Here is a 288,358-nt window from a genome sequence, read left to right on the forward strand (position 1 = left end):
CCTTCCTTCCTTCCCTCCTTCCTTCCCTCCTTCCTTCCTCCTTCTCCTTTTTTTCTTTCTTTTCTTTCTTTCTTTCTTTTCTTTCTTTCTTTCTTTCTTTCTTTCTTTCTTTCTTTCTTTCTTCTTTCTTCTTTCTTCTTTCTTCTTTCTTTCTCCTTCCTTCCTCCCTTCCTTCCTTGCTCCATGCCCAACATGGGACTTGAATTTACAACCCTGAGATCAAGAGTTGCATGCTCTACCAACTGAGCCCAGCCAGGGGCCTCGATAGATAGGATTCCTGATGCCACATTCGAGTACCTGAATCCAGCTATTCCGGAAGCCACATCTATGCCTGCACTGTGGAAGAGAACTTACACATGGTGTGAAAGCACCTTGATCTTCAGCATCGAAATAGGAACTGAGGTTTGGTGTGGTCGGGCAACTTTCCCAAGGTTACTGTTCTGACTCTGCAGTAGGCACTAGTCTAGACAGTTTGGTCCCTGCTTAATGGGAGATAAAGAACAATTACAGTGTCGAAGGACAAGGCCACTTTGAGCATTTCGGTCTCCAGGCATAGTCAGGAAGGTAAGAATAAAGAGGAGGGAGTCAAGGCTGGTCCGAGACAGCAGAGGGAAGGGGTGGAGGGAGTGGTGGATTGAAAGGGTCATGCTGAAGAGAGGGTTGGGAACAGTCCCCCAAGACTGGGGAAGGGACTGGGGCTTGGCAGAGGCTGCTGACAGGAGACAGGGATGAGGGGTAGATTGAGGGCTCTCAGTACTAGGAACGCCCTTTCTAGCTGTTGGGAAAGGCCCTGGTCCCCATGCTAGGCTCAGGAGCCATGGAGCTGCCACCTTGTAGAACTCCTGGCACTTACAGCACAGGGCAGTCTCAGTGTGGATTCCAGACTAGAAGGCCTTTCCATGCACGTTCTGACTCCATATAGTCCTGATACTTTCTCCCAAATATAAGGAGTGAGGGCAAGAGCCCCAGGACTGAGGAGACAGTGGCTTCAAAGACCTTCCACTTGATTGAGAGGAATAAAGGATTGACATTTCGCCCAAGCTACCCAAAGCCATGAACAGATTCCATCACAATCCCAACGGCAATTTTTACAGAAATAGAAAAGAAAAAAAAAATCGCACAATTTGTCCGAAACCACAACAGACCGCAAAGAGCCTGGGAGCCCTGGGAAAGAACAAAGATGGAAGTATTACGCTTCCCGATTTCGAACGACACTACAAAGTCATAGGAATCAAAACAGTATAATGTGGGCAAAAAGAGACACATAGATCAATGGAACACACTCAAGAGCCCAGAAATAAACCCTCCCGTGTATAATCAATTAACACTGGACAAGAATACTGAGTGGGAAATAGATAATTTCTTCTAGAGGTGGTATGGAGAAAACTGGACAGTCACATGCAAGACAATGAGCCTGGAACCTTCCATCACACCACTCAGGAAGATGAACTCAAAACAGATTGAAGGCTTAAGCATAAGAACAGAAACCATAGAGCTCCTAGAAGAAAATACAGGGAAAATGCTTCTTGACCCTGGTCTCATCAACGATTCTTGGGAAAGGACACCAAAAGCATAGCAGGAAAAGGAAAAACCACTGAGTGGGATCACAGCAGACTAAAAGCCTTCCCCGCAAAAGAAACAATAAACAAAATGGAAAGGCAACCGATAGATGGGAGGGGATATTTGCAAATGATACATCTGATAAGGGGTTAACATCAAAACTATATTAAGAGCTCATACGATTCACTAAAACACAATCTGAGTTTAAAAATGAGCCTGGGTGGCTCAGACAGCTAACCATCTGCCTTCGGCTCGGGTCATGATCATGATCCCAGGGTCCTGGGATCGAGCCCCATGTTGGGCTCCCTGCTCAGCAAGAAACCTGCTTCTCTCACCACCCCTCCCCCCATCCCTTGTGCTCTCTCTCGCTTTCTCTCTCATTAATTAAATTAAAAGATAAAAATGGGCAGAGGAACCGAATAGACATTTTTCCATTGAAGACATACACATGGCCAACAGGTACATGAAAAGTTGCTCAACATCACTGATCATCAGGGAAACACAGATGAAAACCACAGTGTGGTATCACCTCACACCCATCAGAAAGGCTGTCATCACGAAAACAAGAGATAACAAGCATTGGCGAGGATGTAGAGGAAAGGAAACTCCTGTATGCTGTTGGTGGGAATGTAAATTGGTGCAGCCAGCTTGGAAAACAGTATGCAGGGTCCTCAAAAAATTAAAAATAAGACTACCGTAGGATCCAGCAATTCCATTTCTGGATCTATACACGTTAGAAATGAAACAGGCTATTGAAGAGATGTTTGCACTCACATGTTCACTGCAGTGTTACTGACAGTAGCCAAGATATTGGGCACAACCAAAGTGTGTCAACAGATGAACAGCTAAAGAAGACTTGGTATATATACACACACACGATGGAATATTACTCAGCCATGAGAAGAGGAAATCCTGCTATTTGCAACAACATGAATGCCCTTGAGGGTACTGTGTGAAGTGGAGTAAGTCAGAGAAGGACAAATATTTCAAGGTATCATTATAGGTAAAATCTAAAGACAACAAACTGGTAGAAACAGAGTGGAATGCTGGCAGCTAGGGGCTGGAGGTGGGGAAACTGAGGCGACGTCAGAGGTTATGCTTCCAATTCTAAGATGAATAGGTTCTAGGGATCTAATGTACAGCATGGTGTTTATAATTCCTAACACTGTATTGTACACTTAGAGGTTGCTAAGAGAGTAGATATTAAATGCTCTCAACACAAGAAACAAAAGGTGACACGTGACACAGTGGGATGCCATGCAGCTGTCAGCTAAGCCATGGTGGTCATCGCTTTGCAACATATAAGGGTATCAAATCAACACATTGTCTACCTCAAGCTTACTGTGTTACATGTCAATTCTATTTCAATCAAGTTGGAAAACTTTTGAAATAAAAAAGTTTTTTTTTTAAGAATTTATCTGTTAGAGAGAGAGAGTGTGTGTGTGTGTGTGTGTGTGTGTGTTTGCACAAGAAGGGGGAGGGGCAGAGGGAGAGGGAGAAGCAGACTCCCCACTGAGTAGGGAGATGGGGCTGGATCCCAGGACCTTGAGATGGTGACCTGAGCCGAAGGCGGACGTTTAACCAACTGAGCCACCCAGGTGCCCCAAAAAACTTTTTAAAAAAGGATTGTGACATTTAAAAAACTCACGTTTGTGGAGTGAAACTCATTCATCTAAACTAGTGCTGGTGGATCCTAACAAGGAAGGCTGCTGGCTACTCCCTGCCCAGCCTCTGCATCCTTCCATCTGCCTGCTGTGAGCCAAGCGTCAGCTATTAGACCCATACAAAGCACTTAGAACAATCCCTGGCTCACAGCACGGTCGCATAAATGCCCTTATTATCACTGTTATGACTCCGTCTAGCACTTTACAAGCCTCAGGTGAGAAGTCCTAGTTTTGGTAAAGCACCAGCACATCTTCCTGGGACAAAATTGTCTTAGAGTGCTGAACATTCACAGAAAAAACAAAACAAGACAAAACAAAAAAAATCCAAGTTTTCTTCCAAATATTTAAGGAGGAAAATGTAAAGATGCATTGGTAAGTCCCCTGAAATGTCCCCTTACTAACCTTCCTCCTTGGGCCACTGACTTTATGGCCAAAAAGCCTACCCTTGTCATTCCCCTCTTGCTGTGTGCCACTGCTTCTAGAAACCGTGTACACAAAAACAGACACATAGATCAATGGAATGGAATAGAGAATCCAGAAGTGGACCCTCAGCTTTATGGTCAACTAATATTCGACAAAGGAGGAAAGACTATCCACTGGAAAAAAGACAGTCTCTTCAATAAATGGTGCTGGGAAAATTGGACATCCACATGCAGAAGAATGAAACTTGACCATTCTCTTGCACCATACACAAAGACGAACTCAAAATGGATGAAAGATCTAAATGTGAGACAAGATTCCATCAAAATCCTAGAGGAGAACACAGGCAACACCTTTTTTGAACTTGGCCACAGCAACTTCTTGCAGGATACATCTATGAAGGCAAGAGAAACAAAATAAAAAATGAACTATTGGGACTTAATCAAGATAAGAAGCTTTTGGGCAGCAAAAGAAACAGTCAACAAAACTAAAAGACAACCTACAGAATGGGAGAAGATATTTGCAAATGACCTATCAGATAAAGGGCTATTATCCAAGATCTATAAAGAATGTATTAAACTCAACAGCAAAGAAACAAACAATCCAATCATGAAATGGGCAAAAGACATGAACAGAAACTTCACAGAGGAAGACATAGACATGGCCAACATGCACATGAGAAAATGCTCTGCATCACTTGCCATCAGGGAAATACAAATCAAAACCACAATGAGATACCACCTCACACCGGTGAGAATGGGGAAAATTGACAAGGCAGGAAACCACAAATGTTGGAGAGGATGCGGAGAAAAGGGAACCCTCTTGTAGTGTTGGTGGGAATGTGAACTGGTGCAGCCACTCTGGAAAACTGTGTGGAGGTTCCTCAAAGAGTTAAAAATAGATCTGCCCTACGACCCAGCAATTGCACTGCTGGGGATTTACCCCAAAGATACAGATGCAGTGAAATGCCGGGACACCTGCACCCCGATGTTTATAGCAGCAATGTCCACAATAGCCAAACTGTGGAAGGAGCCTCGGTGTCCATCGAAAGATGAATGGATAAAGAAGATGTGGTTTATGTATACAATGGAATATTCCTCAGCCATTAGAAACGACAAATACCCACGATTTGCTTCGACATCGATGGACCTGGAGGGTATTATGCTGAGTGAAGTAAGTCAATTGGAAAAGGACAAACATCATATGGTGTCATTCATTTGGGGAATATAAAAATTAGTGAAAGGGAATAAATGGAAAGGAGAGGAAATGAGTGAAAATATCAGTGAGGGTGACAAAACATGAGAGACACCTAACTCTGGGAAATGAACAAGGGGTAGTGGAAGGGGAGGTGGGTGGGGGATGGGGGTGACTGGGTAATGGGCACTGAGGCAGGCACTTGGCGGGATAAGCACTGGGTGGTATGCTCTATGTTGGCAAATTGAACTCCAATAAAAAAAAAATAGAAACCGTGTCCAGCGGCCACCCATTTCCTTCTGCAGTCCTCGAGCTGGTGTTTCCCTTAGAAGCTCTGGCTTCACGCAGCCAATCCTGCGAGCTGCCCCACAAATTAGGTGAGTCCACCATGTTCCCCACCCCCAACCAGGTTCCCCATCCAGCCCAAGACAGCCAGCCATCCAGACCCCTACTACCTTCCAGATGAGGTGGACTCCCATTATGAAATAAGAGAGACCAACAGTCATGCTTCACTGCAAACACATGACCACCCAGGGCACTGGGAGATGGGCACGCACACAGCAGGGGCTGGGAGGGAAGGAAACCAGCCCAGGTGAATCCTGGTGTGCATGGGGTCCCCCCCATGCACAATGGGTACACTTTGACCCATGACTTCTGTATGTGTGGCTTTAGCTCTGGGGTTTCAAGGTCAGCCCCCTCGAGGTCTGAAAGGGTGAGGGCTAGGAAGTTGCCACCAGCTAAGCACTGATGCCAGGGTCACAGGGACACGAGGCAATGTTTCCTACAGATGACACAAGAGGCCCGTTGTTAGCAAACAGCCAACTCACTATGTCTTTTTGAGCGAATCAAATTCCTAATAGAAAATATAATGGCAGAGTGTGGTGTAAAGAAAAACAATCATCCGAGTACCAGTTTGTAACTCTGTCGCTAAGCCAAAGAACAATTACTAGTGAAGACTCAAGCTAGACACAGACCCAGCTCCCACCTGCTTAATAAATGCTCCTGCTCTTTATCAGAGTAAAAGTGTTAATTTTGTCCTTAACACTCCTCTCCCACCCAAAGCCCCCCTGTGCACATGCGTGCATGTATGCACACACGCGCAGATGCACATGCACGCACCCCCACTCGTTCCTGCACAGGGCTTCCTGCCCTGTCTGCTCCCTCTTCCAAGAAGAGAGTGTGTTAAAACATTCCATGGATCATTTTGTTGTGACAACTTCCTAAACTCAAGAGTGCTTGGCCTCTCCATGCTTCATCTCCCTGGTGCACACTGGACTTTTCTGATTAGGTGTGCACAGAGACACCAGTGACAAGTGTCTGCTCACACAGCGTTTGTATTTGTGGAGCTCCTCTGAATTTTACAAGCAAGAACCTCATGCTCAAAACATATTTAAGCTAAGTTTTTAAATTGAAGAAAGCATGTTAACATGGCATTCACTATGAATGGTACCCCCATATGCACCCATCTCTCCCCTCCTAGTGATTTCATTTTTTTTTTAAGATTTTACCTATTTATTTGAGAGAGAGAGTGAGAGTTCAAGTGGGGGGGCGCACAAGGAGAGGGAGAAGCAGACTTCCCATCGAGTGTGGAGCCCAACGCAGGCCTCGATCCTAGGACCCTGAGATGGTGATCTGAGCTGAAAGCAGATGCCCAACGGACTAAGCCACCCAGGTTCCCCCCCTTCCTAGTGATTTAAAGAGATCACTGCTTTTATGAAATTCAAAGAACTGGTAAAGAAGATTTTTAATAATACAGCTGAGCCTTCTGCGAATATTTTATTAAGTTCTCATGTATCCTGGTTCACTAATAAAAATAACGAGCAAGAATAGTGGCATATTTTATCTTCCACCATTACTGAAGGAGATTAAGAAAAAAGGTCTTGGACCTTGAACCCCCTTTCCCCCCCCTCTCTCCCTAGAATATTTGTTTTTACTGAAAGGCCTTGGTCATTGTCAACCCATTCTGAAAAATTGAGATTTCATTTTATGTGAAATGATTTGGGAGTTCACCTTCTGCTGTGAAAAAAAAAAAATCCCTACACCCTGGAGCTTTTAATTCAAGGGGGAGTCTCAATTATTGCCCCAGTTAGGTGACACATTACCAGGGGACCCAGAGAAGCACTTTCTAGATTTTTCTCCCAGTTACACCCATGGGAGAATAGGCTCTGGGGCCCTATACGGACTTTAGGTCTCTATAGACAGACAGGAGGAAAGGTCCCCAAAAGCCCAAAGGAAAACCAGGAAGAAATATAATGCTCAGTCACTCAAACACCACCTTATGTCCCATAAACCTGACCTCCACTTCTCTTGGGGAGAGAAAATTGGGTTGAACTAGTGCAATTTTTTTTTTTTAAACTGGGAACTCTATAAATGCTCCAAATCCTGGGCTCTGCCTCAGCAGTAGCAGTGCAGAAAGAAGGTACAGCAGAAAGGTAGGATGTCCATCTAGACAGGTTCACACTATAAAAGAGGGAACTGCATTAAGCCCTGTTCTCTCTGAAATCTTAGCATTGGGTGAGCCCACCAGCTGGCTTGGGGACCTTTGTTTTGCAGGAGGAGTTGTGCTACTGGTTGGATTTGGTGGGGGTCTGAACTGTGAGTGGGAGAGGGAGCCAGGGAAAAATCACATAACAGACACAGCACAACTCCGTCTCTTGGAAGAGCTTGGTGAGAAGCCTGGGAAGAAGACACTGGATGGTGGCCCCTCACTAATGACCTCTCCTTAGGCACTTCCTGGGTGCTGGCACACTGTATGGGCACTTCATAGACGTGCCTCATTTCATCCTCACTACAGTCCTGTAAGGTGGGCACAGGTAGCAGTGACTAATGTTTCTTCCCAATTCCATCTTCGCTTCCTTCTTACTCATCAAACCCTGGGAATGTGTCCACTTCAGGGAACTGTATGAGTTGGTTGTTGCTGTGTAATGAATAAGCCCAAAACTTAGCAGCTGAAAATAAGCCCAGGCTCTGCTAGGCTTTTTATTTCTGTGGGTCAGTTTTGTGGGCTTTCTAGATCAGGTGTTTTGAGAAATTGCAGTCAAGATGTCCACAAGGGCTCCAACCTCATCTGAAGGTTCTCCTGGGAGGATGTTCCTCAAGTTTATTGGATTGAAGACCTCTGGTCTTCACTAGCTGTTGACTAGAGACATCAGTTCCTTGCCATGTCAGCCTCTCCATAGGGCAGCTCACATGTCACCTGGATTTCCTCAGGGCAAGAGAGGGCACCCAAGATAGAAGCCACCATCTTTTTATAACCTAATCTCAGAAGTTGTCTCCCATCACTTTGGCCAGACTCTATTGATTAGAAGGAAGCTACAAGGTCTAGCCCACACTCAAGGGGAGAAAATTATACAAGGGAGTCAACACCAGGAGGCAGGGATGATTGGGGCCATTTTTATTTTAATTAATTTAATTAGTTAGTTAGAAGGCTCCACACCCACCATGGAGCCCAGTGTGGTGCTTGAACCCATGAACCTGAGATCAAACCCTGACCTGAGATCAAGAGTCTGACATTTAACCAACTGAGCCACAAGGTGCCCCTGAGGCCATCTTAGAGGCCACCTCCCACAACTACCTTTCCCAGACTCCCTTGCAGCCAAATGTGATGACATGACTAAACACTAGCCAATGAAATGTAAATGGAAGTTTTAGGGTGGACTTCTGGGATGGCTTCTAAAAAGGTGAGTCAGAATGTGCTTCTCTTTCTTGCAGACTGGAATGTAATGGCTGGAGCTCTAACAGCCACATTGGACCATGAGTTGACCTTTGGAATGGAAGTTAGCACAGGAAGACTGTAGGAGCCCAGGTCTGTGATTCACACACCTATCCTACAAGCCTTGGCTGCCTGCCTTGAAAGTCTTTTTTTGATTTTCGTATATACACTTTTTTCTCTCTTTTTTTAAAAAAATATTTTATTTATTTATTTATTTATTTATTTATTTATTTATTTATTTATTTATTTATAAATAAGAGACAGAGAGAGAGAGAGGAAGAAGAGACACAGGCAGAGGGAGAAGCAGGCTCCACGCAGGGAGCCTGATGTGGGACTCGATCCTGGGACTCCAGGATCATGCCCTGGGCTGAAGGCAGCGCTAAACCCCTGAGCCACCCAGGGATCCCCATTTTTTCTCTTTTTATTTATTTTTTTTCTTTTTTCTCTTTTTAAAGTCTACTCCATGCCCAACGTGGAGCTTGAACCCATGACTCCATGATCAAGAATCACATGCTCTACCAACTAAGCCAGCCAGGTGCCCCTATATCCTTTTCCTCAGCTAAATTTTTGAAAATCTGATTTTTTTTTGAGTTGAAATACACTTAACATAAAATTTCCCATCTTAGCTATCTTTAAGTGTACAGTGGTATTAAGTACACTCACACTGTTGTGCAGCCATCATCACCATCCATCTCCAGGACTCTTCTCATCTTGTAAATCTGAAACTTTATCCCCACTGAGCACTAAGTCCCCATTTTCTCTATCCCTGGCCCCTAGCAACCAGCATCCTCAGATGACTTTTACATGAGTGTTTTAAGCCACCGTATTCAGATCTCTGCACTCATAGCTGAACCAGGCTTAACCACTGCAGTATCATTATCCCCATTGTAGAGGGAAGAAAACTGAGGCTTCCAATTCCAAATTCCAAATTCTTAAAAAAAAAAAAAAGACAGGAGTGCTGTGTGACAGCCACCCGGCCAAACAGTCCCTCTGTAGGTGGGGAGCAAAGATGTCTGGCTTTATTCCTCGTGTCCCCGTCTCTCCTGCAGGGACACTCAGGAAGGAACACCATGGAGCAGGCAGTTGTTAGTTTGGGAGGCATTTCCAATTCCAGAAGAAGTGATATTGGAGGCCGGAAAGAGCAAGAAGTCTGAGCGGCAGATGGTCTGTGCTTGAAGCCAGGCCAGTGCCCCAGGCTGCGGGCCTCGTGAAGTAAGGGCCTCTCGGAGCGGGGACACAAGGCACAAGGCCACGTCCTCTGGAGAAGATCCTAACCTGACCCCCTACCTCCACCCCCTGAGAGTCTGAGCGAAGGCCCTGGCTGAGCCGGGGCGTCCCTTACACAGGGAACCCCATTTCAAACCCTGGCACCTGCCAGAGAGAGCAAGCCTTCCACCAACCTGACGTCTGTGGGGCCTTTCCCTGGGTGAGGACTGTCTCCTCCTCCCATCGGCTCACCCAGGAACCACACACCCACCCCGGTAGTGACCCCGCCTGGATAACTGGTGAAGGGGGATTTACCATCAGCCTCTCAAAGAGCCCTAGGTCCGTGAGAGCTTCTCAAGGGGCGGGGCTGAAAAGCCTGGACTTTCTCAAGCTGAGCGGCACCTGCCTGTCTTATTCTTTATATCAACCTACAATTAATCTACACACTGGCCAGCTGCCTTCTCAGACGGCGGGCCCTTCCTGTACCGAAATATGCCCTGTCATGGGCAGGGTTTCTTTTATGGTGGCAAGGGACAGAAAGATAAGTCAGGCTGAGCCAAGCAAGAAGAGGGAGGGAGGTGGCTTGCTTGCCTGCTTGCTTGCCTGCTTGCTTGCTTTCATTAATTCATTCTTTCTTTTTTAAAGACTTTATTTATTTATTCATGAGCGACACAGAGAGAGAGGCAGAGATACAGGCAGAGGGAGAAGCAGGCTCCATAGGAAGCCTGATGTGAGACTCGATCCCAGGACCCTGAGCTGAAGGCAGACACTCAACCACTGAGCCCCCAGGTGGCTGGGAGGCACTAATGGACTTGACTGGAAAGTGTGGGGTGCATCTGGCCTTAGGAGCAAATGGATCCAGGAGCTCAGTGCTGCTGTCTACATGCACTCTCAAACTGGGTTGCCCTTCCTCGCTATCGCAAACGGGTTCTCTCTGTGCCCAGGAAAACAGCTGCAGGAACCCTGGATCACGTTCCTCCAGCGCAGCGCCCCAAATAGGCAGGGGGCTCTGGTCTGCAACGCCGCTGCCCAGGGAGCAACTGGCCCATCCTGGGGAGAGGGGGTCACCTTGACTGGCCGTGCCTGGGTTGTGTGCCCACATCCCATGCCCTGCAAGGAGGGGAGGGGAGCTGTGAAAGGTCCTACTAGAAGTATGTGACAGCTTGAAGAAATGGGGTGCTTCCAGAAAAAAAGCACCTCGTTTCCACTTCCGTTCAACATTACAAATACATGGGGATCCCTGGGTGTCATCCTGGAGTCCCGGGATTGAGTCCCACGTCAGGCTCCCTGCATGGAGCCTGCTTCTCCCTCTGCCTGTGTCTCTGCCTCTCTCTCTGTGTCTCTCATGAGTAAATAAATAAAATCTTAAAAAAAACAAAAACGAAACATTGCAAATATGTGGAGGAGGGTTTGGGCACACTTGTAAAACCAAGTGCCCCACCGACCCCCGCTTGCTGCAGATGAGCCCCTCTAGGCCCCACCTAAACCTTTCGACAGCTGCCCTGTGCCCTCTGAAGACAGAAGTAGCTGGGCCGCCAAGTGCAGAGGACATTTGACCTTTCAACTCTGACCACAGCTCCTAACGCAAAGTCGCTGATGCTCCTGGCCACAAGGAGCAAAGGGATGAAAAGTGGGGACCCCGTCCATCTCCTGTGGGCAGAAGGGCAGGCGGGTCTGGTTTACTGGACGTACCCCAGTTATGGCCAAGGAGACATGGCATCTACGCTCATTTGTGGCTCCCCACCCCCCAAACTGCTTGGGCCATAAAATAAAGTGCCCATTTCTGAGGAGGTCATAACTGTGTCATGACCGTCTACACATACGTTCACATCTGCCCCCAGCAGCCTTAGTGCAGCCAGGAGTACAGGGCAGGGGGATGTCGGGGACCACCCCTCCAGCTGACTCTCAGGCCCTGCTCGACCGAGGTGGCAGGTGGTCACCCGAGCCTGACAGCAGTCACTGCTGGTCCCCTGCTGCTGCAGAGAGGCCAGGGCCGCTCTCCCAGGACAGTGGGCGTCTGTGCCCAAGAGAGGAGGCTGGTGAGCACAGAAGAGCGAATGGGCAGCGGCAGACTTCTAGAGTCAGAAGGAAGGACCTCAGGCGTCCCTCCTGCCTGTTTCCTTCCTTCACGGTCACATCTTGTCCCCCCGGCGAGGCTGTCAGACCACCTGACTGAGCAGTCCTGCCCTCGATCCCTGTCAAGGTCTGCATTTTCCATCCAGCCACCGGCCTCCTGCATGCTGTCCCCTATCTTCTTAGCCATGTCACCCACTGGGAGCCCACGCCGAGAATGCACGCAGTGAGGGGGAGCTGGTCCCGCAGAGCCAGGGATGCACGGCGGGCCCATCTGGCTGCCAGGCGCCGACATGAAACCTCCCCTCGGGCCTGATTTTCTGCCAGCCCCATTTGGGATGGTGAAGCTGTGGCCATTCGCAAGAATTCACTTTGAAATGAGTGTTTCTGGCTCTCTCCTCGGTGGGTGCCGGGGTCTGGAGGGAAGCAGAGCAGAGGGCCAGAGCCCCCCAGGGTCCCCGCCCAAGCTCCTTTCCTCTGCGGAGGGACGTTTGCTTCCAAAATTGAGCCATTTCTCGGCACATCAGTCTATTTTTGCAGTGGGGCTGGCTGCTCCATCCATGCCAAGGTTTCTTACCACAAATAGAACTTCTGGAAGGCCCTCCTGGTTTCCTCTCAGCTTTCAGACACCTCTTCACATTTCACTTGGCTTCCCTTCCGTGGCCCCAAAAGGGAATATTTGGAGTCTCCTCTGTTTTGCTGTGATTGCAGGCACCTCCACGGGGATGCCTTCGGGGCAGTGGCAAGCCTGGCCTGGCTCTCCCGCTTTGGCCTCTGGCACACCCCACTGCCACTCCCCGGAAGCCGGGCTGCAAAGGCCCAGGGGTAGCCCGAGTGCCAGCGTGGATCCCAAACTGTAGGCTCCCCCTGACTCAGATGGTAAAAGACAAAGCGTCGGTGCGTACACCCAGTGTCCCTGACCCCGCAGACCCCTGCCTTCCCAAGAGCCTCTGGCTCCCACCTGTCACGTGAGAGAGGATTTGAGAGTTCATTGCACGAAGTGTCATAGAACTCAAGGGATCTACGGCTGAGACACTTACCTACCAGGGCATGTCTGCAGCCCAGACAATCTAGAAGCAATCCCTAGGAGTCAAAGTGACACAGGTAGGGGGAAATAAAAGATCACCTCCCTAAGCTGCTAGGGATGGTCTACTAGGCCAGAGCTAGGTGTGCCCAAGACTGGCTTTGGTTTGTCAAAGTAGGGGGCTACCAGAAGCAGGGGAAAACCACTTCTTGAGACACTCACCCAGTCATTTGAAAGACTCCACATTATGTAAGTATCTCAACTTCCTTCTCTCAAGCCATGTGGCCATTAATAAGAGCTCAGTCTCAGGGTGTCTGGGTGGCTCAGTCAGTTAAGCATCTGCCTTTGGCTCAGGTCATGATCTGAGTCCTGGGACTGAGCCCCGGGTCAGGCTCCCTGCTCAGTGGGGAGTCTGCATCTCCTTCTCCCTCTGTCACTTCTCCTTGCTTGTGCTCTGCTTCTCAAATAAGTCTTTTTTTTTTTTTTTTTTTTTAAAGAGCTCAGTCTCTGGCAGACAGACTGGGTTCAAACAGTTCTGCTACTTCGAAGCTGTGTGACCGTAGGCTTTTTCTAGATTGCTCTAAGCCTACCTTTTCCCCTCCCAGGGGAACAAAAGGGATGATAATAATAATAATAATAACGCACCTGGCACATAATAAACCTCTAAGTACTAATAACAAGTGCCTACTTGAGCTAGACCCCTGACGCAAAAGAGTAACATTTTCCACATGCTTCTAGTGATTCACCTAAAGAACAAACCAGCTAGGACATGACAACTTTGAACGTGACCTAGAGATGGAAGTGACCTTGCCCTTGGATTTGCTCCCAGCCCTCCCAGACTTGGTTAATAAAGTGTGTGCATTGCCCTTGCAGTTCACACAGCTTTCCCAAGACCAGTGGCTCCCAGTTCTGAGCCGGCACCAGAAATACCCAGAGGCCTTGTTTCCAGACAGCTGGGGCCCACCCCTGGAGTTTGTGACTCAGTAGGACTGGGGTGAGGTCCAAGAATGTGCATTTCTAATAAGTTCTCAGGTGATGCTGATGCTGCTGGGAACACAGAGCTTCAAAGACCAGGGCGGGTCTTCCCACCCTGCCCCCACCCAGGGCTTTGTAAGTGAGATGATTGGCTGGATCACCAGCTGCGGTTTGGACACCACGACTCAGAATTTGGAGACCTTCTGGTGGGATCCTAAAATGGAAACTGATTTAGCCATTTGTGTCCAGAGCCTTTATGATGCTTCTGCTCTCTGATGCTATAATCCCCCATGTTGGAAGCTGTATCTTGAGAAATTGTCTAAGATACAGACAAAGCCTTATGGTTTGTCCTGTGGCTTGGAGGAGTAGGAGTCAACAGGTCTGTGTAGAACTGTCTCTTGGAGCTGGGGATGGACCAATGAGGGGTGAAAAGGGGGGATTCTGGCCGCAACCCAGTGTGCTGACTCCTGCAGCGTACAGGACGGGCACAGATGAGATGGCCACCCCAAGTCCCTCTGCGTGTGTACTGCTATCATTTCTTTATCTTCCTTCCACAGGATGCCCTTCATATGCACATAAGGCAATGTCAAGTCTTGGCTGGTCACATGGGCATTGCAGTCAGACCTCCTGGGGTTGGAATTCCAGCTCTGCCACTCCAGAGCAAGTTAGCAAACTGGCCTGGACCTCGGTTTTATCTTCAAGTGAGCACAGGACACCTACCTACACATCAAAAGATCACAAAGCACTTAAGAGTATGCTCTCATACACATGTCCTGTTACTGTTACAGAAAATCAGAGTGGGGAAGGAAGACAATTTACTTTTCAAGAGCCAGAAGTGAGGGACGCCTGGGTGGCTCAGTGGTTGAACGTCTGCCTTAGCCTCACATCATGATCCCAAGGTCCTGGGCTCCAGTTCCCAATCGGGTTTCCCACAGGGAGCTTGCTTCTCCCTCTGCCTGTGTCTCTGCCTCTCTCTCCCCCTCTCTTAAATAAATAAATAAATCTTAAAAAAAAATAAACAAAAGCCAGAACTGAATATTGAAGTTTACTTAAAATGGAAAGTTCTGGAAAGCAGGAGTTACATGTTTCCAAGGAGGAAACTCTAGGTTTTTCCCAGTGTAAGTGAATGATGGCAACTAAGTGGGTAAAGACTCACTATCTGGAAGGGGGTGGCAATGGTTCAGCCTGACCCACAGAAGACTGAAACTGAGCTGCCATCCTGGTCCCAGCAGTAAGTCTCAGATCTGGGCAATCCCTGGGTGCAGATGCTGCACCCCACAGCATGCCGCCTAAACTGTGTGGCTTCTCAAGCCCAGGTGTCCATGGAAAGGCTTCCAAGTCTAAGTGGGAGGGAGATGTTAAAGAGGAGACAATGACGGCTCTGAAAGTGGGGTGCACCTGATTCACACCCCCATACAAAAGGGATTTGGCTGGACCATGGAGAATGGTTTGTAAAAACAAAACACCCCAAGGAACCTCCATTTCCCCCAGGTAGATGCAGCCTCCAAAGGCAGACACAAGCCTAAGCCCCCTGGGCCACGATCATTTGTCAAGGTGACTTGTAGGCATAGCACCCCATTTAATAAATGGAGGACAAGCTGCCAGTGAGATCAGCGCTCCCTGAGTCAAAGGAATGATGCTGGGGTTCAGATTCTGGGTGTCAAGAGTAAGGGGTTGGGCCCCCTGAGCTGCAGCACACAGAGGAGACACGCGAATGGAGTGTACTTTCCTCCCCACCTGTGGGAAGGGGAGGGAACCCCGTTGGGTCTGAGTATTTCTGGAGGCCTGGCCATTTGCCAGTAACAAAGATCCCACCTGTGGGGGACAGCCAGGTGGAGGGCTGCTGTCACCATCGTCCTTGTGTTGGAGGAGGCAAGCATCAAGAGGCAGGTGACAGGTCGTCTGGCTGGTGTCAGAAGTCTGGCACAGGTTCCACACGGCCGGCCTGGGCACACGGGCTTCCTCCATGCGGAGCTCACACGTGTACACGAGTCACACATACAGGCGAGGTCCTCTGGCTCCAAGCTTTCTGGTCTAGTATTTCTCCATGTTCTCACTTAAATAGGCATGGAGGTTCAATCTCCTTTCTTCTGAAATGGAGATGAAGGTCCCCTTTCCAGAAAAGAAGGAAGGAAGGAAGGAAGGAAGGAAGGGAGGGAGGGAGGGAGGGAGGGAGGGAGGGAGGGAGGAAAAGGAAGGAAGGAAGGAAGGAAGGAAGGAAGGAAGGAAGGAAGGAAGGAAGGAAGGAAGGAAGGAAGGGAGGGAGGAAGAAAAGAAAGAAAGAGAGAAAGGGGCTCTTTCTTTTAAATTGTCCCTTTTTTGATAGGAATGTCTTGTCTAAGATTTCAATTTAAGGGACATCTGGGTGGCTCAGGCGGTTAAGCTTCTGCCTTCAGCTCAGGTCATGGTCTCAGGGTTCTGGGATCGAGTCCTGCATCAGGCTCCCTTGCTCAGCTCGGGGGTGGGAGGAGTCTGTTTCTCCCTCTCCCTCTGCTACTCCCCTGCTTGTGCTCTCTCTCTCCCCCTCTCAAATAAATAAATAAACTTGTAAATAAATAAACATTTCCTTTTCAAACGACCCTCTCAGCTTTTGGGGGTGTTTTTAGCAGGCACAGCCACACCAAGGGCTTTGTCAAGTTCAGGTCCACGGCCTAGCTGAAAGCAAAGGGGTAGAGAGGGAGACGGGCAAGCGGGAGAACATAGACTGAACTGCTCTTATCTCATTGGGGACCAGATGACTCGGACAACAGGGTGACCCACAACCCAGGGAAACACGAACTGGCCTCCACGTATCCTATTTCCCCTCCTCGACAAAATCAGACACATCAATTTACCTCGTGAATCATTTGGGGGAAAAAAAAAGATTTCGATCATCATGAAAGTCATGAAACTTGTCATGAGATTAAAAAAAAAAAAATCATCCAAAAAGACTGCACTATTTTTAACACTTGCTTATTTCCCCGTTCCTGGCCCAGCCTCAAGCAGGAATTTCCAAGGGTCATGGCACGTTCCCCTCCATGTTAGGTGAAGGGCTGCAATATGCCCAGTCTGGGAACTGCACACGCAGGAAGGATGAGCCCCTCTTTGTGCTGCTGTTTGGCTAGAGTAACGGCTCACTTGAAAAGCACACACGCTGGAGCACCTGGGTGGCTCAGTGGGTTAAACATCTGACATCTGCTCGGGTCACGCTCTCAGGGTCCCAGGATCGAGCCCAGAGTCAGGCTTCCTGCTCAGTGGGGAGTCTGTTTCTCCCTCTGCCCTGCTCCCTGCTCATCTTGAGCTTTCTCCTTCTCTCCCTCTGAAATAAATAAAATCTGAAAACAAAAACCTATAATTCTGCCCCAAGAAAAAATACTGTTAAGAAAATAGACAAGTTTCTGGGCAAACAGATCCTCAATATTCTCACCATCCAAAAAAAAAAACGAAAGAAAGTGTTCATGTGACGTGATGATCCTGTTGGCCAGCACTATGGGTGGTTGTTATTTTGCAGTGTATGAGTGTGTCAGATGAACACACTGTACAAGTTAAACTTACACAATGTTATATGTCAACTGTATCTCGGTTAAGGCTGGAAATAAAAAAAAAAGAAGCAAGTCAGAGTGGGACTAAATATTTGCAAAATAATTGTCAAAGGACTGATGTCTGGAATACACAATGAGCATCTACAACTTAATAACAGAGACACAACCCGATAAAATACAGGCAAGAGAACTGAACAGATGTATCACAGACGAACATATACCAATGGCCAATAAGCACATCATCATCCATCACCACGGAAATGCAAAGGAAAATTCAATGAGATACATTATATACCCACCAGGATGGCTAAAGACCAACACCACCAAATGCTGCCAAGGACAGGAGCTAACTAGAACTCTCTTACATCGTTAGAGTGTAAATGATGTGACCACTTTGGGGAAAAGACCTGGGGAATTCTAGAATGTCCCCAATAGCTTTATTCATAGTAGCCCCAAACTAGGAAGTGTCCATCAGTTGGAGAATGGAGGAACAGACTGTGTGGTATAGGCACCTCGGGCCACAACCTCTGAAACACACAGCAACATGAGTGAGTCTTAAAAACATCATGCCAAGAGAAAGAGGCCTCACCAGACAGCATACACGCCATGATTATATTTCCATGAAGTTCTAGAACAGGTCAAACTAATCTGCGGTGAAAAAAAAAATGCAGGCGGGTGGTTGCCTCTGGGGGGTGGCAGTGGGATTGGGGTTGAATGCTAAGAGGCAGAAGACAATATTCTGGGGGTGATGGTGATGTTCTGATAGTTCAGGTTGTATTTGTCAGAACTTCTCAATTGGTACACTGAAGATTGGAGTATTTCACTATACATTTTATCCCCATGGACCCCAATCGATAAACAAATATTAAACTCTGGCCAATGACACACATGCTAAAGTTTGTGGTAGGAGGAGTGCACGCATGTTTACAAATTCCTCAGAAATATATCACAAACTAGGCTGAATTGATGGATGGGGTGGGGTGGCTGGTTATATAATAATGCAAATATAGCAAAATGGCAGTTGTGCAATCCGGGGGGGAGGGAGTAAATGGGTGTTCACTGCTCTTTCAGGTTGACTGCATGTTTGAAATTTTTCATAATAAAATGTTGGGGGGGGGGTAGAGAATACAAAGCTATAAAAATAGATAGAACACAGCATGCAGTCTCCACCCCGGGTCTGAAATCAGAGGGCTACACCTATTTGCAGGGAAACACGGAGGTCCCCACTTCCACACTGGCCTCTAGATTTGGCTCAGTATAAGAAACCTGGACAGAGTCACATCATCAACATATGCCCCTGGGCCTCCGTATCAAAAAGCCAAAGTACCGTCCTAGGGTTTTAGACCCGAAGAGACATTGAGAAGCCGGTGTGTATGTGTGGAGTGGGTTGATGGCCAGCCCAGTTCAGCTGTTTTAAGTCATTTGATCCAGTTGGGAAGACAACAGGGGAGTGTACATGGATGAGGGGCCCACCAGGTAATTCATTCTAAGCCCAATCCCGTGTGATCATGCCTATCCTCTCCAGTTGACAGAAAGAGACACAAATGGGGTTTCAGATCAAAAGCGACTACGCTGTGAGGCAGGTTTATCATCCTGGTTTTATGATGGATACGGAAGCTCGGAGACGGTAAATAATGTGTCCAAGAACCCCCAACTGGAGCTGGAGTGCAAGCACAGCCCTAGCAGGCCTCAAAGCACAGGCCTTTTCCAGAAAACCCCCTTCCCAAACCCTTCCCCAGACCAGGAGACACAGGGGTGCAACCCGTGTGTGTCTATAAAGCACAGTGACCACGGAAAATTAGGCTTCAGGAGACAATGTAAAATTTCATTCCCTTAGGGCAACAGGCCCCATCCCACTCCCACGGTGGCCCTGCACCTCACAGATGGTGGTGGATCACCTATTGCTCTGTGTCTTCCTGCTGGGCGTGCTCATCAGGCCACAAGCACGCCAAACCCAGCCTGCAGTGGGTCTACCTCCTGTTCACTGTGTTAGAGAGTGTCAGGCACTACCTGTTTCCACCCACAGACTTCAGCGAAGGAGTACAGTTCACCAGCGACCTGTCACCCCCAGCCTTTGGTGTCTGCCTCCACCTGCCTGTGCACCACCCCAATGAGCTGTGAGCAGTGACAGCTCCGGAAGGGGCCAGAACTCCTTCCCCACAGTTTGGGTCTGTAACTCTGCCACCAGCTCTTGGGCAAAGGGGAGCAGGGGAAGCATTAAGAAGCTTGTAACTGGGGCGAGTGTCTCACTGATCTGAATTCGCATGCCATCATGAATTCCAAAGGGCTCCATTCCACCCACCATGAAGAGACACAGACCCTCCTATAGTTTTCCACGGGGCTCAACTCCAGCACCAAGCATCCGACTCATTCATGCGGGTTAAAAAAAAAAAAAAATCTATAAACACCAGGCTTTGTGACTTACCAGAGCTCTTCGGGGTGATCTTTTGAGAGCAACCTATCTATGTAAACATCAAATATGCCATTCACTTATTAAAAAAGAAAAAGAAAAAGGAAAGAACCAGAATCCTATGAAAATTCCTTTAATTTTCATCTTTTGGAAATACATGTTTCATTTTTTATTTCCATTATACAAAAAATGTTAAATATCTAACAATGATCTATATGAAGATCTACTGAAGTAGATCTGTGAAATTCTGTCACTGTTGGGATCAGTTTCAACAGAGAAAAGGCTGGTACATGTCACTTGTGATTTCACGCACACATACACGCACACACATGTGCCACCTCAGTCCCAGGCACACACTCAGAGATGACGAGCAGGCGGAGACAGGGGAAAGTGGACACAGCACTCATGGAAAAACAGAAGTGAACTTTTTGGACGTGTACAGTCCGCCGTGAGGAACTCACATCTTAGGAAAAAGGACTCTAAACAGATATGGCCCGAAGGCCAAGGCAAAGGGTAAGCTCCTTTGCAGGTGGACAGCAGGAGATGTTTTCCTACTGGAAAAATGGGCTTGAGCGCTGAGGATTTTCAGGCAGCTATGGGGGGAAGTGGGCAGAGGCGAGTGATCTCCCCATCCGTTGGGAGGCCCCCGAATCAGGAGAGAACCCCTTGAAGCGAGAAAGACTTCAACCCAAAACTCTGATCACCGTGCCCAAGGATGCTGGCTCTTTGCTTATTTCACAGCCGACATTCCCCGTCGCGTGGATTCTTAAATGTGCTAAAAGTCATGAAAGCAAAGGCTTCACGCAAGCAACAAATAATCAACTGGTTCATAATGTGCACATTCACGACAGCTTACAACCGTGCTGAGTGTCAGCAGACACTTTACATTAAAAGGGAAGAAGAGAGACACAGCCATGAAAATAAAAACTGTTGTGTTTTGTTTTTTTTCCAGGACACATACTTGGTTTCAAACGCCTCCCATACCACATTTTATTAAATTAAATACAGTATGGCTTCCGAATGTGCTGGCTGGTTCCTCTGCAGCCACAGCACCAGCGATGTGTTTCCCTCAGGCCCGGGTTACCACGTGTCGGGAACTTCGAAGAGCTTGGCAGGGCTGTCCGGGATGGCTCCTGGGGGGCCGGGGGGACACAAAACCAAACACGGTGAACAGGTGAGGATGGCACCTGGAGGCCCCAACAACCAGCAAAGAGCAGAGCATCCACTGCTGGCTGCAAAGGCCACTGCAGGCAGGCCTGGGCCAGACACGGCAAGCCCACCCCTGCCCATGGGCAGCAGTGCCCAGCAGCCGGAGGTGACCCCACTCAACATCACATGTAGGATCAGTGACAGGTCTCCCTGCTTGGACACCTCTTTACTTCACATCTCTCTTGGGGAGCACAAGCTGCATTCTTTGCTAGCCATCATGCTGGGCACTCAGTTAAATTTTTTTTTTTTTTTTTTTTTTTAATTAGAAAAGTTCTATGCCCAGTGTGGAGCTTGAACTCACAACTCCAAGATTGAGTTGTGTGCTCTACCGACTGAGCCAGCCAAGTGGCCCTCAGTTCATTTAATCTTCATAAAAGCCCAGCATGGTGTGGGACACCTGAGTGGCAAAGTCAGTTAAGGGTCCACTCTTGGATTCTGCTGAGGTCGTGATCTCAGGGTGGTAAGATCAGGCCCCATGTTGGTTCTACACTCAGTGCAGGGTCTGAATCTCTTCTCCTTCCCCTGCCCCTCTCACTCGTGCTCTCTCTCAAATTAATAAATTAATTAAGCATAGTAGCATCAATATCCCCATTTTACAGATTCAAGAACAGGCTCAGAGAAGCTAGGTAAGGTGAGCAGTCTCACACAGCCAGCAAGTGGCTGAGGTGGAACTAGATCCTTCCATGACATACACAGCCTGTCATGTCCCAGGACACCAGGTTTCTCTGTGCCAGGTGCTCTGTGCCAGAACCCAGAAGAGAAACCCAAGGGACTGGTGACTTTTTTAGAGAAGCTGACCAATGAGGGTTCAGAGACCCCCAAAAGGGGCAAAAGTCAAAGCGTGCAGCCATTTCAGAGTTCAGCAACACTGGCTAAGTGTCGAAGGTCCTCTTCAGTTACAGTTTTACCCGGAAGCTGCAATGCCACTCTCTGTAATGACAGCAGCACAGCCAGGTGGGGGCCTGGACCAGCTGTGTCGAGCTGAGTGAAGGGGAAGTAAGTCAGAGATGAGCGTGGCCCCAATGGAAAGTGTGACAGACCAGGAGCTCCTGCACCAGAGGTGGCGACATTACTTAAGCAGGGTTGGCAGGGAAAATGGGCAAAGCTAGCCCCAGCTGCTAACACTCCAGAGATTCCAGAGGGGAGAGGGCTTGGATGCTGCCTAAAATGGTAACTTTTAAAATTGGAGGAGGTGCGAGGTCCTGCAAAGTAGGAAATCACTCAGCTGAGAGCAGCCACCTCAATGGCAGGAATGTCTAAAGATAACTAGGTCTGAACACACAAAATAACACAGGATTTCAGCCAACACGAGAATTCCCACTTGGGATCATTTCCTGAGATGAAGTTCAGACGGAGAGGATGAGAAGACTGGGAGAGGGATACTTGGAGTCTGGTCCCCTGGGTCTCCTCCCAGCAAAGACTGTGTGTAAGACTGTTCTTGAGAAGTAAAGAGGGACAGGAGATGCTCCGCGTGACAGATTCCCAGGATCCAGTTAGGTTATTAAAGAACAAAACACACAGACACTCCCCTCCCCAGAACAAGTAAATAATGCAGATGGGCTGTGTTAAGACACTACTAGCCTGACCTCTCAATCACAAATTCATATGATACCTGATTGTAGGGGCACCCAGGTGGCTCAGTCACCTGGCAGTTAAACGTCTGCCTTCAGCTCAGGTCATGATCTCAGGGTCCTGGGATTGAGCCCCTCATCAGGTTCCCTGCTCAGTGGGGAGCCTGTTTCTTCCTCTCCCTCTGTGCCCGCCCCCTCTCCGGTCCAGCCCCAGCTCATGTTCTCTTGCTTGCTCAACTTTCTGTCTCTCAAACAAGTAAATAAAATCTAAAAACAAAACAAAACAAAACAAAACAAAACAAAAAACCCTGACTGTAAGTAGGAAAAGCAACACCCATAGGACATTTTTATAATCCAAATTACAAAGAAATAGCACAGCAGTCAATTAGCCATTTTAAAGGTAAAAGCCACAATGCCGAGTGTGGGGAACTGAAATAAATTCAAACTAGCTGTGAGGGAAATCAAACAAACAAACAAAAAGCTAAATGGTTGAAAGCAACTGCACTGTCATACTTCTAATAGCACCTGCTGTCAGCTGGATGGGACCATGTGTGGGTGTGGCGGCATGCCAGCAGACACACAGGAAGTGACTTGGTGAGGAGCTGGTGAGGAATAGCAGAGTAAGCAAAAGCTTTGGATGAGCAAGTCTGGCTTGGCCATTTGACTGGCTGTGTGGCTCTGAATACCTCTCACGGCCTCATCTATCAGCTGGATTGATCATCACTTTCTGCCACATGGGCCTGCTGTGGTACAGCCAAGTTCCTGACATAGTCAGTTTTTCATGGACATTGGGTCTCTTCCCCTTATCGGTAAGGTGGTCCAACACTAAACATGGTTGTTTCCCAGGAAGCCGACAGCCTGCAGTCAAGATCCTAGTTTTCACTACCTAAAATGTGCAGCTGCTGGGCAACAATATGTCCAGAGGAACCAGAACTTTAGGAACCACCTAAAAAGAGACCTGGACCAGAGGGGGCTGGAGGTCACTACTGGTATTCTTTCTAGCACTTTCTAGAAAGGGGGTTGCTGTAGACTGAAGGATCAGTCTCAATGCTGGTGGATAAGGAGATAAGATCAGTGCTCCAAGGAGCTCATTTTCACAGCCCTGTTTTATTTGAGCGGAAAGAATTCTGGAACAATTTTTCTTTTTAAACAAATATTTCTGGATGCCGGCTTCCTGTTAGGATGGATCTCAATGCATACCTTGCATCATATATAAAAATTAACTCAAAATGGGCTGTACCTCTAAATATAAAGCCTAAAACCATAAAAATTCTAGATGAAAACACAGCAGAAAAATCTTTGTAATCTGGAGTCAGGCAAAGATTTCTTAGATCTGACACTAAAGGCATAATCCAAGAAAAAAAATTATAAATTGGATTTCAGTAAAATTTTAAGCTTCTACTATTTGAAGGTTATTATTAAGAAAATGAAAAGAAAAGCAAAGTTTGGAAGAATGTGCAAGACACCCAAAAGGACTTATAACCAGAACATACAAAGAACTCTCAACGCTCAAGGACAAGAAAAAAACAACCTGATGAAAAAATGGGCAAAAGATTTGAAAAGACATTCTGCCAAAGAAGAGATCTGGATGGCAACTAATTATACACCCTAAAGATATATTTAGCATTATTAGTCATTAGGGAAATTCAAGTCAAAGCCATATGAGACACCACTACAGACCCACTGGAATGGCTAAAATACTGGTGAAGGTGCAGAGCCATTGGAAGCCTCACTGGCTCTCTGGAAAACACTGTGCCAGTTTCTTAGAAGGTGAAACATGCACTTACTTACTCTAAGACCCAGCAATTCCACTCTTAGGTATTTATCCCAAAGAAATGAAAAGTTATTTCATATAAAAAACTGTTTGCAAATGTTTATAGCAACTTGATTCTTAGTTTCTAAAAAAGTGCTAACAACCTAAATGTCAACGGGCAAAATGGATAAACAGCAATACGTCCGTAAAACAGAATACTAACTCAGCAATAGGAAGGAATGAACCACTGGTATGTGCAACAGCAAAATGAATCTCAAACATATTAAGAAAGAAGCACATCAGCAGTTGCCAGGATCTAGGGCTGGGAGGGATGAGACATGAGGAAATCTTACAACTGGAATGATACAACTGTTCTCTCTCTCTCTTCTTAAAAAGATGTATTCATTTTAGAAAGAAGAGGGGTAGGGACAGAGGGAGAGGAGGAAGAGGGAAAATCTCAAGCAGACTCCCTGCCAGGTGTAGAGCCTGACATGGGGCTTGATCTCACCACCCTGAGATCATGGACCTGAGCTGAAATCAAGAGTCAGATGCTTAACTGACTGAGCCTCCAGGTGCCTCTATGACTGTTCTCTCTCTTGATCACAATGATGGTTATATGGCTGTATGCATTTGCCAAAACTCATCAAATTGTGCACCTAAAAGTGATGACTTATTGTACATAAACTGTATCTTAATAAAGCTGATCCTGCAAAAGACAGTAGGAATGCTGTTTTAAAATTCAACAAAACTTTAATATAAAATATTATACTGATAATTAAAATTTGGCCAAGAGGTTTTTTTAAACGGGAAAAGAACAGGATACCAAACTGTCTATGAAGTATGATGTCAACATGTATAAAAATGACAGGCAGAGGAAAAACACTTAACACAGTATCAAGCAACCACTGGGTTTGATTTTCTTGTTTTTCTTCATTTTACAGATTTTCATAGCGAGCATATTATTTTTATTAACAAAATGACAAAAGAAATGAAAATGTGGTTAACACAAAAGGTGACTATTTGTATGTCTTTACTTTTCTTCTATCCAGAGCTGAAAAGGAGAGATTCTAAGAGCGAAGACGTTTCTTCCCTCAGGTGAATCAAGAACAGAATCTAAAATATTGGAAATTTGCCATTGTATCATTTTCTAGAGTAGAATTCTGTATACAGAAAGATCCTGTGGGGGTGCTATATGAATGTATTTAACTGGAAAATGCTCCAAAGGTAAAGAGGCAGTTTCCCACACCAAGAAGGCAGAGCTTCCCCGAGTAGAGGGCTGCCAGGAGGGACAAGGACTGAGCAGCGTACTGCCCACAGCACACTCCTCATGGGCCACACCGAGGCTATCAGCCACATTGTAACTGAGGAATTGAAAAGCTCCTTGGCTGGACTTCCCTAGCCTGGATGGTCAGCAACTGCAGACTGCTACTCTAATCCTAAATTTTCATACTGTAACCTTAGGATTTAAGCTTAAAAAGTTCAACCGATTACTCAAGACTCCAGTGACACTCCTGGTTCTTGGCAAACATTTAAAGGTCTGCTGTGTTGTGTTTTAAATGGAAAGTGGAAAAAGACTTGTAGCAGCCTCTCTATTACATGACAAAGTGTTACCAGGAATAGTCACAGTGTCTCCGGCACTCTTCTGTAAATGCTAACTGGGCCTGGCTACTGGACTGTCCATCAGTATTTTGAAAATGGCCAGTCCGGTCAGCAAGAGGACACTGGAACACAATTCACTTATCAGCAGGAACAGGTGTGCTGTAGAAACTCATCCGTTAAACACTGTCTGGGAGACATGTCCTAGGGATACTTTATTTCAGCCTAAACGACAGGAAGAACTCTGTTTCTTTACACACCAATTGAGAATGTACCTTGAATTTCCCCCGAGGAAAAACAGATAGCACTACCATTCTATACCAATCTTAATAAATATAAGAGGAAGGGACTTACATTATACATCTGTATCCTGAAAAGAGGATAGAAACAACACTTAGGAGGAAAATACTTGCTAAGTATGTAATATGTACATAGTGAGCTCCTAAAGAGAATGGTTGCTTGGTCACATGACTTCATCACAAGAAAGTCCAAGTTGGCTGTTGTTTCTGCTCTTGACCAGCTCCTTTCTAAAGAGTCCTTTGCTTCCTCTAAAGTTTGGATAAATTTCATATATGGCAGAATGGTAGGTACAACGTGTGAGCTCTGGATCAGACGGTCCCCTCCCCAGAGCCCCCAACACCAGCTATATTTGACTTTGCCAGTTTGAATTCTTTAAGCCCGTGTCCTCTCTAGAAATCAGAAGTAATGGTATCTATACTTTACTGGGTTTTTATAAGGAATAGATGCAAAGGATGTTCCTGGCACAAATGATAATGATAATAAACTCATGATAATACATGATAAACTACATGATAATAAACTCACTAAACAGTCATTTCTTTTGCAGTTGAAGTCATTTTGTTAGCTGGGAAGGGGTCTAGTACCCAACTCTCAGTACATCTTAGATATTAAAATGTGTAACTAAGACAGATGACACTGTTTTGTGTGGGATTTACTAAGCCACCAACTGACCCAGGACTGCTACAAGACACAATATTCTATGGTCCTCCTTTTTGCTATTATTTCCTCTTTAGAAAACAGAACCCTCCCTGACTTGTGGAACAGTGTCTTTTACACTTTTCATGCTTTTGCTGAGAGTGCCAGGCACCCACCACACCTTCATGAATTACCTGTGGCCCTGTCAAGATATGCTTGCCAGGAGGAGAGATCAGACAGGATGCCCTGGAAGCTGTCTCTGCAGGTCAGGCTTTCCCACACCATACCAAACTGTCCCATCTGGTTGTTGCCAACACCCCAATGAGGTCTTCATGGCTCCTGGTACGCTCTGAACCCGAGTGCTTAATACAGATCCTTCACAGGGTCAGACCTTTGTATTTTCACTCACCCTAGGACCTTATGAAAATCACCAAGCAATCCAAATTGGTTGACTCCACAGGCTCAGAGCCTGGTATCTTGGCTGACAACCTGCTGAGAATATTAGAGCTAAATGCTTACAACGGAACAGACGAGAAGGACCCATTAAACCTCCAGCTTTGTGCTGCTGGAAGGTCTCGCCCGGTGAATGGGGCTCCAGAAGCCCAATTATCTCAAGTTCTCTGATTCAATTAAAAGCTGTCAAGATGTTTCTGTCTTTCTCTTTGAGCGAGACTGACAAAGAAGTACAAAATCTATCATTTTTTTTTCTTTTTTAGCTCAAATCTTGTGGCAGTGACAGCTTTACTGTCAATGGGAGGAAAATAAAAACCTATTTTAATGACGGTATTATACATTCAAAACCCCAAATAACTCACAGAAAGTTTTCGCTTAGAATGATAGAAGTTATAAAGGGAGCTAATCTATTCAAGCAGTCTATTATTAGGTATTTGAATGTTAATACCTGTAAGATTATGCTGAGATAGAAGGGGGGGGGGCACCTGTCATCTTGTCCCTGAGAGCTAAGAGAGAAACTGAAAATTTCAGAAGAGACTGGGAGATGAGGGAGAGAACACAAGAGGGGACCCCGCCCCCTGCCACACTAGCCCGGATCTCCTGAAGTCATGTCGACACTCAGTGTTAACATTCGCTGAGCACATACGATGAGGTAGTGTTAAGAAGGGATCCCAGGGAAAGATTAAGAGTGTTACAGAAGAAGAAAAACTTCTCCAATGCTCCATTTAGGGAACAGAGGGGAGGCATGTCATGGAGGACCATGGGGATTCAAGAGGCAGTGGAAAGACACAATTCGGGCTTCAAAGAAGACCCGAAATCTTCAGAGAAAGCTCGGCTTCAGTGTAAAGTATAAAAACATATACAATATCTTTGCTGCCTCTCTTGACTTCATTACTATCAATGAGATGCAGAAAACTCCCTGCCGCCAGGTCAGGCCACACAAAAGGAGGGACTAATCTGGAACACGAGGAATTCTTAGCGTGCATACGAAGCAAATTCCATTGTTTTCTGACTTTCCTTTGGTTTGACTATTGGTTCTGCTCACCAGGAAGCCGTCGTGATGGGAGACACAGGAGACGGACAGTTGGGGCTGGGTGAGAGACCCTCCTATCCTGAGCAGACACAGGGCAGACCAGAGGACTCCGGCACCTCGGGTGAGTCATGTTCCCCATTAGGCCTCCAATCTCTTAACTGTGAAGTGAAACTTGATGACCATCTCAGAACTTTAAAGGGAAGATCGAACTCCCGCCAAGCCTGAAATGCTGCACTGGACCCCAAGCAAGCAGCAGTCAAGCAAGGGGCCCAGAAGGTGGTGGCCGATCTCCTGGAGAGAACCAGCCCGGCTGACCAGTGAGCCCCCCACTCATGTCACAGTCCAGCACTGTAGAGGGTCTGTGCCTGAAGGGCTGAGTTTGGTCATGGACCCCCCCATAGCATCCGGGTGATGGGAAGAACAGGGGATTCAGCTCCAGGAAGGCCTGGACTTCCCTTCTGGGGCTAGCCACATGGATCTGCACAGGTTTCTTAACCTCTCTGAGTCAGACACCTGCGTCACTAGGACAGGATGATAATCCCCTACGTCCCTACGTCGGGGCTGCTGTGAGAAGGGAATTAAATAAGGAAAGAAAAGGCTCCTAACACAGCCCCTAGCACATACTAGGCTCACAACCTGGGTTAGTTTCCAGTTTCCTTTGCTCCTTATGTAATTCTGCTTATGAGAGAAATCCAGGCTGCCTAGCGTTTTGCTGGGAACGGTGAAAATTCTGCCACTGAAAATAACATGTGTAGGAGGAGGCCTCTGTGCAAATTGAAATGCACATTTAAGATACTGAGGCTACGTACACACATCAGCAAAACCTCTAAACCATGGAGGAGAGAGAGAGGATTACCAAAGCAGAGTAACCATCTTTAACTGTGAAGGCCCCTGCCAAGCCTCCCTCTATCAAGAGACAGGGCTTTTTAGGGATTCCTCAAATTAAATTAAATGAATCCTAAAAAGCATCTGGTCCCATGGAAAACTGCAGCAGTCACCCTCATCTGCGGGGGACATATTCCAAAACACCCAGTAGATGCCTGAAACTTCCGGTAGTACTATACCCTATATACACCATGCTATTTCCTGCACATACACGGCTATGATAAAGTTTAATTTATAAATGCACAGAGATTAACAAGAGCTAATAACAAACAAGAACAATTGTAACAATGCATTGTAGTAAAAGCCATATGAATTGGTTTTTCTCTCTTAAAAAATCGTATTGCCCTGGACTCACCCTTCTTCTTGTGATGATGTGAGATGATAATATGCCCTCATGATGAGATGAAGTGAGGGGAATGACATAGGCATGGTGACCCAGCATTAGGCTACTGATGACCTTCTCTCTCTCTCTCCTTTTTTTTTAAAAGATTTTATTTATTCATGAGAGACACAGAGAAAGGCAGAGACACAGGCAGAGGGAGAAACAGACTCCCTGCAGGGAGCCCGATGTGGGACTCGATCCCAGGACCCCGGCATCACGAATCAAACCAAAGGCAGACACTCAACCACTGAGCCACCCAAGTGCCCCTACCAATGACCTGCTGATGACAAGTCAGAAGGATCCTCTGCTTCTGGATTGCCGCTGACCACAGGAAACCATCGATAAGGGTGGGGGGTGGGGACTGTTGCACGTGGGCTTTGGCGCCAACCGAAGCCCTGCTATCATTTCTCCCCCCAAACTATGAGTTTCTAGAGCCTTAAAGAGTGAACAAGTCCAGAACTTTAGTAAGATCTTATACAGACCTGCTGGTGAAAGGTCCTTCTTCATTCTTTTTAATTTCTTGGCCTTCTTCTTTCCCTCAGAGAGGGATTCTGCACAGGACTCAGTCTGCTCGAGCTCGGTGTCCGAAATCTCCCCTGATATTCTGGCCTCCAAGTCCGCCTCGGCTGGGCTGGGACTCAAGTTTCTCTTTCCTACTGTGCTGGTCGCTGTAAGACTGAAACACAAACAGTGGAAGGACATGAAAGGTGTGGAGATTAACAGGAACACCAGCCTATAAAACGTCTAAATACTCTTAAGTCTGTAACCACTAAACTAGCAGCCAACAACCTGTATGTGAAAGTTAAAGACTTTATATAGGAACTGAAGTCTAAAAGTTTCCCCGCTGACAGCATTACTCAGAAGCACGTTCTACGTTATGCTTGTGTACATACACATACAAATCCAAGCTGTTCTTAGCACTTCAATGGATGAAATTTTTTTTTTAAAAAGATTTTATTTATTTGAGGGAGCGCACACATGCAAGAGAGCACAAGCAGGGCGGGGCGTGGCAGGCAGAGGGAGAAGCAGGCTCCCTGGCTGAGCAGGGAGCCTGGTGACATGGGGCTCAATCACAGGACCCCCCCAGGATCATGACCTGAAGGCGGACCCTTAACTTACTGAGCCACCCAGGCGCTCCTCAAAGAACAAAGTTTTAAAGAAAATTGCTGGTCTCTGTTTTGGTAGAGCTCCTAGAGCAGAAGAGCAGAACAGAATAGTAGAGCTGCGGTAACAAAACAATAGTCTTGGGGGTGCTAAATTGGAAGACAGCATTGTTACCTTCATGATTGACTAATGAGATACGCAGCACAACAGAAGAACTCTTGAGTGTGCCCCCTATCACCTTGCTCATCATCTGAATCCACTTAGCCAGGGCATATCCTACCTTCACATAATTCTCTTCTGTGCCAAAACGGTGACTTGTCAAATTTATAATTAAACCTGGCTTCACTTTTAAAGCTTTATAGGATGTGACATGTTAAATTAAATCAAATTACATGTCCTGATTTTTCCTTGAGAAAATACGTTCCCTGAAATATAACTTGATAAAAACAGAGACCGCATGGCCCATGTAAGTCCTGTCTCCTCCAAATGGGTCTTATAAATAGATTTTTTATTATAGCCCCCAAATTATGAGAAACATTTAAAAATCAAGTCATTCCAATTCAGGAAGGCCATTCAAGTACAGAGAGGGGGCGGAAAGGGAGAGAGCGAGTGAATGCAGACATACCCTGATTTCAGCCTTTTCTCAGGAAGCAAATACTTAAAACGTTACATATAAAGAAACCTGGCTACCCAGTCCTCCCAGTTCCTCTATGTTAGTCCTGCATTTTGGTCTTCTCTGTACTTCACACTTGTTCACTCATGCAAAGAAGGAAAAAGATAAACTGTTTCCCTGGTGGTTCTTAGAAGCCATAGGAGGCAAAATAGGGCTGAGAGCACATGGGCTCTTAAGACTGGCTGATTGGCCTTCCACTTGTCCTCTTTTTCACATATATTACATGCACTTTTCTGAAACATCTCTTTTATTGGGGAGACATAAGGAAAAGGGGGGGTACCAATGGTAATATTTGGAGGGTTATTAAAAATTCATGCTAAATGTAATGTTTAAAACTGATAATAAAAAATAATAAAAACTGATAATAGCCTTAAAAAGTTTTTTAAAAATATTTTATTTATTTTAGAGAGAGCTAGAGAGAGTGAGGGGCAGGGGTGCAGATCGAGAATCTCAAGCAGATGCAGGCTCCATCTCATGACCCAGAGATCATGACCTGAGATGAAATCAAGAGTCGGACACTTAACCTATGGGGAGCTACCCAGGTACGCTACTTTTAAACAGTTTTCTTAAAGATAAAAAATAATTTTGGCTGGTTTCTGAAAATTTGGAAAATTCAAAAAGTGTAAGAAAATAATAAGGACCCACTCTTCCACCACAAAAGGGGAACAGGCCTAAAAATTCCTTGGTGCTGTAAATCTTGGAACCTGGTAGTGTCTGAGATGTGAATGTTTAATGAAAACTCAGTTGGGACTTCGAGAAATACAAAGTCCAGAAATAGCCTCAACTGCATATAGAAATCTGATGTACAATGAAGGTCATATCTCCAATTACTGGGGCAAGGATGAACTTTTAAGAAATGGTGTTGAGACTACTGGAAAAGGACAAATTAAACTCATTCTTCACTTGATACAAAAGCATAAACAGCCAACGGATCAGATATCTACATGTAAAAAATAAATGTAGATACTACAATAAAATAAATGTAGGTACTACAATAAAACCTGGGTGAATTCCTCCAAAATCTGGGTGTACAAAAAGGCTTTCTTTTTTTTAAGTGTTTTTTGGTTTTTTTTTTTTTAAGATTTCCATTTATTTATTCATGAGAGACACAGAGAGAGAGAGAGAGAGAGAGGCAGAGACACAGGCAGAGGGAGAGGGAGAAGCAGGCTCCATGCAGGGAACCCGATGTGGGATTCGATCCCAGATCAGGCCCTGGGCTGAAGGTGGCGTTAAACTGCTGAGCCACCCAGGCTGCCCAGGCTTTCTCACTATGACTTGCAATCCAAAATCCAGACACAATAAAAAATTTATAAATTTGATCTCATAAAAATCTTTTGCATGGCAATCAATATGATGAGCAAAGTCAAAAGACAAATGAGAAACCAGGGAAAAATATCTGTAGCATATATTATTGATAAAAGGTTAATGTCTCTGATACACAAATAACTCTCAATCTGAGGGGAGTCATGGCAGAGCCATGAACTCACTGTTATAGAGGGGAATGTGGCAATATTAACAAAACTACATATTTACTTACTTCTTGAGTCTACAATTGCACTTGTAGGAATTTGGAAGATATACCTTTAACAATGCAAAAATACATATGCACAGGTTATTTATTCATTGCAGCTTTCTTTGTAATTACAAAATACTGCCAAGGCAAAATACTGCCTAAATGTCTAAGCATTGGAAACTGATTAAACTGTGGTACATACATTCGGTGAAGTACTGAGCAGTTATAAGAAAGAATGAAGATCTCAACTGATAGAGAATGATTTCTGGTTAAAATAAAATTCTAAAAAAGGTAGAAAAAGCAAAGTGCAAAAGAGCAATGTATAAGTCCAGTATTCCCAGTCTTGGATAGGGAGTGGGAAAGAACTCAAATCCTGAGCTCTTTAGGAGGTTTGCTTCTGTTGTCAAATGAGTGAAGCAATTTTGAAAAATTCTTAGATGTGTTATAGTACTAAGCAAATGAGTGAATGTGTTGAAGCCAGACACACACATACTGAAGTAGAGGAAGACAAGGAAGAGCCCTCTGGAGATGGAATAATATTGGAGACAAGGCTTAAGCTCATGATTTAAAAATAAATATGTGTGTACGTGTGCATATTTATGCATCCACATGCATATGCACATGTGTGCACTAATGTGGGGGTATGTATGTGTGTACACCCATGCACTATCTAATGAAAGAGCCTATGAGCAAAGAAACTCCAGTAGCAGTGAACACACTAGGTGTCTACATCATAATTTCTAAAATTGAACACCCTAAGAAAAAACAGGGCTTCTGGAAGAATTGGCTTATTCCATGGCTGGGGTAAAGGAGACACAAAATGAGCCTGGAACATCTCGGAATACAAGAAGGCAGGAAACTGCTCAAGATGTGAGGAGGCATGTTACAGGTACGGAGGGCCTGGCTGGAAAAGGCTCTTTCTGGTCAGGTATCTGAGCACCCAAATAAGTAAGGGGCAGTAACAAATTCTAAGCTGATGAAAAAATAGGTTTACATTTATATTTATAATATATATTATATTTGTATGGGTTTATATAATACATGACAAAGAGAGGAGAGAAGAAAGAGCTCTTACAGCTGAGTACTAACTAGGAATTGGTAATGGAGAAGAGAAACAGAGTTAGCAGATGATCCCTTTGTAACCATCACATGAAGGATGGTCGAGGCAAACATTCTCCGCAGCTGCTCAGCCTGGGGAGATGTTCTGATGGAGGGCAGGATATCTGCATGATCTGAGATGGTCTCCCCACACACTGGTACCTGCAGAGCATCACCTGTGCAGTATTCCAGTCAGGACCGTGTAACTGAAATGCAACCATGAAGAAGTATCAGACAAATCCGGATGGAAAATATTTTACTGGGAAAAAAAAAAGTAGTAGGAGGGAGGGACTGGTGTTCTTCAACAATGTCACTGTCCCAAGAGACTAAAGAGGTATGAAAACTAGATGTAACACGTTATCACAGACTGGGCCTTATAATGGAGGGGGGTGGGGAGTGAGACAGATGATACCAGCTGAAATACTAAAACTGGGATATGACTGGTAAAGCATCCTAGCAATGTTAAATTACCGAGGTTGGTAACTGTACTGTAGGTGTGTAAGAAAATATCCTTACTTAGTGGACTTAGGGACAAAGGATCATGATGTAGTTAACTTCCTTTCAGATGGCTCAGAAAAAAAAAAGTAAGTATGTTGGGAGGCATGGAGAGAAAAAGAGAGGGAATGGGGGGCGCCTGAGTGGCTCAATTGGTTGAGCAATCAACTCTTGGTTTCGACTCAGGTCATGATCTCAGGGTCTTGAGATCAAGCTTGAGCTGCGGTGCTCGGCAGGGAGTCCGCTTGTGATTCTGACTCTCTCCTTCTCCCTCCACCCTCTCTTAAAAAAAAAAACAAAGAAGGAAGAAAAAAAGAAAGAGGGAAAGGAAAAGGGGAGGAGAGAGCATGATATGGAGCGTGTGTACACAGATGGGAGGATGCAGGAAGAGAGAGCAAGCGCACAAATGCGTAATAATATAAATGGAGCAAAGTGTCAACAACAAAAAGGATTTTCATAAATTCTTCCCATTAATTTACAACATATTTCTTAGTTCCGCATCTGTAGTTTCTGCTCTCAAACAAGAATCCTTTGCTTCCTAGGAAGGTCTGTTGTTTATTGGACATCCTGCTTGTGAAAGCCCTCAGATATGCGTGGAATGGATACATTTCAGATGTTAATTGGGTATATGGATGTAATATCCACGCTTGTGTAAAATTTTCTGAACTATCATTCTCTTAATAAAAATAAAAGCTGTGACTATATCCCATGTAATTTAATAAAGCAGTTTTAGATCAAAACCAGTTTTTATTATATATGGAAAACCAGATATATGAGCCTTTAATTTTTTACTATTTATACATTTTCAAGGTATGGCTGTGTGTGCACATGTATATATGTATGGGTACTCTCCATATATGTGTGCTGGTAAGACAATCCTTTACAGACTGATTTTAATTTTTTAACATTTTATTTTGTTGTTGTTTTTTTCATCATGCTAAGCGTGGTCTTAATCCCCACCCCCTATATCCCTCACCTTCCCATCCATCTCCTCTCTGGATACCCTTAGCTTGTTTTTATAGTTAAGAGCAGTTCCTTGATTTGTCTCTCTCACTATTCTAGAGATTGATGTCAAAGGTCAACAAAAATCAGGCAAAACCACCTTCCATGAGTCTGAGCTCATTCTGCGAGTGGAATTTTAATGCACAAACTGAGCTACTTCATAATGAATATGAAATGCACATTTAAATCCACTGAAGAAGTGGTAATTAATGAAAAAATAAAATGTTAGAGACACAACCTGGTGTGTCAGAACTGAACATTAAACCTTCATCGGCATTTATATGGGGGATGCAAATGATAAACCATTCCAGTTACAATGACTATTAGATCAAACTCAGAATTTTGCTAGAAGTTAAAGTATTGACAAGTCAGCAAGTACAAATCAAATTGTTCTAGGGTGACTATCTCCATTAACTTCTTCCTGTCAGTAGAAAAAAAAATGTTTGCTAATGGGTTATATTTACACATTACATTTATTTACACATTCCTTTTTCTGCAAAGCCACAAAAATCTGGCTGCCCATGAAGTTTTCCCCTCTTTATTTTAAATGAGGGTATTATTTACATGCAATGAAATTCACTCATTTAGGTATAGAGCTTGGTTAATTTTTGGAATTGTATATAACCATGTAAACGCTGAAACAATCAAGACACAGAATGGTTCCCTTTCTCTAAGAAGATTCCTTGTGCCACTCTGTACAGACTTGCAGTGTCTGCAGTGATGCCAGTAAACACTGATCTGCCTGCAGTTTCTATCATTCTGTCTTTTCTAAGAGTTCATATGAAGGGAACTGTACCGTATTTTAGTCTTTTGTGTTTGGCTCTTTCACTTGGCATAATGCCCTGAGAAACATCCATGCAGCTGCAGTACTGGTCTTTCACTCCTTCTGGCACTAAGTAGTGTTATTTACTAGTATGGCTATACCACAATTCATTTATTCATTCACCACTTGATGGGCATTTGGGCTGCTTCCAATATTGTGCTGTTATAAATAATAATACTATGAACATTTGTGTAAAGGCTTTCCCGAGTTTTCTTTTAATCATGGTAAAGTGTATGTAACGTAAAACTTACCGTGTTAACCACATTAAGTGTACAGTTCAGTGCTGTTAAATACTTTATAATGTGCCATTTCCACCACCACCCATCTCTAGAATTCTTCTCATCTTACAATACTGAAGCCCTGTATCCATTAAATGGTAATCCCCCATTCTCCTTCCCCCCAACCCCTGGCAACCATTGTTCTTTCTGCCACTCTGATTGCAACTACTCTAACAGGTACCTCATATTAGTGGGATCATACGGTATTTGTCTTTCTGTGACTGGCTTATTTAACTTTGCAAAATGTCGAGCAATGTGCACATTGTAGCATGTGTCAGAAATTCCTCCCCTTTTAAGGCTGAATAATATTCCACTGTGCGGGTACACCACATTTTGCTTATCCATTCATCTGTCAATGGACACCTGGGATGCTTCCATATTTCAGTTGTGAAAAATACTAATACGAACATCAGTGTACAAAGATCTCTTCAAGACCCTGCTTTTAATTCCTTTGGGCATATACCAAGAAGTAGAATTACTGGATCACATGGTAAGTTTATTTTTAGTTTTCAAGGAACCACCATACTGTTTTCATAAGAACATTCCCACAAACAGTGCACAAGGCTCCGATTTCTCTGTGACCTCCTTAACACCTATTCTTTTCTGGGTTTTGATGGGTATAAGGTGGTATCTCGTGGTTCTGTTTGCATTTCCCTAATGATTAGTGATGTTAAGAATCTTTTCATGAGCTTATTGGCCATTCATACATCTTCTTCAGAGATACATCTATGCAAGTTCTTTGCCTATTTTTGAGTAAGATTAGTTTTTGTTATTTTTGTTGAGTTTTAGTTCCCTATATATTCTAGATAGTTATCCCTTATCAGATAGAGGACTTCATTTTGTACATGGTGTATGGTAAGGGTCTAACTTCATTCTTTTCATGTAGAAATCCAGTTTACCCAACACCATTTGCTGAAAAGACTGTTCTTTCCCCCACTGAATGGTCTTGGCATTCTTACTGAAAATGACCTGACCATATACGTGAAGTAAATTTTAAATCAGGAAGTGTTAGTCCTCCAAATCTGTTCTTTTTCAAGATTGTTTTGGCTATCTAGCATTCTTTGGGAATCCATATGAATCTTAGGATGGATTTTTTTTTTTATATCTGCCAAAAATGTCACTGGGATTCTGACAGGAATTGCACTGAATCCATAGATAACTTTAGCTAGTACTGAAATCTTGACAATACTGAGTTTTCAAATCGATGAACATGGAGCATGGGGTATCTTTTCATTTATGCAGATCTTTTTTTACTTCTTTCAGCAATGTTTTATAGATAGTTAGGAGACAGCCCTCTCTCCCCATCTTCCTATTCTTACACAGGCACTAATCTCACCATGAGGCCTCTACCCTCATGACCCCATCTAATTTTAACCATCTCCCAAAGACCCCATCTCCTAACTCCATCACACTGGGGATCAGGGTTTTGACACATGAATTTGGGGGTGGGGGTGTCATGATTCAGACTACAGCACAAAGTTACTAATATTTTGTTCCATCTTTTCTCCTAGAAATGTTATAGTTGTAATTCTTACATTTAGCTCTCTGAGTCATTTCAAGTTCATTATGTATATGGTGTGATTTAAGAGTAGAAATTCAATTTCTGCATACTACTATGCAATTGTTTCAGAATTATTTGGGGTTTTTTGTTTTTTTCAGAATTATTTGTTAACAAAACTAAGTTTGCTTTCTGGATTACCAGTACTTTTGTGAGGAGTTTTAAGTTTTTCCAAATTCCTGAAAGTTATTAATCTTCAAAATTTGAGACCAAGAAATCTGAAATCCTGAATCATAAATTATTCTATATTTTCCATAGCACTGTACTACATGTTTTTAAATAATAATGAGGTATAGTCATAAACAATGAATCAGTTTTCTGTGATAGGGCTATATTTAAAGTATCAGGGGTTAGTTTAGTAGAGTAAAATATAATAATAAATGTATTGTTATTATCATGAAACACATACTGAAACAAAATAATTTCAACGCCATGCAAATAATCTCTACCTGATACAGGCGTTTGGTGATAGAAAACATTAAAAGAGTAAGACATTAGCATTGAATGGATGCCCAATAAACATCATTTAAATGTTGAAAGATGTCACAAATATTTAATATTTAAAAGTTATTCTTAAATGAGATTTTAAGGCACACAAGTATTAATTGCTAATATTTGTCTTATGACAAATATTCCAGATGTAGAGATATTTCTTTCATGTTGTGCTGATGCTGGTCAAAATTGTTCTTAGTGTGTCCAAAGCAAATACAAGTTGGGCGTTAGACTACATATTGCTTCATATAAGCTCATTTCCTCTTTGAGGGATGAAAATATTTTGTCTGCTTCCCTTGATTTGAGTTTTGCTGTTAAAATTGATATTGCTCGACCTAATTCAGATTTTCGATGACCGGATCTCACATCAAAGTATTCCACAATGCTATTTACGCCTTTGCATTTCTTCTGTAAAAGTACTTACAAAGAACTATAGCCTTATAGCAAATATTCAGACACTAAAACACCACTGGATTCTATTAAGATAACATAATATTTGGGTATCCTAGCAAGGTCAACAGCACTATTACACAGAAACATGTTTCAGAACTGCCAATTTAAAGACTGCTTCCAAAACTTATTATTTCTTGGAATGAGAATTGCAGGATTTTTATAAAGTGTACTGATGTGTGTAAACTCGTTAATATGTTTTTATTTATAAAAATGACTCATTGTTAGCACCAGGCAAGGCTATAAACATACGCTCACAACATGGCAGCAGTGACAAGCAAGGATGACAGATTTGATCATGGCCCCTTCTCTCCCATACACTCCATCCTCATTTCAGAACTGTTGCCCTTAACCTTTGACACTGATTCCACTCTTGCTTTCAGCTTTAGGTCAGGGGATTCCTTTGAACTAGTAATACCTATGCTGGTGGTTAAACTTTAATTCCTACAGATTTTTTCTCTTTAATTTGATTTCTTGACTGATTTTTCTCACAATTTAGAGTAACATAAATGTCCCCAGAAATGTCAGGAAGGGATTCCTGCATGGAAATGCTGCTGGAAATCAACAGACCACAAATGTGTGGTTTTGTTTCGGGACACTCTATTCCACTATTCTGTTTCGTTATCTATTTATCTTTCCTATGCCAGCACCACACTGTTATTATACCTGTAGCTTTACAGTAAGTCTTAAAGACAGAGGGTAAGTCCTTCAGTGAGTTGGGAGGTTCACACTGCTGGGTATAATAGCCACCTTTCATTTATTTATTTTTTTTAAAAGGTTTATTTATTTATTCTTTCAGAGAGAGCGAAGAGAGAGGCAGAGACACAGAGGGAGAAGCAGGCTCCATGCAGGAAGCCCGATGTGGGACTCGATCCTGGGTCTCCAGGATCACACCCAAGGCTGCAGGCGGCGCTAAACCGCTGCGCCACCGGGGCTGCCCTAGCCACCTTTCATTTAAAAAAGTTGCCCGTTTATAAAATTCTCTCATTTGACACTTAGAGACGAGCATTTTCAACTGGATAGGTGTTTTTTTTTTTTTTTTCCCATTTTACAGGCAAGACACCTCAGAGTAAGTGACTTCTCCCCAGTCAGGTAGCTGGTTAGGTAGACCTGTGACGGCCCTCCAAGTGCAGGGAGGGCACTCTTAACTGTTTCACTGCCTCCCCACCACCAAGCCCCATGTTCCTGGGGCCAGTTCTTCTTGGGCAGGTCTTATCTGAAAAAAGACCCTCTCAGAAAGGCTTTCTGTGGCCCCCTGACCCTGAAGCATTTATCCCTCTATCTTGTTTTGTTTTCCACCTCTGTCTGGGCTTCTTACTTACTTCTTCACTTGTTAATTCTCTCTCTGCCACTAGAACGTAAATTCAGCAAGAACAGGATCTCACACTATATGCTGAGTATGGGGCTTCTCAGTGCCTGGCCCAGGGCCTACAGAGTCAATCAGCCCTCTACAGTCAAGGTTTGTAAAATGGATGGATTAGAGGAAATGGGTGAATGGTTCCCCCCAAGAGCAGTGAGGCAAGTGACAAGCACTAAGCTGCTTATTTCATCTGGAATTATATATGATATTAACATGGTTTACATTCTAGTATATAGTCACCTGTGTGCCTGGATAGAAACATATTCCCTACTAGATATAGCTAAATGGAAGAAGGAATGCCCCTCTGTGCAAACTACCTCACAAAACAAAATGAACTGGGAAAATCCCGGGAAGTGGGAGCTAGAAAATGCATTTTTATTGTTTTCACAAACTCTCATACTGAATTCAAATTCCATGAGCATGACTGTTTCTGTGTTTGTGGGCATAATCTGGGTGGAGAAGGGAAGGATGTTCACTCTATACTCAATTCAATTCAGAAGGCAATCTCTTGGGGGATGGCTGATGAACTGTGACTTTATTTCTAACAAAGAATTTGGGTCTGAAAAGCAAAAGTAAGATCAAATAAGGTATGTCTGTATGATAGCTACCCAGGAATAAAGGGTATCTCTTGTGGAATGAGAGATGGGGGTGCGGGGGAAAGACAATTCATGAGTATGTCGTGTGACTGTGGCTCAGTCCTAGGTATAAAGTTTATTTTTAAATATGAGATTGGCCTAAATCAGAGAAAAAATTGGTTCTGGGTTACAAAGAATCAATGACACTCAACTGGAACTTCTTACAAGAACCTGATTTGAAGCTGGCTAAACAATCCCTTATTGCTAATTCACTTTAATTCAACACAGAAAAGATTAATGGATGATAAACACAAAAGAAATTAATACTAATTCCTAAATAACAAACTTATACTCAACACATAATTAGTTGAAGCTGAATTCAGAACATCTGAAATTTTCAGAGGCTGGAATGAAATTTACTTTTGCACTAAAATTTCCTTTTGTCTCTGATAAACGGATTTACTAATCAAATCAGTAATGGAATCAAATCAAAACAAAATAACTACTTCCATGACAAAAGCCCGACTACTTCAGAAAATCAACTGCTTTTAAAAAATTTCCAGGAAGTTAAACATGACCAGTTGGACACATATTTATCTGCAGAGGGATATAAATAACTTGACAAAGGCACAGAGAACAGGAGAGGCAGCATCAGAGGACAGGATGTCAGCTCACTTTGGAGACACTTTGGAGACAACAAGTAGGAAGAAGAGTGCCAAAGAACTTCACACAGAGGAGGAAACAAATCTAAGTGTTGTATTAAAGGTTAATTCACCCCACAGAGCCTGCAAAGTCTCAGCAAATAACAGGCACCAGATTCTTGAAACAAGTAGGTGATAAGGACTGGGGCTATATAAACAGGAGGAAAGGCTATCCTAGGATCCCCACCCCCATCCTGGGGAAGCCAGGGGACAAACACCCCCCAGCCATCAGCAGCTGGACAAGACATTTACTCTCTGCACAACTGACCCTCTCATGGAGGCACCAAGTCCAACAGTAAAGAGCAGGACTGAGCAGGGCAGTAAGAAGTGATGAACGGAGGGAAGCAGCATCCCCCATGCACTGGGAAGTGAGGCCTCCAGATTCCTCTTGCTAATCAATATGCAAAGCACCAGCAGTTGGGATAAGATTGCACCTTCCCCAAGGTGCAAATCAGAAAATCCATGGCTTAACAAACCTGAATCCTTACATCTAATATCACACTTAATGCAGAATGCTTTTGTCCTAGTATCAGGAATAAGACATATATGCTGGCTCTCGCTATTTCCACTTAACACTGTACTATAGGCCCTAGCCACTGCAATAAGACAAGAGAAAGAAAGAAAATTTATACGGTCCACAGGGAGAAATACAGTTGCTTCTACTTGCAGCATATGTGATTGTCTAAACAGAAAATACCAAATAGCCTATAAAAAGTTATTAGAACTAAAAAGTGAATTTAGTGAGGTTCAAGGATACATGGTCAACATATACAAATCAACTGTATTTCTTTATACTAGAAATGAATGACTGGAAATTGAACTTTAAAATATATGACATATGGGGTGCCTGGCTGGTTCAGTTGGAAGAGTGTGAGACTCTTGATCTCAGGGTCATGAGTTTGAGCCCCATGCTAGGTATGGAGATTACTTAAAACAAATAAAATAAATTACTTACAATAGCATCAAAAAGCAAAATACTTAGGGACAACTCTAATCAAGCATATGTCAAATTTGTATGCCAAAAACTACAATAAATTGATGAGAAAAAAATCAAAGAAAACCCGAATAGGTGAAAAGATACACCACGTTCATGAGTTAGAAGACTCAATACAATTGTTAATTCTCTCCAAAATGATCTACGGATGCAACATAATTGCAGTCCAAATTCCTAGCAGGCTTTTAATAGAGATCAACAAACTGGCCTAAATTTTATGTGGAAAAGTGAAAAGCAAGGATGAAGGATTTACCATCTGACTTCAAGACTCCCTATAAAGCTGTAGTAATCAAGACAGTGTGGTACTAGCAAAAGGATAGAGGTGCAGACCAGTGGAAAAGAATGAGTCCAGAAAATGACATATATATATATCTCCACTGGTTTTTATAGACTCTTTTTTAAATTTTATTTATCTATTCATCAGAGAGACACACACACACACACACAGAGGCAAGAGACACAGGCAGAGAGAGAAGCAGGCTCCATGCAGGGAGCCCGACACAGGACTCGATCCCCGGTCTCCAGGATCACACCCCAGGCTGCACTAAACTGCTGCACCACTGGGGCTGCCCTCTCCACTGGTTTTTGACAAAGAAATCCGAGTAATTCAACACAGAAAGGACAGTCCTTTCAAAGAATGGTACCAGAACAAACAGATATCTACATACAAAAAAATTTAATAGGTCATATACCTAAACATAAAACAAAAGACTGTCAATCTTATAGAAAAGATAAGACAATCTTTCTGACTCTAGTAGAGGTAAAGAGTTCTTCAGGAGACCACAAAAAGCAGAAGCCATAAAGAAAATAAGCCTCAGAGGAAAAATATATGTAATTAAAATGCCATCTTCTTACCTCATCACTCTACAGAGAAAAGATCAATAGGCTAACATCAGTTAGCCTCCACACCCACAGCTTTTTCTTATCCCTTTTTAGTTCATTCTTAAATAATAATGGACAGCCTAAAATCGTCAAATATTTGAAGAAAATCTTGAACGTAAGATACAAAATTCAAAGCAGACCAACATACAGAGAAAAAAACTGAGGAAGCAGAGACAATGTAGGGAACTGGGAAAACTTTAAAAACTATAGGCAATCTTTGCTTTGCCCATAGTATAGGACTATAAAAATGACTGGACAAGCCTACTGTATTAGCAAGTCAATGGCTAAACAGAAAAAAACCAAGACATAGCAATAATTACATTATTTGGAAAAAGTAAATATCAAAAGAAAGAGTTGAAAGTGGTTGCCTCTGAGGAACAGGATGAGGGTAGCAGGGGACAGCTGCTTTTTATTATAGAATTTTTCTATTACTTGGCTTTAAAAAACAATGTTCATGTATTTCATTGAAAATAAAAGAAAAAAATGTCAAGGACTTCACAAAGATCTACTTAACATTGTGAAAAACTCTTATACCAATAGTAAATCAGTACTTGTCTGGCTATGTTAAATGGGCATACTCAGCTCTGTTAAACTCATTGGCTCTGTGACTCCGAATAAGACCTGCTTTTCTGACTCTCCAATTCTCCTCTCGAACTAGCATTAGGGAGGGTTGACAAGATCATCTCCAAGAGTCTTCCAGCTCCATAAGTATATGGTTTTATCAAGTAACACTTTTAATCACACAGTTATAGGTGCGACTGATTCTTTAAAAGAATCTATCTCATTTCTTCACAAATGTCCTACAATCTAGACTAGTTTTCAGTCTACACTTCCATTCATCTGAATTAGCGTGGTATCACTGAATATTCCACAGTTAGCTTTTGCAAGTAGAAATGATACCTAAGAAAAAATTCAAAACCTGTTACCTAAACAACAACAAAATTTATAGCATCAATATCTTAGTCCTACATATTTTTTCAAGACATCCCATCTCTTTAGAAATTGCTGTTTTTGGTGGTTTCTGTTTTTCTTATAAATCCACTAAACACAACCTGAGAAGGAGAAAAACCCATAATGCTAACTGAGCATCAAATGTAGAAGTGAACTGTTTCACAAATGATGGAAGTGAACTGTTTCACGAATGATGTAGAAGGAAAGTAGATAGGTGGGACTATTCTATTCATGAAGGACCGACTCTTCTTGCTGCATGGGCACTCACCTTTCTCAGATGCCTACTGCAGCCAAAATGAACTGAGCTAATGGAGAGGGAGAAAGAGAGAGGTTTTTTTTTTTTTTAAAGGAAGCTATTGACCATCTGGAGAATGCCACTCTAAATTCTAACAGTTTCACTATATCCATCAATTTAGCCATCCTGAATGGACATTCACATCATATATTTCATCAAAGTAATGATGAGATGACATCATTAGCTCTACTGATCTGATTTGATGAATCAATAGTGTATGACAGCTTTATCAGGAGAGGAGAACATCCTTTCTGCTCTCTCAGAACAGAGGACCACCTACCAGAAGATGTTCTGACACCAAGAAACTACATGCCTCTTGTATCTTGGTTTGGTTTCTGAAGACCCTTCTGGGGGGTAATTTGTGACTATAGCACACTAGAAACGAATCCCTTCCAAGAATTTAGAATCATTAATCTAAGATGATGAGGTAATGTGCCTCTTGGTCATGATTCCTGATTTCTGTAGCATATTATGAGATGAATTTCCTCTTATTTCCCTTAAAACATGATAAGGTATGCATGAACAGACTTCAGACTTGATATTCCAAGGATCCAATCAAACTACTCCTACCTTCACATGGGCCTTTTAGTCTCAACAACAAATAAGACAATAAAATAAGGTAGATTCTGGTGTTGTTATAAAAGAATGTCATTTCTTCTGGCCTTGTCTTTAGCAAAGCAACTGAAAGTATTCTTACTATGACTATGCTGTTCAAAAGGGAAAAAGAAGGCGTCAGGGCCTTTCTCAATAGGAAAGTCCATCAGAAGTCAGGTTACCAGGTGTCCTGAGTTCTCCTGTTCATTCATTTATTTAAAGAGAACTGAGTGACCACAGGGCATCACTTGTTAGGTACTGGAACGCATATGTGAATAAACATCGTTTCACTTCACAGAAGTTCCGAAGGCAGAGGATTCCCAAGGATGCCAGGTGGCATGGAAAGCATCTCAGAAGGCATTTCTGGCAGTGGGGAAGGATCACAAATGGGTATTTGAGGAGGGAGCAGACATTCTGGAAAGAGCATACATGGAATTTGGGATGAGAGAGATAAGGGCCTGAATCCAGGTTCTGTCACTTACTGGTTTTGTGACTCTGGACAACTTCCTGTACATCTGTGTGTCTCAGTCTCCTTGATTAATAAATAGATTATTATGAGGATTAAAGAGGAAAATGAAACAAAACAGCACAAATTACAGTGACTGGCACATGGCAGACATCTGAATGATGGTGCCTTCGCTGTTCCCACACGGTCCCACAGTGGGCATGTTTTTGGAGATGATGTTGATCTGAGTCTTCAGAGGTCCAAATCTTTGAAAAGGATCATGAAAGGTGAAGAGCCAGAGAGAAGGAAGAGTGGAAGGGAGGCGCAAGCAGCCTCAGAGGTTGTACAGGCTGGCCCTGAGCTGCAAGGGGAAGGAGGGAGGGTTTTCAGCAGCCTCCCCAGGGCACATGAAACCATCTGCTAACTGCCACTTATGAATTCATGGGTGTCTGGAACCTGCAGACCATCAAGAACCACGCTAAATGCCCTATTCTGTTGGAAATATATACAAGGCTCCTAGAAGACATGGTTTCATTTTTTCCCATCATCATAAAAACTTCAAATATACAGAAAAGTTTAAAGAAGAGTACAGTAAACATCCATTTAGCCACCACTTGGATTCCATAATCAGTTCTACTTTCAGATTGAAGATTTGAAAACATACAGCAAATTTTAGTTCTTTTGCCTTTGGGAAAAGGGACACAAAAGGAAGGATGTGAATGTTCCCATCTGGCAAGCATCTCTTTGGCTCCTGCATGACCAGCAATGCAATGGAATCTTTGCTTCAGAGACCCCCAAATGAACAAAAGGAAGCACCTCAACTCTGTAGACAGCATTTAAACATGGAACCATCTATTAGCACAATGACAACCCTGGTACTGGACCACAGCGGCCATTCTTCATCCTTACATCTGACTTCCCCCAAATAAACACAAACCTTCTACTGCTTCTACTGCCTTAGGATGGACTAGCAGAATTAAAAAGCATAAAGTGTCAAAAAATAATGTGCCAGAAAAATGTTAAAAATTTCTACCTCTGAGCAATTAATCTATACAATTTACATATTTTATATTTTATTCCAGCTAAAACTACAACAAAAAATATAGAAATAATCCTAACTGCACTGATGTGGGTAACTCAACTAGGAAATTTGTTTTTATTTAGTTAACGGACATGTAAAAAGTACCATTTCACTGCCCTACCTAAGTGTGTTGAAGACAACTTCAATTATTAACACCATTAAAAAAAAAAAGTACACTGTTATATGAAGATAAGTTTGAATAATGTAACACATTATTATCAACACAGGTAATTACCTTTAATTATGGTTGATCAAATAAATAACATGAAAACATGGAAAGAAAACATCAGTTCTCAGATATCACTGCCGTTATGAGACGTGAATGCATTACAAGATCTCAGAAGTCGTGTAAGTGTAAGGTGATATTCAACTGAGCTTTCATGTTATTTAAAATAAAATCTTGAGATGACATTTTGCTTTCAACTGGGAAGTAAAGAAGGCTTTTCCACTTTCACTCTTATGCTTTTTCAGTTTCTGCAGCACTGACACTTCATACTCTAGATCTGTTAAAGCAGACCTTCATCTAAAAATCCATCCATCTGGGTGCCAGACACACAACATCCCATATAACAGATGAAAACAGAAAGGCCAGATCTTAGCAGCATATTCCACTCAATTTACCAACCTTTCAGTTTATCTTGAGAATTTTTTACGTCTACAAATGCATTTAAATCAAGTCTAAACTAGATTAGTAACTAAAAATTATGAACACATCAACTCTTTTTCTTGATAATTCATCATTTTCTATTCAAAATTTTAAAGTATTCTAGGTCTGTCATTGGCACCCTCCCTTTCCCAGTTACCATGAGAAACGCTAGGTGGCTCAGTCAGTTAAGCATCTGACTTTTCCTTTGGCTCAGGTCCTGATCTCAGGGTCATGAGATCGAGCCCCATGTTGGGCTCTGCACTCAGTAGGGAGTCTGCTTGAGATTCTCTCTCCCTTTGCCTCTTCCCACCCCTTGTGTGCACGTGCTCTCTCTCTTAAAAAAAATTCTACCATATAAAATGTATTCTGAATTGCCTTCTTCTTTTTAAAATTTTTAATTGGGGAAATACACATAACAAAATTTACCATCTCAACTCTTATTATAAATGAGCAGTTCAGTAGTGTTAGGTACATGCACATTGCTATGCAACTAATCTCTAGCACTTTGTTCATCTTACAGAACAGAAACTCTACACCTACTAATCAACAGCTCCTCATTCCCTCCTGTTCCCAGCCCATGGCATGTCTTCAAGGTTCACCCACGTGGTAGCAGGCATCAGAATTTCCCTTCTCTTTGAAGCTGAATAATATTCCATTGTATACGTAAACATATTTTGTTTATCCAACTTCCTTGTACCTCTTTTTATATTATTCTCAGGAATCCTATTGACATATCTCCTCTGAGAAAAAGCAGTGGGGTCCTGATCTGCTAGCCCATGAGAAGACAAAGGTAAGAGACAAACCAGGTAAGTTCATCTCTCCCTGACCCTGGCCAGGTAGATGGGACACAGGATACCAGTTAAGAGTTATTCTTACATCTTGATTTAAAAGCTCCCAGATTTTATGTCTTTAGGGACACTCCATGGTAAACCCAACTTGCCTGGTTAATCGTTCCATTTTATTAGTAACTACAGACTTTCAAATTCTGCATTTTATATTAACCAGAGTCTAGTTTTATGTTCAATGTTTATTCCAATATCTTAAAATACTCCCTTCAGACCAGAATGATCCTTTCTTCCAACTGTTCAGATGTGGAAAGGAGTAAGTGGGAGGGCTGAGTGGAGGACCATGATCATTTTTCCTTAGTTATCACCAAAAAATCATTTAGAACAGATGTTAAAGGTCTCCACCACCTTCAAAGTCTGAAATTAGCACAGCCCTTGGAAGATAATTAGGCCTAGCCAAAATCGGTGAAGAGGAAGGGAAGGTAGCCCATCAGCAGAAAGAGCTCTGTCTATGGCAGCACCAGCTCTATGATATGGAGCAAGACACGATCCCTTCCTGAGTTTTCTTAGGAATGAAACAATAATAATAATGGCACCTAAGCCCCATCCAGGTTCTTCCTCAGTCCTATGTGAGGACAGAGAAGCACTACTTCTATCATAAAGGCATCCTCAGGAATGTAATGATGGTTTCTACTACCTTTCCCTCCAACTGCTATCCCAGACTGAACATACTCAACATGTGTCCATCCGTTCTCACTGCCAAGTCATCTTCCTCTGGACTTGCTGCAGTGCCTCTTCGCATCAACCAATCAATCTATCAAATCCCAAGACAGGATTCTAGTAAGGGGATGACCAGTGCTGAGCATACCAGAGGATGCCACCTTAGGATTTTTTTTATATTGGCTTATACATCCCAGCGTCATTTCTGCTTGGGGGTTTTTAAACTTTTTTTACAGTGATGATGCATGGGACTAGACATCTAAACCCTCAGCCCAAAGAAGGCAGAAATGCAGAGGTTTTGAACTTAGGGTTTAACACAGGTTTTTGTTGTTGCTGTTGTTTTGTTTTTTAAGAAAACATAATTCATTAAAATGAGACAGCGTCTCTCTCAAACATGCATGCTCATAGGTGTACAGGTGTCATGTTTCTAAGAGGCAACCTAATACGCTGGGCTATGGACCCAAAACACTCATAATAAGAATTCTGTGCAACTTTAGCCAAATTAATCAGCTTCTCTGAGACTCAACTTTCTCATACATAAATTAGGAATATCACCAAGGGTTTCACGGAGTTACTACAGAGATTTTCTAAAAAGATGTCAAGTACCTAGCACAGTACCTGGAATGAAGAATCTGTTTTAAAAATATGAGCACTGTCTTGATTTTCACATTGCTGCACAAAGCAGGTAGTGTGTCAGTGAGCTTTACACCTTCATACTGAGGGACAGGGGAAGAGATGGGAAGGTGAGAGAGGGTAAAGGAATGATCCTCCTCAACAAGAGCACAGGTCATGAATTAATTTTTCACAAATCATAAGACATACAGTATTCATGAATGTCACTATGAGGTTGATCATTTAAACTGGGATTACACACCCAGATTTAGCTGGTTAGTACATTTGTTTGCTTAAGATTTTATTTTTTAGTTGAGAGAGAGAGAAAGAGAGAGAGAGAGAAAGAACACACAATCAGTGGGAGAAGGAGAAGAAGGCTCCCTGATGATGAGCAAGGAGCCCCACGTGGGGCTCGATTCTAGGATCCTGGGATCATAACCTGAGCCAAAGGCAGATGCTTAACTGAATGAGCCACCCAGGCACCGCGGTTAGTAGGTTTTACTAAGGAAGTTCAGGAACACTAAAGCCATCTACAGTATAAAGAATCACATTTCACCTCTGGTGTTTTAGCAGACTAAAAGTGGCTTCTGAGATACAAGGCTAAATGAAAAATGGAAGGTAAAGGAAAGGACATGTGGTCCATTACCATCTACCTATTTGTAAAAATGGAAGGATATACTAAAAACTAACAAAACTGGTCACCAGAGGGAGGGAGGAGGAAACAAGCTGGGGAAAGCAGGGAGAGAAGCTTGAGAGATCTGACTAGGAAACCACACAAATGTTCTACATAATTATAAAGCAAAACCAATTTCAGAAAAGGCAATCCCTAAAGTTAAAAATGAAACAAACTTAAATGTTTATTTGGTTGGTAGCTTAACCACACAAAGAGAAATTATTTCAAGCAACTTTAAAATAAGGTAATTTTTTTAAAAAATATTTTATTTATTTATTCATGAGACACACATACACACACAGAGGCAGAGACACAGGCAGAGGGAGAGGCAGGCTCCACGCAGGAAGCCCAATGTGGGACTTGATCCCAGGACTCCAGGATCATGCCCTGAGCCGAAAGCAGGCGCTAAACTGCTGAGCCACCCAGGGATCCCCTAAAATAAGGTACTTTGACTGTTCATCTCTAGTCAGATATACTCTAGGGGAAAAATTACTGCAAAAAAATTATTTTCAATAATTGCATTATTTGTAATGATACTGTTAGAGTTATTCTGAAGTTACTGTATAATAACATAAAGCAAATAAATAATTACTTTAATATAATTAAGAACCAAAATTTTCAGCATAAGAAAAAAGAAACAAAATTAAGAGAAGTTAAATAAGTCCGGGAGTCTAACTGGAATTGGAAATAACAGTATAAACAATCTTATAAAGAAAAAGGAAGAAAGGAAAGAAGGGAGGCAAGGAAGCTAGGCCTTTTAATTCAAAAAGGCTATAAACAACAATGAATCCAGCATCAATAAATACCTTAACACCCAGATTATAGTCTCTAAATACCATTTTCTATCAAAAGGAACAGGCCTGTTGGAGAAATGGCTGACTCTAAATATAAGGTAGGAAATGTATAGAAGAGCCTGAATAAAGAGTACCAGAAGTCAAAGAGGCTTTGAAAGGCTACTGGGGGGATGCCCGAGTGTTTCAGTGGTTCAAAGGCAGAGCATCTGCCTTTGGCTCAGGCCCTGATCCCAGGGTCCTAGAATGAGTCCCTTATCAGGCCCCCTCTGCCTGTGTCTCTGCCTCTCTCTGTCTCTCATGAAAAAATAAAAAAAAAATCTTAAAAAAATAATAAAGGCCACTGGGATTGTCTCAGAAGACTTGAGAGTCAACTAGAAATTGTTCCCACTGCCCAAAAACAAGATAATTAGAGCATCAAGAAGAACAACCTCATTGCACTAAAATAGGTGAAATATGTATTTTTTTAAAACCTCATGATTTAAACAAACGAAACAAAATCTTACTGCTCACTGTTAGAAGGTGACAGGAAACCAATTAGTTATTCTGAAAACTGGTTTTTGAAAGATATGATGAGGGGAGAGATTAAATAATTTATTCTGCTTTTTCTATAGGAATTATATCTCCAGGTAACCAAAGAGATGAGATGAAATTTTTTATTTTAAATAAAAGCATCTGGGATAAGAAATGAAGTAAACTAAATTATTACCATTTTCACCCTTAATGAAATAATAAATGTAGCCATTGATCACTAATGGCCACTAAAACCATCAGGTGAAAAGCTAATAGGGAACTTTATACTGGATGGACCAGGGTGGCAACATCTGAAGCCACCGGATCAATCTTATCACAAAAAGAGAGACAAGCAGACAGTTGGTGCCACCCAACGTGATACAGGAGGAAATATACATGACCATGCATGAAATATTCTTGCCATTAGTTCAGTCCTGAATCTGATCAAGTTTGGAGATCTCACTACCAGTTAATTACAAATACAGTATTGAGGGAACATGTTAATAAACAAACTTAAAAGAATGCTCCAGAATACGGGAAATTCTATAGCGCTAACAACCTAGTTTCTTAAGCACACTAGAGAATACACAGAGAGGGGATTCATATACATTGAGAGAGATGAGACACATCAACCAAATGTAATATATATAAATTTTATGGAAACTAGTACTCGAACAAAACAATTATAGAAAAAAATGTGTGAGTATGATTTTGAACACTGGCTATCTGATATTAAGGAGTTATTGTTGGTTTTTTTTTTTGTTGTTGTTGTTGTTGTTAGTGGCATTGTAGTTTTGTTTTTAAGTGACTATCTTTTAGATGCATACATAAGAGACCTATGGCTGAAAGGATATGCCATCTGTGATTTGCTTCAAAATTATCTGAACAGAGGGACCCCTGGGTTACTCAGTGGTTGAGCATCTGACTTTGGGCTCAGGGCATGATCCGGGGATCTGGAATTGAGTCCCACATTGGGCTCCCTGAGAGGAGCCTGCTTCTCCCTCTGCCTGTGTCTCTGCCTCTCTCTGTGTGTCTCTCATGAATAAATAAAATAAAATCTTTAAAAAAATTATCTGAACAGAGAAGGAAAGAGAGAGCATTAATAAGACTGGCCACACACTGACTGGTGGCACTCTGTGATAGCTAGCTAGGACTTTGTTATATTATTTTCCCTACTTTTGTATATGATTGAAATTTTTCTGTAATGAAAGTTTTGGGATTCTTCTGAGTAGAAATCCAAAAGGGCCTCTCTTCTGCTTCCCAGGATATTGCTTTTAAATGAAAGATACAAGTTTAGAGGTTTTCTTAGGTGGTGTGGTGACTATAGTCAAGACAATTGTCCCCTATGTGCCATGTACCCAGATGCAATCTGCTTGAGTACCTTCTTCCCTAGAGGACAGGACTATATACCAGATCTGGGAAAATGTATGGGAGTGGGGCATGGTGGAAAGAATAGGGCTTTACAGTTAATCCTGGTATCAAACCCACATCTTTGCCAAGAACTGTTTAATCTCCCTGAGCCTCTGGGAGATGGGGACAAACCTCACCTCCCTGACAATGCTGCTATGAGCATCACAAGAGCTAAAACACGAAGGACCAGGGTGCGCCTGGGTGGCTCAGTCGGTTAAGCATCTGACTCTTGATTTCGGCTCAGGTCATGATCTCAGGGTCATGAGATCAAGTCCTGTATTGGGCTCCACATTGAGCAAGGAGCCTGCTTAAGATTCTCTCTCTCTCTCTGCCACCAAACCTGCACATGTGCTGTCTAAAATAAATAAATAAATAAATTAATTAATTAATTTAAAAAAAAAAACAAAAACAAAAAAACATGGAAGACCTAGCCCAGAGCCTACACTCAGGAAACTGCCTTGAGTATTTATTCATTCATTAATTCACACCAAACATCTGAGGATATAACTCCAGGTCAGACTCCAGGTTAGGCATTAGAGATACAGAGACACGGAAAACATGGCACCTGCCTTGAAGGAAAGCAAATTAATGATGACATGGGAAGAGCAATGTATTTAAGGTCCTGAACAGATATAATTTCTAGATCTAGAATCCTATATCTAGCAACATTATCAATTTAGGTGAAATAGACACATTTTTATACCATTTACTAACCATACACTACATATGCAAAAAAGGAAAGAAGTCAAAATCACCCAAGGGAAAAAACTACTCCCCTCAAAAGAAATCCACACAAAGAAGGCTGGGATATTTGGAAGATTCTGAATTGGGTAGCAAAGTTTTAATGACACAGAAATATACTCTTTTCCCAGTGGGCCCCCCACTGTGCAACTTCTTCCCTTGAGAGAACCGCATTTACATAGTTGTTAAGTTTTTTTTTTTTTTTTTACAATCAATTGAGATAACTCACTACCTTCGGACCAGCCACAATTGTAAGATTATACATGCTGTGTACCTGATGCCATCTCTTAAAATCAACTTCTCGAGAAAGCACAAAGTACAGATACAAAAAAGTACTAAAAGGTATAAATAACATAACTAATCATGATGAGAAGAGAAACAGAGAGAGATGGAAGGTAACGTGCATGCACTAAATTTATAATCTTGTATAGAATTGACCCAGATATATTGGTCAAAGTTGACAAGACAAGAAACGTACTGCTTTAAAGAATAGGTCAGAGAGTGGGAAGAAGAGCCGGGGGGGGGGGGGGGGGGGCGGGGAGCAAAGATTCTCTCACCTTCATTTCATATTCTCCTGTATAGGCAAAATTTTAAAGATTATGTGCATATATAATTTCAATGGTTTAAAAGTACCACGGGAAACACCTTCTCTGAGAAAATATATTTAACCCATAAGATGGACACTGAGTTTCCCAATGTTTACTCTTCCCAAATACAGGAAAGATTCTGAGGTGGCTAGACTAGATAACTTCTTAGCCTTTTCTAGAAGCAGGAGGGTCTATTCTAGGGAATATGCAAACTGTAGGAATGTCATGTGATTCAGATAAAGACAGAGATGTCAGGTCTGTTCCTAAGTTATAGAACTCAGAAGTAAGGGACACCTGCGTGGCTTGGGGTTGAGCATTTGACTTTGGCTCAGAGCATGATCCTGGTCTGGAGATCAAGTCCTACATTGGGCTCCCTGAGAGGAGCCTGCTTCTCCCTCTGTCTATGTCTCTGCTTCTCTCTGTGTCTCTCATGAATAAATAAATACAATCTTAAAAAAACAAAACAAAACAACTCAGAAGCAAACAAAGAGTGCCCCAACAGGAAACTTACCCCAGGAGAAGCAGTAGCAATTAAAGCTGAATGGAAGGAACTGGTGGTGGCCAGTTCAAAATCCAAAACAGGATTTCTTTTGAGGAGGGATGGGCAAAATAGGTGAAGGGGATTAAGAGGTACAAACTCCCAGTCACAAACCAGTCACAGGGATGTAAGGTAGAAATGTAGGAAATACAGGCAATAACACTGGAATAGTGTTGCCTGGTGACAGATGATGATGACACTTATCACGGTAAGCACTGAGTAATGTATAGAATTGATGGGTCACTATGTTGTTGTACAGATGAAACTAATATAATACTTTATGGCAATTATATTTCTTTTTTTTTTTTGGCAATTATATTTCAATTTATAAAAAGTTCAGGGGGTCCAGGTGGCTCAGTCACTTAAAGCATCCGCCTTCAGCTCAGGTCATGATCTCGGGGTCCTGGGATCGAGCCCTGCATCGGGCTCTCTGCTCAGCTTGTCCCTCTTCCTCTCCCTCTCTATCAGATAAGTAAATAAAATCTTGAAAGAAAAAAACCCACAAAGCTGAGGTGAGGATTTCTGCAGTGGAGCCCTGAAGCCAGGGGCAAGAAAAACGAAACAAGAGATGGTCAACATGGAGCTTCCGAAGGCACCCCTCAATTGCTGGGAGTGAGCTGCCACCAGGGTGAGATGGTGGCGCTCAGGCTACAGAGACATTCTGACATGGTGGAGAGGGAAGAGGTCTGAAAGCGAGAGGCAAACCCTCTAAGTCAAAGAAGCAGGAAAGCAATGAAGGTATAAGCAGAGGGCCAAGACACAGAGACAGAAAAGGCTGAGTCCAAGGCCTAGGGGTTCTAATCGTCTTGATATCATGAGGAAAAGAAGCTTCCGAGACACAGATGGAGGGTGGGAATTTAAAAGACAGCACCTACTGAAACGACCAAGGATCTTTCCTTCAGCTGGTGGGCCACTTTACTATTCCAGTGCAGTAAAAAGCTTTCACGGGTTCACTTGTGACCCTAGTTTACCCAATCTGATTTTTATTATATACTCCTTATCTAAAGGTTCTCTAACCATGGGCATTTTCAAAACTCTCCATCTTAGGTTGAGAAGAAACTACTTGTTATCTGAGGAGAGAAGCAAGAGGTCTCTAGAGATTGTTATTGGTTTCCTCCTCGTGCTTTGCCCTGCCTACGTCTGGTGTAAAGACCTCTGGAACTTAAGAGCCAGATGGAACTGGCACATTTTTTTCTCAACAAAATGCCTCATTTAAGATGAGCAAACAAAAGATAGCGGGCTCTGGATGGGTATTTGCTGAAGGAAGAGTGAATGAAGTTGTTTCCAAGGTACCAGCAGAGTCTGAGCTAGAACCCTTGTCTGCTAGCTGCCAGGGGTGCGGGGGTGTGGTGGTGGTGGTGTCAGTCCCCTCATCTCGGTATGGCTTCTTCGGTATTCAGGGCATTTTTCAGCAGGAGCAAAGAAAACACTTTCCCCCCCATTTATAAGTAAATGTGTGGGCAGCCTGACAAAGCAATGGGTCCTAGAATCCAACCAGGTTCATCAGAATTCTTACTCGTCTCTAAAGAGGCATCTCCCCCTTTTCCTAATGTAATATGCTCATTGGTCACTTTGAGAAAGCATTAACTTTCTATGACAATTATGTGGAATCTGAAAACCATAACTTTGATATATACTTTAGCATTTTCGACATATACAGGAATTTCCAGGAGCTACTATGTTGTCAAGGAAGGCTGAAATGGAGTCTCACAGACAGAAAAGACAAAAAAGAAGATGCTAGCCAAAGAGTTTTTCCCAACAGTTGAAAAAACACGAATTGTAAATAATCCATAGACACAACTGACCAAAATCTCTTAAGAGAGAAATGGCTTTGAGGGCAAAGTGGCTTTGGAAAACCATTTTTCTTTAGAGAACATTCTTAACCAAATGAGAATGGTGATAGCACCTGTCTTCCAGGAAGGTTTCAAACATCAGTGCTTACTTAGGGGGACTCAATCCCTACTAAAAGGGAGATTTTAAACATTTTAGCATCCACTGTAAAGAAGCATTCTTCAAACACCATGCCAACCTGTATTTATTCAGATTTCAGGCCACCAAAACAAATCTCCTTCTCAAGCAAATTTATTTCCGGTCCAGTTTCCCAGAATCTAAGCCCTAGTTCTGATCACATATCGTCTCGAGGCTTCTTGAATATTCTGGACACCGAATCCATCACAGGAAAAAAAAGCAGCATGTGCCATGATACTGATGCAAACAGCCAAAGGGACCAGGGATGGATGTCCATTTCTGTCAGCACAGCTCACTGCCTGCCTGCCCAGGGGAGAAGCTGGGCTGCTGTGACAGCACTCCCAGGGTCTTAGAGACCACTCGTTAAAGCTTAGAGAAGTGAGGTTCAGAGCCTTGGCTTTCCCCTCGACCATACCCCCCCCCATCTGCACTGTGCCCTTAATGAGGAAGGCCTGCATTTCTGTGTTTATACTTATGTCATTTTCCCCATACTTCAGCCCCTTATTCTCTTCCCAAGTAATAACTGTTTAAAAAAAGAAAAGGAAAGGAACAAAAGCAACAACATATCATGTTTATGGCCTATGTAGAAGTAAAATAGGAGACAAGAGATCACAAAGGATGGGAGGGAGGTAAATGGAAACAGACTACTGTAAGAGTCCTATGTTGTTCTTGATTTTCACCTGAAGATATACCACAATACATGAAAGAAGAATATTATAATTTCTAGAGCAGTGCTTGGCCAACAGAAATACATGAGCCAGAAATGGAATTTAAAATTTTCTAGGAGCCACCATTTAAAAAGAAAAGTGAAAAGAAACCAGTGAAGTTAATTTTAATAATATTTAGCCCCCAATCCAAAATATTATCATTTTAACATGTCACCAATTCTCCAAAATCTGACATGTATTTTATATTTACAACTACATCTCAGTTTGGACTAGCCACATTTGAGGTACCCAACAGCCACATGTGGCTGGGGGCCACCGTACTGGAGAGAGTAGCTCTACAGCAGGGGTCAGTAAGCTGTTCTGTTGAAGTCCAGATAGTACACAAATTGAGTTTTGTGGGTCATATGGTCTCGTCAAACTACCCAAATTTCCCACCTAAGGCAAAGCAGCCAGAGGCAATATGTAAAGTAACAAGCATGGCTGTGTTCCAAAAAAACTTTATAAAAACATGTGGACCAGATTTGGCCTATGGGCTCTAGTTTGTCAACCACAACTCCAGATCAATGACCAATAAATACATACATACATATACATACATACACACACAAAGAGGTATAAGCAAAAAAGTCAACAGAGAAGATAAACAAGATGCTAAAATATCAGCAAAGACTAAATACTACACGATTCATTCAAAAAGCAACAGAAAAGAAGAAAAGAGGGACAAAAACCAAGCAGAATAGAAAACAAATACCAAGATGGGACACAGACCTATCTATAGCATTCTTTAGATTAATTGTAAAAGAAAGGGGTTGTCTGAATGAATAAAATAGCAAGATTCAACTATATGCTGTTTATAAGAAACACACTTTATAAAGGCAAATTACCAGTAAGAGACTGAATAAAAATACACCATGCAAACACCAAAGATAAGAAACAGGAGTGCCAATATTAATATCAGAAAAATAAACATCAAAAAAGATCATTACTGGATATCAAGAGGAACATTCCATACTGATGAAAAGGGCAATTCATTAAGAAGACAGAGCAATCATTAATAAGCACATATCTATCAAAAGAGATGCAAAATAGAAGAAACAAAAATTGATATAATTAAATGGAAAACTGGATTTACAACCACAGTTGGAAATTTCAACACCTCTCTCAGTAGGTGAAAGAATAAGTAGACCCCTCTCTCCTCCTGAAATCACTAAGGATATAGATTTGAGCCCCAGGAACCAATGTAATCTGAGATGACAATAATGAAATTTTACACCCATTCAAAGACACATGGAACATTTAGCAAGACAGACTATATGCTGGGCCATAAAATCAGTGTCAATAATTATCAAAGAAGTTCTAAATAATTCATGAGTTAAAGAAGAAAGCACAGGAGAAATGAGAATATACCTTGTCATGAACAATAGTAAAAAGACAACCTATCAAAGTATGAGGGATGTGGCTAAGCAGTCTAAACAAAAATTTAGTTTTATTAGAAAATACATAAAATCAGTAAGTTAAGTTCTCACGTTAAGAAGCTAGATAAAAAATAACATTAAAATACAAAACAGGAAATAATACGAACAAGGAAATAAATAAATGGAAAAAAGAGAGAAAAAAAATCAATAAAAAGAAAAAAAATCAAAAAGTTCGTTCTTTTAAATGAAGTATTCCTTGAAAAAGACAAATTACCAGAAGCGATCCAAGAAGAAACAGAAAAATCTACACAATCCTGTATCTGTTACAGAAATTGAATCCATAATCAAAACCATTCCACAAAAATAAAAGAACTTTAGGCCCAAATGTCTTCGTTGGTAAACTCTACCAAAAACTTAAAAAACACACACACACCCTATACATACTGTTGGAAAATAACAAAAGAGGAACTTCTTAACTATTTTTATAAGGTCAGCACAATCCTTATAACCAAAACCTGATAAAGATTTAAAAAAAGAAAAAATTCCAATCTAGTATTTTTCATGAAGATATAGAAATACTTTTTAAAAAAAAAGATTTTATTTATTCATGAGAGACACAGAGAGAGGCAGAGACATAGGCAGATGGAGAAGCAGGCTTCTCACAGGGATCCTGATGTGGGACTCAATCCCTGAACTGGGATCATGCCCTGAGCCAAAGGCAGGCACTCAACCGCTAAGCCATTCAGGCGTCCGAAGATACCAAAATACTTAATGAAACATTAACACATCAAGTCCAGTAGCACATAAGAAGGATAATACATCAGGACCAAGTAGGATTTCTCTCAGGAATGCATATCCAATTACACATTCGAAACCAACTGTTGTCATTCAAAATATTAACAAAATAAAGGACAAAATCATATGACAACTTAAAAAGATACAGAAAGGCATCTGAAAATATTTAACATCTATTCAAACTTACAGCAAACTGGAAATGGAAGGCAACTTCCTAAACCCAAAAGAGGACTAACTGGCCAATCTAAAAGCCAGGCTTCCTGGGGAAACACTGGACTTCCTCTAATACTGGAAACAAGACAAGGATATCCATCCTTCCCACTTCTATTTGACAATACACCAGAGGTGCTAGTCAGTGCAATTAGGCAAGAAAAAGTAAAGACATAAACACTAGAAAAGAAATAAAACTGTTGTGAATAGTATGCCAATGGATTGTGTGCATAAAAAACCCTGTGGAATATTAAAAGAAAAAACTGTAAGTGAATTTTAAAAGGTTGTAGAATACAGAGTTGATATACAACAATTAATATGACTATACAGAAGCAGCAAACAATTCAAAAATGAAATATAGGAAACAATTCCTTTTATAATAGCACCAATAATATAAAATATTTAGGAAGAAAATTATTAGACCTGTAAGACTTCTACAGAAAAAACTACAACACAGTCTGAATGAAGAAAGAGGTCAGAGGACTGTAAAATTTATGTGGAATACATAGGATCTAGAATAGCCAAAACAATCTGACAATTGTCAACAATAATAATGTTGGAGGGTTTATGCTACCTGATTTTAAGACTTACTATAAAGCCACAGAAATAAGAAAGTGTGATATTGGCACAAGAACAGGCATAAAAATGATTGGAACAGAACATTCTAGAAATAGACCTAGACATACATGGTCAATTTATTTTTGACAGAAATGCCAAGTCAATCCAATAAGGAATGAGAAGTCTTTTTCACAAACGTTGCTAGAACAAGTGGATATCCATATGAAAAAAAACTAAATCGTGACTCTTATCTCATTCCACATACAAAATTCATTTGAAATGGGTCATGATTTAAATGGAAAAACTAAAACCATAAACCTTCTGGAAGAAAACTGGTGAAACCTTAGGACAGGCAAAGATTTAATCATAAAAGAAAAAAATCATAAACATGACTTCATCAAAATTAAAAATATCTGCTCATCAAAATCACTAACAAGATGAATATGCAACCCCAGACTCAAAAAACACATTTGCAGCACACTCATCTATCTAACAAAGGATGTATCTCCAGAATACATAAAAGAACTCCCACCGATCAACAGTAAAAAAGACAAAAACACAACTAGAAAATGGGCAAGAGACTTACATAACCACCTCAAAATGAAGATACCTGAATGGCCAACCAGCACATCAAAAGGTGGTCAACATCATTAGTCACCAGAGAAATGCAAATTAAGATCACAATGTAATATCCAACGTAGTACCCTCTAGAATGACTGAAATACAAGGCTGACAATAGCACTGTATGTTGGCAAGGAGGTAGAGAGACCAGAACACTCACAATACTAGTGGGATATAAAATGGTACACCTAGTTTGGAGAACTATTTGGTTGTTCTTATAAAGGTTAGCACACACACGCTTATCCTGAGAACCAACAATGTTACTCTTAGGTACTGACTCAAGAGAAATGAAAACCTATGGCCACAAAAAAATTTTTATAGAAACATTCATAGCCACCTTATTTATAATAGTCTCAAACCAGAAATAAACCAAATATCCACCAACAGGAGAGGAGGTAAATGCTGTATATTCATACAGTGGAGTACTACTGAACAATGAAATAATAAACTCTTGATACCACAATATCCAGGGTCAATTTCCAAAACATGTTAAGTGAGGGGTGCTTGGGTAGGGCTCAGTTGACTGAGCGTCCAACTCTTGGTTTCAGCTCAGGTCATGATCTCAGGGTTGTGAGACTGAGCCCCATGTCCAGCTCCATGCTAAGCATGGAGTCTGCTTAAGATTCTTTCCCTTTCTCTCTCTCTCCCTCTGTTCCTCCCCCAACTCACACACTCTTTCTAAAGTAAATAAAATCTTTTAAAAAGTTAATGTTAAGTGAAAGAAGTCAAACATAATACAATATGATTCCATATGATTCCATTTTTTATAAATTCTAAAAATAATCAAAATTAATGCCTACTCACAGATACAAGATATGGACACTTAGGGCAGTGGGGCTTGGGGTTGCTTGTAAAGGGACTCGGGGAGATTTTATGAGGAGACGGAAATGTTCTATGCCTTGCTTTAGGTTGTGGAAACATTGCTGTATATAACTCTTAAGACTCTGAACTAAAGTTTTAGATCTGTTCATTTTATCATATATTAATTATGTCTCAATTGTTTTTTAAGAAGGCTTCACACCTAGCACAGAGCCCAACATGAGGCCCGAACCCATGACGTTGAGATTAAGCCCCTAGCTGAGATCCAGAGTCAGAAGCTTACGTGACTGAGCAACATAGGCACCCCTATGTCTCAATTTTTAAAAAATCTCTAAAAAGCCATTTAAAAAGCATAGAGAGTGGCAGTTAAGTGTTTGCCTTCAGCTCAGGTCACGATCTCAGAGTCCTGGGATCAAGCCCTGCACTGGGCTCCTGCTCAGCGGGGAGTCTGCTTCTTCCTCTGCCTGCCACTCTGCCTGCTTGTGTTCTCTCTCTCTCTGTCAAGTAAATAAATAAAATCTTTAAATAAATAAATATTTTTTTAAAAAGCATAGAGGGCAATCCAAAATATTAGCACCCAGATTGCTTCCGAGTGATGGGACTATGGCTAATATTTTCTTCTGTTAGCTCACACTTTTCTCATCTTTATCATTTTCTGTAATGAACTTTTCCATTTTCTATACCCACTTTTTGCCTCACAAAGATATATGTGACCACTACATATCTTCTGAAGAATTATGGGTAATGAGGGCAAAGTACATCAAGTTTTCTTTCTGTAGCAGGCATGTGGTTCAGTGTCTCCATGGGATCTGAAACGAGGTCAGAAGGCCAGGCAGGAGCATCACAGTGGACTGGGGAGGAGGAGAGGGAGGGTGAATCAGACCCAGACAAGTTCAGCTCTGATCCTGGCTCCCTCCCTGAACTGGTGGGTGGGTCACAGTGCCTCTGCTTCCACACCCCTGAAATGGGAATGACATGGATCCTGCCTGCCTCAACGGAGTTCTGTGAGATTGTTAACTGTAAGAGCTGCAGGCCTACATGGCACAGAAGGAATTAGGGGAGCAGTAACTTCTGACGTTATGTGGAAAGTTAGGGGAAAAAAAGACTTTCTCGAAAGTCAGATTTATGACTTACAATCCTGTGAAAACCAGAAAGAAAAGCTACTGCTAGAACAACTCTGCCCTCTTAAATCAACAGCCGAGAACTCTTACCTGTTGGTGTGGTAGTAGTGATTCTGCAGAGCATAGGATATGCACTGAGTGTTTAACCGTTTTCTCTCAACCTCCTGCCAAGTATCTTCTGTCCACTTTCTCTTGATCTGCTTCTCCTCACGTTTTTTCCCCACATATTGGGCATAGGTCTGGATCCGATAGCTTTCTGCATATTTGCTGGTATTGACAGCTAAAAGAAAAAGAAAAAACCCGTATAAAAAAGTCTGGCCTCATCCAAAATGTCACTTTGAAAGGTGGCCTGAGATAGTCAAAGAAACCAGAAATTTGAGTCTTGAGTTCTAACCCCCAGCTCTGCCATTGAGAAGCCAGGCAGCCTTGGGAACGTCCCATTGGCTCTCCAAAGCTCAGTGTTTTCATCTGGAGAAAAGACTCACTGTGCCCTAGTCTTCCCAATGGCCTGAGAGCGCTCTGTAAACTATAAAGAACCATAATGGTGGTAAGTGAAATGTATTTGCAGGAAACATTACTGCTTGAAAATTACTCATTTTCAGTGTAAGAAGATGGGAAAAAAAAAAAAAAACACAAGGGAAAACTGTGAACCCTGTTATAAATGAAAACCAAAGCAATACTGACAGCTGAGCTGACCACCGTGTCACATACTGAGGGTCTACCATATGTGCCCTGGGCTTTCGCATATGTGACATCTCATCTCACAGCTCCTCCACCTGCAGAGGAGGAACTGCCTCTACTCAGGAGAAAAGCGGAGGCACGTGCCATGGGCCGCACCGTGGATCAGTGGCAGTGCTGGGATGCAAACCAGGCTGCGCCAACCCTAAGGACAGGGCCTTTCTTGTCACTCTGCACCTCGCTTTGAACCCTGCAAATTCAAGATAACTCCACAATACTTGAGACATGCCTCTTCTCCTTCCGCTTTTAAAGACTGCTAATTCTCTGTAATGTGCCTCTGGCTGGCAGAAGCACTTGAAAGCTGGAGCTTATTCCCTCCCTGGTGTTAACATTTCACTAAGGCCAGGTCAGTTTCCTTATAGTCTTTGCTGCCTGCTCCTCTGAGGCTGGTGGACAGAACGTGCTGGGAGCGTGGGAGCGAGGGCTCATGCAAGACCTGGTGGCAGATGGGCAGCCACGTGCTGGTTCTGGCTCCTGCGGTCTGAGCATACACTCTCCTAGCCCGCCGGCACTACCAATGGTTACTACCCAAACTGGCGGTGAGACAGTGAGAGCCTGGCCACGCCGGTCAGGACTGTTAGGAGCAGACTTGATACCTGGGCAGCTGCAAAAGCACCATGATGTCTGAAACAAGTCTATGTATCCACTCCTAGCAAAGTTCTTTTTTTTATAAGATTTTTTAAAGATTTTATTTATTTATTCATGAGATACAGAGAGAGAGAGAGAGAGAGAGAGAGAGGCAGGCAGAGGGAGAAGCAGGCTCCATGCAGGGAGCCCAATACGGGACCCGATCCCAGGTCTCCAAGATCACACCGTGGGCTGAAGGCGGGTGCCAAACCACTGAGCCACCCGGGCTGCCTCCCCCCCGCCACTTTTTTAAAGATTTTATTTATTTGAGAGAGAGAGAGAGAGAGAGGTTACAAACAGGGAGGAGAGGGAGAGGGAGATGCAGGACCCAATCCCAGGACCCTGGGATCATGACCTGAGCCCAAGGCAGACCCTTAACTGAATAAGCCACCCAGGTGCCTTCCTAGCAAAGTTCTTGGTACAGAGTCATTCTCACTAAATACCGTGTGAACGAACACATGGCAGAAGAGAGTGGTGACGGGTATGCGGTCCTTCAGCACGTGAGAACCAGACGAGGGACTCTAGTACATTAAAGACCTTGAAACAGAAGGAAAGACAATTGTATGAGAGGCAGATGCTGCACATATCCGACACCTGACACTTTTCATCTTCACTCCAAGTGGACTGGATTTGACTGAAACTTCTAAGCACAACTGTGATTGACAGAATGTCATGCTCTAAACCTAAATGTTTAGCATCTAAGGAGCAAGACATAACAGCCACCACCACAAAACAGGAAAAAAACACTACTCTTTAAAAACTACAAATTTTTACTATGATATTTATAGAACTTTTCAAATGTCCACTCTAAAGTTAAAGAGAAAAAAAAAGGAAGGAGAACCCCAGGATATTACAGAAGTTCCCTATTATTAAACAAAGTCTCCTAAAGAAGGAGAATGAGTTACTGAAATGTGAGCTCAAAGCAGCGTACTCTGACTCATTCCCAAGGAGATAAACAGAAAAAGCATCCGGTCCTGGAGATGTGTGACTGACCAAAGTCACTCCTAGCACAGAACCACGGAAATAGGATCCTTTCTTCAAAGTCTTATTCCTTGGGGCAGCTATTTTTCCTGCTTTTAATGGTCCACATTTCTGACTTTTTCTGTTCATTTAACTACCGGGCCATTTAAATATCCAACAAACCAACCATCCATGCTTCCACCTGGCAAATGTTCACTGTCCCAGGAACTTGTTAGATATTTGGTAAGTCAAAACAAAATTTCCACTCCCTTAAGCTTATCCTGTCACATGCAAAATGCATGTCAGGGTGATCTCTCTGTAAGCCTAAGCCTATCTTACTAATACGGGTTAGGCTATTAGTGAGATCCATAATGAGAACCCACAGACTCTACCATCATTATTTGGTCCTGATTGTTGGCATATATGCATCTCCTGGATTTTCCTTGTTAAGTCCCATTCCTTATTCCAGCAGGTTTATTCTGCAAGCAGGCCCCAAAGGGATGGCATCTGCAATAATCCCACTCTCGAGTTTCACTTGGACTCCCAAGTAAAAGAGGAGGCTTGAGTCAATATTCCCCATGAAAGCAAAGGTGATGATAGGGTCATAAAGGAGCCAAGATGATCTATTTAACAGTATCCGGTTGTTTCCAATAATTGAGCTCACAGCCCCATGGACAAACGTTACAAACAACTCCCTAACCACGGTGGGGAATTCATCCGAGCACATGTGGAATTAGGATCACTTAAAAGGGGAAACAAATAACAACCCACTTTTCACCGCTGGCCTTCACATGGCAGTCATTTACCAGCATTCCTTCACGTCCCAGCAGCTCTGGAGCTCTCAGCCTTTAATCTAGAAGCCAAGCTCTGGCTCCAAGCCATCCCTCCTCGAATGGATGAATCAGCAAAATGAATTGGCTGTCAGCTGTGTCCTCCAGTGATTCCAGCTCGCCTGTCAGAGGCAGCATGTAGCAGGCTGCTTGGTAACACTAGCCTTTTCCAAATTTGTCAGGGAAATGATTCAAGGCCATCTTTCGATCGTGCCACTTGGTTAGAGCCTCTAGGGAAGAGCACATGCCGACAGCCCTCCCTGCTTCCTGGTAGTAGGTGAGTGAGGGCAGCTCCCCTTACATAGGCTCACCCACTCACAGGGTCCCTACACCAGATTTGCTCATCTCCTGACACCCTGCACCCGTAACAGCATTTAATCTTCACAAGGGCCCTGTGAGGAAGGGATGCCCTAGTCACCAAACAGATACAGCTACTGAGATCAGAAAAGTTAGGCTGCTTGCTGGAAGTCTTGTAGGTAGGCCACAAAGCCAGTTTGGAACTAAGACACAACACATTGCGTCTTGGTTACGATATATACATATATATATGTATATATATATTACTGCCACATGTCTGCCACATTTTTTTTTAAAGATTTTATTTATTTATTCATGAGAAACAGAGAGAGGCAGAGACACAGGCAGAGGGAGGAGCAGGCTCCATGCAGGGAGCCCAACGTGGCACTCGATCCCAGGTCTCCAGGATCACGCCCTGGGCTGAAGGCAGCACTAAACCGCTGAGCCACCAGGGTTGCCCTCTGCCACATTTTTGTATGTATTTGTGTGTTTACTGAGACTGGAACTTGGCTTCTAAAATGTGTCCTTTACTAGGAGTTTTAAAGAATTACTTAAAATGTATAGATTTTTTTTTCCCCTAAAACTTAAAAAGTTTCCATTATTGTCAGGCAAAGTCTCTCCAACTAACTTGATAGATGATGATTATGGACAAGATGACTTAAGATACAGATGCCTTCCTAAACTGATCTATACATTTAATGCAATTCCAGTAAAAACAAATTCTACATTTTAATGACACATTGAAAAAATTTAAAAAGGAATTAAAAAAAAATCTCAACAGAAAACAGAGCAGGGTTAGTCAGGGACTGAGGGAAGAGGTCAACCACAAAGGGGATGAGGAATTATGGGGGTGATGGAGCCATCCTGTATCATCACTGTGGTGGTGGTTACATGACTGTACACATTTGCTGAAACAGCTGTACAACAAAGAGGGTATCTCTGCTGTATGGAAATGATACCCTGATTTATTCTGTGGAACTGGGGAAAGGTTAACTCCAAAAGTTAAACAGAAGAACAAATGGTCCAACAACTGCCCAGACATTTCTGAAGAAGAATAATGAAGGTGACATGCCTTGTTAGCTATAAAAGCTTATTGGAAAGCCAGAATAATTAAGATGGTGTAGTAATGGTACAGAGATCAACAAACTGACCAATGGTGTAGAAGAATCTAGAAACAGACTTTCGCATCTGTGAAACTTTGATTTTTGACAGAGACAGCATGACAGAGAATGTGGAAAAGGAAAAGTTGGAAAAATTGTTTATCCATAGGAAAAAAATGAAATTGGACTCTTAGTCACACCATGCTGAAAAATCAACTCCAGATGGATGAAGAACTGAAATGTCAAAAGCAAACTCTGAAAACTTGAAAAGAAAATATAAGTGAATATCTTTCTGAGCTTGAAGTAGGAAAGAATTTATGAAGATATGAAAAGTGTTAAGCAATAAAAAAAGGTCAATTAGTATGACTACATTACATTAAAATTTCTGTCCGTCAGTAGAGACTTCAGAGAGTGAAGACAATCCACAAGCTGGAAGAAGATATTTGTAATGCATGGAACTGGTGAAGCACCAGCAACAGAATACATAAAAACGCCTACAAATCAGGAAGAAAATGCACAACAAAAGAATGGGCAAAGACAGAAGAGCAGGCACAGTCATTTCATAGAAAAGGAGGCGTATAATGCCAGTAATTACGTAAAGAGATGCTCAAGCTCAGGCAAAGACAAATTATGAGAACAATATCATTTTGTGTCTGTTTTGCTGGCAAAAATCTGAAAGACCGCTAACAGCATTGGCTGGGAAGATGCAGAGCAAGGGGATCTCCATTGGTACAACCACGGGAGAAAACAATAGTTTTTCTCATGTAGTGTTGATCATTCACACATCTTATGATCCAGCAATTCCACTCCTAGATATATACTAGTACATGGGCATTTATGAGGTAAATCCAAGAACTGTTTTTTAAAAAGAACACATTGTTTATACTAGCAGAGAGAGAAAAGGAAAGAAGCAATCAATCCCAGTCTTCGCCAGCAGGTGAATGGAAGAACTGTGCTATATTCCCACAATGGAATATCGTCTAACAGTAAACATAAATGAACTGTAGCAACACATAATAAAATGAGGGGATCTTAGGAATGTAATGGCGAATGAGAAACCCCAGTCCCAGAAGGTTATTTGTAGTTTGACACTCATTTTACTACATTCTAAGACAAAAATCAAACAATCACACCAGCAATATATCCAGGGAGGGGTGTGTGTGTGTGTGTGTGTGTGTGTGTGTGTGTGAGAGAGAGAGAGAGAGAGAGGGAGGGAGAGAGAAAGAGAGAGAGAGAGAGAATAAAAAAGCAAGTAAATAATCATCACAACTTTCAGGAGAGCTGTTGCCCCTGGCAGGGAATCAGGAGGATGGGACAAGGAGGACCAACAGATAGATGTAATTTATTAGCAATAGTTTAGTTCTTTGGTTGAGTGATGGTTTTACAGATATTCATGGTGTCTTAAACAAACAAATTCTTTAGGTTTTCTGTTGTTTATCCTGGCCAAGTTCTAAGGGCCATTTCCAGTACACACGGTCTAAGACAGAAGGTGTGTGAAAGACAAAGTAAGAATCTCTCCAAGTTCAATATCCTCAGTGACATGGCAGTGCCCCTATAGGGTGTCAACGAGCAAGCAGTGCCACGTCTTGGACCTTCCTCAGAAAGCAAGGCACGTCCTTGCCATATGGCCATCGCTGGCTGAGATCAGTGGGGAACAGTGGCTGCCGAGACAGTGGCGCACCATCGGCCCTGCGCGCAGCATCTGCAAAGGCCACTGGCAGCCACACTAAGTCTCAATGTCTGATGCCTACATCAGTCGCTAGAGGAAGGCGAAGCACTTACTGGCTACTTACTCTGCCAGGCAGGGGGAATCCTGTAAGTGTTATGCTGACTGCATAAGCAAAGACAGGCCGAGAAGAAGGGACGAGCCCAAGGTCAAGGTGACGAGGGTTTGGCTAGGATCTAAAACAAAGCCTATGCTCTCTCCTTGACACCACGTGCCCTGAAAGGGTCTTGAATGGCGTCATCCAGAGTTAACGCAGCCATATACACCTGCCTTCAAGAGAATCAGTCTGTCTATCCACAACGGTTCTGTGTACCCAGCAGAAGGAATCTCTGTGTGACAACCTGGTATGTTAACCCACTGGCAGAAGGGCTGTGTGTGGAGAGCAGCCTCTCCCAGCTCTGCCAAAGCAGCCCTACTCCCTGTCTCCACTAGGTGCTTTCACACTCAGCCCTGCCTCCTTCGGACACTCCTGAAGATAGCCCAGGGCCCTGGCCGGGGTGCTGCCAGGGCCCTGGCTGGGGTGCTGTGGTTTTCAAGCCACAACAGGGTGAGGCCAAGTGCTGTTTTGTGTTTGACTATTTATCTAAATATGAACATACTGGGATCCCTGGGTGGCGCAGCGGTTTGGCTCCTGCCTTTGGCCCAGGGCGCCATCCTAGAGACCCGGGATCGAATCCCATGACGGGCTCCCGTTGCATGGAGCCTGCTTCTCCCTCTGCCTGTGTCTCTGCCTCTCTCTCTCTGTGTGACTATCATAAATAAAATAAAAATTAAAAAAAAATGAATATGAACATACTGAATACAAGTTTTCTCATGTTCCATATTACTTTGATCAGGTTGGGTTGATAACAGATTGACCGCTTCTTCACTTTTATCAGATAGAGAATGGCAGCTTTCATCTCAGCTTCTACTGAAAGCGCTTTAAAATCTTTAAAGAAAGGAGTTCAAACAGAAACAAAACACACTCAGCCCTAATGGTCACTAGAAATATTTTCCCATGTGCATGACTGGACGCCCCCTCAATCAATTGGAGAGAAGAAGCAGGGACTAAGGTGTGTACAGAACAGGGCCTCGAACAGGCGCACACTGCAATAGGGCTGCTGCCCCAAACAGGTCAGAGCGAGCCAGCCAGGCTGAGCAGCAGCGCCCTCCGCTCTACCCTCTGCCGTCCCCCCTTCTCCTCCTGAGCCAGTCCTTTCTCAATGCCCCCGTTCCCCACGTTTACCCAACAGGCCCATGCTCTCTGAGGGTTGGGCCCACACCCTGGCCATGTCTGTAGCGCCAGGATCCACCACAGTTCTTTTGTAGGAGGTTCATCTAAGATTATGGCAGGAAAGAGGGGAGGATAAGGTACAGCTTTTTTTATCTGTTGGCAGCCTGTGCATACCCAACAGAGCAAATTCAAAAACTTCAGTTAAGAAGTCTATGCTGAAGCCTGATCTGGTGCATGAGGGCCCTGGATGGCAAGTGAGGAGCGAGCTCTGGCGCTAAAGACAGGCTCCTAGGGGCAGGGACAAATACCGGGTGTCACCATGACGGAGCCTCACAGCGACACTGGGAAAGGAAAGCAAGAGCCACCAACAGCGGAGACTCGGGAAGTTGGCTGGCTTGCCTCGCACCCGGTGAGGACTCAGGACCCTGGTCCCTTGCTCTTTTATGCAGCAGGTACTTCTCTAACAGACAGTAATTATTTTTTAAAGATTTTGTAAAAATTAAATAAGCTCTACACCCAATGGGGGATGGAACCCACAACCCTGAGGGCAAGAGTCACAGGCTCACTGACTGAGCCAGCCAGGTACCCTGAGGGTAATTATTTTTTAAAAGCATTGAGACTGAAAGCATGAAAATGAAAAAGCTGCAGGCCTGTGAAGGGGACAGTCAGAAAAAATGAAGGAAGAGGCAGAGGGGAGGCGATCCCACGGAAGCTGGCCCAGCGGCCGTGCGTCAGAGATGCTGAGCATCCCCGAGGCCCCCTCATCAGCTCCGCATCACTGGGAGGGCAGGTGGCCGCACCCCTGCGTGCTGACAAGGCTGAGAGGAGGAAGCACATGCGACTGGCCCCACCACCTGAAGGTCACACCCATCACTGTGTGTTCCCTTCACATCACCTCTGCGATTAAAGACAGGCACTTGCTCTGCCCACTGCTCCCACCCTCATTCCACCTCCCAGTTCTCTAACAAAGGCTGAGGATGTGACAAGGAAAACACTCTCTACCAACTGGCTAAAGGTTGACATTTACTTAAAACCTATGCCAAGAAAGAGGCAGCAAAGTCACATGGGAAAATCACAGATTCCAAGGCCACAGAGGCCTGGGTTCAAATCCTACCCAAATCTTAACTGGCCTGAGGCCAGTCATCTGCCTCCCCGACTCTGTTTCTGTATCCATAAAATGGGCTCATGTATTTGCTTTCTAAGGCTGCTAGGAAGAGTGGACAGTGTGTGTGCCAAGCTTTTAGCACAGGGCCCAGCAAAGAGCAAGTGCCTAGTTAACTAAGCTACTGCTGTTAAATCACAAAACCCACAGTTAAGACAAAAAGAACTGTGCCTCAGCCAACAGAAGACGTTCTGCAGTTGACACAGGATTGGTGAGCTAGAACTCACTGTGCCTTGGTGTGCCCAAAGGGAGCAGGGCCTCACATAGCCTGAGTCTGCGAGGGCTCGTGGAGCCCTGCTGTCATGTAGAATGAGGATGCAATCTAGCATAACCTTTCCCATGCAGAAGCGTGGGGAGAAAATGGAAAATCCAGGAACCAGTACATCAACCGTACTCAACAAGTATAAAATCAAGGAGTCTTTAAGTATCATTTTTCAAAACTGTACTGAGGCCAAAGCATGTCAAACTGTTTTCACTAACTCTGCTGACGACACCACAGGCAGCTTTACAGACATTCATCTCAATCATTCGTTCCACAAACACTGGCGCTCGGTTATGTGCAGGCACTGAGGTATGGCGGAAGAAATGGAACATTCTCCGCCCTGAAGAGGCCCACAGTCTAGAGGAGAAAAAGGAAGGGAAGAGACTGGTAGCGAGCACCAGGTAGGCCAGGATTGAGACATGATGCTTTTAACACGGGGAAGAGGGAAGGAAGGAGAGGGGAGAACAAATAGGAACTAGCAAAAGGGGCTAGGGTGGGAGAGGCTGCTAATGAGGCTCTTTAAGTCCCCCCAAGGCCTTGGCCAACCGCCGTAACGTAGAATGAATGACATCACTAGAACACTGCTTCCATTAACCAGCCTGGTGGTGCTTTTGTTCTTTTTCTTTTCATAGTTCCTGGCTGAGAAGTTGATGAGAAGTAAATAAAGCTACCATTTACTGAGTACTTACTATATATAAGAACGAGGCTAACTGCTTTACAAACAAAGGTACTTAGATCTCACTTGGTTGCTTCTTCGTCCATCCGTTGGTTTATGAATACTGACACTGATGTATTAAATTCTCATCTGTTCATTCACTCATCTATCCATTCATTCAGGAACAAACACACCATCTTCTAAGCCTCGGCAATTGGGGCTGGGAGGCTAAGTGAGACACACAGGCACTGTGTCTGCCGGGAGAGGGACAGTGCACAGAGCGTCGCACGTGTGCCGAGGGTTGGAAATGGAGAAGCACTCTGGGGGCTCCACGTGGTGCTGGTCAAGCCCAGGATGCAGGGAGGGTTCCCTAAAGAAAAGACAGTGGAGTCTTTCCTGAGACTTGAAGACTGAGAGAGTACTGGGGGTGGGGACTGTGTTCCCACCAGAAGGAACATGAAGTAGCCAATCTCTGAGGAAGCGCAGCCCTATTGAGGAAGTAGGCCAACAGGGCGGAGGAGCCTGCAGTGAAGCTACAATGGAAGGCACAGCACTGAAGGCCTGTGGCTGTGCGGTGTGTGGTAGGAGCCACCGCGGGGTGTTTAGTCAGGGGGAGAACACAATCTGACGTGTGTTTCTACAAGACCTCTATCCCTGAAGGGGAAAGAACAGGAACAGGAATGGAGACAACCCAGAGTAAGGGAAGTCCTAGTAGAACGCCAAGGAATGCCAACATTTAATCACCATACACATGGGGGAGAGTAGGCAAGGCCTGGGAAGCCGTAGGCTGAGGAGGAGAGGGAAGAACCTAGAAAGTATGGCACTGTGGGACCCAAGGAGAAGGAACAGGCCGATGTACTGAGTGACGGGGAGGTGGAAGGGAGAGTCGGCTGGCTTTATGGCACAGAAGTCACAGGGCCCCTAGCAAGCATGGTTCAGTGGTGTGAGACCACCACTAGGCAACAGGGAGCAGGGACGGCACGGGTGACACAGGCAGAGCATCTGACTCCGCAGACGGAAAGACATTATCAGGAGCAAAAGCAAACTGGGATCTTGGGAGTTTTTTGAAAAGATGGGAGGGACTGAGCAGGTTTCCACACTGCTGGGAAGAAGTCACTGTGTGGGCACAGGGCTAAGGGGAGGCACAAGGCCCCAGAGACGAGAGGGGCCCAGAACACTTCTGAGAGAAGACAGGTGCGGGCGCGGAGCTTTATGAATCTGGGGATAGGAAGCTGCCCCTGGAAGGGGGCTGTTCCCTGGGCAGAGGGACTGGCTCTTCCTAAGAGCCCTGGGGTTGGAGGCTGGGAGGGCGGGGGGGGCGGTGCTGTGGGGAGATCAGGCCACAGAGCCAGCTACTGATGAGAACCCAGCCAGACAGAGCAGCCTTCTGTGCTAAGTGTTACTGGCATGCCCGTGCTGCTTCTCCCCAAAACAACCCCCACGAAATGGGCAGGCAATCCTATTTTTACAGGCCTCCCTGACTTTGATGCCATGCTTCTGACTATTTTAACCTACCCCTCAAGGCCATCGACAAAGCAGCTGCTCTAACCCTAAGCCAAACAAACAAAAAAAAGAGGGTCTCAAGGGCTGACAAAGCTCTTTAAAAGATGGTGGTGTGATACGCAGAAGTTAAGAAGGAATTTTAGGATGGAGCCAAACAGGAGCAAAAAGATTTGCAACAAAGTTTAGAAGAGTTATGGGGGGGGGGGGGGGGAGAAAGAGAGAGAGAGAATGCTCCCTGTTTTACTTAAGACAAAAACGCACAACCAAAAATAGGAATTGGGAAGCAATCCCACACTCACTAGTCTCCATGAACCTGACAGACAGCTGAAAGACCTCAGTCATTTATACCGCTCTTCATACTTCCAGGGAGAGGATCAAGATTGATGTCTCAACTACATGGGAATAATTTAATGTAAAATCAAAGATCTCCTAGATTCTGCGAAACAGCCGATCTGGAACGGCAGGTCCTAAACGTCAAGAATACTGAACAAATTCTACTCTAGGGAAGACCAGTCTGGGCCTTAATTACGCTATTATGTAGCAGGATCTTTAAGGTCTGTCCATATACTCTCACAAATGAGTACAAGTAAAAAGATAATCACAGTTTATAGCACAGTTACCCTGACCAAAGTGCAAGATTAGCTCTCGCCCTAATATGTTATCCTATACTCTGTAATAACATATTCATGTTCTCTCACACATGCTCTTTCCTCTCTAATCCTCCACAAAACAGGCCCATTATGAATATGACAAAACGGAGCCTGAGACAAGTCACCTGCCTGACGTCACAGTGCTAGACAGTGGAAAAGGCCGTATCGAAGCCACTACAGGCACAACACTCCCGAGGGAGACCTTTTGGGCTCCAATGGCAGCGTACAGTGTGCAACAGGTTTGAAGCTGCAAGAGCCACCACCACCAAACAATACCCATCTTTACTACATGCAACCCACTCTGATGTCTTCTGTTCTGTTTCTTTCTGCTTTCTTTTTTCATACTGGTGTCAACCAGCATTGATTTCCTGACCCACTAATGGGCCCTGACCCGAAGTCTGAAACACGCCACGGCTCATTGACACCCACCATTCAAAATGGCATTTCTGCGGGACAATGCGCTTTGTGTTCTAAAAGGTTAATCAACAAAAGAACTTTGGGGACACAACCTATTCACCAACCAGAGGCTGCGTGTAACTGAACTGCTGGCTAGAGGTAGAGGCCGGGTCCACAGAGTGAAGTGGGTTCTTTAATCTGGACTAGTTCTCGCTAACGACACTTTGGAAGCCAGATATCGATATGAGCCCAATAAAAATGTAGACCATATGAACCAAGACAATATTTCTGGCTGCTTGTTGAGCTGTTTATGAAGCATTAAATCTGCCACAATATTAGTGCTATTGTGATAAAGCATAAGCACCCCATCTTTTCTCTACTTCCCATAGCCATGTTTGCAAAAAAGCCTGACTGAATGGCTACATTTTCAGATTTAAAGCTTTCAACAGTGAAAAGCTTATAAAGTCTGTTTGTTTAGAAGCCAACCAGATATGGGTAATGCTGTGCTGCAATATTTACAGTTTCATTAAATGTCTCTGCTGGATGTTTTGATGTGGTTTTCATTTGATAAAGGAATTTACTTACACCTCATGACTCAGCTTATTCATTAACCAAGTGAAACCAGGGGGGAAGGAGGGGACCTGGGGAGAGAGAAGAATGACAGGCCCTTATCAGCCAGGCAGGATGGAGCTATCTCACCTGCAAGGTGAGTCATCTCCCCCTGGGAGGGAGGGTGTCAGCCACCAAAAGCAGCTTCTCCCAATCCAGTAAGGGGTAAAGGAGTCACAGCAATTCCATAGAAACCCTGACAACTCTGTGTATGGTTCCCTTTAACCATTGCCTGCCCAGTGTGGCCCCATTCCATACTCTCAAGATGGCACCATGATGCTACCCTGTGACCCAGAACCCTCTCCCAAGCTCTACCTTTCATCTCCTCCACTCTCCACCCCTGTCATACACCTAAAGATACGGAACATTCTGAAATCCACTCGCCTCTTCAGTGTGCCCAGGACACCCCACATGGGATTTGTCACCACCAGAAAGCTTTGGAAAAAATGCCAACATGACCTCAAGTAACATGGAGGCCAGCCACCTCCACACCTTCATGGAGACCTCCTGGCTCTGCAATTACCCTTTGTGGAGACAGAATCAGTTCATAACAAAAGGAATGAAATCTGCTCTTTAGGTAGAGGTTGCCTTGGGATGATGAAATGCATTTGTTATAAATGGCAATGTTTGACTTCATAAAAGAAGTGTCCAAAAAGAATCATACACTACTCCAAAGGAGAAGTAAATAACTAAAGTTAAGACTCATTTTTCACATCAATTTTACTCTGCTGAGACGTGCCCGACGACTAATTTACATCACTGGCAGGTCCCACCTGTATGCTCCACACCAAAACCCTATGGATTACCAAACATCTTGAAAGGGCAACATGAAACTGCATCTTTTCATTTTAAACTCCCACTTAACACAGTCATTCTATGCCTGCATCATTTTTCTCCCTGTGTGCTACCAGACTACTTCCCTACAGACCTCACGATTTTAGGGGGACTATCCCCCTCTTTGTTTACTGGTCAGAAGAGGCAGTGTTCGGGTCTAACAAAGGCACATTAAGCTGCCAAAAGGTCCTGAAGCAGACTCGGTGACATTCCTCTTGAGTTAAGCAAATCCATCTATACACAGGAGAGCAAGCAGGAGAAGGAAAGAAAGGAGAAAGGAGGACAGAGGGACAGAAGGACAGGGAGAAGAAGGGGGCGGAGAGACTGTGCCTGCCGGAGAGCCAGAGCAGGTTTTCCAATCTGGTAAGTGCTTTTAGAAGGTGGCACCTCCCCAAATCCAGAGAAGTAACAAGTTCTTCACTGCTCTGGAACACTTTAAAAACCTGTGAAATTTTCTGCTAGCAGGAGAAAAAGGAAGATTTTTTTTTTTTAAGTGATACTGGCATTGCTAAGCTTTCCCGACTCGAGTTGTTAATATCTCTACGTTGTTCTAAATATTCTTTTTGTTTCTACATCCTGAGGAAAAAGGAATGTGGATCTTCCTATCTGTACATCCAATCCCAAATCCAACTGGTTAGATAAGGGAGTCAAGTCTTACATTTAAAAATATTTATGTGAATAGAAAGAAAAAAAATTAATGAAGTAACTACCTAATAAATCATAAAACTTTTTATGTGAGAAAATTAGTAAATGGCAGGTGTCATGACCTCACTGCAGTATTTTAGAATGTTCTTAACGTTTTATTTTAAAATTCCCAATGACCCTACGATATAAAATACTCAACAAAATTAAGAAAATGAAAAACAACTTTTCAAAGTCATATATTGGTATATAACATGGAATGCTTTGTATATAGCATCCATGAATTTTAAAAAGTACCCTAAGGTGGGCACCTGGATGGCTCAATGGTTGAGTGTCTACCTTTGGCTCAGGTCATGATCCCAGGGTCCAGGGACTGAGTCCCGCATCAGGCTCCCTGCAGTCTCCCTTTTGCCTGTGTCTCTGCCTCTCTCTCTCTGTCTCTCATAAATGAATAAATAAAATCTTAAAAAATAAATAAATAAAATTTTTTTTAAAAATAAAAAGTACCCTAAGGGCACCTAGGTGGCTTAGTCCATAAAGAGCCCCACTCTTGGTTTCAGCTCAGGTTGTGATCTCAGGATTTTGAGATTGAGCCCCACATCGGGCTCCGCGCTCCTCGGAGTCGGCTGGAGATTCTTTACCCCTCCCTATCCTTCCCGTTCTACTCCTCCCCCTGCTCGTGTATGTGCTCTCTCTCTAAAACAAAAAAATGAAATATTTAAAAAATAAAAAGTACCCTATGTTTAATTTTCCTTAGAAAAATATCACTTTTTTTTTTTTTTTTAAAGATTTTGAGAGGGCAGGCACGAGCAAGGGGGAGGGGCAGAGGGAGAAAAAGCAGATTCCCTGCTGAGCATGAGCTCCATGGGGGGCTCAATCCTAGGACCCTGGGACACCTGGATGGCTCAGCGGCTGAGCTCTGCCTTTGGCTCAGGGCGGGATACTGGAGTTCAGGGATCAAGTCTCACATCGGGCTCCCTGAGGGAGCCTGCTTCTCTCTCTGCCTGTGTCTCTCCTGAATAAATAAATAAAATCTTAAAAAAAAAAAAAAAAAATCCTAGGACCCTGAGATCATGACCTGAGCCAAAGGTGGACACTTACCTCCCACCCAGGTGCCCCAATACCCTTTATAACTCTGAAGTCCCACAACTAATGCCTCTAATACAAGACGTCTCAATTTAAGCATATAAACTCAAGTATGTTTGCGTACTGATTGAATTTACTTACCCTGGCTTTGCATAGAATTACATTAGAATTTTAATGAAGAAAAACAGAATTGTGTGATAGTAACTTCCTTGGGACCCAGGTGTAAAGCTCCACAAAGCACATTTTCCCAGCAAGCTCACAGACAGTGCCCCATGCCAGGTTGGGGCAGCAGCCAGAGGCCTTCATCCACAGTAGAACAAGCCAGGCTTGCTTCTAAGGCTACAAATGGATTCGCCAAAAACAAATCCACAGCAAGGAGGTGCACGGCTCCAGACTGCTGCTCTACAGCATACTCAAACAGTCCACAGGCCTGAATCACAAATGAAGTAATGTTGACTACTATTAAAAAACAACAAAAAAAAAATAAAAGAACATGTTTTCAGTAACTAATTCCCCTCAGGACTTGATTTAGGAGGCAAACTGTCCAGCTTCTACTTTTAAATGATACACAAAAGAGAACAGAGGAGACAGAGAATGTTACAATGCAGGCAGAGGCATGAAAACTAAAGTTGGCTTGCAGAACCAAGTTTAGCTCCTACTCCGCCCTGAGCGACCGGTCAGCCAAGAGCTGAGATAGGGCTTCTTGGTAGAGTAGGTAGGAAAAAAAATCCCCACCAACTATCATGCCACATTTTATGAAAGCAGTAGCAACGAGAATCCTCACAGGCCTGGCTGGAATGCTACATGGTGTGCTCTCCCCAGGTCATAGCTGGTTACCTCTCCCTGCACGTGCTCCCCCCCACAAACATGCTCCCCGGGGAATGTGTGAGGAGCAGCTACCTGAATGTAGCCTGAAAGTCACAGGCATGGAGCAAAACACACACTGATCAGGGCATGTTCTTTCTCCCAACTCCAGCCAGGGTGCAGCTGGAATTCATTGCTACTGCCAAAGAGAGCTCAGGCCGACCCTGTCCTTGGTTCCCTGGAAGCCTTGACTAAATGCTGTTTAGATAATTTAAGGACAAAAAAAAAAAAAAAGAGTGTGACTGCTTCATGAGTTGAAAGATTTTAATAAAACCGTAGGAGCCGAGTGGTCCAGTGGAATGCATATGCATGCTGGGCTTGCACAGTTCTTGCTGGACTGAGGGATTGCCACCTCACCTCTCTGGACCACTGTTTTCTTATCTTTGGGCTGAGGTGTTTTCCACATTCCCTGCAGGGCAAGCAACCAGCACCAGGGAGTTGCAACAGTGTGCACGTGTGTGGGGAGACTAAAGGTAAAAATTGCATTAGCCAAAATCACCCTTGAAAATGCCCTCTGGAGGTGCCACACTGGCATCCCTCGTGCCTGTTACTCCCACTAGCGCTGGAACACTCTGCGTTCCTTCTCCTCTTGCACACCAGAGGCAGAAGGCGGCTGGTCCACGAGGCCCATGCTATTCAACACACACACACGTGCATGCACCCAGTTTCCAGGTGGCAGGAGGTTCACCATGGGCAGATATGGGAGGGCTGATACTCACAGGGCCAAAGCACACCCATATCTCCCATTTCATCTCCGACTCACTTGGATGTACACTTACACTGACTGGAGTGACAAGCAGAACCAGTCTTGCCACCAAAAGAGTAACTCCTCCAAATGAGTAGATTTGAATTCACTCAAGCTTAAAAATGGCATGATGCAACTGCGACTGGAACCTAGTGACTGAACAATCCACACCTTGTGCCTGTCCTGTGATCACACGCAGCCAGGCCAGTTCTCAGAAGACAAGGAGCGTGTTTTAGTCATCTTACACCACCAGTGACATTTCTCCAGGAGACAACATCTAACACGGCTATTTCCCTCTGCTTCCGAACAGCCCTGTGCCTGCAATTATGACAAGCCACTGAATAATCAGGGCTGAACTTCCTACAGAGCATGTATTTTACTGGAGATCGGGGAGGAAAAGTTAAATAATTAATCGGATAATTTAAAACATCTTAATATTAAAATAAAAGAGATGTGTTATAGAGTGGAATTTTTAAAATTTTTGAGACTGGTTTAAAATAAAACAGGAGACTGCACAGAAATTCCAACTCCTTCCTTTGTCTCTCCTTCCTCCCCTCGTCCTTGCTCCCAATGCCCTTGAGTGTTCCTATCCGCTCTCCTTTTGTGTTAGGGGTATTCGGTGAAGCTTAGAAGTTTAAGAATAATGTTCTCCCCACAGGCCCTTAGTAATAAATATTAGCTGAATGAATGACCAATTCTCTTTTCTGGGAGAGTGATAGTATCAGAAGGAAGAAGAAACCCCCACTTTCTCTCCTTGGCAGCAAGGAGGCGAATGTAATGTACACATAGAGTAGTTTACACAAGACAATTTGTACTCTAGATTCATAAATGACACTCACAGAGCTGTAAGGAGTTCTCTATAGTTAGAAGCAGTCCTGGAAAGAGCTGACTGGTAATGTGATATCTATTTTTCCAGCAAAGGTGCCAGAAATGGATGTATCATGGACAAGCAAGGAAAGGCCAGGGCAGCCCACGCTGTGAGGGTATGCTCTCACAGTTCAAATAAATCTGTCCAAAAGGGATTCTAATCCACATATGTGTGGATATGATGGGAAGGTGGGAATCCTGTCCTGCAAGCTCACACGCTGGCCCTCATTGACTTGACAAGTACTTCTGGGCCCAGGTGAGGGTCCCCAAGCATCAGTCAGTTCATCAGACTGGTCTGGACCAGAGCCTGGGAGGGCTTTGCGCAGCAGAGCCATGGGCAGAGCAGCAGTTAGCACTTGCTGAGACGATATCCACATGGTGCACAGCACTGGTGCTACCCTCATGGTACAGAGGGGAAAACTGAAATCTGTTGACCGAATTGCCCAAAGTCTGGTAGCTTATATAATGAGAGGAAAGGCGTTCCAATCCTAGGCATTCAGTCACTCTACCAACCAAGGAGAATGATGTCGATGAAGCTGTCACATACTGGCCACCTACTCTCACTTTTCTTGGAAGCAGGGAACACAGGGCCATGGGGTCAGTTCTTTCTGTGTGCCCTCTTCAGCAGACAGTCCAAAGACTGACAGTGAGTGTTCTGTCTAAATGAGAAGGGGATCAGAGACACTCATATCCTTTGACCTAGTAATTCTTTTAGAAAACCAGTCTGTAAAAACAATCTGTAATGCAGACTGATTTTTTTTATGCACAAGATGTTTGGAGATCACAATGCGCATACATACATTTAAAAAAACCATAGGGGCACCTTTCTGACTCATTCCATAGGGCATGCCACTCTTGATCTCAGGGTTATAGGTTTGAGTCCCATACTAGGTGTAGAGATTACCTTAAAAAAAAAAAAAAAAACCCACCACAAAACTATAAACAAACCTCCTAAATGCTACACAGTAGGGGAATAGGTAAGTAATATGCTACTCATATTCGTTAAAAATTATGCTTTTTGTGGTATCTGGGTGGCTCAGTTTTTTCAGTATCTGCCTTTGGCTCAGGTCATGAGCCTGGGGTCCTGGGATTGAGCCCCATGTCAGGCTCCCTGCTCAGTGGGGAGTCTACTTCTCCCTCTTCCTTTGCTCCTCCCCCCCTACTCATGCTCTCTCTCAAGTAAATAAAATCTTTAAAAACAATTATGCTTTTCAAGGGGATAACAACCAAACAATAAATAATCAATAAATCCTCTGGCTAGTTATTTGGACAAAAGTGGCTTAAATACCTAGCTCATCAGTTACAACACTGATGCACTCATACAAATATGTGCTGACCACCCACTATGTGTGAGGCACTATGTTAGGCACTGAAAATATATTTAGAATAGAAGCCTCTGCCATCCTGGATGGTGGTTATATGGGTACATTCACTTTAAGATAATTTGTTGAGATGTACATTTATGTCACACGCGCTTTTCTGTATGTATGTTAAATCTCAATTAAAAAGAAAAAAGTCCTGACTTCACAGAGTTACATTCCACTAAAAGAATATAAATACTAAACCAAAAACTGAAAATACACCAAGTCTGTAGAGCGTTATGGAGAAAAAGCAAATAAAAATACAGAACATCCAGGTAAAACTGAATTTCAAATAAGCAACATATCATTTTTTAGTATTAGTACATTCAATATAGTATTTGGGACACATTTATGCAAAATCTGGCAACCCTTTTTACTGATGAGTGTCATTTGAGCAAAACTCATTCCTAATGGAGTAAATATCTCACACTTCTAAGTAAGATGCCAAAGGGGGAAACTATAAAAGAATAAATTGATAGCTATTACTATGGAAAAATGTAAAGCCCTAGCATAGAAAAACAGACCTATATGAAGAAGTACACAACAAACTGGGGCAAATATTTGCAAAAACAAAACCCAGAATTAATCTGTTTAGGTGTCCATTTCTTCTGTGTAATCAAGGGGGAAAATCATACATGGGTTTCACAGAGCTCTTATGAAAATTTTAGAATAGCATCTAGTATCTAACAACTAACGGTTCACTAAGTATTACAAATAAATAATAATCATAATAAAAGTATACTGATAAATCAGTAAGTAAAGCACACAATTCACAAAATAAGAACCAATTAAACTTTTCAAAGTTAACTCTAGTGCTGCTTTGACAATGTGTACGTTGGATAAATGACATCCTTGCACGACATGACCCGCTGAGCGCTTATTAATCACCAAGGGGGAAGCTATAGCGGAGAGAGTGGAGGTCACCATTTAACTAGCTCATCTAACAAAACATCAGTAATACTGGAACATACTGACGTCACATGCCTCTTGACATGAAATGCTGAGAACACATCACCTATGTTGTACTCCCACCGAAAGCACTTACTCTGAATCTTACCATGTGACAGATAAAACCACAGTAAAGGACCCTGCAAAACAACAACTGGCCTGAGCTCTTCAAAACTCGTCCATGTTATGAAAAATAAAAACAGGCTGGGGAACTCTTCTAGATGAAAGAGCACTGAAGAGCCATCGTAACAAAATGCATGATTTTTACTGGATCTTGGGTCAAAAAATAAAAATAAAAAACTAAGAGACATTAACTGGGACATTTGGAGAAATTTAACTATGGCCTGAACATGATAGCATACCCATATCATAAATATCCTACAATGAAGAATATAAACATACACGCATTGATATATGTATATGTTATGAAAGGATATGCACATGTATGTGCACACTTGTTTGTGTGTGTGCACATGCAGAATGAGGGGGAGATAAAGCAGATATGACCAAATTGCTATCTTATCTACAGGTTTGAAGTTTTTCAAAATAAAAAGATGGAGAAAATGAAAAAAAAAAAAACAAAATAAAATGCATGGGGTCCAACTGTAAACAAACAAAATACATTTTCCCTTAGGAATCAAAGAACTGCTGATAACATTTTTTTAAAAAGTACTTAATACCATATAGGTTACAAATGGACATAACCTTTGTCCAGGGCAATCTGACAATATGAGAAATTCTGATTTTTAAACTTTTTGTTTTAATCAAAATCATGGGGTTCGTCGGTGGTTCGGTCAGTTAAGCATCTGACTCTTGATCTCAGCTCAGGTTCTGATCCCAGGGTCATGAGTTCAAGCCTCATGTTCAAGTGTGGAGCCTACTAGGAAAAAGAAAAAAGAAAAAAATTCCCCAAATTATGTCACAGACAGCCAAGTGAAATTCTAGAGACTTATAATTCTGCATTTGGAGTTCCTTCCTCACACAATATTTCTGTGCCCAAAGAGGTCTAAGAGTGTTAATTATAGCACTATAACTGAAATATAACCTTAAAGTTCGGTAATAACAATAACGTTGGGTAAATTATGGTATATCAACCTGATGACTTATTTAACTAGTGAAGTCGGTTTTCACAGTTTAAATAACTTAGAAAAAGTTCTCACAACTATTAAGGAAAAAAGCAATCTAAAATTCTGGCTATAGCATTATACTCACATAAGATAAAGAGGCTAAATACAGGAAGAAAATATACCAGAATGTCATCATGATTATTTCTAGGTATTTTTTTTTTTCATTCTGTTGGTTTGTTGTGTGTCTCTCCTCCTCAATTTTCTACAATGAGCATGTATTCATTTTTATTTTTTTAAGTATTTTTAAAAATAAAAGATTAAAAAAATTGGCATTCTTAGATCTGAAACAGTGAAATTTTTGTTACTCTAGTTACCCAGTCAGATGATATGAAAGCTGAGTGCAAGAAACACAGGTTCATATTTCTACAGCGCTGTCTTCTGTAATAACTAGGAGAGAGCCCTATTTAAAAAGAAAAATTTTAACTGACCGTAGTATAGCAAAGTTTCTGAAAATTATAGAGGAAGGTTATGAGTTATGAATAAGTTTACACATATTATTAATGTGCTGAAATGTTATACTCAAAAGGACTGATTTAATTCCAGCCAAGACCAAAATAAATGTGGTCCTGATATTTTATTTAATTATTTTGGTGTTTGGCTATAGCTCAACCTGAAAAATCCTAATCGAGGCACAACCAAAATTCCACAATTCAGTTCATTTCTGACTACTGGCTTAAGAGATCACAAAGTGACTGGAAATCCCTCTATCATTTTTGAATGTATGCAAATCAACATCTTAAGCTGACAATTTCTAACGATTAATAGAATTTAAAAATTACTCTTGGAAGTCAATTGTTCTGAGAATAATAAAGTTATTTGGAGAATCCAGGAGGTAAAATTTCCAAAGAACAAGCTAAACTACAAATAAGTAAAAATTATTCTGAAATAATTAAATAAAATTTGTAATAAAATAAACCACTTAGTAGACTTTGTCTACTGAGGCTGACCTCTCAAGAAAGCCATCTTCACTGAGAAGGAAACTTTTCTTGGGAGGCCACAAGCTGCCAAAGAAAATAAGTAAACAATGTGTCAATCTGCTTGTTGGACCTTAAGGATCAGCCCCCACTGGGAACCCAGACAAGGACACCACCACAGAGATGGTACTCCCAGCCTGTGCCTTGGGAATGTCACCACTAGGCTGGCCATGCTGCTTTCCCACAGAAAGAACAAACTGTGTGCCCCTAAGTTACTAAACCGGGGGTGAAAAGAAGGGGAAGAAAAGGCTTTATTCAAAAAATGTGACTTACTACATTATTTAATAACTTTTTCCTGGGCTAGAAGAGATTATTTTGAAATGTCACAAATGGTAAAGCAATGTAATTATCAATCCACTTTCATTGGATCGAATATTGGGGGATGAAAATTTTAAAACTTAACCCCACCCAATGCCTAAGAGCTATCAAATGGATACCAGATTATAAATTCTGATCATTCTTGTTATAATTTAAAACTCACAAATATGAAGCTCTAATATTTGGTCAAGTTTCACCAATATCTAAGAGCACCTAAAAAGCATTTTTTATTTGTAATATTAACTATAACATGTGTTAGGGTAAAATTATTAAAACAAATTACAGAGATTTTTATAGCTAGAGGTAAAAAAACATAAGCCTACAGAAGCTAGTGTTTCAGGGAGAAACTTGTTTCATATGAAAAAGTGCCTTTTCTAATCCTGAGAGTATATATATATTTCCATTCTTGAAATAATAAAGACATTGGCATTGAATTTCTTTAGTAAGGAAGAATATGGTTAAGTGTCCTTATTACTTCTGGTCCCTAAGAAGTAGGCTTCACTACTCTCCAGAGTTGAAACAGACAACTTATATTAACATATTTCTAAATTTTCTCTCACTGGAAAGTTCTAAGTCCTCATCCAGAGCCAATAAACAAACAAAAACAGCCCAACAAAACAATGACAAGAAAAACTGGTGGAAACACTTCTATTCAGAAAAGATTCCCAGAAATCCAACGATTTCTAATTTAACCTACTCAGTGTTGTCACGGAACATTACAAACATCTCTGCGGCCCAAGACTCTTCCCCGGAGGACAGAAGAAACAGCAGGGGTTGGGGATATGTTCATTCGTGAGGAAAAGAAAAGGTCAGGGCCATTTTCAAACCGTGGAGGTAATAATGAGTTTCACTAAACAAATTTCAACAAAAACTGCAGGAAAAGAGATATTCTCCTAAAATTATAAAATGCCACCCAGGGTCACTCTTAATACACATACAATAGCCAATTTAACCAGTACTGTGTGTTTCTATCATTTTTACAAATTCTAGAAGAAAATGACGGCTGGGAAAACTATCTGCTTAGGGATAATTAAGTCCCTGTGCAGAACCACAAATGATGTAGGGATTTATAAAAATTCACTCTTTAAAAAAGCACAAGATTAATCTGTATGATTTGAAGAAGAGGAAAAAAAAATGATCAAGGCAAGGAAATACTGCTTAGTTAAAATGACAAAGAAGGAAACCCAAACCTACAGCTGGACTTAGTTTCTTAATCTATCAATCTGCTTTTCCAAAGACCACAGGAGGTCACTACATTTTCAGCCTTGGGTCTCCACTGACAACTGCAGAGGTGCAGGGCAGCAGACCATGCAGCTACCACCCCTCTGCGACATGGTGCTTTGACTTAGCTATGCAGACCATGCTTATCATCTAGCTGAGCTTGCTTGTCTGTAATGGGAAACCAGGAAGGAGGAAAGACAAGAGAAGAAAATAAACCTATACATAAAGCAGAAAAGGTAGAAAAGAATGAACCACAAAGGAAAAAAATATATTCATCAATTTTAAAAGTTCTAAATGTCACCCAACCAGGAGGTTATGCGGATAAAGGTAGTTTCTGCATCACTTCCCAATTCAAAAATCAGATCATAAGTTCTTACTCTTATTTTATCTCCAATCTACACAAGAATTTCCTTTAAATTATACAATGGTCTTCCCTTATATTAAAGAAAAAATATTTTTTTAATTCACTGCAGCTCAGACCCTAAAGCACAGAGCTTGTTTATCTCCATTGGTTAACACAGAGTGATAAGTCCAAGGTCCTGTTATCTTGTAAAGGTCAAGGATGAGATAGCTTGGCCTGTTTTAGGGACACCGTCTATACCCCTAACACTCTCCTCAGAAATGAATGTTGTTGTTCAAAAGGGAGGAACAAAGAGAGTCTAGACATATTAACACAAATAAATTCCCATTGCTGAGAAAACCCCAAGCCACATCCTATTTGATGGTTAACTAAAAAAATAAAAAATAAAATTTCTTGGGACATGTTCAAGCAGCGATGAATGACAACATTAGTCAGAGAGGGGAACTGATAAACACATCACACGTAACATAAACTTGAATCGACGCACAGAGATCAAGACAAAAATGAGATGGGGATCTCTTGGTTCTTCTCTGCCTCTGAAGTTACTACATTTAACAGATTCAAGCTGAGATCCATGGACCCAAAGGGTTAAATGTATCTAAAAAGAAATTCTGAAAAACCTTCAGGGTCTAAAAATAAGTGATTCTCTCTTTTCCTATTGGAACACATAAATTCAAAAGCCATTAACTGTGTACAAAACCCAGTAAGACGATTAATTTTGTCTTCCATTCTGCAGGTAAGAACTAAAATTTAGTTGGGCCAGGCCTGTGCTGAGTGGACACTGGTTATCACTTCACTCATTCTCAGCGATCCTCCGAGGCCTAGGACAAGGCAGCTACAGGGAATAGGGCGTCCCTGACGTGCTACAGGTGGATGAGCAAAGTAAGATTTCAGTTTCATATTACACAGGAGGAAACCCAGGCTCAGAAAGTCTGGATAAATAATGGGCTGACATCATAAAGCTGGTGAGAACCAGGCCCCAGAAGTCGCAGTGAAGCCTCTGCTATGCCACAAAGGCCTGTCCACTCTGCCTTACTGCCTTGGATACTTTTTTTATCCACACATTTTTTTTAAGATTTTATTTATTTTAGAGAAAAAGAACACGTGCAAGTGGGGTGAGGAGCAGAGGGGGAGGGAGGGCATGGGGGGAAAGATTCTCCAGCAGACTCCCATGACCCCGAAATCACAACCTGAGCCAAAACCAAGAGTTGGACGCTCTACTGATTGAGCCACCAAGGTACGTCTTTATCCCTACATTTCCATAAAACTTGAGTTTTCCAAATGAGACTAGCAACAAGAGCAGCCGCCTAGTACATTTTATGGGTTTTTTTCCTTTCTTTTTTAAATCTTATGACTAAAATAAATGCTTCTCTTCCAGGAGCACTTAAAAAATATTTTCCAAACTATAGCAAATAAAGTGTACTATTAAAAACAAAAACATCACAGCACTGTAACCTTGCTAACACACAATACAATTATGAACCACTTACTGTACACATATTCATCTTATCTGAGGTCTCTCAAATCACTACAAGGGAATCATTTGTAGGCCGTGAAGAATGGATTCTGTCATTAATCATGATAATTCCATGCTGGGTGTCCTACAAAATCCTGTATTTTTTTTTTTTATAAATTTTTATTTATTTATGATAGTCACACACACAGAGAGAGAGAGAGGCAGAGACACAGGCAGAGGGAGAAGCAGGCTCCATGCACCAGGAGCCCGACGTGGGATTCGATCCCGGGTCTCCAGGATCGTGCCCTGGGCCAAAGGCAGGCGCCAAACCGCTGCGCCACCCAGGGATCCCCCAAAATCCTGTATTTTATATACACCTTGTGGAAGACTCAATTTATGTGGCTGTGACGGATAAAGGCAGTCCACGAAGGGCAAAACCTGTAGCTTGGCCTGAAGGCACTGTGTGGTGTGGCCTACCAAGCTGCCTACTCACCCCTCTCCTACTCCCTCCCAGCACTCCAGCATCACTGGCCTTCTCCCAATTTGTTGAACTGAACATGTCAGCCTTGCTCCCTCTGGCCACTGAGCCTTTGAAAAAGGTGCCCCATCTTTCTAGAACACCCCTCACCATGGTCACAGAGCTCATTTGCAACTATTCCCTCACTTTTTACCTCAAAATTCTATTTTTCAGCGAAACCCATACTGACTGCCCTAGACTTGCTCTGTGTCCCCTGCTCTGCTCTCTCATATAGCACTTTCCACACTCTGACTCACTTAATCTCTCTCTTCCACTAGACCAAAAAACTCCATGAGAGTGGGGGCAACTGTTGCTCACCACTATATCCTTAGCACCTAGGTCAGTGCCCAGCATATATGCACTCATTCAGTACATCTCTGCATGCCTACTGTATCAGGTACAGTTCTAGGCTCCAAGGATCTTTCATGGACCTTAGATTCTATTAAGGGGAAACAGACATGGGGGGAAGGGGCGTAGACAAAATGATAAACTAGTCGCAGAGCTCTGGAGAACAATATAACAAGGAAGGGGGGAGGGATGGAAGAGTTACTTTTAAATGGAGTGAGGCAAGGCAAAGCATCATGAGGAATTTTTGAGCAAAGATTTACGGAAGGTGAGGTGATAGTGAATCACCAAATATCTAGAGAAAGATCCAAGTGGAGGAAGGAGCCGGTGCAAAGGCCCGCAGCAGAAGTGTGCCTAGAATAAGTAGACATACGGTGGGCACTCAACAATCATGTTCTGTATAAATGAGATGGCACAAAAGAGCTAGATTAAGTCAAACTGTTTATTATCATGGCTGCCGAGGTAAACCAAAGTCTTCATCACAGAACTCTTCTGTTGGTAATAATATACCATGTGGTCCACAGAACAAATGTCTTTATAGAAGGCCCAAATTGACACTTCCCTTCAAACCCGTCATTGTGTTGGTCAGATTCTAAAACACATACATGCTCCTGACTCTCACTGTTCAGACATAAGCATTTCATACATAACTTGAACCCATGTACTTGCAAACGTTCACTTCCTTTGTAAGCCATGTCCCCAATATAAACATGCAATGGCTGTAACTCACCTCAGGTAGTGAATTCTAAGGTACGCTTCATTGCCGTTAGATCACTGGGATTGACAACCAAGCTCAAATATGTGTACAAGAACATATTTTATTGCCAATTTAATGTTTCTTCAGGGGTTTTAATAGTAAAAAGAAAAAGAAAGTACAGTCAAAATGAGTAACAGAAGAGGATTGTGTTCAAATCCCATGGGAAGTTATTATAAAGAAGCAGCAGAAAAATTATCCCTATAGCCGGTGAAAGCATGCCAGAAAGACAGGCCTGCAAAAGAGATGAAAACTGTACCTAATATTTTGAAAGGAACTGAAAGAATTTAAGAGCACGATATAATAATATATAAGGACAAAAATCACAAGAGGAAAAACCCAGAAATGAGGTGACAGTACTCAAAAGAACAGAACTCAGGAAAGAATAAGATATAAAAGAAATGCTTTCATAAATGAAGGCTAAAGCAGAATACAAAAATGAGTAAATGTAGTACATCTTAGGAGAGAGAAGATGAAAAGGAGGAAAGATTTTAAACCAAAAAGAAATGCAGAGATTAAAAATGATAGCGAAGGGGCAGCCCCGGTGGCTCAGCGGTTTAGCATCGCCTTCAGCCCAGGGCGTGATCCTGGAGACCCGAGATCGAGTCCCACATCAGGCTCCCTGCATGGAGCCTGCTTCTCCCTCTGCCTGTATCTCTGCCTCTCTCTCTCTCTCTCTCTCTCTCTTTCTGTCTCTCATGAATAAATAAACAGAATCTTTGAAAAAAAATTTAAAAAATGATAGCGAAGAAAGTGATATAGAAGACAGGTTAAAAAAAAAAAAAAAAGACCCAAGTGGGTTTAAGTTCACACAAACAAAAACAAAAACAATGGAAGAGAACAACACTGAAAATTATATAATTCAAGACAACTTTGTTGAAGTAACCAAAGGGAAAAAAAAAAAGCCTCCATATTTACTGCACACTGAAAGAGTGCACCACACACCTGGGAAAACAGATCCCAAACAACTAGACTGAAAACATATTGTAATAAAACCAGTGGACATTAAAGTAAAAAATCTCTTGGGCATCCAGTCAAAGGGAATAAGTCATTTAGAAGAGAAGAAAAAATCAGATTGCCGTAACACTGAGAGAAACACTTCAAGCCAGAAGTAAATGGAATACCATATTTAAAATACTCAAAGAAAAAAAAAATAAAAATAAAATACTCAAAGAAAGAATATTTGAACCAATGCTCTTTTACTAAAAATATGCATCTAACTAACCTGGCTTTCCAGTATAAAACCTATAGACAAACCAACATGCAAGAATTCTGTGAGCATTCTCTCCTAAAAGCCATACTAGAGAATAAGCTTCAGACAACCAGATGGAAGAAGCATCATTGTAAGTACTGAGAATGAGCATTACTTGGATATATTCACCTGTAAAACTGAGACTGAATGATGGTTAAGGTAGGGAAGCTGTGTACTCCATCAATGCAGAAACAGTACAGTTACCAAAAAGAGAAAAGGTGAAAACCAGAGAGCGCATACGAGCAGAAAAAGAGGGCTGTCTTCCTTACACTTCACAATGGTGAGTAAGAGGGTAATTCTTCTAACTAGATGCAGGCAAGAGCAAAGGCAGGAAACAAAAGACTAGTAGCTAATTTCAATATTGCTCATGGTAGGAAACCAATAGACAATGACTAAAAAGAGGCCGGATAAAAATATGACATGGTGCTAGTGTGGCAGATTGTAAAAGGGTCATAAATCCTGCCTTCTTTTCATGCACCCCCTTTGCCATGTGGCTTTCCTGCTCTTTCCATTAAGAGTACATTTGCTTCTCCCCTTGAATCCAAAACTGTCATGTGACCTGCTTCAGCTAAAAGTGTATTACCAAACATAGTACACACAAAGGGAACTAACAGATGATAAAACAAGGAGGTGGCTAAGGAATGACACAGGAGCATTAGAATATGGTAGCCCTCAGAACAAAAACGCTGTTGCTCTAAAACACACACACACACAAAATAAAGAAAACCTAAAAACATACCAACTAAAGGAGGGAGGACAAATAAAACTGACCATAGAAAGAAAGACTGTCTCTATAAAAGACTTGTGCACATCCATACATAAGGACAGAACTGAGAAGGCTTTAAAACAGCTCTCAGATTGTACATTCCTCAAAGGAGATAGTCTAAGCTAAAAAGAAATGCAAAAAAAATATTAAACTGTCATAACGTTGGTGACTTCACTGGTTTAGTTATTCTGAGATTGCTGGGTATGTATTATGGGAAAATGCAAATGAATATGTGATATTCTATCTCTACCATTCCCGCTATCACTGAGAACCAGGATTCTTGGTATAGGAGAAAGAAGATACATATGTAAGCCAGAAAGAGGTTAAATTAAAAAACCTAAAGTTCTGATGTTGAATAAGAAATATCAGTTTGAATTCATGATGTATTTTTATCTGAGAGAGAACGAGCAACAAAGAAAAAATAAATTTTCTTAGCTCTAGTAAAGGCTCAGAAACAATGACCAACCCAGTACTGTGAGCACTCTATCACCCAGATTATGGTCTTGAAACAGTAATCAGAAAAGTAACCAGAGCTCCCTTGGAGAAGTGCTGATTCCAGGTTTGGGGCAGAAAATGTCCAAGATGAGCCTTGGAACACCTTGACATATCACAGGGCAAGTCAAAAGGACTCAGCCAACCTAAAGAGGCTCTCCCTTGCCAAGTTGGGATCACTGGATCATCAGTAAGGGTCAAAACTGCAATTGACTGTGTCACATTGAAGATATTTACAGGCCATACATCGATGAGTTCATAATGATACTAAAACAAAATGACTGACTTACTGATCACCATTGAGAATTCTAGTAAATCGACTCACTTTTTCAACAAGCAAGAGATGAAAGGAAAGAATCAAATATATATTCTGCTTTTTCTATACCAGTTGCAAGTCTGAGAATAGATTAAGTCAGAGCTTCTCTTTATAGATGCATTCCAACAAATACAGGATGAGGAATTCTAGAATTACCTATTGCTATGTAGCAATGTAGCAACCACTAATGAAATAATGGATCTAGGTTAAAGAGGAGGACAAGAGAATACATAAAACAACACAAGGGGATACAACCAGTAAAATCAGGACTGCAGGAAACTGCAGACAAATGACCCTATTTTTTTTTCAACAAATGAGAGGAAGAGTCTGTGAGAAAGACTCATAGTTTAAGAGATGTAATAGACATTTCAGCAACCACCATGTGTGGCCCTTACATAGATCTTGACTCAAACAGAAAAAGTCTGTTCTGAGATAATTGTGAGATAATTGGAAATTTTAACAGTAAGTGAATATTCGATGATATTAAGAATGTATTTTTTAAGAGTAATAATAATATTGTGGCTATGTTTAAAAAAAGAAAGAATCTATCTTTAAGACATACACAGTGGAATTTTTTTCCTTTTACCACTGAATATGATATGGTAACTAGAACATACTTCAAAGTAAGACAAAAAGGGAGAGAGTGGGTGTCGGTAGAGATGAGACAGGATTGGCCATGGTGGTGGTTGAAGAGGAAGGGGGTGAATATAGGAAGGATTCATTATAATATTGTTCTGTCTTTTTTGGATATCTTTAAAAGTTTTCTGTAATATAAAGTTCACTCAAACAATCAGACCATAGGAGCCTCTGCCCTCCCTGCTTGGGCTCCTCAGAGAGTCTATAAGAATTTTCTGTGGCCAAAGACTCTCCATCGTATTGGCCTCTCCAATAACTATGCTGCAGCATGTGACCCTCTGTTTCCCAGCCTCGTTCCCCGAAGAGGTTCATTAACTAAGGTAAAAGATTTGTCAGAATGTCATTTTCGCTTTTCAGCTCTCCCTTGAGCTGTTATAACAACACACTTTGGCAAACCAAAGCATTATCCTTCCTTTTTCACATAGAAAAGGAAAATAGAGCACTTGATATGCAAGAGACTGAGTTCCTCTAATTTTTTTTTCCAGAATAATCCGGATGAGGCCTAAGCATCAACCAAGACACCTCAACCAGAATTTGGCTCCCTTAGAACATTAGCACTGGTGGCATTAGGAGTTCAAGTAATAAATGGAGACAACATATCCCTACACTCAAGCTGTTGTAGCTGTTCTCTGAGAGCACACTGGGGTTGCCAAAAAAAAAGTTCAATGGCCTGCAGGTCCCAACCCCCATCGATCCTCCAAACATGGCAAACATCCGACGGGTGGTAAAATCTGGACAGAGTCACACATCAGTAAATGAACACATGGGACAACTGAACATTCGTGATTCACCATTCGTGAATATTTGTGAACACTAACAGAGAAATACTGTTGTTTTCCATTCGCAATTTCTGTTAAATATTACACAGGGGTTAAGTCAAAGGTAAAAGTAGTTCAGCATGTAAGGGCAAGAAAAGCCCAACACCAACATTATAAGAAGGTCTGTAGCCACAGACATCACTTAGGCAACATGAAGAAACAAAGAGAACCTGGGTGCCAGTGTGGAGGTTGGATAGAGCTAATGCACAATGCAGTTTCCTCCCACCAGAAATACATAGGAGCATTAGAGAAAGAAAACTAGCATCTTTTTTAATTTTTTCAAATGTAGAGCTAAGCTAAAAAGAAAGAAACGGAAATCCTTTGGGTGTCAAAAATCAGAGAACATCAAGCCAGGGGTGAAGAAGAGAAGCAGCAGAGGCGGTGCTGGGGGCACAAGGTCTGGGTAGCAGCCCCAACATCCAGAAGGCACACCCAGATCCAGACGTGGGTCTGGGCATGTGGGGGGCAGGCAGCCAGACCCATGGAAGGGGAAGGGTTGCCTTCTCCCAGGGAAGAGTGAAGCGAGAGAATGAGGTTCTTGTCTCACGGAGTCAAAGAACAAATCGCGCAAAGGAGAGTGAGTAAAGTGACAGAGTTTTATTAAGCAAGGATACAGAGAAGAAAAAAAAAGCTCTCAGGAATGAGAGTGAGAATGAAAAGGGTCCCTATAGGGTTGCCCATGTGGGCCTCCACTGACAGTCTTTTATTTAGAACTGACTAGGAAGCTTGTGGCCTTATCATTCTTGTGATGTCTAGGTTTAAGTAAGGTCTGGTGATAATATCTTTAATGGGTTACTTCTTTCTAGGGTCTGGTTATTCTTTGTTAGTCACAAGTGACTGTCATAAAAAAGACCCCGCCTCTGACACTTAGGGCAGGGTGGTCTGGTGTCTTCCCTTATCTCAGGTTTCCTTACACCTCCACATTTGGGGGATTTCTGTGAGCCTGATCCCCAAACCCCCTACTTACCTCTCCCCACCTGGGCCCTTACTCAAAGGACAATGAACCCACCAACTGGCCCAAAGAAGTGGCAACCAAGTCTATCCCTAAGGCTAGGGCTGGGAAGAGAAGAGTCCTTAAGAGAAACTGCACCAAGCCTGCTCCACAAGTGGGTGTTAAGAAATTGACCAAATTCATCATTTAAAAGACAAACATTCTCAGACTTCAGAGAAGCAAATTTCATCTGTCATTCACAAAAGATACATCTAGAGCAACTTCAGAAAGGTTGAAAGTAATAAAAGGATGGAAAAAGGTATCTGTGGTAAGTACTAGCCAAAAGAGCAAAAATTTGGTAGAAACAAGTTATTTCAGACAAAATTGAGTTCTAGGCAGAAAAAACAAATCACTAATTAGAACAACAGCATTCAAGTATCCAAAGCAAACCCCAACAGAATTACAAGGAAAAATCAACAATGTTGAAACCACCGTAGGAGTTTAAAAAAAAAGTCCCAATTATAAATTTATAGATCAAGCAAACAAAAATAATTAGTAAATAAACAAAAGATTAGAACTACATATTTAAAAAGCTGGCTTTCCTGGACAAATGGCACTCTTTACTTCCGAATTAGAAATTACACTTTATTTCCAAAAACACACTTGGAATTTTTATAAAGACGAACCAGGTCATAAAGCAAGACTCAGCTAATATCTTAACCACACTCTCTAATATGATGTGAACAGAGCCAAGAACTCCGTGGTGAGGACTGGGGCACAAAATTAGAATCATCTTCACTTTCTGCCCCATTTCTTGGAGCACAGAGAAGTCTATCTTCCAGCTAACCTAAGATGAATATTGTACATATGTAGAGAGGTGACCGCTACAGGAAAGGCTGTACACTCACAGAGAACAAGGAGTGATTATGACACAGTAGCAAAGACAGAGCAGTTAACCACAGGAGGAAAATAAAACCTGCCTGGCCCCAGTGTCTCCTGGGAACAATGTGGGATTAAGAAGACAAAAGACTAAATCATTCAGGGAGCCCAGAGACAACATAAATAGCTGGTTCTAACCTGTGAATTTTATTTAAATTCCCTTTTTTCTCAGCCTAGGATACATAAAACATTTCAGGAGCTGTTGTTTCCCCAAGGCAACTACCTAGTTATAAGAATTCTTTGTTTTGTTTTGTTTTTCCTTATCAGTAAGCCTCAAAGAAGAGCTGAGGCCTGAAGGCAAACCAGTATATTATCATACCCTAGGTCCATCACTGGCAGTTTAGATAATCAAGATTCATTACCAGGTACACCTTCCTGTCCAAACATGAATTATGAAAAAAGATCTTTACTCCTAGGGGCAGCTGTTCACTGCTGCTGCTAAATTGCGGCATTAAGAGGATTCGATTTATCAAGATAAGAAGCCAAAGATCAAGCTCTAACATAATCACTTTTCAAAACGCTAGCAAGCATGGCAGGGGAAAAGTTCCCTTTATTCAAATTAGAAATCTAATGAAAATCTAGAGGAAAGTCTTTAAATTTACTTAAAATACTTTACCGAAAACATTTTATCTCCACTTACATGCAATTTCCCAAACATTATTCCCTTAAAATGTCTCTGAAGCAATATTAAAACTGATTATCAACTGGTTGTAAAAATTTCTCCAAGCAGTGAACATTAGCAAAATATAGCCTTCAGCGCCATTTAGATCCTGGCCTGTGGTTCCGATCTGTATCTCTCCTCGTTCAGATCCATTAAATCTATTAGCAGATACCGTGGAGATATATGTGTGTGTGTGTATATATACATACATATATATCTCTCTCTCTATATATATATATATCATTCATTTTTTAAAAAACATTTTATTTATTTATTCATGAGAGTGAGAGACACAGAGAGAGAGGCAGAGACACAGGGAGAGGGAAAAGAAGCAGGCTCCATGCTGGGAACCCGATGTGGACTCAGTCCCAGGACTCTAGGATCACACCCTGAGCCAAAGGCAGATACGTAACTGCTGAGCCACCCAGGCATCCTTCCTTTAAATATAGCCCAACATGGTATACGTAATGGCAAGGAAGAAAGATTCAATTTCATGACAAAGGACAAAAAGGAGAATTCAAACAATCACAGATTTTAAAAGTCTAGAATATTTTCCAGAACAAATACTGATACTCATAAGTTTTTAAAAAACCAATCCATGGGGATCTTGAAGTATTTCCCTGTTTCTACTTGTCTAAAGTTATCCAGGATATTTACAGATAGCTTCCTCATGGAATTACAGTTTGAAGACCTCTGAAGAAAACATCCAGATTAAGTTCCTATGCCACTCTTACTGCAGATGAGGAAGGAAATGCACCAATGGATCAAGGCTGTTCTCTGCCAAGAAATGAAACAGATGACGCCCCTGCACCACCACCACCACCCCCAAAAGATAAGGATGTGTCTGGAAAACGCAGGAAGCCTGGTGTGAAGTTGGCCGAGGCCTGTCAGTGTCAGTAGTTAATACTGATAACAGTCCCATCAATGCCACAGTCACAAAAGGGGCACCCCCTCCGAGACAGCAAGGCAGGTCACCCAGTCCTTCTCAGACACCCCATCTAAATGAAAGTCGGTGTGGCTGTGTCTGTGGAATAGGCTTGCAGGTCCATGAGTGAAGGAAGTGGAGTGCCGGCTGCATGATCACTGGGGCACAGGACAGTCTCACTTGCTGCACCCAGGATACTTGCTGCTTCCATGTATACAGGTTGAGAATGGGGCACTAGGGGCTCACTTTGATTTCAACCAAATTTGCTACATGTTCTTTTCCCAACTACCTGCCAAAAGAACAAGGAGAATCCTCCACTGCTTTTACTCTTCTCACATCTCAGCCCTTTCCTTTCTCAAGGGGGCCAAGGTGCCAGTTAAAATGAGGCTGAAATGAAGATGCTGGCCAGGTAAACCACACACCCCTGGTTTTCCCAAGCCTCACCATGCAATACAAAAGCTAAGGTAGAAATCCATAATGAGAGGATTGATATGAAGAAAGACAGTATCAAGAAAAAGAAAGACAACACCATCTTTGATTAAAGTCAAATTCAAAGTACAGAATTAAAAGCACAGATGTTCAATACACAACCAAATTTAACTAATCTTGATCCTTTAGCTAGATAAGTATGATTTTTTTTTTTAGGGACGCCTGGGTGGTTCAGTGGTTGAGCATCTGCCTTTGACTCAGGACGTGATCCCAAAGTCTCGGGATCGAGTCCACATCGGGCTCCCTGAATGGAGCCTGCTTCTCCCTCTGCCTGTGTTTCTGCCTCTCTCTGTCTGTGTCTCTCATGAATAAATAAATAAAATCTTAAAAAAAGAAAAGATTTTTTTTGAAAAAATGACCAAAGTCATAATAAACTGAGGAGACAGATCAATATTCTCATCTCACCAAAGAAAGACCCTATGTCTCCATCATCTGCTTGTCTATGGTCACTGCCAGCTAGTATGCGAGCCACCTGCTAGGCTGCATCACTGCGACAGCCCAGGGCTCCTGTCAGCCAAGAGCCAGAATGTTCTCCTGAAGCTCTGCAACAGGTAGCTGTCCTTGAAAAACAAATAAAAAGTAGGCAGCCCAGAAATCCTTCTCCCTAAGGGCTCCAGGCCAAACCCCCTGGAGGAGAAAGGCAGGCAGAAAGGAACAAACAGCAGAGTCTCCGAGCCACTGCTCCTGTGGAAAACCAGCGTGAGAGGCTTGAGCCCCATTTTCGTAAACCAGTCAGCACGTGCTCTTGCTTTATGTGTGTTTCTGTTTCAAGATACCTTACTTAATAGACGTTGATCCATTAATTTGAACTCGCCAACAACAGCACTGTAACTCCTGCCCGGACAAAGCGTATCTGACCCCCACATATTCTCCGTAAGGCACATCACAGTCTTCTTGTTGCTCAGGAGTGCTAGACAGCATTTGGGCGCTATGCCAGCGGCGGATGCATTTCAAACAGCAACAAAAAAAAGTACAAAACTATGGAAAATGTGGCACTACATGGACTATGAAAGGGCACTTGTTTACAGCCTGGGAGCTACAACGTGAAGGCAGAGCGTCCCCTTCTTCCACCTCGACTGGGGAATTTGTGCGTCGGGAAGACTCAGATGTTCAGCCCTCTGCGCATGGCGGAGAATGACCACAGAAGCTCCGTGAGTGCTGATTTTGAGGTTACAGAAAAATGTTAACGAGTAGGTGAATGCACAAACACAGAATCTGTGCAGGATGAGGACGGACTGTACTCTTAAGACCATTCCCAACCAGCTTCCCAAACCGAGTCTGAGAATAAATCCATAGACCTACTTTACAGCCATCTTACAGACTTCTCTGTGTCCACAGAGTCCAGAATCTTCCCATTACTGATGAACCTTCTCAAGAGCTAGCCCCCATAACAGAAAGCTGCTCCGGTACCTAGTGAAGTGCACCCACCAAGAAGGCTCTGAGCCCTCACTGTAAGGGTAAGAGGTGAGTTAGAATGGTAGCCCAGCTGTCAGGAGCCAGGGGCAAGAAAAGGACAGACAACTGAAAATCACTGTGGCAACAGTTTTGGTCTTTTGTTCAAAAGGTAAAGGTAGGAGAAGATTCCAACTGGAAGTCACTTGTAGCCGTAAGCATGGCCTCACCTGAGGGCTATGTCATTCTGTGAGCTGAGCAAACAAACACCAAAGAGCTTCTGCATCCAGTCTCCACAATGCTGCAATGCATACTTTTTATAAAATCAAGTTAGCAATATTATTTTAATGTCTGATTTTCTGAAAGGGGTGACGTAGGAAAAGAAGTGAACACTGGCCAAGCAGCTCATGCCAGGTACTGTGCCGAGAATGTTACCTTTACTACCTCCATCAATTTTTTCCCAGCCCTGAAGAGCATGTTTTCCCACCATCATCTAATAGCTGAAGGCTCAGAGAGGTTAAGTCAGGCACCCAAGATCACACAGCTTTACTCCAGTCTGTCATACCATCTGGGTTTCTTCCAAATGGCTAAAATAAATTGAGAGATGGCTCGGGTATTCCAACTGGTTGAGTTTTCAATTAAGCACTGAATTGCGCAGAGTATTTCTTATAAACTTAATTCATGAGCTTTCCTCTAGGTACTCAGATCTTTTCCAGGAAGAGAACAGGAGAAAAAATGTTTTCTGTCTCTGGAAACTACTCTTGTCTCTCTTCATAAATCTTCAAACCAAATCATGGAAGACTGCACACAGATCAAACACACATTGGGGGAGATAATGGTGAGGACGTGACCGCCAGCTGACCCATGAGCTGGCTCCAGGCAATCAGAGGATCCTCAAATCCTTCCCAGTCCTTCCCTGACTACCATTCCCACAGTGGGAGCTGTTCCAAGGACACAGCCTTGAGAGAGAAAGGTGGTGTGGAGACCAGCTGGGCAGTACACACAATGGAACCCCATGAAGGCCTCTATACAAACTCTGAATGTTCTGGCCAGCAGGTGCACAGATCTACTCATCTTGCGGAGCCCTAGACAAGCCTCGTAAGGAAGTTCCCTCATTGTATCAAACCTGCTGCCTACCCATCTGGAGTGGCATGGCCCTTTCTCCTGTCTCTTCTTATCCTTTGTGAGTACAGGGGTCACTTTAGGAACAAGTAGCACAGCACCGACAAGATGTTTTCATCCTGACTCCAACACTGTCACTCTACCCCGAGTGCAAAGGTGGCCCTGAGCAAGCACCCTTAATCAAGGCCCACCTCTCCCACCCCCGCACCCCCCACCCCCGTGTCGGGTTGATCCCACGAATGTTCCATGATGCCATTCTGGTGACACACTGCATGTGGGGTGCACTGTGAATGCCGCACACCAAATCTGCCCACGTTACTTAGCGTGAATAAGCATTTAGATGACAAGTTTAACTTGAAGAGAGAAAGGTGGATTGGCTGCCAGCACCACAGCACCATCTTCTGGTTGGCGAGCCAGAATTAAGACACGAAAAGTCCTGTCTAGAGTTAAAAAGCACTTTAACTGTTTGGTAATTAACCCAGAAGGGTGACAGACTAGAAAATTGGGTTTTCACAAAATCTGAACAATGTCAGTGGTAAGTAAACACCCTAAGAGACCGATCACAGAACATAAAAAATTCTAACCAGAGGTCCCTCACTCCTGGTTGTCATTCCACTTTCAGAAATGTTACAGCCACACCCAGCCTCTCAGCTCTCCCATCCTGCAGAACTTGCCCATGCCCTGTGAAAGAAATTCCTTATGGTGCCACCAGAATCACACCCACACCTGACGAGGCATGCAGAAGAGTCCTTCCACTGCTCTGGCACCACGTGGAAATCTGACGGAGGCAGCAATAACCAAGGCGCTCTGAGTCTGACCCTTTCCAACCACAACTCCCATGGGTAGGGAATGACAGTTGGGGAGCATCATCCTCTCTTATGGGTCCTAACAAGTTGAGGGAAAGATGGAAGAGCTAATGATGACTCGGCATCACCTGTATGTTCCCCCAGAGTATATAATACTCCCTAGTAGATGGTGTTGGTGGTGGATCTTGGGCCTGAGGTAAATGGAGCATCCTACTATAGCTGCTGCCACCGCCTGAAGAGTCCATCAGGAGACCCCATCAGTGGAGAGACTGGACGGCTACACAGAGCCTCTAAACTCTCAACTATTTCCTAGTCTCTGCTGCCAGAAGAGACTAGGAAATAGAAACCTGATTTCCAGGCCTGACTTCGTCAAGGCTATGGCCCTACCCCCTGGTCAAAAAAAGCCTTTGGGTGTCAGCTTCTTCCTTTTACTCATCAGATATGACATTTGTCCTCCCTCCATGAGGAGGCCCAAGCAAAGGGGATGGAGAGCAGAGCGAGATTTTTAAGTGTAATATCCCTTTCTTGGTGAGAAGCATGGAAATCTCCTTCTGGCCAGCGGAGATGTAAAGTAATGAGCATTCCCCCCCAGGGTCTGTCCACATGAATCCCTGGCCCCAGATTGCTCTAGAGACAGGAAACACCTGAAGATCAAGATCTTTGTCAGAGTTACCCTCACTTCCTCCCCTACTACTAAGCACCTGTTATAGTGCTCAGCCTACATGGAAGTTTCCTAAAGCATGTTAGCTCAAACCTTTGTGACCACAGCCTGCAACAATACATTTTTATTACAAAGCAGTGTAAACAGATGTATATCCACATGTACAGATTTATACCTGAAAAGGGTTACATCAAAAAAAGCAAACTTACCTTTAGTATATGGGACTCACTCTGAAAGTTGCTAACTCCTTCCTTTTATAAAAATGCTGATCACACTCACTAAAATGATTTCACAACCCAATGAGGGAGTGTGAACCACCGTCTGACGAACACTGTCGCCAACATCCACTTTCATCCTACCTCGGTACTTGCACACCCCTCCCTTCTCTGCTAACCTAGTCGGCCCTCTCTCAAGGACCACACTCAGGCCTCTCCGCAAAGCCTCCCCCAGCCTGTACTAGCACCTTCCCAGACACCACAGCTATTCCCCACTTGAAGAAGCCTAGCGTAGTCTGCTGAGTGAGGCAAAGCAAGTGGGACAAGATTTGGCTCAGTCACCTGCCATCTGCATTCCATCATCTGGTCATTTACTCCCTACCTTGACTCACTCCAGTAATGTTTGTGTAAACAACGTTTAACTGTTTATCAAAAGATGGATCCATCCAAGCAGAATTTCTTTTTTTATAATCTTGTTTGTCAAGGGATAATTTTCATGAACTCTAAATTAGGAACTGAAGTGCACTGTCACCAATTCTTGGAAGCCAATGGCCCATTTATTACTCTGTGTAGCATTTATAGATGTGGCAGGTTCCCAGATAAATTCAATTTGGCCTCAGTCTCTTAGAAAAGGCTATGAACTAGAGTAAATGCAAAACCAACCTTCTAGACTTTTAAAAATAAATAGAACTTGCTTGAATATGTCCATCTATTTTTGACTCAGTGCTATAATGCCACCATACGCATTTGGAAGAGTGCCATGGGGCAGGGCAGGGGTGGGAGGGACGCCTCTGACAACAGTCCAGCTTTCCAAAGGCAGCTCCCTGTCTAGTTGACAAACTTGCCACTCAACACCTGGAAATTCTTTCAAAAGGCCTTAGACTTCTAAAAGAAAACTACTTAGATGTAATATTTTATTTTTAAAAATTAAAAAAAAAAAGCCCAAACCAACATTACAGCAAGATTTATAAAAAGGATAAAATTCAAATTCCTATTTTTAACATACAAATCCTGTGTTTCTATCCTCTATCAGCCCCCTCTCCATACCCCCTCCTCCACCCCCCCAAGCCATTCCACCACTTGGACCTCCGCTCCAGTCCTACCAAAGGATATGCTGGTCCTGCTCTTCACTAAAGCTTTCTCAGCCTTCTTCCACAGGCTACCTGCTGGGATCAGCACAGGCATCACCTGCTCCAGGAAGCCTTCCCTGCTGACCCTTCTCTGCATCTTCACGATAGTCTGGGTGGGTTCTCCCTCCCTTAACGTAGCACTGAGCATGCGCTGATGCACCCGCCATCTAGATACCTGTCTGCATCATTAAACCATGAATTCCTTGAATGCAGAGACTATTACTTCATCTCCATTCCCCATCTCAATTTAGTCCTTCTGTTCTTCAGCAGTAGACAAATATTTATGCAAAGATTAACAGTGCAGATTTCAAAAGAAAACCATCTTGTTAAAAACCCTGCAAAATCCCTTCATAATTATTCTCTTCTCTGTTACTATAAATAACACTGAACATAACAGACACATAAGGGTACCTAGCAATATACAGAGGTAAGTCAATAAGGCTTACACACCATCTGAAACACAATTACAAACACACACACCTAAATGTGACCCTGCTCATGCTTCAAAGTGATGCAAACTTATTTCAGGAATTGACAATTACTAAAATCAGTAGATGTCTTATATGTAGCTTTTATTTCTTTTTGCTATGTAATATGCTATTATGATTTATTTCCCTTCTCTTATAATAACAATAAAGATTTGTGTGGAGGAAAAAAATCTCAGTTTCGAAATATTATTTTAATGTGTTATCTTTTCTATGTTCCTTTTCCCAAGACTATAGCAGTTTGCTCCCTGGCCTTTGATGCAATTGGAAAACAAATCAGTTCCCCACATTTCTCCAATTAACATGCAGAAAGGACAAAGGGCATTCCTTCTAGTTACACAGTGAGATTTGTTTTATTTTAAGCAATGTTTGCTTTTTATAATCCTACAACATTAAAAAAGCTAAGTAATGCTTAGATATATTGAGGTGGAGTACAGAAGGTAAGGCAAAACCATGGTCTGAAGTGCTAGGGTCACCACCACCTCAACTTTAAGTTACCCAACACTCCAGTGGTCTAGCATTTTCTGGCATATTTGCTAAACATAATAACGTGACATTTATCCTGCTACTAAAAAGTAGTATCTGGGCTTCTCTCTAAGACAAAAGAGAAAAGACAGGTTGTAAAAATACCCAGTGGAGGAAATTATTTTTTTTAAGATTTTATTTATTTAGTCATGAAAGACAGAGAGGCAGAAACATAGGCAGAGGGAGAAGCAAGCTCACTATGGGGAGCCCAATGAGGGACTTGATTGCAGGACCTCGGGATCATGATCTGAGCCTAAGGCAGATGCTCCACTACTGAGCCACCCAGGTGTCCACCCCAGTGGTGGAAATATTATCAATAGAAGCATGTATCAAAACTGTTTCATACTCACCCTTTCAGAACAGAGGATTTAAACCAAGAAGGTGAAGGAGGAAAATCCAGAAAAACTAATTCTATAAATTTCATGATTAGAAAAAAAATAGAAAATAACTACAGTCAGCCATATGAAGGAACAACTCTGCCAACCATTGAAGAGTTTCAAAAGTAAGACATTTCCCTTTGCTATGCTCCTGCACTTATAAAAAGGCAATAATGTTTTCGTATTAAATTTAAATATTTTAACACCTAGTTAATACTTGTCTACTCTAAAAAAGTCAGAAAATGAAAAAAAAAAAAACCCACAATAAAGTAAATCTACCTGTAATCCTACCATCCGAAGAGATTCACTGGTCACATTTTTAGTAACCAAATAGTATTTTTAAATAGCCATTGAGGTACCCCCAAATCATTTCACTTATACTATTTCAAATTTGGTAAAACCATATTTATTTTGTTTTTTAAAATAGGTTGTAAATCGTGGATGAGAAAGCAATGCAAACGTGTGAAGATAGACACAGTTAACCTACACCAGCTCCCTCTTTCCGGTGACAAAAACAACACCAAATGGCACGGGAAGCCTCAGGAATAAAAATCAGAGAACTATGTTTACACTGAGTCCTCAAAGTTAGTCTGTTAGGGGCCTGAAAGCAATCAGGCAGATTGATCTCACAGCTTTAATCTCCTACTGCCACCCACATTCCAAAAACTTACCAAGAGGGAGCTATGACTGTGGTACTAAATCAGGCATGATGGTCCTTGCTTTCCAAAGTATTCTGCATAACCTTAAATAGTATGCATGATAAAAATATCAACAAACGTACCACTGCATTCAAAGATATGCAAGATTCTCTGAATGTATACAGAGACGCATTATATTCCTGGTCATACAGAAGCAGTATGTCCAAATAAAGATGTCAATATCATTAATTTGTTAAAATGTCAGTGAAAAATCCCAGGGGGCTTTTTGAGTGACCCTAACCAAAAGATTCTAAGGCTCAATCAGAAGAATAAATAAAAGCTTATTTTGGAACAGGAGTGGAGGGTCCTAAAATTGCTTAAATTAAACGTCCAACAAAGAAAACTGTTAAAAGAACTAAAATAGTATGTAAAGTATACATTAACTTATATGAAATATACATTTAACACATGCACAATGGAAAGGTAAATCTCAAATATTACTGCAATTATCTTTGTTAATAAAGAGGGGACACTGGGTGATTTTTTTAGTTTTCTGCGGGTTTAAAATTTTTCTATTAACAAAAATAAATCATCACTGTTTAATAAGAAAAACATGAGCTGTTTTTAGATTTTTTTCAAGATCATTTGAATTTAATGATTTCACAATCTTCAGAATTTTATTTTAAAAATTTAAAAAAATGATTCTGCTTCAGGTACAAAGACTAAGGTATAAACACACTCTTTAAAGAATTAATTTAGGGTGTCTGCCTTTGGCTTGGGTCATGATCCCAGGTTCCTGGGATCTAGCCCTGTGTTGGACTCCCTGCTCGGTGGAGGGCATTTCTCCCTCTCCCTCTACCCCTCCCTGCTGCTGTGCTCTCTTGCTCTGTCAAACAAATAAAATCTTTTTCTTTTCTTTTTTTTTTTTAAGATTTTACTTATTTGAGAGAGAGAGAGATAGCGAGCAAGAGAGAGCATAAGTAGGGGGAGAGGAATTGGGGGTTGAGGGCCAGTGGGAGAGGGAGAAGCAGATTCCCCGCTGAGTAGGGAGCCTGATACAAGGCTCAATAGCAGGCCCCTGGGATCATGACCTGAGCTGAAGGCAGACACTTAACCGATTGAGCCATCCAGGTGCCCCAATAAATAAGATCTTTAAAAAACTAATAAAAATACTAAAAATTTTTTAAAATAAAGTTTTATTTTCTTAAGTTCCTTTTTTTTAAATATTCTATTCATTTATTCATGAGAGACACAGAGAGAGAGAGAGGCACAGACACAGGCAGAGGGAGAAGCAGGCCCCATGCAGGGAGCCCGACGCGGGACTCGATCCCGGGTCTCCAGGATCATACCCTGGGCCGAAGGCGGCACGAAACCACTGAGCCACCGGGGCTGCCCCCCAAAATGAAGAATTTAAAACAGTCAATACTTACCATCCCAAAGGAATATAATTAAATAAGTTATGTGAAATGTAATGCATCCATTAAAAGAAAACACTCCTAGAAAACTGTGTGACAGCATGAGAAATGCGCATGACCTACTATTAACTTAAAAAGCCGATCCAAAAATACACCTGTAGTCAGATCCCAACTAATATTAAAAAGTTATGAAAACACTTATCTATACAAAATAAAACAAAAAAGAAATACAAATCAAAATATTACTAGTATTATGTCTAGGTTGTGAGGCCATGACTGAATTGTTTTCTTCTTTATATTTTCAAATATTTTTCACATTTTCAACAATGAATTTTATTTACTTCTAAAACTGAGGGCAGGAGAGCACAACAAGAGCAGTTTGTTATGAATAATATTACAATTAAATATGACAGATCTACTGAATATTCTGACAGTGCAACATGAAGCAACATTCTTAGATCCAGACAACATGGCCTCTAGAATAGAAAAATCAAATCCATTGCTTTGGACCAGAAACAATTCAACAGAACACGAAAACTCCACCTCTAGAGCACAAACACTGCATTTTCTCCTGGATATGTTCTCACTGCCACAGACCTCATTCTGTCACTGTTACTACTTTAATGCTGGTAATTATATTAAGAACTTGGGAAGCCTTATGTGGCAGTCAGGAAGCTTTCTGTCCAATTCTCATACTAGCTAATGCCCTGAAGAATACTAATTAGGGAAAGTCCAAGTTATTGTTACTTTCAAATAAATCTGCCTGATACAGATTCCATAGTAAAGATGTGTAAGACTGCTAATTCTCAAGATTAAACACATGGGGGAATTAGGAAAACAAGAAGGCTCTTAATAAATATTATTAAAAACTTCCACAGTGCTTTTTGTGGATTAAGTGACTTAGAGGAATTAAAAAAAAAAGTCAGCTGCTTTAATAAGTTTTCAACAGAAGATATGTACACAAAACACAGACATTTACACATCTCATAATAATGATTTTCCTTTATCAATAAGCCACTACCGTAAAAATCTTGGGTATATAAAAACAAATACATTGTTTCTAGGATCATTTGTCATTTACATACACAAGTAAGTTACCAATCCCTTCCTCTAAAACCAGCTTATTTAATAGAACCCTTCTAAAGTCATGTCACAGTTGAACGCATTTATCTATTGCTACAGTTATAATTCAAGATAATTGTTGCAAACCAATACTATGCGAGGTTTAAGACTAGAAGACTAGAAAAATTAATATGAAGGGGAAAAACACTCATTTTTTTAGTTCTTTCTTGAGTGTTTTGCACATTTCCTCTTTGACAAGAATAAATATACAGTAACACACTAGCAAACTATGAAAAAGACCACAAACAGAAGCCAAGATATCAAATACTTTGTATCTGGATTTTGTCTGTTGGTATGCATGCCTACCCAAAAGGAACTGATCTTAAGTCAGTTTTAATTGGCTAAAAGAGGGAAGTCATAGGGTTTTTTTTTTAATGTGTTATACATGATATTTTCTTAAAATGTTATTTAACAAGCAGAAAAAGGTAGTTTAAGCATGCTCTATAATATGGCAGAAGTGTTGCATCAATGTAAGAGCAACAATTTAAAAGCACAGGTAAAGATGTTCTGCTTCCAGAATTGGAAGGAATAAGCTCCTAACAAATCAGCTTTTCTGCTGAAAACAACTATGAGCTCTGGGGGTTAAAAATGCAAAAAGCAAATATCTGAGGGCCCTGAAACATGAAAAAAACAGGTAGATTTTGCAAAGGAGTAAAAAACCAGAGGAAGCCAGCCAGCACAAAGTGAATTTCCTGGGGTTTTTTTGTGTGACTATACCCTAAGAGGAAATTGCAGTTACAAGGGCATGAGGCAACTAGAACTTTGCAAGGAAAGTCCTCTGTCTTCCTGGTAGGAGGACTCAGAAGCAGTAGGCAACTCATGGCACTAGAATTCAAAGGGAATCCTAGGGCAGAAGAAAAACAGAAAACAGGAAGCCCAAATTTAGTGTACAGACTCAGCCCATGTGTCTGGCTGACCCTCACTTAACCTTACAGGTGGTAGGCTGACGGCAGAATGAGCTCAGATCTGAGGCAACCCCCACCACGATATGTGAGAGCTTGTCATCTGAGTTTCAGTAAGTTAAATGCTGCTAAACCTACAAAAATATCAAGACTCTTCTGAGGGAATATAAGTGAATGCAGAATCTCCACAAAAGTACATTCACAGTGTCCAGGAAACAATCCCAAGTTATTTGACATAGGAAGAGCCAAGAAAACATGACCCATGCTCAAGGGAAAAGTGATCAACTAATGCCAACGTCTCAGTGATGCAGATGCTGGGATTATTAGACAAAGACTTTAAAGGAGCTATTCTAATTATGTTCACAGAGGTAAAGGGAACAGAGGCTCCACATAAAGATAGGAAATCTCAACAGAGAAATAGGAAAGATAAAAATAAACTGAATGGAAATAACAGAACTGAAAAACACAATACGTGAAATAAAAAATTCACTGGATGGGCTTAAGAGCAGAATAATGATGACTGAACGAAAAGCCAGTGAGCTTATTGATAAATAGAAATTAACCAATGTGAAGAAGAAAAAAGAAAGGTTAAAAAAAAAAATGTACAGTGCCTCAGGAACCCTGGAACAATATCAAAAAGTCTCCTGCATACAGGTAATTGGAGCCTCCCAGGAGAGGAGAGGCAAGAGAATACAGAACAACAACAACAAAATACTTGAATAGTGTCTAAAAACTTCCTAAATCTGGTGAAAGACACAAATGTGCAGATTCAAGGGGCACCTGGCTAGCTCAATCAGTAGAACATGCAACTCCTGATCTTGGGGTTGTGAGTTCGAGCCTCATGTTGGATGCAGAGATTACTTTTTTAAAAAGTCTTCTAAAAATTTTTAAAAATTAAATTTACAGATTCAAGACAGTTAGTCAACCCCAAGAGGATAATTATAAAGAAAGCCATGCCTAAGTACATCACAGTCAAACTGCTGAAATCCAATGATTCAATGACAAAGAAAATCTTGAATATCTACATTTCTATATGGCAACAATGACACAAATTATTGTAGACTTCTCATCAGAAACCATGGAGACCAGAAGACAGTGGATCAACATCTTTAAAATGCTGAGAGAAATCCAGAATTCTATAGAGCCAGTTAAAATATCCTACATGAATGAAGGCAAAATAAAGACTGTTGTAGTTTTAAAAAAAAAAAAAAAAAAAAAACCTAAGACAATGAGCAGCATTGCAAGAAATACCGATGGAAGTTCTTTAGGCTGAAGTGAGATGATACTCAAAAGAAACTTGGATCTTCAGGAATGAAGGAAGACACCTGAAATGGTAAATATCAGGGTAAAGAGAAAAGAATTTCGCCTTTTAATTTCTTAAAATACATGACTCTTTAAAGCAAAATTATAACACTTTATAGGATTTATAACGTATGCACATATTATATATACGCCAACTACAGCATGAAAACCAAGTGGACATCTATGCATGTTAAGGTTTCTACATTATATGTGAACTGGTATAATATGAACTCTAAGTAGACTGTGAAAAGTTATGGATAGATGTTAAAATTTCTAAAGCAACCACTAAAAAAGAATGCGAAGAGATGAGATTAAAAAGACGAGAGAAAGTAATATGGACTTCTTTAAAGAACAAGTTTTAAAATGACAAAAGCATATAAGTAATTACATTTATATATGACAGATAAGTTGAGTCTATGGAAGGAAAAATATCGATATACTAGGCAAACATAAAAAACACAAGAAGGATAAGGGCACCTCAGTGGCTCAGTTTCTACCTTCGGCTCAGGTTATGATCTCAGAGTCCTGAGATCAAGCCTTACATCCAGTTCCCTGCTCAGCGGAAGTCTGCTTCTCCCTCTCCCTCTCTCCCTTTACTCCCTCCTACCCACACCATTCTGCATGCTCTCTCCCTCTCTCAAATAAATAAATAAAATCTTTGAAAAAACACACATACAAGGATAGACTGATTATATTAATATCAAATAAGGTAGGCCTAAAAACCTTTTGTAATGATACAAAAGATAAAGAGGGATGTTTCAAAATGAAGAATCAATTTATCGGGGAAAAAAGTAGTCACAAGTGTGTATGCATCTAATAACACAGCCTTAAAACTGACAAAATTAAAGGGGGAAAAAGACAATTCCATAATCATAGATTTTATTAACATCTCTCTCAAAATTGGTAAATTAGATAAAACATCAGTAAAGACACTGAACATCTGAGCAACAGTAATATTTATACACCAAACCATATACTGCAGAACTCACATTCTTTTCAAGTACACGTAGTCTGTTCAGCAAGACAGGCCTTAATACAAATTTCAGTAAACTTCAGAAGACTGAAATCATGGTGAAATCTCTAATCACAACAGAATTAAATCAGAAATTAGTAACAAGGGATCATGGGGAATCACTTGGAAATGAAGCAACATACTTCTAAATAATCCAGGGTCAAAAAGAGAAATTAGAAAGGCATCTAACTTAAGGATAACGGAATGATAACGTGCAATTTGTGGGATATACCTAAAGCAGCACTTAGAGAATAATTTGTGACTTTAAATGTTTATATTAGAAACAAAAAAAAAAAAGGTCAAAATCTATGAGTAGGAAAGAGTCTTGGCTACATCCACAGCATGAGCTGGCTGTGAGGGTTGGTACACCCACACAGGAGAAAAGAAGGTACAGCTGAAAGAAAGAAGTGGGGAAGACTTGAAAACTGCTTGAATGCTGAAAGTCTTCCCCAACCCAGCTGTCAAAGGGTGGAAGCCTCACTGGATCATAGTGTTCAAACACACACCTAACCAATCAGTGGCCAACCACTAAGCCATAATGACCCAGGGGCAATCTCTAGAAGGCCAGGCATACAAAATTTTAGATGAATTTTTTTTTTTAAGTAGGCTCCATGTCCCCATGGAGCTCAATGAGGGACTTGAACTCACGACCATAAGATCAAGACCTGAGACGAGATCAAGAGTAGGATACTTAGCCAACTGAGCCACCCAGGCACCCCTAGAAAAATTTTTAAAAATCAATCACATATGGTTCTACCTCAGGAAGTGGAAAGAAGAAGGGCAAAGTAAACCCAAAGGAAATAAAAGGAAGGAAAGAGGGCACCTGGCTGGCTCAACTGAAGGACTATGTGCCTCTTCATCTTGGGGTTGTGAGTTTGAGCCCTAGATTGGGTACAGGGAAAGGAAAAGGAAAATGAAAAGGAAAAGGGAAAGGGAAAAGGAAAGGGAAAAGGAAAAGAAAAAGGAAAAAGAACGGAGAAAAAAAGGAAGAAAGGGGTGCCTGGGTGGCGCAGTTGGTTTAGCAGCTGAATCTTATATTTTAATGACAAGAGAATTTAATGACAAGCTGAATAATTTAATGACAAGCTGAATTTCAGCTCAGGTCATAATTTCAGGATTGTGAGATTAAGCCCCACATTGTGCTCCACACTCAGCATGGAGTCAGTTTGAAAGTCTCTCTCCCTCTCTCTCTACCCTTTCCACTCATGCTCATGAGCGCTCTCTGTTCTCTGTCCCTAAAATAAATAAATAAATCTTAAAAAAAAAAAAAAACTAAGGAGAAAAAGCAGAAATACAGCACACAGACAAAAACAAACAATACAACTAAGCCAAAAGCTGGCTCTTTGAAAAGATCATCAAAATCAGTATCCCCCAGCTAGTGTGATCAAGGAAAAATGAGAACACAAATCACCAATACTGCATGTGAAGCAAGCGGTTATCACTACAAATTCTGCAGACATTAAAAGGAGAACAAAAAAAGCACAGGTAAAGTTTAAAGTTATAAGCACCTTTCAGCAAAACAGTATTGAACAATGGCCTCCAGTCATATCCACAACTCTAATATTCATCTGTTCACAAATAAAAGCTGTGCTTTTGAAAGTACAATTTAATATAAACACACTCATACCCTAGACTAAAATGAAGCAAGTTTCTCCCTCCATCCCAACACACTGTCCCTGAACAAGCTCCTAAGGCAGCATATCAGTAATTTATACAACTACCTGAATTTGTGCTGCTTTTACAAAATAATTGTCAGGTTTCTACATCTTTTAAAGTGCTTTTATCAATTTTTGTGTTTTTATAAATTTCTGGTAGTGCACTGCAATTTCCAGCTTTCAAAATAAATGAGAAGGTTATTTTTCTCTCAAGCTATTCATATGAAAATTTATAATGCGTTTAGGACACTCAAAAATACTCAATGGCTAAATATTGAGAGTATGACTAAAAGGTTCTCTGACTTTTAAAATATTGCTGGGTCCCTCCCTCATTTAACAAAACTACATTAGGAATATAAAAATCTTAAATATGAATGAGCTATTCAGATGTGACCCTTAAAGGTGATGATCTCTTACTCTGCTACTTTGAGGAAAATTCTCAAACAGTGAGAATAGGTGATGTTCTCCATGGTCATGTACTATCTTATCTGAAGAGCTACAAGGGAATATAATGTTGAATGTATGGCTGGTATGGGCTCTCACCACTTGGACAACCCCAAAGCCACTGGAATGCTCACCTAATCTCTTGCAAACAAACAAAAAATCAGCAACCAAACCAAATAGCACTTGGTAGAAGGTGGTTTTTTTAAATTAATTTTTTATTTAAATTCAATTTAATTAACATATACTATATATTATTAGTTTCAGAGAAGGGTTTTAATAATTAGTACAACAACAACAACAAAAAAATTAGTACAACAAAGTTCTGCAGAAAAAGAGAACTTTCATATTCAAGATACTGAAAATGGCTTTTTAAAATATCTTGATTAGATTTAGTGCTATCAAAAGAAAAAGACAGGTGTCAGGTAAGAAGCAGCTTCTTAAATGTAAATCAAAAATCAGTCTGTAACAGCGCCAAAGAAGCCATTACAAGCTGCTATATAAATAGGCATTTAATGATTTTTCCAATGTTACGTTATTGATCTACAGGCCCTCTGTTTCCGCTGAAATGAATAAGTAATTTGTTTAAGATAACATTAATAGGGTTTGCAGCACTTTAGACATCCTGGGTCTCTCTTGTCATTAAAAGAACTGCTATAAAAACCAGATTTTACACTGTCTTTCAATGAAACATCTGCATAATTTTATAAATCACAGCAAAAGACCAGAGACATATATATATATATATCCGGCCCATGCAGAAAGGCATTGCTAAGTCATTATACCCTGAATATCACTTACTGGGCTCAACAAACATTTAACTTCTTTGCTAATGTCAGTCACTACCCTGAGCACTGAAAACACAATGGTGAGCAAGAGGTCTGGTCCCTGCTCTCAGAGAGTTTATAGTCTACCAGAGAAGACAGTCAAAACATGACATGTCAGTAGAGGAGGCCAGGCTGGCACAGAAAATGGGGTCCAATCCCCTGCACAGGGAGCCAGGGAAGACATTCAGAGAAATGGATGTTTAAGCTGCGATGAGGGAAGTGGGACACAGCCAAGCTCTGGAGGAAGAGGATGGTTTGTGGCAAAGAGAATTATGGTCACAGGCACGGCACATGCAAATGGCCAGGTATTTATGTTAGGAGCTGTCTTTTGTGAGGGTGCCTGGGTGGCTCAGTCAGTTAAGCGTCTGCCTGTGGCTCAGGTCATGATCCCAGGGTCCTGGGACTGAGCCCCACATCACCCTCCCTGCTCAGCAGGAGTCTGCTTCTCCCTCTCCCTCTGCCCCTCCCCCTTGCCTGTGCTCTCTACCTCTTCTCTCTCAAATAAATAAATACAATCTTAAAAAGAAAAGAGATGTCTTTTGTGTAAGAGACAACAATGGAAACTTAGACTTTACTAGTAAAGCTGCATATATCAAGACACAACAGTCATCTACTTGATCTAGGAGGAAAAAGGTAAGAAGGTCACACTTTCACCTTGGCCTTTTCCCCATGTTACTGACTCAGGCACACATTGAGTTACTCAAGCCACAGTGCATTCCAAGCACTAAAGAAGGAGTCAATGGGGAAGAAGATGGACTCGATGTTGCCCTCAGGGAAGCAACACACAAGGAAAAACAATCACACTGCAGAGCTTCTGTGGCAACGTGATTCTGAAATGCAGCTCCCAGATTTTAGGTATCACTGAGTGAAATACTGAGCTGGGAGGCTACTGTTTGAGGCATCTTTCAATCATAAGTGAGGGAGCAATCCTCACAGGACATCAAATGTGGTATAACGGCAACATGAAAAGCATCACTGACACCCATACACATAAACAAGGAATTATGCTTGTATTTGCAAGCAGACACCACCAGCTAGTGTCTTAGAGCTTTTACAGACTCTCATTTTTACTGTTCACGGCAAGGGAGGCCAAGCAGATATTTTAATAATTACCTAGCATTTGTCAAGCACTGCTAGTGGAGTGCCAGGCTCCCTGCTGGGCACTTAATGTCCGTGATCTCATTTCACAAAGGAACCATCATTGCCTCCACCTCTCAGACAGAGGAGCCCGAGGCTTTCTGAGTTTACGGAACCTGCCCAAAGACACTGGGCTGATAGGTGGTACAGGCGAGGTTAGTCCCTGGGGCAGTCTGGCTTCCAAGCCTTTGCATCTCCTTCCATCCCACTGCAGAGTTTCAATGTCACCCAAGTGTGACCAGCGGGAAATCTAAAGGGAGAAGCTGAGCAGAGGAGGTTTGATTGGACTTCCAGCCAGGAGTTCTGGTTCTGCATTCTTATGGCCACAGAATACCTCGCTATGTTCTCAGAGTCCCTTCCCCCCCTTGAAGTTATCTTCAGCTCTCTAATTATCAGTTCTTTTGTGCACCATCTCAGTGGTCTCTCTATTAACAAGTGACAACATTCACACCCTGCATCCAACACTAATTCTTGGTGTCATGTGCTCCCAAAGTACACCTCACAATGAAATCCACTATTAATGACCATTGTAAAAGTTCAAAGCTCTGCCACGGTGTATATATATTCATATATATATGAAATATATGAAATATATATACATGAAATCTCATGTAATCCTAACAATAATCCCAGTAAGCCCATACTATCATCCCAGTTTACAGAGATAACCAGAGTTCTCAAGATGAAATAACTTGCCCAAGGTCACACAACTAGAAGTAGTGCAGCAGCATGATCGCAGAGCTCAAGCTTTTCACTACAATATAGCCTATATAGTCCTGCAATGGTCATAGAATTAAGAACCACCACCAAAATACTCTGATTTGAATATGTATATTTGTGGAAGTTTTCTACGTAATTACTCATATAGTTACATTCTCAGAATTACAGAGTTTTAGTATGTGGCACCTTATTAAATAAGAAGAAAAAATTTAATTTTCTCCTACATTATTAAGCACCAGAAAAACTTGAAATCTATTTGAATAAGTAGCTGAACAATACATATTTTATTCAATAACTTTTCATCCTAAGAAAAGAGAACATTTTGAGATGGTTAATATCAAAATTATTTAGGGTCCAGTAAGAGATGTGGCGTTCCATCTTTCTACCATCCTATTTTAAAAACAAATAAAATATCTTTCAGTTTGTAAAACCAGTATTCCATACAAGTTTAATGAAATGAATAGATCACAAAAACTTATAAATATATGGAAAAAGTACAGAGATGAAAGGAGAATACAGGTATCACCTTTTGGTGTTCCCCATTCCTCTGAATTTGCTGCTTTTAATTTTCAAAGCAAATCTGTAACCCGTTTTAGAAAAAGTGCAATGGAAGGGAACAGGAAGGAAGTGAAAAGATACATTACATAGTATGTCTAATGAATTAATAAATTTGTCTTATTTTCTCACCTACACGTGATATGTACTAATTATCTCCTTTATTTTAGAGACAGCTCTGAACCAACCAAGCTGCAGTGCTTGTTAATCAGCTAATGGAACCTACACTATAAGGAAGGTGAGCTCCCACTTTAATTAATTTACAAAACAAATGTCCAAAGCACTTACCAATCTGTACTTGTTCCGGCTGGCTGAGAGAAACAAATGCTGATGTATCATCAATCCAGGATATATGAATGTTACCTGTAATGTTGAAATAAAAGTAAAGGGAGCATTTGACCATTTAGATCACTATCAGACTTCATTTGGATATCTGATATCCAGGTCTAATTATTTGGCTACCGCTCTTCTTGAAAAAACATGGAAGACTAGAATTACTAAAAATGGGCAGACATCACTGGAATTTAATAATCAAAGAATGTTTTAATTCCTCCCCAAATTTTCAAAGGCTTGCAAACTGCTCTGTCATAGGACAAAAACTCATGCCCTACTGCACAGTAAGGATCCCTAATAACTTGCTCAATTACAAAAGTCACTTCTCCACCTTGTGTGTTTTCAATAAATAATAATAGTGAACAGGCTCTAAGTAGTGCTATATGCCACATACTATCCTAATTGCTTTCCATGAATCAGCTCATTTAATCCTCATCCAATGCTTATATATAGTAAGTGGTCTTACAAACATCAACATCACCATCTCCAATGAGGACACAAAGATACAGAAGCTACCTGTCCAGTATCACCCAACTGATTCCTTTTCATTAAAATGAAAACAAAATTCTACTCAGAGCATTCTACTTAATTTAGCCAATTAAAGGCTGACTACAGAGAGATAAGAACTTAACAATACAAATTGAGAAAATACAGCAACAACATCAAAACCCTCAAAGAAATGAGCTGTGAAATCCAACTGCATTTCTAGATCTGTATTTAAATTAAAAAGCAGGACTAGAATTTCAGAAGTCATTGAGATCATCTCCAAAGACTAGGATAACTTTCCTGAAACTTACCTTCTGCTTACTTTTCCAAAATTAAGTCTATAAAGTGTTTTACTTATAAACATACTTATTTTAGAAAATACAGAAAAGTTGGGATGCCTGAATGGTTTGATTGGTTAAGCATCCGACTCCTGATTTCAGCTCAGGTCCTGAGATAGGCTTAGGGTCCTGAGATGGATAGCCAAATCCTGAGATGGAGCCCCTTGTCAGGCTCTGCGCTGGGTGTGGAGTCTGCTTAAGATTGTCTTGGTCTCCCTCTCCCCTTCCCCTCCTTTCTCTCTCTCTCTCCCCCTCCCTCCTTCCCTAAAAAATAAAAATAAAAATACAGAAAAGCATAAAGAAGAAAAAAACCTATCTAAAGCAGTCAGTGATACTAGCATGAGGCTTCCTTTCAGTCTGATCTATACAAGGTATTATAAAAAAAAAAAAAAAAGTATTAGTTGTATAGGAGCCCTACTTGCATCTGCTTTTTACACTAAACCTTAAAACAAACATTTCACCACCTTTTAATAAACTCTTCAAATATTTTTTAAATGACCACATACCAGCCTGTTGAGGTACATAAACACTAAACAGTCTTATTATTGCCCACTTAGGTTTGTGCTGCCATTACTTTATCCAAGAATTTCCAAAGAGAACAGCTTAAATATTTCATTTACTAAAATAAACAGGCACTGCTGGAAACTGACAATCAGAACGGTCTTTATGAACCCTAATCAGAAGACGGTTCCTTTTAACCTATCACCTGATCTGAGAAAAAGGAATTAGGAGAAGAGCCCTACTGCACACATAATTCATCTTTTGGTCCTCTCAAACATCTGCGTTCATCTGCTTGGACTATTCAATGTCAAGCAGTGACCGCCTGTCCTTACGAAACAGACCTTCCCTCTGAATTTAATCTTAAAAATGATTTATCCTCAGCCTAGATTCATTTTCAATGGTCAGCAGTAAGGGCAGTCATAGTAATAGTATCCTGCTTTCCGTGGATTAATAATAGCACTCTATTGTAGGGTGCTATTAAAAGTTCCACAGATCATGTTAGTACAAAGATACCAATATACCAAACCTTGAAAAATTCGATGAGTGAGATCAAACCCTTGCATGGTAATACTCTTTCACGTCCAAGCTGAAGTTGTCGTTGTACCTGCGGCCACCTGGACAGACCAGAAACATAGCAAAATCCTAAAACTACACATGCACTTGTGATTTACTTACCAAAGGCACTGAAAAGCTGGTAAAGGTCACTGGTTTTCCATTCTTTGGGGAATGTCACATGAAGAACATGATCACGTTTTGGTTGCACTATGGGACAAATTTTTGATAAAAGGTTGACAACTGAAAAGTGAATGACACACCAGTGGTTCTTTAATGAAGCTAACCCCCAGCTCTCTTGAGGAACTGCTGGGAATGACTCATGATTACCAAGCAACTCCTAAAAGTATTTTTAGGAATGGTATGACTCTGCCATCTTAGCCTCAACTTCGGCTCTGATGCTTTATAGAACTCACAATGGATTGAATCCTGACAATTCTATGCATACCACCTCTGCTCATGAAGTTCCCATGAAAATTATTTCAAGGGGGGAAAAATGGCTACTTTGTTCAAGACATTTCACTAAGTGTTTAACTTTTTACTGTTAATCTACTTGTTAGTATGTTTACTTAGCACCACCGTCCAAAATCCGATGGACTGAGTTTAAGTAGAAACAGTCCTGAGTCACAGTCTTATGTTCTAACCTCAGACCCACCACTCAACTGTGCACCTCTGAGCAAGAGACCGAACTGCTTTAGCCACTCATGGCTATAAACTGGGAATGATGATGTTTAGCTTGCAGAACTGTTGTGAGAAGAGTGTATCAAAATAGAAGTCTAATCTAGAGGGCAATCTATGTGTTCTGATCATCACTACAATGACTATTACCATTGGGTAGAGCTCACCCATTTCTATATCCCTGTGATGTGGATTAAGGCAAATAAACCCAGACTAGCACGAGCATTGGAACAGAAGAATGGGACAGGAAGGAGGAGAAAGTAGAGAATAATCCAAAACAGCAGCAACCACTTCCCATACAGACAAGCCTTCCAAGGTTTTCAATGAAAAAGAAGAAGGAAAAAAAAAAAAAAAAAAAACCCTACCCAACTTCAATATATACATATTCAAATAACTGGAAAATAGAGAACTTCTAGTTACTGACATAGCTAGCCATCTCGAAATTTATTATGTGTATTTATAGAGTATTATGAATCTGAGTTCTGAGTGAAAACAAAATAATGAAGAGAAGATATATATTCTTTTAAAATTCAACTCATGCATAAACTGGAAAATGTAAGTAAAGAGAGGAGTTAATCAAGACCCAAGGGTACCATTAACTTAAGCATACTATTCATATCAACCACAAAATCACTGCCTGTTTTTACGTGAATAAAGCTCTTTCTTCGGTAATATTTTTCCTGTTATCCCTTCCAGACCACACACTTCAACGTGCAGATGCAATGAGAAAATAAAAATCACTTACAGTCTGGTCCTTCCAAGTTTAGATAGGGGATATCCATGACTCTCATAAGAAATAACCTACAAAAAGAAAAGAAAAACAGACAACGGGCTCATTTCTATTAAAAACCATATACAAGCATCCATTAAAATCTTTACTAAATGCTTCTTAGATGCCTCTTAATTATATTACTCCATCTGAAATCATTTGAAAAAAGTACTTACAATTCACTTCAAAGATTTTTCTCTAAGACTAAATATTTATCATAAATAAATATGAAAAAAACAATCTTTGGTATCCCCAACAGCTACAAAAGTTCCTGACACTCAAAAGCTACTCAATAAATATTAGTTAAATGAATGAAATTAGACATCGAAGAGTCAAAAGGAAGTCCTCTGCAGGTTTGCTCACATTAATCAAGGGAAAGTGAGAGAAAACAAACATTACAGAATGCTAACCATCTTACTGACTTCTTAACAACTGTTCCTAAAAATTATAAAGGGAACCCCTATGATTGGTGTTTTGTGAGCTGAGAATGACAACACCGGTATCTTTTTTTTTTTTTTTTTTAACTGAGATGGAAAGTCATTGGATAAATGCCAATCTTATTGAGTGAATTACACAGTCTGAAGTAAGTGACCATCTCAGCAGCTCATGCTATTACTGTCATTTAAAACATATTAAAAGCACAAAGCAAAACAATGTTTGGTAAAGAAAGCTATCACACAGATATGAAACATATCAGTCACTTTATGCGTACCTCCAAAGGAAAGGATACAAAGGCACTTAAAAAAAGGGTACTTGTAAATTACAAGTACATAATTGCAAGATATGGACAAAATATCAGGCATTCTGTTGTCTGCAAATGATTTTAATAGGTTTTACTTAAATGACAATACATAAGTGCATTTCTGGTAGAGACTATATTATACTGCAAATTAAAAAGGCAATCCAAGAGCCCAAAAAGCAATTAGTTTGGCTTCACTGACCCACAATTAAGGCACATTATTACCAGGCATTCAAAAGCCAAGCAGGGCATGATCTAGTTTACAAATGGAACCATCAGCGTAAATAACACCATTCGGTTAATGCCAGAAAAAAAAGAAGTCATGGCACTCTGCGGTTTAAGAACTTGTTGCCTGGCCTACAATTTAATAAACCAAATCCTATGGCTAAAAAACCAATTTTATTTTTAGTTTACTAATTTAGGCTCAGGAATACTATTCTCGTTCTAGGAGTCTTTTTACTCAATTCAATCAATAGTACTAGTGATGCCAGAAGACACTCAGATGTACAGAGCACCTAGCACAAAGGAGTTTCTCAGTGGGGTGCCTGGGTGCCTTTGGTCTGTTAAGTGGCTGCCTTAGGCTCAGGTCATGATCCAAGGGTCCTGGGATCCAGCCCTGCATCAGGCTCCCTGCCCAGTGAAGAGTCTGCGTCTCCTTCTCCTTCTGCTGCTCAACCTGCTTGTGCTTGCTCTCTCTCTCTCAAATAAATAAAATCTAAAAAAAAGTTTCTCAGCGATGACAGCTATGATTACTACTGCCAACCAGAACCTATGAGGTTATTCCTGGGTGAGAAGGCTCAGTATTTTTATGCTTCATAAAATTTTCAATTTTCCATTTAGTAAATTTAGAGACAGTCCCCAAATTCTGAAAACCAAATAAATAAAAAACATTTAATTTAAAAGTTATGGAACATATCAAGCACCATAAAAATAATTTAAAATTTTAACCCTAATTTCAACAGAGGAATAAAAGCTGAATTGACATGTTCATTGTTACACTATGTCAAATTATCACAATAATGTCAAATACCCTCCAAAATCAAAATTGACCTTATGGTTCAGTAAGATGTGGTGGCAGGGGGAGTCAGTAAATGATGGTTCATCATTTCAAAAGAGCATTAAACAATCCAAATAACTATGAAAACTTTAAAATATTTTGGATTTTTTTCTACTTTGGTAAAAATAACACTGGAATCTTTTTTTTTTTAAGTTTTTTTAAAATGCCAGTTAACATACCGTGTAATATTAGTTTCAGATATACAATATGGTGATTCAACACTTCCATACAACACCCACTGCTCATCAAGACATGTATGCTCAAGACCCATCGCTTGTTTCACCCATCCCTCATCTCTGCCCACCACCCCTGTAACCATCAGTTTGTTTTCAAGAGTGTGTCTCTTACTCTGCCTCTCTCTTTTTTTCTCTCCTACACTCGTTTGTCTGCTTATTAATTTCCACATATGGGTGAAATCATATGATATTTGTCTTTCTCTGACTGACTTCACCTGGCATAATACTCCCTACCTCCATCCTTGGAACACAAACTGAGGCAGCCACTCTGGAAAACAGTATGGAGAGTCCTTAAAAAGTTAAAAGTAGAACTACTCTATGATCCAGCAATTGCACTACTACATATTTACCCAAAAGATACAGAACTACTCATTTGAAGGGATACTTGCACCCCGATGTTTATAGCAGCATTATCTACAATAGCCAAATTATGGAAAGAGCCCAGATGCCCATCAACTGATGAACGGATAAAGAAGATGTGGTATATATACACAATGGAATATGACTAAGCCATCAAAAAGACTGAAATAAAAAAAAAGACTGAAATCTTGCCATCTGCAACAATATGGATGGAGCTAGAAGGTATTATGCTAAGCAAAGTCAGTCAGAGAAAGACAAAAACTTTATTATTTCACTTATATGTGGAATTTAAGAAACAAATAAGCAAAGGAAAATAAGAGAGGGAGAGAGAAAAACCAAGAAATAGACTCTTGTCTCTAGAGAAAACACTGATGGTCACCAGAGGAGAAGTGGGAGGGAGGGGAATGGGTGAAACAAATGATGGGGATGAAGGAGCACAATGGTCATGATGAGCACTGGATGATGTATAGAAGAGTAAATCACTATGTTGTACACCTGAAACTAATATTAACATTACACGTTACGTAAAAGAAAAAAAATTACATGATATGTTAACTGGAATTTAAATAAAAACTTTTTTAAAAGTCCCAAATTTTATATTATGATTATAGCTTTGTAAAAGTTTTCTCATTAAATCTGATAAATAAAAAGACCTCTCCACCGCCATTAAGAAAAAAAAAAAAAAGCAGCCAATGATTTTGGGAAACTGAGCTTTGTTTTTTAAAATTCCTTTCAGGGACACCTGCGTGGCTCAGCAGTTGAACATCTGCCTTTGGCTCAGGATGTAATCCCAGGGTCCAGGATTGAGTCCTGCATCCAGCTCCCTGCAGGGAGCCTGCTTCTCCCTCTGCTATGTCTCTGCCTCTCTCTGTGTGCTTCTCATGAATAAATAAATAAAATCTTTTTTTTTTTTAAATAAAATCTTTTAAAAAAAGTAAAATTCCTTTCATTTTTATTTTTATTTTTTTAATTCAAAAAAGAAAACAGGGGCACTTGGGTGGCTCATGTGGCTGAGTGTCTGACTCTTGGTTTCAACTCAGGTCATGATCCCCAAATCAGGCTCCACACTCAGCCCAGAGTCTGCTTAAGATTCTCTCTCTGCCTCTGACCCTTACTTCACTGGTGCTCACTCCCTCTCTCCCTCTCTCTCTCAAATAAATAAAATCTTTAAAAAGAAAGAAAAAAAAAAAAAGGCTACCAGAACTGAGAGGCCCAAGGGAAATAACTAGAGACTTTTTCAGAGACACACGACTAAAAAGCCAGTTAAATCAATCTTGTGTATCCTGTATACTATGTTATCCGCTGTGGGGAGAGGAAAATGAGGTAAAATCACATGTGTGAGTCTGTAATTGCTTGATTTCGTTTTTAAAATATTGTTTTATTTCTAAAATCATGGGACCTCACTAACAGACTGAGAAAATCTATCATCCTATAAATAGCAACAAAAATTACACTTAAAAAGGAGACCTCCCCAACTAATCTCACCATGCAAGAGTTTTGAGATATTTTTTGAAAGATATCTTTTGTCACCCAATATACAGGCGATTTGTTCTCTAATAGTTCATCTGAATTTCACTTCTGTCTAAAATAAGCAAAAAATCTGTTCTTAGCTAAAAGACTCAATAGATTTTTTTAAGGTAGTTAATTCCACACTATCTTGTTTGCTTGCTCAACACTTTCACTAAATAGAAACCCTTTTCAAATAAATTATTAATAGCATTTCTCACTCTTCCCCAAAGCCTCCATGTCTGGGGTTTTGAGAGAAACGAATAGCCCCAAGCCCTGAAGGAACACGCAAACCAACTCCGTGTGTGACTTGGCAGCCAGCACCTCTGCAGAAAGCCATGCAGTTGGGAAACCAACCCTAAAACTGTAGCTGAGCGTCAGTGGAACTGAACCAAAATCAACTCCCCAGTGGCCTCCCACCCCTGAGTGCCAGGCTGTCTGCAAGCCACAGCTCTGGTCACATCCCTGCCCTTCTGAAGTAAAATTACAACTTTTCATTATATGTATGCCTCACACACACTGGCTGTCAGAAGGCCTACATCTCTGAAATGGTCTGATAGAAGACTTCACACGTGGATCATCTGCTTGACAGCGTTCATTCCAACCCAGGAGGGAATGCACTGGGCAAGTAGAGAGGCTGATAAACACATGCAAAGGTGCTTCTTCACTGTGCACTGTACTGCACACAGCAAAGACACTTGGGCAGAGGCACCCGGGTGGCTCAGCGGTTGAGCGTCTACCTTTGGCTCAGGTCATGATCCCCAGGTCCTGGGATAGATTCCCACATCAGGCTCCCCTCGGGGAGCCTGTGTCTCTGCCCTCCCCCCCTCTGTGTGTGTGTGTGTGTGTATGTATCTCAATAATAAATAAATAAAATCTTAAAAAAAACAACCCACAAAGACATTTGGGCCAACACTTGCAAAAAACGGTATTTCTATTTTAGTAGAGATTCAAGATGGCTGTGATTCAGTAAAGACACGACAGGGTGGGAGTCTTGCCACATTCCCACAAGCCTTCTTGATGAAGTATTATTTTAGTGCTTATTGTCTAAAATGGCTGATACTAACTCTGTCAAAGATTAAAATTAAAACTCTTATTTGGTACAATCGCCAATTTGATATCAGGATTCTATCCTAAGAAACCGTAAATTCAAGTTCACGTTCTAGATGCCACAACACAAAGTTTATCCTTTCTGGCCTCTATAAGATTTTTAGTTTCTACAATTGTATGACTGATGATGCGGTTTATCTCAGGTATCTAACATGTCTGGAAAGATGCAACGGTAAGCTCTTTTGCTCATGAGACTAGGTAACTTCAGGTCAGCCTCCTTAACAAGCAACCCAGTGTAAGCTGTGCATAAGACATTTATCTCCAAAGAGTCTCCTATGTGCTGCATGGCACTCACAAAGAGTGAGTCCACCAATGTCCTTTTCAGACCAGGACAGTATGATACCATGGCCTAGACTGTGTGAGAAGGCTTCCTGGTCACTGAAGAATTTCATTTCAGATATAAAACTTCTTAGGAGCCTGGACTCTTGAGCCCTTATGAAAATGCAGTTCCCTAGATTAGCAACATGAGAACCACCTGGGAACCTGTCAGAAATGCAAATTCCCAGGCCCTACTTGAGACCTGCTGACTCAGAGACTCTGGGAACTGAGAATCACTGAGTTAACAGAAAAGGGTATATTCAATGTTGTGCTGCCATTAATGGTGATTCATTAATCAACCAGCACTGATAATGGCCAAGAAAGATGTTGTGCCAACTTCTCCAAAAAGCATTAGTCTTAATGACTTGTTTACATTAAATGAGTCTGGCTTAGAAAAACACAAAACTATCAAAACAAATACCAACGACTACCTCAAAATCTATGAAGCAATAAGTCTTCTACTGCTCCGTGAAACCAGGAGCTCAACCTTAGCAAGCAACTCGCTTCTCTGCAAGAGATAAACTGGAGGAAATCACTGCCAACCACTATTGTTCTCATTTTGAAGAAGAGAAAAAAAGATTACTAATACCACTCTCTTGGCAACTCATTGCAAAAGTCCAACTCAGTTCTGTGAATTGGCTACAAATGATCACCTCTAGCATTCACACATTAAACTTTAGCATTTGTGCAGCACCAAAGATCGGCAAACACTTGCGTGAGTAACACACGTAACACGTTGAATCAGACACCTCTGACCTTATCAAAATTCTGACCTTAACAATGAGTTTCAGACACTGATCCTGACAACCTCAAAGCACACTAGGCCGCTCTGAGAAGTACACTAAGATCAAAGGTTATTTGATGACACAACAGCTTGCCTTGGACTATGGCTTATCTGAACCATTCCCCAGTTGTCTAGTGAATAAAAAGGGATTGCACAACGATGCCAGTGTTAACCCATTTTATACAGCTAAACTCATAAAACAGAGGGCAAAAGTGATATTCAAAAATGCATCCAAAAAGGTGATTCAGGAACACTATTCACAAGAGGCTCAAACCTCTGGGAACCGAAAAGATCATCAGAGTTCTTTTAAAATTCTGTGTTATCACATCTATGTATACAATCAATGATTCTACTCAGAAATGGTAGAAAATATTTAGTTTTGCTCCCCTAGTGGCATGCTTTCCAGGGCTATCCGAAGGCAGAGAAAGAAAGTGAATCAGAGTGGTGTGTCCGTGGCCACTTTCAAGAAGCAACTGGCAAAAAATGGTCATGGCCATTACAGTGCAGTGGAAGTGCTTAGGGACAAGGCGTCCAACCACAAAGGTTAAGCTACAAGTGGACCATGCTATGTCCACCTGGCAAACCACTGAGTGTCATCCACATGATGCTGGCCACTGGTTTTAATGTCTTTTGAAAATTCATTATTGTATTTTTTAAGGTACAAAATTGTAGAATTCGTATAATCTCAATCAGTAAATGAATTTCACTGGCACCAATTAGTAAATGAAAGAGACACAGAAAACATACTGCTAGAAAGTTCACTAAAATGAAGGGATTTTTTTTGTGGGGGGAAGCTGGTGAAATTACGAGCAGGTATTTTTGTTTCAATTAGAAAAAAGTAGTGTCTCTCAGGAATAAATACAATCTTTAAAAAAAAAAAAAAAGGGGGATCCCTGGGTGGCACAGCGGTTTGGCGCCTGCCTTTGGCCCAGGGCGCGATCCTGGAGACCCGGGATCGAATCCCACATCGGGCTCCCGGTGCATGGAACCTGCTTCTCCCTCTGCCTGTGTCTCTGGCTCTGTCTCTCCTTCTCTCTCTCAAGAATAAATAAATAAAATCTTTAAAAAAAAAAAAAAAAAGAAGGGGATCACTTGGTGGCTCAGCGGTTTAGCGCCCGCCTTCGGCTCAGGGAGTGATCCCAGGGTCCTGGGATCAAGTCCCAAGTCGGGCTCCTGCATGGAGCCTGCTTCTCCCTCTGCCTGTGTCTCTGCCTCTCTCTCTCTCTCTCTCTGTGTCTCTCATGAATAAATAAATAAAAATCTTTAAAAAAGAAAAAGAAAAAAGTATGAAGTTTCTGACTAAAATAACAATATTTATCATTATATGTTCAGCTTATTTGATCCTTTGTGGTGTCTGCAGGACAGGTAGTTAAGTACTGGCTTCATCATACCAGGAATAAGGAAGCAAGTTTTTCCTAGTTCAGTGGCTTACCTTTGGCCACCAAGGGAGCGGACACAGGACTTAGACCCTGAGCTTCTCACCACTAGTTCTACACTAATGGACTAATGGCCTCCCCTCCCTCTGCTGGGTGCTCCCCTCACATTTGGCTTTTAACTTGAGCTGTTTCCAAAGCCTCAATGTGAAATGGTAAGGCTGAAGCCCAGTAGGAGCATCCAGGCACAAGTCAACTATTTAGTCCTCAATCAATTGCACAAATGCCTAGTGGGTACAACTGAAGCAAGAGCTTGAGATACAAGCCTCCAGAAACACTTTTCAGGGAGGAATGCTCTAAAGACTGATTAAATTATAGCAGGGCCCAGACACACAAAATGAGGCTGCCTTTTAAGAAAGAGCTTTGGGTAGGCTGAAATTCCAAGGCAATGGGAATAACAGGTGGTGAGGACAGCCTGGGCACATTTGTGGTGCATAAGGAGCTGCTACCCTGGGTTGCCTGGGCATTGGGCTTCCTGGGCACACCTGTCGTACACCCTGCGACTGCCCTCAGGAAAATCAGTGAATCAGCGTATCCCAAGTTGAGACAGAGATCTAGAGGTGCCTGGATACATAAGAGTTTATCTTGGGCAATGTCACACATACACCCAGCCTGAATGATCTGGAAGGATCTCTAATGTTATGGCATGTCTGAATAAAGAACAACAGTGCATATCTGGTCTCTTTCCCTGGCAAAAAGAAAAACCTGAAGCCACCAAACTCTTCATTCTTCCTCCTAGAAATGCTGTATTTCATTCGATGAGCAAAAAATTTGCATTTGTTCATCTGTTTTCTTCTAGACTACACTTCTGTTCCTAAAAAGCTTTGTCTCAAAAAAAAAAAAAGATTTCCAAGTAAAAACTGCATTCCTCTCACACCACTAAAGACTGGGATACAGAGACGTGGAGTAAAATCTAATCTCAACACAATTTGAGCAGTGAATTAATTTGAGGCTCACCCCAAGTCCCAAGCCTTCCAAAGGAAAATTGAAACCTTTAAATGACTGCCAGCCCTACTGTACTTGCAAATGGTCTTGGTATTTCCTTCAGGGCACAGCCGTAAAAGCACTTCATAAGAACCTTGTATGCAAGAGCTCATCATTATACATATTTATGTGCTATAAAAAACTAATTTTATCATCCAGGGGAGGAAGCATGCAGACATCTCTCACAAAACAAGCTCATTTATTTTGCTCACTAAAGCACTTGTGTAAAATATGAAGGCAACCACTGGCTGGAGGGGACTTACTGTGGCATCGGTTATTTTAATGTCACTCACGGGGGGGCGGGGGACCACACAGTTTTCTGTGTAGTCACTTGATGTTTTGACAAATAGAGCGTTACCTGACATCTGTCCTGAAGCCAGCCCACAGCCTTTCTTAAACAGATACAACAAACAAGGAGAGGGAGAGAAGTGTGGGGGAAAAGAAAGAAAACCAGCAGTTCATTTAAACAATCCCCATCAAATGAACCATATCAAATTACATCAAATAAAAATGTTAAACTAAGCATTATACAAAGGCAACGTCTGTACGGCCTGTGAAACAGCAGAATACAAAATGTCAAAGGAAACTAGCCCCACACGATCTGATGGTCAGAGTCAACATCTTTTATGACCACTGCTCAGGCCAAACACCAAGAAAAAAGGAAATCTTTCAAAGATACTAGCATCATCTCTTAAGAAAATGTGCAACCCACTGCAGAATTGTCTGTTTAGAAACTGTGTGCTGTGGGGGAAGAAACCATTCTTGGTCGAGGACAGACCTGGGTTATCCTTGACTCTGCCATTCCTGAGACCCTTGGCAGACAGCCTTAGCTTTAAAATGGGGACATACTGGGGCACCTGCTTGGTAGAGTGCATGACTCTTGAGCTCAGGATTGTAAACCTGAGCCCCACGTTGGGCGTAGAGATTACTTAAAAATAAGATCTTAAAACGAGGACATTATTATTTACCTCTGAGGGTTGCTGGCAGCGATGACAGTAAATGTGGGGAAACGATGTAGGTAACTCACTGAAGAATGGAAGGTGTTCAGTAGGGAAAATTTTGGGTAGCCAGTACCAGATATTCAGTACCATGGTACACTGGTGACCTTTAAATTTTATGAATGAAATGTTAAATAGCCTTGGAAATAACCATTGCCTGGTTTTTCCCAGCCAGAGCCAAAGTAAGGCAAGGAATACCTAAGCATGTTGGCTTTACTACTAACAGCCTACGGTGGGCTGACTGGTGGTCTCCAAAAAGATACACACACATTCTATTCAATGTTGCCTTACTTGGACAAAGGGTCTTAGCAGATGCAATTAGTAACTAAGCTAAGGCTCTTGATAACATTATCCTAGACTAACCCACAGGAGTCCTAAATGCCAGCTCAAGTGTCTTCAGGAGAGAGGCAGAGGGAGGACAGGGACACACACACACACACACACACAGGAGGCTGCAATGTGATCATGGAGGCAGAGACTGGAGAGATGTGGCCAGAGGACAAGGACTGCCAGCAGTCACCAAAAGCCAGAATAGGCAAGGAACATACTCTTTCCCCAGAGCCTCTGGAGGAAAACCAGCCCTGCCCACACCCTGATTTCAAACCTGTGGCCTCTACAACCATGAGTGTGAACAAACTCCTGGTGTGGTACACCTCCAAGCTCGTGGTGAATTTGTTATAGCAGCCACAGGAAACTAGTAAAATACCCTACTGTGGAGGGGGCAAGCTATTTAAATACATATCCAGGGGTTGACTGATTTTTTTTCCTTACCTCTACAAATTACTTGCTCATCATAATGATAAACAAGTCATTAAGCCAGGGGGAAATGTACTTTTAAAGTAGCCAGAGCCCACGCAAGGCTGGAACAGCTCAGCATCCACACAGCTCCTGTAACACGCACGGGGATGGCAAGGCAAGAAGAGGTGTGCCCAGTGTGTTGTCCTTGAAGATCCCCTTAAAAAGCAGCCTTTTGATAAAGCCGCAGACACAGCTCGCCTGATACATCCCTGGCAATCAAGACCGCAAGGCAGAAATTAGACAAGCCATACCAACTCAAGACAAGCACCCTCTTCCCTGAAGAAGTGATGGAAATAAGCACAGGTTCTCAGTCTTAAGAAGCCAGACTAAAGGCCTGAGAATAATTCGGTGTGCCCTAGACTCCGGTCTTTTGCCTTTCTGAAAACCACTGTACTAAAGAACTCTCAGGGTAACCAAACCAAGGCAATCCTTGGAGATCCCTGCTATCCTAGTTGCTTGGGGAACCATAAGGAAAGCAAACATGACTTGGGTTGAAATAAAGGGCTTTCGTTAAGGTATGTGAGGATAAAATACATCCTGTGTACCAGAGGAAAATACCTTCTGCAAACCGGGGAGAAAAACTGGCTCTCAGCCTTCTGGAACTGGGGAGGCTGCCCTAAGCCATCTGCAGTGCTATGATTTCACTCCTCAGGACCCTGGACCCCAAGATTTCCACAATCTGGAAAATACTGAAAATGGACTCCATTTTTTTTTTTTTTTTTTTTTTAATAAAAGGTACTTCTTGGCTCTGATTAAAAAATAATGTCTGCCACAGCACCACAGTCCACTTCTAATCAGTTTAGAATGAGTGGTAGACTATGATCCCTATCTCTGGGGCAAAATTCATCTCTGGTAGAAGTGAAGGCTAGAGGACATCGGCCCTTCATTCAAGCACTGCAAACAGAAATATTAAAGAATACTACTGGGAGAGCCAGCCAGTCGGACACACAAAAGGTCACACAATCACCACTACTACTGTCTGCCTCCATCCTGCCTCCCTGACCCCTCAGTTCCGGGATCACCAGGGGCTTCTGTGGCAAGAGACATGCACACAGCACAGCTGCTCCTGGGGGCAGACAAGTAGAGGAGACTGTATTTCACTTCTCTGCCTTGCCAGCATCATAAGGCTCAAGACACATGAGTATGACTGGCACACGGGCAGGGAGTTTCTTCTTCCCATTCACAGTCCAACCTTGCAGCAAGACCTTTATCATTAAGATACAAAGACAGGCAATGTTTTCTTAAGAGGATTCCAGGTTGCTGTTCTCTATAAAAAGGATTTTATTGGCATCAGGCACTTCTGCCTATTTCCTGAGCTCACAACCCAGAGATTGCCACCCGAGAAAACTTAACTAAGTACATACAGCCCACTTTGTTCATCTACCACTGCCTCAGATACCAGGAAAAACTAGAATCATGTTACTTTCTTGGAAGTTCACTGTGGTGAAAGCCACAGCAACAGCTACACTCTGTGCACCCAAGACATGGCACACCCCTCTAGTGAGCAGCCTTATTGATGCTACACTGCAACCTGAGGCCAAGCCTACCAGGTGGACATTTATGATCCGCATTTCACAGATGTGGAAACCTAGCTTCAGAAAGGATGAATGTTCCATGTGAGCATCATGATGGCCCAGCCTGAGTCCTCTGCCTTATTCATCGTGCCTCTGCAGCGCTGCAAACAAGCAACACCCTCCCCCCCCCGGCGGGGGGTAGGGGTTTGCACAGCTTTACATCCACAAATCTCAGGGCTTTGGGGCCTAAGAAGTGATCTAAACCTAAAACAGCAAATTTAAAAAAAAAAAAAGTGCTCCGGGAGTTTGCAAAGTAGGGCATATGCAAAGTTATCAGTGGTTCTAACAGATTAAGATCTCACAGAACCAATGAGTTGCTCAAAAAGGAACAGCTCACTGAAGGACAAATGTATAGAGGTAGAAAAGTAGATCAGAGGTTCCCAGAGCTGAGGGGAGGCAGGAGCAGAGAGTTATTGCTTACTGGATACAGACTTGCTGCTTGGGGTGAACAAAAAGCTCTGAGAACAGAGAATGATGATGTCGGCACAATACAGTGAATATCATTAGTGTCACTGAATTGTAGATTTAAATATGTTTGCGGGGCATCTGAGTAACTCAAGTCTGACTCTTGATTTCAGCTCAGGTCATGATCTCAGGGTTGGACTTTGTACCAGGCATGGAGCCTGCTTAAGATTCTCTCTCTCCTTCTCCCTCCCCCAACTCCGTGTGTTCTTTCTCTCTTTCAAATAAATAAATCTTTAAAAAAAAAAAATGTTTCAAATGCCAAATTGTATGTTATACATATCTTACAATAATTTTTAAAAGATAATAATGTCATATACCAAAAACCATTGATCTCTATAATGCGTGAATTATTTGGTATATGAATTTACATCCCAATAAAGCTGTTAAAAAAATAAAAAGAAACAGGTTCATAAGTAAATGCCATTTCTTTCCTCTCCTCTCTGTTAAAATCTACACCTGGAAGTGCTACACAGCACAAAGACTGAGAAACCACCACATGCCTCAGGGCAAAACCAAAAAGCAAAATGAGAAAACACATTCAAATCTTCCCCCTGGACACCATTTGGTTACAAGCAGCCTTTCCTCCTTCCCTTCCTTTTTCTGATCAAGGCTCAAGATTGAACACAAACCCTCACCTTCAGGGTGTGTGAAGTACAAAAGGTATGATTCGGGCGCCCGGGTAGCTCAGTCAGGGTTCTGATTCTTGGTTTCAGCTCTGGCATGATATACAGCCCCATGTCGGGTTCAGCGCAAAGTCTCCTTGGGATTCTCTCTCTCCCTCTCCCTCTGACCCTCCTCACACACACACCCCCCCAAATAAATGGGTAAATATTTAAAACAAACAAAAAGGTACAATTATAGAGTGTCTTCTGTGAAAGCACAACAGCTCCTCCATGTGCTCCCAGCATCTTGTCAGAGAAGCACATCCTCCAAGTATAAATGTCCCCACAGCAGTGGCAGCAGTACCAGGCTGATCGAGAGCCACGATGTGCCAGGCACTGTGCATTTTACAGACATTCATGCAATTTTACCCTCACTACAACCTTATCAAACGTGTATGAAGATTCTCCATTTACAGATGAGGAAGCTGAGACATAGAGAGGGTCAAGTTACTTGCCCAAAACGGCACAGGCATAAGTGGGAGATCACAACTACATTAGACTATAGGATACCCCAGAGTGAAGCAATTCCACTGAAGAAGCTAATCAAGTGACTTAAAATTTTACATGCAAATGGAACCAGTTATGTGGACTATCATGACATCACCGGCTACGTCTTACCAACAGCACAAACTGTGTTGTGACTCTTGCTTATGGTGGGATGTCAGAAGTCTCACGGTGGGGAAAACCAATATATCACAACAGTGGACTTTATACCCAATCTGAACAGTAAGTAACAAATTTGACCCATCACCCAGGATGCTAAAAACACTGTGAATCAGAACAAATCTGCCTCATCCTCCTGTTATTCCAGCACCTTCTGTATAAGGGAGGGACCAGCAGGACAGGAAAAAGAAAAAAGACAAGCAGGGTTTGCACTTCTATGCCCATGGGCCCATGGACAACTCACGGGTGAGCTGGCACTCCACACTGCTCAGCATGAATGGCGGTTGCTAGTCAACGAAGCAAATGAGCTTTGCTCTCCCCATTATCAGTGCGAGGGCCAGGAAGACAGGAGGTATTTTGTTTTCCTATAATCCTTCAGCTCAAAAATCTCTACAATGTCAAATATGATGCACATATCTTTATTATAATAAGGGAAAACAACTTGCCACCAGAATGTAATGGCTTTCCATGGAGGAAAAGAAAAAAAACATGGGTGCTGTATTTCAGGTATCATAATGATCCCTCCTCCTCTATGCCAATCACAGTTACATAGACCTACACAACCTTCCGTAAACTACTGTATTTGTCTGAACTTTTACAAATGCTCCAAAGCAAGGCAAACTTGTTCCACTGTGTACCAATCTGACACACTTCATCAGCACCTGATTTCTCGTAAGTAAACATTAAGAGTTGGGTACAAGCAAAAGTGAACAATTTACATTTGCTCCAATTTTATATCCACATGGTAACAAATTTTCTTTTTTATCATGAAACTAGAAACACAAAACAAATTCCACTACCACATCTACTTTTTGAATCCCCCAGCATGCTAAATTCTCTTATATTTCAAGAAAGGGAAATAATAAATACCGGGCAATCAACATCTCCTGCAACCTCTCTAACTTCTATGGGAGGCAAATAGTTTTATCTCCATCTTTTGGAGGAGGAAACAATTTGTCCAAGAGTGTATCACACTCCTCATGGCTTGTCTCCTCACCTCCAGCATAGAGAAAACCTCCGGCAATGTCCATCCCAGGAAGGCCTAGATTTCTACAAGAATCTTGCTCCTATACAGGAAACTTGTGCCAAGAACAAGATGGCCATCCTCTAAGGCAAACTGCAGGCAATTCTTCCTGTTTAATTCTCTTATTTACGGAGATTAACCAAAATGAGAGACTTGCTCATTTCCTTCCTCTTTCTAAGAAATGAGGTAAATAGAAAATAACCTTCCCAAAAACCTTCAGAAAAGGTTATCTAGGAAGAGTTCAACGCGTCTTGCCGACACGGATGACTATTAATAAAACATAAGGCAAGAGTCTGATTATGTACTTTTCTGTGGTTCCAAAAAAAAAAAGAAAGAAAGAAAAGAAAGAAAGCTGAGTATTTTTAGCTCTTTCCAGCCTAAAAGGATTTGACCAAAGGATCTTCTCTGTCTGGTTTTCCAAACATTGATCAAAATTGACCAAGGTTATAAGAAAAGGTAAATCACGTCCTTCCCAGAGAGCCTCCGGTATAAACAAAGGGCACATTCCACACTGCCAGTCATCAGCAGTGGTCTGATCTGGATTCCCATCGCTCAGCCCCCTTACGACTTCACTTCTCTTCTGATTACAGCAAAGGGAGGAGAAATGTAGGGGACACCCAGGCTATAAAAGAGACAAAATGGCAGCACGCAAAATCCTCACAGGACATTCTTCTAGACAAATATGGCTCAGAAAGCACCTCAGACTACATTCGGTCTTTGCAGATCACTCAAATGCCAGCTATCTTGGGGATTTCTCAATAGCTCTCAATAAAACTTCCCAAAAAGGCATAACTAATGCAGCCAAATGCTAATTCAGAACAATGCAGAAATAGGTGGAGTTTATTCCCCCCTCAAGGTTTACTTTCTAAACATAAACCTGGTGAGAGAGGAACAAAAAGTTATTTGCATATGTAGGCAGTTTGATTTCCACCCAAATTTATGTTAGGACTAAGCATATTTGGTTAAGCTCATACTGAGAAAAGCCTGGTGCCAAACTCTCAGAGAAATTTACAGATTTCTCTAAAATCAACCACTTGAGATCATGTTGATGGCCCTTTTTGAATGTTTCTCTATAAGGGTAATCTTGGACCAAAAAAAAAAGACAAAATCAAAGTTAATGTCATAAAACAAACCTGCATGGAAGAAAGAATGAGGTATTAGCACAGAAAAATGTCAAAAAGAGCAAGTCCTTTTCCCACTTTCTAAATGGGCTGAGAAAGGAAGACCACATTTCGTTCTGTGTGTGTATGTGTGTGTGTGTATAGCAAATCATTATGTTATACCCCTGAAACTAATACAATGTTGCATATCAATTATTTTTCAAAGAAAAAAGGGACTGTACTTGACCAATCTATTCCAATATAGAATAAAAATAGTTCTTATTTTGCATTTCAAATTCTGCTGGACTTTTTTCCCACAAAGATGAAGAAAATATTCTTCCTTTATAGATGGAAGAGAAAATGGAACAAAAAAATCAAGAATTTTCAGTGCCATATCACTGGAGGATTCTTCGATCCTCAACTACTTTCGGTATTATTTCTAGGGAAAAGAAAAAAGAATGAACATTCTCAATTGAAGGGGGACCTGGGTAGTTCGTCGGTTAAGCGTCTGCCTTTGGCTCAGGTTGTGATCCCGAGGTCCTGGGATCAAGCCCCTTGTAAGACTTCCTGCTCAGCAGAGGAGTCTGCCTCTCCCTCTCTCCTCACCCTGCTTGTGCTCATTTGCCTGCTCTCTCTCTCCTAAATAAATAAAATCTTTAAAAAATACTTTAAATGCAACTAAGGGTTTAACATCTCCTGCAACCTTTCTAACTTCTATGGGAGACAAGTAGTTTTACTCAGTTCTTTTGAGTAATAGTCTTGAACATTATTAGCAATAATAAACTCATCTATTAATATATAAAATCTTTGTTAAGCTTCTTAAAGCTAATTTTGATTGCTCTTCATATTAGTCACACAGGTTGCTGATAAACTAGATGCAGCCTATTATCGAACCCAATTTGTGTTCATCACCTGATTTTATAAGGAGTTGATTTTAGTGGAGACACACATTTGTTGTCTTAAATATTTAAAAAAGAGAGGTGCCTGGATAGCTCAGTTGGAAGAGCATGTGACTCTGTCTCAGGTTGTGAGTTCAAGCCCCACATTGGCTGTGGAGCCTAGTTTAAAAAAATTTTTTTTCCACCTCACACCGGTGAGAATGGGGCAAATTAACAAGGCAGGAAACAACAAATGTTGGAGGGGATGCGGAGAAAAGGGAACCCTCTTACACTGTTGGTGGGAATGTGAACTGGTGCAGCCACTCTGGAAAACTGTGTGGAGGTTCCTCAAAGAGTTAAAAATAGACCTGCCCTACGACCCAGCAATTGCACTATGGGGGATTTACCCCAAAGATACAGATGCAGTGAAACGCCGGGACACCTGCACCCCGATGTTTATAGCAGCAATGGCCACGATAGCCAAACTGTGGAAGGAGCCTCGGTGTCCAACGAAAGATGAATGGATAAAGAAGATGTGGTTTATGTATACAATGGAATATTACTCAGCTATTAGAAATGACAAATACCCACCACTTGCTTCAACGTGGATGGAACTGGAGGGTATTATGCTGAGTGAAGTAAGTCAGTCGGAGAAGGACAAACATTATATGTTCTCATTCATTTGGGGAATATAAATAATAGTGAAAGGGAATATAAGGGAAGGGAGAAGAAATGTGTGGGAAATATCAGAAAGGGAGACAGAACGTAAAGACTGCTAACTCTGGGAAACGAACTAGGGGTGGTAGAAGGGGAGGAGGGCGGGGGGTGGGAGTGAATGGGTGACGGGCACTGGGACTTATTCTGTATGTTAGTAAATTGAACACCAATAAAAAATTTAAAAAAAAAATTTTTTTTAATTAAATATTTAAAAATGAGTAAAAATGTTCCAGTTGAAAAATACTGTTAAACAATAAACTTAACATCCTGCACATAAAAATGCAAGGAATGGCCATGATCTGAATGATATTTAGGGTCACCTGCACATTCCACAGTCTATGACATAAGCTGCCCTTCCAAAGATTTACAAAGATAAACACTGCCCTCAAAATAAAAGCGAAGAGCTAAGAAAATCTTGTTTTGCACATAAGGAAATGGACAGACACCAAATATTCAACTGTTAGTTTATAGAATTAATTTTCCATGCAAAAAAAAATTTTCAACTTTGTACACTTATCATGCACACTAGTGTACAGAAGTGTTGAATTCCTATATTGTACACACCTGAAACTTATATGATGCTGTATGTTAACTATACTGGAATTAAAATTAAAAACTTAATAAAAAAACTCAACTTAATTTTCAATATATACTACACTGTTTCCTGTTCCTCTCTGAAAGATGTTTTGAAAGTCAAATACATTTACCTCTGAACTTCCACAGAAAAGAACAAAGATTTAAAAAATAAGAAGTTAGAGTGTGATAAAACTTGCTCAGACTACACAAATTCCAAACCTGTAGGAATCCAGATGTTTGGAATTAACATCTGTCTCTGCAGCATGTTACCTAAGTACAAGCACTGTGATACCAGTATTTACATAGACATCCGAAGGAGACGGTATTCTTACCCAGTAAAGAACTGATAAAATTGTAAAGTGCTGCATATAATTTAAGGAAATGATGTAACCAACTCAGCACTGAAACAGTTCTTTCTCCCAGCAATAATGACCCATGTGGGCTGCCTTGTACTGTCTGGCACCCCCAGAATCTCCTAGAACCAATCCTGTTAAGAGAGCTCGGGTAAAGGTTTTAGGGCTCTGGCACAGAGCCCAACTGTGGCCAGCTTGAGGATCACATCCATAACTTTAATCTCAACTGTGCCAAGAAAGCACAAGCCACACTTTGAAGTAATCATCTTGGGAGTCTTTGAAAATGCTCTGAACTTAGACATCTCCCTAAATCATACAGACTTCTTGCAACAATGAGTACATAAGCAAGCTTTTACTTCATTGGATCCATTCACATGAAAGCTTGGGATAAAACGACAATCAAAACTTCTCCATAGATTATCTTAAAAGCCATTTGTGGAGTCAACATCTTCTTACAAAGAATACTATTTAATGAGATAATGCAAGTATAAATAATAACCTCATGTGTAACGTATGTTAGCAGTGTTAGGTCCAACTACGTGTACACACACACACTCCCTCTCTCTCTCTCTCTCTCTTTCCCCTACCCCTTACCCCTCCCCCCCAACCAGAGTCTCCCTTGCAGGTAATTTAAATGCCAAAACCACCAGTTCTTTGTCTTGGAAGAGATGCACTGCCTTTGGCAGTGTTTTCTTTTCTTTTCTTTCTTTCTTTTTTAAGCCAATAGATACAATAAATTATTTCCCAGAAGGTCAATTTCTGTTTTCGAAAAACATCTGAGTCACTAGAGATGAGAAATACTTTATCTAAAAATGCACTACAGTTTCTAATCATCCCTACCTGACATCCCAGATAATGGGCTCTTCCACAGTGAGAGAACGTGGGCACTGGAACCCTGGTTACTTACTTGTTAAAAAAAGGTTCGATGAGTTTTGATCTAGCCGACACATGAATTTTCGGAGGACTAAGAAAAGAACCTAATGAAGAAAAGAAGCAGAGTATTATGTACAGCCAAGGAGACAAAGCCTAAAAGTTCAGACAACAATCTATGTAAATCAATAGCCCGGTTCATCAGGATAAGGGGCACTCCTCCTAGTGGCCAAGAACCACACCAGGTAAGTGTCGATGGGTCCTCCTTATGCACTCTCCACCCCTATTCCCCCCAACTCTGACCTCCAAGCCTCCCATTTCTTCCTGGGTGAGTGGGCCCCAGGGAAATCGTAGACAGGCAAGATCCCCCCCCCCATATACACCCCCCAGATTACGATGTGTTTGCCAGAAACAGGTATAGGGAGTACCTAGGTAGTTCGCCATGGAGATGAAGCACAGCCCTGTGATATAAGCATCATAGCCTGCCTCGTGGAGCTGTTCAGTAGCTGTGTCATAACTTGGAAATCCTTCTGCACTTTCTAAAGAGAAAAAAGAAAAAAGTTTTCCCAAAGATATCACAAATCATAAAGATGGGCAGTGTGCCCTACCAAATCCAAATTGCATTGGTATATGCTGTCTAGGATAGAAATATCCTAGATGAGCAGGAAAAGGCTATCTACTTCTTAATTCTTTCCACATAAGACCTTGCAATGTGAGATAAAATGGTCACTGAAAATGAGGGCTTGGGTCTAGACTAGAGAAATGGCTCAAGTGACATCATCCAAGGCCCAGCTAGAGGCCTCCTCGCTGCACTCTGATGGGTGCTATTTACAATCATGCATAACTTGCTCTATGAAGATGATCCCTCTTCCAACTGCTCTTGGAAGTCTCAAGGAACTTCTTCCTTGAGAAGAAACATTGGGACATAACAAGTATTTCAGTCATGACTCATAACAGCATGGATTTGTGCATCCCACTAAGTTTGAATCTATGTTCCATCATTCAACTGCTATGTGATATTGGGCAAGTCACTTCTGCTCTGGGCCTCCACTTTAGCAGAATGGAGGTGAAAACCAAACTTCCCTCATTTATGAGGATCAAATGAGCTAACGCCAGTAAAGCTCTCCCATGGTGCCAGGTACATGGCAAATGCTCAGTTACTGTTATCCATCAATACCTCAGGTAACCCTCCGAAAAGGCAAAAGATTCTAATCAATATTGGCAGGTCAATTCAACACTGCCCTCTGCTATGTTTTCAAGCTTAAGGATCTAAAGATGACGGCACAACTAACTCCAGTAAAAGATCAGAACTTGCTTTGGTGCTGCCCCTGGAACATGGGGAAACTTTGTAGGAGAGACCATTTTATAACATGATTTTTTTTTAAGATTTTATTTACTTATTCATGAGACACAGAGAGAAAGGCAGACATAGGCAGAGGGAGAAATAGGCTCACTGCAGGGAGCCTGCTGAGAGACTTGATCCCAAGACCCCGGGATCATAACCTAAACCAAAGGCAAAAATAAATAAACAAACAAACAAACAAATAAATAAATAAACCAAAGGCAGACACTCAACCACTAAGCCACCCAGGTGTCCCTTACAACATGATTCTTATGTCACACTGACACATACACTTGCTGAAGACAATGTCTGGGAAGAGTGACCTGCTTTAGAGTAAATTCTCTGCCAGGTACCAGAATATTATAGGGAAAGAATGGGATAAAACTTTAACTTATAGGGGTACCTTGATTTTGGCTCAGGTCATGATCTCAGGGTCGTGGGATTAAGTCCCACCTCTTGTTCTATGCTCAGCGCAGAGTCTGAGATTCTCTCTTTCTCTCCCTCTGCCTTTTGCTTGTGCTCTCTCTCTCTCTCTCAAATATATAAATAAATCTTAAAAAAAAAAAAAACCTGTAACTCATAAATAGTTCCTAGAGCCATTCTGGAAATGAATTCCAAAAACATTATAACAGAACCAAAAGCATGAAGGGAAATGAACAATGAAAAGACTGCAACTGTTCTTATGTCAATATAAGGCTGTTTAAGCAAGAATCTTTTAACCTCCATATTAAATATTAGACTTTAAGCTTTAAAAAAGTCTTTTAACATGATAGCCAGGTAAATAATACCCTCTACTCTACCACCAGCTGAAACATATATTTCCAAAATCAATTATTTCCATCATACTGTTACAGAAATTTGGTCTAGGCTTTCTTCCCTCACCCTCACTCCTTTTCTTAATTCCTTTTTTGGACTATTACCCAGAAAGGGAAGCAAATAGCTGTAATCTTGGCTGCTTTAGTACCTTCCATTGTCAATTTCTGAACCATTAGTCCAATTATCAATGTCTTCAGAAGTTTGCAGGCTAGAGCTAATGGAATGCTAATTACAGTGTCAGCAACTAAATGAGGTGTACAGGAACCAAGGAAGTGACATGTGCCAGATTCACCAAACACCTGGGTAGGGGCCATGACTAGACATGGCACCACATCTCTGCCTCGAGAACTATTCCTCCCCCCTGGTTTTCCTCGCTGCTATTGGCCACCTCTGATGGGAGGCAGGGGTGGACACTCTTCTTCCTCATCTGTAAACCCAGTTATTGGGCTTTTCTGGACGAAAAGCATATTTTCATTTGACCCCTGGCAATGAATCACCAACTCTTTGTGCTTAAACAATGCACCCTAGAAAAAAGAAAGACACATCAAGTTTTGGGAGAATTCCAAGCATTAGGAAATAAAAGCTCTGAAGCTTTACCTGCTAAACTTCTCAATGAACAGGCTACCCAAATCTATTGACATAAAATAAACCTAGGACTATAAGACCATCTTTATTCAGAGAGCAGTAATTCAACACAGGGCATAAGCAAGTTAACTCAGCCAAAATCTGTAAATGTGCATGATATCAAGCAGTTTCACCTTCCTCCTATGATACATATGATCACAAGGACTTCAGGCACTTAACAGGATCACTTTATTTTCTTACCAACTTTAGGAGGGTTGAAAGGCGTCTCTTTTAACCGCTTTTCCAATTCTGCAAGGGATGTGTTGTTAATGATATCCTGCAAACCAGAAAGCAGAGAATTATGAGCTTTAATCAGCTCAGTACAACATACAGTAGAGATTCATCAAATGTCAGGGCCAAAAAAATAAAAAAAAAAAAAAGTATATCTAGTACTGCCCCCTCGTGTTCTTTAAAGAAACCTGGGAGTCATGGTTTCTTCAATGTGAAAGAGAGAGAGCAGTGTCAGGTTCACCATGCAGAAAGTATCACCATATAAAAGGGTTTTGGAGATGTGTTTAAATACCTACAGAACTTAGGCCAGTGAGCTATACTGTTCAGGCATTCATTCCATTCAGTTATGTAAAGTCACTTCACAAAATAACAAACAATTTTACTTTAACCTGAATTTTTCTGATTAGAAAATATAACCAAAATATATAAAATCAAGAAAATTATGAAGTATGTCCATGCATAACCTATTCAGAAATGCATTTTACACACACCCACACACATTTTTTTTAGTAAGCTCTATGCCCAACATGGAGCCTAAACTCATGACCCTGAGGTCAAGAGTCACATGTTCTACTGACTGAGTCAGCAAAGCGTCCCACTCTACTCCCCCAAAAATACATTATATATTTTAATACTAAAAATGTTTACATACAAAAAGAATATAGGAGAGGAAAAAAATAATTCCAATATCCAAGACAACCACTATTCACATTTGGTATATTTGTTTTTAGTCTTTTTCTAATTATTTTCCTTTTTGGATGTACTTGAAAATAACAATTAAACTAGACCAGAATTCTAGCTGGTCATTGATTCAAGCTCCTAGTATCAATTCAAAACAGTTCCAAACATAAGTTTATCAGTGGTAGCTCAAGTTTTAAAAATACCTTAAAAGGTTGTGTGCTGGCCATCAATTTTGTATCCAAGAGTCTAAAAACAAAAGAATTTTTAAGAAGGTAAACAAAATGCACAATGTCCAAAATGTATTTTACTCAAACCAAGAGCCAGTCTCCTGTCCTAAAAGCCAACAAGAGAATTAAGCACCTCTCTTACATTACACTGGGGCTCAGTACTCTCAGCCCTTCTTCATCAAGAGGCTGTCGGGGAGGGCACAAGCTCTAGAACTGCTTGTACCCTGAGAGGGTGTGGGTTATATCGATTCCAAGAAGACGGCAGAGATCTTTGTAAGTTTTTACATGGTTTAAATACCACTGTAGGTCTAGTACCTGCCAGGCCATTACCAAGTACTAAACCACCTAGACTGGCACAAAATAAACTCTTGGTGGTTAAAATCTATATTTGGTGGTTTCATACCATTTTATTTCTTAGAATTCGGTGTCAGAGATTGGAATAATGAAAAAAGACATGCAGAGAGACAGACACTAGTGTGAGAACCCTCTTTCTTTTGACATAAATGTGAAGAGTAATAGATAACAGGGCAGAATTAGCCTAGATGTAAGAGCAACGGCTCTACCACCACACCTGTTCGTCTTCAGACAGGTCCTCAAACACAGAGTCTTGCTCTAGAGGCTCCACGTGGCGGACACATGATCTAGCAGACATGTGACGTGTGACATATCAGAACTACCCTGTGATATTAACTGTGGGAGACACTCTCAGGTCAAGGCAGCAACTTAGAGATGAGGGGGTTAAAATCTCTAGCCAAACAGTTCTGGACTGGCTACAGAACATCCTCAACTGGTCACTTGACTGGGACAAGGCACATCCAACGTACAAGAGAGAGTCAACTCTTGAAGATTTTGCCAATTCTTCCAACAGCAGGGTATGGGGTGAGAGAAAAGGGGGGTGCTGCCAACTTTCACTCCCTGTTCAAATTCTGGTTTCTAATGCAATCAAACCAATCATCAATTACAAAAGCAATCGGTCACAGTTAGACCCCTTAAACCATTAACCAGTTATTATCAACTGGATTGTAATCATAATTGGATCATTACTATTTTACTATTTTACTATTACCTATTTGTATCTTGTACAGTATGAGAACTATTTTGAATGAAGGACAACAAATCCTCAAAGAAAGCTTACCTGGGGAAAACACATGTTGTCATCTCCTTAAACTCATTTAAGTCCTAAAAAAAGACGACAATGACTTGCTACAATTTCACCATTACACTCACAATATTGAAAACATACACAAATATGTCAAGCTCCATAGCTCTTTTCTCAAACCATGATACCTCACATGGGCCCTTTAAGCTTAACTGCCAGATCCATTTCTAGTTAATAATTACTTTCTAAAAATCGTCACAATTCCCTCATGACTGGGAATCATAACAATCCAACATAAAACTTTTGCATAACCAAAAGGGACAAACCTGAGCATTTTACGGCTAAAGCAGGAGGGGAAAAAGTTTCTATTACATGTAGAAAGCTTTCAGTAATAGCTCTACCAAATGAATCCATCATAATAGTGAGGCTAGCAGAGTTATTTAAATAAAATGGCTTATATAGGAAATGGACATACTGTAAACTAGGTTATACCTTTACTGAGAATATCTTTAAAATGCTAGTTAAAATGCCCATTTAAACACAGACTTTCCAATATGCACGATGCATGCTTTAACTACTCAGAAAATTGCTAAAGCACCAGTAGCAAGTGCCTAAATTAGACAATTCATTTCCCAGTTTATTTTCATCAGGGAGTCTAAAGCCAAAATGAGATGGATCTAATTTTGAATGAACTCATTTACATACATAATTGCCACGCCAGACTGAGTAGTCATACTCCTGACCCTTTGTAACTACACTTCTCTTCAGCGTTATTCATGCTTCGTAGCATACTGCCATTTCCAATTAGCTTTCTGAGCCTGTAAATACAGACTGTGTTTAGCTAGTTTGGAATATTTACCAGCTTTTTCAAGAGCTATCGTTAAATTAACGGACAACACATGAACAAGTGGTTTCAGTGCCGAGGTCAAAGAGAAATGCAATAATGACAAGTGTCACCTCTCAATATTATCACAAAGCCTCACAAAGCAAAAAAAAAAATTAGAATTAGGGCTACTTCCAGGGCTATAATGTAGACCCCTCTCTCTAACAGGTCATGGTGAATGATCAAGAAGATTCTTCATAAGAGACTCTTCCCTAAAAGGCAGCTCCCAAATACAGATTCTTTAGCATATTTTTAAGCACAAAATTTGGTGCCAGTGCATGTAAAGAGCTCTACCATTTTAAAGATGTTTTCTCACTTGCTCTCAACACTTCTTCCAAAACTAGGTGAAAGAAAACCATTTTCTCCTGACAATGACAGAACACAAAGTTCAATTACTTACTCAGGTAGCCTTAAGTAATAAAGCAAGAGATGAAGCCATGTCTCCTAACCCACATCCTACTCTGCCAACAGACCTCAAGCTCTAGTAGGATTCCACTAGAACTGGATTCAGAACTACGGTAGTCCCATTCAAGGTAACATTTACCAAGTGCTTACGTACAATGTGCTATGCTAGGCATTTAGACATAGGCAATAAAAAGGTTACACTCCTTGTCCAGGGAGCTAATTGCCTAGAAGAAAGGGACAGCAGTTAAGAAAAGCCACATGCACAAGAGCTCCACAGTTCGGTGAGAGTTCAGAGAGAGGGAAAGGAAAGATCACCCCTTGGGCAAGGCAGCAGGCAGGGAAGACTTCATGGAAGAGGCATTTGCTGGATATTGGTAAGAGATAAAGTTGTACATAGCAAATGTTGAGAAAAGCTGGAGAAAAATCAAAGCGGAGGAAATTGTATGCCAAAACCACAGGCAAAAACACAATGCGGTTCCCAGGAACAAATGACCCAGTCTGGCTGGGAATAAGGAGAATAAGGGACTAGCAGACACAGGGCTGTTGGGCCAGATTGCAGAAAGCCGGATATTCCGGGCTAAAAACCAGCAGCTGTATAGAAAAGCAGTGCATGTGGGATCAGGTTCAGAATTTTGAACAGGGTCAGTGGTATGAACAGATCCATATATGAGAAGATTATAAAACTGGTACAGTCAGAAGATACTCATTTGTTAATTCAATATGTAATGTCTCCTATGTGCCAGACTCTGGTGTTTGAAACAGCCATATAGGCAGTATTTATTTTTTCTTTTTTTCTTTTTTTTTTTTTTTAAGATTTTAATCACTTTCCTCTTTCCTTACCAGTCACTTCACTGGTTTAAAGGTCAAAAAATCATTAGAGGGGACACCTGGGGGGCTCAGTGGCTGAACGTCTGCCTTCAGCCCAGGTCATGATCATGGAGTCCCGGGATCAAGCCCCATATCAGGCTCCCCGCAGGGAGCCTGCTTCTCCCTCTGCCTGTGTCTCTGCCTCTCTGTGTCTCTCATGAATAAATAAATAAAATCTTTAAAAAAAAAAAATCATGAGGAGCTGCTATGCTTTTTGATCTCTTTGCCCAATAGAGGCAGTTGATCTGAAGTAAACATCAGCTCTTGAGATTTATCCACTACAAATTCACAGCTACCAAATTTGTTTTGAGACTCACCACCATGGAGTCTTTGAGTCCCAGAGCAGGTGATACGGTTGTCATGTGGAAAGAGAACAAGGGGAGCAAAAGACCTACTGTATTCACAGCGGGGCTTTACTGGACTTTTCCAAAGAAAGTAATCAAGATCCCGATGGAACAATGTCTCATGATAAATGTGAAGTAGGGGATACCTGGGTGGCTCAGTTGGTTAAGTGTCTGCCTCTTGATTTAGGCTCAGGTCATGATCTCACGGTCATGAGACTGAGCTCTGCATCAGCTCCACATAGGGCATGAAGACTAAGATTCTCTCGCTGTTGCTCTCCTTCCAAAAAAGAAAAGAGAGAGAGCAAATAAAGGAGAGGGGAAGACAGAGTGATGGGAGGCAAGCAAGATGAGCCTGTGTGCACAGTTAGGGAGCAAAAGAGGAAGAGACAAAAGAGAAACTCTTTTCCAAAAGAGCCAGAAAAGCTTATATCTTGGTGCACTGAGACAACTTGGCTCCAAGAGCAAAAACACGCCAAGGTTAACAGAAAATCTAAAGGAAGCAGCTGAGCAAGAGGTAATCACAAATTTTGCAGGACCTGATCCAGTTTAGCAGACCCAGAGCCCTTTCAATGGCCCCACTATGGCTAATGTTAGCCCCAGCCAATGAGAAGACCACGCCTGTGGCTGAAGTACCCCTGCCCGGCACTAACTGAGCAAACCACTGGCATCAAGTTGAAACAAATCTATGGCTAATGTTAGCCCTAGCAAATGAGAAGACCACGCCTGTGACCGAGGTACCCCTGCCCAGCACTAACTGAGCAAACCACTGGCATCAAGTTGAAACAAATCTATGGCTAATGTTAGCCCTAGCAAATGAGAAGACCACACCTGTGGCCAAGGTACCCCTGCCCAGCACTAACGGAGCAAACCACTGGCGTCAAGTCGAAACAAATATTCAACTCTGCTCTGCCAATGTCAGATGACTGAAGATCCCTTACAACAACTTGTAAGTACGTCTCTTCAAAATTTTACAACCAAGTGCCTGAGACTCTCTCTGGGAATGTGCTGCATACAAAGAAACAGCACTCACATAGAGAATGCTTTCTCAGTAATAAGGAATTATGATTTTTTCTTTTTCTTTTCTTCTAAGTTTTTAATTCCAGTTAGTTAACATACAGCATTGTATTAGTTTCAGGAGTACAAGATAGTGATTTGACACTTCCATACAACACCCAGTGTTCATCACAAGTGCACAACTTAATCCCCATCACCCATTTCACCCATTCCCCTGCCTCCCTGCCCTCTGATAACCATTTGTGTGTTCTCTAGAGTTAAAAGTCTGTTTCCTGATTTGTCTCCCTCTCTTGCTTTTTCCTCCCTTTGCTCATTTGGGTTTTTTTTGTCTTAAACTCCACGTGAGTAAAATCACATAGTATTTGTCTTTCTCTGATGGACTTGTTTTGCTTAGCATAATATTCTCTAGTTCCAACCACATCACTGCAAATGTCAAGAAATCGTGAATTTTTAACGTGGACTGACAGGTCACTTACCGCAGGCAGTGGGCAGTAAAACTGATGAACTGTGTGCATGACATCCAAGAGCATATTGTGTCCAATAACGAGTTTTCCCTAAAGAAAGTCAGGGTGAAGAAGACTTCTTAGCACAAAATCATATTGGGGCTTGAGAGTGAAATGTATGGTTCAGAGTCTATGAGGATTTTGTACTGAACTTATTTTAAACCATATTCAAATAAGTAAGTTAGGGCTGGCTTTATTCCTATTTAAGAGTTTCAGAGTGTTAAATCCATTATGCAAAGTAAAAGCTCCAATGACTTTGATTTCATTGATCTCTGCTTTTTATTTACCTTGCCACCCTCAAGAACCAGAAGTAGTAAAATTTTTATTGAAGAGCTCTAAAAGTGAAAAATGCTAAGTATGTTGAACTATCAATAATTTGTGAACAGGCTCCAAATATCTATTCTACGAGTGCATTCTTTAAACAACTCATTTATATATAAAAGACATATTCATAACAACACTGAAAGGTAAAAATAATCTCTAATTCTAGTAAACAGAATGAATCTTGTTTCCTTCACATCTATGTCAAAATTCACGAGGAATGTTCTTAAATACAATTTCCAATGCAATTCATTGCTTTTTTGCCAAACGAAGTACAATATGGGTTCAATAAATCACTCCACTGTGATAAAAATTAAACTACCACAATGGAACACCAACTTAGATTTAGCCATCCAGGTTACACTATTTTTAACAAAAAGTATCTATCTGGTCATTACAGTGGATCTATGTCCCAGTGCATCTTCAGATACGTCTAGAAACACTGGGCTAAACATAATTACATAACATAAACAGTTACATACAAAATCTTCCCAATCCAAAAGACAAACTGTCCTTTTGGGTCAGAACACCACAGCAGTACCTGGTGCCAGATCAGGGTTTCTAAACACCATTATTCAATAAAAGAAACCAAGACTCCTTGGGGAACTCATGGATTCTAGAACTGAGGCATGGAAAACACAGCCTGAGTCTGAACATCTTGTGATCTAAGTTGGTGCTCAAAAAAGGAGAGGGGCTGGGGCACCTGAGTGGTTCAGTCAGTTAAGCATCTGACTCTTGATTACAGCTTAGGTCATGATCTCAGGGTCGTGGGATCAAGCCCCATGTTGCGCTCTGCGCTGAGTGTGGAGTCTGCATGTCGCAGTCTTCCCCTGCTTGCTCTCGCTCTCCCTCTCTCTTTCTCCCTTTCCCTCTCTCTCAAATAAATAAATAAAATCTTTAAAAACAAAAGCAAAAAAAAAAAAAAAAAAAAAAAGCCACTGAGATTATAACAGACTGCTGAATGCTAAGGAAAAGGAACAAGTAAATGTGGTTCCTGAAAAGAACCATGAACTCAGTCGGAAAAGTGATGAAGTTCAAATAAGGCCTAGAGTTTGGTCATAGTATCATACTAGTGTTCATCTCCTGGTTCTGATAACCACATGGTCATAGGAGACATCAGCAAAAGGGGAGCAAGGTGAAGAATCTGTAGAAACTCTCTACTATTTCCCTTTCTACTATTTCTCTTCTATTTCTTCTCTCGATTTCCACTATTTGCTATGAGTGTAAAATTAGTACAAAATGAAGTGTTTTAATGCTACAGAAGGGCAGCCCTGGTGGCGCAGTGGTTTAGCGCTGCCTGCAGCCCGGGGTGTGATCCTGGAGATCCGGGATCAAGTCCCACATCGGGCTCCCTGCATGGAGCCTGCTTCTCCCTCTGCCTGTGTCTCTGCCTTTCTCGCGCTCTCTCTGAATAAATAAATCTTAAAAAAAAAAAAAAAAAAGGTACAGAAAATACAGATTTACTAGTAAGACTAGCAGGGAAAGAATGTGGTGGGACATAAATATTTAAGAGTGTTGAGTATTCCCTGGCTTTATAGAGCCTGTTTTTAAGATGTGTTACTTCCAAATTTTAAATGTCTGGGTCACTGATAAAGGGAGCTTTCTTCATAGTATGCTTTGTGACGTTAACCACCAACGGTCAACAACACGCTGGGAATTATTCTGTAGGAGCCGGACAACAAGGAGCTGCACACAGCCAGTGAAGGCATCAGAGTCTGAACCAAGCAAACAGACTCCACCATCGGGGATGGCCACAAGGAGCTCAAAGCCAAGTGACGGCTGATGGGTCTGTATTTTAGGGCTGGCCTCAGTCAAATCAACCACTTCTCTGAAGTCTGCTGGCTAAGGATGGATAATGATGTGAGCAAATATGACCAGAAATTCCTCCTTGCTTCTCTGGATGCCTGTTAGCCACTTCTGAACAGACGCTCATCTTTGTTTCGTTTCTCTGCAGACTCATCCAACTTTCTACACTGTTCTGATGACCTCACTGACTTCTTTCACAGGGCTCTGTAACTGCCGATTATTCCCAGTTGGGGGCAGCCACAAGCCTCCCCTCAGGCACTCCCATTCTCACAAGCCTGCACCTGGTGGTGAGACAGCCACGGAACACAGAACACGGAGGGGCTCTCTACGGCCTTAAAGTGTCCTGGGTGTAAAGCTCAGCACCTAAGATTATTTCTTTTCCAAAGGGCCTTAGAAAACAAGCAAAAATGTCCACCATGCCTATCATGGAATACTCCAGCATATTTACACAAATGGTCAACACATTTTTAAAATTTATCAAGTATTATCAAGGCCATCACACAGGAGATTCCATTACAGTTATGCAGAAGAACCCAACACGATTATCTTTGTCCTCTAGGTTCTTCTAATTATGGAATAAAACGCCCTTAGTCAGATACCCCATTATTTTTCCCATTACTCCTTACTTGCTTATTCTACTTCTTAAATGGTTTTGAGAATCATAAAAGTTAGTTTCATGGAGCATATAAGGGCATCAAGCATAATCTTCCTAGACATTTTACAAGAAAAGCTTTTTTTTTTTAATTTTTTTATCTTTAAGTAATTTCTACACCCACTGTGGGGCTTGAACTTGCTACCCTAAGATCAGCAGTCACATGCTCTACCAGTGGAGCCAGCCAGGCTCCAGTTTCACTGCCATTTTCTTGTAGGGACAAGTAAACCTTCCAGAAAATGGCGTGGATCCAATTGGCAATTATGATGTCACCGAGCACATTGTAACCACGGTTTCCCTCCATACCAGGTAAACATTCTACACACAACCAAATGGGTAATTGGCAGTGATGAGCACGCATTTCACCTTAAATGAATCGTGTTAAAAAGAAAAAGCCTGGTTCACTTACCGAATTGGCAATGGCATGAATGACTCGAGAAAATCCCACAGCATCATTCAGTTCTTCCTGATTTAGAGAAACAAACCGAGAAAACTACTGACATAAACAGATTCCTTATTTGAACAGGTTAAAGCCTAGCTCCAAAAAGCACTTTCATGTTATATTGAGTTAGCTTTAGTTTCCTGGGCTCTATCTCCATCATCCCAAACCATGCATGTGTACATATGTACAAACCTTTCTTCTGTTTCAGAACATATGACATATGTACAAACCTTTCTTCTGTTTCAGAACGTGGAATAAGCAAGTACCAAATTATTCATTAGTTACTAAAATAACGATGCCTAGGATTTACCCATCATTTCATATCGTTTGCTGAAATCTCCAAAGTCCAGCAAGTGGCCTTAGAAACACAAACTTTTCAAAGCTGCCACCTGCTGGCCAAATTCAATACTGCATTAAATTCTGAGGAAGCCCATCTGGCAGCTGACTGATCAAATCAAGCACTCTCCTAACTCCTGGCTTTTTTCCTTGTCAGATGCATTTTTGGACATTTATAGCACAGCACTCTGAGACTCAGCCCCACCCAGTTTCTTCTCTCTTTTCCTCCCAATGATACCTAAAAAGGCTCAATTTCTCTATCTTGACACCCCATTCTCAGTGCTGAGCTGCATGCACCTGCTAACCCTTCCTGTCACATCATAGCTGCATTACTCGACAATTCTCTGCCCATGAACTCGTTTCATTGCCAGCTCTTTGCAGCTCTCTGCTCTCTGGCCTCACTCTCTCTGAAACTGTTCATCTCTTTAAACTACCCTCAAGCTAATAAGTGTTGGCAGGGATGTGGAGAAACTGGAGCACTTGTGCCCTATTGGGGGGAATGTAAAGTGGTACAGTCGCTATGGAAAACAGTATGGCAGTTTCTCAAAAAATTAAATATAGAACTTCCATACGATCCAGCAACTTCATTTCTGGGTATATGCCCAAAAGAACCGAAAGCAAGGACTCCAAAAGAATTTGCACACCCACGATCATAGCAGTATTATTCACAAGAACCAAAAGGTAGAAGCAACCCACTGTCTATGATAGATAGAAGAAGGAATGTGGTCTATACGGACAATGGGCTACTGATCAGCCTAAAAAGGAAGGGAATTCTGACACCAGGTACAACATGCATGAACCTGGAGGACACTATGCTGAGTGAAATAAACCAACCACAAAAAGACAAATGTATGACTCCACTTACATGAGGCACCTAGAGTCGTCAAACTCAGAAGGTACAATGATGTTTGACAGGGGCTGGGGCAGGGAGCAGACAGGGAGTTACTGTTTAATGGGGACAGAGTTTCAGTTTTACAGGACAAGAACAATTACCTAAGTAACAGTTTCCTAAGATGGATGGTGGTGGCTACCCAACAAGATGGAAGCACTTAACACTACAGAACTGTACACCTAGAAACAGGATAGTATATTGTACACTATGTGTATTTTGCCACAATTAATTTTTTTTAATTTTTTGGAATATTTTTTTAAAACTTCATTTTCCTATGCAAATGTTTTAATGACATCTTTATGACTTTCTCCCAGACAATGAACTCTTGGATAGGAAAGTCATGAATCATTTGCTCTGGGGGTGCTTAAGTAGCTCTGTCAGTCAAGGGTCTGCCTTCAGCTCAGGTCATGCTCTTGGGGTTATAGTAGGATCGAGCCCCTTGTCAGACTCCCTGCTCAGTAAGGAGTCTGCTTCTCCCTCTGCTCCTCTCCCCTACCCAGTGCTTGCTCGCTCTATCTTGCTCACGCTCTAATAAATAAATCAAAAAAATCATTTGTTCTTATGCCTTCTGCATCTATCACCATGCCTGAACATACGGTGAATACACTACAACTGGTGAATAACTAATTCGACCCTAATTCCTATACCAGTGTCCATTCTTCCTTGTGACCAGAGGTCTTTCTTGTCAAGTGGATGAAAATCTGAATTCCTGGAATAATGAGAACTGTGCTGGAGTCCCTGCTAAATATCCCAGTTCCCTTGGGTCTCAAACTTCTGTCTTGTTCTCCTCTGTCCTCTGGATTGGAATTCTAGCTCTCAAAACTGTTATTAAACTTTTACTGCAACACTTAATAATTATTATTTTAAAAAAAGAAAAACTACTCCCAAGGCTAAACCCAGTAGCCACATCTCAGTCTTTATTCTTCTCCTCTGCTGACATTCCCCTCTTGGAACATTCTGCTTGGCTGCTGGTCTCAAGACTCTCCGGGCACATTCTTCTCCTTCTGCCTAAGATCTAAGGCTAGATCCCTCAAGCACCTACCCCAGACCATCTTACTCTCATTCTTCAGTGCAAGGTAGGTGCTCCAGCCCAGGCCCGGTGTCCCCACCAATGAGAGCCACACCTAGTTCTCACCTCACCTTCTCTACTGAGCTCCAGAATGACAAGTCTGTCTATAGGACACCCACTACTGGATGCCCCAAGACATCTAAAATGTCATTGAGTCAAAAACAGAGGGTGACATCATTTTCCACTGTTGGGGGACAGCTCTGCCATGACGCCATAGTGATCTTGCATGTATCCACATATCACATAGGCAAAGGCCTGAGTCACGACCCATCTCTGTGTTGGTGGAACAGCCCAGGAAGAGCGGGTGGGAGGCCAAGGCTTGTGAGGAGCTGCTATGAGGCCATCTCCTACCTGCCTCCCTCTCTCCAGTCAGGAGTACTTCTCACTACCTCCCAGGTTCTGATGAGGCATGGGGCTTTCTGCCCCACCCTCCTTTGCAGAAGAGAGCTACAACAGAGAAAAGCACTCAGCTACAGTCTAGAACTGGCTCCTTAGTAATGGGGCAGCCAAAACTCCCGCTGCAGTCTCCTGGCCCTTTGGTTTTAGTGTTGTCTTTTTGGCATGTGGGACCAAATGCAGCTGGCACCTCTGGCTTATCTTCCTTCTCTATATAAGCAATAAACTATCTAAATCCAACAGTAGCTTTTTGTCCCTTTACTGATTGAATCAGTCAGCTATGGCCCTGCCTTATGCATGTGTGAGCTCTTGGTCTCCTCTGCCTGTGTCTCCCTACCAGTATCACTCTGGCCCTCCCCATCTGACACCAGTCTACCCAGTTGCTCAAAATTATGGCTTGAGTATCTTTCTTTTATTCCCTCCACTTTTTTCTTTTTTTTTTTAAGGTAGTCTGGCTAGGTTGCATGACAATTTTTTTTTAATTTCATTTATTTATTCATGAGAGACACACAGAGAGAGAGAGAGGTAGAGACACAGGCAGAGGGAGAAGCAGGCTCCATGCAGGGAGCCCAACATAGGACTCAATCCTGGGTCTCCAGGACCATGACCTGGGCCAAAAGCAGCGCTAAACCACTAAGCCACCTGGGCTGCCCTCCCCTCCACTTTCAGTGCCCACACTCAATTCCAAATTCCACTGATTCTACCTTCTAAATATCTCCAGGTTCCACCTAAATTACTACTCACTATCCTATTCCAACCTACTGACATCTCATAGCTAGGTTACTCCACAGCATAATTGTTCTATCTCCCTGCCTCTGGTCCTCCTCTGGAATCCACTCTCCAGACAGCAACCAGAGTGATGCTCTCTAACAATGCAAATACAGCCATGTCATCCTAATCTATTGAATCACAGGTTCCACAGTTTGTTTTAGGAAAACCAGCAACTGTGCCCGAAGCTAAACACAGCAATATTAGCAGTTCAGTGACACACAATCTGAATGATGCGTGCAGTTCAGTGACACACAATCTGAATAATGACCAAGGATACTTTCTTCAAGACTGATTCACACAGGCAAAGGCTGGTGCTGGTCAACCACCATGTCAGACTCACTTTGGTGGCTATGTCTAAGCTTTTAACCTTGGGGATGCCTGGGTGGCTCAGTGGTTGAGCATCTGCCTTTGGCTCAGGGTGTGATCCTGGAGTCCTGGGATCAAGTCCCACATAGGGCTCCCCGCATGGAGCCTGCTTCTCCCTCTGCCTGTGTCTATGCCTCTCTGTGTGTGTGTGTGTGTGTCTCTCATGAATAAATAAATAAAATCTCTAAAAAAAATTTTAACTTTAAGTTACCCTCGTTCTGTTCTAGGTTTCTCTGCCAATTCAATACTGCTATGGTAGGACACTATTCATCACACTGAATGTGACACAAGACCTACAAACATACAGAAAGGCCTAAGTCAGTATCGAGTTGTCGTTTCTCACCCAAAGAACGTGAAAATGACTCACCTGTTCCTTAGCGAGTTTCTGCTGCTCCCTCCTCTTACGCTCTTCTTCATCTACTTTGCTGATGACGATGTAGCGCTCCTTCTAAAAGACATAAAGCAGAAGTACAACTTTCAGGAAGCAATCTGATCTCAAACAATCCAGATTCTGCTACCATTCGGAGTTATATGTTTTGCCAGCACACAGCCTTTCATGGGCTAAACATGCTGAAAGCATTTTGAAATGCCACCAAAAACTGAGCTGGTGTGTTACAAACCAAAATTCTGTCTCTGTGCTTGCATGACGTTTGCCTGCAGTTTATTAATTCAACCCAACAGAGGTCAGTTCAAAATATCAACAGACTACAAGAATAAGACACTTTCCATGATGAACACTAAGAAGTTATGCTTCATGTAAATGTGAATTTCTAAACAGTTGGCTTTAAAATAAAATTTCTGTATATTTTGATGACCTAAGGAAAAAAATCCTGGACTCCCTGGTGTCAGAAAACTAATCCCTTCTTTCTCATGTATTCTACTTTGTATCAATTAAGCACACCACACCCTGTGTCAAAGTTTGAGATTTATCTTCTAGCTAGAGTTTTCCATTTACTTCATCTCTTATTTCATCTGACATCTGACTTAAGAGCAACCACAAAATTCTTAAGAGCATCCACAAAATTCTGAAATTCTAAAATTTTCCTAAAGAAGCCCACCACCAGCCTCCCAGTAGCCATTACGGTTCCATCATCGCATCTCTGCGATGGAATACATGCCATAGCAATGCTGATGCTTAATGCCGCAGATTCTATCATTTAATTTCATGTGCCCATCTAACAGGAAGCCACTTTTTTCATGTAGAGCACCATAACTTTCTACCACAATTAGAATGCATACTAACATTTATATACTTTCAAGTTAACAAAGCATGTTCATGTCCGCTAACCCACAAAATAGCTGTGAAACAGGGACAGACTGTCATTGTCAGGCTTGTCCCCAGAGTACCAATGAGGAAGACAAGGCTTCCAGATCCAGAGGTGACATGACTTGCCCAAGGTCACCCAGTTCATAGGAAGCACAGCCAGGAGTCAACCCTGACTCTTAGCATGTCAATATATCATTCCATGTGTTTGGCCCTGGATAGTTCTTGGGGTTACCTTTTCAGTTTCTAAAGTGTCAACATGAATGCCTTTGGGATACCTAAAGAAGAGAGAGAGACAACGGGACATCACTAGAGGAGACAATGACAGCTAAAACCCTAGGTATTTTCAAAGCAACTCTATGGCTGTAATTTAGTTAACTTTCATTAATATATATACTACTATAATGAAGACTTTCTAGTAAGTCTTGTCCATAATATTGCAGCTGCCAAATGTTTCTCTATGTCTGCTTTTAAAAGTCAGGAGTGCATCGGATTTCAAATTAAATTTTTTAGGACACAGGCATCTTCTGACAAGTCATGCATCACATAATACATTCAGCTCATTACCACACAGTCAAATCTCGCTTCCAAATATAGTAACATTTACTTCCTAGGTGAAATTTTGAAGGTCATTTTAGATAATACAGGGCATACATAGAGGTCTGAGGTAAGTTAACTCTGCTATACTTTGACATGGTAATTTGCAATAGCCAAGGAAAGGAATCTGGAACCTACATGGAGTACACTGCAAGGGTAACACAACAGGAAAGGAGCCCAGTCAGAGGACAATGGTCCTTTTCCCATTTATTCAAAGTAAATTCCAAGTATACACATCATTGCAGATTCTAATGGGAGAACAAGAACCTCAAAGTCAAATATAAACATCCAACTGTTCAACACTAATGTTCAAATTGTGGATTAGAGAGCCACTTGGAAAATACAGAAATAGGGTGCCTAGGTGACTCAGTCAGTTTAGCATCCTACTCTTGATTTCAGTTCCAGTCGTGACCTCAAGGTCATGACATCAAGCCCCAAGTCAGACTCCCTGCTCAGATCGGAGTCTGCTTGAGATTTTCTCCCTCACCCTCTGCCCCTCTGTTCCACAACCCCCCTCACATGCACATACTCTCTCTCTCTCTCTTAAAAAAAAAAAAAAGATTTCCACAGAAATCTATGGAAACACATCCAGAAAAATACATGCACATAACAATGGATGCGATTTTGGGGGATTCACAGACCTCCTGAAACTCACCCATGGCCCAACCCCTGCTTTAAAAAGAGCATTCATCTGAGCTATTTCTTAGATCTCAAAACCCAGGGATGCCTGGGTATTTCAGCAGTTGAGCATCTTCCTTCAGCTCAGGGTGTGATCCCAGTCCGGGGATCGAGTCCTGCATCAGGCTCCCTGCGAGGAGACTGCTTCTCCCTCTGTCTGTGTCTCTGCCTCTCTCTGTGTCTCTCATGAACAAATAAATAAAAATCTTAAAAAAAAAAAAATCCCGAGACTCAATCTGTATCATACACCTTCAAAGACCAGAACACTATACATCCAGAACTTCATGGACTTAAGACCAAAGTGATAATGAAAAGAAAATTTTAAAGGCTTAAAATCATCTGCTAGGAAATAACAACAAAAAAAAATAGTGGGTATTCAAGGAACTTAAGGAGTAGGGGGAAGTAACACAATTAAAGAACAGCCCAAGAATGTGCTATGATCAAATCATTACAAACTGCAGAATCTCAAAAGTGAAAAAAGAGCTAAAGGATAATACTTAGTTTTAAATCCTGGGTCCCTCACAGAGCTCTCACATACAATATAATATAAACACTTACTTCCAGCTCAAAGTCTGATAGATTAGTTTTCTTTGGAACCTATAAAAACAAAAGAGAAGATACTGATTTGGGCTCATTAAAAGAAATCCTAACTGATCAAGCACTGGCTGAGAAAGACATTTAACTTTTAAAAGCAACTCCATGAGATGTGACAGGTAAGACACACACAAAAACAGGCAGGATGTTTGCGGTGGCAGGATCCTTTGCCACTTGTCTTCATCAGAATGTTCTTTAATATTATTCTATCACATTTTTCGAGGATGTAAAAGTTCTTGTCTAACCACAGCATCGCTTCCTGTGGCTGTATGATGACTTTCAAATAGGCGCATGCATTAAAACGCTTTTTGAAGCTAGTCTCAAAGTAAAAGGGAAGTAAGGTATTTGAGTCACTGCCTCTTTGAAACGCTGACATTTTTTTACTGCAGAGAGAAATTCAAAGGAGAGAAGGGGGCTGACAGTGAATTCTTCCCTTCGAAGCGTTCATGGATCAAGCACTCCTCAAGGCTAACATAATTATGCCACTCTAGAGGGTACATTAAAGCCGAAGATGCATGAGTGTTTTCTCCCCTCCAGCACTAGACAGACTGTTCATTCAGTGTCTCAATATACCATTGTCCTCACTGTGTTAATGCTAAAGTTAGTGCTGACATCTTGGAAACATACAAATAATAAAAAGACTGCGAATGTGTGTTTCAAAGACCAAAATGGAGCCCATGCCAGAAATCATCCACCACTCCAAAAAAAGAACATATGGGAATATTCAGGGCAACTAACCCAGTGCATGGCTCTAAATCCAAGTTCTTGCTTTCTTCACTTTGTAGTAAATTTTCTATTTTCTCTCTGAGGAATTAGAATGAAAACATCAACATCAATATCTTTAAAGGAATGAAGTCATCAACCAAGAGAATCATCATACTCAGAAGCAATCTAACCATAGGCACATAGGACAGTGTGACTCTACCCAGTCAGGTTATAAGTTTTTAGCTACACTTAAAAGTTATACGTGGTTACACATAAAAATATTTTATTGGAGGGGAGCGGGGGGCAGCAAGCAGTTGGTTAAGCATCCAACTCTCAGTCTTAGCGAAGGTTGTGATCTCAGGGTCGTGTGATCAAGCCCCATGTGGGGCGCCCTGCTCAGCATGGAGTCTACTTGAGATTCTCTCTCCCTCTCCCTTTGCCCCTCCTACTCGTGCTTTCTCTCTCCCTCTTTCTCTGTCTCAAACTAAATAAATAAATCTTTTTAAAAAATACTTTATGGGGCACCTGGGTAGCTCAGTGGTTAAGCATCTGCCTTTGGCTCAGGTTGTGATCCAGGATCAGGTCTTGCATTGGGTTCCCCAAAAGAAGCCTGTTTCTCCCTCTGCTTGTGTCTCTGTCTCTCTGTGTCTCTCAGGAATAAATAAATAAAATCTTAAAACACTTTATGTGGACATATTCTTTTTGTTGTTATTATTCACAAGTTAGTAAAACTTCTCAAGGATTCATCAATACAAGTAATTTAAATTTTTACTTTTCTGGGGAAGGAGAGTAGGGGGCTGGGCAAATGGGTGAAGGGGAAAGGGAGATACAGGCTTCCAGTTATGAAATAAGTAAGTCACAGGAATAAGAAGCAGAGTACAAGGAATACCATCAATGATACTGTAATAGTGAAATAATGAGACAGATGGGAGCTATGCTTTTGAACAGAGCATCATGTACAAACCTGTCAAATCACTAAGTTGTACACCTGAAATTAATATAACACTGTATGTCAACTATACTCAAGTAAAATTAAGTAATTAATTAATTTTTACTTTTTTGGTAAAGCAGTTATACCGAAAACGCAGTAAAACCAGATGCTCCTCCAGGGGCAGGTCTGCGACTGCCAGGGGCAGTTTCTGCTAGTCAGAAACTCCATTCAAAGAAACAAAATAAAACAAAACAAACAAAAATGGGGATATCCTGCAAACATCTGGATGAGTCTATTTTGTTCCCCTGCCTTCAGACAAACTGGACGGTGGTTATCGGGCGGGCCCTTGATCCACGCAGGAGGTACGCCCACTGGCTAAGAGTCTCTTGCCTAATGACATGTGGGAAGTCTCAGGGCAGTACACAAGATTCTATTTAACAATGTGCTATGATTACACAAAATTAGGTATGACACAATGAAACCCTGCCATTCACCCTATCACACCTGCATGCACTATGTGCGCGCAGCTCAACCTTAAAATATAGATGTCAGTCCGGCCCCAACATACATTTACATAACGTCCATTCAGTTTCAGTTTGGGAACTTACACCACTTGGTCAATAAACTTCTTCTGGTCCTCAGGAATTGTCACAGGACATTTTGAAGTGTTTGGAGATACATAAGACAGAGCTCCTGCACCATTGGACTGCAGACGTTTTTCATCATACTGCTCTCTTAACTGTCTTTCTTCTTCATGATTTAAATATGGAATTCCTAAGTGTAATTTTAAAAAGAAAGCATTAGCAGAAGTAACACCACATAAATACTTTAACAGAAAAATTTTTGAATGAACCAATGAATCTAAAACACTCAGGAAAGGCTTAACATATATAATCATATCCCAATAAGTCAACAGAAAAGCAAATGATTTTGAAATACGTCTGTCTGTTCATTTGCTCCCATCATTCATCCTTCTTTCAACAAATGCTCATTCGGCACTTAACATTGGGCCAGGCATTGTATCCAGCACAAGGGAGCTAACAGTGAACAAAGGAGATGCACCCTGCTCTGTGGTGAAGGGGGTGGCTTTGGACGAGATGATCAGAGGTCATTTTTAGGGAAGACCCGAAGGTCACCAAAGGGTCAGGGGAAGAGCACTGCAGGCAGAAGAACAAGTATAAATGCCTAGAGGATGGAATGGCACAGACTGCTCCCAAACCAGCAAGGAAGGTGGCCGGACCAGAACACGGTGAGCAGGAGAATAGTGCAACATCGACATGGAGAGGATGTGCAAGACTGTGCAGGCCTTTACAAGCCATGGCAAGAATTTACTTTATTCTAAGACCAATGGAATGCCATTAGAAGGTCTTAAGCAAGATAATTACATTATCTGCTTCTCGTTTCTAAGAGATCATCTTGACTCTTGAAGGCTGAAGGCGGGGTAAATGTGTGGGCATGGCTTGATTTACAGTGAGACCTCATTTACACAGTAAACTGTAAACTGTGTCTCTCAAGAATAAATAAATAAAATCTTAAGAAAAAAAAAAGAAGAAACACAAGGAGAATGAGGCACACTCCCATTTAGCTGTTTCTCTCCTTTTCCGAAAATAAAGCCATCAGGCTGGAAATGATACATCCATAGAGACCAGTTAAGGAAGTTCTTTCAAAAGATTTCTGCACTTATTCCAATATAGTGCTCTAACTACAAATGGAATTTTGTATTTTCTTTATTTATTTTTTCTAGGTAGGCTCCTTGCTCAGCACGGATTCCAATGTGGGGCTCAAACTCACGACCTTGAGATCAAGGCCTGAGCTGAGATCAAGAAGAGTTGGATGCTTAACTGACTGAGCCACCCAGGTGCCCCCTTGGAATCTGTATTTTGTAAAGCTTTCGAGTCAAATATGAGCCAATGGAGAAAAATTTTTAGAACACCCAAACTGTGTGCTCAAGCCCAGCTCATTCACTCACTGTGTTAGTCTGGGCTCCAAGAATCTTTCTCTTGCTATTTCCAAGTCAAAATCATCAATAAAAATTAAGAGGCAGCATCAGTGAGGCAAGTAAAAAACACCATGGCATGCGTTCTAAAGGGTTCACAAGACCATTTCGCTGATGGGAAGAGAATTTTGAGTCTATCTTCCAGTAGTTTTGTTGAGAAAACTCTCCTTCCTGAACTCAATAATTTGGCATTCACGGTGGAAAAGAATGTAACTTATGAGACAAATTAAAAGTAGTTATTGACCTTCCCACAGCAGCTGCTTAAAACCGTGGGGAAAACCAGAGGCTCTCCCAAACACTTGGAAGGCAAAACATTCTGGTGGGGACTTTACCGCCCAGTATTCACTCATGAATATTGGGTCACTTCCTTGACATAGCAGACGACTCCAGCTTTCAAAGCATCAGGGATATGAAATGAATGAGATGTGGTCCCTTTCCTCAGGGTGTCCACCCACCTGTCACACCAGCCAGTGAGCCAACATGACTATGGTCTATGCAGACTTTTTTTCTCCCATGAGAAACATTTCCAATTATAAAACAAGCGCTACTTGAAATGGGGAGTTTTCATTACAGCATTTCTAGCAGTTACTTTTTAATGTACTCTACCAGTTATCTCGCTGGAAGAAAACAAGGAAGTGTTCCCCTCAGGTGGCCTGTTAGGACCACTAAGTCACACCAGTAGGAGAATAAACCTCACCCAATAAAATCAGAAGTGAGGCCTTGTTAGAGAGAAATGAAGTAGTGTCTACTCTTCCCATTCAGCTCACAGGTGACAACGAGGCTAAAATTTTTAAAAGGCATGATGAAAGAATTTTTTAAAAACTCTAAGGCTGCACATGGTATACCAGGACTCTTGAGATTCTGTGTCAGACGGCAGGCACAAAAAGATAATTCTCAATCAAATCCAAATTTACAAGCTCTAAGGATAAGTCACATATAATCTTACCATTGCGGAAAACTTTATTAAAATCAAATCCTTGGCTTGCTAGAAAGTCAATGCTTGAGCTCTGAAACAGGAGTGAACAGAACATACATTTTGGTGATATTGGCGGCAGATATGTGAACAGAAGCAGGGAGGTAGCTCAGACATGTTAACAAAAACAGGCAGCCAAGGAAATAGCATGCCAGAGGTCAGAAAATTAGGCTTTCTACTCCAAGGCTGCCAAATAATCCATTCATTTAAACTATCTGGGCTCGGGACACCTGGGTGGCTCAGCAGTTGGGTGCCTGCCTTTGGCTCAGGTCGTGATCCCTGCAAAGAGCCTGCTTCTCCCTCTGCCTATGTCTCTGCCTCTCTCTCTCCCTCAGTCTGTGTCTCTCATAAATAAATAAATCTTTAAAACATAAATAAACTATCTGGGCTCTTCTTCTTTAGAGCTTATAAAACAAATATCCTTTGTTTCACAATATTTGAGAAAATTGTAAAGGCAAATACATATTCTCCCAAAAGGCAGAAAACTCCTGATCCTTGTACTGAGTAGGAAACTATAAAAAAAATAAAATGTACCGACATTCTCTTACCACCAGTTCACACTTAGAGTAGCTCACATGTGCAAGTAACACACCACAGTAGATTCTGAAAACCGAAAACCTTAGCTGGGCATTCTTTACATTCAAGATCAAAAATAGAGAAAAGTTCCCAGTACCAAGACCGATTACACAAACAATCTCAAACCTACTATAAGCTACACTATAGAAGTTTAAATGAAAACAGGGGATCCCTGGGTGGCGCAGCGGTTTGGCGCCTGTCTTTGGCCCAGGGCGCGATCCTGGAGACCCGGGATCGAATCCCACGTCGGGCTCCCGGTGCATGGAGCCTGCTTCTCCCTCTGCCTGTGTCTCTGCCTCTCTCTCTCTCTGTGACTATCATAAATAAATAAAAATTAAAAAAAAAAAAAGAAAACATTAAGAAAATACTATGATACATGGCATCCACAAATGGCAAATCACAAAGTTCTTGACTCGATCTAACCAAAGAGCAGGAAATATGACCATAGCTACTCTAATTTCGTTTTTTTTTTTTAATATTATATTTATTTATTCATGAGAGACACAGAAAGAGAGGCAGAGACATGGGCAGAAAGACAACCAGGCTCCTAGGGAGAACCTGATGCGTGACCTGATCCCAGGACCCCAGGATCACACCCTGAGCTGAAGGCAGACACTCAACCACTGAGCCACCCAGGCATCCCTAGCTACTCAATTTCTTGTTTTAAGTCAGAACATGAGAGGGTGACACATCTTAGTCATTTTGATCTGGTTCCTCATAGAACTACCTTTCCTGAACTTTACTGTGTCAGGATACCAACATCCCAGATGAGGGACATTGTACCAGTCCCGTTACACTTGTGACAGTATTCACTTGAGACACATAGCTGAAGACAAGGTTTTCTGTATTTGTGATTGCTTTATGGTAATGAAAGTTGCATGTTCTCATGACCTCCTTTGCTCCGATCCTCTGGGCCACAGAAGTGTGGGTGTGTTTCCCCCAGCTCAGCTGCTAGAAAGCACAGAGATGAAGAGTGGAGACTTTCTCTGACACAAACTCTGTGTTCTAATCACACTGTACAAAGCACATCTTCATTTTTCTTTGCTTTCAATTTTTCCTTTACTCATTTTTTAGGTCTTGTGTCAAAAGGTAAATAACGAATTTATCTTTATTTGCCAACACAAATTCTTTTTAAAACCTGGCAGAGATGTAAAAAAGACTATCTTAAAAAAAAAAAAAAAAAAGACTATCTTACCCTACCACCACCACACACATGTACACACGCACATGGCCTTCCATTAGTTCCAGGTTTTCTGTGGTTTGAAACGTGCAATTCCCCACCCCCACCCACATCTTCCCTTTTTATCCTGTTCTGAACCAAGACCCAATGTCTTCTGACTTGGACCACAACCCTCCTTTCTGTCTACCGTTCCTGAGTATTCTTTTTTTTTTTTAAGATTTTATTTATTTATTCATGAGAGACACACACACATAGAGAGTGGCAGAGACACAGGCAGAGGGAGAAACAGGCTCCATGCAGGGAGCCTGACGTGGGACTCAATCCCGGGTCTCCAGGATCACACCTTGGGCTGAAGGGGCGCTAAACTGCTCAGCCAACAGGGCTGCCCCGTTCCTGAGTATTCTTACAGCTCTGCCCACTGAAATACCCCATCACTGACAGAGGCACTAAAAGATGGACTAAGGAAAGGCCTTTCTGTCCCTGTCACTAGAGTCCAAAATATCCTAACTTCCTTCTCTTTAAATATCCAGCCAAAGGTTCATCTGTCCCTTTCTGAATCTATGTATTTTCCACTCAAACAACACCCTTCAGGTTATACAACTTAATGTCTTATTTAATGCCACTGAACTTAAAAACTACTTAAAATGCACTGGGTGTTATATTTTGGCAAACTGAATTAAAATAAAGTATTTTTCTAAAAAAGTACTTAAAATGATGGGGTGCCTGAGTGACTCAGTCAATTAAGCATCAGTCTTCAGCTCAGGTCATGGTCTCGAGATCCTGGAATCAAGCCCGATGGTGGGGAGCAGGGGGCGTCGGGGGGTGATGTCTCTGGTAGCAAGGAGTCTGCTTCTCCCTCTCCCTCTGCCCCTCCTCCCCACCCCCACTTGTGCACTCTAATAAAATCTTTTAAAAAAACCTACTTAAAATTATGAATTTTGTTATGTATTACTTACCATAATTTTTTTTTTAAATCCTAGAACCTACAAAATCTATTTGAAATTAGAATCCATGACCTTTGATTTGCCCTAATTATACCACTTTCAGGATTCAAAGAATGAGCACCGCTATTTGGGAGAACAATTTCAGGCATCCATCAAAATTTCATATGCAGACGCCCTATGAGTCAGCAACTCCCCTTCTAGGAAATCTGTCAAAAAATTCTATAGGGCGCCCGAGTGGCTCAGTCAGTTAAGCGTCTGCCTTCAGCTCAGGTCATGATCCCAGGGTCCTGGGACTGAATGAGCCCCAAGTAGGGAGCCTGCTTCTCCTTCTGTCCCTCCCCACCACTCATACCCTAATAAATAAATAAAATGTTTTTTAAATCCTATAAAAATACTCCTACATATCTGTGGCACCTAACTGGCTCAGTCAGTGGAACATACAACTCTTGATCACAGGGTGGTGAGTTTGAGTCCCTCACTGGATGTAGAGCTTACTTAAAAAGAAAAAATTCCTACATATACACCAACACATACTACACACGAATGTTTACAACACTGTTTAAAATAAGGGAACCTTTGGGGAGCCTGAGTGGCTCAGTCGGTTAAGCATCTCTTAGTTTCAATTCAGGTCATGATTTCAGGGTTGTAAGGTCAAGTCCCATGTCAGATTGCATGCTGGCCTAGGAGCCTACAGAGGATTCTCTCTCCCTCTGCCCCCTCCCCTGCTCTCTTTCTCTCAAAAAAAAAGGGGGGGGGGGAATCTTTGGAAAAGTTCTACATTCCAATTAAATAAATTACATACATCCACACTGTGAAATATGAAGAAACTGTGTTGAGTGGAAAATACATGTTACATAAAATATGAATATTAGGAATCTGTAAATATTTTAAAAAGATAAACATGTGTGTAGATCTATGGATACAGATGGTCCCCTACTTAACAATGGCTCATATTAAGATTTTTCCACTTCACAGTGATGCAAAAGCAGTATGTACTCAGTAGTAACTTTACGTTGAATTTTGAATTGGGATCTTTTCTGGGCCAGAGATATATACAGCACAATACTCTCTTATGATCCTGGGCAGTGGCAGCTTCCACTCAACCACACAAACACAAGCACTTAGAACCATTCTATACTCATGCAATCATTCCTCTTTTTTTTCTAAGATGTTATTTTTAAACCTTCATGAGGCTCAAACTCACAACCTTGAGATCAAGAGTTGTATGCTCTACTGACTGAGCCAGCCAGGCACCCTGCCCATACAACCATCCTACGTTTCACTTTCAATATGGTATTTGACAAATGATGAGACTGTTAACATTATATTACAAAATAGGCTTTGTGTTAGATGATTTTGCTCAATAGCAGGCTAATGTAAGTGTTCTGAGCACCTTTATGATGTTCAATAGGTCAGGGGTACCAAAAGCAGTTTTGACTTACAAGATTTCCAACTTTACAGTGAGTTTATTGGGACATGCCACCAATCTAAGTGGAAGAAATCTGTGTAGGAATACAAGTATATAAAAGTTAAGAAAGGGACGCCTGGGTGACTCAGTGGGTTAAGTGTCTACCTTCGGCTCAAGCCATGATCTCAGTGTCCTGGGATCGCCCACCCCCTGTTCATGCTCTGCCTCTCAAATAAATAACATAAAATCTTTAAAAAAAAAAAAAAAAAAAAAAAAGTCACGACAAAAGGAGGGAAGGAGGTGTCCCAGGGAAGAGGATATATTAAAACAAAACAGGGATCCCTGGGTGGCGCAGCGGTTTGGCGCCAGCCTTTGGCCCAGGGCACAATTCTGGAGACCCGGGATCGAATCCCACGTCGGGCTCCCGGTGCATGGAGCCTGCTTCTCCCTCTGCCTGTGTCTCTACCTCTCTCTCTCTGTGTGTGCCTATCATAATAAAATAAAAATAAAAATAAAAATAAAAATAAAAATAAAAATAAAAATAAAAATAAAAATAAAATAAAATAAAATAAAATAAATAAAAAAATAAAATAAAATAAAATAAAAAAATAAAATAAAATAAAAAAATAAAATAAAATAAAATAAAATAAAATAAAAAATAAAAAAAATAAAAAAGAAAGCCATCTCTTATAAAAAAAATAAAAAAATAAAACAAAACAAAACAAAACTCATTTTTTTACTCTATAGATAGCAGCAATGCTCTGATATTTCACAATCATTTATGTATCTTCAGTGAATTCAACATCTGAGGCTCGACTAGAAAAATAAAAAGGAGAAGAAAAAGAGATGAAAACAATGTAAATGCCTAAATACAGAAAAGAAATTGACAAATGCCAGAAAGGAAGGAGGCAAGGGGCTGGGCAAAATGGGTAAAGGGAAATGGAAGGTAGAGGCTTCTAGGCATGGATTGAATAAAGTCATGGGAACACAATAATATTTTAATAGCCTTGTTCGGTGACAGGTGGTAGCTATACTTGTGAGCACACCATGACATATAGAGATGCCGAATCACTATGTTGTATACCTGAAACTAATGTAATACTATTTATCCATGTACTCAAAAAAAAATTTTTTTAAGATTTTATTTATTCATGAGAGACACAGAGAGACGAGGGGGGCAGAGACATAGGCAGAGACAGTAGCAGGCTCCAGGGAGGGAGCCCAATGTGGGACCCGATCCCAGGACTCCAGGATCACACCCTGGGCTAAAGGCAGACGCTTAACTGCTAAGTCACCCAAGCATCCCAAAATTTTTTTTTACATAATGTGAATCCCTCCTATTCCACTGGACAGGAACAGCCCCTGGGAGAGTGTGTGGTTCTTAGTCAGCCTGTTCTTCCCTTTCCTGCCTAGTGTGTAAGCAACTCACTGTGTGTACAGATGTTTATTTTTCAGAAGAACCTATTATGTTACTCTACTTCCAAACCCTATCTGTTTTAAGGGTGATAAGAGCTTTCCAAGAGTGTTTTCACCCCGCTCTCTGACTTTAGAAACTAACTCCCTTGTAAGATGCAACTCTGCCCTAGAATTTTAAATAAAACAGATACCACAGTGGATGGAGAACCCGAAAAAAAAAAAAAAAAAAAACTAAAAATTCAAAGATATTATCATTCACCTTATCCATACAATTCACAAGTTTACATACTAAATTTAAACCTTTTCTCTGCCTTTGCTTTTTCCAGACTAAAAAATTGCAATGTTGATTCCATTGTCCATTTTGTTTTTTAAAGATTTCATTTATTTATTTGAGAGATAGAGAGTGTATGCACACATGTGTATCCAAGCGATGGGGGGGAGGAGGGGAAGCAGAGGGAGAGGGACAAGCAAACTCCACACTGAGCACAGAGCCTAATTCAGGGCTTGATCTCACGACCCTGAGATCATGACCTGATCCAGAATCGGATGCTTAACCGAATGCACTACCCAGGCACCCTCCATTGTCAATTTTAGACAGGAGTCTCTGGCCTATCCAAATCCATCATATCTTTTTGTTTGTTTTTTAAGGAGTGGGCTGGCAACTAGAATTGCATTAAGTGTTCCAGGTGTAGCCACAGAATACCTTTGTGTGACGGGCAGAGTTCTTCTGATCCACTTCCAGGGCATATCCTAGAGTATCAGTACTTTTGTTGGTATTTAGAACAAAGTATCACCCCTAAGGTGTCTCATTGCCAATATCTGCTTTTGCATAATCGATGCCTGCCTAAAGTTGCAGAAGCCATGTACATTTCTCTCTTCTCCTGATATCGCTAGAAAAATTTTATCCACACCAACTGCCAAACAGAGCCTATTTTTCTCTCATTGAGAATCAACAAATACTATTTAATTAGTATCCCCTAATAAGGTAGTTGGTAAATAACTATTAACTGAATGCAGGATAAAGGCCTACTTGCTAATTTAAGAAACCAGGTTACAAGACCAAAATTCCCTTCCCCTTTCCTCTTCACCCCAGGCATATGATTAACTCATAATTTCACTTGCCTTATTATAGAAAGAATCTGGCATGGCTCAGTAGGTCAGAAGCCTATGCTCCAGGCTCCATTACTACTTACAGGCAGAAGAGAAGAAGGATGGCAAAACTCAAATGAACATTGCTGAGAATTGAGCACCCAAGATAGTAAAGGAAAAGAGATCAACACTTGTCTCTAATCACATATCCACACACTACATCACTTATTTACATCCTCCTTATGCTTTATAACAGATTATTAAGAGAACAGAAAGAGAGAACTGATATTTACTGAGTGGCTACCAGGTGAGCTACAAAATCCTAAAGGTGATGTTCTTTTTTTTTAAAGATTGTATTTATTCATTAGAGACACAGAGAGAGAGGTAGAGACATAGGCAGAGGGAGAAGCAGGCTCCCTGATCCCAGGATCCCGGGATCAGAACTTGAGCCGAAGGCAGACGCTCAACCACTGAGCCACCCACGTGCCCCTAAAGGTAATATTCTAAAGGTAATGTTCTAAATCCTTACCTTGGTTCATAAAAGTATCCCCTCTCCTCCTCCAGAGGAAACTGTGGACTCTCTTAACTGGGACACTTGGGTAACAGAACTGAGAAAATGCACTTTAGGCCCTTCTGGGTTCTCTTTTTAAACAGGATACACATATACTCTGTTACTCTAGAAAATAAAGCCCTACCCTTGGAGATGTGTACAAAGAGAATGGGGCAGGAAAGCCTGAAGGACCTGATTTAAAGGTTCAAATCAGGGGGAGGATATTAAAAATCCCAAACAGAAACACATTACAAACCCATGTTCCCAAAGTCAGCTTTGCTAGTAATAAACCTCATGTTCGGGTTTCCACCTGTTTACCTATTGCTCTTACCCCTTGATTCTAAAGGAAGGAGGAAAAGAGCAGTGTCATTAAAAGCGGTATCATTAATTTGCAATCCTAAGGGTGTTTGCTAAAAACTGAAAGTTAGTGGTAGAACCAAATTTTTAAAAGAATTCTGGGGGGAACCCTGGGTGGCTCAGCAGTTTAGCACCTGCCTTTGGCCCAGGGCGCGATCCTGGAGTCCCAGGATCGAGTTCCGCATCGGGCTCCTGGCGTGGAGCCTGCTTCTCCCTCCTCCTGTGTCTCTGCCTCTCTCTCTTTTTCTCTGTCTCTCATGAATAAATAAAATCTTAAAAAAAAAAATTCTGATTCCACATTTCCGCACTTGCCTCATCAGCACTTCATAACAGAAGAAAATCAGTTATGCTACCAACCTGACAAACAAACTTGACATCTGGTGAGGACCTATTGAAAGGTTTCGGGAATACATAGAAGTTAAATGACTTTGTTATATACCTGCGGGAAAGAAGACAAAAGGAGACTTAGTGGGTTACATGACTCCATGAAAAAAGAAATCTGCCGCTTGTTAAAACAACCTACTTTGAATCTGTGTAGTCATACTTAAAAGTGCAAAGGCCAAACTGAAACAGCAAAAAGTCCATGGAATGCTGGAAAAGGGAAACAAAACACCGTCAAATGAGCGTTGTATATTCAACGTGAGCATCAGTACTCTCAATCAGGTGGGCTTTCTAACTACTCAATTTGACTTTTAACAGAATACTTTCGATTACAACAGATTACACATTGCTTATCAGAAGCATTATTAATTTACATATGCTTCTTAATTCCTTTCCCAATTAAGCACCTATCTACCAACCAAGAGCAAGAGCATCATCTTAGGCCTATTTCCAAATGATTAAAATAACCCCCTTGTATTTCCTACATATCAAATTAACACTGAAAATACTAAGCCTTCCCCAAAATGTTTTCCAGCAAACAATTATTTTTGCTGTTATTTTTAACATCACTAAAATACATTTCATAGCTGGGGTAGAGAATTTAACATGCAAGTTTCATGATGATATTTCTTTATAATTCAACGTAAGGAAGACCAATATGGGGGGAAAAAGATGTTTGAACACATCCACTTACCTTTTTAAGCTTCTGATACCTTTCTTCTGGAGTGTCAAAACCATTTGTTAGTGCAGTGACTGAAGGTCCATCACTGATTCCTAATTTTAAGAAAAAAAGGTCAGTCCACTATTCAACAGCACATAATTTCCTGTTCTTATGAATTAAGATTAATCGGAAGTGCTCCTTACTTTACTTTTCCAAAATGAGAATTAATTTCACTGGCCATCAAGCTAAACACCGTAATAATGGATTTAGAGATGTGAATGCTTTAATTTGATCATATGCAGTACTACTGTCTAAAATAGGTTTCAAAGGTGCCTGGGTGGCTCAGTAGGTTAAGTGTCTGCCTTTGGCTCAGATCATGATTCTGGAGTCCCACTCAGTGGGGAATCTGCTTCTCCCTCTGTCCCTCCCCCAGCTTGTGTGTGCGCACATATGCACTCTCTCAAATAAAGATTCTCTAAAAATTAATAAAATAAGTTTTAAAACACAATAATGATCTAAGAAAGCAATCTGTAGGGCAGCCCTGGTAGCTTAGCGGCTTAGCACCACCTTTGGCCTAGGGCATGATCCTGGGGACCCGGGATCGAGTCTCGCATTGGGCTCCTTGCATGAAAGCCTGCTTCTCTCTCTCTCTCTCTCTCTCTGTGTGTGTGTCTCTAATAAATAAATAAATCTTTTTAAAAAAAGCAAGCAATCTGTAGGATTTTTTTTTAATTTTTTTATTTATTTATGATAGTCACACAGAGAGAGAGAGAGGCAGAGACACAGGCAAAGGGAAAAGCAGGCTCCATGCACTGGGAGCCCGACGTGGGATCCGATCCCGGGTCTCCAGGATCGCGCCCTGGGCCAAAGGCAGGCGCTAAACCGCTGCACCACCCAGGGATCCCCAATCTGTAGGATTAAATAAGTTTTGTTGCTTTCTAAAGGATTAACGCGTAGTCAGACATCCAGCAATGTTGAAGTATATTATTGTTAGAATATCAGTCTTGATCAACAGTTTGTAGTAATATCTATACAACAAAGAAATTTTGAAGGTCACAGAGAAAAATGATTTCTGGTGAAAACTCAGCTTCCTAGGGAACTGACTCCAACTAGAAACCTCAGGCTTAACGGTGAGTATCATATTTACCCGAGCACGGATTCCTTCAGAAATGGGTTAAATTTTTAAACACATAAAGTCAGGTAGCAAAAGTGGGTACCTGCACCAATTGTTCATAATGACTTCAACAACTCAGAAGTTAGTCCTCTATCCCCAAGGGGGGGGGGGGGGCTTTGCAATTTTAAGTGTTGATAATTAACACACACACACACACATTCATGCTGAGGTAGGCAATAAACACTTCCACCAATGCATAAAGGAATACCTTCATTTACCTATAAGAGCCTGATCCTAAAGTCAAGTCACAAGGGAAAAACACTGTATGATTCCACTTACAGGAAGTGCCTAGAGTAGTCAAATTCATAGATAGAGAAAGAATGGCTGCTGGCTGCTGGCTGCTGGAGGCAGCAGGGAGGGGAAAATGGAGAGAATTACTGTACAATTAGTACAGAGCTTCAGTTCAGGAAAATGTTAAAGTCCTGGAGATGGATGCAAGACGAGCTGAATGTGCTTAATGCCAATGCATTATAAAATCCATTTCAAGATGGTTAAAATAGTAAATTTTATGTCATGTGTATTTTACCATACACACACACACACACACACACACACACACAAAGCCTGACCTCAATCCTACCACGTGCATGTCAAACAACTTTTAAGCTGTGCCCAAATCAAGATCTCGATCTGCAACCCTCATGGAGCTTCAACAATCCCAGAGCCACCGCACCTCTTCCAGGCCTAAACGGAGAGTCCTACAACGCCCAAGGCCACAAACAAGGAGGAGTGGCCAGCAGGCACGGGGTCTGACCGTCGGGAAGAGCCTTGGCTACGCATTGCTAGCTCCTGGCTTACAAGCGAGGGATACCTGAAAACTCCCCATCGATGGCGAAGAAGTCGGCCTCCTCTATGGCCTCGTACACTTTGTGAAGGTTACTCTTAAAATCTGTGAAGAAACCGAGAAGAGGCTCAGAACCGGTGGCCTGGCTTCCTGCCCAAGAGCTCCTAACGGGAGAGGAAGGAAGGGCTGGGGAGACTCTGAGACCTCGGGCGGGAGGAGGGCAAGGCGGAGAGTATGAAGTCCCCGAGGGGTGCACGGCTAGAGGGGGGCAGGTCCCCGGTGGGTGTACCGGCCCACAGGAGGGCACGTGGGGGTGGGTGCTCTCAGGCCACAGAGGGGAGGGGGGACGCCCGGGCAGGAGGGCACGGGACAGAGAGGGGCAGGCCCCCCCCCCAGAAAAAGCTCACAGACTTAAGGGGAGGCAAACCCCTAAGGGGCTGCCCCAGCCCCAAGGCCCCGCCAAGCAAACCGGCCCCGGCCTGGGCCTAGCAGGCCGGGTGACGGGGGTCCGTGGGGCTGGGGGAGGTGCACGCAGGACACGCACTGCTCCTGATTATCTCCATTCTGCAGAGTGGCCAGAACCGCGGCCCCGCCCGGGGCCCGCCTCAGCCGTTCTACTCGCAAAGTTCCGCGGGGACCGCAGCAGCAGGCAGCGGAGGTGGCGGCGGCGGAGACCGCGGCGGCGACTTCCGGAAACAGCGCGCGCCGGCGCGCGTCACGTGAGCCTGCGTCACGGCGGGGGCGGGGCCGAGCGGGGCCCTAGCGCCTCCTTCCAGGGAGAGGGGAGGGGCGTGGCCATGGGCATCCCCGACGCGCGGTCTATCTCGCCCGCGAGGCCGGGCGTAGGACAGTCCCTTCAGAAGAAGTGTGTTCGTGTCTTAACCCCCGGTGAGGGAGCACGTAGTCCCTGGAGACGTTATGTGCCTCACATAAAGTGAGGAAGAGGAGGCAAGGTCCCTGCCCCGTTGGAGCTTCCCTTGGGACGGAAGGGGAAGGGCAGGCAGGAATCAAACTTGCCACTTGGAAATGCAATCAGCGCTGTGAAGAGGAGGCCGGTGCTACCATAAAAATAATGGGAGGGGGGGCAGCCCGGGTGGCTCAGCGGTTTAGCACCGCCTGCGGCCCAGGATCCTGGAGACCCAGGATCGAGTCCCACATCGGGCTCCCTGCATGGAGCCTGCTTCTCCCTCTGCCTGTGTCTCTGTCTGTCTCTGTCTCTCTCTCTCTGTCTCATGAATAAGTAAATAGTATCTTTAATAATAATGGGAGGGGAGGAAAAAAAAGAATAGGAGGGAGGGCTATTTAAGAGAGGCAAAGAATGCAAACCTGAGACTTTTCGTTTTAAGATTTTATTTATTCAGGAGAGACACCTAGAGAGGCAAAGACATAGGCAGAGAAGTAATCTCCCTGCGGGGAACCTGATGCAGGACTCCATCCCAGGACCCCAGGATCAAGACCTGAGCCAAAGGAGGTGCCCCCCCCCCCCCCCCCCCCCGCCAAAGCTGAGACCTTTATCTGCTGCCGTAGTCAATGGGACTGGCGAATGAAAACAGAGGAGCTCTTGCTGGTTAGGCTGATTGGGAGTATACCGTTGAATCTCAGAGCCTACAATGGTGTTGATACACAGTAGATGCTCAATAAACCTAGGCTGAGTGCATGAATTCACTTTTATCTTTCACAAAAGCCGACTCTGAAGTTGATTGGAGGACCTGCTTTCCATGGCTAGGTCGACCATTGATTGGGTCTGGAGGTATTCAACCTTCCTAAATCTCAATTTTCTCATTCATTAAATAGGGTTGAAGATAAGTGGTGATAATGTCTGTGAATTTTAGAGTACTGTATAAATAAATGTAGATATGATTGGAGTTTTGACTTGTCACAATTCCCCTGCATTCACATCTCTTAGTTTGAGATATAGTGTGTAAAAAAATTTTGCATGTTTTTTTAAAAAAATAATCGTTTTCCCCAAAAAGGAGGTATTAAGTATTCTAAAGCACACACAAAAGGGTCTGGACATGTTTTCCCCACCAATTCCCTCCACAAGTTCATTTCTCTGGCCTCATTCAATAGAAATTTCCATATAGGTAATTATGTTCACCATCCCCAGTGTGAACAGCAGAGACTAAGTGTGAATTCTAGAGTTCAGATGGAACGGGAAGGAAAAAAACATATGTTAGGTAGTCAAACTTCAGGTTTGAAATATCTCTCTGCCTTCTCGTCTCAGCTTAAAAAGTCCAATACAGAGACTACTAGACACATATGGCCACTTAAATTTAAATTTCAAGTAATTTAAATAATTGTAAGTAATTTAAAACCTAAGTAATTTTTTTTTAATTTTTATTTATTTATGATAGTCACAGAGAGAGAAAGAGAGAGAGGCAGAGAGGCAGAGAGACATAGGCAGAGGGAGAAGCAGGCTCCATGCACCGGGAGCCCGATGTGGGATTCGATCCGGGGTCTCCAGGATCGCGCCCTGGGCCAAAGGCAGGCGCCAAACCGCTGCGCCACCCAGGGATCCCTAAAACCTAAGTAATTTAAATAAATATCAAAACTTACTACAAAGCAATAGTAATCAAAACAGGGTGGTATTGGCATAAAAGAAAGACCTAGAAACCAATGAAATAGAGACCTCCAAAATAAACCCTTGCATATATGGACATATGATTTACAAGTATGCGGAGATTATTCAATTCCAAAAGAACAGTCTTTTCAATAATAGTTTTGGGAACACTGGATATCCACATGCAAAGAATGAAGTTAGAGCCTTACTTTATACTATTTAAAAATTAACTCAAAATAGATCAAACATCTAAATATAAGAGGTGAAACTATAAAATTGTTAGTATAAAACATAACACAAAAACTTCATGACATTAGAGTTGCAATGATTTTTTTCTCAAATATAATGCCCAAAACACAGGCAACAAAAGAAAAAATAGATGAATGGGCCTACTGCAAAACTGAAAATATTTGGGAATGAAAGGATTCTATCAACAAAGTAAAAAGTCAACCCATGGAATAGAAAGAAACACCTACAAATAATATATCTGATGAGGGATTAACATCATTAATATATAAAGATCTCCACAAAATAAAAGAACTCCATAATTCAATGACAAAGAAAATCTGATTAAAAAATAGACAAAGGACTTGTATAAACATTTCCCCAGAGAAGACATACAAATGACCAATAAGCACATGAAACGATGCTCCATATCACTAACGCAAATCCAAACCATAATGAGATACCCTTTCACATCCCTTAGTTAAGAAATGTAACTAAGGTCACTTAAGCACCTGCCCTCGGCTCAGGTCATGGTCCCAGAGTTCTGGGATCAATCCTTGAGTCAGGCTCTCTGCTCTAGCGGGGAGCCTGCTTCTCCCTCTCCCTCTGCCTGCTGCTCCACCTGCTTGTGTGGGCTCTCTGTCTCCATCCAATAAATAGATTAATTAATTAATTAATTAATTAACTTTTTAAAAAAGAAGTTGAAATCATGTGTGTTATTGTGTGCTGCTGGTGGGAAGGTAAAAATGGTGTGGCCACTGTGGAAAACAGCATGGGGTTTCCTAAAAAATTTAAAATAGAATTATCAGGGATCCCAGGGTGGCTCAGTGGTTGAGCGCCTGCCTTCAGCCCGGGACATGATCCTGGAGTCCTGGAATCGAGTTCCACATCAGGCTCCCAGCATGGAGCCTACTTCTCCCTCTGCTTGTCTGCCGTTCTCTGTATCTCTCGTGAATAAATAAAAAAATAAAATCTTTTTTTAAAAAGACAAATACAATGTGATTCCACTCATATGGGGTGCCTAGAATAGTCAGATTCACTGAAAGAAGACTAGAAAGTAGAATAGTGGTTCCCAAGGCTAGAGAGGAAGGTGGGGGTGGGTGGGGAGGACAGGTTGGAGTTGTTTAACAGGTATGGAGTCTCAGTATGGAAAGGTGAAAAAGTCCTGGAAATGGACTCTAGTGAAAATTGCACAACAATGTGCATGTATTGAATGCCACTGGACTGTCCAGACTCTTTTGTGTTCTTTAGAATACTTAATACTTCCTTTGGGGGACTGTACACTTAAAATATGGCTAAAATGGTAAATTTTGTTATGTATCTTTAACCACAGACACACACACACACTCTGACACCAAGTGCCAAATTTTTCTCCGGGGGGAAAAAAAAAAAAGTTGACACACTCCCTACACTAGCCCAGAACCAATCTTTTAATTCTTTGCCAATTTGATATGTGTGTGGGGGGCAGGGGAGGAAGGAGGGAATGTCATCCCAAATGATCAGTTTAACAAACCTCCAGGCCAGTGGTTTTATTTATTTATTTATTTATTTATTTATTTATTTATTTATTTATTTATTATTTTCTGGGGCCAGTGGTTTTAAACCAGATAATCAGGGACGCCTGATGGCGGGGGGGGGAGGGGGGGGGGGGAAGGAGGGAATGTCATCCAAATGATCAGTTTAACAAACCTCCAGGCCAGTGGTTTTATGGTTTGTTTGTTTATTTATTTGTTTGTTTATTTATTTATTTCTGGGGCCAGGGGTTTTAAACCAGGTAATCAGGGACGCCTAGATGGCCCAGGGCATGATCCCAGGGGTCCTGGGAACGAGTCCCACATCAGGCCCCCACAGGGAGCCTGCTTCTCCCTCTGCCTATGTCTCTCCTTCTCAGGAATAAATAAGATCTTTTTAAAAAAAAAAATAAAAGCAAAACACAATCTATTCTCAAGAGACCAAGACACTGGGAGAAAAACATGGTGATAAAGTCATTTTAATTCCAGTTCTTAATACTGCAAATGGAACTTCAGCCAAGGTCCTGGGATTTTTCTGCCTACCATACGAAGGCAAAAAACAAACAAAAAAACTAACAATAAAAAAAAAAAAACGGGCACTACAGTGCGGTCTTATAATATTTCATTTCTGGAGGAAGCTGTTTCCTCCAGACACAGAAACACGCTCCCGGGACGACCTGAACGTGACACCCGCCTCGCCCTCGGGCTGGAACAGCCCAGCCCCAGCCCTGGAAAGGGCGGGATGGGAGTGGCACGCATGCGCCCAAGTCCCGGTCCGGGGAGTGGCCGCTCTAGGCAGCGGGGAGGTCGCGGGGTTGAGCGGGCTGGGCGGCGGGCGCGGCTTCTCTATGGTCGCGGGCCGGGGGCACGCTCCTCCGCAGTGAGGCCTCGCTCACTTCCGGAAGTGGAGCGGCCTCCTTCTCCGCTTCCGCGGGGGTCCGGGAGGCGGCTGGCGGCCGGGTGGGCCCGGAAGGAGTGCGGAGGTAGGCGCCGGCGTGGCAGGGAGGCCCGGGCTGGGTATCCGGGCGGCGGGGAGGGACGGGTCGGAGAGGGTGCGCGGGGCTCCAGGCAGGCCGGGTCCCGAGCGGCGCCGTCCGGGCCGCGGGGCGCGGACCCCCGGGCGGCCGCTCTTCCGCCCGCGTCCTTGCCCGGCGGGTCTCGCCTGCGTGCCCTCGGGGGTCGGGCTCAGCTGGCCGCTCCGGGACCTCCCCGGGGCGGGAGGGAGGGGGCATCGCTTCCGTGCACCTGGGCGGGCTGGGGACGAAGGGACGCCCGCCCCGCCGGAGCCGCAGCCGCAGCCGCAGCCGCAGCCTTGGGCGGCGCGTCCAGAATCCGTCAGGCCCCTGATAACCTGGGCTTCGGCGGGTCCGGCCGGCGAGGCAGTTCCTGCCCGAAAGCGGAACGATGGCTCCCGTTATCAAACAGGGTAACGGACGCGCACAAAAGGCAACAGAGAAACCGCAAAAAAGTCGCGCTGCGTTTCGGCGAGAACCCAGCCGCTCTGATTCCGCGGCTCCTAGTGGGAACTTGTGCATAAAGGGAGTTTTCTTTAAAGAAAGAAAAAAACAAAAAGAGGGTAACCGAGAATCGGGTTGCGTCTTAACTGAGGATCTTTAGCCGGTCGCTGGGCGGCCACCCTCCCCTCCCCCTCCGCCCCCCAACTTTGATGGAGAAGAGAAAGAGCCCCGACGCTGTCATGCCCTCAGCTGTCGCCGTGGGGTCCTCCCTGCTATAGCCCATTGGTCGGTCCTTTGGAGGGTGGTCTTGATGTCACCCTCGGAAAGGCCAATAGGAGGAAGAAGCTCTTTCCTCTCTTCTCCAGGCACAGCCCCGAGCCGGCGGCTCAGGGTGCACGTGTGAGTTTAGGTGGTTCGGTTTGTTCTTGTCAAAGCTGTTTCGTAAACAGCCAGTCTGGGTGTCAGATGTGTTCTGCGTTTCTCTGCCTGTCTGCATAGACGTGCTGGAAAGACTTCGTGCCCTACCGCTTGGCGCTGACCCTACTCACGTAACCGGCACTCCGTAAGTGCCAACTGTTCATAGATCTGTTGTTGTTCTCTAGGCTCTCTTGAGTACCTGTGGATAGAGTTTACATCTAAACCTCCTTCAAGGTAGATATTATTATTATCTTGGACTTAAGAATGGGGAAGAGGAGACCCGGGGAGAATAACTGCGACCTGTTTGGAACTCACTTCTCTCTGTTCCTAAGAACTGTTTTGAGTATACAAGGCTCTCCTGGGAAATTACAGTCCAGGAGATGAGGAAAGACGCACAAATCAAAGTTACATGAATGCACAGAGGCAGGAAGGGTTAATTTGATTTAAAAGTTTTATTTATTCATGAGAGACACACAGAGAGAGGCAGAGACACAGGCAGGGGGAGAAGCAGGCTCCCTGCGGGGAGCCTGATGCTGGGCTGGATCCCAGGACCCCGGGATCACACCCTGAGCAGAAGGCAGATGCCCAACCACTGAGCCACCCACATGCATCTTGAGAATTTGGATCTTGTCAGTTGAATACTTTTGACCCAGTGAAGGTGTGGAGCTGCATTACAGATGATGGGAACAGTGTGTTACAGAAAAATGGACCAAGGAGCAGGAATTAAGAGATGGGACCAAAGTGTCATTGGTAACTAAAGAAGTAGGAGATAATTATAATAATAATATTAGCTAACATTTATGTTGCACTTATGTGCTGGGCACTATTCTGAGTGTGGTGCATCTATTCATTTACTCCTATCAACACCCTTATCACTAATGTAGTATTAATATCCCCGTTTTATAGTTGAGGACACGGAGGCAGAGATTAAGTGACTTGCCTGAGGTCACACCATGAATTGGTAGAGCTGGGATTTGAAATCAGTCTTTCTGGCTCCAGACTTTCTACTACTCTACTTAAAAATTTGTATTGGGGCTCCTGGCTGGCTCAGTCCATAGGACATGGGACTCATGATTTCAAGGTCATGAAGTCTAGCTCCACTATGGGCATGTAGCCTACTTTAGGGGGAAAAAAAAAAGCCTCATTAAAAAGTTGTGTTGATTTGTTTAGCATTCCATAAAGATTCTTAAATGACAAGCTTACAATTATGAGCTTTAATTTCTCATGGTCAAGAAGGTTTTGAGCAAAGGAAACATTTGATTGGAATTTTGCTCCAGGAGGATGATTCAGACATTGGAGAGAGGAGAGATTGGAGAGAAGAGGAAATGATGTTGGAAGTGTTATTTGAACTTTATTTTGCTCACACCTTACCCGTACCTTGTCTGAAACATATTTAGGTATATACATTTATTTATTCGTATGCAACAGCTCTCTAGTCCCCAAATGTCTGTATGCGCAAGCATCTCCTAAGGGCTTTGTTTATTTATTTTTTAAAGATTTTATTTATTCACGAGAGAGAGGCAGAGACACAGGCAGAGGGAGAAGCGGGCTCCATGCAGGGAGCCCAACGTGTACATTCCTGGGCCTCTCTCTCTCAGATATCCTTATTCAGGTTCACCAACCTTGCAGGTGATTCTGTCAGAGATTCTAAAGAAATTACTACAATAGGGGGTCAGATATACGTTGATTTGATTTTCATCTGCAAATGTCCAGAACCCATCTTTGTGCCAGCTACTTCAGGTACAATAATAGAACTCCATGGCTTGATACCTGATCTAAAAGAGCTCAGAATTTGATTAGAGAGGGAAAGACAACTCAAACTGATAACTGAAGTCTGCTTACTGACCAGTTTTTTCAATCACAAGTTACTGACATCTACAGCATTTAGTACAGGATAGGTCACTGAGTATATGCCACGTAACATAAACAAAATCAGTCTCGGAGAGCCAGAACAGCCTTCTGTGTGTTGTTCTGCCCAGTACCTCTCACGAGCAGTAAATCATGCCTCAAAGTTCAGGCAGCCAGTCAACCTCCTGTGAGTTAGCTAGCTACCTTTGCCCTGGTAATTTCTGACTCCTTCCAGAAAGAAAATCTGTTTGGATAAGAGTTGGTATGGTAAGAGCCCGGAAATGCTTCTCTTGTATTAATGAAAGCCAGTTTCTGCCACCTACAAGAAATACACATAATATTCTCTTTAATATGTGTGTGTGTGTGTGTGTGTGTGTGTGTATATATATTATATATATATATTCTCTTTTTATTGCTATTTCTTACCCTTGCCTTGCTTACATGTGGGCACATTTCTTTGTATCTCATAGTCACTAGAAGTGTGCAGTCATTCTTTGGACGTTTAAAATGTCTGTAGTAATTCTACTAGTGTATATAGTGGTGTCTCCAGAAGTAGGCCTGGGGTGGCAGAAATAGGCACCCCGTGTCTTTTTTTTTTTTTTTTTTTAAGGTTTGTTTGTTTAGTTATTTATTCATTTACGTAATCTCTGTTACTTAATCTCAGTGTGGGGCTCAAACTCATGACCCTGAGATTAAAAGTTGCATCTCTTCCTGCTGGGCCAGCCAGGTGCCCCTCTAACCCCTATTTCTATTGTGACTGCTTCTGCTTATTTATCTCATGGAACCCCATGCTCCCTAACAGCCACAAGCTGGAGTTCGTGTTCCAAAACGCAGTGTTCTCACATCCTAGTTTATTTTCTCCAGTTTGGACTTCGCAGCTTTCTAATAGCAGCATAAAGGAGCAAATTAGTCCTTCGAACCATTAGCTATTACTGATTATGTTATTGGGATAATATAGAGTTACGAGGTCACATTTTATTGAGACCATGATTCAGTACCTGACTCTGCCCTATATTAATGACGTCTCCATTTTCTCATCTGTAAAATGGAGTGAGAGTAATAATTATCTCATAGAGTTGCATTTCACATTATAAGGACTCAGTAAATATTAGCAATGGTCATTATTCTTTGTTGTCGTGTAATTTGTAATGACAAGGAATAAATAGCCTATTTAAAGGCCCATAGGAAGCCAAAGTTTCTGTATTCTTGCAGTGAAACATCTTTGCTAATTATGATTGAGATTATATTTTCAGGCTGGAATCCCAATAAATTAGTCTTCCAAAGGATTATTCCTAAAATGCTGGCATGTACTCTTGTCACAGTAAACATTTTGTTGAATAGAGGTAGAACTGTAATTCTATGCCAGTGAACAAAGCACTTTGAAGATTATGACTTCTAAAGAGTTATCAGTCATTACATGACATCTTTATAAGCTAAGGTATAAAAATTCTCCACTGAGGGACACCTGGGTGGCTCAGCGGTTGAGCACTCGCCTTCAGCTCATGGCGTGATCCCGGAGTCCCACATAGAGTCCCACATCGGGCTCCCTGGAGGGAGCCTGCTTCTCCCTCTGCCTGTGTCTCTGCTTCTCTCTGTGTGTCTCTCATGAATAAATAAATAAATAATCTTTTAAAAAAATTCTCCACTTAAACTCATAATTAATGCATTCCTCTCTGATAAACTCAATGCAAATTATTGTATTAATTGCTCTTGGGGTTACTGAGGCATCGAACAGGTGATAGCAGTGCTGCAACCTCCTTCCAGAGAGTAGTCGGTTAGATGAACCCACAGATAAGTAGTTGATCAAGGCAAACAATTTTCCTTTCAAGGGAGCAGTAGCCAAGTTCCTTGCAAGTTCTTTAATCACACAGAATAATTGGGAGATTGTATCTCAGCCCTTTTTCTTCCTTCATAGATTTTTCAGATAACTATAGCATGTCAGTTAGGTATTTCTTTGGGGGAAACCTAGAAAAGGTTCCAGTGATAGAGATCTTGAAATTGCCCAAGTCATCAGACTGTGATAATTGTTACCTATCAGTTGTGCCAACAGACCAAACCCTATGAACGTTGAAGAAGAAATCAACTGTACAGTGTGTTCATGTTATATTTTACGTATTTGTGTTTTCCAAAGCTTTATGCCATTTCTGGACACTGAAATTTTAGAGATGGTATTTTCCTCAGGAAGTAAAAATCTCTCCAGGTGTTTTAAAAGTTACATTGGTGAGATATCAGAACAAATTGTTGATTATATGGCATGAGCATGAGAACCTTTGGGATTTCTCACTTACATGGTGGGAAAGTGTCAGACATATGGACCATGAAGTGGAAGAGGAGACCACATTTACTGAATGCTTCCTATGTGCTAGTGCTTACATGTGTCTCTTTAATGCTCATGTGAGGTAGGCGGTAGGAACCCCATTCCTTTCTATGTTAATGGGAGACTTGGCGAAAGTGACTAATTTGCCCACAGTCTCATGGCTAATAAACAGTGAAGCTGGGACTCAAAAACTGTCTGGTGATTGTAAAACTGAGGTGTACACACCATTGTTATATGGTGCAAATAAACATCGGAAAAAATTATACTGTTTCTCAGGGCCAGGAAGTAAATAACTCCAAAATATTAAAGCAGGTGTCGCAAAGGTCTATACTAAATATTTGATATATGGAAGAGCCCACAAACTCTCACTTAATTCATTTTGACCTGGGTCTCTGGATATAATAAGACTAAAGCCAACTTAGAATTTTTAGACTTGCTCTCAGATCCATCCAGAGCCTTTCACACATAGAACCTACTGAACATGGATATCTGGCCTCTGAAGGTAAAGGAGAATAGAAGCAGTAATTTAGAAAACTTTTTGGAAGACCTTATAGGCAATCACTTTCTCAGCAATGATTGTAAACAACCTGCCCGCAAATTAAGGGGCAGGAAAACTGTAAGCTGACACAACTAAAGCATGCTAGCCCAAGACCAGGTAACCCAAGAAGCATCATACACTCCTCAGTAGACTCTGAAGGCATCACCTAAGGGAGAGGTTAGGAAAACACAAATATTCACACAGATATGCCCGAGGTCAGACAGGAAACAGAAATGAGGAAAAGTGAGTGGGTGAGGACTAGCAAACCTGAGCGGGGCATGCCCTATCTGAAGGGTGTAGCTTCAGAGTTACCTAGCTCAAGCTGATTCTTGTCACTCCATATGACATCCTAGTCATGCCAGATCATCTGACTTATTTCAACAGAAGCCAGAAGTCTGGATTTTTATATGAAGTCAGATTTTTTTTCATTGAATTGCCGGTATTGAATTCAAGAGAAAGGGAGAGAAGAGGAGGAAAGAAAGAGAGGGTAGGGTAAGAAAGAGGAGCACCATGTGAAAGCCTGTCCAAAAGCCAGATGTCACCACGATAGACTTGGTGGCTGCCCATGCGGAGACTGTTCCAGGACACAGAGGGTGGAAGTTCACGACAGTAATATTGCATCACTGTGGAAAGGCTCACCAGGTAGCTCATTATAATAATCACTCTAGGAAGCAGAGGGATGTAGAGCATTAAAAACTCTTTATCCTGGGGGCACGTGGGTGGCTCAGTCGGTGAAGTGTCCTGCTCCTGATTTCAGCTCAGGTCATGGGATCGAGCCCTGCTTCAAGCTCTGTACTCAGCACAGAGTCGGCTTGAGATTCTCTCCCTCCCCCTCTCCCTCTGCCCCTCCCTCCCACTTGCACTATCTCACTCTCTCTAAAATAAATAAATTTTTGTTAAGTCTTTGTCCTGGGGCACATGGGTGGCTTAAGTGTCTGACTGTTGGTTCCAACTCAGGTCATAATGCTAGGGTTGTGAGATCAGCCCAGGTGAGGCTTTGCACTCAGCAGAGAGTCTGCTTGGGATTCTTTCCCTTTCCCTCTCCCTCTCCCCTGCATGTGTGAGTGCTCTCACTCTCTAAATAAAATGTTAAAAAAAAATTTTTTTTAAGTCTATCCTGGTGGATAAACAGTAGGGTTTTTTTTTAATATTTTATTTATTTGTTAATGAGAGAGACACAAGAGACAGAGACATAGGCAGAGGTAGAAGCAGGCTTTCTGCGAGGAGCCTGATGTGGGAGACGATCCCAGGACCTCAGGATCACGCCCTTAGCCAAAGGCAGATGCTCAACCAGTGAGCTACCCAGGCATCCCTACATGGTAGTTTTTAACTTCATTCGGGTAATCCTCTTTGAAAGCCTAACAAGTATAGATTTCCTTCAGGCAAGTGGTCATATTACACTCATATGAACAAACACAACTTTGGCATGTAATTTTGGGGCATGTCAAGAGACGTGCCAGATATCAGTTGAAGATGCAAATTTTGATTCAAGAAACCACAACACCTCAGAGTGACTCAGTCTCCAGAGGTTTGCTGTACTCTTCAATTCTGTGGTGGGCAACCTGTCATTTTAAACTCACCTCTGTTTGCAGTTTCACAGACTTTTCCAAACTCAGGCATTCTCCCTCCTTAGTTTTGAACTAGATAATTAACACTTGTCATTTCGTGTGAGGCTTAAACACAAACCAAAGTGTATCCACGTGAACCAGGGCACCAGGGGTGGAGAATGGAATTAGTCCGTCTGTGGTCCCCCCCACCCCCATCACCTACCAGTCCTCTCTGGGGCCTTTGAGAGGAAAAAAGGACAGGGGGCCACAGGGACATTCTAATGCGTACTTACTTGTGAAGGGACTCCTAAAGAGCCAGCAAACCCTCCCACGGCTCCTGCTGTGGGCTGAGTTTATAGAGAACATCTATAAACATCCTCGAGAACTGGTCTCCTCAAAGAGGCCTTTAATCATTGCCAGTGCAGGAGGATGTGTTGACCTGCTGTTTGGAACTTGAGTGTCTGAGCTACATTTTATCACTTAAGAGGTGCTTTCTTCCTCTGAAAGTGCTGCTTTCCCTCATGGAAATAACCCAAATGCAGCCAGACAGAAATAGAAGACATTAACTGACTTTGGTTAAGACGTGTATTCTTTCTCCCTTAGCTTTCACATTTTGGATTGAGGGTAACCTGAAGCTAGCAACATTCCTAAGATATAATCAAAGTCTGTGCTGTTTTTCAAGTTTGTTAAAGACAATTTTTTAAGACAAAGTTAGTGGCTACTTCAGCTTTTCAAAATACAACTTAAAAAGACATTTTAGATGCCAGCGTGCGGTTTGTTTTCTCCCATGAGAAAAAAAAAAAACAAACTTTCAGAGCCTGTAAGCTAGGAACCGCTTTTACCTCCTAGTTTTAAAAGGCTAATTGGTGAGAAATGACAATTTCTCAGTACATATTGTCAGTTCTCTGCAGATCACTTTGAAGGCCTCCTTGACCTCCTTCCAACTACAGTTTTGTATCTCCAGCTGCTCATTAGACACATCTATTTGGAAGTCATCATTACCTCAAACTCAACTTTTCCAAAACTCCACTTCTTTTTAAGATTGGCCCCATGCAGTCACAGTGACCCATTTCTATCACAAGTACCTTTCTTCTTCCCTAGCTCTGACACCTAGGCAGCATCTTTGATCATTCTTTCTCTCTAGTCACAAGAACCCATACATTATTTTCTTAATGTCTCTCAGATACATTGATGCCTTTATCACCTTTCATTCCTTTGCTCTTTTCATTTTTTGTTACCTTTGTCCCAGAGTGATAAACATTTTATTTCTAAGTTATCCTAGTCTTGCCCTCCTTCCTGAGGGATTTGTCATCCTCAAGCACAGCTTTGCTGATCTGATTGCCCCTGAAACGTTTATGTAGACCCACCTGTCACTAACTAGGCACAAAAGCCCCCTGTACCAGACCTGTCACTCTAGGGTCACTCACTGCTCCCCATGAAAAAACACTGACAAGCAGTGCCCACATCAGGCCCCTCTTTTCTGACCCCCTGCCCAGCCCTCATTGGAAGCCTTGGGATCTTTCCTCTGACACTGAATCCAGATGAGATCCTGAATGTACCTAAAGGGCCTGCACACTGCTCAGCTCATAGAATCTCAATAAATAGCAGTGGTTCAGGGCACCTGGGTGGCTCATTTGGTTAAGCGTCTGCCTTTGGTTCACATCCTGATCCCAGGGTCCTGGAATCAAGCCCTGTCTTGGGGTGGGGGGAGAGGGGGGCTGCTCAGCGGGGAGCCTGCCTCTCCCTCTGCCCCTCCCTACCCCTGCTCTTGTAAGAGCGCTGGCACTCTCTCTCAAATAAACAAAATATTTTTAAATGATGATAAGTAAGTAAATAAATAGCAGTGGTTCAACTATTGTTTCCTAGAATACTGTTCTCCTCGTGGTGGTTGTTTAACCAATATTAACCAGATAAAGGAACTACTTTATCAAAATGATTTATTTTTCTAAAATCCTGTATAAGATCTCCTATTTCCTTAGCAATTTGAAGAGACTGCCAAAAGGAAAACACTTAGGAATTTTTTTAATGTTCCTAAACATACAAATAATAAGCAAATAGAATTATCAGAAATGATTTAGAGATTGTCATTAAGAACATTTATATGAACTCTTCCAAACAACAGAGGTTTTTTGTTTTTCTTTTTTAAGATTTTATTTTTAAGTAACCCCTTTTACTCATCATGGGGCTCAAACTCATGACCCCAAGATCAAAAATCACATGCTTCTCTGACTGACCCAGCCAGGTGCCCCAGAAAAAACAATTTAGGCCTCTACAAAAGATTTCTCCCTTCTTTACTATTATTTATTATTGTGAATAACTGTGTTAATTTGATTTACTATATTTTAAATTTTTGTATCTTATGTTTATCTTTTAACTTTACATTTATCTTTGCCTAATTATCTTTTTAGTACTCATGAGGAATTTGTATTCTGCTTTCACACTGAGTTTAAAATTCAGTTGTGTTTATTCTTTGAGTTAAAAATCCCCCGCTGGTATTGGGCCAAAAGGAATGTGGGTTTTTTTTTGTTTTGTTTTTACAATTTTGTATATATATATTTTACAATTATTATAACATTATACATTTTCATTAAGAACAACTTGATAAATACAGAAAACCAAAAGAATTGCAACCCTTCCCACCCAACATACCCACAACCACTACAAATACTTCACAGTATTTTCTTCTAGTTTTTGTTCATAGATTTGCCTATTTATTTATTTATTTATGAAAAAGAGTTGTGAGAAGGAGTCAAGAAGGAGGGAGTGGGAAAGAGAAAGTACCTTAAACGGACTCTGTCCTGAGCGCCGGACTTCACCAGACTTGATCTCACAACCTGAGCCGAAATGAAGAGTCAGTAGCTCAACTGACTGAGCACTCAGGCGCCCCTAGATTTGCTTAAAATATAGTGCTTTCTATATAAGTGTCATACGTCACTCTGTAAAAGGTAATACAATTTGGGGCCCCTGGGTGGCTCTTGGTTTCCACTCAGGTCATGATCTCAGGGTCTTTAGATCCAGCCCCAGGTCAGGCTCCATGCACAGTACAGAATCTGTTGGAGTTTCTCTCTCCCCCTCCCTCTGCCCCTCCCCACTCTCCCTCTCTCTTTTCTAAAATAAATAAATCTTTAAAAATAAATAAAAGGTGATAAAATTCTCATGACTATATTTGGAAAGCAGGTAACTTGCTACCGTATATGGTTTACTTACCATGTGCTAGACTCTGTACAAGGCACTTCCGCTTGTATTCTCATGCTTAATTCTTAAAACCTCCCAGTGGGGATCAATGTATTACCACCCCTACTTAGACATGAGGAAGCTGAGTCCTCACGAAGTCCAGTCCCCGCAGCTCGTGAGTGGCAGAGCGAAAGAATGCAGGCAGCCCAGCCCTGACGCCTGTTTCTTAACCACTGTACCTGCAAAGTGGAAAACTTTGAGCCATTCTCTGCATGAGCACTATGGGTGATGAACAGTGATTGACATACTTTGTCTTCACAATAGCAAAGTGGAGAAACTTCCCAGCCAGCGCCTGCTTTGTCCTAATACCAGAAATGGTATGAAGAATCATTTCATTAGCTGCTGTTCACACCATACACTACATATATTTACACCATACACTCTCCTTGCCACTTTAACTGTCTCTGATCCTCACAAGAAGCTTTGAAGGTTTCTGTTCACCATCGTTACACAATTGAGAACACGGGATTCAGTAAGCTCAAATAACTGAAACATAGTCATGGAGTGCATGATTGATGAGAAGCTGGGATTTTAACTCCATGGTGTTCTGCACCATACTGCCTCTCTATAAAACAATCTCCTAAGACCCAGATAAAAATAAGAAGAGTGAGGTCCCTTGCTGTTTGCTTACTAGCAACATTAGTGTGTTTCTCTGGCACCAAACTGGCCAAATCCAGAGGGTGTGATGTGTGTTGGGTTGATTTGGGGGAAAGGGTAAATGGAGCCCCAGGGGAGTTTACCTGGCACAGGGCCCCTCTGAAAACAAGTTTCACTTACTTCCTGCCTGGTACTCTTTCTGTGAGAGTATCTAAAAGCACATGTTTATGAAATAATTACCTAACGGGAAGGCAGATTTGTTTGGATTTTTTTAAAAAAGGCATTATTTACATGAAGTACATCTGTTATTGCCAACTCCAGACATTTTACTGGCCCAAGAAGCTGTTTTGGTTTTGCTTTTGTTTTTAAATCATACACATGAAAAGACTTGAGAAATTGGGGAAACAGGCCAGAGAAATTATATTTTCCAAGTAAGTTAGTGCAAAAGAAAGATCTCGCATTCTCCACCACCCCAAGTCTATCAAGCTTTACATTGTTTTGCTTCCCTTAATTTTCAGAAATATGACAGAGCAGAAGGAAATTCAGTGAGGTTTATTGGTTTATGGAATGTGAATTTTTAGACATTAAATTGGTCACATTTAAAAATCAGCTTTGGTAGAATGGCAGTAATCTCAAACTGTGTGTCCTAGTTCTGTTGTCTTTTTTTTTTTTTTCTAGATTTAATGATGCTTTACAACAGTTTTCTAAGTCTGAAGTTTTCTGTGCCTGTGCATCCCAGAATTTGCTAAGAGATGGAAGAGTCTCCGCAAAACGATCTGAACGCAGTGACCCATGACAACGATGACCCCCTCAAGAGCACCAGCCCTCAGATTTCTGTTAGTGAATTTTCTTGCCACTGCTGTTATGACATCCTGGTTAACCCCACCACCTTGAACTGTGGGCACAGCTTCTGCCGGCACTGCCTAGCTTTATGGTGGGCCTCTTCGAAGAAAACAGAGTGTCCGGAATGCAGAGAAAAATGGGAAGGTTTCCCCAAAGTCAATATTCTCCTCAGGTAAAGTTCAGTCCTTATCAGTAGCCCATAACAGCTGGCACAATGTGTTTTCTCTTCATGGGAGCAGCTAGGTTTGAGAAGGCCAGAGGTGCCGAGCTGCCCCCCACCATGGTCACATTCTAGATCTGCTGGCGTGTGTGAGGCAGGGAGCTCAAGGACTGCAGATCCAGACTCCCTTATGGGTGACCGTGATCTGTTTGTGATTTTCATAAAGGAGGAAAAGAAATTCTGGTTATCAAACCATTGCTTATAATCCTTTGTTGTATAACACTTTTTATTGATTTGTATCCACTGAGAACACCCCAGATCTAATAGAGAAAGTGATATAACTCCACAATTCTGTATAATTCCTTTTGATGCTGATTTTCATTCATCATCTTTGACTAATCTCTGTTCCAGTTTTTGTATCAATAGAGGTAGTTTCCCATGCATCGTCTCATACAACAAATGGTAAGACCTTTCAGGTAGTAGATTCTGTTCTGCTTCTGTTCATAATATTTATAATGTACTTGTGAGGTCTTTGAGACCTAGCTTTTCTTCTATTGCCTTGATACCTACAGAATACCAGAAAATTCCAGGAAGACATTAACCTAACATGCTTTTTCTATTCTTTTTTTTTTTTTTTTTAAGATTTTATTTATTCATGAGAGACATAGAGAGGCAGAGACCTAGCCAGAGGGAGAAGCAGGCTCCCCATGTGGAGCCCAATGCAGGACTAGATCCCAGGACCCAGGGATCACACCTGAGCCTAAGGCAGACGCTCAACCACTGAGCCACCCAGGCGTCCCTAACCTGCTCTTTTTCATCTGAGACACATTGACAAACTCTTTGCTCTTACCTGTCAGCCTTGTTAACCTAAAGGTCAATCTTATGTTGAAGGAAGATTCTCTGATTATGTGTAATTGAAAATGAAGAGAGCTCTATAGTAGGACCTAATGGTTTCCCTCTTACTACTCAACTCTACTTGCTTTCCTCTTTATGAATTAATTTTTAATAATATCAGCAATACATAGAAACCTTCATTTGTTTATCTTCTTTTTAAAAGATTGGAATTAGTATTGATAAAGTTAAAGACCCCTTTGACCTCTTCTTCCCCATCTTGCCATCTTTCCTTCCCTTTTCACCCAGTCATTTCAGCTATGAGTTAGCTATGATTTCCTTCAGATTTTTTTGTATATATTTTTTATTGGAGTTCAATTTATCAACATATAGCATAACACACAGTGTCCTTCAGATTTTTAAAAATACTTTCAAACATTATGTATCAATAGGAAATGCAAGTATTTCCTCACATCAGTTGTGCACTATCTACTCGGTTCTACAGTTTACTGTTTTCATTCAATGATACGTATGTCTTAAATTTATCCATCTTGATACAAGTGAAAGCAGTAAATTCATTTTTAGAACTATGTAGTATTCCATCATGTGAATAGACCATGTTTTATTTGACCGTTTCTCTAACAGTGGACATGTAAGTTGTTTCAGATTTTTTGCTGTCATCAACAGGGCCATAACTGACCTTCTTGTCTGTTCTTCAAAAGTGCTTGTATATTATTAAATATTGAATGTTAGTTTGATTTTGGCTTCTAAACATTATAAGTATATTTAGACAAACAACCATCTTGTGATTTTTTTCCTCTTCATAGGGATGCCATTGAAAAATTATTTCCTGATGCCATTAGAATGCGATTTGAAGACATTCAGCAGAATAATGACATAGTCCAGAGTCTCGCAGCCTTTCAGAAATATGGGAATGATCAAGTTCCTTTAGCTCCCAACACAGGCCGAGTGAATCCGCAGAGAGGCGGGGGATTCTTTTCTGGAGTGCTCACCGCTTTAACTGGTGTGGCAGTAAGTTTATCACTGTGTTTCTCTGCCCCCTTCCCTCCAGTTTCCACTGAAGTCAGTTCTGGTTTTTTGGTTTGTTTTTTTTTAAGTCCGTTCTGTTGAAATTGATGGCATACCTGCATGTGATGATTCACTGCATGCCTGGAGATCTGCTGGGTTGTATGATTTTTCCAGGATGCTACATACTCAAGTAGATAATGTGATATTCAGAACCCAGTTATTGTTAGCTTTATTCTGTTTCATGCTCTTCCTAACCTCTGCAATAGCCACCATTATTATTCCCATTCTATCTGTTTATTTCTTATTATTATTGTTATCATTATTTTTAATGTAAACTCCATGCCCAGCATGGGACTTGAACTCACAACCCCAAAATTAAGATCACATGCTTTACCGACTGAGCCAGCCAGGCGCCCCTATTATTCCCATTTTAAAGGTAAGAAGACAGATGCAGGAAGGTGTTAGAACTGGAATTCAAGACCATGTCCACCCTGATGGTCAAGTTTCAAGCCCAGCACTTTACTAACATCCCATGTAGAGACTGTTTTCTTTCTTTCTCTTTTTTTTTTCTTTAAAGATTTTATTTACTCATGAGAGACACAGAAGAGAAACAGAGACATAGAGGGAGAAGCAGGCTCCTCACAGGGAGCCCAATGTGGGACTTGATCCCCGGACCAGGATCACGCCCTGAGCTGAAGGCAGATGCTCAACCACTGAGGCACACAGGCATCCTGAGACTATTATTTTCTTTTCAGTTACATGCTATAACAATTTCAAGATTACAAATTTTCCAGCAAAAAAGGAACATAAGTCCATTAAATCAGCCAAGATGTTAGAGTCAAGGGTACATTGCCTCCAGATGCTCTGCAGTGAGTTCTGTTCCAGTCCCTGATCCCTTAGGGTGCCCCCACTGGCAATGAGAGGATCCCACTGAGACTTCTGCTGCCCAGCCCTCTATGGCAGTGGTGTTGCTATGCTTCCTTGCACCGGCTTGCCACCATTCCCTCCATCCTCAGCCTCTTCCTGCCCCTGCCCCACACTCACATATTGAGGAGCTGGCATCTCTGACCTTTCTGTGTGTTAAGAGCTTTCCCTTTGCCCAGGTGGTCCTGCTTGTGTATCACTGGAGCAGCAGGGAATCTGAGCATGACCTCCTGGTCCATAAGGCTGTGGCCAAATGGACAGCAGAAGAAGTGGTCCTCTGGCTGGAGCAGCTGGGCCCTTGGGCCTCTCTCTACAGAGACCGATTTTTAGCAGAAAGAGTCAATGGAAGGTAAGAAGCAAGGTCTTCTGACACTTTTTTTAAGCTGCTTTATTGAGATATAACCCACATACTATAAAATTCACCTGTTAAATTGTGCAGGCCATGATGTTTAATATAGTCACAGATGTGTGCAGCTATCACCACAGACTAGTAGTTTTAGAACATCTTCATCACCCCAAAAAGAAAGCTCTTACCTACCCTTTTACCATCAGCCCTCATGACCCCCTCATGACCCCTTCCCACTCCCGGCAGCCACCGTTTCACTTGCCCTCTCAATGGATTTGCCTGTTTATGATATCTGTTATGAATGGAATTGACCTTTTGGGTCTCGCTTTTTCACATCCCAGAACATTTTCAAGGCTCATCCAAATTGTCACGGGTGTCAGTGCTTCATTCATTTTTATGGCACAGTGATATTCCAGTTTGTGGCTGTGCCATATTTTATTTATGCATCCTTCCGTTGGTGGACGTTCTGGCTGACTGCATTTGGGGGCTGTTAGGAACAGTCCTGCTGTGATCCCCTGGCATACCAGCTTTTGTGTAGACCTGCATTTTCAGTACTCTCTTATACTCTCTTAGAGTGGAGTTGCTCAGTCATAAGTAACTCCTTAAGTTTACCTTTTTTTAGTAGCTGCCAAACTGTTTTCCAAAGCAGCTGAATCATTTTATGTTACTGACATTTTGTTTGTTGCTTCTTCATTATAAGAGGAACATATATTTGCTGGTTATTTAAAAATAAGAATGTAGAACTAGAGGGTGTTGGAAGTGAAATACCCTCATAATTCTACTCTTCAGAGAAAACCGCCATTGTCATCTTTCTGGACATTTTTCCAGGTTTTTTTACATGTTTATACGTAGATACATATAAATGTATGTTATTTATTTGTTTGTTTGAAAATACAATTATACTAAACAGACCTACGTTTATCTGTATGTGTATGTATATGCATATGTATGTGTATATATGCATATATACTGGAGTCTGTTTAATTCATCTCTACCAAAACAAATCTGAGTTGCTTCCTTTTTCCTATTCTAGGCAATTCCACGCAATGTAGTAGCAAATGCCCTAACACAAGGAACTCCTGAATCGAATTGTCAGGCCCTGGGGAGGCCTCCTTCTGCCTATCAACATATCCCCACGCCCTCTTCCAGAGCACTGTCCATCTTTCTTGGGGTCTTTCCTTCCTCGAAGAGAATGTGTAGGGATAGTACTTGGCATACCACGCAGTGCTTAGAGCAGCCACTGCCGCTGATCGACTTGTTCCAGACGGCTGTCTGCTCCCTGCCAGGTTGCCTGACTGCCGGCTTCCCACCCCAGTCATGTTTTCCCCCGGGACAGGAAAGCCAAATGCTCCCACTTGAATCATCTGGTTTTTGTAAGAATTAGTACCTCTTCCAAATTGTGGTTAAAATAATTTTTTTCTTCTCTACCTAGTTAATACATGTTTGCATAATTGCCTTCCTTCCAGAAGATAGATTTCTAGAACTGCAATTTCTGGGTCAAAGGAAATAAACCTTTACAACTTTTTTTTTTTTTTTTTTAAGATTTTATTTATTTATTCATGAGAGATACACAGAGAAAGAGAGAGAGAGAGAGAGGCAGAGACACAGGCAGAGGGAGAAGCAGGCTCCATGCAGGGAGCCGGACATGGGCCTCGATCCCGGGTCTCCAGGATCACGCCCTGGGCTGAAGGCAGGCGCTAAACCGCTAAGCCACCCAGAGATCCCCTAAACCTTTACAACTTTGATAAATATTTCCAAATTACCCACAAAAGGACATCAACTTACATTCCTCCACCAACACAGCAGGTTGTGTTCCTGCTGGCCTCCTTGCTGGTGCACAAGGATGTTTTTAGCGATGAATTATTGTTGAGGTGGAGTTGTTTTCAGATGAATGGATCAGACAAGGGATCTACAATTATTTTTCTTAAATTACTATCCTAAAACAGCTACTCTTAAAATTGTAACGTTTTATTGGATTTCTTTCCTTTTTTTTTTTCTGTACACATACATTTTGCAGTATGTGAAAGGTTAGACTGCATAGCTGGATGAACAGAGGTTAAGAGTAGAAGAGACCAGGGTGTGCCTTGGCTGAGCCACTTTATTTCTCCAAACCATTTTTTCAGCCACAGAATGGCCATCATGCCATCTGCTGGGCAGAATTGTTAAATGGATCAGTGATGACTCATGGAAGTAGTTTCCGAGTGTCATTGAGCATTCAGTTGTTTGCTGTTATTACTGTTAGTTCATATACTGAGTGTCGTACCTTACTCAAGCCTGAAGTACTTATGCTGATAGGATGCAATCCTCAGTGTAAAGTTTGCCTCCAGTATAAAATCTCAAAAGAAATCTCTTCCTACTGCTACCCCTCCCCCACAGGTTGCTTTTAACTCTGACAGAGGAAGAATTTTCAAGGGCGCCATATACCATAGAAAACAGCAGCCACAGAAGAGCCATCCTTCTGGAACTGGAGCGTGTCAAAGCACTAGGTGTGAAGCCCCCCCAAAATCTCTGGGAATATAAGGTGAACTCTTTTTTTTTTATTATTTTTATTTATTTATTTTTAGGATTTTATTTATTTATTCATGACAGACACACAGGGAGAGAGAGAGGCAGAGACACAGGCAGAGGGAGAAGCAGGCTCCATGCAGGGAGCCCGGTGTGGGACTTGATCCCAGGTCTCCAGGATCCGGCCCTGGGCTGAAGGCGGCGCAGAACTGCTGAGCCACCCAGGCTGCCCTCTTTGTTTTTTTAATTGAGAAAAATATAGAGAACAGCCTCTCCGTCATTTACATATCCACTCCTTGGGAAAACATCACAGACACAACCGAAGCCCCCAGCTCCCCACTCTTTCCAGAGGTACCATGCTCCTACAGCAGAGCTGGGGGGCCCCACCGGCCATGTTTCCCTACTTATATTATGCCTGTGCATACACACACACTAGGAGCATTCTTTTACAAATCCTCAACCTTAACAGAGGAAGCATGAACTGAGAGCATGTCCTTCCGCAAGTAGCCTTTACCCCTCTGGCTCCAGTTCACTCATTTTCTCTTTTTGAGCATATGATAGTTGATGCATTGTCCTTTCAGTGAACACTGAGATTCTTTCCATTTTTTGCTACTGGAAACAGTGCTGCTGTGGAAATTCTTTGGAAGTTCTTATGCTTTCTAGTATATACTGAGGAACAAGATTACTAGGTCACAGGCAATACACATCTTCAGCTTTATGAAGTATTGATAAATTATTCTTCACTGTGACTGCACCACAGATAGGATTTAGCATATACTGTACTGTAAAATGAATATATTATTTTATAATAAAATATAAAATATTTATAATACAATATAAATTTTATAAATTTATAATAAAATATAAAATATCTAGAATATATACCGACTTACATATCCTAAAAAGACAGCATGGAGAAAAATAATTACAAATGATCAATAAGCTCATGGGAAAAAAATGCTCAACCATAATTAGAGGAGTGCAAACTAAAATAAGCAAGTGCATTGTTTTCCCCTCTATGATCTTGTCCAGAATAAGAGCATCATAAGAGGAAAGAGAACTCATATGTTCTGTGGATCCTAAATATAGTGCAGTCTGCTCAGAGAACAGTTTATCAATACAGTTTATCAATAACTATTAACATTTAAGTCGTGCCTACCCCATGATCTACACTTTCACTTCTTTGCACTTGGAGCACAGGCAGCATGGTCTGGGGTTCAAGGGCAGGGCTGGCTGCACTCCTTGCTGGGCTTCTCTAGGGCACACTTGCTGTGGAACACCAGCAGGCACCCAGGCCTCGTGTGCCTGTCTCCTCCTCGGTAAGTGACTTCATAAAGTCACAGTACAAACTAAACTTTGAGCCCCCATGTCATTAAATGAGACATTCACCACAGTATCGTTGGTAATAGCAGCACATGGAAAACCAGCTAAGTGCCCATCATTTGAACAGGTTAAATAAATAGGGTGCCACCCAGATGTGTACAGACGAAGGTAGAAGGTGGTGACTCTGTGACTCTGGGTGTGCCAGTAAGGAAGGCAGTTGTACTGTTCACTGAAAATAAAAGCGCATTGGAAAATACACACATTTGTATGTATCTGTATGTTTGCCATATGTGTGGAATATATGTAGAAGGATACACAGACTGTTGTTAATGTTTTCATCTGGGGATTGAGACTTGGACAGAAGGGAGATTTATCAATACACTTGGGGGCCATTCGGAAAACATTGTGTTAACTATGTAGATGTATTTTAAAACTAAAATAACTCTAGTTTCAGAATTTTTGAAGAATAGGCATGGAGGTCGTCAGGTAGAAGGTTTGTTGTTGTTTCCATTATTGTTGGCCCTCTATTCAAAATCCGTAAAAGCAATCTTAATATGAACCAGAGCAAATGGGAACTTAATTCTGGACCCAGGGTAAAAGCAGGCAAATTTTATCAGGTGGCTCCTTCACATCTGAGCTGCCAGCCCCACCCTGAGGTTGGCCATGTGACAATTAGCCAATTAACCAGAAGGTCAAAAGGTGTGTGATAAGATCCTACCAGCCTTAGTGTCCAGGTACAGTTCCTGTTCTCATTAGACATGAAAGAAACCGTTCCCTGCTGAAGTGCTGTCGTAACCACCTTACCGGGTGGTTGGTTTTTCTTTCTCCGATAGGAAGTAGCCAACCACTCTACTGGTTCAGCACTCACACTGACACTGGACCCACAGATAAGTCACCTGGTCATCTCCCTTTCTCTGGTACTGACCATGATGTGGCTGGCCACACTCAGACTTGATTTCTAGGGCCAGTGCTCCTTTAGATCTTGCATGTCCAACAAGAACAGTATCGCCCCTATGGCGATTGGTTGGTGAGGGGTAGAAAATAAAAGTCTTAAAATATGATTTGTTCCCTTCCAAAGACCACAGTACATAAACAGATTTATAGTCTATCTGTGGTATTTAGCATTTCATGGAGGGGGCAGGGTTATAGAGGAAAAAAAGTTTTTATTTATTTATTTATTTTTTTTTTAATTTTTTATTTTATTTTATTTATTTATGATAGGCACACAGTGAGAGAGAGAGAGAGGCAGAGACACAGGCAGAGGGAGAAGCAGGCTCCATGCACCGGGAGCCCGACGTGGGATTCGATCCTGGGTCTCCAGGATCGCGCCCTGGGCCAAAGGCAGGCACCAAACCGCTGCGCCACCCAGGGATCCCCGGAAAAAAAGTTTTTAAAAGGCTCCTTAAGAGGAGATTAAAAAAAATATACATATATATATGGAAACACTTTTTTTTTTTTTAAAGATTTTTTTATTTATATATTCATGATGGAGAGAGAGAGAGAGTCAGAGACACAGGCATTGGGAGAAGCAGGCTCCATGCCAGGAGCCTGACAAGGGATGGGACTCCAGGACCACGCCCTGGCCCAAAGGCAGGCGCTAAACCACTGAGCCACCCAGGGATCCCCCTTGGGAAACATTTGGAATGAAGAACTACTCCTGTGTTTATTTCTCACCTAAGTTAGGATGCAAAGATATTTACTATAGAAAACTTCAAACTAAAAAAAAAAAAAAGAAAAAAAAAAGAAAACTTCAAACTTACACAAAAGCAAGATAATAGTACAAAACTGCCGTGTACCCTTACCAGCTACAACATGTTTATTGCAGTGATACCACCCCACCTACCCCCACCCTATTTTGAAAATCTAAGATACCTTATTTTTCATAGGTTAAATATTGTGCATCTCTAAAAAAACAAAACTAGGGGTGCCTGGGGGGCTCGGTCGATGAAGGGTCTGCCTTCAGATCAGATTATGATCCCAGAGTCCTGGGATCAAGCCCCATGTCTGAGCTCCCTGCTTATTAGGGAGCCTGCTTTTTCCCTCTCCCTCTGCCCCCACCCCTGCTTGTAGTCTCTCTCTCTCTCTCTTTCACTCTCTCTCAAATAAATAAAATCTTTTAAGAAAATTTTAAAACTCAATTCTCTGATATCAGATAACTTGTCAATAATCAAATGTAGTACTACATCTTTTTTTCTTCCAGGTCATTTGTTCTAAACAAATTCTGCATTTGGTTATTATGTCTCTTAAGTCTCTCGTAGTGTATGGATTCCCCCTCCCTCTGTCACCTTGCATTTATTCATTGACAAAACCAGATAGTTTTGCCTGCAATTTTCCCACATCCTTAATTTTTTTTCAAAGATTTATTTATTCATGAGAGACAGACAGGCAGAGACACAGGCAGAGGGAGAAGCAGGCCTTCTCTTTCTCCGATAGGGAGCCCGATGTGGGACTCGATCCCAGATCCCAGGATCATGACCTGAGCCAAAGGCAGCCCCAACCACTGAGCCACCCATGTGTCCCAGTTGTCCCACATCCTAAATTTAGCTGACTGCCTCTCTGTGGTGTCACCTGACAGGCTCTTCTGTCCCCTGTATATCCCGTAATCCAGTAGTTAAATCTAGAAGCTTGCATTGGTTTAGGTATTCAGCAAGACTCCATCATATGTGATGGTGTTTTCTTCCATCAAGAATCAAGAGGCTCATAATGTCTAATTGTCTCTTTCTGGTGGTAGCAGCCACCATGATCATTGATTGTTTACTTGCAAAATGGTGATGTTATAATTCTCTCATTTCTTCTTCTTCTTTCTTCTTTCTTCTTTCTTCTTCTTCTTCTTTTTGAGAGAGAGTGTGCACATGAGGTAGGGGGAGAGGGAAAGATAGAATCGAAAGCAGACTCCCTGCTGAGTGTAGAGCCTGATGATATGAGGGCTTGATCCCACCATCTTGAGGCCATGACCTGAGCCAAAATCAAGAATCAGATGCTCAATCAACTGAGCCACTCAGGCACCCCTCAGTTGTTTTGTTTCTTCACTTCCACATGAGTGAAATCATACGGTTATCTTTCTCTTAGTTCATTTAGCTTATTAATACCCTCTAGTTCCATCCATGTCCTTGCAAATTGGCAAGATTTCATTCATTTTATGGCTCAGTAATATTCCATTGTTCACATATACCACATCTTCTTTATCCATTTATCAATCAATGGATACTTCCATAATTTGGCTATTGTAGATAATGCTCTATAAACCTCAGGGTGCATGTATCCCTTCAAATTAGTATTTTTGTATTCTTTGGGTAAGTATCTAGTATTGCAATTCCTGGATCATAGGGTAGCTCCATTTTTAACTTTTTGATGAACCTCCATATTCTTTTCCATAGTGGCTGTACCAGTTTGCATTCCCACCAACAGTGGAAGAGGGCTCCTTTTCCTCCACATCCTTGCCAACACCTGTCGTTTCTTGTGTTCATTTTAGCCATTTTGACAGTGGTTAGGTGATATCTTACTGTAGTTTTGATTTGCCTTTCCCTGATGATGAGTGATGTTGAGCATCTTTTCATGTGTCTGTTGGCCATCTGTATATGTCTTTGGAAAAATGTCTATTCAAGACTTCTGCCGGGGATCCCTGGGTGGCTCAGCGGTTTAGCACCTGCCTTTGGCCCAGGGTGCGATCCTGGAGTCCCTGGATCAAGTCCCACGTCGGGCTCCCGGCATGGAGCCTGCTTCTCCCTCCTCCTGTGTCTCTGCCTCTCTCTCTCTCTCTCTCTCTCTCTATCATAAATAAATAAGTAAATCTTTAAAAAAAAAAAAGACTTCTGCCGATTTTTAATTGGATTATTCATTTTTGGGGTGTTGAGTTGTATCAGTTCATTATATATTTTGGATACTAACCCTTTATCAGATATGTTATTTGCAAATATCTTCTCCTAGGTTTTCTTTTAGTTTTGTTGATTGTTTCCTTTGCTGTACAGAAGCTTTTTGTTTTGATGTAGTCCCAATAGTTTATTTTTTATTTTGCTTCCTTTGCCTCAGGAGACCTAATCTAGAAAAAAATTGCTAAAGCTGATACCAAAAATATTACTGCTTGTGTGCTCTCTTCTAGGACTGTTACGGTTTCAGGTCTCACATTAGGTCTGGAATCCATTTCGAATTTATTTTTTTGTATGGTGTAAGAAAGTGGTCCACTTTCATTCTTTTGCCTGTTGCTGTCCAGATACTTTATTTTCTTACACAATAAGATGTTCAAGGTATTCTTGTACCTATCCCAGACCTAAGATGGACCTTTTTAAATCTTCACTACAGGAAATTTTAGGTACATAAAAAATGGAGGGAAGAGTGTACACACACCCAACTTCAATGAGTATTAACTATGGCCATTCTTATTATATAATACTCTACCCACACCCCCACACACGCCCAATGTATGGGCTTATAGTAAAGCATGTGCAAACTTCATATTATTTTACCCCTAAATACTTCAATGTGAGTCTTTAAAGAGAAGGACTCTTAAAACTTAATAGTAAGCCATTAATAGCATCAAATAACTTGAATGTGTTTTTATAGTTTTTTGAGCTGTAATTGACATATACATATTTAAAGTGTACCAGTTGATAAGTTTTTTAAAGTTCCAGTATAATTAATGTACAGTGTTATCTTAGTGATTCAATAATGATTCAGTAATTCCATACATTATTCAGTGCTCATCAAAATAAGTGTGCTCTTTAATCCCTGACACCTGTTTGACCCATTCCCCTATCCCTTCCCCTCGGGTAACCACCAGTGCATTCTCTAGAGGTAAGAGTCTGGTTTTTTGGCTCTTTTTTTCTTTGTTTTTTTTGTTTCTTAGAATCCACTTATGAACGAGATTGTATGGTATTTGTCTTTCTCTAACTTATTTCACTTACTGTTATACTCTCTAGCTCCATCCTTGTTGTTGCAAATGGCAACATCCTTTTTTATGGCTGAATATATATTCCATTTCATATATATACCACATCTCCTTTATTCATCAGTTTGACAAGTTTTTACATATTGTAAACACCTGTGAAACCATCACTGTGATCAAGGTAGTAAACCTACCACTCCCCAAAGCCACCTCCTGCCCTTCTGTTGAGCCCTGCTCCCAACTTCTTCCCATTCAGATCAGTGCATGGTGCTAACGTACTGGTCCAATTTGCATTTCTCTAAGGACTAATGATAACATCTTTTTATGTGCTTCTTTGCATCCTTATTATATCTTCTTTGGTGAAGTAGCCATTCATACCTTTTTTTTTTCCCATTCATACCTTTTGTCCATTTTATTTGATGCTTACTAGCATCAAGTAAACTGAGTCACTTTGAGTTACTTTGTAATCAGGAAAAATATAAATGCACATTTTATAGGAAAATTTACAAAAGTGACAAAAATGAAAATAAATAACCCATAGTCCCACCTGAGAGTCAAATATGGTTAACATTATATCTTACTCTCTTTTCTCCCAGACAACTTGTGTGTAGTTTAAGTGGTCCTTTTGTTTATATATTCATTCTACAAATACATCTGTTGTGAGCCAGGTGCTTCTCTGGGAATGGATGTGAAGGCGGTCTGGCTTAAATGGGGCCGGCAGCAGGAAGATCAGATTGCTACACATCTTTGACTCTTTTTTCACCTAACACTATAACATGAGCATTACCCAAAACTTCCCACATTCGTTTTTCAGTGGCTGTATGAATTCTGTGCTAAAACATCTTCTGTAACTTCATTGTTTAGGTCGCAGATTCCACTTTCTCTCTTATACACAATGCAGCACTAAACATTTTGTGCATAAAGCCTCTGTATTTCTGATTACTTTTATTTTAAATGGTGACCATTAATACATTGGTTAAATTAAATGCACAGTAGCGGGGGTGGGGGGATAGAGGAAGAGGGAGAGAGGGAATCTTAAGCAGGCTCCATGCCTAGGCTTCATGGAGCCTAACACAGGTATTGATCTCATGACCCTGAGATCATGACCTGAGCTGAAACCAAGTCAGATGCTTAACCAACTGAGCCACCCAGGCACCCCTAAATTAAACATTTTTAAGACTCTCTGATACGATTTACAGAATTGTTTTCCAAAAAGGTTGAGTTTTACTAGCATACCTAGGAGTATGCTTCTCAGCCCCACCCCCCAATCCTTGCCAAAGCCACGGAGAAAGATTGGATCTTATTAAATATAGCCCAACAGATGGATTATTTGGGCCTTTTCTTGCCATTCATTGGTTCATTCATCCATTCATTCATCGTTTGTGCAAATCACACAAAAAGGGCTGATGGCAAAGGATGTGAGACTGTGGAAGGAGCATGGGTGGGGAGCTGGCTGCCATGGTTGTAACACACCCCTTTACCCACTTTGTCCTCTGCAGGCCGTGAACCCAGGCAGGTCCCTGTTCCTGCTCTATGCCCTCAAAAGCTCCCCAAGACTCGGGCTGCTGTACCTCTACCTGTTTGACTACACAGACACTTTCCTACCATTCATCCACACCATCTGCCCTCTGCAAGAAGACAGTCCTGGGGAGGACATCCTCACTAAGCTTCTGGTAGGTCTGCAGAGTGCCTTGAATGGAATTGTTCTTTCACTCCTCAGTGTGTTATAGAATTGGAGACATGGCTGTAGCTGTTAGGAAAGAGCCAGCATGGTGGCTTCATATGTGGCCTTCATTTGTTCCTTGCAAGGAGAAACCCTACAAGGGAACATCTAAGGCAACTCCTCCCAACTCCCAGAAGCCAGTTTTATTTTCTGCATTGCATAGCAAGAGGAACTACCTTCTGGACTTGGAATATTTAAGGGAAGGGAGAACAGCATTGCTTTTGCTTAAAGGAAGATAGTGTAGGTCCAGATGGCCCAAGAGTTAGATTTATGGACCTTCACAGCTTAGTCATCTGTCTGTTAAGAGGATCCCCAAAGGATTATTATTTGTCCCAACGCAGGGCAGGGTTAGCATCCATTCTGGTGGCTTCTGAAAAGGAAGCTGTCTTTGCTGATGAGAGTTGTTGCATCAGCTGACCACAGGCCAATGGGAGGGGTTGTTACCTACCTTGGCTTTTGTGTCTTCAGTTTGACCCATGGAGTCCTTCAGAATTGTTGGTGGATCCCACTTACTCCATGACTTCTCTTTGTCAGGTTGGTCATTTTAGAGTAATGTCCTTTACACTGCTGCTCTTGGAGCCATCCCTCTGATCTGTTTAAATCAAAAGTCACATGGTTATAAGAATCGTCATATATGATCCACACCCATAAATATTAAAGCAGAATTCCTAAATCTCCAACAACCCTTTTTAAAATACTTGAGTCAAGTGTCTGCCTGACCGACTTGAGCCTTGGATGTACTTAAAGCCTGCTGATTAGCCACTATGGACAGTGTTTGTCTAATTACCCAGTTTCGTGCTATTACCTGCCCTCGTTGGACTAGGAACACAGACCTCCCTACGTCTCCATTATAACAAGCCCCAGCGACCCCTGCCCACTCAGCAGGCTCACTTTCCTCTTGGAATACTTCATACCTACTCCATTGTACACGGTCCTGCTGAGCTTCCATTAGCCTTCTGGATGCCTCCATGTGTTGTTTAAATGCTCTGGTTAATTATCTGATAATATCTGTCGTTAAGGTTTTTTATTTTCCCCAAAATTACTTTCTCGAGGTATATGTTTAATTTTCCCATGATCTGTTAGCATTCTACTGCAGCTAAAATGTCAAATTTAGGAAATTGTTTGAGCTACCCAGGCATTGAGGAAGAAGTTCAAAAAATGGTTTAATTTCAGTTCATTGCCAAGCCTTATCATTTATAACTCATGCTTTGATTTTTACTTCTGAGCTTCCAGTTACATAATAAGCATCTCTATTCAACTTCTTTGGTAACGTTTATCTGGTGTAAGATTATTTATTACAAGATGAGCTGATGGATGGAAATTTCAGCTCATTCAGTTAGGTTGTTGGATAATGTGTGTTTTCATAAATGTGAAGTTCACCTTGGTGACCACAATATTTTCCATAAAAGTCCATCCTCACAATTTTGTGTGTCCACTTGTGCTTATTTTTATGTTATTGTAAAGGATCTCAGAGAGCCCACATGGAAGCAGTGGAGAGAATTCCTTGTCAAGTACTCCTTCCTTCCGTACCAGCTGATTGCTGAATTTGCTTGGGACTGGCTGGAGGTCCATTACTGGACGTCACGGTTCCTCATTGTCAATGCCATGTTACTCTCGGTTCTGGAATTATTCTCCTTTTGGAGGATCTGGTCACGAAGCGAACTGAAGTAAGTGTCTTTGTACATTGGAGGTGGCTGGAACAACAGGCACTGAGAAAGACATACCAAGTGGTAGAAGAGTCCTCCTCGAAGTATTACAGAAACTTGAAGACACTCCTTGGGCTCTGGTTTAGAAACACTGCTTAAGCAGCAAATAGGCAAATTTCCTGGTGTTTGGAGACAGGGAAGTTTTCTTGGTGCTTACTGTTCATGAGTTTCTCCACCTCTCTTATCCTCGGGTAAAACATACCATTACTTCCTTGGGGTGGGGGTGTGCATGAAGGATTTTATTAAGGAATACATAAGAAAGGGGATCCCTGGGTGGCTCAGCGGTTTAGCGCCTGTGTTTGGCCCAGGGCGCGATCCTGGAGTCCCGGGATCGAGTCCCGTGTCGGGCTCCCGGCATGGAGCCTACTTCTCTCTCTGCCTATGTCTCTGCCTCTCTTTCTCTCTCTCTCTATCATAAATAAATAAAAATCTTTAAAAAAAAAAAAAAAAAAGGAATACATAAGAGAAAAAGAGGCTACTTTAAGGAAAGGGATGCTGTGGGGACGCCTGGGTGGCTCAGTGGTTGAGCATCTGCCTTTGACTCGGGTTGTGGTCCCAGAGTCCTGGGATCAAGTCCCACATCGGACTCCCCACAGGAGCCTGCTTCTCCCTCTGCCTCTTTCTATTTGTCTCTTATGAATAAATAAATAAATTAAAATCTTAAAAAAAAAAGAAGAAGAAGAAAAGAAAAGAAAGGGCCACTGTGGTAGAGCATAGAGATATCTGGCAAGGAATCCTGTAGGCATGAGTTCTAATCCTGCTCTGCCACCCATCGGGCTAGTAATAACTTCTCTGGATTAATGCATAAAATGAGAGCATTGGGCTAACCAGTCCCAGAGTCAGGACTCTTGGCTGCAAATGGTAGAAAAACCAACCTGAATCGGCTTTCTGGACAAGAGAAATGCCCTCCACAGCTTCCCGCACAGCTGGTCCCATAGACCCTCATCAAAACTGACCCTGTCTCTTCCATAGCTCTGCTCTTTGCTGTGTTGTTCAGCCTCAGGCAGCTCTCTTCACACGGGGCACATGGTCACTCCAGATCTCAGCAGCTTAGCAAGCCTGGTGGAGAGAGAGCACTTCTTTCCCCATAGCACTTACAGTCTTCAGGCTCACACTCCTTTGCTCTGATTGGCCCAGCCTGGCTCCCATGCCCACCTGGACCTAAAACATGAGGCAGGGTATGCCAGGCTTCCCTTGACCAGGCTCAAGGCATATGCCTTCACCCCCTAACCAGGGACTGGCTTCAGCTCCACCGAGACTACATGGAAAAGAATAGGAGAAGGGTATATCCGGAAGGAAAATTCAGAAGGTGTTTCCAGAAGAAAGGGAGTGGCTACTAGACAGGCAGAAGTAACACACCAGCATCCTTATAGCCTTAAACATCCTATGACTCAGAGTTCTTGGCCTCGTCAGTCAGTAACAGCCCTATAAATAGTTCCCAAACCCTGACAAGAATCTCCTATTGACTTATTCCTGCACAGTTAATGGAGCCCCTCCTCTGCTCCAGCCCTCTGCTGGGTGCTGTAGATGTTTTGGTAAAGAAGACAGACAGTCTGGACTCTGAAGGCCTACAGCCTCTCAGAGAAAATATGGATAGTAAATACACACAAGTGTAACCCAGTGACAAAGCAGGTGGGGCTATGCTGGGGGGTCCTTGTGTGGTGCGGCACCAAGCACAACCCTGCAGGCTGCATCCTGGGAGTTAAAGATGGGCGGGCAGGCCAAGGTATGCCTCGGGCAGCAGGGCCGGAGGGGTCTGTGCAGCACAGACAGCCAGACTGCACTGGGAGAGGGCTCAGGGCCCAAGCGCTTGGCGTCATCATTAGAACACCATCACGATTCCACCTCAGATGCTTCTCTTCTTTCCACAGGACCGTGCCTCAGAGGATGTGGAGCCATTTTTGGAAAGTATCGACACAGGGGCTCTTCGTGGCCATGTTCTGGCCTCTCATTCCTCAGTTTGTTTGCAACTGCTTATTTTACTGGGCTCTGTACTTCAACCCAATCATTAACATTGATCTCGTGGTCAAGGAAGTCCGACAGCTGGAAACCCAAGTGTTGTGACTGGCACTGCCCAGGCCCTGAGGGACTCTTCCAGCCTCACTGACATCTGAGCACAGATGCTTGAGTAGGGGTGGGGGTGGGGCAGGGGAAGCGGACTTCCTGTGTCTACACCTCGTGAACAAGGTGCTGCTTTGTTAGAGGCTACAACCGGGTCCTCTCCCTCTGCCTGTGGCATCATGGCAGCAGGGACCGACGTCCCAGAACTCGGCCAACACAGCAGCAACACCTCCCGGCCAGCCACCCTCCTCACAAGGACTTGGAAGGCCCCGTCCACCATGGCTGTCAAGGTCCCGGGGTCCCCAGAGGATGCAGTATGGCATCGTCAGAAGGCTGCCGGGTCAGCAGTCTCGCTTGACAGTGGCTCCTGGAGCGAGTTACAGCCCGAGACTGAGCTGCGACACCCAGCTTGGTGGGGCCAGGCCCATCCTCTAAGGCAAATTTAGGAAAATGGAAGAAGATATGTCATAGGCATAGACAGTTGCACATAAATAACAGGAAAAGCCCAAATGCTATGGACGATTCTATATTATTGAAGAGTTACTGGAAAGTTTGTCAGAGTTAAACCTCTAAAAGGATTCCGTTTGACACTAGAATGGCCATCAGACTGTCACACAGGCTTTCTGTGTATTCACTACAAGTTTGGATCCTAACTCAGCCTGGGAGCGGGTGGGGTGGGGGTGGGGGTATTGAGTAGGATGTTGGGCAATAATGGAGAGTAATTCACATCGGCCTGAGCTGCCTCAGTGCCACTTAAAATGATCGTTTTGGAGTTGGTTTGTTTTGTTTTCAGGAATTTAGTATCCAGGCTATAGTTCTTTCGTTCAAGGAAACATTTTGTACATTGACCTCGCACTGTATAATCCTACTGTCCTGTTCTGTTGTATAAAGCCGCAAGTATAATGACACCAAGTGCTGTAATTGTAAATATGAATGAGATGAAGCAAGGCCTTTTATTTCCTTTCAGTGTAAAGAGAGCAGGTGTGAACGTGAGCCATCCGAAGATGGGCCTGCAGAGGTAAGCTTGCATCCACAGTGTTGTGTTGTGACTCCACGAACCCTCTGTTAATCCTTTGGACCTCTGAAGATCTCCTTCAAACTTTGCGTCTGAAAGTTTGAAGAAATCACTTGAAAGCAAAATAAAGATTTTTTTTATATAAAGTTCTATACAGAGGAAGAAATAATTGCTTAGAAAAAATGAAGAAAATCTGCATTGCCCGACACAACCCACGAGACACGTCAGTCCCCCAGCCAAGGAGCCACCCTAAGGTGTCTTAGGTGAAAGGAAGGTGAGCGCTCTCCTTCCTCCTGCGTTGGCACATCAGGCCCCGGGGCTCCTGGTTTTCCCCGAGTCACCCAACAGCACGGCAGGCCTGGAGACACCATGGGATATTTGCACGTCCCTGGCCCGGTGCCTTGCAGTTACTGTTTTCCATTCCAGATGAGCATGTGGAGGCTGGATGGCACTGGTGGGGCTGGGCCCAGCTAGACTGCCAGCCCAGTGCCCCTACCTGCACCACATGGCCTCACACCATCCCCACATCCTGCTTCAGAGATGAGAGTCAGACCCACACACGTGCTGGGCAGGAGGAAGGGCAGAAACCAGGCCTAGAGCACACAGGCTGGCCCCAACTCACCTCTCGTTGCCAGAGTGAGGATAGGCATGTTCAGAGCAAGGGCCACGGGCCGCCTCTCTCCTCCCTAGACCCTCTCAATTGTGGCGGGCTCAGGGACCTCAGAAGGGGACGTTGATGGAAAATATGCAAGCCCTTTGATGCCGAAATGGCACTTTTGCAAGTGTGGTGGCAGGCGGCAAGAGAATTCCTGTCCCCATTCAGGGTCCTTCTAGCCAGAATAAGAATCAGTAGACGAGACAGATCAACAGAGAATCAACTTTAACTTTGTACGTGAGGGGAGTCCACACAGACATGGCTAATTCCAAAGACGGACAAAACAAGGCCAGTATTCATCAGGGACTAAGGGAGGGATGTGGGCCTCTGCTTCATGGGGCGTGGTAAGAGCAGATCCCTAACCAGCCCTTTGGCCTGCCCTGCAGACAGGCCACTCATAAAATTCACCTCTGGCAAAAGTCCTTATCCTAGGACAGACCCCAACTCCAACTCTTCTAGGTAGTTAAAGGAGGGGCGGAAGTTTCTCTTGGGCCTGCAGGGTCTCTGCTGCCTGCAGCTCCAAATCTGCATGCCAGAGTGCCCCACCTTGGGGTGGCCTGTCCTTGGCCACTACACTGGGTTAAGGAACACTATGAAGGGGGGTGGCGGGGGAGGCGTGGCAAAGATTTATTCACTAGCATCCTTGTCACGTCAATAACTGATAAAACCTGGAAATTTCACCAGTACCCAAAAGTGAGCAATCTATAAAACTATGTAATACAGTTCTTTAAAATGAAGTTCCAAAGGTTGGTTGGTTATTTATTTATTAAGATTTTTATTTATTTGAGAGAGCACGTGCAGAAGTGGGGTGGGGGTCAGGAAGCAGCAGAGGGAGAGGGAGAAGCCCTCGATGTGGGGCTCAATCCCAGGACCCTGGGATCATGACCTGAGCCGAAGGCAGAGTAGCTTCACTGACTGAGCCAGCCAGGCGTCCCTCCAAAGGTTTTTTTTTTTTTAACGTGGGGAAAAAAACTTATTTTTAAATATTTTATTTATTTATTTATGAGAGAGACAGAGGCAGAGACATAGGCAGAGGGAGAAGCAGGCTCCCCACGGGGAGCCCCATGCAGGACTCGATCCCAGGACCCCGGAATCACACCCTGGGCCAAAGGCAGATGCTCTACTGCTAAGCCACCCAGGTGTCCCAAGAATACTCTTTCTTAAGCTCATAACTACTAGTCTAGAACTTCACAGGAGTGGGCATCTTTTTTTCCCCAAGATTTTATTTGAGAGAGACTGAGAAAGCAGGGGGTGAGGGGAGGAGAGGCAGAGGGAGAAGCAGAGTCCACGCTGAGCAGGGAGCCTGACTTGGGGCTCAATCCCAGGACCCCGGGGTCACAACCTGAGCTGAGGGCAGGCACTTACCTGACTGAGCCCCCCCCAGGGACCCCAGGAGTGGGCATCTTGTTCATTGCCTCATCCCAGAACACAGAACAAGGCCAGGCACTTGGTAGGTGTTCGTTCATGTTTGACTCCCCACCATCAGGAGCAGGTTAGAACACAAAGCTCAGCCCTTTTTCATAAAGGGCAAACCTCAAAAATGGTATCAAACCCAATACAGCCATGAGCATGGTTGTGGTTTTACAAAAGCAGCACGGGATTTTTGACCTTAAACTGGAAACCACACAAACTCCAGCCCCAAGTTCAGGGAGAGAAAGCAAACAAGGGTTGCAGCTTCAACACTTGGCCTCACCTCCCTCCTGCAAAGAACTGAATGCTGTGTTGATGTGTGAAAAGAGTTTTATTTCCTTGTGTGAAAGAACATTCCCAGTTGGGCTAGTCAGTCACAGGTGGGCGAGTCCTTCTCACATAAGAAACGAGGGTAGAATAAGTACTTTAAGTTGTACTCGGTTTGGGCTAAGCAGTAAGCAATCTCCTTGTCACACGTGCACAAGAGTTCTTGGCACTTGTTGTCCGCTGGTCCTGAAAGAAGTGGGGAAACTGAGTCAGCAGGGTCTCACAGAGACTTGAGAGTCAACACTAGGGAGGCCAACAAAGTGGGGGGTAGGGGGGGAAAAATCCGCAGCTACATGACATTCGACAATTCACAGGATCTCTGTCATGGCAACCTCAAGAGGGAGGTGACGTTGGGCCCATTTTACAGAAACCGAAGTGGCCAGAGAAGTGTGTTCAGATGGGGAAAGTCCAAGGTCCACTTGACCTTTTGGCTTCTCTTTCCCATCAACAGTACACAACTCACCCAAGGATCCGTTCAGATACACAGGTGCCTGGGAACCATCCAGAGCTTTTTGGGAGGAGTGCTTGCTCTGCTACTTCCTCACTGGGTGACCTTGCCTAAGGTTTCAGAGCCAAGTCCTCATTGAAAACGGGATACGGGGGCACCTCGGTGGCTCAGTGGTTGAGCCTCTGCCTTTGGCTCAGGGTGTGATCCTGGAGCCCTGGGATCGAGTCCCACATCGGGCTCCCCGCAGGGAGCCTGCTTCTCCCTCTGCCTGTGTCTCTGCCTCTCTCTTTCTCTGTCTCTCATGAATAAATAGGTAAAAGTTTTAAAATAAAATCCTTAAAAAGAGAGAAACAAAACGGGGGTTACGGAGAAGCCCAAGTGAGAAAGCCCGTGTAGAGTGCCCAGCAGGGGCCTGGCAGGGGACATGCACTCTGCCAGTGTTGGCTCCACCTGCATCCCTCTGCCTTCTTTCTCCACGTCTCTCCCCCATGCTCCTTCAAGAGTGCGTTCCAGCTTTCCCTTCCAGCCAGAGCCTGCCTCTTAGAGACCCAGAGGCTGCCACTCTAAGGTAAGTCTCCTTCCACCTTGGTAATCCCACCACCAGAGATGCTCTACTTGAGGTTAGAAAGATGGCGTGGTCTTTAGGCAGTACCAGAACGCAGAATGCCTGAAACAGCTTAGACATCCTATCTGGCCATGAGGCCCTCTGCCTTTATGTGTGGGCTTGTAATTGTCCACATAATGTATGTATCAATCCCACCCACCACGGAAGCCTTCCAAATTGCTCCCAGAGACACAGTGAAGCACCAGCTATGGAGCTCACCAGCTCCATCATGGGTGTACAGCTCTGAGCCTCTTGACACATGACTTCAACCCTTCTAGGTGTTTCATCAGCACAGAGATAGGAACAGTACCCACTTCTAAGGGCTGCTGGGAGAACGAAAACACACCCAACACATCATTTTAACCAACAGATAAAAGGCAGGACATACAGTAGGCACCCAGTTAGCTGGAGCTGACCTCCTTTGGCCGCCAGCTACTCTTTAAGGATCCTCTCGTGTTCCTTGGAGGGGCACCTGGTGGCTCAGTGGTTGAGCATCTGCCTTCTGCTCAGGCCCTGATCTCAGGGTCCTGGGATCAAGTTCCCCACCAGGCTCCCTGCTCTGAGGGGCGTCTGCTTCTCCCTCTCCTTCTGCCCCTCCTTCCCCACCCCCCACTCATGCTCTCTCTCAAATAAAAATAAAAAACATTTTTTTTTTCAATGTTCCTTGGAGACCCTCACAGGTGAAGCATGACAGCCAGAGGTTGGCAGCACCAGGAGGGGCGGGGTGACAGACAGGGTATCAATCAGCAGGCAGGAGGCCGGGCACACTCTGGAAATTATCTTTCTAGGCCCTGTCGTAAGCAGTACAGATTTTTTTTTTTAATTAAATTCTGCCCTCCATTGCTCTCTTCCTTCCTTTTTGTTTTTAAAAAAGATTTTATTTGTTTGTTTGTTCATTCATTCATGAGAGGCAGAGACATAGGCAGAGGGAGAAGCAGGCTCCCTACGGGGAGCTCTATGCAGGACTCAATCCCAGGACCCTGGGATCATGACCTAAGCCGAAAGCAGATGCTGAAGCACAGCCACCCAGCTGCCCCATGAACAGCACAGATTGATCCACATGACTGCACCCAGAGCTTCCCAAACTCAGGCCCACAGCAGTTCAACATTATTGCTTTAAATCCCCTCATTTTTAAAAAAAAGTAAGTTGATTAGTAAATAAATTATAATTTAATCATATTACAGGGTGTTAATGACACCAAATAAATCCCACAAAAAATTTCAAAAAAATTCTATATCACTGCCATAAATAGAAAATCAAAATCTTATACCATAAAGAAACTGGTGGAAAAACAAGCAGGAACAAAGAACAGTGGACATAGATTTCTACTAGTAAAGGCTAGTTAGATGCTATTGCCTACCTAAAGGCTGTAAGCCCCAAATCAGGGTGTCTTGCTTAAAAACGGAGATTAGGGGATCCCTGGGTGGCTCAGAGGTTTAGCGCCTGCCTTCAGCCCAGGGCGTGATCCTGGAGTCCCAGGATCAAGTCCCACTTCGGGCTCCCTGCATGGAGCCTGCTTCTCCCTCTGCCTGTGTCTCTGCCTCTCTCTCTGTGTCTCTCATGAATGAATAAATAAAATCTTTAAAAAACAAAAACAAAAACAGGGAGATTAGCAAGTGTAAGAGAGGTTTAGCCTCTCCAGCTGTCAGACCACCCCACAACTGACGCTTGCTCCTTTCCTGCTTGAAAAAATTAACAGAGGACAGGAAGGGAACATTGTTCTCATTTAACCCTCAGGGCTGTGCCACCAGCACCCCAACCTTCCAGAAGAGAAATCCAAGAAGACTGGGGCCCCAACCAGGCCTCAGGACCTGTCCACAGGAAGGGAACCAGGCACCGAGTCAGTGAGGGCACACTCAACCACTGAGCCCCCCACACATCCCATGTTAACACAGGAATTTTAACGACATGAGAAACAGCTTATACTTCAGTAAAGCATAAGAGGTACAAAACATAACTGCTATATATCTTTTTTAAATTATGCACTTGAAAAAGGGAAAACACTGGAAGGTAGTTAACCAAGTGCTTGTCTGTATAGTATCTATGGGGGTTTTGTTTGCCATGAAACTTGCATTTTGTAATCTCAGACTTTTCTACTTTGAGCCCTATGAGACTTTGATCATGGAAAAAGCAACCTCAGACGAAATTTGAAGGGTAGCTATTTCGAAGTATAATTTAAGATATCTGTTAGATCTGGAACACCTAGGTGGCTCAGCGGTTGAGCATCTGCCTTTGGCTCAGGTCGTGATCCCAGGGTCCTGGGATCGAGTCCCGCATCGGGCTCCCTGCAGGGACCCTGCTTCTCCCTCTGCCTGTGTCTCTGTCTCTTTCTGTGTCTCGCATGAATAAATAAATAAAATATTTTTTAAAAAGTATCTATTAGATTTAAGATATCTATAGTACCGAATGGCAGTGCCAAAAAGAGGTGCCCTGTGGGGCTTTAGTGGCCTTCCTCCCCACAATCTTTACCAGTTTCCCTCTCTATCCTCTCCCCAGTGTCTATAAACAAACACAACTCACATTTTTTTAAGTGCCCTTGCCATGAAAACTCCCCTTTCAAGAAGAGCCCTCGAGTTCCTTTCTACATAGACATTCTAGAGATGGCTCAAATTCCCAACAGACACAACAGTTCTAGGACTTGATGCTACAGAACCACCACACGGGTGGCACAAGGAGCCACCACGGTCTCTGCAACCAGGGGCCGCAGTTAATGGGGAAGTGGTCAAAATAATGTACATTTGTGTCCCATGGGCGTTGGGCAACGTCTGGAGACACTTTTGGTCATCACGACAGGGAGGGAGGATGAACTGGAGCCAAAATGTCAACAGTATCAAGACTGAGAAATTCTGTCATAGGTTATTATCTTGCTTTATCTTAATTTTTTAAGATTTTACTTATTTGTTCATGAGAGACACAGAGAGAGAGAGAGGCAGAGACACAGGCAGAGGGAGAGACATGCTCCCCACTGAGCAGAGGGCCTGATGCGGAACTCGATCCCAGGACCCCGGGATCACACCCTGAGCTGAAGGCAGATGCTCAACCACCGAGCCACCCAGGTACCCCTATCTTTTTTAAAGATTTTAATTTTAAGTGACCCCTACACCTAACTGTAGGGCTCTAACTCACAACCCTGAGATCAAGAGTCACATGCTCTACTGACTGAGCCAGCCAGGCGCCCCTTATTATCTTGCTTGAAAAGAATGAGGTCGACCCCTATGTTCCAAGATGTCAAAGACACAATGTTAAGTGAATAAAAATTATAAAAATATACGTAGTATGATCTGATTTCATAGGTATAGGTATGTGTATATATATGTGTGTGTATATTTAAACACACGCACAAATCTCGTGATCCCTGGTAGATGGAGCATCACTTTCCACATTACAATATTTCTGTAACGTTTGAGTTTTTCACAACAGACCCATGTTAGGTTTGAAGGAGCACAAGCATGTGGGTGAATGGACAGGTAGATAATATATACATTGATATAGATACATAGATAGATGACAAATAAATAAGTGTAAAAATCAGTAACAGAGGGCAGCCTGGGTGGCTCAGTGGTTTAGTGCTGCCTTTGGCCTAGGGCGTGATCCTGGGGACCAGGGATGGAGTCCCACATTGGGCTCCCTGCATAGAGTCTGCTTCTCCCTCTGCCTGTGTCTCTGCTTCTCTCTTTGTGTGTCTTTCATGAATAAATAAATAAAAATCTTTTTTAAAAAAATCAATAACAGAGCCAGACAGTCCAGGAGCAAACCCTCTGAACTTCCCAGGGGCTGCCACACAAGAGACCTGGGCACCTGCAAAGCAGCATGACTGCGTGGACTCCTGGGGAGGGAGCCACTGACGCTCTAGGGTGGCCTTGTGCCCGTGGAGCTGGCTATCTAAGGCTGGCTGTCATGGGGACAAATACCCCAACCATCTCCTCTCCTCTCACCCGACCATCTGTATGTCCTCCCCAAGACTATTGCTACAGCCTCATAACCAGTGCCTGGCTTCCATCCTTGCTCCTTCCAGAATATGCTCCATACAGCTCCATACAGCTCCATATAGCCAAAATGGTTCGGTTAAAATGCAAATAGGATCATGTCCCTCCTCTTTTTTTTTTTTTTTTTAAGATTTTATTTATTTATTCATGAAGACACGGAGAGAGGCAGAGACACAGGCAGAGGGAGAAGCAGGCTCCATGCAGGGAGCCCGACGTGGAACTCGATCCTGGGGTCTCCAGTATCAGGCCCTGGGCTAAAGGCGGCGCTAAACCACTGAGCCACCCAGGCTGTCCCCTTTCTCTGTTTTAAACCCTGGCTCCTCGTCTCAGAGGAATACTTTCAACATTGTGTAGCATCTGAACCCCATCTCTCTGCCATCACCACCTACCACTCTCATCTAAGTGACTCTGCTCCAGCCTCGACATCCTCCTTGAGCTTCTCGGACCAGCCAGACATTCATTCCTGCCTCAGGGCCTTTGCACTGGCTGTTCCTACCACCTCTTCCCACAGTTCCTTTCACATTCCCCAGGTCTCTGTTTCAATAGCATCTTATCACTGCTTCTCTGCCCCCCTGGCCATTCCATATAAAAGAGTATCCCTTACCCTGCTCCCCTGCATTGTTTATTGAGGCAAAATGCCAATAGCAAAATTTGCCATTTTAAAGTGCATGAGTCAGTGGCATTTAGTATGTTCACATATTGTGCAACCGTCAGTCCTATCTAGATCCAAAATATTTCTATCACTCCAAAAGAAACTTCCATATCCATTAAGAAGTCACTCCCCATTACCCCTCGCCTGAGTCCCACTAACCTCTCCTGGCAACCACTAATCTGCTTTCCATCTCTATGGGTTTGCCCATTCTGGACATTTCGTATAAATGGAATCATACATTATGTGACCTTTTGCATGTGGCTTCTTTCTCTTAGCAAAATCTGCTTAAAAGTCACCCACGTTGTAGCAGGTATGATACTTCACCTGCTTTATTTTCCAACACAGCACTTATAACAACGATCAGCACAGACACTATATATCCCATCCTCCTCCTTTTAAACAACAGAACCTTATTTCTCCATCTTGCCCAAAACCTAGCACGGAGCCTGGCACAGAGTAGATTCTCAGCGACATCTGTTGGGAGAAGGACAGGAAAGTCATACTTGCCAATTCTCATACAAAGCCAGCATCTAAATTTTATCATTCTCATTTTATGCGTGAGGAAGGCAGAGCTCAGAGGGATTCAGCGGATACTTGTCCAAGACCACAGCAGTAAGCAGCGGGGGGACCAGGATTCCAGCTCAGAATCAGCTGACCCAGCTGCCTTGTGCTCCCACCCTACTCCCTGAGAAAGAGTTCTTTCCTTCCTTCCTTCAATTGGAGAGAGTGAAGGGAAGGATGTACACAGAGGGAGAGAGAGAATCTAAGGCAGGCTCCACGCCTAGCATGGAGCCAGACATGGGGCTTGATCTCATGACCCCGAGGTCATGACCTGAACCAAAATCAAAAGTCAGATGCTTAACCAACTGAGCCACCCAGGTGCCCCAGAAAGTTTCTTTCAAAAGCAAAACTTAGTCTGACTGCTCCATGGCCTCAAGAACACAACAGCATCATGTTAGTCAAGAATAACCAAAACTTAAAAGGAAAAACAGCCCCCAAGGATTAAGCTTAAAATAAAGGTCTGCCAGTAAATATTATTATAGGCTTAAAAACAAATTTTAATATATTTAAGTCAAGCCCATAAATGGAAAATGGGCAACACCTGTAATTAGGTAAACGGCTATGTTCGGAGTATCTCCAAACAGAATAAGAGAATATTTTTAGCCAAAAACAAATGCAGAATAGGTATTTTGGTTCTTTTCATTTGGTTCAGGGAGGGCAGCTCTATAAACAGGCACGGACTCCACCAGTAGACACACCAATAAATATTTTACAGACATCACTTTAACATGCTAAGTGGCAAGCAGAACATGCAGGTCGAAGGGAAACGGGAGAGAACTGTGAGAGATTTCCCAGTGAAGGCCCGTTTCACCTCCTCTCTGCCCACTCTCGGAGGGGGCAGTCCGGGGACAGAGGATGCACCCAGGAGCGGGCACATGGCCACCACATTAAGCAGGCCACTCCTCTCCCTGAACTTCATTCAGTTTCCTCAACTCTAAATAAGAGGGCTGGACGAGACCAAGTCTGGGACACTTTCAGTCCTAAAAATTCAGCTTTGCTCTTATACCAACCACTACTTGATGCTAAGGAGATACAGCTGAGAGTCCATGAATATTTTTAAGACCATCCTTCTAGTAACCCCTTCCTTCCCTGCAGCTCAGGAGCTGAGAGTTTAATGGAGAGTCATCCCAGATTTCACCATTCTCTCTAATGGAGGTAACAGGGGCCAGAGAGAAGTTCAGATCAAGCGGACAGCTGGAGAAGGAAAGGGAAAGAGGAACAGCCCCTGTCCAACCTGTTTATCGTATTATAGACCCTTTTTTTCACCTTGGCAATACCCATCTTCCAGATAAGGAAACTAAGGCACAGGGAGGTCATTCATCTAGGGCCAAGTGATGGGTACCAAGACCAACAAGGGTACCAAGACTACTCAGTGGGGCAAAGTGAGTCTCTTCAATAAATGGTGCCAGAAGAACTGGATATACACATGCAAAAGAAGGAAGGTGGATCCCTACCTCACACATATACAAACATTAACTCAGAGTCGATCAATGACCTAAACGTAAGAGTTCAAATTATAAAGCTATTAGAAAAAAAAGAGGGGTAAATCTTTGTGACATAGGATCTGGCAGTGGATTCTTAGAGGCCAACAAAAACTCAATAAAAAACAAAATAGATAATCTGGACTTTTTTCAAAATTAAGACTTTTATGCATCCAATATGTTATCAATAAAATGCAAAAACAACCTACAAAGTGGAAGAAAATGTTTGAAAATCACATATCTGATAAGGGTCTAGGATCCAGAATATATAAAGAACTCTTATAACTCAATAGCAAAGAGACAACCCAATAAAAAATGAGCAAAGAGGCACCTGGTGGGCTCAGTGTGTGACCCTCAGTCTCAGGGTTGTGAGTTCAAGCCCAATGTTGAGTGTAGAGATTACTTAAAAATAAAAACTTTAAAAATAAATAAACAAAATAAAAATGAGCAAAAGACTTGAATAGACATTTCTCCAAAGAAAACATAAGAATGGCCAACAAGCACATGAAAAGACACTCAATGTCATTAGTCATTACAGAAATGCAAACCAAAACCACGAGATACACTGAGCAGCCCCACTAAAAACAGAACAAATGAGAAGATAATAAGCATTGACAAGGCTGTGAAGAAGCTGGGTCCCTCATACACGGCCAATGACAATACGAAGGAGTGCAGCTTCCGTAGAAAAGTTTGGCGGTTCCTCAAAAAGTAAAACAGAGAATTGCCAGATGACCCTGCAATTCCATTCATAGTGATAGACCCCAAAGAAATTAAAACGGGCACTCAAATACTTATTCATGAATGTTCAGAGCAGCACTATTCGCAGTACTCAGAAGGTGCAAAGAACCCAGTGTCCACCAACAGATGAATGGATAAACAGAATGTGGTCTGTCCCCACAGACGGAATGTTACTCAGCCATAAAAAGGAATGAAGTTCAGCTACGTCCCACAATATGAAATGAACCTTAAAAATATAACGGTAAGTGAAGGAAGACAAACACCAAAGCCACGGATGATATGATTTCATTTATATGAAATTATATACATAATGTATATTATATCAATAGATTTATGGATTCTAATTGTATACATATTCATATATTTAGCATATTGATTAATATATTACCATATAGTTACATGTTATATATAATTATATTTTTTGTATATGTATATATATAAATCTATATATAACGTGTTATCTATAATTATATTTTCTATATGTTCTAATTATATATAATAGATTCTAATAGATATATATGTCTATTATATAGTATTATATGTTATAATATAATTATATACCATTATATATGGCATATATATAATGCTGTGTTGTGCTGGGATTCTCTCCCTCCATCTCTCTCTGCCCCTACCCCCCTCACATGCATGTACCTTCTCTCTCTCTCAAAAAAAAAGGAAGTAATGGGGCACTGGCTGGCTCACTTGGCGCAGTATATATATATATATATATATATATATATATATATATATATATATATATAAATAACTCTAATTTTATATATAATATATAATATATTCTAATTATATATAAATATAATTTTTATATATTTATAAAATATATATTCCTAAACGTGAATAAATTCTAATATATAATATAAATATATATAATTATATATATAAAATTCTAATTTTATATATATATAAAATATATATAATATATATAATTCTAATATATATATAATAGATTCTAGTCTAATTCTAATATATATATAATATATATATATATATATATAAAATTAGAATCAATATAGCCATAGAGATGGAAAGCAAATTGGTGGTTGCCAGGTGCCAGCGGCAGGGGAAATAGGAACTGACTGCCTAGTGGGGTTATTTTGAGGAAAAGGGTAGGGTTGGAAGAAAATCTTTTGGAGCTAGACAGAGGTGGTGGGTGGAGGACACTATAAATGTATTAAATATCACTGAAATTTATGCTATTAATGTTTAATATTTTGTTATGTTTATCTCAATTAAAAATAAGAAGGAAGAAATGGTACAGAACCAGTTTCTGGGTCAGCAGCCTTACCTACGTTGTACGTGTACTATTAGTTCCTATTTTTATTTATTTATTTTTTCAGATTTTATTTTTAAGTAATCTCTACACCCAATATGGGGCTCGGACTCATGACCCCAGATCAAGCGTCACATGCTGCACCAAGTGAGCCAGCCCCATTACTTCCTTTTTTTTTTTGAGAGAGAGAGAGGGTGCATGCATGTGAGGGGGTTAGGGGCAGAGAGAGATGGAGGGAGAGAATCCCAACACAGCAGAGCCCTACACGGGGCTCGATCCCACAACCCCGAGATCACGACCAAAATCAAGAGTTGGACGCCCAACCGACTGAGCCACCCAGGGGCCCCTACTTCCTATGTTTAAAATACATCCAGCTTTTTAATTTGAAAGGAACTCAAATACATGGAAAATACCATCCATCAAAAGGTAATCCTATAAATAAATGCCTCAGTCCATTTCTTACTGCTTTAAGAGAAAACCAGTAAGGTTGCTTTGAGGGACACTTAACATTTTTAACTGTTGTTTTATTTTTCTTCTAACTGCAGAAGCGACTAGTTGTAAAACGTACAGTGAAGTTAGGATGGATTCTGTTACAATTATCCTCCTTAAATACATGCTACTTGCGAGTAAAGACAAGATAAATGGGTAGGCAGATAGATAAATAGGAAAAATCTTTTTTAATGAATTTATTTATTTATTCATGAGAGACACAGAGAGGGACAGAGACTCAGGCAGAGGGAGAAGCAGGCGCCCTACAGGGAGCCCGATGTGGGACTCGATCCAGGGACCCCAGGATCACGCCCTGGGCCAACGGCAGACGCTCAACCACTGAGCCACCCAGGTGCCCCAATAGGGAGAATTTTTTTAAGGCAGAATTCAATTGATGAACAGAACTGTTCTTGGATACAAGCCTGCTCTCTCTGTTAAAAAAAATAAAATAAAATCAGCAAGTGTTCTAAGGATGTTAAAGCTAAAGTAGCAGTGAACTGAGACTTTCTCCTCCACAAAGTTAGAAGGATTGTAAGAGAGGGGCACCTGGCTGGCTCAGTCAGGGGAGCGTGTGACTCTTGATTTCATGAGGTGAGTTCGAGCCCCATGGGGATACTGAGGCCCTGACCAATCAGGGCTGGCCCACCGTCACAGGATCTGAGTCACTGACTGAGCTGGTGACCACTAGGTCAGGGACTGCAAACCCACATGTCCACTGGGACAGGCAGTGCTAATAAGTGAAGAAAACATGCATCAAACACAGAAATACTCCTCATTTCGACAAATAAATGGGCTCAGCACTCCCATGTATTTTGTGGAAGCAGTAAGACTCTCAGTCTACCTTCTTTCTACCTGGGTTTGTCAGAAATATCTATTTTCTGAGGTGCCAGTGTGGCTCAGTTGGCTAAGCATCTGCCTTTGGCTCAGGTCATGTTCCTGGGGTCCTGGGATCAAGTCCCTGATCAGGCTCCCTGCTCAGCGGGGAGTCTGCTTTTTCCCTCTCCCTCGGGCCCTCTCCCTCCCCTCCACTCTTGTTCTCTCTTCTCTCAAAAAAAACCATAATAAAACCTTTAAAAAAAGAGAGAAATATTTATTTTCCATAACCAAATGAAGAGCACAAAGGAAGTGGAATAGGGTAATTGTCACTTGTCCTCACTGGGAGTCTATAGGGCATAGTGAGGACTGGGGCAGATGGGAGAGATTGGCTCTCCCTGTAATTGGCAGTCCCTCTAAGCTCCGGCCAAAGGTTGCTACTGGGTCTGATGCAACTGGAGCCCCCAGTTTTTTGTTTTTTTGTTTTGTTTTGCTTTACCCCCAGTTTTTTTGAAAGGAAAACCAGACATTCAGAAATTCCGATTTTTTAGTGTGACCTATTTTGATTTTTCAAGTATGGGCTCAAACTGCTTTTCTAAACACTGCACAGGTGAAGCCAGACATCTGCAGGACAATCGTGGCTCGGGGACACCAGCTTGCAATACTATTAGCCCTATTTTGAGAGAGGAGGACACAGTGTCCAGAGACAGGAAAAGGTTTTCCTGAGGTCCCCAAATGGTAAGTGCCAGAATGTCCCTAGAACGTGGGCTTGTTCTGGCTCAGCCTCAGGGAAGAAGGCCCAGTGTCATGAACACTCATTTTACAGGCTCAGCCAAGTTTCTTCCCAACCCCCCCCCCCAACGCATTTACTAGGAGGGGACCCAGACCACAGCCTCCACAGCCTCTGGTCCCCCTAGTGCAGTACATTTGGGGCGGGAGCCTCAGAATCATGGTGTAGGCAGGTCATCAGACCATGCCAAGCTGGAGCTGGCCTGCATCTCGAGGGGATCCCATGTTTTGATGCCCGTCAGACTAACTTGCAGAGACCAGGCACTTCACCCTCACCCAGCTCAGGCTGTGTATTCCTTTTCTTTCTAAGCTTTGGCTCACGAGTAATTCATGGAGACGTTCTCTTCGTAAGAGAAGCGAGGGGCGCCCGGGGGGCTCAGTTTCTTAACCGTCCGCCTTCGGCTCAGGTCATGATCCCGGGCTCCCCATGGAGCCCCGCATCGGGCTCCCTGCTCAGCCGGGAGCTGCTTCTCCTTCCCCCTACTCATGCACACACACTCTCTCTCTCTCTCTCTCTCTCGCTCTCTCTCTCAAATCGATTTTTTTAAAGATTTTATTTATTTATTCATGAGAGATACAGAGAGAGAGGCAGAGACACAGGCAGAGGGAGAAGCAGGCTCCATGCAGGGAGCCCAATGCGGGACTCGATCCTGGGACCCCAGGATCACACCCTGGGCCCAAGGCTGACACTCAACGACTGAGCCCCCCAGGCAATCCCCAAAATCGATTTTTTTAAATCCAGATTTTTAAAAAAATCTTTAAAAGGAGGGAAACATTATAGGAATGTGAACTTGCCTTGCACCACACTGCCCTCAGCCCGATCCTGTCCCTAGTGATGACCACAGCTACCCACAACACGCCACGTATCTCTATATACCTTTTTCTGAGCTTTGCAAGTGTCTACACGTAGCCATGGAAAGTAAGCAGGCTACTGTGTTGCAAGCTTCTCTCCTCCTTCCTTCCTTCTTTCTTTCTCTTTCTTTCTTTCTTTCTTTCTTTCTTTCTTTCTTTCTTTCCTTTCTTTCCTTCTTTCCTTCTAGAAATGTGCTTTACCAGATATGTCATTCTGCAGCTTGCTTTTCCACTCAACACCTTCTCGGGCCAGCACGAGGATCTATCTTATCCATCTCAGCAGGCTACAGAGTCATCCATAATAAGAAGACATCACAGGTTTATCTACCCATGCCCCATCTGATGGACACTGAGGTCATTTACACCTGGTGTCACTTCGATCTTTTTTAGCTTTTGTCCAGACCAAAGAAATAGGTTTCTCCGTCCCTTTCTGTACGTGCCAGGTGTTACAGATCACTTCTCGTAGATAACCCCAGGGGGTGGCCTCTGGGGATTTGGGAGCAGTGGTGAGTTCCTGCGGCCAGTATGCCCGGGCCTCCCAGGGAGGTAGGTGCGGGCGCTGCTGGGGACTCACCACACACGATGCTCTGGTTGACACACTGCCAGGGGTAGCGCTCCATCTTGGGTCTGCAGCCAGCCTGCTCGGCACGCATGTAGCAGCAGTCGTGCTGATGACAGCACCTGCGGGTGGCAGACAGGTGGACCAGCAAGTGGGTGCAGGCGGGGATGCCCTCGTGGCCATCCTCCTGCGCTGGGACTATGGGCAAGTGAGGACACGCAGGGAGCCAGCCTCCTCTGGTCCAAGCTTTGTCCCCGAGAATCCCCACCCTGGGAAATCATTTTGCGGAGCCCCAGTGTGTGCTGCTGGGCCCAGTCCCCTGGCCCCCCACTCCCCCCACCACCACCACCCCACCCCCGCCACCTGCCTCCTCTGTGTCTCTGAGCTGCAGCTGCACCTGCCGGCTCTCTGGGCCTGGAGTGAGCCGAGCCCTGCGTGCCTCCTGCCTCTGCCCGGGGACAGCTTCCTGCCCACCCTCCCTCCCCTGGTCTCAGCCCAAGAACCAGCCTCTGTCCCAAGATGTCACCCAGCTCCCGATGTCCCCAGTCTGGTCTCCTGGTTACACCCTCTCATAAAACTAGGTTCCTTCCCTTGGGGGGCAGGTTTATAATGAGACTCTCATTTCAGGGACAGACTGATGAGCACCTGTCCTCACTGGCCAGAGCTCTGTGGGGACAGGACCGTTTCAGAGATGAGGTCAGCCCGATTCCACTCTGCCCTCAAGGAGCCCCCAGTCTAGTGGGGGAGGCAGACAAGCCATCAGACACCACATGCATGGCGAGAAGTGCTGGGACGGAGGAGAGGGGGCTTCCAGGAGCCAGAGGCGGGGCACAGCCGGGCTTCAGGGCAGCCTTCCCGGACCTCATCTGGGAGGACGGGGAGGAAGCGGACTATGACACATGGGAGCAGGAGCCTTGGAAGCACGAGACCCAGCAAAGACCTGTCTGTGACGACCAGGTCCTCGGAGCCAGGGAAGAGCCCATCGCATTCTGCCCTCGGCCACCTACCCCTGGCTGTGTGGCAGTGAGTGTTCCTGAGCCTCAGGGGACAGCCCTCATGCCCGCCCCTACAGATAAATGAAAGGAAGTCCCAGAAAGACCCAAACCCACAGCAGGCACTTCTCACCTGGCAGTGGAGCGTAGGGATTAGGGGCATCCAGCCGGCCAGGCTGCCCGGATTCGGATCCCAGCCCCCACCCTTTACTCCCTCGGTGGCCCCAGACAAATTACTTATCTCTCTGGCCTCAGTGTCCTCATCTCTGAAACGGGGTTGTTGTGAGGACTAAGAGGGGTTCTCAGAACAGTTCCTGGTGCACAGTAAGTCTGATCAACTTTACGTTACTTTTTCAAGGCAAAGTAATTCATCCGATGGCCCGACTGGGATGCAGCTGGCACCAGGGTCTGTCCCCATTGGCGGTACCCAGGAAGCCCTCTGCCTGTAAGGTTGTACCACGTGCTGGAATTTTCCTAGTCTAAATAGAAAGCTCGCTTATGGGCATTTCCTTACATAGGCCTTAACTAAAGATCCTTAGACCTTATATAGGTCCTCAGACCTTTTAAAGCTGAGCCCAGGTATGCACTCACCAGTCGATGGTATCCCGGGGCTGGCCATAGCCACCCAGGCCACAGTAGCAGCCATAGCTTATGTAGGACAGGGGGCTGCGGGTACCAACACAGTTCATGGTCCCTGCCAGTTCTAGAAGCCCACGCCGATGCACATGTGACCTCGGGGAAGCTAGAGGAAAACAGAAACCAGAGGTTGCAGGGCAGGGTTTGGGGTTAAGGGCACAGTCTAAGAAGGGCTTGGATGATGCTGGGTTTGAATCCTGCTTCTCCTATTTCCTGGCTGTGTGACCTTAGACAACTTACTCAACCCTCTATGCCTTGGTTTCCTCGTTTAAAAATAGGGAGATAAAGGGAACCTCATTTTATCAAATGAAAGGACATCATGCATGTAAAGCAGCAGGCACATAACAAGCTCTAACAACCTCTAATGTCTTCAAGGCAGCCACGAGAGAGAAAACGAGTCACGGAGCCACAGCATCTGAAAGGTCACACCCCTGGGCCTTTGCACAGGAATGTTCTGATTTCCAATCTCCTGCCCTCATCTACTCCAGATGAAGTCAGATTGCTGGTCCCACGTCAAACGTCTGCCCAGTTGCCGGTGCTGGGCATTGGGTGTCAGAGATGAGCTAAACAGGGTCCCTGCCACCAAGGAGGGCTCCTCTGCAGGGGCTTTCTGTCCCTGGGTCTCCCTCTGCCCCTACCACTCCTCTCCAGACTCTGGATCAGTGCCTTTTGCATCTTCTCTATTTTTCACTGCCCACGCATGGATTCTTCCCGCAGGGAGACCCCGTGGCCTGAGCCCAGCCATTTGTCTCGATCCCCAAGCAGCTCTGACACTCAGCAACGCATAGGAGGTATGACTGGAACCCTGCGACTCACAGTGAGGAAGAGGAGACCAGGGCAGGAAGGAACGACCCCTATGGTCCCACAGCCCACAGGAACCTGATCTGACTAGGGGGCTTCCACCTCCAAACCAGTGCGCCTTCCCCTTCACCCAATAACGCCAAAGGCAGGAGGCCTGCCGGGATGACACAGCTGAGAGGCACCAACGTGGCCACTGCCGGGCACCAGGGGCCTCCAAACCCTCTGTCGTGACCTGGGCATCCAATAATCCCAAAGCAACTCCTCTGTCCAGTGAAGGCAATGAGTCTGCTCTCTGGCATTGGTAAAAAACAAAACAAAACAAAAAAACAAACAAACAAACAAACAAAAAAAAAACAGAGCACCAGGAAAGAGGGCAAGTTAGTACTGGAAGTCCTAGCCTCAGCAATCAGACAACAAAAAGACATTAAAGGCATTCAAATTGGCAAAGAAGAAGTCAAACTCTCCCTCTTCGCCGATGACATGATACTCTACATAGAAAACCCAAAAGTCTCCACCCCAAGATTGCTAGAACTCATACAGCAATTCGGTAGCGTGGCAGGATACAAAATCAATGCCCAGAAGTCAGTGGCATTTCTATACACTAACAATGAGACTGAAGAAAGAGAAATTAAGGAGTCAATCCCATTTACAATTGCGCCCAAAAGCATAAGATACCTAGGAATAAACCTAACCAAAGATGTAAAGGATCTATACCCTCAAAACTATAGAACACTGCTGAAAGAAATTGAGGAAGACACAAAGAGATGGAAAAATATTCCATGCTCATGGATTGGCAAAATTAATATTGTGAAAATGTCAATGTTACCCAGGGCAATTTACACGTTTAATGCAATCCCTATCAAAATACCATGGACTTTCTTCAGAGAGTTAGAACAAATTATTTTAAGATTTGTGTGGAATCAGAAAAGACCCCGAATAGCCAGGGGAATTTTAAAAAAGAAAACCATATCTGGGGGCATCACAATGCCAGATTTCAGGTTGTACTACAAAGCTGTGGTCATCAAGACAGTGTGGTACTGGCACAAAAACAGACACATAGATCAGTGGAACAGAATAGAGAATCCAGAAGTGGACCCTGAACTTTATGGGCAACTAATATTCGATAAAGGAGGAAAGACTATCCATTGGAAGAAAGACAGTCTCTTCAATAAATGGTGCTGGGAAAATTGGACATCCACATGCAGAAGAATGAAACTAGACCACTCTCTTTCACCATACACAAAGATAAACTCAAAATGGATGAAAGATCTAAATGTGAGACAAGATTCCATCAAAATCCTAGAGGAGAACACAGGCAACACCCTTTTTGAACTCAGCCACAGTAACTTCTTGCAAGATACATCCACGAAGGCAAAAGAAACAAAAGCAAAAATGAACTATTGGGACTTCATCAAGATAAGAAGCTTTTGCACAGCAAAGGATACAGTCAACAAAACTCAAAGACAACCTACAGAATGGGAGAAGATATTTGCAAATGACATATCAGATAAAGGGCTAGTTTCCAAGATCTATAAAGAACTTATCAAACTCAACACCAAAGAAACAAACAATCCAATCATGAAATGGGCAAAAGACATGAACAGAAATCTCACAGAGGAAGACATAGACATGGCCAACAAGCACATGAGAAAATGCTCTGCATCACTTGCCATCAGGGAAATACAAATCCAAACCACAATGAGATCCCACCTCACACCAGTGAGAATGGGGAAAATTAACAAGGCAGGAAACCACAAATGTTGGAGAGGATGTGGAGAAAAGGGAACCCTCTTACACTGTTGCTGGGAATGTGAACTGGTGCAGCCACTCTGGAAAACTGTGTGGAGGTTCCTCAAAGAGTTAAAAATAGACCTGCCCTACGACCCAGCAATTGCACTGTTGGGGATTTACCCCAAAGATACAAATGCAATGAAACGCCGGGACACCTGCACCCCAATGTTTCTAGCAGCAATGGCCACGATAGCCAAACTGTGGAAGGAGCCTCGGTGTCCAACGAAAGATGAATGGATAAAGAAGATGTGGTTTATGTATACAATGGAATATTACTCAGCTATTAGAAATGACAAATACCCACCATTTGCTTCAACGTGGATGGAACTGGAGGGTATTATGCTGAGTGAAGTAAGTCAGTCGGAGAAGGACAAACATTATATGTTCTCATTCATTTGGGGAATATAAATAATAGTGAAAGGGAATATAAGGGAAGGGGAAAGAAATGTGTGGGAAATATCAGAAAGGGACACAGAACGTAAAGACTGCTAACTCTGGGAAACGAACTAGGGGTGGTGGAAGGGGAGGAGGGCGGGGGGTGGGAGTGAATGGGTGACGGGCACTGGGGGTTATTCTGTATGTTAGTAAATTGAACACCAATAAAATAAAATAAAATAAAATAAAATAAATTAAAAAAAAAAAAAACAGGAAAGAGGGCAAGTGCTTGAACCTCACCTCATACCAACCACCACGCTCCCTGACAGGCACCTCCTATTGTCAATAGCACAGCCACCTTGTCTTGCAGGTAGCTGTCCTCCCACTGACAGATGGAGAGACTGAGGCCACAGATGCACAGGGTTGGTGAGGCCCAGAGGGGAAACTCTCACCAGGGCCTGCCTGATTCCTGGGTGTCCGCTCCGGGACTGAGAGCCAGGCCAGGGCTGTGCATCGCATCTGCACATCAAGGTCTCATCTCTTTTCATCTAAAAATGGGTTTCCATCACCTTGACTTTTTTTGAAGAGTCAGGCCCAAATTAAACCCATTGTGGGTTTTTTTATTTGTTTTTTTCTCGGTGGAAAAAGTACCCTATTTGTGGGGGCAGAGGAAAAATAGAGATGAGTTAAATAAAAAAACACAGAAACAAGTTTAATTAAAACTTTGCCCACCCCCTTCCCCCGGTGACAAGTCCTCACTCTTGCAGAACTGGCCAGGTGCTGCTCCCGGCTGCCCACGTGTCTGCCCAAAACCTCCCTTGGCTCCCACCACCCTCCAGAGGCTCCGGGGCCTCGTTGCAGCCCAGAGGCTCTGCACGAGCCGGGTCTTCCCACCCCGCCATGTCCTCTCTCAACACCCCCATGCAGACCCTGCTCATCATTAACCTCTCCCCCGGTTGAACTTCGGATCACATCCTCTCTGCGCTGCAGATGCCCTCACTCCCTGCTCACCTGTCACCTCCTTCTCTAATCCACCTGGCCCGCAGGGGACCACAAGGGTCCTTATCACACTGTGCTGCTGTTTATGCGAGTGACCTTCCGCGCTGGGAGCTCTTTGAGGGCAGATCTCTGCTGTAGACAGCTCCAGAATCCCCGGCACACAGTGGGCTTCCAGAAAAGGTTCCCTGAGCTCCGGATCCACAGAGCCCCGAGGCACACTCCCAGGCTGAGCATACCTGAGGGGGCCCCAGTCCTAACCCCCTACCCCAAAGCTGTCCCCGGAGGTCCCCCACCCGCACCTGACCACAGCGTGGCAACGTCAGGGTCCTGCGCACACCCCCCTACAGAGGACCACGGCTTGGGGCAGATGTCCAGCACCGAGTTTGGAACCAAGGAAAACACTCCCTCGTGCCAACTTAGGTGAGGCAGGTCATTCTGGGGTCTGTTTGCTCTGTCTGCCCACAACACCCTCTGCTTGGGAGTGCCAAGGCTGTCCAGGCGTGCCGTGGGCCCGAGTCTGTGTGTGTGTGTGTGTCCACATTGGGCTGTCTGGTATGCCTGAGCTGTGTGTGTCGGGGGGTGTGCACCACCGTGTTCCCTCCCAGGCACCCCTGCCTGTGTCCGTGCATGAACCTGTCCACGAATTCTACACCTGAGAGCCCCGGTGAGGCCTAAGGTGTTGTGCACCCCAGCATCTCCCTGCTTGTGGTGTGTCTGTGTATTTTCCTGTGAGTGGGTGTGTCTGTACACCTCCCCGGGGAGCGGGGGGAGGCAGGTATTGAGGGGACCTCTTCAAGGGTGATGGCGGGGGGCAGGTGAGAAAGCCACCTTCTGCTCTTCCCCTGCCTCTCCCAGGTGTCCCCCTCCCCCTGGCAGGGGGGTACCTCAGACCCCAGAGACAGGTGAGGGGAAGGGTCAGTTCACAGCCCCCGGGCCAGGCGCCTGGAGGGTGCCCCTGGGGCAGGGCTGGGGGACAGGGATCCCGGAAACCTGGCAGGAGCGCGCAGGGGTGCTGAAGAGCTCGCGCGCCCCGGCGGTGGGGTCGGGGGAGGCGGGGGGAGGCTGATGAGTTGGAAGGGCTGCAGGGGGTACCCCGGTTCCTCCGGGGCGCCTGTCCCCGCTCACTCACCGGCGCTGGGCGCGAGCGCGTGTGCCAGGAGCAGCAGCAGCAGCAGCGGCGGCGGCGGCATTGCGGGCGGCCGCGCACAGCGGACCCACCCGACGGCGGCAGGTGCGGGCCCTCTGCCGGCCGCCGCGCTCCGGCCCGCGCCCCCTGCCCGCCGCCCCGCCCCGCCCCGCCCCTGCCCCCCGCCCCCGCCCCCGCCCCCGCCCCCGCCCCGGGCCCGGCCTGCGGGCGGGGCGAGCGCTCCCGGACCTCCGCCGCCGCTCCCAGGGCGCAGTGGGCGCGCGGCCCGGACCGAGACGCGGCTCCGGGGCCCGGGAGAGCTGCGGGGGGGGCGGGGGGCTGGCGGGGAGCGGGCAGCAGAGGCGCTCTGCGGCTGGCATCACCTGCGGGCCCTCCCCGCGCTCCCTGGATGCCCGAGAGGAAGGCGAGACGGGGCGGGGAGGGCGGACGGAACTGATCCTACACGGTTTAGTTCAGTTCTTTTTTTTTTTTAAGGTTTTACTTTATTTTAGGGGGGCTCAGTGGTTGAGTGTCTGCCTTTGGCCCAGGGCGTGATCCCGGGATCCTGGGATGGGGTCCTGGGATCGAGTCCTACATCGGGCTCCCTGCATGGAGCCTGCTTCTCCCTCTGCCTGTGTCTCTGCCTCTCTCCCTGCGTTGAATGAACGAATGAATGAATGAAAGAAATCTTTCCTTTTTTTGAAAGATCTTATTTGGGGGATCCCTGGGTGGCTCAGCGGTTTAGCGCCTGCCTTTGGCCCAGGACGCGATCCTGGAGTCCCGGGATCGAGTCCCGCGTCGGGCTCCCGGCGTGGAGCCTGCTTCTCCCTCTGCCTGTGTCTCTGCCTCTCTCTCTCTCTCTATGTCTATCATGAATAAAAAATAAATAAATCTTAAAAAAAAGATCTTATTTTATTAAGTAATTTCTACACCCGATCTAGGGCTGGAACCCACAACCCCAGGTTTCAAGAGTCTCTCACTCTACCACCTGAGCCAGCTAGGTGCCCCTTGAACATTTTATTTTATTTTATTTTTTAAGATTCCATTTATCCATTCATGAGAGACAGAGAGAGAGAGAGAGGCAGAGACACAGGCAGAGGGAGAAGCAGGCTCCATGCAGGGAGCCTGGTATGGGACTCGATCCTGGGTCTCCAGGATCACACCCGGGGCCAAAGGCGGCGCTAAACGGCTGAGCCACCCGGGCTGCTCACCCGTTAAACATTTTAAATTTTTTTAATTTTTATTTATTTATGATAGTCACAGAGAGAGAGAGAGAGAGAGAGAGAGAGAGGCAGAGACACAGGCAGAGGGAGAAGCAGGCTCCATGCACCGGGAACCCGACGTGGGATTCGATCCCGGGTCTCCAGGATCGCGCCCCGGGCCAAAGGCAGGCACCAAACCGCTGCGCCACCCAGGGATCCCACGTTAAACATTTTAAATGCAGGAAGCTTGAAGTTCCTGACACCCCTGGAAATCAACCCTCTGGAGCCACTCCCACCCTCACCACCACACCGCCATTTAGGGAAACTGAGACTCAAGACAGAGCTGGAATGGTGGAGGACCTGTGGAGGGGGGGGTGTGGTAGGAGGCTGTAGAGGTGACCCAGCAAAGCCCACACCCCATCCCCTTCTCGACTCAGGTATCTCATCTGCTCCCGGGCCATAAGTCTGTGAGGGTCCCACTGAGGCAGGGGCTACACCGCTGCAGGACCTCCCTATGGAAAAGAGGTGACTCTCGGGCACTTGACACTCCTTTGTTCTCCATGGTCCTTGGTGCTAGCCTCACCCAATTAGTCAACAATTTCTGCCCTTCCCATCTCCACAGCTAAACTCTAATAGAAATAATAGTAAGTGGGCAGCCCTGGTGGCTCAGGGGTTTAGCGCTGCCTTCGGCCCAGGGTGTGATCCTGGAGACCCGGGATCAAGTCCCACGTCGGGCTCCCTGCATGGAGCCTGCTTCTCCCTCTGCCCTTTTCTCTTTCTCTGTGTCTCTCATGAATAAATAAAATCTTAAAAAAAAAAAAGAAATAATAGTAAGTAACAAAGGTGTCATGGCTTACCACCAGCTATAGTGTGCTAAGGGCACCAGACTTGTGATCTCATCACAACCTCAGACCCCAGATGTCCCCAATTCACATAAAGAAAGGAGGATCCAAGAGGCTAAGAACCAAGAATGAGGAGAGCCCAGATTCCAATGCCTTTAGGCATGGTGTTCAATCTCCGTCTGCTTTCTATGAAAGCTGAGGCATGGGGCCATCAAGTTGTCCCACTCTAAGTTCACTGTTTCCCACCCCATCCACCCCCAACCTGGACTGAGCTCCTCAAGACAATTCCTAGATGTCTCCTCTTGAATACCCAGCATGGACCTGCCTGACACAGAATAGGTATTCAACTGAGGCTTGCCCACTCAAGGGTGTATGGGTTTCAGACTCTCCAAGACATAGAGTGTAAAGCATTTTCCTTCTTTTAAGAGTCTCCCATGAGCAACATGGGATACAATAACCCATGTAAACCCAGGAGAAATGCTTTTGCTTTTGCTCCCAAAGAATTTCCCAATCCATATGCACAGAGGAAAACCCAACCTGTCATGAAAGGTCCATTAAGAAGTCAGAAAAAAAATCTGTTCTCGGTATTAGAATATTTGTACCCAAACCCCACCACTCTAACTGGCTAGCCTCCATCATCTGCAAGCGTCATTTACACAGAATAATCTGTCCTCAATATGTCAGATAGCTAACTGAGGCATTGGGACCATCATCAAAGATACCAATGTCAGGGTGCCTGGGTGGCTCAGTTGGTTAAATACAAAGGTGCCTCTGTTGGATGTGTTGAGGGATGAGGGGATATAACAGAATGGGATGGAGTCAGAAATCGGTTCACTTCCAAAGGCGGAGTTAGGCATACCAATGAACCGGGCCCTAGTGCTGTCCTCAGTCTAACCCACATCTTCAGGTTTCATCGTGGTCTGTTGACAAAGCATTGCTACAGGTGCTTGGTAAGTAATGATTTCTTCTGCTGTGCGACAGCAGTGGGAATCTTCTATGAGTAGAAGGCAAATAACTCTACACATATAGAGGAGCATCTGAATCTGGGTGCCTTCTCCAGCAAAAACCAGAACTGTGAATCCTCGGACCAGCACACCCTCGGACCTAGCTATTTCTGGGGAATAGCTCTAAGGAAATAAAATGCTCAGACAAGACGTATACATGATGTTAATCACTAATAAAGGGCAAAAACCCAGAAACAACCTAACTTTCCAACAATAAAATGGTAGTTCGGGGTGCCTGGCTGACTCAGTCGGTAGAACATGCAACTCTTGATCTCAGGGTTGTGAGTTCAAGCCCCATGGCAGGCATAAGGCTCAATTTTAAAAGAATTTTTTAAATTAAAATGGTAGTAGAAAGGGAGACAGAACATTAGAGACTCCTAACTCTGGGAAAAGAACAAGGGGTGGTAGAAAGGGAGGAGGGCGGGGTGGGGGCGACTGGGTGACGGGCACTGAGGGGGGCACTTGATGGGATGAGCACTGGGTGTTATTCTATATATTGGCAAATTGAACACCAATAAAAAATTTAAAAAAATAAAAATAAATAAAAAATTAAAATGGTAGTAACATTAGGAGATTTTCCTATAACAGAATATGCATCCATTCTAATAGTGAATGTTTTTGAAAAATATTTAGTGGCCATTTAAAAATACTTTAAAAAGCAGAAAGTTGGGCAGCCCGGGTGGCTCAGCGGTTTAGCATCACCTTCAACCCAGGGTGTGATCCTGGAGACCCGGGATCGAGTTCCATGTCGGGCTCCCTGCATGGAGCCTGCTTCTCCCTCTGCCTGTGTCTCTGCCCCCCCCTTCCTCTCTCTCTGTGTCTCACTTGAATAAATATATAAAATCTTTAATAAAATAAATAAAAAGCAGAAAGTTACAGTATCCTCCTACCTTTATAATTAGACTGTACAACTGAGAGAGCCACGTATAAGCAGGTCTTTGCACACACACCCAACACACATACATACGTGCGGCTCTCTGGAGGGAGAAGGAAAAAGAAAGATAGGAAAGATGAATGAAATGTATCAAAATGTAATATTGATCATCTTTTTTCATTTTAATTCCAGAATAATTAACATATAGTGCTATATAAGTTTCAGGTGTGTAATATAGTGATTCAATAATTCTACACATTTCTCATCTATTCCAGTGCTCATCACATTAGGTGTACTCCTAATCCCCATCATCTATTTCACCCATTCCCCACCTGCCTCCCCACCAGTTTGTTCTCTATATTTAAATGACTGGTTTTTTGTTGTTGTTGTTGTTGTTTGTCTCTTTTTTCTTTGTTTGCTTGTTTTGTTTATTAAATTCCCAAGTAAGTGAGGTCTATTAGTTTTTATCCCTTTCTGACTGACTGATTTCACTTAGCATTATACCCTCTAGCTTCATCCATGTTGTTGCAAATGGCAAGATTTCATTCTTTTTATGGCTGAGTAATATTCCATTGTATATATACACAACATTTTCTTTATCCATTCACCTAGAGGTAGATATTTGAGTTACTCCATATCTTGGCTATTGCAAATAATGCTGCAATAAACATAGGGGTGCAAATATCTTTTAAATTAGTGCTTTCATATTCCTTGGGTAAATACCCAGTAGTGTGATTACTGGATCATATGGTGGCTTTACTTTTTATTTTTTGAGAAAACTCCATACTGTCATCCACAGTGGCTGCACCAGTTTGCATTCCCACCAAGGATCCCACGAGGGTTTCTTTTTCTCCACATCCTCGCCAGCACTTGTTATTTCTTATGTTTTTTATTCTGATTGTTCTTTTTTTTAAAAAAAGATTTTATTTATTTATTCATAAGAGACACAGAGAGAGAAGCAGGTTGCCCACAGAGCAGGGAGCCAATTGTGGGACTCCATCCCAAGACCCCAGGATTGCAACCTGAGCTGAAGGCAGATGCTTAACCAACTGAGCCACCTAGACACCTCAATTTGCATATAGGGGCACCTGGGTGGCTCAGTTAAGTGTCTGCCTTTGGCTCAGGTCATGATCCCAGTGTCCTCAGATAGAGCCCCCATTAACGGCTTCCTGCTCAGCAGGTAGTCTGCTTCTCCCTCTCACTTTGTCCTTCCCCCTGTTTGTTGTGGTCACACATACACACACTCTCTCTCTCTGTGTCAAATAAATAAATAAAATCATAAAAAAATAACTCTGCATACAGCTATGAGTGATCTTCAGGATATACTGTCAAATGAAGGAAAGCAGAGTGTGAAATAGCATATAGGGTGGGCTCTATTTTAAGAAAAGGGAGGATTGCTCTTTCCACTTTGTATCTTATAAGAGATACATGCAGACTAATGGGTGCTTGTGCTTGTCCTCTTACAAAAGTCAGTGATACGACCTTTAGTCATTATTTCAGGGCATCTTTAGACTAATCTTTTACAGAATCATGTAAAGTGTTCCATAAAGCTCCATCACTCCCCCAAATTTCCCTCATCCTTGACCTGGAAGGCAATTTTCAATTTTGAAATTAATGCATAAAACTTGAAAGAAGGGGAATAGGTGGGGAAAAATGTTTACCAGAAAGTTAAACGTATTTTTTTTCAATGGAATTGTCCATTTAAAAAATAAAAGCAAACCTTGGGATGGGGGGAAGAAAGTAAGGAAGGAAGGGAGGAGAAAAGAAAAGAATGAAGAAAGAAAAGGAGGAAGGATATAAATGTATATGTGTATGACTTTTTCTATATATTAAAGTAACAGTAACTAATAACTAATAAAAGTAACCCAAAACTAATAAAAATGGTTATGAGGGGAGGGGCGCCTGGGTGACTCAGTTAATTAAGTGTCTGACTCTTGATTTTGGCTCAGATCATGATCTCAGGGTCCTGGGATGTGCCCTGCATTGGGTTCTGTGCTCAGCGGGGAGTCTGCTCGAGATTCTCTCCCTCTCCCTCCAGCCTTCCCCGCTTTCTAAAATAAATAAATAAAGATTTAAAAAAACACAAGTTTTACATAATTTAGAAATAAAAGTAAATAGGGACACCTGGGTGACTCAATGGTTGAGCATCTGCTTTCAGCTCAGGTCGTGATCCCGGGGTCCTGAGATCGAGTCCACATCTGGTTCCCTGCAGGGAGCCTGCTTCTCCCTCTGCCTGTGTCTCTGCCTCTCTCTGTGTGTCTCTCATGATTAAATAAATAAAAATATTTTTAAAAAAGAAAATTAAATTTAAAAAGGACAATATTCCTAAAAGATCAAAAGCAAACAGAAACAAATGTATCTATATAAATAATTGGCTGCTAACCACAAGGAGAGGAATTATTTCAAGACACTTTAAAACACATTATTTCAGTCGTATATCCAAAAGACAAAACACCTATACTAAAAAATCCTAAACTGGATTCAGCAAGCTCATTGTTAATGGTAATGGTGTGTAAATATCAAAACAAAATGAATACAGTCAAGTAGGAATAAAGGGAACCGCCTCATCTTGACAAAGGAAATATTAAAAGTCTACAACTAACATCATACTTAATGGTGAGAAACTAGGAGTTTTCCTGCTAAGATCAAGAACAAAGCAAGGATAACCCCTCTCGTTATTCTTTTCAATATCACACTGGACATCCTAGCTAATTGCTATAGATTGAGTATCTGTGTCCCCTCAAAATTCTTCCTTTTTAAAAGATTTTATTTATTCATGAGAGACACAGAGAGAGAGAGGCAGAGACACAGGCAGAGGGAGAAGCAGGCTCGCTGCAGGGAGCCCGATGTGGGACTCAATCCCAGGAACCCAGGATCATGACCTGAGCCAAAGGCAGATGCTCAACCACTGAGCCACCCAGGCATCCCTGTCCTCTCAAAATTCTTCTGTTGAATCCTAATTCCCAATGTGATGGTATTTGGATGTGGACTCTTTAGGATGTGATTAGGGCATGAGAGTAGAGCCCTCATAAATGCACTACTGCCCTCATGAGAGACCCCAGAGAGCTCCCTCACAACCCCTCCCTCCATATGAGGACACAGCCACCTACCAAACAGGAAGCAGATCTCACCAGATGCAAAATCAGTGGGCACCTTCCAGCTTGCGCTTCCCAGCCTACAGGAAGGAATATGAAAAAGAAATTTCTATTACTGATAAGTCACCCGTCTGTGGTAATTTGTTACAGCAGCCTGAACAGACTAAGGCAGGCTTGCAGTAAGACAAGAAGAGGAAATGAAAGGCATATTGATTGAGAAGGAAGAAATAAGCCTGTCTTTGCCCAGAGATGCCATAACTGTCTATGTAGAAAGTCCTGAGACTAATAAATAATTATTAATTGCAGGATACAAGGGTAATATGCAAAATTCAATCACTTTCCTGTATACCAGTGATGAACAAGAGGAATTTGAAAATAAAAATACAATGCCATTTACACTGGCACTCCCAAAATAAAATACTTAGGTGTAAATCTTACAAAATATTTTACAGGATCTGGGCACCTGGGTGGCTCAGATGGTTGACCTGTGGCTCAGGTCATGATCTCAGGGTCCAAGGATTGAGCCCCACATCAGGCTCCCTGATCAGCAGGAAGCCTGCTTGTCCCCTTCCCTCCGCCTCTCCGCCCCACTCCCTGCCCCACTCATGCTCTCTCTCTCTCTCTCTCTCTGTCAATTGAATAAATAGAATCTTTTAAAAATAAGTACAGGATCTATATGAGGCATACTACAAAACTGATGGATGAATTTAAGAAATGAAGAGATATTTCATGGTCATGAATAAGAAGACTTAATGATACCAAGGTGTAAGTTTTTCTCAATTTGATCTATAGGGTCAATGCAATCCCAGTGAAAATCCCCACAAGTGGGGTGCCTGGGTGGCTCAGTTGGTTAAGCGTCTAACTTCAGCTCAGATCATGATCTCAGGGTTCTGGGATCAAGGCTCCAAGTCAGAGTCCCTGCTCAACAAAGAGTATGCTTGTCCCTCTGCCCCTTCCTCCTCTCATTCTTTCTCTCTCTCTCTCTCTCAAATAAATAAATAACATCTTAAAAAAAAAAAGCCCATGGGATCCCTGGGTGGCTCAGTGGTTTAGTACCTGCCGTCAGCCCAGGGCCTGATCTTGGAGTCCCAGGATCGAGTCCCACGTCAGGCTCCTTGCATGGAGCCTGCTTCTCCCTCTGCCTGTGCCTCTGTCTCTCTCTCTCTCTCTCTGTGTCTATCATGAATAAATAAATAAAATCTTAAAAAAAAAACCCAGCAAGTTATTTTGTGGCTATCATGAAGTGGTTCTAAAGTTTATGTGGCAAGGCAAGAGACCCAGAAGAGCCAACACCGTATTAAAGGAGAACAAAGTCAGAAAACTGACACTATACAATTTCAAGACTTACTATAAAGCTACAATAACCGAGACACTGTGACATTAGTGAAAGAATAGACAAAAAGAGGGGTGTCCCAATGGCTCAGTTGGTTAAGAGTTTAAACAACTGACTCTCGATTTTGGCTCAGGTCACGATCTCTGGGTCCTGAGATGGAGCCATGTGTCGGGCTCCACACTCAGCACCGAGGCTGCTTGAGAGTCTCTCTCCCTCTCCCACTGCCCCTCCCACTTGTGAGCACTCACTCTTTCTAAAATGAGTAAATCTTAAAAATATATACATATGTTTTAAAATGCAAAAAAAGGCGTCATCCCCCAAATTCCATGTTTAACCTCCCTCTCCCACCTTCCAGCATCTTCCTTCCCACACAGAAGTTTTTCAGTGACAGAGATGGAAACTAATCAAAGCAGAGACATCAGGAGTGTACTCCCTATTCCTCTCCAAATTTTCCAAATAGGCAACACTTGGATTTTCTTTTTCTATTTTTGGTTTGTTTTTTTTAAATCAGTTGAGAATCTCCTTTTGTGTTTCATTTTACCCTCACTGAAAAGGGAATAATACTTCTAAATAAATCAAACTGTGATGAATTATTCAAAATTCAAGTCTATACATAAATAATGTTACTTACTCATGATACTGTTTCCACCAGGCATTTAACATATGAGCATTCTGGTGTATTTTTTCACACTGAATTGTCAGTGAATGGAATGCTTTTTTTTTTTTTTTTTCCTTTCAAGCAAGTCATTTTTTTCAAATTTTGTACGTGAAATTATTTTTATAAAGAAAAAAAGCATTTATTCTGAAAAGGATGCATTCATCTTGTTCTTACAGGTCTAAAATTAAAAACTATGTTGAGGAGATTTAAATAGGATTGCCAGATTTAGGAAACAAAATACGGAATGCCCAGTTACATAGGCATTTCAAATAAACAATGAATTTTTTAGTATGTCTTAGCCAATCTTGGAGACAAAATTATACTAAAAAAAATTGTTGGAATGCTTATCTGAAATTTCTATTTAACTGGGTATCTGTATTTAACCTAGCAAACTTCGAGGTGCATAAAAGTGCTTGTTGAAATAATAGGTGGTATATAAATACAACAGAATATTACTCAGTCATCAAAAAGAGTGAAATCTTGCCGTTTGCAACAACATGGATGGATCTAGAGAATATTAAGATATATTTTATTTATATATAAATAAGTCAGAGAAACACAAATACCATTATGATTTCACTCATATATGGAATTTAAGAAACAAAATAAATGAACAAATAAAAAAAGAACAAATGAGGGATGCCTGGGTGGCTCAATGGTTGAGCATATGCCTTTGGCCTAGATCATGATCCTGGAGACCCAGGATCGAGTCCCGCATTGGGCTCCCCGCATGGAGCCTGCTTCTCCCTCTGCCTGTGTCTCTGCCTCTCTCTGTGTGTCTCTCATGAATAAATAAATAAAATCTTTAAAAAAAAAAATAAAAACCAGACTCCTAACTAGATAGAATACATGAGTAGTTGCCAGAGGGGAAGTAGGTGGGAGAATGAGTGAAAAAGATGAAGATTAAGGAGGCACTTGTGATGAGCACAGGGTCATGTATGGAAGTGTTGTGTTAAACACCTGAAACTAATGTAACATTATGTTAACTACACTAGAATTAAAATTAATGATAATAATATTAAAGTGCTTATCAAAACCTGGTCGCTGAACTCTACCTCCAAAGTTCCTGATCCAGCCAATCTAAGTGGGGATGGATAATTTATGTTTCTCACAATCTCCCAGGTGATACGGATGCTGCTCCGGTGGCACTTAGGGAACCAATCCATTGGCTTAGAAGCAGCCTTCATTTAGAAGTAACATCTGTGTCAAATAGTGTCGGGGGGGAATCAAATGAGGAGTCAATTACAGTGTCTGACTGAACACAGCATCAAATCAGTGTATCACTTTCTAATTTTATACTTAATTACCTGCAAATTACAGTACTAGATTTTTATCCTAATACTGAACTTTTTTTAAAAAAATTATTTATTTATTCATGAGACACAGGCAGAGGGAGAAGCAGGCTCCATGCAGGGAGCCCAATACCGGACTTGATCCCAGGATCCTGGGATCACACCCTGAGCCTAAGGCAGAAGCTCAACCACTGAGCCCCCCAGATGCCCCTAGTACTGAGCTTTAGATGAGCTTTAGAACAACCTGGGAGCTTTTCATTTCTTCTGATGTAGGATGTGGCCCCTAGAAATTCTTATCAGTCAGGTGATGTGGAGCAGAGCAGAAGCACCTGTGTTTTCTAAAAATCCTTCAGTGGCTGATTCTCCTGGGCACCAGGATTGAGAACCGCTGCCCTATAGTAACAAATACTGCTCACAGGACCTACTCATGAGATCCTGGACCACTTAAGGAAGAGCATGAAACCAGAAGCTTAATTAGGAAGAAAAATACAGATCTGAGTTGTCAATGTGAGTCCCTCTGAAAATCCACGTTATTGTGATTAATGACGATCCATCCCATAAATTTAAAAAAAGTGATAGGTAGAGAAGAGGTGAGTTTTCCAATTCTACTCTGCAGAAGTAGGAGGTGTTTGATGGCTCAATGATATATTGCCTGATTCTTGAAATATCTTCTAATTCCTTTCTTAAGAGCTGTTTTTTAAAACAGGTAAGCGTAAGGAAAATGTCTTTCTTTTTTTTAATAATTCTTAATTTATTTTTTATTGGTGTTCAATTTACTAACATACAGAATAACCCCCAGTGCCCGTCACCCATTCACTCCCACCCTCCTCCCCTTCTACCACCCCTAGTTCGTTTCCCAGAGTTAGCAGTCTTTACGTTCTGTCTCCCTTTCTGATATTTCCCACACATTTCTTCCCCCTTCCCTTATATTCCCTTTCACTATTATTTATATTCCCCAAATGAATGAGAACATATAATGTTTGTCCTTCTCTGATTGACTTACTTCACTCAGCTCTTTCTTTTTTTTTTAAGAAAAATTTCTAATAAGATGTGTTGGTATTATTCAGAAGCTTTATTTTTTTAATTATAAATTTATTTTTTATTGGTGTTCAATTTGTCAACATACAGAATAACACCCAATGCTATTCAGAAGCTTTATACTTCTTCGAAACAAAGATTTCCTTCGTGTGAGGATAAGATCCTCTTGCTTAGAAAGCATTGTAATGGCTGCTGGTTCCTCAGAATATTCTGTAACTTTGAAAGTTTTTTAAATAAGTGAAAGTTGTAGAGAAATCAGTGAGCATCTTCACTGGAGCCCTTTTTAGAAATGTTTGACATATTCGAATTTAGTTTATTTCACGATTGTGATGAGTCATATTAAAGGTTACCAGAGACTTAAAATAGGTATGTTCAGAATTTAGCAAAGGGGAAAGCTACCCTGGGTGCCCAATTCCTGAGACCTTCTTGTAGGAGGAGGTCAGAGTCGGTCCTTACAGGGTTATTAGGACTTACTTCGTTATGGGGTCACTAGATAAGACAGTCCTCTCCTAATTTTTCCTAAAGGCAATTTCTTGGCATTGTTTTTAAATATCAGCAACAAGTAGCCTTTGGAGCTTTGATTTTTCACCTCCATGGTGAAAATGAGGGCACTTCCAGAAAGTAACTTAGAGTATTCTGAATTCTTTTACTGTAAAGTTTCTTTTAATTTTTATTTATTTATAATAGTCACACACAGAGAGAGGGGCAGAGACATAGGCAGAGGGAGAAGCAGGCTCCATGCACCAGGAGCCCGACGTGGGATTCGATCCCAGGTCTCTAGGATCACGCCCTGGGCCAAAGGCAGGCGCCAAACCGCTGCGCCACCCAGGGGTCTCTGCTGTAAAGTTTCTAAAAAGATAGTGTGATTCATGGTTTTTGAGTGCTTCTCCAATCCTGATTGTGATGGACAAATTTAGTGCATTTCCTTCTAGGCTTTGTTATGCATGATATGTTTTTCTTTTTCTTTTTCTTTTTTATTACATGATAGGTTTTTCTGTATTATTCTTGCACTTGTTCTATTTTTCCAGCTTTCTTTCATGAAATGTCTTTTTCATAATAAACACCTGTCTTGTAAAAGTACATATTCTTATTTTAATCAATGGCTAAAATTAAGCATCTTGTAGGGAAAATTAAATTATGAGATAGTTTACAATTACTCTTCTCTCTGTAGATTTCACTTCAACAAAAATTTTTTAAAGACTTTGAGAGAGAGAAAGACAGAGAGACCACAAACAGGGGGAGGGGCAGAAGGAGAAGCAGACTCCCCCCTGAGCAGATCACCTGGACTTGGGGCTCCTGCCCAGGACCCAGAGATCATTAACCGAGCTGAAGGCAGATGCTTAACCGACTCAGCCTCCCCAGGTGCCCCTCACTTGAGCAAATTTGGAGCAGGGAAAACCAAATGAAAAGATAAGCAGCTACAATTACTAATTGGAAAAAAAACAAAACAGTTCAGTGTATATATTTAAGAATTACAGGGGCACCTGTCTGTCTCGGTCAGTAGAGCATGTAACTCTTGTTCTCATGGTTGTGAGTTCAAGTCCAATGTTGGGTGAAGAACCCGCTTAAACAAAAAAATAAGTAAATAAAATTTAAAAAATATTTCAAATTACTTATTCAGTAACTCATTAGTGTTTGCTCACAGCTTTTGAAAATGATTTCTGAAACAGGCTTATGGCTGTGCAACTAATATCATGTACTCAATTAGGAAAAATTCTAAACCAAGGAGGCTCAGGGCGTGATCCCAGAGTTCTGGGATCGAGTCCCACATTGGGCTCCCTGCTGGGAGCCTGCTTCTCCCTCTGCCTATGTCTCTGTCTCTCTCCCTGTGTCTCTCACAAATAAATAAATAAAATCTTTTAAATTAAAAAAAATTCTAACCCAAGGTGCAATGATGGGTTTCCTCTTAGAAATCCCTGTTGTTGTGTTGGCTAATCAAGAGTCTACTTAGAGAAGAAAGGGAAAGAGTGACATTTTTCTCTGACTTTGAGGGTTTGGTTTGGTTTGGTTTTGAAGGATACTTACTTGTGAAACTGTTTCTAATCCTTGCTTTGAAAACTTCTTTTTACACCAGGTAAGTAAACTTTTTTTTTTTTATGACTGCTGTATCATTTTTCTTGATGTTTGTACAGGATTCTTGAAAAGGCAGCTTCCCACCATTATTTTACTTGATCTCTCTGCTTAGTCTGTAGAGTAATGCATATCATTCTCAGACTAAGCCCATGTGTTGCTGGGAGGCTATTCCCATCTATCTGTTCCTGGTCATCTTTCCATCCATTCGCTTGTGTCAACCTCTATAGTCACACCAATCAAACTTGATTGCACAGATTTAAATAACTGATGACCTCTAACAGATCAAGCTGTTTGAAGGCAGGTCTGATAAAGCTGATAAGTCTGAATTTCTGTATCCAGGTGTTCAAAGCCTTGGAAGCCCTGTCTTCAGATTCTTAATCTGATAGGCCTTCCACCACTCTAGACTGCATTAGGAGGTTGTCCTAACCTTTAAATACATTGTTAAAAGCATCCTCATGTGTCAAGGGTATCCACAAACTTCTTGACTGTGCATCGTGATTTTGCAGAATTTGAGGAATAAGTCTCTCATTTGGTTGGAAGTTTATTGAGGGGTCTGTTGAGGGCCTTTCTCTATACTGAGAATGGGGGATGAGAAGATGAAATGCGGAAGAGCAGTCACACAATGACAAATCTTCCAGACTTCTAGACTCTACAGTTATCCTTGGAGAGTTGTGATGAGTGTTCTGATCACCTCCTTGAGAAAACTTGAGGGCTACAAGACAAGATAGGGTAGCCGATACTACAAAAGGGGTGTCTACCAGAAATAGCCTTGAATTTCCTCAGCGTGTTAATTTAATCCTGTCAGTTGCCAAATGAGGTATAAGTATTGTCACAAATGAAGAAACTGAGATCAGAGGTTACCTGCCCAAGATGAAGGGATCAAATTCCCAGGGCCTAAACTTGGCTTCACAGAGACTTTTCCTTGCTCTGAGGCCACTAAACACCTGTGCTATCTCAGCTGTCTACCAGATGAACAGCTAGTTCACTTCAGACACTGAGATCTAAAATGTTTACAATTTAAAGCAAGTTCAGAGTGGCAAAGCATATAGACATTTCACTCATGTGGATTGTTTACAGATCACTAGATAACCAGTGATTGGATTGTGACATCAACTCGTGATTCTTAAATTCTTTTTTTTTTTAAAGATTTTATTTATTTATTCATGAGAGACACAGAGAGAGAGGCAGAGACACAGGCAGAGGGAGAAGCAGGCTCCATGCAGGGAGCCCGACGTGGGACTCGATCCCAGGACTCCAGGATCACACCCTGGACCGAAGGCAGATGCTCAACCCCTGAGCCACCCAGATGTCCCTGATTCTTAAATTCAAGATTTTACTCTATGGATCATTTGTGTTTTTTTTATGAAGTATCAAATGACTTGCCATATAGTGAAAATGTTTCGGAATGACGTACAAAGCTTGTTTCCTATACTCCCTAGCATGCCTCAGGAAAACAGGGTATATCCTGCTTTCAAAAGAAGTTCACTGGGATTTGTTCAATAAATTCATGATTGCTTCCCAAAGTTGTCTAAAGGCAGGTAGAATTAAAGCTAGGCATTCTCTTATCTCAAGGAACGTTCATGGAAGATGTTCTAGAATAATCTGTTTCTAATTCATTTTTTAAATTGGAGTTCAATTTGCCAACATATAGCATAATACCCAGTGCTCATCCCATCAAGTGCCCCCCTCAGTGCCCATCACTCAGTCACCCCAACCCCCTGCCCAATTCCCTTTCCACCACCCCTTGTTCGTTTCCCATAGTTAGAAGTCTCTCATGTTCTGTCTCCCTCTCTGATATTTCCCACTCATTTTCTCTCCTTTCCCCTTTATTCCCTTTCACTATTTTTTATATTCCCCAAATGAATGAGACCATATAATGTTTGTCCTTCTCTATTGACTTATTTCACTCAGCATAATTCACTTTTATTCTCAGAAAAGCTTTCCTTGTGTTTAGGGCAGAGGAAAAAATTCATCTTCCTTCCAACTCCTCTCCTAATATTAGGGATACAATAAAAGAACCAACAGAAGTGGTGGGTTAAGTAAGAAAGTCTTCAGAACCAATTTGCTATAACAAAATACAGATAAGGTGGCTTACACAACAGAAATTGGTTTCTCAACATTGGGAGGCTGGAAATCTATTAAGGTGTGCTGGTGGGTTCAATTTCTGGGGAGTGCTCTCTTCCTAGCTTGGAAAGGACCACCTTCTTGCCATGTCTTCATGTAGCCACTTCTCTGTGCTTGTGGAAGAAGAAATCTCTGGCATCTCTTCCCCTTCTTTTTTTTTTAAGATTTTTATTTATGAAAGAGAGAGAGGCAGAGGCACAGACAGAGGGAGAAGCAAGCTCTATGGAGGGAGCCCAACGTGGGACTTGATCCTGGGACCCCAAGATCACACCCTGGCCTGAAGGCAGGCGCTAAACCTCTGAGCCACTCAGGGATCCCCATCTCTTCCCCTTCTTACAAGAGCATCAGTCCTAACCAATATGCCACCCCTAGGACCTGACTTCACCTTCCTTCTGATATGCCCTGTCTCCAAATAGTCACATTGGGAGTTAGGGGTTGAACATAAGAATTTTGGTAGGACATAATTCAGTCCATAACCAGGAACAAATATCAGTAGTGGCAAGCCTGAAAAATCTGGTTCTGCATGTTCTTCCTAGGTTCCATCCTGGGTTCTATACAGGACAAGGGTTGGTTGTGCAGAGTGGCAACCTCCACAAGTAAGAGTGGGTCCTGACACCTTCTCAGCTACTGTTAGTATCTGAGACTTCAACTACACGAATGTGGAGGGACAATAAGAAGGGTAAATTGAGATGCGGATCGTAAGCAGAGGTCAAGACTCAGTCACTTGGTTCATTACATGTCCTCTTCCTTTGGAGTCATTTGTGAAGAGTAAAAATTATAATGCTAAGGACTCTAATCCCAGGTGCATTGTGGATAAACTAAGGTAGAAATGAAATGTCTGTTAGGAAAGATAATTCCAGGGGCACCTGGGTGGCTCAGTCAGTTAGGCACCCTCCTTCAGCTTGGGTCATGCTCTTGGGGTCCTGGGGTCAAGCCCCATGTTGGGCTTCCTGCCAGTGGGGAGTCTGCTTCTCCCTCTCCCCCTTCCCCTCCCCCTGTTCCTGCTCTCATCCTCTCTCAAACTAAATATAAATCTTTATTTTTATTTTTTTAATATAAATCTTTAAAAAAGAAATTCCATTCTGCATTTTGGCTTTCCTATGATCTGAAGATTTCAAACTACAGCAAAGAGGGTAACATTTAGAAAGTCATCTGAAAAAATGTGGAAGACCTTCACACAAACTATAAAACTCTAGTGAAAGACATAAAAGACCTGTATAGATGGAAAGACCACCAAGTTGCCAGATAGACACCTCTGTCTTATAATAATGAGTTTTCCTTTAAAAATTATTCCTGTAAAACTACTCCCATCAAAATTCAAATGGGAATATGTTAGTTGTTTATTGTGTGTGGGAACTTAAATTTGATTCCAAATACCACCTGCAAGTCTCCCACACTTTCACCAAAACTAAAAGTGCTATGAGCATGAGGGACCCAAACCTATCTCACAGGGAAGTCCCTTTGCTGTCCTAAAAGGAAAAAAAAAAAAAAAAGCTGGAGAAAAGCTTGCAACCCATCATTTCTGGGAACTTCTGAAAGCTGCTTAATAAGGAGGCAGGAAGAAACACACAGAAGGGGAGACAGGACTCGGGGAAGCCACTTGTTGACACGATCTGTCAAATGCCCAATATCACAACAGGATAGAAGCTCTGAATCAGCAAGTTGTAAGGTCTAATCTATATGGAAGATGCAAGACAGAAAGAGGCAAGTCAAAGAGGAAAATCAAACCAAACTCAAACTTGCACTAAAAAATTGCAGAGGGGCACCTGGGTGGCTCAGCAGTTTAGTGCCGCCTTCAGTCCAGGGCATGATCCTGGAATCCCAGGATCGAGTCCCACATCAAGCTCCCTGCATGGAGCCTGCTTCTCCCTCTGCCTGTGTCTCTGACTCTCTCTCTCTCTCTCTCTCTTTCTCTGTCTCTCTCTGTCTCTCATGAATAAATAAATAAAATCTTTAAAAAAATAAAAATTTTTTAAAAATTAAAAATTGGGGCGGGGGGACTGGCTCCTTGAAAAGACAAGTGACAGAAAAATCTGCCATTTAAATCAGGAACAGGACAAGAATGGCCACTGTCATGGCTTTTATTATTTAACTTTGTACTGGTGTTTCTGGTAGTAACACAGTAAGGCACAAAAAAAATATTAATGGTCAGAGGTATAAGGATTAGGAAGTGACAAAATTATTTTTATTTACAGGTACCATGTCACCTAAATAGAAAGTATAAACTGTTAGTACTAAAGAGAAAGTGCATTTAAAAATCCAGAACAGACACCTGGGTGACCCAGTGGTTGAGCATCTGCCTTTGGCTCAGGTCGTGATCCCAGGGTCCTGGGATCGAGTCCCACATCGGGCTCCCCACAGGGAGTCTGCTTCTTCCTCTGCCCATGTCTCTGCCTCTTTCTGTGTCTCTCATAAATAAATAAAAATCCTTAAAAAACCTCAAAACCTAGGAGTGCCTGATGGCTCAGTCAGTTAAGCATCTGCCTTCAGCTCAGGTCATGATCTCAGTGTCATGACCTCGAGCTCTGGTTGAGTCGGGCTCCCTGCTCAGCATGGTGTCTGCTTCTCCCTCCCCCTGCTCTTGTCTCTCTCTCTTCCCCTCCCCTTCAAATAAAAAAAAAATATATATATATATATATATATGTATATATATATATGACCTAAACCTTGAAGTCACAATTATAAAATATTGAAAAGACATAGTAAGGATCTCGCATTTATAATTATGGAGTAGGGAACAATGTCTCCCCAAGTGATACATGAAACCCAGAAAATATTAAAGATATCATGAAAAAAAGAAAGTTAAACAATAACAGGCAGACTAGGAGTAATAAATATTTATATATAGTTGATCCCATAGAGACATAATGAAAACAATGAACTAAAAGATAAGGTATACTGAAGGCAGAGAGGTGTGTGTAGGTGTTACAGGAACCATAAAATGAATAATACACACACACACACACACATACACACACACACACACACAAACCCTGCTACTAAGCAATCTGAATTCGGCAGTCAACATTTTCTTTGCCAAGTAGAGAAGGACCGTAGGCAGAAATAAGACAAGCAGAGATGGAAAGAGTGCTGGTTGCATCATATCCTAAGCCCAGACACCGAGCCGGAGCCCCTGCCTGCCCCAGCTCTCCCTTCAATCCTTTGCACTTCCTCACTTTGTAATCAACCAACACATTCCTTGGCTTTCTCTAATAATGCCAGTTTGATTTGAGTTTGTGTCCTTTGCAACCAAAAGAGTGCTTGGCCCCTTGAATCTGTCCATTAAAAACATTTGGTTAAGTGTCCAACTCTTGATTTTGGCTCAGGGTTGTGAGATCGAGCCCCATGATGGCTCCAAGCTGGGTGTGGAGCCTGCCTAACATTCTCCCTCTCTCCCTCTCCCTTTGCCCTTCCCCACTCCCTCCCCCTGCTCAGGCTCTTGGCTTTGGCTCAGGTCATGATCTCAGGGTCATGAGATTGATCGTGAGATGGAGTCCATGCTCAACACGGAGTCTGCTTGAAATTCTGTCTCTCCCTCTCTCTCTGCCCTTCCCCCTGCTTGTGTGTGTGCACGCGCTCTCTCTCTCTCAAATAAACAGAATATTTTTAAAAAATATTCACTGTTCCCCCAAGATCTTCTGCAGGAAGTCCCAACTATTTAGCAGTGAGGTTATAGCAGAACCTAATGGCTTGATGGCTCTTGCCACTCACCTAAAATCTCTGTTCTACACCAAAACTAAACTAAGATTACACTGTATGTTAACTTACTGGAATTTAAGTAAAAAAAAAAAAAAAAAAAACCACAACGATAACAAAAATCTCTGAGCAATCATACCATGTGATTAAACCTCACAAAATGGGGTCAAGGCCTTCCATAGAGTGAACAGACACCAGTCTGAGCACAAGTAGAAAGTTGATACTTAATATATTCTGTTTGAAAGAATCACTCTAAAAAAGAGTCTTAAGAGGCACCTGGGTGGCTCAGTTGGTTAAGCATCTTCTCTTGGCTCAGGTCATGATCTTGGGGTCCTGAGATCCGGCCCCTGCATTGGGCTCCCTGCTTAGCAAAGAGTCTGCTTCTCTCTCTGCCTCTCCTTTTGCTCATGCTCTCTCGTGTACTTTCTCCGTCTCAAATAAATAAAATCTGAAAAACAAAAGAGTCTTAATGATGATTTTTTAAAGTACTAAATTTCTTTTTTTTAAAAAAGATTTTATGGGCAGCCCCAGTGGCCCAGTGGTTTAGTGCTGCCTTTGGCCCAGCCCGGGGTGTGATCCTGGAGACCCGGGATAGAGTCCCATGTCGGGCTCCCTGCATGGAGTCTGCCTGTGTCTCTGCCTCTCTCTCTCTCTCTCTCATAAAATCTTTAAAAAAAAAGATTTTATTTAAGAGAGAGAGAGCAGGGGAAGGATGAGCAGGGGAAGGGACAGAGGGAGAGAGAAAATCTAGACCAGACTCCCCACAGAGTGCAGAGGCCATCATGGGGTTTCATCTCCTATCTGAGGTCATGACCTTAGCCGAAACCAATATTTGGTTCCCTAACTGACTGAGCCAACCTGACACCTCTAAGGTACTAAATTTCTTAAAGAAAAGGAGGAAAAGATTCAACAGAGAAACTGCTGACAACATAGAAATGAACAGATATCAGTAATGAGAAAAAATGTCTTTTTAAGGTTCAAATGATACACTTCTCATGTAATAGTGATCTTCAGCTACTGTTTCCTTTTTTTTTTAGATTTTTTAAAGATTTATTTATTTATGAGAGAGAGAGAGAGAGAGAGAGAGAGGCAGAGACACATGAGGAGTGAGAAGCAGGCTCCATGCAGGGAGCCCAATGTGGGACTCGATCCCGGGACTCCAAGATCGCACCCTGGGCCAAAGGCAGGCAGGCGCCAAACCGCTGAGCCACCCAGGGATCCCCCTTTTTTTAAAGATTTTATTTATTTATTCATGAGAGGCACAGAGAGAGAGAGGCAGAGACACAGGCAGAGGGAGAAGCAGGTTCCATGCCAGGAGCCCGAGGTGGGACTCGATCCCGGGACTCCAGGATCACGCCCTGGGCCAAAGGCAGGCACTCAACCCCTGAGCCACTCAGAGATCCCCCAGCTACAGTTTTCTTAAATATCATTGTGAGGAGGCTGAAATTTGTTCATTTTCAGACAGCTAGAACTTTACTCAAACAATACTAATGATGTGGGAAACAAAGGGAGAACAAAAATTTATTAAATTTCCTGACGACTTATAGCCCATTGACAAGTCCTTGAAACAGGCAGGATGACATTCCTCTACGAGCTCAGCTGCCTCAATGTTGATACTTTGCTAAAGGCAAAAAGCATTCTTAGCCCGACTCCTAGGATCCTACAAGTCTATCTTAACATATAAAAATTCCTTTGGAGACTTCCTTTATCTCTAAAGATAGATGTTAGTCATCATCCCCAAGCATATGGCCCACCAGTATACATCTGAAGGGTCTCATGACTCATATTTTATTAGACCATAATAAATGACCTTTTGCCAACAACAGCTAGCCCCCTAAAGGTCCTGAAAACCTTACTTCCAAATTCCATAGGGACTTATGCTCTCCCTAACCCCTTGCCACCTTGAAAGTCTATAATGGGCCATTCCTCATGACCCCAGTGCAGCTCTTTCTGCCCACGGGTCCTGCCCTGTGCTTTAATAAAACCACCTTGTTGCACCAAAGATGTCTCAAGAATTCTTTCTTGACCATTGCCTTCTAACCCTAACATTCTCCTACATCACTAACAGGGAGAACTACTTAGGTTTGCACTCTGGAGCCAATTGCAGGATTCCTGGACTGATGATCAAGAATAAAGATGATGGAGGCTGAGCGGTTGAGCCTCTGCCTTTGGCTCAAGCTGTGATCCCTTGGTCCTGGGATCAAGTTCCTCAGCAGGCTCCCCGAAGGGAGCCTGCTTCTCCCTCTACCTGTGTCTCTGTCTCTCATGAATGAATAAATAAAATCTTTTTTTAAAAAAGGAATAAAGATGATAGCCAAAAGGAAGAAACAGCCCAAATGTCCATCAGCTGATGCATGGATAAACACAATGTGGTACATCCAGAGGCTGTGTAAAAGCCACCAACTTGAACAATGGAAATGTGTGGGATAGAAGCACCCATGGTGACTCCCCTCACCCAGCTGACTACGAACAGGCCCATTAGGTGACCCACCTCCAAATATCCAAGCTGACCTAGGGCTTACTTACACCTAGACACAGTTCCAAAAAAAAGAAAGTTCCATACATTCCCATCTCTCCTCGCCTTCCCCCTTAAACCACAGCCCCCTCCACTGCCTTATAACAGATAGTCTCTCCCTTACAGTCCTGCCTGCAGCTCCCTCTAGGCGTAGTCAACAAACTTCTATCTCCTTTGTTCTGCCTCGGGTGAATTCTTCACCACCAAACAGCTGGCCTCTACCTGATTTGATTGCCCCATAGTATAGCCATACTTTGGAAATTATTAGCTTAAGAAGGAATGAAATCAGGATGCCTGGGTGGCTCAGTGGTTGAGCATCTGCCTTTGGCTCAAGTTGTGATCCTGGGGTCCTGGGGCCAAATCCCGTGTCAGGCTCCCCACAAGGAGCCTGCTTCTCCCTCTGCCTGTGTCTCTGCCTCTCTCTCTCTGTCATGAATAAATAAATCTTTAAACAAACAAACAAACAGACACTTAAATCTAGAAGGTTGCTGAGGGTGGAAGGTCTTATCTTCTGTAGCTTCTTCTGGCTGAACAAGGCTGTAGAGATGAGAGATGTCCCTACCTATGTGTCAATGTCGGTCAGTTGAGGAATTTACCTTGGAGTTATGAAAGGCAGAGGCAGCTGAATCCAAGCAAACAACGTATGTGAATCTCCTTGAGTAGAAAGGATCATCTGATGGCTTGCAGTTACGGCAGTGAAGGAGTCTTGGTACCAGGTTGTCAAAATTGTTCAGGTGGGAAATGAAGAGGAGGACAAATACAAAGAAATGTAGATAAATTTCCTAACAACTTGCAGCTCATTGATAAATACCTGAGATAGACCAAGGAGGACATTCCTCAAGGAACTCATAGCTGCCTTAATGTTAATGCTCTGCTAGAGGCGAAAAGCAGCCTTAGCTTGACAATAGCCAGACCTCCAGGATCCTGTAAGTCTTACCTAACCTATGAAAAATCCTTTTGGAAACTTCCTTTATCTCTACCTTCCAACTTAAAAGAGTATAATCAATCCCTCAGCATAATCCCAGTGCAGCTCTTTTGTTCTGTCCCCGTGCTTTAATAAAAATACCTTTTTGCATGGGAAAAAATAAAATTAATTTTAAAATACATAAATAAACACACAAATAAATAAAAGACACAACAGGGTAAATCTTATATGATTGCTCCTTTTTGAGAGACTTAGAATTGTCAAACTCTTAGAGACAAAAGGTACAGTAGTAGGTTACCAGGTGCCAGGAGAAAGGGATGATGGGTTTAATAAATATATACTTTCTGTTTGGGAGGATGAAAAGGTTCTGGAGATGATGGTGATGATGGTTGCACAACAGTATGAATATACCTAATGTTACTGAATTGTCATGAGATCAAGCCTCACACTGGGCTGAGTGTGGAGTCGGCTTGAAATATTCTCTCTCCCTCTCCCTTTCCCTCTGCATCTCTCCTGGCTTGCATGCATGCACACACGCTCTCTCTCTCAAAAAAAATTTTTTTAAAGATCCTCTTCCAGAAATGCTATAATAAAACTATCAAATATCAAAGACAATCTTAAAAGCAGCAAGTGAAAAATGAAAGCCTGTAACTTATAAGGGAACTCCCACAGGTAGATTATTGGTAATTTCTCAGCAGAAACCTTACAGGCCAGAAGAAAATGGGATGATATAGTCAGAATGCTGAAAGAAAAAACGCAGAACACTTTACCTGGCAAAGCTGTGTTTTAGAAATGAAGGAGAGATAGACTGTCCCAGAGGGTCTCCTGGCTGGCTCAGTTAGTAGACCATGTGATTCTTGATCTAGGGGTTGTGAGTTTGAGCCCCATGTTGGGTGTAGAGATTACTTAAATAAATAAACTTAAAAAAAAAAAAGACACACTGAAATGAGTTCTCCAAGTTGAAATGAAAAGACACTAGTTAGTATCATGAAAGCATATGAAAACATATAACATAAGAGAAAGGATGATAGGTATATAGTCAATTCAAAAGACTCAAATACTGTAATATGGTAGAGTTTTAGCCACTTAACTCTAGTATAAAGGTTAAAGGGCATAAGTATTAAAAATAACTGTAGCTACAATAATTTGTTAATGAATACACAAAAATAGGTAAATCATGACATCAAAAACATAAAAGGGGAGAAGTAGAATGGTAGAGTTTTGTATGCAATTGAAGTTAAATTTTTAGGGTAAAATAGATGTTTATATATATATGATGTTATGTGTAAGCCTCACAGTAACTACAAGACAAAAACCTACAGTAGACTCATAAAAGATAAAGAGCAGGGAATTAAAACATACCACTATGGAAAATCACCAATTTATAAATGCAGAAAGAGAGAAAGAAAGGATCAAGGGAACTATAAAACATCCAGAAAAGTAGAACAAAATAACAGCAGTAATTCTATACTTACTGTAATTATTTCTTAAAATATTTATCTATCTGAGGGAGAGTGTGTGCATGAGTGGGACAAGGGGAAGAGGGAGAGAATCTTTAAGCAGACTCCCCACTGAGTGTGGAACCCAACATGGGGCTCAGTCTCACTACTTATGAGATCATGACCTGAGCCTAAACCAAGAATCCAATGTTGTTCTGAACACAAGATTCATAACAGCAGTGTTTGGGTTTCAAAAAGGAAAGAAAAGTGTATTATTATTATAAAAACCTAATAGAAATAGAAGAGGAAAGGAATATACACACAGATGGAGGTAATATTAGGCAATAAATGAGAATCAGGCAAAGATACATCAAACCGGGTACTTAGAACATCCAACCTTATCAGCTGGGGAAACCCCATGGAGACAGCCAGGCTGGAGTCCTGGAGACCTGAGTAGAACATCCTCCCCTCAGGTGAGACTTTTAACTGACCATCCCCATAAAGGCCATATTTATAGGGCAAATGACAGGGTTTGAAGTTAAACACTTGTTCACCTACGTGCAGTTGAGTGAGTGTTATCAGGTTTCTATATTTTCAAATAGCCTGGGCTATGTGTGTCTGCCTGGATTCCATTCTAGGGGGCCAGTCCAGCCTGGAGCAGGAGGGGATGTGAGGCAAAATTCATAGCTTTTGGTGTCCAGAACAGAAGGGCCAGTCCTGACTGGGAGGCCAAATAGTGTATTTCAAACAACCAGGCCTCCAAGGTTCTGTACATTGCATGAGTCTCACAAACAATATATCTTATCCTGCCTGTGTACATCCAGGTCCAGGTGGTCTGTGATGCAGGATAAATCATGAAAACAACTATCCATATAGAACATAAGTTTAACCAACTGAGCCACCCAGGCACCCCGCCAGTTTAAATGTAAATGGACTAAATTCTCTAATCAAAACACACAGGGTGACTGAATGAATTAAAAATTGTAAAAATCCAGCTATATACTGCCTACAAGAGATTCACTTCAGCTTCAAGGACACACTTCGATTCAAAATGAAAGAATGAAAAAAAATAAAATTAAACAAACAAACAAACAACAACAACAAAGTGAAGGAATGGATAAAAGATACCCTGTGCCATTGGAAACCAAAAGAAAGCAGGGGTAGCTATTGTTATATCAGACAAAATAGACTTTAAGCCCAAAATGTTTTGATACAAAGTTCATTATATAATGATAAGGGGTCAATTCATCCAGAAGATGTAACAACTGTGAATATATATGCACCTATGATAGGAACATCTAAACATATTAAGCAAATACAGAGCTGAAGGAAGAAATAGACAAAACCATGATAGGAGGGGACTTCAGTACTCCACTTTCAACAACAGATCATTGAATACAGAAGCAGAAACTGAGAACTGTGTGATCAAAAACAAACTGTGTGATCAAAGCCTCAAACAAGATCAAAGCCTCAAACAAGAAGGCCCCGAGGCCCTACAGATAGTCCCAGCCCAGCTGTTTCGACCTCATGAAGATGGGCTTTGTGATGGGCTATGTAGTGGGCATGGCAATCAGGGCACTCTTTGGTGTCTTTTCCTGTCTCAGGATCAGAATGTGGGGTTGGGAGCTGACAGGTGGCATCAGGAAAGCCATGATGCTTAATGGTGGCACCTTTGGCACATTCATGGCCATCAGGATGGACATTGCTGCTCATCAGGGCAGCTACCCATCCACATCAGCCCCAGCTCATGGACTATAATAAAACAAAGTCTTTGGGAGTTGGGGAGCTCCTGGCTTGCTCTGTGGTAGAGCATGGGACTCTTGACCTCAGAATTGTGAGTTCAAGCCCCACAGTGGGTGTAGAGATTACTTAAATAAGTAAAATCTTAAAAAAAAAAAAAAAAAAAGGAAAGAGAGGACCTGAATAACACTATAAAGCAAATGGATCTACAGACATATACAGAACCTTCCATCCAACAGCAACAGAATGCATAGTCTTCTCAATAACATATAGAGCCTTCCGCAAGTAGGATTGTCTGAGAGGTCACAACAAGTCTGAGCAAATTTAAAAATATTAAAATCATATCAAGTATTTTTCCAAACATTCTAGTATGAAACTAAAAATCAACAAAAGAAAACCTGGACAATTCACAAATATATGAAAATGAAACACCATCCTGAACAAACTATTGGTCAAAGAAGAAATGAAAAGGAAACAAACAAATGGAAATGCAATATCCCAACAACACCTCTGGGATGCTGACAAGGTAATTCTAAGAGAGAAACTTTATAGAGGGAAACTCAACATTAAGAACAAAAGGAAGATCTTAAATCAACAACCTAACTTGACACCCCAAGGAACTAGCAAAAAAAAAAAAAAAAGATAAAGAAAGTAAGCTCGAGGATAGCAGAAGGGAGAAAATGACAAAGATCAGAGCAGAAAATATGTCAAAAAGACCAGAAAAATAAACAAAAAGATTGGTGAAACAGAGAGCATTCATTGAAGATAAACAAAATTGACAAATAAATAAATCAGAACAGAAATGAAAGAGTTACACATATACACACTGTTGTATTATTTAGCCGTGAATGAAAAGGAAATGCTGCCATTTGATACAACACGGATGGCCCTTGAGGGCATCTTGCTAAGTGAAATGAAGCCAGTGTTAGTGGAATCTAAAAAAGCCAAACTCATAGAAACAGTAGAATTGTGGTCACCAGAGGATGGGGGAGTGGGGTGCAAGGAGAGAGATGTAGACATGTTGGTCAAAGGGTACAAACTTTCAGTTATTAGACAAGTAAGTTCTGGGACTCTAACATCCAGCATGGTGATTTTAATTAATAATCCTGTATTAGGAGCACCTGAGTGGCTCAGTGGGTTAAGCATCCGACTCTTGATCTCAGCTCAGGTCTTGATCTTAGGCTCTTGTGTTCACGCCTGGTGTTTGTTTATAAACAAACAGACAAATACATAATAAAATTTTTTTACAAATAATCCTGTATTATGTACTTTAAAGTTGCTGAGAGAGTAAATGGCAAGTGTCCTCACCACAAAAAAAAAAAAAGAAAGGTACTTTTGTGATGTGATGGAAATATTACCTAACTCTATGCTGGTAATTGTTTTGCAGTTTGTAAGTGTATCAAATCAACATGACCTCCACCTTGAACTTACACAAAGTTATATGTCAATCACATGGACAAAAAAGCTGGAAAACATAGTGAAAATGGTAAGTTTTATGTTAGGTTTATTTTACCATATTAAAAAAAAATGAGTGAATTAAAAAAAAACCCTAATCTGAAGTGTGAAAGTGGCTTCCTCTGAGAAAATATGTTGTCATAATTATCTAACCATGATCTTGCGTCCTAAAAAGAGCTGTCATGACATTGGGTTGTTGTTGTTTTTATCCAAAGATTTTATTTATTTGTTTATTTGAGGGGACGGGGGAAGAGGAATAGGAAGAGGGAGAAGCAGGCTCCCTGCTGAGCTGGGAACCCTTCTGGGGGCTCCATCCAGGACCCTAAAATCACGACCAGAGCCAAAGTCAGATGCTTAACTGACTGAGCCACCCAGAAAGAAACACTGAAAAATGCAGGTATAATTCATTCTGAGCCTGGTTCAACTTGAAGACTTTGAAAATTTTCTCAAATAGCCATTAAGCTTTTAGCAGTTCTTCATAAAATTTCTGATGTGGTCTTTTTTTTTTTTTAAGATTTATTTATTTATTTGAGAGAGAGCACAAGAGTGTGAGTGTGAGTGGAGGAAGGGACAAAGGGAGAGGGAGAGAGAATCCCAAGCAGACTCCCCACTGAGGGGTGACCACCCATCACCCTGCCCCCAGGTGGGGCTCCATCCCAGGACCCTGAGATCACAACCTGAGCCAAAATCAAGAGTCAGATGCTTAACTGACTGAGCCACCCAGATGTCCCTGGTCTTTTTTGAAACCTTGAAAAGATTGGCTTGTATCAGAAAACGTAGGCTGAATTTTCTTCTCACATCTCATGACAAACTTTAATTCTATTAGTCGAAGGACATACTGTTTAATTTTTGGTCTGTAACAGTTATTTTAAAATCTGTTTTGGGACACCTGGGTGGTTCAGTGATTGAGTGTCTGACTTCGGCCCAGGGTGTGATCCCGGGGTCTTGGGATCGGATCCCACATTGGGCTCCCTGCATGGAGCCTACTTCTCCCTCTGCCTGTGTCTCTGCCTCTGTGTATCTCTCATGAATAAATAAATAAAATCTTTAAAAAAAAAAGAAACAAGTCTGTTTCAGCAACTCTTTCTGCCCGGGGCTTCTATCCCTGTGCTTTAATATAACCACTTTTTGCACCAAGAAAATTAAAATTTAAAAAAATAAATAAGCAAATAAAATCTGTTTCAGGATCCTTTAACAGGAATCCAATGGTGACCAAGATAGATGTTTGTCCTCGACTTCACAGAGGTTTCAAGCCTCTGATTTAAAGGACATGTTTGGTAGGACAAAGAAACCAAACAGACTCTTAAATACAGAGAACTAGTGGTGGCCAGAGCAGAGGGAGGGAGATGGGGGTTGGTGGTGGTTGTAGAACAGAGGGAATCAAGAGGTAGAAACTGCCAGTTAGAAAACAAATAAGTCACAGAGGTGAAAAATACAATTTAGGGACTATAATCAATATTGTACTAACATTGCATGGTGACAGTTGGTGATTATGCTTGTGGGAGTGAGCACTGAGTAATGCATAGAATTTTTTTTAAAAGAACTACATTTTATTTATTTATTCATGAGAGACACACACAGAGAGGCAGAGGCATAGGCAGAGGGAGAACCTGGTTCCCTGTGGGGAGCCCACTGTGAGTCTTGATCCCAGGACCCCAGGATCACACCCTGAGCAAAGGCAGATGCTCAACCACTGAGCCACCAAGGCGTCCCAATGCGTAGAACTGTTGAATGAATATGCTGTATACCTGAAACTAATATGACATTGAATGCTAATTATACTTTAATAACACAAACAAACAAATAAAAGACATCCTATATAAACCTTCAGATGATAAAAGCCACTGGGCTGGAGGGGACGTTAGGACAGTGTTTTCTAAGCTTCTGGCTATGACTCATCAGTGAAAGCTCCCTCAGACTTTCCTTATCAAATCTACTTTCTTTCTTTTCTTTTTTTTTTTTTTTTCAAATCTACTTTCTTAACACTATTTTCGCCAGGCACTAATTCTCTATCTCACTACTGCTGCCTCAGTTCATGCTCTTAACATGGAAATACTGCACAAATCTTAACTCGCTGCTACCCTGATGAGAGATGCTGTCTTCAGACTACCTGTCACCCTACCGAAGAGGGCACGATCTAAAACGGTACATCTGTTAGCATCCCCTCGCTTAGGGCCCTTCTGTGTTTCTCCCTTTGTATCATGTCCTAAATTTCTTGACCACTGAAACCCTCCTAGCCTCATCTGTCCACTTGTGCGCCTCCACCCCATTTCTTCAGCACTCTGCCCAAACACACAGGACCTACATCAACTACACTGGTCCACTGGAGATTTCTTTGATACGCCAGAAAGTTTTCATTCTCCCTTGCTCACGCAATGGCCCTGCCTACCTGAAAGACCCAATACCCATATTGGCCCTCCTTACCCTCGGTATTTATGTTTAGAACTATGAAGATTAATAAAGGGAGAGCTCACTAAGGTGGACTTGGGATGCTAGATGGGGCCGCTGGAAGGGGGACCATCCAGGGTCAATAACGGGAAGAATTGTCAATTATAGATCCCTACTGGAAGGACCTCAACAGGAAAGAGTCATGAATTCTCCCCCAGGAAAGATGTACATTGCATCTCCTGCCAAAAATCAACCACTCCTGCAACGCAGCCAGTGAGAAACTATCATCGCCCTGAACTCTTGCTTCTCTGCAATGGATTTTTGTTCAAAACAACCCCCCCCCAACTTCCTCCTTCTTCTCCATAAAATAACATTCCGTTCTTTTGTTAGGCTTTCTATGGTTTTGCCATAGCTTGTTATCCCGAATTGCAATTCTTTGCTTTTCCTGAATAAACCCGTCATAACTGTCAGTAACTTAACCGACAGTCTTTTTTTTTTTTTAAGATTTATTGATTTTTTATTTAATTTATTAAGATTTTTTTATTTTAAGATTTCGTTTATTGACAGAGAGAGAGGGGGAGAGAGAAAGAGATTGAGCATATGGCAGGCAGAAGGAGAGGGGAGAAGGAGGCTCCCAACTGAGCAAGGAGCCCCATGTGGGGCTTGATCTCAGGACCCCGGGATCATGACCTGAGCTGAAGGCAGGTGCTCAACCACTGAGCTACCCAGGTGCCTCTGACAGTCTTATTCTTTTTTCTTTTTAATTTTTTAATAATAAATTTATTTTTTATTGGTGTTCAATTTGCCAACATACAGAATAACACCCAGCGCTCATCCCATCAAGTGCCCCCCTCAGTGCCCATCACCCATTCACCCCCACCGCCTGCCCTCCTCCCCTTCCACCGCCCCTAGTTCGTTTCCCAGAGTTAGGAGTCTTCATGTTCTGTCTCCCTTTCTGATATTTCCTACCCATTTCTTCTCCCTTCCCTTCTATTCTCTTTCACTATTATTTATATTCCCCAAATTAATGAGACCATATAATGTTTGACAGTCTTATTCTTAAGGTTAAAATTATTTGATGATCAGAAGTGGGATCCAGAGGCACCTGGGTGGCTCAGTGGTTGGGCATCTGCCTTTGGCTCAGGTCATGATCCTGGGGTCCTGGGATCAAGTTCCTCATCAGGTTCTGCAGTGTTCTCCCTCTGCCTACGTCTCTGCCTCTCCGTGTGTGTCTCTTATGAATAAATAATTAAAATCTTAAAAAAAAAAAAAGACGGAGAAGAAGAAGAAGAAGTGGGATCCAGAGAAGACCCTCAACAACTCCAGGGCTGGTGAGCAACCAGGTATCTCTACCCACAGACCCTACTGGGCTCACTGCTTTCTTTCCAACCCTGTAGATTGAAGGTAACTATTCTCCTGGATTTCAACCTCCATGCCTTGTGTTCAAGATCTATTTCAAGGCTTTGGTCTTGGTGTTTGTTCATTTGTTTTTACTTTCTGAAAGTACTTGTCTGCCCTTTGGTCCAAGTCCTGTATGGAACTGGACTGTTCCTACAGAACTGTGCAGGCCTTTGGTCTCACTTCTTTTTGAAACTAGGCTATTCCTCTTGAAATTACCATGTCAGAATTTTTCTCTTTGCTTTAGAGAAAAATCTCTAAGAGAAAAATGGGATCCCATCTCGCAGGGAGCCTGCTTCTCCTTCTGCCTGTGTCTCTGCCTCTCTCTCTGTCTTTCATGAATAAATAAATAAAATATTTTTTAAAAACCCAAACAAACAAAAGCTATGGCTCATTTAAAAAAAAATTTTAAGAGAAAGAAAAAAGAGAAAAACACTTGAACGGAGAGTCTATTTTATTATTATTATTATTTATTATTTTGGAACATCTATTTTAAATAGTACCTTGAGGCTTCTAATTTTGCCTCTTTGTAAAATACTGTTTCTAAATTACCTGAGGCAAATAATTGAAAGAAGTCAAAATGGCTCCAAGGCCTCATTTCCCCCTTCCCATCTTTTATATATCTAGAAACAAAGTAGCCGCCTTGTGCTCAGGCCCCATCTCCAGCACCATCTTGCTCTCTTTTCTCTGCCAAATTTATCTCTTCCTCAGACTGTCTCCCTGCTCCCTTCTCTCCTGAACCTCTTAAAACCCACTTTTTTAGTCTTCTGAGGATCAAAATAAACCTCAAGTTTCTTTTCTTTTTTTTTAAGATTTTATTTATTCATAAGAGACACAGAGAGAGGCAGAGACACAGGCAGAGGGAGAAGCAAGCTCCCTGCAGGGAGCCCGATGTGGGACTTGATTCCATGACGCCCAGATCACGACCTGAATCAAAGGCAGACACTCAACCACTGAGCCACCCAGGTGTCCCAAACCTCAAATTTCTTATGTTCCCTGTGATGTAGGAAAGATGTTAGGGTTCAAGCCAACAGCCAAGAAAGAATCCTTGAGACATCTTTGGTGCCAAAAGGTGGTTTCAGTAAAGCATGGGGACAAGACTCATGGGCAGAAAGAGCTGCACTGAGGTCATGAGCAGTGGCCCATTATATATTTTCAAGATGGCAGGGAATTAGGGAGAATCTAAGTCTCTAAAGAATTTGGAAGTAAGGTTTCCAGGGCCACAGGGGGCTAGCTATTGTTAGCAAAAGGTCATTTTTATTACTAACAAAAAAAGAGTCATGAGACACTTCAGATGTGTATCAGTGGGTAGTACTGCTTGGATGATGATTACTAACATATATCTTGGTGAGGGTAGAGATAAAAGAAGTTTCCAAAGGAATTTATATATGTTTAAGTAGACTCATAGGATCCTGGGGGCGTTGGGATAATGTTAATCTAAGATTGCCTTTTGCCTTTAGCAAAGTATTAACATCCAGGCAGCTGAGCTCCCAAAGGAAGGTCACTCGACCTGTTTCAAGGACTTGTCAATGGGCTGAAGGAAGTAAGGAAGTTTATTTTTTTTCTTTTGCCTTTGTTTCCCACATCACCTGGACTAAAGCCGAATTGTGAGCCCTAGTGAAAGAGTTTCTCAGAGTGAAGGAAGACCCTCCCCGCCCTCCCACTGAAGTTTGCTGAAGAATTACCACATAGTTATTCAAGCAAACCTGGTTTCTTGGATTTATATCCATTAGTTCACACACTTGTTGATGAGGACCAGGCCAAACATTGCGTGAAACTAACCCAAAGGCAACATCCTGAAGGGGATTTAGAGAAGCAAAACCCCTAACTTTTGGCAAGACGCTAGAACATTCACTGGAAATCTCCACCAGGCAATTATTATATTAATTATATTACTATTAATTATTGTATATAATTAATTATAATTATTAATTAATATTATTAATATTAAGATTGTCATAAGCCTGCTGACTGGTACAAAATTCAGGCTTTTACACAAAAGGCTGACCAACATGTTCATGTCTATTACAATCAACTCTAAATTGTCTTTTTTTAAAAAATAAGATTTATTTATTTTTTAGAGAGAGAGAGGGGGAGAAGCAGACTCCCCAATGAGCAGGGAGCCCCATGAGGGGCTTGATCTCACGACCCTGAGATCACGACTCAGCCTAAATCAAGAGTCAGATGCTCAACAGACTGAGTGACCCAAGCCCCCTCCAAATTGTCTTTGAAGAATATTCTGGTCTCCCTGTAGATGTTTCATCCACCCGGGTAGCATTTAACTGTGTGTTAAGAACCTTTTTGGTCGAAAACACGAGGATGGGATGGGACACTGCCAATTCCAGGTTTATGTAATTTGGCAAACCAGCTCACTTGCATCCTAAAGGAGTCCCCTAAAAGAGAGACTTCTAAAATTCTCAATTCTCTCTCTTTTTTTAAAAAAAATATTTTATTTATTGATTTGAGAGGAAGACACAGAGAGAAAGTGCACACACAGGCAGGAGGACAGAGAAGCAGACTCTCCGCTGAGCAGAGACCCACCCCCCACCGGGACACCCCCTCCCCACCAACGTGGAGTTCGATCCCAGGACCCTGGGATCATGAGCTGAAGGCAGTTGCTTGACTGACGGAGCCACCCAGGCGCCCCTAAAATTCTCAGTTTTCAACTCCGGCAATTGAAGGTTCTAAACAAAGCAAAAAATGGCCTAGTTTCTGTTATTATTGCAAAGAGCTAGGGCATTAAAAAAAAAAAAAAAAAAAAAATATATATATATATATATATATATATATATATATATATATTACCATCCTAAGTACTCCAGCACCTTCCTTCTTCTGTGTGCTCCCAGTTGTCAGTGATGGGGCTCCGAGGAAGTATAGGGGCTCTTTCCAATCCTCCTTCTTCATGGGTTCAGACAAAGCACTCTCCAGATTGGGAATGAATCTCTCTGTGCCTATTTATACTGGAGCTACCCTCATGGTGCTCGGCCCCACTGCTGTAAAGCAGCCCTTCTCGGAATACTAAAACAGTTCAAATAGGGGGGGTCTCTCATAAACCTCCAGGGGTTCCTGTCTCTGAACCCATTCCCTTTGGTCTAGGCTCTTGAGAGACACACACCCTTTTCTCCTTAGTTCCTCTGGCCTGTTCATTTATTGGGCTGCGATTTCTGAGAAAAGTATCATTCCAGAATTTCTTTCTCCCAAGAGAGAGAAATAATTCTAGAATTTGAGAGCAGTAACCAAAATTGCCAGCCAGGGGAAATAGATGACCTCTTGCCATCTTTGTCTCTGATGGCACTATGGCTGAGTCTGGGGACAATGATCATTTGTTCCTATTGGATCAGCTACCATCCTCTTTTTTTTTTTTTTTTCAAGATTGTATTTATTTATTTGAGAGAGAGAAAGTGAGTGAGAGATCATGAATGGGGGGTGGAGAGGTGAGGGTGGAAGAGGGAGAAGCAAACTCACCACTGAGAAGGGAGCCTGACATGGGGCTCGATCCCAGGACCCCAGGATCATGACCCAAACTGAAGGCAGCTGCCCAACCTACTGAGCCACCCAGGCGCTCCTGCTACCATCCCCTTTATGGGAAAAATCCTCAACTGATGTTGGCAGGATCCTCCGTGCACCTGCCATCAAGACTCAAATCACCCTCTCAGAACCTCTCCCCATAATTAATCAATGCCCTATAAGTAAAGAAGCCCTTCAAGGCAGCAAGCCTATAATAGAAGATTATAAGGTTCAGGGCTTCATTATCCCCCCTACACTGGTTCCTGTCACACCCCCATTTTACCTGTGAGAAAACACAATGGCCAAGGATGGAGGTTTGTTCAGGAGCTTAAGCAATAAACGCTTTTTTAGAAAAAAGATTTTATGTATTTATTAGAGAGGGAGAGAACACACATGAGCAGGGAGGAGGAGCAGAGGGAGAGGGAGAAGCAGGCTCCCCGCTAAGCAGGGAGCCCCATGTGAGGCTCGAACCCAAGACCCTGAGATCGTGACCTGAGCCAAAGGCAGATGCTTAACCGAATGAGCCACCCCGGGGCCCCTGAAGCAATAAATACTTTTATCCCTCAGCAGCCTCTTGTTCTAACCCCCGTGTCCTACTAATATCCATTCCCACTGAAAGCACATTTTCCCCTGTTCCTGATCTATGTAGTGCATCTGTAGTGTCCTAGTTGATAAGGAAAGCTAGCATCTCATTTAGATATTGAAAATCTAATAATTGTTGGTTTGAGAAAAAGTGTTCTGCAGGCTCGATTTTGCTGTCATACGTAGAGGATTGGCTTCTCTGAGCCCCCTCTCCAACCTCTTCACTGGAAGACAGCAGCCGCCCGTTAAAACTTTTGCCTCAAAGGGACAAAACGTCTCCAGGGAAGAATTTCAGTTTGCTCACATTCAGATGAGGCACCCAGGGCATAAGATCTCAAACTAGAAGCTACATTTAGACCCACGGAAGCCCTCATGACTGCCTCACGCTGGCAGGTTGCATTTTGACATTCCTGTGAGCATTTAGAGGAAACTTCTCTACCCAACACAGATTTGTCACCATTTGCTAATGGTTTTTGTTTAAAGAAGAAAAATAGTGACTACCAGGCTGGGGATGTTATCACGACTCTCTTGAAGTCATGCAGGTAGCTCCTTTAAAACCTCCAGCTTTGGGGATCCCTGGCTGGCTCAGTGGTTCAGGTCCTGATCCCAGGGTCCTGGGATGGAGGCCTGCATCGGGCTCCCTGCAGGGAGCCTGCTTCTCCTCTGCCTGTGTCTCTCCTCTCTCTGTGTGTGTCTCTCATAAATAAAGAAAATCTTTAAAAATAAATAAATAAAAATAAAAATAAAACCTCCATCTTCTTTAGCCCTACAGGATGAGCTCTGCACCTTTACTCAGGCTTGTACTGTAGCCACGGGCCAGACGGCAAGTGTTTATACTGATAGTTGATACACTTTCAAGGTCGCTCCTAACTTTGAAATATTATGGGAAACCACAAAATGTCCTTTGCTCTAATGGGACATCATATTAAAAATGGATCCTATTGGGCAGGGCCTTGGGGAGAAGCCGGGAGGTCAGGGGGTCTCTGGGGGAGGAGGCTGCATGGCCCGGGAGCTCGATTCTAGCGGTGCAGGCCCGGGAGCCCAGGGCACTGGGGGACACAGCCCAGGATCCTGCCCTCCCCTGGGACAGGCGGAGGTGGGGAGGGCACAGGACAGTGGGGACGCTCCTGCCACGGGCGTCCCCGAGTTGTGCAGATCAGCACCCCCCCTCCCCTGGAGCATCCAGGTCCCTGCAGACTGGGAGACTGTGGTGGTTACTGAGGGAGCTGACTCCAGGGCTGGGGATCTGGCCGCTGCTAGTGGTTGTCCCTCCTGGTGTCACCCTGTGCCTGGGAGGATCGGGGCCACCAGGGAGCAGGGTCCTCACAGGATAAACGGCTCCCTCTGAGCAGTACACCTGACAGGTGCACACACCTGAGAATCAGCACAGCAGGGCCCTTCCCCCTAGTATCCAAGATCCATAAATAACTTATTAAACTCAGCAGCAATGAAACAATCCAATCATGAAATGGGCAAAAGACATGAACAGAAACTTCACAGAGGAAGACATAGACATGGCCAACATGCACATCAGAAAATGCTCTGCATCACTTGCCATCAGGGAAATACAAATCAAAACCACAATGAGATCCCACCTCACGCCAGTGAGAATGGGGAAAATTGACAAGGCAGGAAACCACAAATGTTGGAGAGGATGCGGAGAAAAGGGAACCCTCTTGCACTATTGGTGGGAATGTGAACTGGTGCAGCCACTCTGGAAAACTGTGTGGAGGTTCCTCAAAGAGTTAAAAATAGATCTGCCCTACGACCCAGCAATTGCACTGCTGGGGATTTACCCCAAAGATACAGATGCAGTGAAACGCCGGGACACCTGCACCCCGATGTTTCTAGCAGCGATGTCCACAATAGCCAAACTGTGGAAGGAGCCTTGGTGTCCACGGAAAGATGAATGGATAAAGGAGATGTGGTTTATGTACACAATGGAATATTCCTCAGCCATTAGAAATGACAAATACCCACCATTTGCTTCGATGTGGATGGAACTGGAGCGTATTGCGCTGAGTGAAGTAAGTCAGTCGGAGAAGGACAAACATTGTATGGTCTCATTCATTTGTGGAATATAAAAAATAGTGAAAGGGATTATAGGGGAAAGGAGAAAAAATGAGTGGGAAATATCAGAGAGGGTGACACAACATGAGAGACTCCTAACTCTGGGAAACCAACAAGGGGTAGTGGAAGAGGAGGTGGGCGGGGGTTGGGGTGACTGGGTGACGGGCACTGAGGGGGGCACTTAATGGGATGAGCACTGGGTGTTATACTATATGTTGGCAAATTGAACTCTAATAAAGAAAATACAAAAATTATTTATTTTTTTTTTAATTTTTATTTATTTATGATAGTCACACAGAGAGAGAGAGGCAGAGACACAGGCAGAGGGAGAAGCAGGCTCCATGCACCGGGAGCCCGACGTGGGATTCGATCCCGGGTCTCCAGGATCGCGCCCTGGGCCAAAGGCAGGCGCTAAACCTCTGCGCCACCCAGGGATCCCGAAAATACAAAAATTAAAAAAAAATGGATCCTCTGCCCAAAACTTATGAGATGCTATACTTTTGTCAGCAGCTCTGGCTGTTAAGATTCTGGGGCATCCCAGACTCTACTCCCCAGAAGCCAAAGTAATCTACAGCACTGATATTTCCACCAAAAATGCTGCTCTCAAGGAGACCAGTAGCCAAACCTCTGTCATAGTCCAAATATATGTTCTCTCAAATGATAATTTGGGGAAAAAAACTGACAAAAGGTACCCAACATTTGGTCCCAGAGAGGGGAAAAAACAATGCTGAAAATCTAATAATTGTTGGTTTGATAAAAAGAGTTCTGGTTTGGATCAAGTAACAATCTGGCCCTACTAGAAGTTCTGAAATTCCCACTAACAATTGTACATGCATTAAACCTTTGGTCTACTGACACAGTATAGTGTTTGTGAACAAATGGTGGGGAAGAGTGACTACCTCACTTGTCCCACGTGTCCAAAGTATGATCCAAGGAAACCTGTTCACACAAATGGATTTCGTACAGCTCCCCATCTCCTACATATTAATATGTTTTAGTCATGGTTTGTATGTTTTATCACTGGACCAAACTTTGGTCTTGTAGACCAGCCAATGCTTCTGCTGTTGGAAAACATTATGCCTACCTGGGGAAACACCTCTTGAACTTCGTAGTGATCAGGGAACCCATTTTACTGGTTAGCTCATCAATATATAGGTGCTGTTGGGCTGGTTTTTACAACATTTTCTTCCCCATTACCAAATATTTTATTTTATTTTATTTTATTTTATTTTATTTTATTTTATTTTATTTTATTTTATTTTGATAGAGAGAGACAGCATGAGTAGGATGAGAAGCAGATGGAGAAGCAGACTCCCCCCAACCAGAGAGCCTGATGTGGGGCTCGATTTCAGGACTCTGGGACCATGACTGGGGCAGACACCTAACCCACTGAGCCACTCAGCTTCCCCTTTTATAACACTTTCATTGTGCAAACCGTAGGAGCTGTGGGCAGGCCATCCTAAGATGAGCCATTCATCTCATAAAAGATGAAAGATTTATTATTATTATTTTTAAAATTATTTTATTATTATTATTATTTTTTAATAAGCTCCACGTCCAGCCTGGGGTTTGAACTCATGACTCTGAGATGAAGGGTAGCATGCTCTACTGCCTGAACCAACCAGTGCTCCAGGATTTTCTTGAGCTGAAGGCACTCGGGACCCTGCAGGCTCAAAAGTAACTTTTTGCCACTCTCTTAACTACACAGAAGAATGTAAATTGGGGATCTTTTCCTGGAATAAGGGTTATTATGAGAGATGACTTTTATCTGCATGACCCATCTGCAGGGCAGGGCAAACATCTAATTCTCAAACATCTGCTCTTCTCATTATCCTGTGAAGTACCTTCCTTTCCCTTGAAATCCCTGACCCCTATCCCCTTCTTAGTTCAGGATGACCTGTGTGCCACATTCTACCTGTTTTGGGAATTTCTATGTCTATGTGGATTCTCTGTAAATACAAAACTAAATTTAATTTTCTCTTGTTAATCTGTCTTGTGTCAGTTTGATTCTTATCCAGCGAGGAAGACCTTGGAGGGGACAAGAATTCTTGCTTCTGGGCAATACCATCCTCAATCCTGAGATTCAGTTGCACACACTAATAGCACTATTAAGATTCAATAGGCAGGGCAGCCCCAGTGGCGCAGCGGTTTAGCGCCACCTGCAGCCCAGGGCGTGATCCTGGAGACCCTGGATCGAATCCCACGTTGGGCTCTCTTTATGATGCCTGCTTCTCCCTCTGCCTCTCTCTCTCTCTCTGTGTCTCTATGAATAAATAAATAAAATCTTTAAAAAAAAAGAAAGACTCGGGATCCCTGGGTGGCGCAGCGGTTTAGCGCCTGCCTTTGGCCCAGGGCGCGATCCTGGAGACCCGGGATCGAATCCCACGTCGGGCTCCCGGTGCATGGAGCCTGCTTCTCCCTCTGCCTGTGTCTCTGCCTCTCTCTCTCTCTCTCTCTCTCTCTCTCTGTGACTATCATAAATAAATTTAAAAAAATTAAAAAAAAAAAAGAAAGACTCAATAGGCAAAATTTGTAATGGCTCTCCAAATACCCTGCCATAAAGTACCATTGATTCTTCTAAATCTCACATCCAACCTCTTTGGAACTAACTCGTAGACTCTTACCCTTGGAGATAGCCAAGGGACTTCCAATGCATTTGGCCTCTGCCTCCTTTGCCCCACAGTTGATAAAAAATATGCATCAATAATGTAAAGGCCTGGGACACCTGGGGGGTGTTGAGTGTCTGCCTTTGGCTCAGGGCATGATCCTGGGGTCCTGGGATCAAGTCCTTCATCGGGCTCCCTGCAGGGATCCTGCTTCTCCCTCTGCTTATATCTCTGCCTCTCTCTCATGAATAAAAAAATAAAATCTTAAAAAAATTCTGTAAAGGACTAATTGCTTCTATCAAAAGTAGCTCTGTGGGGCGCCTGGGGGACTCAGTCGGTTAAGAGTCTGACTCTTGGTTTCAGCTCATGTCAGGATCTCGGGGTTCTGAGATTGAGTCCGGAGAGGCTCTGTGCTGAGTGTGAAGTCAGCTTGGAATTCTTTCCCCCTCCCACTACATCCTCCTCTGCTCCTTCCTTTGCTCATGTTTGTTTGATCTCTCTCTCTCTCTCTCAAATAAATAAATTTTTTTTTAAAGTAGCTGTGCTTTGGTAGAGCAATCTTCCCAATACGCTCCTGGGAGATGGTGTCCTTAAGCAGCACACTTTGCAACCTGGAGATTTTGAGAAAAGACACCTCCAGAAAGACCCTTCAACCTTACTGGAAAGGTCCTTATGAGATACTGCTAACCAACCCTTGTGCTACCAAATCCCAGAGAACAGACTCTTGGATCCCAGTGACATATCTAAAGAAGGCTACAAACCCGGATTGGACCTCCACACCATCTGGTGATGTGAACATAAATATTTCCTGGTTGAAGTAGATGACATCTCGAGAGACGGTTTTCCTGAGATGTCCTGACCAGCCCTGATACCTTTCTCTCATTATTACCTCTTCTCACTTTCACCTGAAAAGAACATTTCCTTGTCCACATTTCCCAAACCCATGCGAAGGGGAAGACTTTTCTTCTGATCATGGCCTTTTGGAAACAGCCTCATTATGATCCTGTGATGTCACTTGCTTTTTCTGAAGGGTTAGATGGTCCAGAAATCATAAAAGTCCTTCTTAAATCTCAACTGTAAGTGCTGCTGGGTTCTTTCTTATCCAAACTCATGGTCTCTGAATTTACAACTTTACAGACTGTATAATTCAATAACATTTATTTTCAAAAGGTTTTTTTTTTGAGATAACAATAGTTTTATTTTATTTATCTTTTCCCCAAGATTTTACTTATTTATTCATGAGAGACAGAGAGAGAGAGAGGCAGAGACCTAGGCAGAGGGAGAAGCAGGCTCCATGCAGGAGCCCAATGTGGGACTCGATCCCGGGTGTCCAGATCATGCCCTGAGCCAAAGGCAGATGCTCAACTACTGAGCCACCCAGGCATCCCTCATGACTGCTTTTAAGCAGAGACTTCCAGGAGACATACATGAGTCTGGGTTTGCCTTCATTAAGAGAAATTTTTCTTCCCTAGGTCAGAATAAGTGCCAATAAATATTTTCATTTGGCTACCTTTAGACTTAGGATCCTGGTTTAGAACCAACATACAGTTTAGAAACATGTTACTTTTGATTCTGTACTTGTCTGTCAATCTTTTGTTAAAACAATGTACCAAAAAAGGTGATGGTGGCTCAGTGCTTTAAGATGATCTCCAGCACACATAACCTTGAGAAAACACAGACTTCAGAAGGGAAGTGTGTGAGACCTTTCCCTCTGTACCCTCCTTCCTACTCAAATGTGACCTTACATGGTTTCCCAACTGCTATGTGCTTTCCTTCCAACGAGGGACATTATAATCAGGAAAAGTACATCCTGGGGCGCCTGGGGGGCTCAGTCAGTTTAGTGGCTGCCTTCAGCTCAGGGTGTGATCCGAGGGTCCTGGGATCAAGCCCCGCATCGGGATCCCTGCTCCACCGGGAGCCTGCTTCTCCCTCTCCCTCTGTCTGCCACTCCCCCTGCTTGTGCTCTCTCATTCTCCCTGTCAAATAAATAAATAAATAAAAATCTTAAAAAAAAAAAAAAAAAGGAAAGGTCCTTCCTGGCACTGAGGAACAAAAACCACTATATACAAAAAAAAAAAAAAAAAAAGCTAACACTTGATCTGTGATGCCTTCAAGGAAAGCCTTTGAACAAAAGGGAGAAATGTGAATATTGATATAGGGTAACCTCACAAGGTGGAATCAGGATGCTAGAAGGGGAAGCTGGTGGTGGGAGCCCTTCTACCCAGAGTCAGTTACAGGAAGAATTGTCAATCACAGATCCCTAGGGAAGTATCCCAACAGGAATCATTACAGGCCCCAAAGGAGAAAGACGTACATCGCATCTCCTCCCAGACATCAACCACCTTGCAACTTAGCCAGTGAGGAACCACCATCACCCTGAACCCTTCTCTCCAAGGGACTTTTTGTTCCAGCACTTATCACACAAATTTGTGTGCCATAGGTCTCTCTCCATTAGGCTGTTAGCTATTTCTTTTTCGCTTTTTAAAATAAATATATTTATTTATTTTTAGAGAGAGGGAGAGAAAGTGTGTGTGAGCCTGGGAGGCAGGGGACAGGAGCAGGGTGGTGCAGAAAGAGAGGAGCTTGCTTAAGAGAGCTCCATGCTCAGCACGGAGCCCTACGTGGGGCTGGATCTCATGACCCTGAGATTGTGACCTGAGGCAAAATCAAGAATTGGATACTTAACCGACTGAGCCACCCAGGTGCCCCTGTGCCCTGTTTCTAAGAACTGCTCAAATGCATCCAGAGCCAAGGCTTTCAGCACATAGTGTATGTTCAAATGCTTCAGTCATGAAGCCCTATCTCTGGACTTTCAGTCCCCTACGCTATCCTGTATCATATACTGATTTGCCTGCCACCTAGTGGGTGTATGACCTTAACAAGTCCCTCTTTCTCCATTTCCTTCCTTTTTTTTTTTTTTTTTTTTAAGATTTTATTTACTTATTTATGAGAGACACAGAGACAGGCAGAGACACAGGCAGAGAGAGAAGCAGGCTCCTCTCAAGAAGCCCAATGTGGGACTCGATCCTGGAACCCCAGGATCACACCCTGAGCCAAGGGCAAACGCTCAACCACTGAGCCACCCAGATGTCCTTTCTCAATTTCTTCAACTATAAAACACAGATAGTGGATGCCTGGGGAGCCTGATGTGAGACTGGATCCCAGGACCCCAGGATCATACACTGAGCCAAAGCCAGACACTCAACCACTGAGCCACCCAGGTGCCCCTATACGCCTATTTTTTTTAACACCAAAATGTATAAAATAGGTGTTTTAAAGAAAGTATGTATTTACTTTTCTTTGATGAACATGCTGTTACTTAAAATAACAATAGGACTGGTTAATAGTAGCAGGAAACTAATTTTAGAGTCTAAAAATTATGGAGTTCTAACACATATTCAGGAAATTATAATTCTTCAACCTCTGGGGCTCAGTAGAAGAACTCTGTAAAGGGAAGACTCACCACTGGCCATCTTTTATGTACTAGAACAGCTCATTCTCTTGTACTTATTGCAACTCCTTCAAGAAAGAGTTAACTATGCAACAGAAAAACACTGTATTCTATTCTCTAGAGTATTTCTTTTTCTGTCTGTCCATTTTTAGTTTAGGCTTGGAACAGTCATATTTTCCATTTGTGTTATGATAAAGTTCTCACTAGTGGGAGTGTTCCCAGTATAAGATCCTATGTGAAGGGGCACCTGGATGGTTCAATGGTTGTCTCTCTGCCTTTGGCTCAGGGCGTGATTCTGGGGTCCTGGGATCGAGTCCCACATCGGGCTTCCTGCATGGAGCCTGCTTCTCCCCCTGCCTATGTCTCTGCCTCTCTCTGTGTGTCTCTCATGAATAAATAAATAAAATCTTTAAAAAAAGATACTGTGTGACGCTGGTACCCCCATCTTTGTTTTTTGTTTTATAAAGAGAGAGAGCATGAGCAGGGGCAGGGCAGAGGGAGAAGAGAGAGAGAGACTCTCAAACAGGCTCTGTGCTCAGCATAGAGCCCAACACAAGGTTTGATCCCATGACCCTGAGATCATAACCTGAGGCAAAACCAAGAGTTGGTTGCCCAACTGACTGAGCTACCCAGGTGCCTCCTCATCTTTGTTTCTAATTAAATCTGGCAGTCTGATTCTTCATGAAGTCTTTTACGGTTCTTAGAATTTTGCATAAACTCTCTATACACTAAGGTATAGTTAGTTCCTTTATATTACTAAAAGGTTGATGATAGTATTAATAGCTTCACTCCAGTGCTTTCTTGTGTGTGTCAGGACTGTGCACACTAACCTCTTTATTTGCATGGTCATTTAATTTTCACAACAGTACTCTGAAAGTACACATCACATTTCCAAAAGAGTGGTTTTATAAAAAAAATATATTCTATGGTGAGTTGATTTATTTTTACTGGGTCTCTTATTCTAAAGAATATTTGTCTTTGTTTTATTTCCATGCATATTTTTTTGGCAGTAGCTCAACAGAATCAAATATTTGTAAGTCAAAAAAAATCCAAAGATTGGAAGAATGTAAACAAAATTTGAGACCATAAAGATTCAATGCTTCATTATGATATTTTCTAAAACAGAAAGATTTTATTTTATTGTTATTTTTAAAGATTTATTCATTTTAGAGGGAGAGACCACAAGTGGGAGGGGCAGAGGGAGAGGGAGAGAGAATTTCAGGCAGACACCATGCTCAGTGCAAAGCCTGACGTGGGGCTAGATCTCAAGACCCTGAGATCATATCCTGAGCTGAAACCAAGAGTTGGATACTTAACCAACTCCACCACATAGGTGACCTTAAAACAGAAAGTTTTTTTTAAAGATTTTATTCACTCATTCATGAGAGACACACACACACACAGAGAGAGAGAGAGAGAGACTGAGGCAGAGACACAGGCAGAGGGAGAAGCAGGCTCCATGCAGGGAGCCCGATGCGGGACTCAATCCCAGGACTCCAGGATCATGCCCTGTGCCAAAGGCAGGTGCTAAACCACTGAGCCACCCAGGGATCCCAAAACAGAAAGGTTTTAAAAAATATTCAAACTCTGCAAGAAATATTAAGGGGGACCCTGTAAAAGAGAGAGCCCAAAGAAACAATCCACAAAAAACAGGGACTGTAAAGGTAAAAAATATTCAAACTGATAGTTTGCTAAATGATGCTTAGTAGAAAGTCATAAAATCTGAGAACTAAAAAAGGCAGAACATTTTGCCAGGGATTTTAAGTGTTATGTCTTGTGCAAAAAGATATAGCTCTGAGAGGATTGCAAGAAATCATTGGAAGTCAAAGCCCTAGAATCTTTCCAGATTTAGATGAATTTATGGCTTATGATAATGTTGATTTAGCTAATGATAGAAAGGAATCTGTGCCTTATTTATTTGATTGAATTTAAAAGGAATTTATGCTAGTAGGAAATCTCATTAGACCTGAGATACCATTAGGAACACAAGAAGGAAAACTCTCTTTCTTGCTTCTTTGAAAAAAAGATTGATTAATTGATTGATTGATTTATGAGAGAGTGTGTGTGTGTGTGTGTGTGTGTGCGCGCACACAGGTGTGTGTGGGGTGGGCAGAGGGAGAGGGAGAGAGAGCAAATCCCAAGTAGACACCTGTTCCCCCCACACACCCCACCCTGCCTCAAACACAGAGCCTCACGCAGGGCTCGATCATAGGACCCTCAGATCATGACTCAAGCTGAAATCCAGAGTCAGCTGCTCAATGGACTGTGCCACCCAGTTGACCCCCTTCCCTACTTTTTGATACAGTTAAACAAGTGCAACCCATCGTTAACAAAAGTGTCAGGTTATAAGTTATATTCACATTAAGAAGACTAGCTAACAACACAAGAAAAATGTATTGATTGTAGTGAAAGGAAATTTTTGATATTGCCAAGCTTAGGAGTTCCTTTTTTGAAAGTTTTATTTATTTAGGTAATCTCTACACCCAACCCACGGATCAAACTCATAACCCCAAGATCAAGAGTTGGATGCTCTTCTGACTGAGCTTGCCAGGCACCCTGAGCTCAGGAAATTCTTAACTGGAAAAATATGATATTGACATACAGATGCTTGTGGCCAGAAAAATTATGATGGAACAACTATGGCAGATGTATAAAAGAGTAGAAGCTATCATTTCCTCCTCTCAGATGATTATCCCATATTTGTGCCTTCCCCGGCCATAATTTCACAAGCCAAAGTTCTGTGTCTATGAATGCAAATATAACTTCTAAATATTTTCTTTTTTTATTTTTTTTTATTTTTTTTTTATTTTTTTTTTATTTTCTTTTTTTAAAGACTTCTTTTAGACAGAGAGAGAGAGAGTGTGTGTGCACAAGCTGGAGATAGAGAAAGAATTTCCACCAGACTCTGCAATGAGCTTGAAGCCCAACTCAGGGCTTGAACTCATGACCCTGAGATCATGACCTGAGCTGAAACCAAGAGTCAGACACATAACTGACTGCACCACACAGGCACCCCTGTTTTTAAATATTTTATAAAGGACTTACTATTTATCTATTTATTTATATAGCAAATTCAATGAGCTGATGGGCTATTCTTATATCTGTTCTAAAAACATAGATACATGAGGATATCCACGGACCAAGATCAGATACAATCAAGGCACTTATGACACAAATTAGCATTCACCCAACACTAATATCCATAATATCAAATGAAGAAATACTCTCTGATAAATCAAAAGCATCTTGATGCAAACAGATTGCACATTTTTATGCTACATATTACTGTGAAATGACTTTTGAATCATAAAAAAGAGCATAAAAGAGAGAACCCGACAAAATATAAAGCTTCATGTTTATTTGAACGCCTATGCCCTTGCTTACAACAAAGGAGAGTGACTTTGTAAGTATGCCTAATTCATATAAAATTTCAGCAAGACATATGATTATACCTTCTGAGTTAGAAAATCATCTTGATGCAAACAAAAGTGTCAGCTGGGCAGCCAACTCTTTTTTTAAGGTTTTATTTATTCATGAAACACACACACACACACACACAGAGGCAGAGACACAGGCAGAGGGAGAAGCAGGCTCCACGCAGGGAGCCCAATGCAGGACTCGATCCCAGGTCTCCAGGATCAGGCCCTGGGCTGAAGGCGGTGCTAACCACTGAGACACCTGGGCTGCCCTGGGCAGCCAAGTCTTGAATTCAACTCAGGTCATGATCTCAAGGTCCTCAGATCAAGCCCCGTGTCCAGCTCCACGCTCCGCAGGGAGTCTGCTTAAGGATTCTCTCTCGCACTCTCCTTCTGCTCCTCTACTCGCTTACACTCGCTCTCTCACTTTTGCTTTCTTAAATAAATAAATAAATAAATAAATAAATAAATAAATAAATCTTTTTTTAAAAAAGTAAAACTGGAAATGTATAAACTGGATTAAATTATCAATTATTATGGGAAATAGACATACTTGCAAATATTAGGTCTATTTCACAATACATGTTTATTTTTTAAACATTTGAACTACTTGCTATCAAGGAGAATTGACATTGTAGGAAGAAGGACCATATTTTATCTTGTGATATCAGGTATCCTTTAGCATATTTCGGGGGTACTTAGGTTCAGAGGTAGTCTTATTGGTTGGCTCAAGAAGTTCATGAAACATTGCTTCCTCAACTTTTAGAAAGACTTATAAAGAGAAGTAAGGTACTGCTTTGTAATGCATTTTATTTTACTTTTATTTTATTTGAGAGAGAGAGAGAGAGCACAAGAGAGAGTGATGAGCACACACCAGGGGAGGGAGGGCAGGGCAGAGGGAGAGGGACAAGTAGACTCCCTGCTGAGCAAGGAGCCTGATGCAGGGCTTGATCTGTCAGGACTCTGAGATCATGACCCGAGCTGAAGGCAGACGCTTAACCTACTGAGCCACCCAGGCACCCCTGTAATGCATTTTAAAAAACAAAGTATAGATGATATGGAAATATTGGGGTTCAGAGCAGTCAAGAAAGAATCCTTAAGATGTGTTTTGTCCAAATAGGTAGTTTTATTAAAATACAGGGATAGGACCTGTGAGCAGAAAGAGCTGCACTTGGATTGTGAGGGGTGGCTGATTATATACTTTATATACTTTCAAGTTGAGAGGGGCTTTGGGAAAGTGTAAGTCTCCAAAGAATTTTAGAAACAAGGTTTCCAGACCTTAAGGGCACTAGTTACTGTGAGGAAAGGTCATTTATTACTGTCTAATAAAACCTTATTCATGAGACCCCCTATGCTAAGAGGATGATTCCTAGCATGTATATTGGAGGGTAGAGATAAAGGAGGTTTCCAAAGGAATTTGTATATGTTGAAGACTTACAAGATCCTAGAGGTCCAGGTAATGTTAACCTAAGATTGCCTTTTGCCCTTAGCAAAATATTAACTTCTAGGCAGTTCCTAGAGGGAGGTAACTCTGCCTTTTGAAAGGACTTGTCAATGGGCTGTAAATTCTAAGGAGATTTAATTTTTTTTTGCCTTTGTTCCCCATATCACAGATACTGGGTGTTTGGGGATAGACAGGAACAGTCTATATTGTCTTCACAACTCTTCTGCAAATCTCTCCTAAAATTAAAAGGTTATTATTTTTTAAGATTATTTATTTTAGAGACAGTGAGAAATACAGTTTGAGCAGAGGGAGACCTCACAGAGCTGGGAGCCCCATGGGGGGCTTGTTTGCATGACCCTGAGATCACAATCAAAGCTGAAATCAAGAGTTGGCCGCCCAACCAATTAAGCCACCCAGGCGCCCCTAAAATTAAGAAGTTGTTCTTTAAAAAGATTTATTTATTTGGCAGAGAAGGTGAGCACACAGAGGGGGAGCAGCAGAGAGGAGAGGGAGAAGCAGGGAGCCCAGTGCAGAGCTCCATCCGGGAACTTTGGATCAGGACCTGAGCTGAAGGCAGAGGCTTAACCCACTGAGCCACCCAGATGCCCTGAAAAAGTCATCAAAAAAAAAAAAAAAATCTTCCTTTAACAACTGAATGACCAAAAGTCAGTACTTGGCCAAGGCTTTTTATTAACAGAACCTGAATGACACCAGGTCTTACCCAATGCTCAGGCTTACCTCATGAGCTCATTTTTAATCTATTTTAGTTTTTGGGCTCCGGGGCCTTCCTACGTTTGACACTGTCTTCCTACCTTACTCTGTCGGGACTAGTGAAAAAGCAGTCATTTAATTACTCCCAAGGCTCGGGGCAAACAGGTGAACACACGTGGTAAACACCGAAGGGGAAGAAAATGAGGTGGAAAAACCCTCCATCATTCCCCTCTAGGTCTGCTATTAACCAGCACGAGAATGTAACTACCCGCAAACAGATAAGATGGGAATTAAGACCTAATTAGATCCCGGGTGGCCGAGCGGTTAGCGCCTGCCTTCAGCCCAGGGCGTGACCCTGGAGACCCCGGATCGAGTCCCGCGTCGGGCTCCCTGCATGGAGCCTGCTTCTCCTTCTGCCTGCGTCCCTGCCTCTCTCTCTGTGTCTCTCATGAATAAATAAATAAAATCTTAAAAACAAAACAAAACAATAGATCCTAATCTAAGCACTTCTTGGGCCTAAACAAAGGAAGACCATTCATTGCGGCAGCAGGCGGGGGCCCCGCCGTCCTCCCGGACGCGGGGGCAGTCACTAGAAGATCCTTTGCCCCTGGCTCTCAAGGCGGAGGCGCGCGGAAAGGTGAAGCAGCTGCTCCCCTCCCGGAAGGCAGGGACACTAATTAGGTTAGACGCCCCACCTCCCTATGCCGTGAGCCTGCGCACTGGGAGGGGGAACACTGCGCATGCGGGGAGGACGCGCGCGCGTACACGCAGGCGACGGTCGTACTGCGCATGCGCCCCGTCTCCGGCGTTGGGGGCGGGGCTTCTTTTTTTCCCACGGCAGGTGAGCGGCGGCCGCTCTTTCCAGCCCCGCCCCCTGCGCGGCGCAGCGGGGCGTTGCCATGGCGACGCGGGGGCCCACAGCCGGCCTGCGGCGGCACAGCCCGCCCGGGTCTCCTCTGCGGACCCGGCGGCGGCCGCGGCGGCAGTGGCAACTCATGGAGTTTTCGAGAAACTTCGTCGAGGAGGCCAAGAAGCACCGGGGCCTCGGCCGTTGCAGGCATTTCTTCTGGCTGGCGGTGGTGTTCGACACGGTGGGCGCCGCCCTGCTGTTCACGGGGGTCTTCGTCGACCTGTTCTTCTACGACCTGCTGCTCTACCTGGGCTCCATCGTCATCTTCTTCAGCCTGCTGTGGTGGGTCTTCTGGTACACCGGCAACATCGAGCTGACGGCGGAGGAGAACGCGAAGAGCCCGGCCGCCGTGCGCTCCTCCTCCTCCGCGGCCGACGCGCTGGGCCGCCGCATCTCCATCACCGTCTGCAACGTGTCGAGCACCTTGAGGCGGATGCGGCGGCGCTGCGGGCCCAGGGCGTTCCTTCAGAGTGTGACCCTGTCGGGCCCGCTGCAGGGCCGGCTGGAGGAGGAGCACCGGGGCAAAGACGAGCCGGCAGGCGGCCAGGAGGGCGGCGACGCGCAGGACCCGTGCAGAGAGGACCTGGGCCGCAAACCCGAGGCAGCCAGAGGTGCCGAGCGAGTTCGCACCCCCGGCCCCGAGGCTGCGCCGCCAGGACGGGGCAAGGGCTCGTTATTCATTCGTCTGGTGCCGCCTGGGTTCCCTCCCTCTCTTCCAGACCAGCCCCAGTCCGCAGCCGTGCTCTCCTCCAGGAGCCTGCCCGTAGTCCCCTCGGCCTCTGCCCGCCGGCCTCCAGCCCTGCGTGTTTCCAGAAGCCAGCTTGCGGTCACTCCTGCCTCTGCAGGCCAGCCTGCGCCCCCTGGGCCTTCCGAGAGTCCGCCTGCTGTCCCCTTGTCCCCCATAAACCCATCGACAGGTGTAGCCTCTCAGAGCCGGCCCGCAGTCTCTGTGGCCTCTCAGGTCCATCCCGTGGTGCCAGTGCCTGCCCAGAGGAACCTCCCAGTCCTCTTGGCCTCTCAAAGCCACCCCCAGGTGTCTCCTGCCCTGAGCCACCTGCAAGCCCCAGGTGGCCAGAGCCAGCTGGGGAATCTTCCTCCCGCCTCTCAAACGCCATCTCCAGGTGCTCAGGCTTCCCAAGGCGAGGCCCTGGCCACCCCTGTGTCTCTGATCCAGCTCCCGTCGTCCCAGTCTTCTCAGACCCAGCCTGTGGAGCTGCGTGTCTCGCATTCAGTCCCAGACTCTAAGACCTTGTGTCACACCCCCCAGACCTCCGAGACCATCTCTTGTGTCCAAGGGATTGCTCCCAGCCAGTCTGAGCCTGTCCAGGAGCTTCAGGAGAAGCCAGTCACACAGGCTTTTGAGACTCCGCCGCCACCAGCAGGCCAGGAGCTAAAGCAGGAATTCCCTGCCACAGCATCCTCACCCCCCGAGTCAGGGCCTCCAGCTCCCCAGGCCCAGCAGTCCTTGTCCCAAGAGAGCAGCACACCTGCCCCTGCCTCAGAGAAGAAAAGTCAGCCTCCCTAGTACAGAACCAGACCCCAGCCCACGGAGTGGCCTCTCAGGCCTCTGCCAAGTAAGTGCCTTTGGAAGAATCATCACCTGCAATATTCCTTAATCATTTCTGGGTCTGTGTTTTTGATGGTTTCCTCAGGCCCTTCTGTTGGAAAAAATTAAGCGAGTGGAGGTGAAGGGCAAGTGGTCTGTTCTTTCAGGGATTACATCTTTTGAACATTGGTAGGTTTTTGAAACCTAGTGCTGTTAAAGGCGTTACCTACTCCACTGGAGAGTGAGATCATTTTCTTTTGTTTGGGCTTTGTAAGGAGAGGGTGGCAATTAAGACATTCCATCTGGAGCTGTGGGTGGGGTGGGGTGGGGGAAGGGACTGTGCCGTTTCTGAAACAACATGATCTTAGGTGGTACAGGGACACAGCATTAAGTAGCAATGAGTCCTCCAGTGGGAAAGTTATTCCCCTTTCTTTCTTTTCTTTTCTTTTTTTTTTTTTTTTAAAGATTTTATCTATTTATTCATGAGAGACACAGAAGGAGAGAGGCCGAGACACAGGCAGAGGGAGAAGCAGGCTCCCTGCGGGCAGCCCGATGTGGGACTCGATCCCAGGCCTCCAGGATCACACCCTGGGCCGAAGGCAGAGGCTCAACCACTGAGCCACCCAGGTGTCCTTCCCCTTTCAATTCTTTTGTGGTCTTTTTGATTCTATCAAGGAGAGCGTCCTTACCGTGGAGTTGGTAATCTCCAGCCACCAACGCTTTGGTAGGCAACAGCTGCACCCAGCTAGGATCTCATACCACATGTGTTTGGGTTTTTGCAATGGATAACTTCTATTTATGCCAAGTAATACTGTTTTTTTTCTCTTTACAATAGTGATAGTTGCTTTTCAAAATACCTTTAAGAAAAACAAGCAAACAAATAAAAACCCATTACATGAGTCAACTTAAGGTAAAAATAAAGTATATAGTGAAACTTGAATGATCCCGAAGTTTGGAAACCATTTGAACTAAATCCCACGAGCTTTATACTAAACCACAAGACCCTTTGTGCTAACCTGTTTGATGAACTCTATGGTTGAGGCTTCTGAGGACCAGTTCCACTGAACTCCCCAACCCCTTGTCAGTTAGAAAGGTAGAAAAAGCCCACGTGAAGGTCAAAATTGGTGAGCCTCCTCCTTGGTGGGTTAAGTGCGGTCATAATGGTATTCATTTCTGAGCATCCATTTCCTGCTCTTTCTCTTTAATCCTATTCCATAAATTACCTACTCTGGAGGGGGAGTATAGGGCAGAGCAGTATTTGGAGGTTATCTTAATGCTCCTTGCTTAAATGCTACCAGCGTATTATCTAAGAAGTTTATTTCATCTTGGTTGGTTTCATTTCCAGGGTGGGGTACAATTGAATATTTGGTGGAAGTCAAACTCTTAATTTCCTTATAATTTTCTCCAGTTCTCCTTCAAAAGAATGTATATAGGTGTGTATACACACACCTAGATTCATTCTATAGATATATATAGGGACAGAGCATCCTGGCTGTTTTGGTTTTGTACAGTTTGGACACTGTTTTGTTTTTGTTTTTTGTTTTAAGATTTTATTTATTGGGGATCCCTGGGTGGCTCAGTGGTGCCTGTGTCTCTGCCTCTCTTTCTCTCTCTCTCATGAATAAATAAGTAAAATCTTAAAAAAAGATTTTATTTATTCATGAGAGACACATAGGCAGAGGGAGAGAAGCAGGCTCCCTTCAGGGAGCCCAATGTGGGACTCCATGCCGGGACCCTAGGATCACGTCCTGAGCCAAAGGCAGAAGATGCTCAACAACTGAGCCACCCAGGTGCCCCTGAATTTATTTCATTTTAAAATCCAAGTGAAAAAATAAAATAAAATCCAAGTGCCCATGTGACACCTGCGTGGCATCCGCTTGGGACTCGGAGGTTGAAGTGGGGAGGAGAACCTTTGAAGACTTGTGAAGAGGTGTGTTAAAGTTCTACCTGTGGTCTCTATTGTAAGGTAATAGTGTTAGGCCAATAATTAGATAATAATTGCTAAGGTCTCTCCCAGTTAGTTCTGAGCTGAAAACAGAAGCTCTTAGACATTCACAACAGTTTCTTTTCTTTTTTTTTTTTAAAGATTTTATTTATTTATGAGCAACACAGCAGAGAGGAGAGAGAGAAAGAGGCAGAGACACAGGCAGAGGGAGAAGCAGGCTCCATGCAGGGAGCCTGACGTGGGACCAGATCCCAGGTCCCCAGGATTAGGCCCCGGGCTGAACGTGGCATTAAACCCCTGAGCCACCCAGGCTGCCCTCACAACAGTTTCTAACCCAAATGTGGGCTCCATGGGCATTCATCTTGAAAACACTTACAGTTGTACATAACTTACTTGTTTATTTACTCGTACATAACTTTTTTTTTTTTTTTTGCTACAAAGATCACGTCAGGTAGAATGAACACCAAATGTTATGAGACATTTCTCTGTATTGACCATGAGAAAAATACATATAAAAAACAAAAGTTGACCATTTTTTTTTCTATAAAAGCCCAGATAGTAAATATTTTAGGTTCTGTGGGCCAAGAGGCAAAATCAAGGATATATTGTGGCTGCTTACATAATAAGAGAGAAAGCGGCCCCCAGCTTACCTGGGTAGGCAGTTACTTTGATTCCAGTTGCATCATCTGGAGGCATTCACCTAAGAGCAATTGGCCTGAGAGAGAGGGTGAGGGGCCTGGCCTGTCAAGCCTACAGCCAACATGATGTTTCACTCTGACCCAGTGACACCCTACACCTGAGGGTAAAATTCTCTGCTCTCAGAGAACCTAGCCATCTCATCCTGGTCCACTGACCTGAGGAGAGGTGATTTCCAGAGTCTCTGACTCCCAGATTGAGATGCCACTGTTTGGTGACTAACATTTGTCAATAGTGGAGTCTAGACTGTGTAGGTAGTGATGTTCAGGTCCTGAGCAGACCACTGGCCACACAGGCAGGCATTGGCAGCTCTGAGGAGTGGAAACTGATGCCCAGGTTGGTCTTTGAAGCTCACATTGATAGGCCATGGCAACGCAAAAATGCAGAGTAAGGAAAGGATGCTCCTGGTATCTGGTGGGTAGAGGCCAGAGGTGCCACACAACACACAGTGGACTGACTAGCTCATCACAACACAGAATTATCCCACCCAGAACACTGTTACCATGAGGTTGAGGAACCCTGATCTAGAATAATAAAAAATTGCTCTAGGGATCCCTGGGTGGCGCAGTGGTTTGGCGCCTGCCTTTGGCCCAGGGCGCGATCCTGGAGACCCGGGATCGAATCCCACGTTGGGCTCCCGGTGCATGGAGCCTGCTTCTCCCTCTCCCTCTGCCTATGTCTCTGCCTCTCTCTCTCTGTGACTATCATAAATAAATAAATTTAAAAAAAAAAAAGCTCTATAGTTCATGAGGTACTTAAGAAAATATCTTTTTATCCTCAGAGGACTCATTAGCTCTTAAATAGTAATATCTTCTAGACCATGAAGATCTTTTTTTTTTTTTTTTTTAAGATTTTATTTTTTTAAGACTCTTTATTTTTTTGAGAAAGGCAGAACATGAGCCTGGGGAGGGGTCAGGAGCAGAGGGAGAGGGAGAAGCAGACTCCCCTCTGAGCAGGGAGCCCCATGTGAGGCTCGATCCCAGGACCTTGAGATCATGACCTGAGCCAAAGGCAAACACTTAACTGACTGAGCCACCCAGGTGCCCCTTGACCATGAAGATATTATTCACTTTTGTTTTATTTATCTTTATATTCCCGTTTTGAATCAACACAGACATGGGGCATTTATTAATAACCTATAGCTAACATATATTGGGTGTTTATAATGCACTATACACCGTACTAAGTAATTTACAGACATTGTCTCATTTGTCATAACAAGCAGGTAGGCACCATTATTATGTCACCTCGAGGAGAATAGACTTGATATTGATTGAAAAGTAATTTTCTCAATGTCACACAAATAGCGGAGCTGGAATTAACGTGCAGTTGATGTATAAATTGTTGTAAGGTGTAGATGATAAGCTTTCCTTCCAAGTTAAAGTTATTAATGAGCTTTTTTTGTAAGCCTGTCAATTGTAAGTTGAACTGTAACATGAGAAGTCTGTGGCTGACTTCTGTATTGAAAGCTTGACTCCCAGAGAGAAAGTAAAAATCAAGAACTCTGTAATTTATTTGTTCTACTCTGTTTATAAATACTATCTCAAAAAAAATTCCCTTTTTTCTTTGCAGAATCACCAACTTTATAAAAGCACAAATACTTACCGTAACCTCGTTTTGGAAACCTCCGTGTGGAGTCCTGACCTATCTCAGACCAGCAGGCCTGCTACACTGCCTCTGCCAAGTGTGCGTGTATCAGTGTTGGGGAGAGTTTTCCAGCATCATATCATAAAGTTCTCTGTTGCCAAAGTTTTAAGCCATAATAAACTATGCTATTCCAAATGAACTTTGTTTTAAAATAACTTGGTTTTTAAAATAGACTTCTTGTGAAAGCATTCTAGCATTCTAAGTGGAAAATAATGCCTTGCATACACTGGGTGAACATGAAAGTAAGTACAGTTCCCACAGAAATGGCCATTGGAAAATGTAAGTCTGGATTTAAGGGTACTTCATGACCTCACTAACTAGTAGAAAAGTTAACACAATGAGTGCATTGTAACATGCCATAATTTATATTTATACATTCATTTTGACTTAAGGAACGTGAATTTCCCATTTTCCCAAGGAGTTTTAAAAACTGGATTGTATATTTTAATAATAAGCAAATAAAATTCATTTGAGAATACCCTCTTATATCCTTTCTATGTATCCTTAGCTTATTTCTGCAAGAATGCTTTAATATACAGGTAGTTTTCTTTTGAAATTTCCAATTATAGGCAAAAGCTTGTTTCTAGGTGGTAATAGTACTTTTGATCAA

At 42.6% G+C, this 288,358-nt stretch overlaps 4 protein-coding genes and 1 long non-coding RNA gene across 7 annotated transcripts; 2 read left to right on the forward strand and 3 right to left on the reverse strand.

The window, feature by feature from the left end:
- Positions 1-19,876: 19,876 nt before the first annotated feature.
- Positions 19,877-174,854, reverse strand: PARN (poly(A)-specific ribonuclease). 2 transcript variants are annotated; one of them, XM_077906700.1, is made up of 24 exons: positions 174,696-174,854; positions 174,179-174,256; positions 172,227-172,306; positions 171,675-171,742; positions 171,509-171,590; positions 163,605-163,665; positions 161,271-161,436; positions 159,765-159,830; positions 158,991-159,029; positions 157,393-157,435; positions 156,261-156,341; positions 152,031-152,087; positions 148,816-148,893; positions 144,863-144,906; positions 143,704-143,746; positions 142,790-142,865; positions 140,235-140,345; positions 139,844-139,913; positions 120,578-120,633; positions 119,278-119,364; positions 117,233-117,307; positions 63,223-63,412; positions 30,060-30,253; positions 19,877-20,892 (listed from the first exon to the last, which is right to left on the reverse strand). In XM_077906700.1, the coding sequence occupies exons 1-24, from the start codon at positions 174,712-174,714 to the stop codon at positions 20,840-20,842; spliced, it is 1,917 nt and encodes a 638-aa protein (XP_077762826.1). In that variant the 5' UTR covers positions 174,715-174,854; the 3' UTR covers positions 19,877-20,839. The 2 variants fall into 2 exon arrangements, with proteins under 2 accessions (XP_077762826.1, XP_077762825.1); XM_077906699.1 differs by having other exon boundaries at positions 152,031-152,114.
- Positions 82,745-85,335, reverse strand: LOC144318115 (uncharacterized). The gene is made up of 3 exons (XR_013383958.1): positions 85,282-85,335; positions 84,649-84,734; positions 82,745-84,087 (listed from the first exon to the last, which is right to left on the reverse strand). It is a non-coding gene; the product is annotated as an uncharacterized LOC144318115 (long non-coding RNA).
- A 4,382-nt stretch (positions 174,855-179,236) lies between the features above and the next one.
- On the forward strand, positions 179,237-209,896 carry BFAR (bifunctional apoptosis regulator). 2 transcript variants are annotated; one of them, XM_077906702.1, is made up of 9 exons: positions 179,237-179,430; positions 180,507-180,555; positions 191,081-191,417; positions 193,064-193,268; positions 194,369-194,538; positions 196,912-197,056; positions 204,745-204,918; positions 206,433-206,635; positions 208,546-209,896. In XM_077906702.1, exons 3-9 carry the CDS (start codon positions 191,155-191,157, stop codon positions 208,736-208,738), a joined length of 1,353 nt encoding a protein of 450 aa, XP_077762828.1. In that variant the 5' UTR covers positions 179,237-179,430; positions 180,507-180,555; positions 191,081-191,154; the 3' UTR covers positions 208,739-209,896. The 2 variants fall into 2 exon arrangements, with proteins under 2 accessions (XP_077762828.1, XP_077762827.1); XM_077906701.1 differs by lacking the exon at positions 180,507-180,555.
- Positions 209,897-212,140: 2,244 nt separating this feature from the next.
- Positions 212,141-232,222, reverse strand: LOC144318116 (group 10 secretory phospholipase A2-like). The gene is made up of 4 exons (XM_077904930.1): positions 232,127-232,222; positions 226,987-227,137; positions 225,419-225,525; positions 212,141-212,328 (listed from the first exon to the last, which is right to left on the reverse strand). Exons 1-4 carry the CDS (start codon positions 232,185-232,187, stop codon positions 212,186-212,188), a joined length of 462 nt encoding a protein of 153 aa, XP_077761056.1. The 5' UTR covers positions 232,188-232,222; the 3' UTR covers positions 212,141-212,185.
- Positions 232,223-281,887: 49,665 nt separating this feature from the next.
- On the forward strand, positions 281,888-287,887 carry LOC144319028 (uncharacterized). Its single transcript, XM_077906703.1, has 2 exons — positions 281,888-283,488; positions 287,674-287,887. Exon 1 carries the CDS (start codon positions 281,904-281,906, stop codon positions 283,437-283,439), a length of 1,536 nt encoding a protein of 511 aa, XP_077762829.1. The 5' UTR covers positions 281,888-281,903; the 3' UTR covers positions 283,440-283,488; positions 287,674-287,887.
- The last annotated feature ends 471 nt before the right edge of the window (positions 287,888-288,358 follow it).

The sequence above is a fragment of the Canis aureus genome, chromosome 8 (assembly GCF_053574225.1).
Source record: "Canis aureus isolate CA01 chromosome 8, VMU_Caureus_v.1.0, whole genome shotgun sequence".
NCBI classification, from domain to species: domain Eukaryota; kingdom Metazoa; phylum Chordata; class Mammalia; order Carnivora; family Canidae; genus Canis; species Canis aureus.

Excerpts from the sequence above, each read along its gene's own strand:
- PARN (XM_077906699.1), bottom strand. Across the intron at positions 163,666-171,508 it reads ATGTCAAGTTTGTTTGTCAG|AGCTCAAGCATTGACTTTCT; the intron begins GTTGGTAGCATA and ends CTCCTGTTTCAG. Across the intron at positions 119,365-120,577 it reads AAACTTGGAAGGACCAGACT|TGCAACCAAAACGTGATCAT; the intron begins GTAAGTGATTTT and ends TTTGTCCCATAG.
- BFAR (XM_077906702.1), top strand. The coding sequence starts at position 191,155 with ATGGAAGAGTCTCCGCAAAACGATCTGAACGCAGTGACCCATGACAAC. Across the intron at positions 194,539-196,911 it reads GCAGAAAGAGTCAATGGAAG|GTTGCTTTTAACTCTGACAG; the intron begins GTAAGAAGCAAG and ends CCTCCCCCACAG. Across the intron at positions 197,057-204,744 it reads AAAATCTCTGGGAATATAAG|GCCGTGAACCCAGGCAGGTC; the intron begins GTGAACTCTTTT and ends TGTCCTCTGCAG.
- LOC144318116 (XM_077904930.1), bottom strand. The coding sequence starts at position 232,187 with ATGCCGCCGCCGCCGCTGCTGCTGCTGCTGCTCCTGGCACACGCGCTC. Across the intron at positions 225,526-226,986 it reads CCCCGGGATACCATCGACTG|GTGCTGTCATCAGCACGACT; the intron begins GTGAGTGCATAC and ends TGCCACCCGCAG. Across the intron at positions 212,329-225,418 it reads CAACCAGAGCATCGTGTGTG|GACCAGCGGACAACAAGTGC; the intron begins GTGAGTCCCCAG and ends CACTTCTTTCAG.
- LOC144319028 (XM_077906703.1), top strand. The coding sequence starts at position 281,904 with ATGGCGACGCGGGGGCCCACAGCCGGCCTGCGGCGGCACAGCCCGCCC.